The sequence below is a fragment of the Filicampus tigris genome, chromosome 3, assembly GCF_054856515.1.
Source record: "Filicampus tigris isolate MCC_2025a chromosome 3, RoL_Ftig_1.0, whole genome shotgun sequence".
Classification (NCBI taxonomy): Eukaryota; Metazoa; Chordata; class Actinopteri; order Syngnathiformes; family Syngnathidae; genus Filicampus; species Filicampus tigris.
In genome coordinates, this window is record NC_141219.1 from 23,103,512 (window position 1) to 23,321,923 (window position 218,412).

The 218,412-nt window shown below is 39.8% G+C and overlaps 7 protein-coding genes across 43 annotated transcripts; 4 read left to right on the plus strand and 3 right to left on the minus strand.

Annotated features, from left to right (window-relative positions):
* The first annotated feature begins 11,213 nt into the window (after positions 1-11,213).
* On the plus strand, positions 11,214-13,825 carry fibinb (fin bud initiation factor b). The gene has a single exon (XM_086025675.1). The coding sequence runs from the start codon at positions 11,526-11,528 to the stop codon at positions 12,159-12,161; it is 636 nt and encodes a 211-aa protein (XP_085881801.1). The 5' UTR covers positions 11,214-11,525; the 3' UTR covers positions 12,162-13,825.
* A 1,213-nt stretch (positions 13,826-15,038) lies between these two features.
* On the plus strand, positions 15,039-39,377 carry bbox1 (butyrobetaine (gamma), 2-oxoglutarate dioxygenase (gamma-butyrobetaine hydroxylase) 1). Of its 2 annotated transcripts, XM_086026983.1 has the most exons (9): positions 15,039-15,182; positions 15,289-15,344; positions 19,222-19,670; positions 21,712-21,826; positions 33,991-34,189; positions 35,936-36,041; positions 36,163-36,359; positions 37,420-37,586; positions 38,563-39,377. In XM_086026983.1, the coding sequence occupies exons 3-9, from the start codon at positions 19,263-19,265 to the stop codon at positions 38,712-38,714; spliced, it is 1,344 nt and encodes a 447-aa protein (XP_085883109.1). In that variant the 5' UTR covers positions 15,039-15,182; positions 15,289-15,344; positions 19,222-19,262; the 3' UTR covers positions 38,715-39,377. The 2 variants fall into 2 exon arrangements, with proteins under 2 accessions (XP_085883109.1, XP_085883108.1); XM_086026982.1 differs by lacking the exon at positions 15,039-15,182 and having other exon boundaries at positions 15,197-15,344.
* A 46-nt stretch (positions 39,378-39,423) lies between these two features.
* Positions 39,424-83,683, minus strand: madd (MAP-kinase activating death domain). 31 transcript variants are annotated; one of them, XM_086026949.1, is made up of 40 exons: positions 83,576-83,683; positions 83,349-83,484; positions 81,129-81,341; positions 78,658-79,299; positions 76,868-77,171; positions 75,311-75,442; positions 74,972-75,085; positions 74,784-74,864; positions 71,864-71,920; positions 70,943-71,115; positions 70,569-70,804; positions 70,313-70,469; positions 70,079-70,182; positions 69,054-69,253; positions 68,189-68,442; positions 67,270-67,400; positions 66,889-66,990; positions 66,504-66,545; positions 65,726-65,743; positions 63,935-63,994; positions 62,365-62,473; positions 62,059-62,245; positions 61,552-61,702; positions 61,141-61,344; positions 59,796-59,846; positions 58,249-58,352; positions 58,001-58,084; positions 57,579-57,737; positions 56,617-56,737; positions 56,364-56,426; positions 54,904-55,024; positions 54,599-54,704; positions 54,401-54,511; positions 54,223-54,330; positions 53,960-54,124; positions 53,787-53,859; positions 53,457-53,563; positions 45,917-45,986; positions 43,857-43,903; positions 39,424-40,906 (listed from the first exon to the last, which is right to left on the minus strand). In XM_086026949.1, exons 3-40 carry the CDS (start codon positions 81,185-81,187, stop codon positions 40,793-40,795), a joined length of 5,121 nt encoding a protein of 1,706 aa, XP_085883075.1. In that variant the 5' UTR covers positions 81,188-81,341; positions 83,349-83,484; positions 83,576-83,683; the 3' UTR covers positions 39,424-40,792. The 31 variants fall into 31 exon arrangements, with proteins under 31 accessions (XP_085883075.1, XP_085883076.1, XP_085883074.1 ...); XM_086026950.1 differs by having other exon boundaries at positions 83,357-83,678; XM_086026948.1 differs by having other exon boundaries at positions 83,349-83,678.
* Positions 83,684-85,530: 1,847 nt separating this feature from the next.
* nr1h3 (nuclear receptor subfamily 1, group H, member 3) lies at positions 85,531-101,113 on the minus strand. 5 transcript variants are annotated; one of them, XM_086025664.1, is made up of 13 exons: positions 100,949-101,113; positions 99,265-99,404; positions 99,068-99,162; positions 96,160-96,361; positions 94,379-94,459; positions 93,385-93,621; positions 91,407-91,673; positions 91,076-91,281; positions 89,860-90,039; positions 89,447-89,546; positions 88,857-88,970; positions 88,596-88,690; positions 85,531-86,871 (listed from the first exon to the last, which is right to left on the minus strand). In XM_086025664.1, the coding sequence occupies exons 5-13, from the start codon at positions 94,419-94,421 to the stop codon at positions 86,725-86,727; spliced, it is 1,389 nt and encodes a 462-aa protein (XP_085881790.1). In that variant the 5' UTR covers positions 94,422-94,459; positions 96,160-96,361; positions 99,068-99,162; positions 99,265-99,404; positions 100,949-101,113; the 3' UTR covers positions 85,531-86,724. The 5 variants fall into 5 exon arrangements, with proteins under 5 accessions (XP_085881790.1, XP_085881792.1, XP_085881789.1 ...); XM_086025666.1 differs by having other exon boundaries at positions 96,160-96,314; positions 99,068-99,404; XM_086025663.1 differs by having other exon boundaries at positions 99,068-99,404.
* A 1,935-nt stretch (positions 101,114-103,048) lies between these two features.
* On the plus strand, positions 103,049-107,539 carry arl14ep (ADP-ribosylation factor-like 14 effector protein). The gene is made up of 5 exons (XM_086025004.1): positions 103,049-103,224; positions 104,797-104,992; positions 105,089-105,223; positions 106,026-106,066; positions 106,722-107,539. Exons 1-5 carry the CDS (start codon positions 103,154-103,156, stop codon positions 106,948-106,950), a joined length of 672 nt encoding a protein of 223 aa, XP_085881130.1. The 5' UTR covers positions 103,049-103,153; the 3' UTR covers positions 106,951-107,539.
* A 417-nt stretch (positions 107,540-107,956) lies between these two features.
* fshb (follicle stimulating hormone subunit beta) lies at positions 107,957-109,851 on the minus strand. Of its 2 annotated transcripts, none has more exons than XM_086025006.1 (3): positions 109,766-109,851; positions 108,991-109,174; positions 107,957-108,233 (listed from the first exon to the last, which is right to left on the minus strand). In XM_086025006.1, the coding sequence occupies exons 2-3, from the start codon at positions 109,147-109,149 to the stop codon at positions 108,036-108,038; spliced, it is 357 nt and encodes a 118-aa protein (XP_085881132.1). In that variant the 5' UTR covers positions 109,150-109,174; positions 109,766-109,851; the 3' UTR covers positions 107,957-108,035. The 2 variants fall into 2 exon arrangements, with proteins under 2 accessions (XP_085881132.1, XP_085881133.1); XM_086025007.1 differs by having other exon boundaries at positions 108,991-109,195; positions 109,766-109,840.
* Positions 109,852-116,066: 6,215 nt separating this feature from the next.
* On the plus strand, positions 116,067-177,963 carry kcna4 (potassium voltage-gated channel, shaker-related subfamily, member 4). The gene is made up of 3 exons (XM_086025003.1): positions 116,067-116,545; positions 116,689-120,233; positions 169,803-177,963. The coding sequence occupies exon 2, from the start codon at positions 117,144-117,146 to the stop codon at positions 119,232-119,234; it is 2,091 nt and encodes a 696-aa protein (XP_085881129.1). The 5' UTR covers positions 116,067-116,545; positions 116,689-117,143; the 3' UTR covers positions 119,235-120,233; positions 169,803-177,963.
* The last annotated feature ends 40,449 nt before the right edge of the window (positions 177,964-218,412 follow it).

A 218,412-nucleotide genomic window follows, 5' to 3' on the forward strand; every position in this document is an offset into this window, starting at 1 on the left:
AAAACTAGAAACGTGACTTGCAGCAAAACCTGTCCTACAAAAACTGAAAAAAGCGGGTAACTAAACACAAACAAATTGACAAGACAACAAGGCACACTTGGACAAGACACAAGTGGCTGGAGGGAGCTGATGGGTACACACAAGGAACAGGGGTGACAAGAACAGGTGGAGATGAAAACAAGCTGAGAATAAATGAAGCAGAGACATAGGGAAACAAGACAAAACCTGAAACCAAACAAATGTTTTTAAAAAAAATAATAATAATAGGACAAAAGTCCACCAACAGATCATCACACCACACTCTCTATCTATGTTGTTGTTATCCTTTCGGCTTTTCCCCTCAGGGGTCGCCACAGCGAATCAAGTGCACGCTCGATTCGCATCATTGTTTTGGCAATATAGTTATTTTTATTTGGAATAGGAAAACAACGGTGATACCCTCACCCCTGAAACACAGCCGTTTTACTGTACATGTGTTTCAAGTAGTATATTATATTAGTCATCAAGTAATTAATTCATTTCTTTTCAATTAAACAAGTTGGCACCTTTGCATGGCGTGATGAAAGGGTCCCTGTTCCAAGAGGAAGCTCGCAATTCAAATCAAGTGTAACTTGTTCCTTAAAATTGTATTCGATGTACCTGATAAAGACATGATACAATTAAAAGAGAATTTAATCTCAAATGCATACTGTTAACTGAATTTATGAATTGATCAATCAATCTGTGCACCATGCAATGGGAAATTGAATTGTGAGGGAGGATCAATGCTGTCTGAGAAGACTGCAAATGTACGGCACAGTCGTTGGTTTTTCAAAATCAGCACATTTTGATGGCGTTCGGATGAGATCTCGAGCGTTCGGATGAGCTCTCGAGCTCTAAAACGTTAAACGTTTTGTGGCCGGCTTTTACCGTTCGAAGCAGAGCGTCATCACCGAGTATGTAGAAAGTTTGCAACGTGCCACTCGAACTCTAAGCTGTCTTTGAAATATAATTACCTTTATTGGCTTGAGCAGGACTCTTGTCAGTGTGCAGAAAACCACCATCAACGTTCTTTCACGCTTCATAATCTCTGGTAATCATTTTCATCAAAACTGTGGCTTCAATTCAGTTGCTCAGACTGGCCTTGCTGCTTTGTATATTGATTTTTCTCTCTATTCCATGTGTATGTGCGTCATTCTTCCCATCCACATTCAAATTATACAAGTCCCTAAAGTTATGATCTTTTCAATCAGACACGTCCTGAACAACCTTGCTCCCACAATGATTTGATTACAACCTGGACACAATTTTAACCACTGTCCAGTGTTGTGTTTGAATCCGACTACTTTAATGCAATTTCAATGTCACAATGGTATGCTTGGTGTACATGTTCACATGCACCCTACAACTGTATGTTATTGTGAACCACACCAGAGTTAACTCATATGCTAATTATTGGCAGCATGTTTGCATCCCTGCCACACGGTTATGAGATTCAGGGTTCGAATCTTGGCACCGGCCTTCCTCTGTAGCGTTTGCATGTCCTTTGTGGGCTTGCGTGGATTCCAAAAACGGGCATTTCAGGTGGATTAAAGAGTCTACAAATTGTCAATAGGTGTGAATGCAAGTATTACATAAGGTCATTTATGTGCCCTGCACTTGACTTGCGAATAGTTCAGGGCTTACCCAACCTTTCGTCCAAAGTCAGCAGGGATAGGCTTCGGCTCGTAGATAGAGTTCTCAGTTGGGGTAGGTTCTCTTTTCTTTGACATACTGTTGGCAGATTTACTCCTAATCACCTAGTTCTGTCTTCCAAAATGCGTTAAGGTGTTGGTAAACTGCCAAGTTTTGAATTACATTCCTAAAGGCTTTTTTTCTAAATATGTCAGCACTCACTGCATTGGACTGCTAGCGGTTTTGAGGAGTTTGGCCATTTAAGTGGATGAGTTTCTGTGGGCCTCATCTGAAAACAGATACAAACGGTGCCGTTTTGACCATGTGTTTTCCTGACAATGGTGTTTTATAGCCTGAAAAAAAAAATTGGATCATGTGTTATATTGTTTCTATTTTGGGAGAAAAAAGTACTTCACAGCAAAAATAGTCATGGTAGAATACATGACAATAATACATAAAATAATACAATACTGCTGTAGCTTACTGTATGTAGTGATTAGGATAGTGTGATACTCAGTACAGTCCTTGGAAATTTGGCAAAATGGTAATACATGACAACGTACACTTGGGTAAATTAAAATGAAAATACTTGTATTGAACTTCTAAGTATCCACTTGCAAGCGCTCAGTAACTGTTTGATCACTTTAGCAAGTGCGTTGAGGCTGCTGTTGGAAAGTGTACAGTGTATACATAATTTTGGTCATCACTCAAAGGATGTTAAGCAACATGACATTTACTAAAGAAAATATCACTTAATAATGGGGTTTGTGGTGTGTTCCTTGTGGAATTGTACAATTCTTCTGCAGTTGTTGTAATTGGCTAAGTGTGTCTTTGTCTACTTTTACGTTTCAATTTACGATATCGGATGTTGTGCAAATATAAAACAATTATTTGCATTCAATTTGATTTTGATGCTAATACTGTATATCAAATCCTTTTCTTGTACAATGAGAAACGCAGCATAGTATTACTGTTGTAATACTATGTTGCTGCTAAACAATTATTAACAATTGTTAATAATGATATTGCTGATATGATGATGTTATTTATGTTTGAAAGGGTGGTTTTAGTAATTATTTTGTTTACGGATGACAAAATAAAATTGACGCAGAAACAAATGTGATTGTTATAATTAACCCCCCAAAAAACCATTAGGATTCATGATTGTTGTGACGCATTATGTCAGACTGTGCGTCAACCTCTCATTTGTGTAAAACTTCAAACACACTCATCACATTGTGACTCATGTCTTTGCACTCATGTGTGTTTATAATTAGGTGGTTAGTCTAAAAGAGGTTATTGCACCTCAGTAGTTTCTGTGGTGAGTCATTTTGAGAAACTAAGGCCTTGCCAATGAATTTCATGCAGAAAACAAAAAAAAAAAACTTGTCTCTGTTGCAAAGTAATTCTATTTAATGTATGCAAGTTTCCACAGAAGCAGAAATTAAATACACAGCTATCACATTGATTTCCAGCATAAAGTAATAAGTAAGATAAATACAATATTGGCTTCTTCTCAAAGTTGTTTTGTTTTATCAATCTGTATTGACACTCTGCCAACAGGCATTCATGTTTGCTTGTCAAAAGTGTCTTACTTCCTACAGCAAGTCAAGCGAAATGAACCTGTCTGTGTAAAGCAACAGCTGAAGTGTGCCAGAATACAAAAAAGAAGACCATTACTCTTGACACATAAGATCACGGAACGGAATAATAAATAGCCCAGGCTGTCAGAAAATCATCTGAACACAGTTGTAAATTTTACCTTTACCTTCATTTAAACTTGAAATCAAAATATGTGTTGATAGAACACAAAATGGGTTTATGAAAAGGAAAGGAACAATTTATGGAATAAAAAAAAACATGTACTGTAGAATGGCCTTTCACTTCATAATGGTATAGCTAAATGAACAAGGATATATTTGTAATTAATAAGAATTTTCTGATGAATTAAGTGGAATTGGCACCCCTAATCTCTGATGGCACACTAAGGTGCCACGGCACCCTGTTTGGGAATCACTGCTCTATAGAGCAGTCGAAGGCCCCGGACGTGGGTCATTTCAGTTTGATTGAAAACACTTTTAAAAGTTGCACAAAACTTTTCAACTGCCATCATGCATAACACTCGACACTTCAGCAAATCTTGTAAAACCTCGCTTCAGAGAGCATGAAGGATTATCCCTGGGTGGCGATTTTCACTGAATCGTTTTTACACTGTCCTTTTGTCCACTTCTTACACGAACAAAGCCATTTTGGAGTGCAAAAACAGAAATTCTGTTTCATCATGCACTTTCATCATTTGTTGGAAAGTAACGGTATTAAAAATTCATATCAGCTTCCTCTTGGGCACAAAGTTCGTCTTTGATAGATTTTGAAGTTCCGAAAATAAGGATTTTGCAAACAGATAAGAATGAATGTCAAAATGTAGCTTGTGTTAGAGTCTACATCGGCGTTTCACCAACATGGCGCCCACAGGCACTCAGATAGCCCACAAAGACCAGATTAGTAGCCTGGGGCCTAAAAATAGCTCACCAATGATAGGATATATTGATTTCCAAAACATGTTGTAGAAGTGATCATTTGAAAATACACACCTGTGGAGATTTATAGAAATAGTATTGCATAGAGATGTTTATGTGGTTCATCCCTTGTTAACATCGTTTTCATAATCATTGCGAGAAATCATTAACATGATCAGTGTCTTCACATGGATGTATTAAAAAATAATTATGACATCCTGGAATTACAGTTAATTTGAGCAAATACAAGTGTGTATGAAACTGGGGGTCCTTTGTATAAAATGAGTACCCAAGAAGTACAAGAACGCTCTGTCTCAAACACGTTGGTGAACCTTGGTCTACATGATTTATGAGTTATTACACATACAGTACTTGTAAGAGTCCACATAATGCACTGTGCTACTGACACCATCCTGTCATCACTCATTTTGCTGGGTCACTTATTTGGCCTGAGGTAATGCAGCAGACTGTAAGTAGTAGATGGTTTAAAGTGTGGTGTCTGGACCTAATTTGAATTAAAGTGTGACATAAGGGCCCGAAGTTAATAACGTTTCCAGATGTACAACCAAAAATATTTTTCTATTGAGGTTGTTCAAAGATGAGGAAAGTGAGGTTGTTTTTCTTTGTAGTTTAAGACAGATTTGTTTTAATACTCCGCAGAAGTCTGTTTACAAACCCCAGTTCCACCAAAGTTGTATCAAAGGATGATTTGCACATCCTTTATAACCTACATTCGATTGAATACACTACAAAGACAAGATATCTAATGTTCAAACTGATCAGTTATTGTTGTTCCCCCCGACCCTCCCGAAGTATTAACTAATTTTGAATTCGATGCCTACAACAAGCTCCTCAAAATCCGTGACAAAGGCATGTTTACCACTGTTACGGCACCTTTCTTTTTCACAACACTCGGAACTGAGGACAGTAATTATGAAGCTTTGTAGGTGAAATTCTTTCCCATTTTTGCATGTGGTGCAACTTCAGTTTCTCAACAGTCTGGGGTTTCCGTTGATGTATATAGTGCTTCATAATGTGCCACACATTTTCAATAGGAGACAGGTCTGGACTGCTGGCAGTGAAATGTGGACTCGTCAGACCATGGCTCACTTTTTGTCAGGGAAGTCCACTCGGAAGACCGAGACAAGCCTAATAGAGGACTGTAAAAAGCAACTCAGACCAGCCAAGATTGACTGTTCTTACGCGCGGGACAGTGGAGGCCACTCAAGGTGGTTTCTCCCCCAGTCTGCCAGCCTCCGTGCCCCCCACATGCTCTTTTTATTCAGTACAAGCTGCATGCATTCAAAGATACAGACACATGACAATAGCGGTACTTCCTCTTATCTGCACTTTGCAACAGTCTGCGGTTAAACGTCTTCTCTTGACAGCTTCCTGTTTGACACTCTGCATGGCAAATTTTACTGCATATGGAGACTATGTGGTCAACAAACGATCACCACAGAACATTCAAGGAAATTAAACTTTTAACATGATATTAATGTAATTGTTTGATTTCTTTCACACTTTTCCACTTTCCGTCAGCCCAGAGAAGTCGACGGTGTTTCCGGTTATTGTTGATATATGGCTTTCAATTTGCATGGTATAATTTTAACTTCCATTTATAGATGTAGCGAAGCCGGGTTTACATGGATGGATTATTGGATTTATTGATTAGAAAGGATCCGAATGATCAATCAGAATGAAAATGTTCCATATAAACACCCCAATCGGAATAAAAAGGTCGCCGAGTCCGAAAGAAATTCCATTCACCGGGGTGATAATATAAAGCCACCATACATTTATATGTGTGAATTGTGGGTTCACAATTATAACGGCCTTCAGAGGGACACCAAAACTATGATGTGGCCCATAACAAAAAATGAATTTGACACCCCTAATTTACACTTTTACAAGGCCTAAACTTCATAGGTTTGTAAATTTTGCTTATCCATTCTGGTGTCACAGGGTTTGTAGATGACTGTTTTTTCCTGAAGAAAGAGGGTTGCACCCTGGACTGACACATAGCGGCAGACAACCATTCATACTCCTGAATTTATTATTTATAATTATTATTTATTTAATTTCAGAAATTATCACAGACAAACAGCTGGTGAATGGCCTGTTGCCAGGGAGGGCGCGATGAACCTACTCTGAGTCTGTATATAACTCTTATAGTTGGTTTTGTTTAGTAAAAGTGATGCTAAACTATGTAAGAATCGTCGAAGATTTTGCCTCATTTGTGTACTTTCTCACTCGCTGCAGGGGATAGTTTGCTCTGTAACCTGTGCTAACGTGACATGCTTTCTCTCGCTACAACACAGGTGCATTATGATTTGTTGTTAATCCAATGTTCTCTGTTGCACATAAACCTTTGTAAATATGGTAGTAGTAAAGCAAAATCGACTCATCTTTATTCTCCCAAACCTTGGTTGAGAGGTTTATATTTTTTTGTGGGTTCAAAACGCGAAACAAAATGTTCATAATATGAAATAGTGACTATGATTTTGTTTGAAATTCTTTGTATTTCCCCAGTGTTATTTCTTAATTACAACAACACTGTGTATTTCATACTATTAGAATTTTTATATGTTTTGTTTTACTGTTTTTGGTTTATATTTTTTTGTGTAGGATGCACATTGGGTACAAAAAAAAAAAGCAGAGACAGCTTCTGTACGGGGGAGAGATTGCTCTGTAACCTGTGCTAACGTGACATGCTTTCTCTCGCTACAACACAGAATAAAAAGGTGATTGTCCTGACCCCTGCCTGAATGTTCACCTTCATGGGGACCAGTGTCCATCTTGAGTCTGCTACATACAGTTTTGCTTTATTAGAAGAGAGAGTGAGAGTGTTTCTGCGGATACCACCTCAATAATACTGTGACCTAAAATGTACTACTACAGCAATGGCTAAATTGAAGTGTGACTGGTATATTGTGTCAAGTCTGACACCATCATTCAACACCCTTTTTGCCAATAAGCACATCTGCCAGTACTAACCTGCCAGGTCAGCTCACCATGTCATTACCTGTTAAACAGCCGTCTCCGGTCACTCCCCGCAATTAAGCATGCACCTAATCATCAGCTGCTGTCACACCTGCTTCTCCATCTCGCTGGCCCTAATTAAACACTCCGCATGTGATGTGGAGCTGCTGTCAAGCTGTAGCTGCGACTTGGCAGTTGTATGCTTCTGCACAAACATGTCGAGTCTCTTTCCACCTAGCGGTTTTCATTATATGGTTGTTCTTGTCTGCTTTAGTTTTTATTTGTCAAACAATGTTGGTTCTGCTTGTGACCAAGTCACCCCAGAGACAAGTGGAGGCACAAATTGGGTAAACTTGAGTTAGAGGGAAATGATATGTGTTGTTAGAGTTAATACCTTTCACAGCCTCCATTTGTATAATGTCACAGTCCCATATGAGTGGAATTCATTTCAGAATAATTACATACAATGATGTTTTTTATATTATAAATATGATGACATTCATTAAATTTAAAATTGAGTTACATACCTTGACCTACAATAACTGCACTTTCTTACTTTGCTGTGACTCTGAAATGAGACCATTAAAAAACAGACAGAAAGAAAGAAAGTATAAAAACTTTTCCACACTCCATATTCAATTTTCACAGCAGCAAGCATGTTTCTGTTAAAGTTGAAGTAAGTCCAGGACTGGACCCTTTTATAACTGTTAGAGACTTGGCAAACATAAATACGGTCATAAACATCAGGGCCACAGTGACATGAAGACAGACTTCCTAGCACGCAATATTGACTCATGCTGATTTGCCCAGACTGGATTACATGAGGATTTTCAATGTTAAATTTATTTTTCAGTTCCATCACTAAATCTAAGAAAATAAACCTAAACTTAACAAACTGTCACTTCAATTTAAAAGTCTTTTGACTCTTTTGGATGGGAATCACAACCCTAAGCCTTCCAAATAAACAGTCATGCAGTGGGAAAGCTGGTGGTCTGCGTCATTTGCATTTTCCACTGGAAAGATAGGCTCATGTGAGGGGAATCGTGATCACCTTTTTAAACTGAAATTGTTCTTCAGTATAGGGATTGAAAAGGCTGTTTATTTTTGAATTAAAAATTCTTATACAGAAAGGAAACAACACCTTGATTATTTTCATTTCTGCAATGCATGATTCAGCACATACACAAACCAATTTAGATTGCAGCTCTGTTCTGCATGTTAATGTGGTCAGTACAAATATTTCAAAAGCTTCTAGGTACTCAAGTCACATGCAGTCTTATTTCTTTTGAGCTAATCTTGTTTTGTCATTTGATGCCAGCAGGTGACTAAAAAAACAGGTGGTCCAAACAGAATGTTCTAACATTACACCTTTTTATGTCCGCTGGAAGAGCTGATTTAGTGTCTAGTATGTGCTGCCAAGAGACACTGAGTGAATAAAAAATGTCCTTGCATTTGACACACACACACACACACACACAGTGGTCACACCATGAGGCAAACCGGAACATTCCAATACCATCTAATATATTATTCTTTTGTTTATTATTGTGGCTTAGTTTGTGATGGCGTGCGACCACACTGACTGCACTACGAGATCTACTGGGTATGCCTTCAATATAGATGTAAATAACAAGGGCTGTGCACGAATTGAGATGCGAATTGAACGTTTGAATTTTTGGATTTGATTGATGCGTGTAATCGTGTCATAGGAATGTTAGAATGGCAACGCTTGTGATGTATAAACATACCGGTACATACTATATGTGGGTGCACAGCGTCGTGTGAAGCGCGCTCTTCGAGAGTGACACCCGGAAGTGTTTGCACGTGTATGGAAATGTTTAGCCGGCTAATGAGCATTAAATTAAACTGTTACGCAATTAGTCAATAAAGCCCATCTAGGCAGTGTATCAGCACCTTTGTTATTACTTTGCTGTTAGCCTTTGACACTGTCTCAGCAGGAAGGGAGTTAGCAAACTTGGACATTGGACCAGAGAGATGAACCGTCCCAGGTTAGTTTAGTGCTAGTTAGCTGGTAAAACAGGACAAGAATGGGACTAAAACTTGATTAAAAGTGTAAAAAAACACCCTGGGTTCTGCTGTTGGCCAATGTATGGCAAGGGATCCTGGAGGTTAACGTAAGTAATTTTAAAACTAAAACGGAAAACCTTTCCGTAGGTTGACACAGCGCATCGGACGCATACAGCCTTGGTACACTCGATTTAGAATTATGAACAATTTGAATTTTCATTTTTCTGGACTCTGACGTGTTTTTCGGCAAAATTACAATAAAGCTGCTTTCCCTATTGTACCGGTACCACACCGGTTCGGCCACGCTTAGCCCGGAGTATTCGCTTTTCCATTAGACTTTTCCGGGGTCGTGCTGTTACAATGTAACGAAACGATTTTCGGAATGTCCTCCGAGGAGGTTCTAAAACACGGGCCATCTGAGGCCAAGTGGGGCTGTGACATCACTGTCTTCTGATTGGCCAACAGATATGGCATTTCTTAAGCGAGGCTTCAAGGAACTCCATTGCACACGCCCATTTGCTAGTTTTAAAACCAGCGAGACAGGCAAAGCCTGCCGACAAGTTATAAAAATACAGTATAAATCACACGGAATTGTAGTTTACAGAGATGGGCATTCTGTCCCACGGACGGAACGGTCTGGACAGACGCACAATTTGTGGACGGAGGACAATAAGTATTTTAAAAAGGACAGGCTAAGCAATGACGAAAGTGGATTTTCATCTGTCCCTCTAATCGTCCCTAATTGTTCTCTTCTGTGATTGCACGGAGCCGCCTTACCCTGCCCGCACAATGCACAACACTTCCGGCAACAACCCTGTAACATTGCACAGGTGTTGCCTGCCTTCGAGTGGCTCAACACGTGTAATACCATGGAGAAGGCCACATGCAGGACGCCACACAGATAAGTGACAGAAATACACCCTACATGTCTTGTGTCTGTAATCTGGGATAAGGTATGTATTTGGCGTAGGAAAAGAGTGGATAGCAATTTTGTTTTGTTTACTTACTAACTGTTAATATTTACATACCTATCCCTTTGCATGCAACGTATGTCCTTATCTGTGACTGGAACATTTCTTGAGCGTAAACTCTCTGCCAGCGCCGCCATGACCCGGAAGTGGAAGTCTTTTGTTTTCTTCTAACCTTGCATTATTTTGCAATAATTCTTTTGATTGCAAAATAATGCAATAAAACTGAAAACTTACTGCATTATAACACAAAAGTTTTGCAATAAAATGCAATACTATTGCGTTATAAAGCAATATTAAATGGTCTCCAGCCACAGCTCAGAGCCTTGACGCTCACCTGGCCCAACAGTCAAGTCGACAAGTCTAAGTAAAAAGCAACATTTTGCTGATCTTTATTTACTAGATAATACCATTTTATATGCTGTTGCTTTGCTTATAGTGTACTTCTGTCTCATGCATTTGCTAATTCTAACAGCCAATCAGAGCCGACACGGTTTTGCATACTAGTATTAATGGTCCATTCATTCAAATCATATCTAAAATGATAAAATGACACAAACATCACTTAATTCTTCATAATTCTGTACACTGCTTTATACCTAGGTTTCTTCCTGCTTTTATTATGAATTTGCTGAGCAAAGTTCTACTCAGCCTACTTTATAAAAACATGACTGTGGATGGCATGATAAACAATGACTTCTCAGCCATGTTGCTTGCTACAGTGTGAAAATAATGAATTTAATTGATATTGACTGTAAGAATCAGAAGAATAAGTATATATATATATATATATATATATATATATATATATATATACATACAATGTACTTTATAGACATTGTTCGAAAAGTGGTTTTTGGGTGACATTTTAGTTTGGTGGTGTGGCAGTGCATCCTGATATTGCAGCCACTGGTGTGCAATTCATTCCAATAATGAAAGCCAGCAACTGCTCCTGTTTATTGAGTAGTAGCAGACTGACCCCTTCAACCCGACTGCTGCCTTGAAGTGACGACATGTAATCCGAGACGAGTAGAGGTAAAATTTGCACAACTCCTCGCTCGCCACTTCAGCCATCCAGATGTTGCGTTTATGGCACCAACCAAAGTCGGAAGTTGAATGGTTTCCACTCAGAAGCTCGCTTTTATTCTAGCAGCGTGGTGGAAGCTGCCAGGCACCACCGAGTGAACACTTTACCACTTTTACACCACTTTTAGACCACTTTGGCGTTGGGGCAGCGAGGGGAACCACTTCGACTAGAGCGATGCGAAAGTGACGTGAGCAGCTTTGAAAGTTCGCAATGCTTCTGTGTGGACTGGAGTAAGTTTACAGCGGACCGTTGAACAACACAGTGAATTGATTGTGCGCGAGTGACTTTTTTATGGGCAACAGAATGGCTTTTACGCACTTGCTGCTGTGTGCGGGGATGTTGACGCTGCGTCTGTGTGGAGCCTACTATAGCGGACCTCTCCAGCCCGAGATGTCGAACGGCACTTTTCACCATTACTTCGTGCCGGACGGCGACTACGAGGAGAACGACGACCCGGAGAAATGCCAACTGCTCTTCAGAATGACCGATGAACGAAAGTGCGGTCCCGACGAGGACCGGGACTCGGTCATTCGGGACGATTTCACCATCATCAAGCGGCAGATTGAGGACTCTGCCCGTGTGCTGGAGGGGCTCGGGAGGAGCATCTCGTACGACCTGGACGGAGAGGACAGCTACGGGAAGTATCTGCGGAAAGAGACCACGCAGATAAGTGACGCGTTCACGAATTCCGAAAAGTCCCTGCTGGAGCTGGAGGTGAAGTTCAAGCAGAGCCAGGAGAGCGAATTGAAGCAAGAGCACCGGCTCAGCGACGACTTCCTCAACATGATTGTGAGCACCCGGGACGCCCTGAAGGAGACACTGGACATTTCTCTGGGTCTGAGGGATAAACATGAGCTGCTCTCTCTCATCGTCCGCAGCCACGGCACACGGCTTAGTAGACTGAAGAATGAATACATGAAGTACTGAGAGAATAATCTCTATAGTACACCCCCCCCCCCCCACCGCCCCTCTACTGTACTTTTATGATGTGTGTGACCTCGAGGGAACGCAATCACAAAATATTGACCACAAGCACAATCAATTGGATGGATAATTCTGACTGTATTAAAAGATAGTAAAAAGTTTTCATTGATTGAACAATATTGTTTTTGCCTGTGGTCCTATTTTTTGCAGTGGCATACAATGAATTCCATCCTATTGGGAGATGTGGGTAATATTTTGCCCGTCTCATGGAGTTAAGTCTTAGCTCTGCAGTACAGTGCAGTTGTACACCATGGCAAACCACAGTCATTAGCATTGTATTGTAAATTAGCTCTTCCATGTAGATCAAAATTTTGATCATTACCATCTTTGGACATACCAGTGCACTCTGCCTGTTCTGAATTTAAAACGCTGAATTTAAAACAGGCAGTGGTGGAAAGTACATCACCAAGTAGGCTACTGTTTTCCCCATTTGACGCCAACTTCTGTTCCTTACCTAAATAGCTGTTTCATACCATGTGTTTTTCAGCTGTATTCATCAGGTTTAACCTAAAAAAACCCACCATAATATAGTGTACGTCTATAATAATATACCCAGTGGGGCGCAGATAGTTTAAATTACAATACATACCGTGTAGACACACAGTATTGTTTGCGACTTTCATGATAATAACCACAAACATTTTATGTAAAGAAGATTTGCTTCCATATGCTTTTTCTTTTGTAAAGCAGGTAATAATTTAATTTATGTCTGTGCAATACTTAAATAGTTCACATTTGATTGAACCAATAAAAAACATTAATTGTGTTTGGGTTTATGATAGACAAGCAGTTGCCAAAACTATGTGTTTCTCAAGGCTTATCATCTTGTCATGGAAAGTGGTCCATTGGACCACAACTGTGTACTTGACTGTTCCCAGCAGCACCACACCATGAGAAGTGGGGGATTGGATCTGAGCAAAGTGATGATGATTTTATGGGCCCATGACTGACAGGGCCCAGGATAATGTAATGTTTAAAGTATTTTTTTGTTTGTTTCTTTGTTTTTTAATTCGCTCAGCCACAAATCCCTGGCAGCACCCCTAATTGTACCAAAACTAAGAACATGATCACAGTGTATCCCAAGTACCCCTTATGCAAAACATGTGTTCAGTTCTGACAGTCTCACTGGATAACTAATTTTCAGGAAGACCAGGTAAACAAATGGAAAGAAGAATCTAAACCATAATAATTATTTACTGACATTTGTAAATAATTGTTTCCAATGTACGAAGGGATGTTTATTGGACAGTTCCTTACTGTTCTGGTGCTAAATATTTAGCTCAAAATGCAAGACCTACAGGAGGCAATATATAATGTATGGGGTATGTTTTGAAGCTATGTACTAAATACGTTGAGTGCCAGTATCTATCTTAAAAAAATATTTTAACGTGTATTCTTCATTCATGCAAAGTTTGAAATAAAGCAGCATATATGTATTGTAGTATACTCTCCGTGTGAGATGTCATACTTATATAAATATATAATATAGATAAAGACTGCAGGCAGCACTCTAGGATTTCAACCTCAAGCACCAATTTGTGAGACAACATTATTATCAGATTGTGTTGTTTTCTCAAATAAAGAGTTTGTGTTTGAAGTATAAAGTCGTTTTTTTTGGGTGAACCGTATGTTATTTATCGGATTTTAAACTATCCATCCATTATCCAATCCGCTCATCCTCACAAGGGTCACGGACGTGCTGGAGTCCATCCCAGCAGTCTTCGGGCAGTAGGCGGGGGACACATCGAATTAGTTGCCAGTCAATTGCAGGGCACACAGATAGAAACATTCACACTCACACCTAGGGGCAATTTAGAGTCTCCAAACAACCTACCACACATGTTTTTGGAATGTGGGAGAAAACCCACACAGGCACAGGGAGAACATGCAAACTCCACACAGGAAGGCCGGGGCCGGATTCGAACACTCGATCTCTGCACTGTGAGGCGGACGTGCTAACCAGTCAACCACCACCCGTGTTTTAAACTATAGGAAATTATTTTATTTACTGTTTTTTTTGTCATACTGACTATTGAATGCAGTATTTTTCTTCTGTTGGGAACAAGCACACTTTGCTCATTTGACCACAGTGTGACAGAGCACTATAATCACTGGGCATACAAACTTGTCTTTGACCAAGTTCCCCTCAATGTTTGCTTGACAAGGTTTAGAGGTCTGCTTTAAATTAAACACACACACAGAGGCCCTCTAATTATTAGTTTTACGGAGGAAGAACCTGCTCATTGGGATGTATAGGATGAGCAGTGATGGAAGGGTGTAGAATAATGGGCCTTACCAGTTTTTTCCCCGTTACTCTTCTCTAGGGTACTAAAAACAGCATTTTACAGTGTATAGTTAGTCAGTTGGACTGAGGAGACTTACTAATCTAAAAGCGTTTCATGATTTAAAACACAGCAACAAATGTTCATGGATGTAACTTACAATGTACGTAATAGATGTAGTAATAAGATGTCCCCTTGGTTACACGTAGTAAATTTATATTTTAAATGTTAATGACATTTTTGACACAAACTATACAATGTGTACTTATAACCATCTGTCCAACTGTTGACCGAAAATACATGGCATCTTTTTAATGTACTTAAAAAAAATATGATACTTTTTTTTCTTAACAGTTTTAATGGATGTATGTCTGTGCAATGACAACATATTTAGTCCGGTTTGATTGCAGGTAAATGCCTGTTTCACCTTATGTGTTGTTTATGCCTCCTGTTATAACTCAAAATTAGATAGGATATTGCTTTTGTTGTCACAAAGGCACAGGTCACCTTTGTGACTGAGTTGCAAACAATTAAGTAGCCTTTGGAACATTCATAGGCGAATACTGATAGAAGGGACTTTCATTCAGTTTATTGTTCTTAGACAATAACACACCTTTCGTGGATTTAAATGTTTTAATATCACCAAAGCGTCATATCATATGGTCTGAGACAATAAATCAAGGTAGGCTCAGTGGATATGAGGGTTGAGGACACAGGCGCTGTGGTTATGTCATGTTGCACTGCCTCCTCCAGCGACCTTTCACCTACTTTCTCTTCCATACTGACAGCCGACGTTTGTGTTGACGGACGCCGAGCCACGGGGACCGAGGAAATCTAAATACAGGTAGTCACACCACTAAGATCAATGTCTTTTCATGGTGTTTGAGTACAACTGATAAAGACAACTAATTAGTCGAGCACAAGTGAACGCGGCGGTACAGACCCGACGAGCAATCGTTGACGTCATTTAGCTAGCTAGCACGCAACCGCAGTCATGCATTTCTTCGATAAAACTCATGTACTCATGTTTAATGGTTTCTATGTATTTGGCCTTTGTTGTGTACCCCGTTGGGAGATATCACATGGACGTCACTTCGGGGGAACAACAAAGTACATTTTGTTCACACACCAATTGTTTGTAAATGAATGAATCAAAGACTCTAGTCTTAGTAAGCCTGGGGGCACTTGAAACACTTCAAGGGGTACTTGAGATTTTAAAATATGTAAAAAGTAGCTGCAATGGAAAAAAAAAGAGCTTGATCACAGCAGCTGCCTCCTTGCCACCAATAATGAGAAAGATCCTCAGGAAAGCACAAGCTCAAGAGTCTCACTAAATGCATAAAGACTCAGTTCAGTGCAACAATGAAATGTTCAGTGTTGACACTTGGTAATGCTGTCAATCTTCTTTTTAATGATTAAATAGTATTTTCAGACTATTTTTCAAAATTAAGTTGAAGGTTTCTTTTGAAGAACAGATTCTTACTGTGATCGCAAAGGAGGACAATATATTGATAATTATTCTTGTGTGCACAAATCTTAATAATTAAGTTAGTCCTCTTTTTTAAGTTACATCTTTTCATTTTCAAATAGTTCTGGAGAGATGACTCCAAATGGAGTTCCAAAGTTTAACAAATCAGACATTGATGCCATAGCACACTGTTTAAAGTCTTTTTGCTTTTTCATCCAAAACGGCTTTGCACTAGTTAGGGGGTACTTGGCTGAAAACAATATTTCACATCAATGAAAAAAGGTTGAGAACCACTGCACTAGACTATACGTGTTCCAAATATCTGTAACTCTGTTTTATCAAGTCAAAAAGAGCATTTGAGATATCCGTAACTATTCTTCCTTCCTTCTCACGATGAGAGTTTCAGATTTTATATGCAACGTCGTTTCATTTTATATGCAACGTCTATGTCATCTCCAGTTGACAGAAGTGACAAAATGGCCGCCCCCTGAGCTAGCTAAAAACAGGTGGATTTCTCATATTCCACAAACGCAATATTAATCAGAATGCCGTGTTTAGACTAGTGGGCCTGCATAGAACATATTCTAGAAAAAGATATGTTTGGGTTGATTTCCACTTTAAAGGCTTAATATCTGAAGACAATTTGAAAGAAACATGTTAAGTCAACACACATTATTTGCCTTCCCGGGCCACATAAAATGATGTCGCCCCGCGGACCTTGAGTTTGACACCTCTGATGTAGGGGTTTGCCATCACAGATGTCTGTAATTTATTTGTAGATCAGGCACGGCTCTAAGATGATTTGTCTCTAACTCGTGTTCGGCCTGATGTTAATTTATAAATAGATTATAAACTATAAAATAAAATGCTGGAGGGTCTTAACTTGGGCTGCACATATCAGCTGAGGGAGGAGAGCGTGGGGAGGACAGAGACTGATTTGGTAATATAAATTGTAATAATATTAATTGGGTATTGCTTTAAATTTGAACCTGATAGTGTATGGATGGATGGTATTGTTAATGTGCAGCTTCTCCACTTAAAAGAGGTTGTGTTCATCCCCCAAAGATTTCCTTTGGCTTTCACTCAATGACCATGCAACATACAGTATTTCATTTTTTCTCCTCTTGTTTTGGCATTCAGTCGCTTAGTTCGGTAGTTCATCAAATGAAGTTGAACCATTAATCCCTGGCCATAAAGTGCATAACGTGCAATGGCATTAGCATTTCAATCAGATTTAAGATATGGAGAAAAACCTGAGATAAGAAGCCACGAGAAAATATTATTTTGTAAATACTAAGTAGTAATACACACGTTTTTTTATTAAATGTAACATCAAGTACCAGACTTTGATTTTTTTTTTACATTTGTCCAAAATAAATATAAGTAAAGCTGTCGCTGTTTTAACTAATATTATTAATTAATTAATGTTAATTAATCAATGTATTTATGTGTTCTTATTTTGCTTTAATATGAAATATTTGAGTGAAAGTTAGATTCATTTAATTGTATTATTGAATCATGAAATAATTTTAGCCTTTGTCATGTCACCATATGCCATTTAAAGTGCAGATAACACCATACATTTACAAATATATTGCAACCAATATTAGACAATCAAGCCTGACACTCGAGTTAATGCAACCCATGTGAAGCTTTGTACGTACTATGTAACCTGCTGCTCTGCCCTGGTCATAAACTATTGTCAAGTCAGTCAGTGACAGTGATCCCCCACGGTCATAAACAACGTATTACTGACTGCTTCTTAGGGCTCATGTGGATGATTCATGATCTTTTACAGTGCACCATTTATGAAGCCTCCTTGTCCCACTATATACTTACTAGTGGTGTTTGTTTGCATCAGGTTTGCTTTGGCTGCATCATATTTATGCTCCGGGAAGTAACGCTGATTTCAAAGTGGGTCACTTTGCTCCTCTTAATGATTATTAGTAATAACTAGTTTAAATGTAATTATATCCATTTTTTCTGCATTTTGTTGCACCTCCGTAGCATTTTTCTTTACTGCCTAATGGGTGGACCAGCCCTGGTTTTGAATACCAGTAATTAATGCTTGTCTTTCAACAATAACTACTAGCGAGAACCTGTTTTAGAGTCTAATGGATGTTTTAAAACTATGTGACCAGGTTTTAACATGTTTTCAGATATAGTTTTAGACAGTGGCGGGCGGTGAGGTTCGGAGCTAGGCCTTCAGTGGGTGTATTTATGTGACCTAGTCCATATCTTAATAACACCATCACATCATAATATAATATACAAAAACACTATACAGGTATAACCATGCATGGCATTAAAGAGGATAAAAGAGAGAGGCCTTTCGGTCATTCTATGCCAAATCACCCAATGGGTTTAACCAAGCAGATTTTTATTTTAATGAAACTTAGTGCACTTGTTGATAGTGATGGCACAACACTAAATCTGAACTTTTAGGTCAATCGGAGCAAGGGTTTGGGAGCTACGGCCTGCCGAATTTGGACATTTTTGGCAAAAAGAGGCGTGTCTACTTTCCTTTGAATCTCACGGCCTACTGGGTCAATCTTGACAAAACACATCTTGTTGGAAAGGAATCTGCAATCATTTTTATCGTGATCTATCATTGAATATATGAGGGTATGGATACTTTGACTCATTATTGCTGATGAAAACCAAAACTTTTTTATATCCCTGAAACTTTTATATGTTTCAGAGAACATGTGAGGGATTACGTTTCATGAAAAAAATGGTTAAGGTGCGTGCGTGGGTTTTCTCCGGGTACTCCGGTTTCCTCCCACATTCCAAAAACATGCATGGTAAGCCGATTGGACATTCTAAATTGCCCCTAGGTGTGATTGTGAGTGCGGATGTTTGTTTGTCTCTGTGTGCCCTGCGATTGGCTGGCATCCATTTCACGCGACCCTTGTGAGGATAAGCGGTATAGATAATGGATGGATGGATGGATGAACGAAAAGCAATGCTACACATTCTTAGTACAAATAACCTAAAATCCAAACTTTTTGAACAGTACAAATCACAAAGTAACAAATAAAATCAGTCATGTGTGAACCCACAAAATGTCCTTTAAATTACTACCATCATGTGATGATGACGGGTCACAAGAAAATGTTGCAAAAGTATTAACATGTGCGTCGTAGGGCTTCCAGGGACATCAAAACAAACACACAAAATCCAACAATGTTAAAACGTTTGCTGTGTCAACTCTGTCTCATTCTTGCTGTTGACATTTTGTACGACTTCACAGTTGGTGGTCCTCCTGTGTTACTTGGAAGAGAAGCCTGAAATATGTTGAGTACCTTGGCTCGTCTTACCCTTGCCCGGCCTGCCCTGCAGAGATGCGCCTCTTCTGCGGCCTGTCTGACTGTCAAGTTTGGTCGAAGACCAGGGAAGGTTTCACATCCACCATCTGCTCGTCCGACATCCGTGCAGCTTCGTGAGCAGCAGACTTTGGGTTCAGCCTCCCTGTCTGTGGCCAGCCACTCTGTGAGACATGCCCGAGCACTGGATGAAGAGCGGCTGGTGGAGGTTGAGTGGGAAGATGGAGGGCAGAGCCTGTATCCCTTCACGTGGCTGAGGGACAACTGCCAGTGCTCAGTCTGTACACTGCAATCAGCTCAGGCCCGCAAACTGCTGATGTCCGATCTGGACATCCACACAGGCATTAACGTTGTGGAGGTTACCAATGATAGCAAGGTAGGCCAACCAAGTATTATTACAGTTATATTCATGGATGTCGTACCAATATTGTTAGTTACAGCCAGAGAGACTTCAAAAAACATTGATACATGATAAATATTACAAACGCGTGCGATATTTCAAACACTTGAACGATGCATGACCATTCTTCAGAGCTACAAAGCAAACTACCAACTACTGCTATTTTGTACTGAAATATTGATTTGACACAAACAATCAAAACTGACCATTTATTCCTTGTATATTGGCAACATTTTGGTACTGCTCTTGTATTCAATCTCATTATATTGTTTAGCAAAAGTAACGGTGCCTGCGAGTTTCAGTGATTTATTGCTTCTTATAAGCTTATTTTTATTTTTATTTTTTTAACAAACCACCAGATGGCTTTACTCGAGCGTTCAGCTGCATTTTTTCCAACATTACATTCTTAGACAGAGAATATGTGGATAAGTTCCAGAACCCAGCTAAAGATTAAATGTTGGTGTGATTTATCTGGCTGGATTTCTAGATTTAGCTACACCTGAGTGGCTTCTCTATTAATTAATAAGCAAAGAGTGTTTGTTTTTCCAGTAAAGTTCCATAGAGTTTCCACAGATGAGGTGCTGAACATAAATAAGTGGACACAACAAATTTCAAATCAAATCAAATAGAATACAATGACCACTTGATTACAAATGACATTTTTCAACGTGTGCACATGTTTGTATTGATTACAAATTCATTTACTGATTTTGCAAAAATGAGTCCACACCAATCAAAGCAAAGGCACCGTAACGAAAAAGAAGACATGTGAATCCAACCGCAAGTGAATCTAATCATTCAATTCTGCATATTGTATTCTAAGGGGAGTCATTGATGGTGTTAACGGTCCCTTTGCCTGATTTCCATGCAGACAGCGTAGGTTACACTTCCACTCAGTGGCAGCGTGAAAGGTTGTCTGTCTCTATACTTTAAGTGTCCAGTGATTGCTTGCCGACCATTCCAGACTGTAGTCTCCCTATTGCCTATTGGAGCCATCTGACATGGGTGGCACACATTCAGCACCACATTAAGTTAACCTGTTCAGATTTACTAATCGTGATTTTGAGCTGGTGAAAGTGTGGCAACCCGTATCTTAGAGGATAAGATGGCTGACAGTAAGCGTATCTTTATTTATTTGCATCACGGCCGACGCTGAGTAAAACACTGTCAACGTCCACATTTTACTTTGAATTTTTTATTTATTATTCATTTTTTTTTACATAGTTCAGTTAAATTTCTTTCAGCGGATCAGGAGCCGCAAATGAGCCATTGTGTTTCGGATGTTTTTTGTTGGCAAACAAAACAGCAAGATTAGTGGACCAAGCAACGGCCACAGATGGAATCGTGAGCTATTTAATCCGGGAGGCAGTCGAACCATATTACCAGCACCTAGCAGAGTCGTTGAGTGGTTGGGGGTGCTGTTAGTGCCCAACAATTCTGATTTCCATGAAACCATTAAAGTGTTTAATGGGCCAAGGACCAACCCAGATAGAAATTGTTTAGTTTTTTATATTCTACTGAAAATGTCAAACCACAGAAAATAACAGGGGGCTGGTGGAAATTTGTGTTCAACAGACTGCTGTTTTTGCAAGGTGACAGTCAAGCACAATTGTGACATTGACAAGAAGTGCACCCATCCCTTCATCTACCTTTACTGGTGCTTATTTGGTTCAGGGTCTCCTGAACGCCGTAGTTGAGTGGACAGATTTCAGAACATTTCAACCGTTTCGAAGCAGACATATTAGTGATACATATTAGTGACTCGTGTCACTCCCCATTTCCATCACTAGCATTGCTACTACCTGCTGCATTTTAATATTTATATAGGCACGTGAGTTAAGGAATAAAACAATGATTACCTAAAATCAAAGAAAACTTTCTAAAACAGTTTTCATGAGATGTTTGGAGTCCGCTGGAAATCACAGTCCAGAATGTCCTTTGCCTCTCGCCAGAAGTCAGAAGAAAATAAATGGATGAGAATTTTTGCCTTGTAAACCTTAGTTGGTTTCGTCCACAGTTGTCCATTGTGTGGCCTGACCAGCACACGAGTGTGTTTGATGCAGAGTGGCTAAAGAAACGCTGCTTCTCTCTTGAGGCCAGACAAGCCATGCAAGAAGAGCTCTTCCTCAATGGTGAGTTGATATTTATATATCTTTTGTTTGAATTCTAAAGCAGCTGCCTTTCTCTTTACTAATTTCAACGACTTCAAAAGAGCATAAATAGTCAGTGGCCTTATAGAATAAAGCCTGGCTTACAGTTGCGTTGGTCAGATTCCTGTTGTCTCACAAGTGTTAAGTCACCACCAGTGTTTACCTGCTCCAAAAAAATTGAACACATTGTGAAAGCAAGTATGAATTTGAGTTTCCGATTTTTCTTCCTGGACAGTTGATTGGCCTCTTTTCACCTTGATGATTTTATTGATTTTCCACAGTTTACTGGCATTCAGTAAAAGGAGGATTTAGTGGTTGACAACAAAATCATTTTTTATGCTGAAGCCGCATTGTGGCAGTGTCTGAAAATTGACCTAAATGGATGGAACAAATAATCTTCTCGTTTTTTTTTGTTTTTTTTAAACTTTCAAACCTAATAGGGTGTTAAGAAGCAACACCTCCTAACGCCTTCGGATTAAACCAGGAGATTGATTTAGTTTTAGATCTTGTTTACATTGATCCAGTCTGCTTTCCAGTGTGCCAGACATGAAAAGTAACATTTCAGCTGCAAGAACAAGGTCTTGCACTTCAGTGGAGCGGGGGTGGACTTTAGTTGTACTGTGTGAGTTGGACTGTGTGCTCTACCTTAGGTCCTGAAGGACTCACAGGCCTGAGTGGTTCCTGCTGTACCTGGTCCAGACCGATTACTGTGTGCATGTGTGAACCCCCTCATTGACTCCTCTATGGAAGTCTATGTTCTCATTGCAGTCATGTGTGTGTTTGTGAGCCTGATTATGGATACACTATTTAGGAGACCACAGACTGCACAAATAATGTCTTTTGGGGGGGGGCACAAACAGCAAACGACACGCTTGAGTGCAGTTCTACATTTGAACTACTATTGTCAGAGATAGGAGCAAGATGCAGCATTGCCCAAAGAGCCAGATGTGGTGTAAAATGACACACTCACACTTTTGAGGTTTAATTATTTCTCTCTCCGAGCCAGATTCAAAATTCCTTCCACTGGGGAAAAATACGGGAAAGATGGACAAATTAATGATAAACAGCTTCGTCCAAGTGTTTCTCTCATAATCTCACATAAGTGTTATTCATAGTTGGACTTATTTCCCCTCTCATCCAGTGAACCCAGGCCAGAATGGGTCTGTTCAAAATAGCCTTTAAAGTGAATATACTCACTGCAAAGGCCACATTGAGGTCAATATGATAACTGGACCTTTGGGGATTGTTTTCAGCAAGTACTACATGTCTTTTTTTGCCTGGGAGGATGTTATACCTTTCTCCTGCTGCTGTTTCTGTGGCTACGCTGACTGCAGTAGGTTGTTGGGATACAGTAGCTATTATTGCTTGGGCATGTAACTATTACCATCCATAAAAACTCATGTTATATTATTTTTATTGGCCCAAATGATGTTATCATACAGTAGTGTGCTTTATAACTCAATAACAAAGATATGGGCAGACACTACTCTGCGGATATCAAAAGTGAACAAAGTGACCATTCTTCTGCTCAGTGCAATACATGTCATTAAATAATTTCATGCAAAAGAGGTTGCAATTCAAATCTGATAAAACACCTCCAGATTCATGGAATAGAGTCGATTTGCGCAGCGTCTCTCCCTCATTTAAACCATGTAAACTTTTTTGTTCTTTTTTTTGGAATTGAGAATCGTTAGGAACCGGAATCGAACCGAGGAATCGGAATTGTCCAAATTCAACCGATGCCCTATCAACTCTGAGGCCCTGAGTTCCCTGAGACCGGTATATAGTAAAACAAAAATGAGCATCTTGAGTTTAATGAGCATAGGGCACGAGTGCCATAAATACAGCCATCTCTGCAGTGCAACACCTGTCTCTCTATTGTTTGTTTGGCAACCGACTCCCACCATCGCTTTGCAACTGATGACAAGTGCTAACGGCTAGTCACGGAAGACAGGATTTCTGACCCCGGAGCGACATCTCCTGCATCTCCCAAACACGTAACAAACAGCTTTCCAAAAGCTGCACTGCCACAGACTTATGTGCACTGCTGCCTGATGAAGCCTGTCTGCGAATTGCTCTTGTGTGACAACAAAAGTGACTGAGAAAGGTTCTGGGATCCCATTGTGTAACTAGCTGTGTCTGGCATTGTTTGGGGAAAAAAATAGCAACTACCGGTGTTTAAGGTGAATAAAGTTTTTTTTTAAAAATCCATCTGTGTGACCTTTCTTTGGAAATATCACAATTTATAATGTGGATGGATACCTGCGGCTATAATTACAAAGCGGCCAAATCAGTTTTTATGGCTGAATATAGCTGTTGTGGCTTTTAATCAGGTGTGTTTTGTAGTCCGGAAATCACGGTAATAGTTTTTTATTTTTCAGAAGACCCGATCGTTACAGTAATCAATGACCCTGGAGATAAAGGTGTGCTTTAGTGTCTGTGTTTTCTCAAGTGAAAAACGGGCAGACCTTGGCGATGCTCTTACGGGTGGTAAAATCCAGTTTACTGTTGTTAATGTGTGGGATCAAATTTAGCTCGGAGTTTAAAGATAACACTCAGGTTTCTAACTTTGTCGGATGGAGAAAAATAAAGCTGTTGTAATTTTCGTGTTGTAAGTGTGTCTCTGGGTGAAATCCAACAAAACAATAATCCCTTCTTACATGACGACACATACCTGTATTAATCACAGTTTATGTTGTGTACGTAACCACTTGGAAACACTTGCCAAGGCAGGACGACTGCACGTTTTCGTAGATCATTAGAATGAAAGGGTCTTTTCATCACCGACATTATTTATGTATGCCAGAAAAGTGCAGACATTTTGACCAAACATTCTCATTTACCACACTAATAATGTCTACACTGATTTGATAATTGGCTTTTAATTTTGAACATGCAGTACATAAATAACAACGAAATGAAACGTGTACAATATAAATATCCCGTACTGAAACACAGACTACTGCCTGCCTTAAAAGAATTAAGAAGGAGTTAAAACTTATTTAAATCCTAGCCAACAGCTTAATGTTCTTCTAATGCACTAAAATGGAGTTCTTTGCATCCAGCATTTTTCCTAGCAATAATGGCAGAGTATCATGTATTTCAATTAGGTTTGAAATTAAATGCACAGACATTGGTTTAAAGCTGAATTGAGACGTAGTCTCCTGGCCTGCAGTTTCTTCAGCATTAGGTAAGAGGAGGTTAGTCTTGGGAGAGCCTCCTTTTTGCCACATGGAAAACGGATTTAGAGTGAGGGTCAACAAAAGATCTGCATGTTCTTCCAGAACGCAAGCCCACCGCTGTCAATATTTCCTTTCCTGGGAATGAACAAATCCCAGAGCCCGTATGTATGATTTAGCTGAAATCACAAGACTTACTGCCTTATTGTCTTAAAGTGGAAATCAACCTAACCATATTTTTTTCAAGAATATGTTCCCAGCAGGCCCACTAGTTGAAACACGGCATTCTGATAAATATTATATTTGTGGAATAAGAGTTAATCCATTCTGATTAATGTTGCATTTGTGGAGTATGATTTAAGCAGCAAGATCCACCAGTTTTTAACCATCGTTGGGGGCGGCCATTTTGTCATTTCTGTCGACGGCTCAGCTTCAGACAACAGATCAGCCGCGATTGGTGCCCTGTGCCCTGCGCAGTTGTGATGTCATTTTCAGTCGACAGAAGTAACAAAATGGTCACCCCCAAAGATGGCTAAAAACAGGTGGATTAACTATTATTCCGCAAATGTAATAGTTATCAGAATGCCTTGTTTCAACTAGTGGGCTTCCATGAAACATATTCTTGAAAAAAATATGCTTGGGTTGACTCCCACTTTAACTGAAGAACTTTAATGGTCTGGGCCATGGGAGCCCTGTTCTACCTCCATTTTACTGTATATGTTTCTGCGTTGCGTATAGGCTGTCATCTTCAGTCTTCGTGTTGCATCAGTTGTCTGTCGGATCAAAGGTGACATTGAGTTGTGCTCTATTTTTTTTTAATGGTATTTTAATTAGCTGCAGATTCTTTGATCCGCCCAGTACATTTTAGATAAAATATGTCCAACACATCCTGTTTATTGTTTGTGGAATTCTGATGCGTTGCTTTTTAGCTCTTTAGGCTGCTTACGTCACATACGGAGAGTGATGATGTGTACATTTTGCTTCACCGAAGGGTTGCGTCATGCACATCCTTATCATCAATGACCCCCTTTTTAGCCATAGATCTGCCCGCTATTTGCTGAAGGCCCCTGCCAGATGTGTTTAATAGTTGACCTATGGCAACTTCTGCAATTTATACATGTCATCCTTATTTAGTTGGAGTTGAAATCATGACTAATGATTTAATTTGTGCCTAAAGGTCAGAAATAATGCAAACGAATGTTTACGGAAAGTAATCGTAGTTACACCAATCTAATTTCTTCTGCGCACATAACCGAGGGGCGTTAATCACCATCCTCTTATGCTGACACATCTGCTACTTTTTAAAAATGTGGAACATTTACTACGTTCGGTGTGTTTATATCAGAACTTGAGATCTGACAACTGGGTCATATAGTAGCCCATTTTAAATCTACCAGGATTGGCTCACTAACAAAGTACAACATTACTATTTCGCTTCAAACATCCATTTTTGCACAAAGTACGAATGTAAACATAAATGTGATATTTATTTAGTTGACACATTTTAGCTACAAATTAACGTGTATATTCTCTAAGTACTTCAAACTTCTTGCCCAAAGAACATAAATTTGTACTTAAACCTTCAACTATACAAATGTGATGGAATGTAGTTGTATTAATTGAGATTGGCTAATTTCCAATTTTGAACACAATTCCTTTTATGTATTCGTATGGACTGAGTCTAATTAACTTCATTGCAAGTCAGACTTCCCTTGTTTGAGTTTCCTGACTGATTTCATGTCCCAGCTAAGTAAAAACGGATTCATCATGCTGACTATCTTGTTTCCTCTTTCCCATCTGGCCTCAATTACGTGTCATCACTGTCTTGGTGACACAAAAGATCTTGCAAAGCATGGATTCAATGCTGGAAAACCTGCATATTCTCTCAAAGCCAACTATCGCTGCAGTTGTCATTTTTAGCATAATCATGACTGAATTTTCTTTAAGGCTTCTTGCCAACAAACTACAGGTGTCAGTTCTCCATCAACCATCAAACACTGAAACTATTATTGTTTCCCAGGGCAAGTGTTTTGTTCCATTTTGACAAAAAAGTTCTGAATATGTATACAATATGTAATACAATATTAAGATCTAAGGTTGGATCGTAAAGAACAATTTTAGTACACAACTTTCAATTTGTAAAAAAATAAATAAAATAAATACATTGACACATAAAATAAAAATATGCATGAACATATTGATTCCTTACACAGGGTAAACTAAGCGGCTAAGGTATAAGATCACTCAAATCACTCAAGTTTCCAGATTTGTGCCCCCAAAACACATCTTCAAACTTGTAATGGAATGTTGTTCAGTGTTTCTTGAGATATATTCCAAGGTATGTGATGGGCTTGCAGTGCTGTTATGGAAACTGCACATCTCTTTATGCTCTCTTGGAAGGAAAGCTTTGAAAGTCTTCAAAGGGAAAAAAGTCATATGTGTTTTGAGACACTCTGTCTACAACCAGGTTTTGTTGTTGGTTTTTGAAATCAGTGACTTTTTCGGCTGTTCCCATCAGCAATTTGAGTGATTTGAAAAATTTCCTTGACACAACCCACATGTTTTTATTTCTTTTTTTTTATCTGGACTTGGAACCAGCACACTACCAGTGCCAAGAGAATCGAGAGGGATAATCAGAGATGGACATTCCGTCAGACTGACGGACCGGTCCGTCACTGACGATTGAGGGGTTTTCATCTGTCATTGTAATCGTCACTAACAGCGGCCAGTGACGGACTAACGGTCCGCCAGTCCGTCACTGGCGGATGCCAGTTTTCTGACGTTTTTAGGGGGGCCGATTGACAGACTGACTGACTGATTACAATTCAGTTTGTCACGAAAAATGACAGACTGACAAATGACATACGGGTACCCTGGCCGCTGACGGATGACGAATAACGGACCAACCGACTGTATGAAAATGCGCACCTCTGGGAATAAATTCTCTAAACGTCAATGTGTAATATGACGTCTCAAGTCTTTTACAAAGCTTTTAAGCCGATGTCACAGAGTGAATTGGTAAGAAACTAACATGCATCTTGGCAGGATACTCTTAAGTGGGTGCTTTCTCTTGTCAAGAACGCTCTTCATGCACTTGCAGAAAATCATTTGTTCAGAATGAGCTTAATTATGAACAGGATTTTCTGCTTAAATCAACTTTTCACTGTACGGTGGCAGTAGCAATTCCGATTTCAGTTCCAAGCCAACCTTTGAAAAAGGTGAGACAGTCAGTCTCATTTGTAGCATTTCACTCTGCTTGCACCTCTTAACTACAATATTCGTTTGAGACGTTTTGAAATTGTATGGTAACAAGTTGTGCAAGTCAAAACAAAAAAGGAAGTTTTTGTGTCAGTCAGACACATTGCTTTATACGTGTTATTTATCGGAGGTATTTCTTTCTAAAATGTCAGTCCCATCTGGCTGGAGCTCCCATGTGTGCATTCCACAGATGGTCCATTGAAATGATGGCAGCTTTGCGATAAAACTCACTCAAGTCAGAGTAAAGTTACTTTGTAGGCTGCAGAGGAAGTAACACAGCCCTCCAGGCTTCAACAAAGCATAATGAGGGGACAGACACACTGCCCTGAGCTGCCTGACAGCCACCGGATTCATAGCTTCAGGTTTCCTTCTCTGGAAAAGCTACTGTAGCCGACCGACTATGTTTTCGGGGGAAGGGGCTATGTACGCCGGACTCGACCTGAGCGGAAACGGTGGTGGCAGATTTGTCCAAGAGCCTTGTCAGGCTGTTGCTGTCATTTCAAACATGCACCTCCGCAGTCCTTCCTGCCAAAGCCCTCGTGCTTTTACACAAATGAGCACTAATGCACCATCGTACGTACTCAAGGCTTTTTCTCTTCGACATGTGTTTGAATGTCAGCAAACAAGACGCATGCTAATTCGGACATGGCCTCTCAGCCCACCACAGCTGGAAACTATGCGAGACAGCAACGTTGATTCCTCGTTGACTGTAGACGCACAGGCCTTCCCCCATGGGAGGAAAAGAGTGGTGATTTAATCTCCAGCTTTTTCCAGTTGGTTTTTTCCCCCCGTTTTGCCTTAATGCTTCAAGATTGACGAAGACAGTCATACGCTTTAATCACCAGCCGTGCCTCTCTTTTAATCCATGTCTAGTCATTTTTTCTATGCCCCAAGTACAGTGCAGTTCAGGAAATTACTTGCAGCTCTGCAATGATGCAAGTCGCCTTGTTTACTTAAACTGGCCACAATGAATACATATGCTTTACTGTATATATATATATATATATATTTATATGTATCGGTTGTTGTATAGACAGCATTTTTTCCATTGCTGACCATCTGCTGACAAGACATCCGTATGAGGAAGTTACTCCGTGATCAGAAGAGTTATAGTCACATTTCTTTGACCCATCTGCCCCAAATACAATTCCCTCGACATTTGTGTGCGTGCTGTGTTAACCAACGAGAATTCTGCAGAACTGCAGCTGGTCCTTCAGTGGTGAGATCTATGCGCGCAGTGAGCAAAGCTGTATGTAGCCTCTTTGTCACTGGTGACATCTTAAACCACTGCCGGGCCTGTACAAGACATCCCGACCCAGTTTCACAAGAGGAATAATTGTTACTATCAAGCCTGGCCTTTGGCCCACTTTCTCTTCTCTTATCACAAGTAGAAACTTCCTGACCCTTTGAACTGTGCAGCCAGATAAGGAATGTGAAGACACTCCGCAGGGACGTATGCCAGTCATCATAGTCACTATGGCTGGATTATTCATTGAGTTCAGAACTTGCTATTTTATTTATTCATCTACCAACTAAATATAAAATAGGTGAACTTAAAAGAACAACCCCAAAAATTTATTGGGAACAAGTCAAATAATAATATTGAAATAATAGTAATACAAAACAGTAAATACGAATGAATAACTGCCGTTGCTGCTGTGCACACCTGGGGGCAGTGTGGTAAGGCTTATTTTCGCTAGCCCTTCAATGAGGTTTTCTATTGATTGCTAGCAATAAGCTGGCAATGTTTCTAAAATGAAGTACGTGTTGTATTTCAATGTACAGTACAAGGTCTATAATTCTTTTGTTTTTTTGTTCAGTTTTACAGTAAACTACAGCTGCCAACCTATAGAAAATTACTTTCAGAACAATTTGTCTGAATTTCCATTTTTATTTTTTTACATTTTGTCAAGAGCATTACTGAGGTCGTTATTGCAGTATATTATGTAATAGGATAAAAAGGATTATGCGTACTATGCAATTACACAACAAAATCATTACTCCATAACCTTAATTGCAAATCAATTATGGCTTCAATATTTGTCATTGTAATGTATTTATTATATCACTCTTGCAGTAGCAGCCTAGATCAATGCGAATGAGATTTCAATGTGGCAGTATCATCAGAAACATCTGTCCATGGTTGAAATAGCCTTTTTCTTTGTAAAGTGTCTTTGGGTACTATGAAAAGCGCTTTCAAATTAAATGTATCATTCATATTATTGTTATTATTATTATTATTATTATTATTTCCCGATTCCTTTTTCAACCGTTGTAAAGAAAGCAAGTCTCATACCTCAGATGATTAATCAGATTTTACTGTCAAAATGAAAACTCACTCAGCACTCTATTTTGCAAACAAACAAATAACATTGCTGACAGATTGGACGGGGTAGTTTATAATTTAGGTTTCTAGTTTGTGCAATGTATTTCTTGGACACGTCTTCTCTTACATTTCCGAATCATTTTTTGCCACGTTAGCTAGCCAAACAACAATCAGTGTTAGCGGCGTAAAAAATTAGTGGTCGATGATTTCTGAAACAAGATGAGCCGTAACATTTGGCAGCTCTGAAACTCCAATTGAAATGTCAATTAACATCTTAGGCGGATGAACATATGTCACACGTTTGTTGCAAACAACAAAAATGCATTCAAGGGATCTTCACAGCATAGGATCTTACATACACACACACTATTTAACACATTAATCTTTTTTTTTTAATGTTTTTGTGATGGTGAGAAGCCGAAATTGAAATCACGATTACATTTCAATTAATGGCCTGGCCCTAACCGTCTGTGGGTATTACCGATGCGGCCCTTAAGCCTTGCTTTCAATACGAGGGACTGCACATTCCACATCTCTTAAAAAAAATCAAAAATAAAATAAAATGTAAAAAAAAAAAAAAAAAAAAAAATTAGATGCCAGTAGGCTCGCCTTGCAAATTGTCCATCCCTTGCAGGCTTTTGCTTTGCGGTTTGATTGCGCTGCCGACATTTGAAGGGCTATTAAGAAATAGGTACGAAGAAGAGATGTGGAGGAGCTTCAAACATCAGCCAGGTACAAAATGTAGGCACTAAAATCCTCCTCTTACTAGAAATACACTTTGCAGCTGTTAGACGGAGGTCGCTGGAGAGTGGCTCCATGGAAAAAGGAGTAGAACCAAATGGGCGTATAGCAGTGGGAGGACTTTTTCCATTTGTCCGTCTGAAAGAAGCTTGCTGATTTTTCTCAGAGTGCCTGTCAAATTCAATTGCTTTCAGTAGCAAACTATGAAATGGCATAGGTTGCAATGAAAAGCCCAATCAATCTAAGGTTACGCTTCTGTAATTACTTCGAAAAATGAAAAAAATAAATAAAACATTGTTAGTGTCTTATTTGCGAAAAAACGTGCTCAAATACAGTATATATTTCAAGACTTGTGCACCTAAGAGTTCACCCTTGGAGGATGATAATGTGCACTCAAGGTAGCGATGCGTGTTTAAGAGATTGGGCACGCTCCGCTGCTCATCCCGGCTCCAAACGAGGATGCTTCTTATCCATTTCATCAGCACCACTCCAGGGTGGATTTTATGACCCAGGCCTCATTACCTCAGCACAAAACGGTAAAATAGGGAAAGTCATTTTATAATATAGCTTGAAATTGTTCAAGCTGCATCAATATTGTATTACATTTATCAATGAAATGCCATAACCACATTAATAGGGTTCTGTCGTATTATCATCAGAGAAGAAAAATGCAGCCTTTGAAATGTTTTATCTTAGTGAGGTGAAGGATTCCTCTTGGAACTTAGTCACTGTTCTTGATGCGTTGCATGCAAGCAGAGATTCATATCGCTTTTCTACTCTTATCGAGACTCACCGTGACTTTTTCTTGATGGTGTTTTTTTGTCATGTTCTGTCTGGGTTTTGGCATGGTGAGCCGGGTGGAGCGAGTGAGGCGGCCCACACCAGGGAGCTTGTGGTAAAGTATTGGCGTCTTCCTCTTTGTTCCATCCCCCGAAGGCCACGTTTTCCTCGTCTTCTGTTTTCTCTCATAAGAGAGCGATCTGATGTCTCCCTGGTTTGGCCACAGGGAATGAGACTGGGGGATGATTATCAATACCTCCAAGGTGTGCGCCTCCCTACTCGCTCCTCGCAGCTTTCTGTGTCACGAAGGGAAAAAGGAAAAAACACAAGTAATAGCCTTTGACAGAAAAACACAACAAAACGCCAACAGAACATGACGCTTTCATCTTGATACAAACGGTTGCCCGTACTCGTTGCTTGGAAAAGGCAACGCACCTGATTTTTTTTTTTACTCAAAAATTGTTGAAGTGTTGGGATGAAAAGTTCCTCCTTTCTGAAACCTGTGAGCAGCTAACTGTGAGAGATGGGAGTTTATCTTTGCCTGAACCCATCTACTAGGAGAAGTGGAGTCTAGAGACCTTAGTGGTGAAGTTTGATAAGCGTCTGTGACACTCTTGTAGACCACCTGTTATGCAACACTGAACTCAAGGAGACCGCCTGTGCTTGCTCGCTGTGGGGCCTTTGAAAAGAAAGCCGGCGTTCCCTCGGCGGCTTTGGAATAATAAACTTGGATGTGTCCTCAAATGTAGTCAGAACTGAAAAGCTGACCCATCACAGGCTGAGCCATCTTTGGCAGCTCTGTAAAATAACTGCAGCTCTGTGGTTCAAACAATATTTAGTGAGTAAGTGCCATCATCACACGTGATGGAAACTTAAGTTCGCTGTAATTAATCATCGCAAATGAATGAAACCCTAAAACTAGAACATGTCCCACTACTCTGTATCAATGTAGATTTGCAGCAGAACGCGTGTCGCAGTTTTATCTCCAGAGTTGCTTCTCCCGAGAGCGCCACATACTTGTAATTAGTTGGTTATGTGTACTCACTGTAAAGTTGAAAATGGTTTTCTCACAAAATGTCTTGAGAGGTTGTGCAAAATGAGCAATTAAGATGCACATAGGTCAGAAGTATACAGATTCTCTGCAGTACATGATGAAGACATAATAGAGTGAGGGGGATCCCCAGTTTCGACTCGCAACAGAGCTTGAACCAAACAGGTTGCATTTACTGTACATGTTTTCATACAACGCTTGATTTACGATGGAGGATGATGTCAGATCATGATTGATAATTCACTTTCAAGGCGCACGTTTCAAGAAAAACGGAACTTTATGAGCCTATCTCAACCAACACTGATGCTTTCCATCAGGATTTTTTTTTGGAGGGGCACAGAGTAGTTATGTATGAGTGGAACAGTTAGCTTACACAGACAAGCAGGAGCCTCTGCATTAGCATCTGTGGCGAGTAGGATGTGATTTATGTGTTTTTATGAATTATTGATTGTGGTTGCTACATTGCAGTGTAGAGGTTTGGAGTTGTTTGGAGGTGATGTATTGGAAGATAAAGATAACTGTGTTTTTTGCTTTAGTAATAATGGTATTCAGCCTCAAATACGTGAGAAATGCTCTTCTTTGCCCAGCTCAGTATATGTTTATGTTTATGTATATATATGTGTATATATATCTGTGTATATATATGTGTGTATATATGTGTGTGTATATATAGTGTAGTGTGAAAATGGATAAATAGTTGGATAAAATAATAATTGTATTATTATTATTATTATTGGCTTTTGAAATCTTATTCGATTACCTCGCGTCAATTCACAACTACCTACATTTCTTTGTCATTTCCTCATTTCAGAGCGCTACTACTGGGACGGCAAACTGCGTATTCCCACTGCCAACTACCAGGACATCCTCAATGATGACAAGGCCGCGCTGGCGTGGCTTGTGGCGCTCAGGCGCGTTGGTATCGTCTACCTGAAGGGGGCTCCGGCAGAGCAAGGCCACGTGGGCAGGCTCGCCGAGAGGATCGGTTATCTGAGACTGACGTTCTACGGGTAAGACTCGGTGAAGTTTGCCCAATGCGCGTTTGTCAGCCGCTGTTAAATAAGCTGCGGCCTCACTAAATGCTCAAATGGTGAGTTTTCCACATGAGCATGATCTCAGCCCAGGGACCGTTATTGAATAAAACTTGATATATTATATTTCTATCTATTTTCCAAGGGATCCAAAAACAATGGCAACATTTGTTAGATATTCTCTCCAACTTTGATGGCGAGGAAAATGCCCGTTGTGTTCATCACGTTGATTGATTTGGGCCTTCCGAAAAGCTAAGCGCGAGTCCTCTGGCGAGTTTTATCTCACGGGAGTAGATCGCTTTGGTTTATTACGCGAAGAGACAGACGGACGGGACAAGCAAGCCAAAACCATTCCAGCTGCTTTAAACCGGAGGAATTAGCTGGTGCGCTCAGTCAGAACAGAGGTTTGGAGCAATGGCGCCTTTCCATTGCCAGAGGACGAGCTCACGGAGTTGGAAGTAAAGCGCCGTTTGTTTCTCATCGTCACAACATGGCAGCTAACGTTACCTCATTAGCACTCGGCTCTTGTTCTCAACACATCTTAATGAACGGCCTGCAGCTCCACGAGCTCTACACGTAATACGATTTGCTCAGGTTTTGTCTTAACACCGCATCTTTTCAATTCAATGAAAGAATAGATTGTCTTTGACCAGGAAAAAAAAAATGTCTACACCTATGAGAACATAGGTAAGTTTTAAGAAATTCAGCCACTTCCAACAAAATTTGGAAAAAATGTTTTTGGGGGGTGAAAACAAATGAATCGAACTAAACAGTGACTTTTGATGTTACTTTTGCTTCCATCACACCTCTAATGATCTGAACAATGGTGTACTCTAGAAAGCTGCTAAAATAACATTTAGGGATGGTTTTTGCTTACAAAATATATTGTATTTAGTGAGATACAAGCGCTGTGGGTGACATGAGCATTTGACCAAAGAAGAACCATTTTGTGAAGACAGAAATTCAGCAAAATTGTTGCATGAGACTCTCAAAAGGAGGTATTGTGAGATAACGAAATGTGTAATGATGTCAGCGCCGGCAAAACAACAGGGCAGGAGAAGTGATTGTCAGGCGTTCACCTTCACAGCATTGCATCATAGACACAGGCGGCGTCCCGCTTTGGTTACAGCATTAATACGACGGTCCGGTTTGAAAACAAATCTAGTGTTTATTCATTCTGTGTTCGTTATCATTGAAAATGGCAATAAATGGGAAAACTCAGCCATGGCCTTTTTCTCCCGCTGTTGGTTTGCCCATTATCACTACACCGACAGAAATGGAACAAATTAGAGCACACTTAACGACTGCTGGAATATCTTCCAATTTTTACCCATCATTCGTCAACCGTCAGCAAGACGGGTGTCCCTCAGTGACGGATCGACGGACCGGTCCGTCACACAGACGGAATGCCCAGCTCTGGTTATTTGCTACTTTTCGTGAATTGTAATAACCTTGCTGTGCAGGTAAATGCAGCTCACTAAACGGTCACCGCCGGCAACTGTAACAGAGTGCGCCCGAGGGTTTGTGTCTAGAATGCGTTTAAAGAGCGTTGGAAAGTAATTTCCATCCGACCGGCAAACCTAATGAGGAAAAGCGCAATAAAAGATGATGGATCATATTTCAATGTATAATCAGCGTTTCTCAGAACTGTTTCGCATCTGTGTTGCGTGCACTCCGCAAACTTGAGTGCTCTTGTTCATGTCATGTTCCTTTTGCTGTCCTCAGGCATACATGGCAAGTTGTGGACAAGTACATGGCAAACAATGTGGCCTATACCTCAGGAAATCTCAGCCTCCACACAGACTACCCTGCATTACACTTTGCCCCCGGAGTGAGTCCATTCGGTCACGTGCTTCAATTCGAGGCACCTCTCGGCGGCAGTGAACGTTCCACGAGTATTTGTGTCCGGAATGCGTAGTAAAGGGTGGATTATCTTGTCACGCTGAGCACAGGTGCAGTTCCTGCACTGCATCGGCCAGGCGGAAGAGGGCGGCGACAGCGAGGCGGTCGACGGCTTCCACACGGCCGAGCAGCTGCGGCGCGAAGACCCCGAGGCCTTCCGCACGCTGGCCTCGCTCCTGGTGGACTTCACCGACACGGGGACGGACTACTGCGACTTCATGCTGCAGTCCAAGAAGAGTATCATTGAGTGAGAGAGGCGGATTGTCAAAACACACGCACACACACACATATCAGGGATGGGCAACTTAAATGCTGGAGGGGGCCACAATTTTTCATCAGTGCTACTTGGGGGCCCACATAGGACCACGTACTTGCTTACCAGATGTATGACAAAATACTATTTTAAATGTGTTATTGTTGATAGTGCATTTTTCAACGCATGTATAAAAGATCCACGTTATGAACCTAGCAACAAAGAGTTTAAAGCAAACAACAAAATAACAACATATTAAGTATTTTGTTCCCACTGCATAGGGCCCTTGCATAAAAAATACCATTCAAGGGTGACACAAATGGTGTACACTCCTCCACGTTGAGAGGAGCCAGATGAGGTGGCTCGGGCATTGAGTTAGGATGCTGTGAGGTGTTCAGGGCATGTCACACCGGCAGGAGGCCCCCGGGACCCAGGTCACGCCGAAGAAACTATGTCGCGCAGCCGGCCCGGGAACGTCTTGGAAGAGTTGAAAGAAGTGACTGGACAGAGGGAAGTCTGGGCTTCTCTGCTAAAGCTGCTGACCCCGCAACCTGACCCCAAATAAGCCGCAGACATGGACGTACTTTGTATATTGAATGTTTGTCTGCCTTTTTTTCGGTGGAAGAAATGAATGATTTAATTGTAATCCCCCCTCCAAACAAATATTGAATGAATGGACCAAGTTGGCGGTGCTGGCCGCCAGTTGCCCATCCCTGACATACATGGAACAAATGTGCCTTACACCTCACCAATGAGTTTGAGTGGACTGATGAGAAAGAGGAATACTGCCATCTGCTGCTCAACACTATTAGTGTTCTGGCTTTATTAGATACCGTTTAGCAATCTGATGCCATCCTGTCCAAGAACATTATGAAAGATGCCGCATTCATAGATGATCGCTTAGCTTTTCATTTGACTGACTGAGCTGTTTTTAATATCTCATGTAAGTTCAAATGAGACATTTCTATGGCTATGTTGAAGTATTATTATCTTGTTGTAGTTGTCCAAGTCATCCCTTGTTTGGCATTTCACCCTTGTCTGTTTTTGTGATCAGCATTAATGACCAGGATCAAGTTGTGAGGATAAACTACAACAACGCTACCAGGGATTCGGTACTGGACCTCCCTCTTGTTCAAGTCCAACCCTTCTACAGAGCACTCAAAGCCTACGTGAACATCATGAAGCGACCAGAGAATGTGGTCACCTATAAGATGGAGCCAGGTCAGTGTCAACCGTCTTCCCCCGAGCTCTGCTTCTGCTGCAGGACAACTTTAATTTGGATTCTATTAGGGACCCCGAACCCTACCGTGAATACTAACATTTGTCATCTTTGCCTGTATTAATAGTTTAAACTGAAAATATGCAACAAAATATGCTCTCGAAACAGTTTGATTTCAATCTCATTTAACATGACTCTACCCTTTAAAATAAAGGTGATTAAAAAAAAATGCATCCAAAGATTCCCAAGGCCTGGTACATACATTTTCAAATACTAAAAAAAAAAAAATTGTTATCTGTGACTGACACGTAAAGATCGAAAAGAAGGCATTTAACAATTTTGGTCGTATTGTGTGCGGTGTGCTGCAATAATCTCAGAGCATCGCATAATCCCTCCAAAACGAAGGACAATCGAAGAGGATCCGAGGCAGGAGCGTTGAAAAACGGCGAAGTTGTCAAATAGAGACTTGTCCCACTTTTACACACACACCCGCACCCCCCTCCACACACACATATATGTTTGTTTACAAGTCTTTAAATGGCCTGGCCCCGGCGTACCTCTCCGAGCTCTTCCACCCCTCTGCACCTTCCCGGAGCCTCAGGTCTGCGGACCAGGCGCTGCTCGAGTTGCCGAGGGCCAAGCGGAGCCTCAGAGGGGATCGGGCCTTTTCTGTTGCTTGTCCTTCCCTTTGGAATGACCTTAAATGTTCCATTTTTAAAACCCGTTTGAAGACACATTGCTATTTTTTGGCTTTTGATTTGACGTGAGACTGACAGTTTTATGCTGTTGTGTCCATTGTATATAGTGTTTTGTGTTCATTTTTTTTTGCTTTCACTTGTTGTATTATGGCTATTTTGTATATATATACAAATGTATGTATGCATATATATATAAAGTTGTCATTTGTCACTATACGCAGCAGGTTGCAATCCTCTGCAAACTTGTCTTTAGTCACCACTGGTTGTGCTTGCGTTCCAGGTGACATTGTGACGTTTGACAACTGGCGCCTGCTGCACGGCCGAAAGAGCTACGTGAGCACGCCGGACAGGATGCGACACCTGGAGGGCGCCTACCTGGATTGGGATGAAGTCATGTCTCGCCTCCGGATACTGCGCAACGCCGTCAATTAGGCTGACCCACGTCAAGAATGAACCCTGTGACAGTCAAGTAGCGACACTTTAATCCCTGCATGGCATCTGAATTGTCATACAAGTTTGAGCTTTACTCTCGAACCTTCAGTGCAACGCACCAATGCAATTATTTATGAACTCTGGTTTCATTAAACAATTTTACAAACCCGCCCTGAAAAACATTTTGAAGCGAATCATCTTTTAAATATATTAAGATTTTATATCAAAGATATATTTTCACCTGCATCGCCATGCTTGTATTCTGATTACGAAGTGAAAACTTGCCCAAATGTAAATTGAGTGGTTCCACACACTTGAAGCTTCTCGTGGAAACGAAACTCATCAGCAGAGGTCTTAAATCTCCAAACTCCTTTTGCCACATCCTGACAAGTGGGGTTTCCTCCAACGGACTTTTGATGTAAATAAAATCTGCTCTTCCAATCAACTGCAAAGAGATCCTTTTCCTCCTGCATGATATTTATTTTTCTGATACATTAAGACCAATGATTTACTAGGTTTATCATTTTTGGATGTAATCCTGTGCCTTTTATCCTTTTCCACTGGTTTTAAATCAGATGCACACGAGTTGTGGAGCCAAAGTTGTAATTAAATCAACACCAAGTGTTTGTTTTACTGCATCTACAATAAATCAACATTTGAGCAGTTTGTGTCTAATGTAGTTTTTCCAAAGAATCAAGACCACGGGGGCTCCATTTTGAACCACTTTATTAGATGGCTAAAGCTGTACATATTTTATAAATACTCCCAATTACTAGAATACTCACACTTGGCATTTCTTTCCTCACGAGACAAGTAGCCAGTCAACACAAACATAGTTGGAAAGATCCACTGATTCTCAAAGCTTTGTCCCAGTTCCACATTGAATTTTGGATTCAGGTTTATTGTGACAGATGAGGTGGAATTAGTGACACATTCTATTTATTCACTTGTATACAGTCTATGGCTAAAAATACAGGCTTGTACCAATGTATTGCTGGATATGGGAAAAACTACACAACACTGAAACTTAACACACACAAAGTTAAGGATGAACAATCTTTACTCTTAAGGTATGGCATCCAACACCGCAGAATATATTGTCACACCTGCATTGGTGTTCACTTCTTTTATTATTATTAGTTCTTAGTGAACTTCCTTTGTGAAAGAGTGAAGTACCTAATCGCTCTCCCGACTGCGATGCGGTCATGTGATAAGTTAGGCAAAAATTGTACATCAATAGTACACCCAAGCGTTACGACTGACGTCTGCTTGAATTGAAATCCAATAGCAACAGAGTGCACTGCATCTTGAGTTTGAGGGTCACATTCATCACTTTATGGAACAGTTTTCTACAGTGTCACCAACCTACCAAATGATTACACGGTTCACACGATGAGGCAATCACATCACACCGACGACGTATCACGTCAAACGACAGATCAATGTTTAATAGTTCTTACTTTCAGCCAGATAAACGGCTCACAACTTATCGTATTGCACATTTAGGCAAGTCAATATTTATTGGTATTTCTTTTCAGAAATGTACAGCAATATGTATATATTAAATACTATATATGTAAATATATATAATATTTATTCCTGAATGGTCATAGTAACATGCTATTGATCAACAGCGGAGCACAGACGATGTTACGGGTGGAACTAGAACAGTAAATCAGCCCGAAGGACTGAGCTAAGAGCAAAAGAACACATTTCGTGGGCGGCGCACATGTTAGCAGAGAGCCACGTCACAGTAAATGCGCACACAATCACACAAAAGTTCTATGGGGGCGGGGGGGGGCTGTGAGCACGGGAGCCGCATGCACTCGGTTCCTCTAACGTTCTTAAGGACCATCTGGTCGGAGGGCAGGAGTCTGAAAACAGACGAGGACAAACGGCCTGGGAACGAATATTTACACCAGATCACAGAGCAGGGAGGGTGGAAAACAGGCCAATATTTACACTGGTTTGTGCGCTTCCATGTCACTGAGGGATTGTCTGTGGTGTTGGAACTCAAGTAGAGGCACATGGAGGAGGGGTGGGGGAAGGGGTGGGCTCCAGGAGGGGCAGAGGGTGCACTAGCTCGGGAGGGGTCGTGGCGATAGAATCTTGGCTTTTCCGTCCATCTCCTTCCCCTTCACAGCTGCCACGTAGGAGAAAAGGCAGAGGACCGAGTAACAGATTTGGTGTGCCTGCACGAGACGAGGAGGGGGCGGAAGATGTTAGCTGTCGTCTTGGCCTCATCTTGTCACGATGTCGACGGGAAGAGGACTGAGGACTGTTTAAATGCCAATTGGAATTGAACCGGGAAACTGACTGATTGGTCAATGTAAATGACGTAAACGATGCTATTCAAAAGAAATCAAGTTTACAAAAAGGTCAAACTGGGTTCACCAGTAACGTCAAAGCCAGTCGTGCCCACAAGTTGATGTAGACTTGCTGCCAGATTTGTCATCCCGACCGTGGCCTGGGATCAACACAGCCCAAACATGTTCCAGTCTTCATCAGAGTTTCAGATCTTTTCATCATTTCGCCAAATGAATCAAATTCAACTACATTTACTTGCAGTTCCTTTGACAGTTGGGTCAATATCACTCTAAAGTGCCTTTGGTGTCCTCGTCGCGCAGTCATCATGAAAATGAAGCCGAATAATTCAACTGAGTTTGTTCTGTTATTGTCGGTGGCTTTGCACACACACAATGATACATCAAAAAATCTGTTCCCTTCTTTTTCCACTATCTACTTTTATCTGCTATCATACAAATTGCTCTGCTGACTACAGTGTGTGTAATTAGTGGTTAAATCGTATACATCATAATTAACAAAAACAACAACACATTTAAGGACGCAGTTTGCATAACCTTGGGTGGGCTATTTGACAAAAGGAGTCCTTTTGATCATTATTCTGTTATGCACTTGATCCAGTGTTTGTAGTTATCACTACGATTTAAAAAGTATAGTCATATTTTACACAAAATGAGAGGCCAAAACAAATTCTGCCCGGATGTATAAACTCATAACTAAACATTGCAGTTTAAAAGCGTGAGGCTCACTTACAAATCTCTGTATTATTATTTAAACCGTACTTACAAGACTTTTTCTGAATAATTTGATGTTAACTTTATTTAAAAAAAATATATAATAATAAATAAATAAATAAATAACAACAACAATAATAATAATAATTGCGGTCCATTCAGCATCTACCGCCTAAAGCCGGGGTACCCTTCCGCTGTCCATCCATCCGCCTTTTTGTCCAGCTGGAAAAAATAGTAATCGCCTATAGGCTGGTCCACCTATGATTTTAAACAGGGTTCTGTTAGCCTTTCCGACTACCAACTTTGACAAACTACCACTCACGCAGTTCCCTCACTCAAATCTGGCCCCCAAACAACAACAACAACTCAATCTAACATAACCACTGTTACAGAAACCCCGCCGCGGCCGGACTAAATGCTTCTCCTTTTAGAACCTTTAAGGACCTTTTTGGACCTTTATGTAACTTTAAGAACCTCACGTCTCGCCGCATTTGCCGGAGACGCATTTAGTCCGGCCCTCAGTCTCGTAACAGGGAAAACGTCACTTCCCCTCGCGTGTTCCAGATGCTAACGGAGACGTTTCAATTAGCGGACATATTTGCACGGAAAACACCTAGGCCATGAATATGAAACAGTCCAATGAAAAACAGCAAATAGTGGTTGACACGCTTACATGTCTCATTTCGTGCGGTTGCTAACCTTGAAAAGTTGTATATCGGGACCAGTTATCGCCGTAAAGCGACGAGCCTGTGCAACTGTCAAAATCAGACGTGCGCGTGTGGATTTTGCACCTTGGAACAAATGCAAAGCGAATATCGTACTTTGTGAGAACTTGCATTTCCTTACTAGAGTGATTCTGAAGGTGTGCTATGTGTACCACTCGCGCTACCCAGGCTCCCACTAGTGGTACATGAAAGAATCACTGCAGTTGTGCAATTCAGTTGTATTTCACTTTTTAATTTTAAGACATTCGCTTTTAACCTTCAACAACTGTTGTTTTTAAACATTTTCTTTTGGTGCAGTTTTTGATTAATGTGCAGTATACACTGTTTTTTTTTTAATGCTCTTAAAGCAGCTCAAACTGTGCATACTGTAATGCTACAGTGGCTTTCAAAAATACTAAATAAATATTTTTAAATATTTCACATCACAGAGGCGTTGCGTTCACATTAGAAGTCACATTTGTCTTGGTAAGTGTTGTTTTCGTCAACGATGACGAAATTATTGCATTAATGCCCCCCTTTTTTTAATGACAACGAGACGATGACGAGCCAAACGTGGCACTTTGGTGACTTAAATATAATGTGACGTATATGACTGGATGAAATTGTTAGTGTGTGATCTGTCAGTCGTTGATCTGTCAGTCGCCCCCAGATATTTGTCGACGAAAACGTTTTTTTTTTGTTTTTGTTTTCGTCAACTACAACTAGACTAAAACTATCACGAATAGGAATGACTAAAATGTGACTAAAAGTAATAAGCATTTTTGCACACAAACAAGTACATAAAAGTTTCGGATTTAACAAAAAAATCTGAATTGGGCATTACACCCTGCAGTGTAAATGCAGCCGTAATGTTGGTCATTAATGGTGATACTTGAGAGTGTTTTCTTTTTAGCTTGCAGGTTGATCACAAATATGTAGCTGAAAAATGTTGACTCTCAACTTTGATTTAGAGGGTCAAAAACATATGGCGCACGCCCACTCGCGAATCACACAACCAAATGTTTTTGAGGGACAACTGATAAAAAAAAAAGGCGTCATTTTTAATACTCTTGAGAATCCTTTTCGCCGCTCTCGTTGACGTGATATTTCTCCATTCTTGAACCGGCCTTCACTGCAGCCACTTTCACTTGCTGGCTTGTGCATTTCAATAGGTGTCAATCATACGTGGATTTTCACTATTCGCGGGCCAGCCCAGTCCTTATTCCCCACAAATAGCGGGAGTCCACTGTACATTAATTTCAAAGTCACATTAGGAAAATTTGACTCTGTATGTTGTCAGTTAGACTATTGTGAACATATTAAAAGTCTCCTTTCATTACTGTGTGTCACATACTGACCAGAAGGCAAAGTGGTGCATTGGCAGGCTGATGAGGACTCACCATGGGGGTCTTGTACTTGTGGATCACCACTTCTTTAGTTTCAGGAACTATGCCGATGCAAGAGACAGAAGAGAAATTCAAGGGCAGCAGGAACTTGAGTCAGTTAATTTTTTTTGGGGGGTGTTAAAGAAGTGAAATCTGAATATGTCTTGAAAAAAGGTTGTGAGCCACCGATGTCCCCGCCACCAGTCAAAAATGGGCACAAATTAAATCAAGCCAATTAAATGTGCTGTGTGTGTGTGTGAATACCTAAATAAAATGTGAATTTCAAGGAATATAATACATCTCCACTTTAGACTGTTAAAGGACAAAACATAGCCCACAAAAATGGACAAATGTGTTTTTCAAGAGAACTGCTTCAATATGAAAAGGACATAAATAGAAGACAATTTTTACGTATCTCCACCCCAATGAAATGAATGTGAAAGGACATGACGAAGAAGCAGCTACGCAGTGCCCAAAATATTTGGCCCCAGTCTGACTTTTCATTAGTAACTGAACCCATAGCAGAGAAGAGGAGGCTGAACAAATGAAGCACATGTTAAACCTCTTCTCCCAGCACCCTAAAAAAAATAAAAAAAATAAAAAACAGTTCAGGAAGATCTCCCCTTGCTGTGGCAAAAAATGGCCCATGAGAGATGGAGTCTGGGGTGATCTCCCAAATGAACCGCAGCTGATGAGGGGAGCACAGGACAGGAAAATGAAGGCGTCGAAAGAACAGATATCGTGTGTATAATTTGTCTGAATAGAAAAGGTGACAGCACTTTACCTGCTGGAGAATGAAGGTTTTCATAGTGGCAAAGATGAGGGCAACATTACAAAATCAGCACAGAGACACGACAGTAACCCAGCCTGGCGCTTTACCTTCAACCTTCAGAAACCTCTCTGCCCGCTGCTCACAACACCAAACTACAACACTAACCTCCTTACCCTCTTCTTTTCATTAGTCTGTTCAGTAAACCTGGACCAATAACAAAAATAATGGCAACTCACTATATGTGGTTAACTCCATCGTTCATTGACCTTCACTTAAAATAATCCCAAAAGGAAAATCAACCCAAACACATTTTTTTCAAGAATATGTTCCCAGCAGGCCCACAAGTTCATGATTCTATGATTAATTCTATGATTAATATTGTGTTTGTGGAATATGAGTTAATCAGCAAAATCTACCCCTTTTTAGCCATCTCTGGGGGCGGCCATTTTGTCACTTCTGTCGACTGAAAATGACATCACAACTGCTCAGGGCTCAGGTAACGACCAATCACAGCTCAGCTTCAGAAAACAGGTCAGCCGCTATTGGTAGTTACCTGAGCCCTGAGCAGATGTTATGTCATTTTCAGTTGACAGAAATGACAAAATGGCCGCCCCCAGATATGGCTAAAAACGGGTGGATTAAGTCTTATTCCACAAACCCAATATTCATCAGAATGCCGTGTTTGAACTAGTGGGCCAGCAGAGAACATATTATTGAAAAAATATGCTTGGGTTGACTTCCACTTTAAGTAAAATTAGGATGTATTATCCCTGCTGAGGAGCTAAAGGCATTAAACTAAATCTTGTATCCCCCCCTCCCCCCCAAAAAATGGTGTGGAATGCGTAAATAATAAGGACCTGTCTTTATAACTAATTCAATTCAGTCCTAACGTTTCATCGCTGTCCTGTAAAAAACACTTACCGGTATGTCCATTTTTGTTTCATTTTTCTTATTTTTATTTTAATGGTGTTTCCGCATTACAGACATTGCATTACAGTGAAAATAAAAAAAAATAAAATAAAAAAATAAAAAAAACTGAAAATTGGTAACTTTACCATGAGACACCTAGGATTTATCAAGCTATTGAATTGCATTGTTTATTTCTAATTTCATTTCGGAATGAATCCTATTTTCCTGCCTAGTCCAGTTGTGCACCGTCAAATGCTTCATTTTGTGGTGTATCTATCGCTCTACTCCTCACATCCAATTCAACGAACCCTTTTTCCCTTTTTAGCTCTTTGCCATGAAGCTGAGTTACTGCCGCGCCAAGTACAGGCCTACAATCAATAGATGGTGTAATTACCAAATTCCTCCAGGACAAAGACTCCCTTCACTGTATTGCACTTTTTTATGTGACTCAGCTCTATGAAAACCTAAAAAAACAAAAAACAAAAACAAAAAAACAACAAGAGACAGAACATTATTAACTTAACAATACTGGATGAAAGTTCTAACTTTATATATATATATATATATATATATATATATATATACATACATATACATATACATACATATACATATACATACATATACATATATACATATATATATATATACATATATACATATACATATATATATATACACACACACACAAAAATAAACAGGTTAAAATTTGTCTTATTCAGTATGAAAGGTAAATTAAAAAAAGCTACATGTGGAATGCAAAGCTTTTAACAGCAACAGAAGAAATAATAATAATAATAATAATAATAATAATAATAAAGGAAGCACAATATGCGAAGTTTCCATGGCACATGGGCAACAGTTAAATGCAGAGGGACAGTTCAAAGCTAACAACTACTTGATAATAGCATTGGAAGTCACATCAGAGATCAAATCATTTTCAGATTGAAAAGTTAATAGAAGAGTGTTCATTAGAAGCAATGTGGCCCATAGATGCAAACATGGAATTTTCATATCAAAGAGAAAAGGACACACAGCTACAAGAGTAAAAGGAAATGAAAGAAAACAAAAAGGAACCCATAAGATGTTACTGCTAAGAAGCAAACACAGCAGAGGTTGTGTACCTTCCGCTCCTTGCAGGGGGAGAAAGCATGGGAGAGAAATGGTTTGGATTATTATCGGACAAAAGAGCACAAACACTCAACGACACTCTGCGTGGACACTGTCCACAGGAGCTGTGTACAGACTTAGTCGAGAATCACGACCGCACCCTGACCGTTATGGAGACAAAAAACGGAGCGACCATTTGACTGGGGTGTCATAAAACTGGCTTCACCTTTGCTTTCCATCCCCCACAGCCCTCCATGCCTCCTCCTCCAGCAACAAGGGCTGGCACCACACACACTCACACAAGCACAACAAATTCATGAGGGCACTCAATGATGGACGCTTGGTTCCTGCAGCTAGTTCAAGACGCCACATTGTCTTACTGCAGAGCAACAACCTGTGCATTGTCAATTTGTGTGTTTCACGTTTTAGAGAAACAACCCGTTACGATAGGATTGGCATCCAAATAAGGTTCTAGGCTTTGAGCACAATTAAAACAACTCATACAGCGAGACCGATTAAATGCGAAAATCAATTGACAGCTGTTTGTTAATGGAAGAGTGAAGATATGTGAACAAAGGCAGGTAGCTGAATTATATTCATATTTTATGATTAGTGGTAGTCAGTGGAACCTCCAAAGTCAAATGCCCCTAAAGTTAACCGATTCGGAGTTTAATGAAACATTTCGTGAGACAAATACATATCATAAGTAGGGGCGTAATGGTACACGTGGGTGTATTAATACGCTTCGGTATGGCATGTTGGGTTCGGTCCACTTGCGTTTGGTTCGGTCCACTTATTAGCGCTAGCTTGCGCACGGGCGCTACTGACTTTTGCACGCGGGAGAGGAGAGTAGCGGCACAAAAGAGAGAGCCAGAAAAGAGCCAGAGCCAGAGCTCGAAGGTCCCCCCATACACTGCGGTCTTCTGTTTGGGAACATTCTGGCTTTCCTGTTAAAATCGCCATTGGGGAAAGGTACGTGGAGGAGTCCCAAAGTTGTGTGCCGACATTGCTACATGAGATTGGCGGCTATGTTGCAGATAGCATGTCTAACATGCACGGCATCATCCCACTGTGAATGTTTCTTAGACAAGGGAGCAAAAATGTCAAACTTAAACAGCGAGATTTATCATATTGTAGCATCTTCCAGGAACACGGCGTATCCATAAGCGTTAACCATAGGTCACTTAGGGGTACGCCTACAGCACTCATCCAAAAATGACGCGTCGGATGCGGCCACACTATGCTTTAGAGTCGACCTCATCGCTGGAGCTGGGTTGCTCTGAATTTGATCTAAAGTCTATCTTTCCATCCATGCATTTTCTGCACTGCATATCCTCGGTTGGGTCATGCGCTGGCGTCCAACTTTGAACACAACCAGGGTTGTCATGAACCTCGCTATCATACAAATACGACGCGTCGAATACCACCACACTTGGCTGCAGAGTCGGCCTCGCTCGAGGAAGTGTTTATGTGGCGTACGGAAAATTACACGACGGCACAGAGCCGCAAGTCTGGACGATAAGAAACTCTTTTTGTTCTGCTAACTTCGTCTGTTTAGTGGCCGAAAGCTAATTGCTGCCTTGAGTAGTGCTGTTACTTTTCACACAACTGTAGCGGTTACTGTTAGCTGTGGCTGTGAGGAGAAACATCCATACCTGGCTGCCGGCTGAGCCGGCTGCCTCCTGAGTTTTAGCAAAAACTTTAGCATAGCTAAATGTCCGAAAACTACAACCAGTCGCCACCGGGGGTCGTGTGCACATTCATGCTCTTGTCCGCTTCAGCCTGTGTAAGTGAAGACGCGACAGGAACAGGATTTTTTCTTTTGTGGAGGTGATCATGGTTTTTGGACACATGAGCCAAAATATTTTGCATAATGCAAAATACGTTTTAACGGGTTGAAGTGGACAAGACTCATAATGTGTATTGGAATTTCAGTGGCGAGTGGTCGTCGTTTCAGACAACAGAACTGACAAACCAAGCAATATTACAATGCTTGCCTCCCTGCTGTGACGTAGACAGCTGAGACGGGAAAAATAAGCCAAGCTCCAAAAGGTGGGCGTGGCAATTTGTCATAAATCTTAAACCAAAAAAGCCCTTAAATCACTATAGATTCTTTTAGGAGGGGGATTTTAGTGCTGATGTCATTTTTACATGCATACCTATAATATAAGTGCCAATGTTTAGCCCATCCAAGAGTCCTTTAATTTTATTCCACATAATAAAAACGTTACGAAAAGAGGATTTCATAGTCTTAAAAGTACAGAAAGAGTTCACACGTTTCTCTCTCAAGCTAACACGGAGTTGCTGATGCATGCTTTTCTACCTTGTCATCTCGATTACTGCAATGCCCTGCTCTCTGGTGTTCTAAATAAGTATACTGCTAATGATCTTCAGTTACTGCAAAACCCTGCGAGGACCAAAGGGCGGGCCCGCATTCCATCAGTTCGAAAATCGCTGCATTGGCTCCCTGAGTGTTTCAGGATTGATTTTCATTTTCTTTTATTAGGTTTTAAATGGCTTATTGGTCTTGGGCCATATTATTTATCTGACCTGCTTTTATCACATCAGCCCTTGCGTATACTAAGGTGCACTCTCTACAAATACTCAGGGAGGCGATGGCCTCGAAGTCTGTCGGGAGCACAGAACGAATTAAGGTGAGAAACAATGATATAAAACGTGTATGTGAATAACGTGTGTTAAGCCTAGTGTTGGTCAATATACTGACGGAAATCAATCATTAAATATCTTCGTTGAAGTTTAATCATCAAACAAATTTGAAATATGTGAAAAATTACCAAGTATCACCAACTCCCATTGTGTACAAAATGTTACTTGTGTACAAAATCTTACTTTATTATGATCACACTAAAATGACTGTAAATGTACGATTACATGTTTTCACATGCGCCTAACAACACTCACAAATTGTTTTGAAAATTTGATGCATTGCCCACCTGTACTAGTTTCACACAACAGCCTGATGATGTGATATTACATTTTATCAAGACACCCAGTTGGGGGGAGAAAGACTAAGAGTGATAAAAGTTTTCTTCGCTTTCTTGTGAACTATGAGAAGATCCCAGAGAGAGAAAGTCATCAATGGAGGAGCCATTCTGGCTTATCATCAGCTTATAAAATATATATATATTTAGCTGCATTCTACCAGAAAGAAGAAGCAGCACTGAGGAGCCACAAAAAGACTGTTGTCGTCATATTTGATCAAACTCCAGATTCTGAGAGATGTGTGCTAAACATCCTTTTTCAATAAAATACACATTTGTAAATATCTGTTGCTCTTCTAAACATCCTTTGTAAAAATCTGTTTTAAATTTGTAGAAAAGGTTTTCTTAATTGTAAAGAAATGAGGTTGTGAGCCAGCCAAAATTGCAACTTTTATCGCAACTTTTAGGAAAATTGCCAGCAAAATCATGCATTTTTTCCATGAAAATGTTAAAATGTTACATAAAGCATTAGAATTTGTGTAGGTTTTGTTTTAGTCGCAGTTTGATCTGTAACAATTTCAACTGATTTCTATGGGGACATTTTATTGAAAAAAATAAAAAAGGTCGATTTTGGAAGTTCCACTGTATTTGTAGTGCACAATTTATGCTGTCACATATAGTAAAAATATCTGATTTAATTAGCAATATATTCTGTTTTATATTTTTGAACTGCATTGAATATTATATGCTTTTTTTATGCTCAGTTTTTTGGTAGACTTCTTTGTCCCTTTCAGCATTTTTTTAGATTAAAAACTTTGATTGTTAAATGCTAAAAGAAGACTATCAATTCACTTTAATTTGCATAATTACCGGTAGTTAACCTTTAAATTGCTAAGCCAGAGCGAGATCGCAATCAATTTTTACAGACAAGTAAAAAATTACAGAAATAACAAAAAAAACAAGAGCTAACGACTGAAAATATTTAATGTCTAATGTTACAGATTTATGTAATATAAAGTACCTTGTTAAAAGAAAGGTTCGCATGTGCACTGTGGGCCAAACTAGTCATGCCAACAACAGCAATAATTGATTTTTCTATTCATGATGGAATGATCAGCCAACGCGGTGAGACCAACTTCAAAATAATATCTTTCCAATTACAGTAAAACACTGTGCCTTGGTACGCATTTATTTTGAAATTATTCCCGCCAGTCTGTCGCGGCGTAACGGCTGACTTGACGAATTTTGACTTGACTAATTTTGGAAGTCATTGTAGTAGTAGCGCACTGTCGTAGTTGCAGCGTTTCACAAACTGTTGCCACTGACATCAACAACACAACGTTGTCCTAAAATCAAGTTGAATCCCTAAATCAAGGACATTAAAAAGCAAAAGAAAACATTTATTAATTCATTTATTAGTTAAGTAATTCATTAATTGTGCAGACATTGTATTGTATGGCGCCTGCTCCTAATGTTTGGTGTCAGTTTTTTGCCTTGTGTCCCGAGACCCAATGGATTTCACCAACCCCATTGTTCTATCCCACTTTTACGCAGGTCCCGTCCCGGCATCCTATTTTATTTATTTATTTATTTATTTTTATATTCCAGTCAGCAGACCAATTGTTTGGGCCACATGTATGTCAATTGCACAGTGGTTCTAAGCGAGTCACACACTAAACCAATTATAAAGAAATTTAAAGCGGAAGTCAACCCAAACATATATTTTTTTAAAGAATATGTTCTATGCAGGCCCATTAGTTGAAACAAGGCATTCTGGTCAGTATTGCGTTTGTGGAATATGAGTTAAGCAGCAAAATCCACATATTTTTAGCCATCTCGGGGGAAAGCCATTTTGTCACTTCTGTCGACTGAAAATGACATCACAGTTGCTCAGATCTCAGGTAAAAAACAATCACAGCTCACCTGTTTTCTGAAGCTGTACCATGGTGGTCGTTATCTGAGCCCCGAGCAACTGTGAAGTAATTTTCAGCAACAACATATTCTTGAAAAAAAAAAAAAGGTTTGGGTTGACTCCCACTTTAACTGTTAAATTCTTTCCTATTTACTTTCACATTGTTGTTTGCGCAATATTAATCAGAATGTCCTGTTTCAACTAGTGGGCCCACATAAAACATTCTTGAAAGAAATATATTTGGGTTGACTTCCCCTTTAAGTAAAACATGTTGATTATCTGAAAATGAAAACCAGTTGGCCATTCATTAATTCGGAAAACATGATTGTAAAAAGACTTTGAAAGACCTTGATCTTTGGTCTGGGAAAAGAGCATAACTATTAACCTGGATATAAACACCTTTACACTTTATTGGTATGTTTTGAATCTTTATTCATTCATATTATTCACTCTGTTAAAGTCTGGTCAAGTAACATTTTGGTGCCAAGAAAGTTTCAACGGTTTTAGTTTATTTTGATATCGCTGAATCCGAAAATGCCATTGTTTTTTCCAAATACAAGATATTGGTGTCACATGTTTGGATAGAAACGTGCGTGTAACGTATGTATGTGGAGCGTGCGCACTGTCATGTGACGTGCGCTCTTCAACACGCAGAAGTTTTTTTTTTTTGTTTTTTTTTACACCCAAGTATTTGTGGATGTATGGGAATGTTTTGTCTACATTGTTTACATTAAACTGTTAGGCAATCAAGTGAATAAAGACCATCTAGGCAGTTTATCAACGCCTTTGTCGTTACTTTGCTATTGGGTTCTCACTCTATGCTAGCACGAAACTTATTTGCAAACTTGGATGCTGGACCGCAGAGACAGTTAGTTTAGCTTAGCACAAGCTACAAAACATGGATGGATATAAAACTTTACCAAAAGCGGAAAACACCCTTGGTTCTGGCGATGGCCAGATCCCAGAGGGATACTGGAGGTTAACTCATTCACTGCCATTGACAAATGTATGCGTCTTTTCACAGTCCAGCCATTCAATCCCAGGAATTTCTTTATATTTGTTTCAAATTTTTTTAAACGTCAAACGTTTAAAAGAAGGTCCAAATATGTCTGGCAATGAATGAGTTAAAGTGTGTTATGTTAAACTAAAGAGTAAATGATGCAATATTGTGTAGACAACAAGCATTTTTCATTTTTGATATCCCAAAGGAAGTATCAATCAATTAATAGTCAAAAATATCAATCTCTCTAAAACTAGAGCCAATTCGAAGAAACGGATGTCATTTTCGGACTCAGCAGCCCAAAATTATTCCGTTATTGTTAAAATATCTTTACATGAATAATTCAAATATCTTGTCCTCTAATTCTTTAGCCACGTGTCCTAACTCACTAACTGTGCAGATGTGAAGACAACACATGACAATGTTTGAGGGTCCAAACTTAAAATGTCCAAGTTGCTACTGATTAGCCAATTATTAATGAAAAGTCTTCGATCAAGGTCATCAGTCTTACCACTGATGCACAACACACACATCGACACTTAATTTCATCCCACACCGTAAATGAACAAGAGGTTTTATCGCCCAAATGCGAAAAGAAACACGTGAAGGAATGTGGTTATAGTTGATATTGTTTGAGAAATGCAAGCATGCAGGCAAAGACACTAATACGAAAAGAAAAACAGCTAAATCAAAAACGCAAAAGACACAAGTTCTTCCTCTAAGGAAAATATCTAGTATGACAAAAGGCCAATCAAACACTTTACCAGACATTGCTGCCTTTGGACTATTAGCTAAAGTGGGTAACACTAGAGGAAGACGGTCACAATGTGAAAGGAAATGCAAAGTAGTGAGATGAGCAGAAAGGCATTGAGTAAGATGGGATGAAAACTCGATTACCATGAGTGAGTTTTGTTTTCATGCCCTTGAGTGAGGTATGAAGCCTCTTTCTGCGGTGGTCCGTGCTACTTACCTGACTGTGCATGAACTTCAGGTTGATTCCTTCCAATGTGACCTGCAGCAATCCTCCCTCACCAGTTTTCATATCTTGGACAGGAAACTCTCCACCGAGCTCTGGACCTAACAAAAAAGTCCAAGTTTAGTGCCATTTAGGAATGCAATATTTTTAAGACAAAATTGTTTCTGAATTGACTTATTGGAAACGGTTTGTTAAAGCCTTTGACAAAAACTAGCATAAATGCTACACTTCTTTAGTGTGCTGGAGTTAAATCTGACTTTGATCACAACTACTTGGGCCATCCCACACAAATAAATCCAAGTTTCTATTAAAACACAGTCATACCTGGTTTGGAGCTTTGCTGTCTAGCTGCAGCTCTTTCCATACTATCTTTAACACAGTAGTAGAGTTCACGACACTAGAAAGCAAAGCAGAAAGTACTGTAAGGAGGGCTGGGGTTGGGGGGGAAGATACTCTCCTCAACTAAAAAAAAACCAAAAGAGTGACAAACTTCGCACCTTTTTGGTATAGAACTTATTGAGTTGAGTCTCTTGGCCGTTGCGTCTCCAGAGACATAAAACCTTGGTCTTGGGGCAGTAAGTCATGTTGATGAGTTTCTCGTACCACCAGCGCTCGAACACTGTGCCAATGTTGCTCCGAAGTACTATGCAGTCATCACAAACCTGAGCCATTGAGTGAAATGCAAAACATAAAACACTTTGAGAACACGGCCAAAGTTCAATTGGTAACGCTAAAACACAATATTAAAGTCTATGCAAACCTCCATGAAAAAAATGTCCCCAGTGGTATCAGTACCAGCATGTACGACAAATGTTTGCTTCTTGATATGACGGCTTCCACAGGGCTTGATGGACAGCTCACGGCCATTCTGAGAGTACAACACAAAAAAAGTGATGCGTAATAGTTCAAACGGTTCATTAAAAGTGACAAATGCTGACCATTTGGGTCAATTTGTCCAGCAACTCATTGATCTCTTGGCTGTAGGTAAGGCCAATGTGGGACTTGCCCATCAAACGCCTCACTTTCTTCCGGATGTCATTTTTGTTCACCTAGAAAAACATTCACGGGAATAACTGTTTAATGTATGAAGGTGTCAACGTATCTCTTGCATACCATATGCAAATACAGTTTCTTACTTTTAGCATGAGCATGTATGCAATCATGTTGTGTAGCAATGTAGCCAGGAGTTTGTCCTCATCGTCCTCCAGACGCTTGCGGTCATGTTCTCCCAGTGACAAGTATCTATTGAAAGGCAGACCAGTAACATACTTTGGGTACATTGTTAACAAATTATGTTTACAGTGTTACAGCATTCCGATCAAAACAACTAATTAGCTAACCAGACCACCAATAATAAGCAATCAAAACACAAATCAATCCTGATTCAAGCTTTGGGAGGAAAACAAAAAGCGAAATAAATATATAATTATACTTTTCAAACCTTTCAATCATCTCTTGAGGTCCCTGGTCCAATCCCATGCCCTCACGCTCTAACATGACAGCATCCAAATAGGCATCCTCCCAGAATTGCACCTGGTCCCACAGCGTGGAACGTTCCTTACCTGCAAAAACATCACATCATTCAAAATGTGCAAAGATCCATGCTGACAGATTCTAAAGGAAGAGGGTTTAAATGGATAACCACTAGACTTATTCCAAAGTTTGTTAACAAAAATATTTGGATTTGATTTGAATCTTCTGTGACCAGCGTTGTGCTTTTGAGTCCATTTCTTGCAATGTTTGACAAGAAGAGGCACTGAATAGACTGCTTGGTCGAATGATTAGCTGCCATTACAGTAGTGGCGGATTCCATTTTATATTTGTGATGGTTAAGTGTTGAAAGACTATTTTAGTATTAGCGTTAGCCCTAAGTTGAAAAGCCAGATGGTTTTTACTTTTTTCATTATTATTTAACAATCGTTTCATGACGTTATTAGTTTGCATTTGTCATAGAGAAGCTGAAGGAGTAAGAAGGAGGAGAAAGTGAGCATATGGATAGCTACGGTGCAAGAATCACAAGTATAAAGCCAGAAGACAGTCATACTTTGCAGCTTTCCATTCCTTCTCAACAAAACAACAACAACAAATTCATACACCTTTGATTTAGAGATATTTGATCAAGCGGAGAAAACCACAAAACACCAGCTGTTAACCCAGTAAGGCCAGGATAGCATAACATCGTTTCTACCACTGAAGCCGGGAGCCCTGTTGTGTGTTTTTCCCCTTAAAGCCGGGGGAGCCTTTACATCATTTTCTTTTTTATTCCAATTCTCGGTCTCTGAAAAAATGAAATTCATCAGAATAGGCACGTGACGGTGTTGTGACCCCTCTGAGGATGTCGTGGAATTTTTTAGCATAAAGGCGGACACGCAGACGATCGCGAGAGCTCTGAAATAAGTAACGGCAGTGATATATAGACGACGCACGCGCTTATGGACTTTGAACCAGTGGAACCAATCGAACGTGATAAATGATTAAGATATATGTTTGTAGACAATGTGTCGACATTTTTGCAACAGAATAGAGGCTGGTAATTACCAACTCAATTTTTTATCAATTAAAAATAGTGCTTCTTTTGCACTGACACTTCTTTTTTACATTTTTGATTGAAACAGTAAATAAACCCCGGGCCTGTGTAAAAGCCACATGTCTAAGCTCTGAAATTCTTTTGGAATCATTTTTCAATCTGCTACAGGGGCTGCGAAATCAATTATTTTGTAGGTGTTGAATTTCTGGGAGAACCTCAGGTTTAAGAGGGTGATTCTATAGTCGCACATAGGTTTTGGGGAGATGTTGAACCAACCGCGTTAGGCCTTAATGGGTGAAATTAAGCACGAGACTTGGTGAACATTTGCACCCTACACAAAAGAAAAAAGGGCCACAGCAAGACATTAGCCCTACTTAGCGAAAAGGTTTCCATGGCAGCATCCTCTAGTTGATCCCAAACGGAGCTCTTATCGCGGCCTGGAAGATTTGCCCAAGAGGAAAAAGAAGCGGGAGGGAAGAGAAGCAGAGGGGGTTAGGCCATAATTGAAAAGCGTTAATGGCAACAACGACAAAAAAAAAAAAGGAGTGCAGACCAAACACGGAAAACACAAACAGGGACAAAGACAATCAGTTTGACAAAAGTGATTCCAACACAAACTACACATACCCAACAGGCCTTCACAAAGATAGATTCTCATACTGATGTCCTCCACTGGCTGAGTAGGCATCCCTTTTGCTATTGCAGATGCGTGTTCTTTTGCGCCAGGTTTTAGTGTGTGAGTCTTTCCCTGGTAAAACCACACAAACCATAAACATTTTGTACCACCAAAATAAGGTCATTTTTAAGTAAATTGCATCCATTTATTAATTTGAAAATATATATGATGCACATCATACATGATATGCTCCCAGGTGCAGATGTTACTGAAAAAGCTTTTATGATGAGGTAAAATTACCAGTAATCGATTAGGGAGGTCAACTTAGATTTCTGAACTGCGTCATACTAGGTCCCGATATTTGGCAGAATACAATTCTGATTAATCGAAAAAATACATACATACATTACATAAAATACATAAGAAATGAAATACAGGCAGAACATTTGACTGTTTTACAATATATTGTCCTTTAGTATTTGTTTAACTTTACAACGGAAAGAAAACTCATCAAAACTTTAAAAAATGTTATACCATTTTTTATTTGGGTGGGCGTATGTGTTGAATGTCTTTGTCTTATGTTGCAATGTGTTAAATTGTAAAAAAAAAAAAAAAAGGCCGGCCCCCATTTCATACTACAACATCCAAATTTTTTTTAGAATGTTAAACTGTTTTTTTTTCTCAAAATGTTTGCCAAAAAAGCAAAACTTGTGGGTTATTTCCTATTTTCCTTGCATATATTAAAAACAAATGTAACCTCAGCCACTTTACCAGTGATGTCTTATGATGTTTTAGTGATGTCTTATGGAATCAACTATGTAGCAGAGAGCAAGACCCTTTTACTCGGACTACATAACTGAAATCTTGGATTTATCTGTGCTTGAAAATTGGCACATACTACATAAAACTAAATAAAGCCAAGAATTTTTACACAAAAATGAAATGAGACTTGAGCCATAATTCCTGAACTTACAAACACTGAGCTGGTAGCAGGGTTCGTTTCAATCTCACTGTCAGAGAGGGTCCCTCTGGACTGGGTTAAGTGTAAAGCACCTCTCCCACCCAAGCCATCTCCGACTGTGCTGCTCAGGTCACTGTCAGCACCCAGAGTCTCTCCAGAGCTATTGCTTATCTACAGAAACACACAAAACTAATTCATTCAAATGCTGTCGTTGGCAACTTCTGATTATTTGTTCAATTGATCAGTGTGGCCTCACCACCTTTACAAATTGCTCTTTTAACATTCCAAAAGGTTTAAATCGGAGATTTTGTTGACAACCACTAAAAAAATAGGATAATTGATCGGTTGATCCATAACTATCATCTAAGATGTAAAATGAATGTAGAGAATTAAGACAAAGGCAAAAGGCACTATTTGAGTTGGTCCTGCCCTACCACTGTGCTCGCCTCTGAGTCTTGGCTGGTACTTCTTGTTAAGATGGGAGGTTCGGAACTTGTGACAGACTCGGTGTCACTCTTCTACGAAGACAAGGAGAGATAAAAGATCATACACAAAAATCAGCAGTCATGAGAGCAGTGTATTTCCCCATGCAACATCATAGATTATACCGGCTAACAGCACCTACTTTTGACCATTCTAGAGTCTATTTACATACTTAAATTTATGTACACCATGCACTAACCTGAGATCCAGAGGTGACACTGAGACCACTATCAGCACTCATCTGAGATTTCTTCTCCTCTGCATCAGTCACCTGGGGGCGCTGCTGCTTTGCTCCTTCAGCCCCTGAGGACAAATACAACTGTCAGACTGTTATCAAGGAATCTTGCGCAATCTTACCTTGCTGCGAGTCACCCGATTTAAAGCCAGCACTGCACATCAACAACACAAGCAAAATATGCAGTCTTCACTTCATTTATAAAATCGTTTTGACACGCAATGCTGCATAAACTGCTACTGGTCATAACATAAAGTTAGGAACACTTCTTTTTTTTTTTTTTTTTTTTTTTTTTTTTTTTTTTAAAGCATTATTTTGTACAGTTACAGTAACAGTTTTAATTACATTCACCAGGGACATGAATGTCATAGCAATATTGGGATTTCAAGGATCTTTTCAGCACCAATTGTACGATATAGATCCATACTTGGTAATAATGCATGCATGATTTTAGATTGGTTTTCTTGAATTTATTGGCTTTATTTATATTTTTATTATCTATATTTATTTTTATTATCTATATTTATTAATATGTGTATCACAGCCTTTTATTGTTTTTCATTTATTGTATTGTTCATAAAGTGCTTTGTTACAGCTCTAGCTGTTATGAAATGCGCTATATAAATAAAATTGTATTGTATTGTATGATTGTCATTGAAACCCCTAAATTGTGAATTCACGTGAATGGTGAGTGTACATAAACTGTAAAAGATTCATTCAAGTGGAAATTAAGAAACTTCGAGAGGACCAGACAGTGAAGCAAGAAGGGAGCAAGCCCAAAGTGCAGTCAAATTGTGAAAAACAATCACAAATCACAACAAAACTACAAGAGCGTGAAGCAGTGTAACACTCCATCACAGACCGAAACAGTAACTCTTCGTCAGTGCTGCCGATGCGGCTCAAAAACACACAGACACAGGCTGTTAGGCATGCCGGCAAACTGAGAAACAATAAGTGCAATTAGTCTGCCACCTTCAGTGGAATATGACACATTTAGTTATTTTGTAATATGAAACATTTACAAACGGCGTCAATAATATCTAAAAAAAAAAAAAAAAAAGAAAAAGAAAAAAAAAAGGAAAAAAAAAAAGCAAGACATTGGAAAGAATAAAGAGAAGGAAAGGGCAGCATGTATAAACTTATGCTAATTGAGATGCAACGTATTTTAAGCCTGTAAACCTTAGCATAAAATTTGCCATTAAAAAAGAAAAAAAGGTTGCAATCTGAATTTAAATGTGCTTATTGCTCAGACCGATGTGATTTATGAAGCCTAGACTGTAGACAATAAACCATAAGAAATTGGATAAAACGGGTCTATGTAAAGTATTGAATATAAATTGTTGTGTTACCTGACTTCATGAAACTATCATATCACACTAATGTATTTATCATGATTTGAATCACTTTTATCTGCCGAAGTAAAGACATAGTTGACTATAAAAAGACAGAGAGGGGTGGAAAGAGTCAACAACTTAATACCCCAATCTTTTTTGATGTGTGAAGTTTCTTACTCTGTGGTTTTTCCATAGATTTTTGCTTATCCTGGTGCTTGCTCCACAATTCTACCCAAGATGCATTGCAAGCAAGGAGAGAAAGACAGATAGTCAGAGAGCATGTTGAAAAAGTATGTATGGCGGATGAGCATTGAAAAGCAAAATGAAATAAAGTTAAAAATAACCTTAAAAAAAATGACACTACTCAATGATGTCAGTAGAATGTTTTGTAATGTTTGCATGTAGCTACGGAACAACCTGAAACAATCACAGCTTTTCAAGTTGTGCCCCTTATGGTGAGATAGCTACAATGGTAACATGACAACACACTCAGAGCACCTGGCGAGCCACACCAACGTCAGAATGCGCTCTGACTCAGACCACAGAACATCCTTAATAAATTGAAGTGGTTTGGCTGGCCAGTAAACAGATTAGAGCGAGACATTGTCTAACTGGAGAAGAGCACGGAATGTGGTTGATGGGCTGACAAGCCACAAGATGAAATGGGAGCAGTTGCAAAAGCTGGGGTGCACATCTCACAGCATTCTGTAGAATTGATGGTGCAACTTCGAACAGGAAGAGAGGGGTTGCAAGAGGCGTCAAGCTACAGGCTACACTAAGGATGTCCCTGGTATACAGGCCCAGAAAAAAAATCTGCCAGAAAAATCTAATTTACGGTCAACCAATCACTGTACAGTACTTGGTGCTTTAGTAGCCATTGCAGAACTCAAATACTTCCTTTTTGTTCTTAACTGGGACTGTTTCCTGGGAGTTTGTTTCCACAATACATGCTGAGAGCAAAAAGAACTGCCATATACTAGGTGTTGTAGGAACCTGCAGTAAAGGCACAAGCAAGCGATCATTTTTCTAATGATGCCCATGTGAGTGGTTTACCTTGGCCACTACTGCAGATTTAGGTATTGTAAAACAAAAACAAAAGGACATGCATTCAAGGTGCTGAGAGGCTGACGACAGGCCTACTTAGAGGAGGCAAACTGGGACACACATGTTTCAGGAAGTCGAGACAAACGCAATCCGAGCAGGGACACAGGGCTACACACTATTCCAAACATTTTTGGGATTGAATATTGCACACTTTTTTGGTTATTTTATGTTGTTTTATATATGTCGACATATGAATGTAAAATGATCAAAAACACTTGGCACGATCTTAGGTGCTTTTTGCATTGTCCTAATTCTTTGAAAGCCAATTTACCAGTAATGTGTGGAATATTGTAACTCCTGCATTGTCATGAATGTAACTTTCTTGGGAATGGTTGGAGAAGGGATTTGTTCTGGAGTTGATGATCTTTTCAAGGGATCTCACTGTGCACATGCAACCAGGCTGGAGTGGTGTACACACCAATCGAGGCAATAAAGTTCTCTTCATTCAGGCTCCTGGTGTCAAAATGACGGGCTCCTCTGCCCGTTGTGTAGTGTGGCAGCTGCAGATGTGGAATGGTCAGAAGACCTTGTGGCCTGGCTGCCTCCATTCGACCAGAAGGACTCTCTTTACTCCCAGGGCTGCCAGCACTATCTGTGGGGCTTCGCTTGCGCTTTTCAGGGTCTAACAAGTTATCAAAATTAAAGGGGCCACAGACCAAGTTCACCAGAATTAGAGGAACGTTTATTAGTTTAGTTAGTTAAAAGAAAGAGAGCTTGACAAATGCAGGACAAAGCTTTGGACATTGTTTGTGCCACGAGCCCATGCTTCTTAGCAAAAAAAAGTAGTATCTTACAAGAAAAAAAGACAAAGATGCCCTGTTAAACCTACCTTTGGTTTGATAATGTGTGCGTGCTATCTCCAATAAGCTGAAGACACTGGCCATTCCTCCAAGGCCTGCATTTGTGTAGGAATGCTCCAAACTGGATACTGTACATTTCAATATGTCCAGCATGCCCTTGTAAACCTTCCTGCTCACCTCCTGAAAAATAATAATAATATATATTTTTTTTTGTTTTGCAGATTTTACAAAAACAATAATGAGGGTCTTAAAAATACATATTAAATGAAAAACAAACAAACAAACAGATGCTTTGTAGAGTTGATTGACACTGAAACGGCATTCATAAGATAGTATTAATTACACTCCTGAGGCAAAGAAAATAATCCTGGCACACTGTGAAATTTGCCAAAACGTTGTCTTTAATAGTGAAACATTAACGAACCATATTGTGACGAAACAAAATATAATAGAAATCTGCTAATTAAAAATAAAAGGTGGCTTTTTTTTAATTCATTAACAAAAGATGCATGATGGGGTTGAAACAATCATCTCACCACATCTCGTATGATCTCCTGTCTGGAGTCTTCCTCTGACTGAATGGCTCTGTTAAGTTTACTCAGCACAAAGATGCGGAGCTGCTCATTCTCCAGCAGGCGGCGCACTTTTTTCATGTTGAGCCAGCCGACACCTTGTCCATCCAAGACACTCTGTACAACCTCCTTCAAAAACTGCTGGTTTTCACTGTATTGATACCACAGGCTCAGATGTATTCATGTAAAGGCCGTTTGTCAACAGACAGCAATATTGCTCACTGGGCTGTGATACTTCTCTTAAAAATTTTTGCATATCTTAAAGAATACCTTGTATTGTTGATCCGACCCTGTGGAGATGGTGATTCTCTCTTCACCGTTGGGCTGTGTTTGATTACAGAAGACTTCTGGTCCACAAGTGCCCGAGGTGCACGTGCACCTGTTAAAGAAAGCAACACAATGAGATTGCGAAACACTACAGATAGCCTTAAAAATAGGATCACAAACTTGCACACAAGGTAAAACTCAGAGGAAGTCTGTGTAGAAACACGTGTATCAGGACAGCAACAGTGTTAATAGGGAGGGGTTTTTTTTTTGTTGCCGTTCCCTCATCACTGTATTAAGAGAAATGAAACAACTAGTAATTTTCTGTCAACATCACTGAAGCTTCAAGACCAATATTACAACAGGAGAGTTGAAGGGCAAAACACACAAGCATAGAATAGACACACACACGCACGGGCACACAAAAAGGAGAGCTAAATTCTGCTCTGGGTGGTGGCATAACATTGGATTGGAGCATACTATATGAGATCAAAACTATTCTGTGTACAAACTGCGTCAGCGATTACATGCCCAACAGAAAAGGAGGATGGATTGCTAATTTCAATAAAGCTAGAAAACAAAAGAGCACAAGCTGACTCAAGTGAATTGCCACAATGCTGTTGATGTCTTCTAAAGGGTTGTGTCAATCATGCTTTTAGTACAAACCACTGTACATTAACAAAGGCAAGCATTACGTGTGAGTCATAGCTTATATTATTTATTTATATGAGAAAACATGTTTTTTTTTTAAATATTTTTTTATATTACAGACCTCATTAGCCAAAATAAAGATTTTGAAAGTAACTGCCCCTCTGTAGTGAATATAAGAATCTTTAAGATTGACGTGAAGTATATATAGATATGAATGAAGGAATGTGTTTGTTTTAGCTCATTGATTTGATTTTAGAAAGTAGAATTTACATAATGTACCAGTTAGTAAATGAGTCTTTTTAAACTTCTAATTATAAATTCCAGGCAGATGGCAACCGACACAATATCAACTGAACAATCAATAAATAAAACACAAAGTGCTGACTTTGCTGTAGTGTTTACTGGTACATAAAACCTCACAATAAACAACAAATGCAACAGTAGAATGACATTCTTGAAGTAAATACAACACAGCTAAACAACCAAGAACTAAGTAAACCCCAGTTGTTGTTTTTTTTTTTATTAAATAACTGTACTCAAAGTTTACCAGCTGCATAACATTAATTTACCTAGCTACTATGCGGAGTATAGCATGATTAGGCCCAACCCCATCGAGATAGAAGAAGCAGGGGGAAAAAAGAAACATGTTTTGTTTTGTTTTTATCCTGTTCTGTGTTTGGTGCTGGTACCGTGTGATTATCTGTTACATAATGTGGTACGTCACTGAAATCTGTCCCACACTTTTGAAATGTTTGTAAAGGATGGCTAAATAGGTAAAAGACACTGAAATGAAAATAGTCTGAGGGAAAACAAAGTGAACCCTTGATGGAACACATGGGGAGTAACATGAGCAAAGGATGTGGGGAGATGTAGTTGACTGGCTTGGAGAAGCATGCAGCTCACTCGGGAAAAGGGCAAAACCCACCTTCTCCGCTCCCCGGGCCGGCCTCTGTTATAATCTCCATTAGAGAATTTAGACCAAATACTGCACACAAAACCCAGAATTAGTTGCTGCCACAAGTGGACAGAGACAGGGATACCGGCCCAGTCACAACCAGTCTGAACATCAACCCATACAAACATCATGCATGCACACTTGAGATGACTCCAAACAGAAAAAAAGTAGCAAAAACAAAAAAAAAAGGACATGATGGCCCAATATGTCCTGATAATGATATCATTCCCAGAAAATGTTTGACAATATAAAAAGTACAAGTTGCACATTGCACGTGCTGTAAAGTGGTGTAAAGTGTAAAATATATACTAGACTAAACTATGCACCCACACGACTGTAATTATAATTGAATGCTTTATGGAACAAAATTGAAAAGCATCAGGCGGACGCTCATAATAAGCCATTTTGTTTAACTTGTCATCTAGAAAAATATGTTGCATAGCCTTTAAATGGAGACTAAACTCTAAATATTAGGAAGCCACATAACACACTAAGACCAACAACAAAAGCAGTCTCAGGTGGGGAAAAGTCAACTCCCTGGGAATTTCCAAAAAGGAATGTCACTCAAAGGCAAATGGAGCTTAACCGGATGGTGTTTTCCCCTGCAACTTGCGGGGATAGGGCTTGAACCCTGCCGCAAATAGCAATAATCTACTAAAACAGTAAAGATGAATAAACTCTGGCCTGTGTGAAAGCCAAATGTCTAAGGTCTCAAATTCTTTTGGAATGATGTTTCTATCTGCTAAAGGGGCTGAGATTCTAGAATTTAGGAACTCATTGAATTGTTTATTCAAGTGAAGCCTGCATGTGACTATTTTTTCTACTTTGATTATATTCTGAAACATGCAATGTTTAGGTGGCATGTTATTTATTTGACTTTTTGCATAATTAAGTCTTTTGAGACTGCTGATTATTTTGAACTGTTAAAAACTGTTACTAATAGATTTTTGTCAAAATTACGTCAATAATATGGCTGTTTTTTCCAGGTAATATTGCATGATAGCAGTCACCATAAATAAATGGAAAAATATACAGATATTCCATGTGATCGGAATCTGTATCGGTATCGGCCGATCTCACTCATGCATGATCGGTATCATAAAACCTGATCGGAACCTCCCTAGCTGAGATATTAATTATTTTGTATATGTTGAATTTCTGGGAAAACCTCAGGTTTTAAAGGGTAATTCCAAAAACAACCCTCGGTTTTGGGGAGCTGTTGAGCCAGGCTCGTTAGGCTTTGGCTCTTTAGGCTTGAATTGGTTATAGTTCCCTAGCAATAACAATGCAAGCAAAGCAAATAAGCAATACAAACAGTAAATGTCCTTTACTGACTTGAATAGTTATTTAGCACCAAAATTGCGCCGTAGCAATACTTTTATGGCTTTGGCCTGAGCACAAAAACAGCAAGCAGCGACTAACGGAGGATAGGTTAAAAACAAAAAAATCTGCAAGCAGCAAATCGCAAATATGTGGGGAATGCTGTAGCTTGCAAATATGTAGTTGTCGCAACATGAATAGTTTGCCCTTCACAGAGTAAATGTCTTGACTATGTGCGTATCTAAATGGTTGCATTATATTAAGGATTATCTTCATGAATAAAGACCACCACCAGCAGTCAATATGGAAGGAATGGGGAAGTGTGGATAAACAGCTCACTACAGTGTCTTCTATCTTAGTCCTACACTGAAAAACCAAGATAGGTACTGGCCTACTAAGGGGAAGGGGCAAATGCAAACTAACACAACAGACAAGACATACCCGGACTGTCAGGTGCATCTGGACAACAAAGACAAAACACATTGTAATGAAAAGGAACAGATCACTTTCTATGGCAGCTATTCCACATGAATTGGAGCTATTGAGTACAATGCTAGAGCTGCTTTTTTTTCTTTCAGTTGGAAAATCCAACCGCAGCAGAATTCATTTTCTTCTACAAAGTAAAAATAATTTCATCTTTTGGACAGAAAATAAATCAACGTTATCAGTTGGCCAAGAGCTTGACTTTGTCATATCATAATGACCAACGAATGGCAACTGATAAGGGAAACAATTGCAGGTACTTAACCACAGACCCAAATAAAACCACAATACATGGAAATTAAACAACCTTTATGCCGTTTAAATCTCTTATTCAAACAACTCACTAGTTTTTCAAAATACTTTTTTGTATTTGCTTAACTACGTGATGTGATTTTAAGCATAACAGTGCATCATGTCGATAAAAGGGATGATACTCTTGATATCAAATCAGGATCAGACCGTACTTGGTACTTCAAGTGGAAGAGCGACGAATTGTTTCAAATTCAGTAGCTATGTTTTGATATTACAAGGGAACACCAACAATAGAATTTAGATCCCTAGAAAAGCACAACAAATTGAAAGCAACAACATAATTACTTTTTTGGGGAGGGGGGTTGAATCTTGAGAGAAAACTGTTTAAAATCCTCAATACACTCCTTTAAAATAGTGCCATAACTCATCAATCAGAGGGAGGGAAAAAAAAAAGTCAGGCTATAAAAATAGAATCTCTACAGACCTGCTTGGTCCAGCTCCTCCTCAATGTCAAAATGTAAATATTCTTTTATGAAAGAAACATTTAGATGAAAAAGGCAGAATACAAAATGCAATGGTCATTCAAATGATGAAATACCGACACTTTCATATATGCTTAACTTGAAAAGCAATGCCTCAAGTAAGCCATGCGCGCACTATAGCTACCTGTATACGCTAAGCACATCATTGCTATTAAGATCAAATCATTATTTTGTCATACTTAGTATATGATTGAGCAATGACAAAGCATGAAAAAAATACGAAAAGAGGTGGGCTCGGAAAATCAACTGACCAATATACTGCCTTAGAAAAAAAAAATGAGTTGGTCAAAAGCGTTTAAAAGAGTGTGACTGGCTGTGCTACTATACCTTTGAGGCTAGGGAAAGGTGTCGATTTCTCCCTTGCAGCTTTGTTTGGTAGAGCAAGCTGAGACAGACTGAAACTGGTGCCATGATTCTTGTAAAGATTACCTAAAATGGATAGATGTTGTCAGCAACAAGTATTAAAACATTTTCGACAGTTCCCATCTTAAGTGATCATTGCAGTGGGAGTTGGCCATCTTTTACCACAGATCATGATCAAATCATTCTTTCCATTGGAGGGAGGGGGGGGTGATCTTCCCTTGCACAATTTTCCAGAATTTGAGAAGGCATCCAAAAGTCAACACATATTTCTTTTAAAATTAAAATCTTTCACCATGCAACTCCATAGGAAAATAGCACAAATTATATTAGTTAAGATATTCTTACTTGCAAAAGACATCAGTCCCCCAAATCCATCATTACTGCTGTTAGAAATGGTTGAGTTTGGTGAGCTGTCACCTTCTCCATCAGATTCCCCAGGCAGCCTCAGACTAATCGGACGTGAAGGGCGCTGTACCCTTTAAAAAAAAAAAAAAAAAGTGTTCAATCTCCGCAGAGATGCACAAACAATTGCATGCAATATGAGAACATTAAATAATACAATACAGGAAGTCCTCGAATTACGACGTAGGATGCCCTACGGACCTATGGACGACATTTCCGCTTGTTACTTTCAACTGTCAATAGAACACTTGATATTCATGTCACTCACAACAGGAGCAGCCGGTTTCCTCCTTAGTCCAAAAGTGTGCTTTTGTGCTGCGTCTCTGATTTTGTTTACCTCTGCTTGTGTATCTGCAGTGGGTTGCGCGTCAAACAACGCACGTCCGCATACAAGCACTTCCTGTACTACAAAGACCAGCATTCCTTGCGGTTGAGCATGCGCAGACTGTCTCGATCGCGTCTGTTTGCGCACCGGCAGTATCTTTGCCTTTTTCACCTTCCTCTCCTTTTCCAGCCACCTCTCAGAAGTAATGCTAATTATAGCATTGTATGCTTTTTATTTTCATGTATTTTCATTTTTAATTTTTTTTTTTTTATACAAAGTATTTTGACGTGAATTTCGACTAACTGTGAAATCCAACATACGCAGAAATTTGTGATACATCGTCAGTGTAGGAACGGAACTCGTTCGTAAATTGAGGACTTCCTGGAAATCACAACATCACACCGCTAAAGATTCAAGACCACCATGAATGGAAAAATAGTTGGACATGCTGGGTTTCGACATTGCATGGCTGGTCAGAGAGCAGCATTTGAATGAAGAGGATATAGTTCATTCAAGTGATGAACAAGTTTAACACACTTGTTGCCATTGAGATTCTGGTTGAATCGAGGGGTGTATGATTCCACTTGCTCTTCCGCATCAGGATCATCTTCAGAGGGGAAGCCATACTGAGGCTCAAAATAGGGGTTGTCATACTCTCGCTTTTTTGTCGCTGGGTCCACCAGGCCAGATTCAATTGTTGATCTGAGAGACGGCTGGCTGCTAACTCCAAGGACTGGGTTCTGAGGGCCAGACCCGGCTGGTGCCTCACTATCAGGTGCGTCCCCTTGTTCCTGTTTAAAAAAAATATATATATATATACATGGATTAAATGGCATCTATGGATTAAATGGCAAAATGTGCATTGTGGATAAATTAGACAGTGGGAGAGAGAGCGATAGAGATAGGGATAGATTGATTTAGATCGATAGAGATAGAGAGACAGCGATAGAGAGAGGTAGAAAGAGACAGATAGAGGGATGAGATAAGAGAGAGATTGATAGAGAGACAGAGATAGAGAGCACCAGAAAGAGAGAGATAGAGAGACAGCGATAGAGAGAGCACTAGAAAGAGAGAGATAGAGTGTATACACACATATATATACACATACATATATATATACACATATACATATACACATATACATATATATATATATGTGGAGAGAGAGAGAAAGAAAGAGAGAGAAAGAAAGAGAAAGAGAGAGACAGAAAGAGAGAGAGACAGAGAGAGACAGAGAGAGAGAGAGAGAGAGAGACAGAGAGACACAGAGAGAGAGAGAGAGAGAGAGAGAGAGAGAGAGAGAGAGAGAGAGAGAGAGAGAGTGAGCAAGCGATCGCGAGAGAGATAGATTTATCTTTAACAAATAATGTGTAGCCATTTATCAATAGTAGTGATGACCTACATGGTTGACTCCCTGGATGATTGTGCTGGGACTGGAGCTTGCAGTTGTGCTGGAGCTTGAGCGAAGGGGCTGTCCATCAGATGTTTCGCCAGGACCATCGCTGCTGGATGGACCTTCTGAACCTTCTCTTAAGTCCTGGAACTCTTGAAACTCCACCTCGCTTGCATCTCCCAAAGCAGCATGGGTATGTGGTTGTTGGCCTAAAGCATCAATGGCTAGGTTTACATGAACAAACTTCCTTTCATATGACCAGAGAGTACAAATTAAAAATATGACCGGATGCACTGTTTTCATGGACACTAAAAATATTGATCCGATTAGGATTTGCGTGTTCATGCATCACACTTTCGATCGGATCAAATTATTTTGACATGCGCATATTGACTAAATATACCGCAAGTTGTAGTAGAAGCCGTAGTGAATTCCATGTCAACAAAACACGGCTCCGTCCATTTCTACTTTAAACGTTAGCGTTATCTTGCGTATTTTTCCCCATTTGTGCTGTTATGTCGAGTTAACACTTCCTAATGGAGCTGCAAATGTACCAATTCAATCTTGCGCCCGCTATATCTTTTGCTCACTCAGTTTCTACTAGCTTCTGGGAATAACAGAAACGTGTATACTGACGTCACAGACGTGAGCCGTAAACATTTTTTTAATAAGTGTATTCATGCGTGCCAACTGAATTAACAATGGACATAAATCACCTATCGCGCTTGAAATAAAATCTTGATCGTAATGGGCTTGATCGGGTCAGAATATTACGAATATCGTGTGTACATGAAGAATTTTTAACCCGATCAGGCATTTAATTAGAATAAATGTGTCCATGTAAAAGTGGCCAATGTCAAACAATTAAACAACAACAAAAGGTTGTATGTGATAATTAACATAAAACCAATTAGGGAAATAAAATGGTTATGTACAATCTAATTACTGGAAGTACAAGGGACTTAGTTGTAAGATTTTCCAATGTAAAATAGATAAAACTTTACACATTTTTATAAACTTAATAAAAAACATACTTGGTGTGTCTCCCTGAATGTCTCCTTGAATCATCTCACTCACAAGGTCTCCAAGTGAGGAATACGATGAGCTGGAGTCATCATATGCATCACTGTCACTTCCACTGAGAAAAGAAGTGCATCATATTCTATGAAATGAGATTACTAACAATCAAATTGTACGCAGTGTCATCTATGATCAGAACTCAACACTGTTTTTCGAGGAAAACCAAAAATGAGAGCGCTCATCCTTACCTGTCGGTAGGGTCAGAGTCATTGCTCTCATCCTCAAATGGACTTGCCATAGCCTCAACCAGCTGGGAGCCCCCGTCAAAAACTCTGTAAACTACTGGCTGGAGCTGGTGAGCATACCACTTAGGTTTATCACCAATTAAGGATGGGTCGAAAACATCTGAAACCAAAGTGTGCAGGGTGCCCAATTAACGGTCTTATTAATGCAATGAAATGTTACAATTAGAAACAAGATATCAAACTGTAACGATCATCTTACTATTATGTATTCTCTGAAATGCTAGATTAGTGGGATTGAGAGCCCACTCTCCATAGAACTCCACTGCCTGGGTGTGAGAAAGCAAAGCAGCAAAACCAGATCGCCTTGGCCGAGATGCAAGAAAAGATGACGACTGAAAAGCCACCACAGGCCGGGGGAAGAGGCGCAAGGTCCGTGTGTGCATTTGAAAACCGTGGAGAACATTTTGAGAGTTGAAGAACCGTACCATGGCCACCCTGTTAAATCATATAAAACGTATGGATTACAGTACAGCTCTTTCTTCCAAAATGAAGTACATACCTTCAACTCATTGCATAGGCGGTAAGAAAATTAACAAATATGTGACGCCGACATAAACTATACAAAAGGCTTGCCTGGTGGCTACATCCACAGAATCGACATCATTGCCATAAATGAGGGGGTTAAACTCAGTGGATGATGGCGAAGCTTTATCACGTCCAGGGGGAAGCAGGGGCATTTCCTGACCTTCCTGGAACTTCTCCAGGTTCAAAATGGGCTGGGTGTTCAAACTCATACTCGCCAATGCCTGGAAAAGGTGATAGGACAAAGAATGAGAGTGCAAGAATTAAAAATAAATAACTAAATAAAAAAATACAGCTTGTTGAGCCACTCCCACCTTAGACATCAACATTACTATCCTTTTCCTCAACTATCTACACACTAAAAAAAGGAACTCTATTCATTTGAGGAACTAACTTCTTTCAACAGATCATCCGGATCACTCCCCCCCAAAAACAAAAAAAAGTAATTAAGTAATGGATGGAAATTGCACAAATGCTCTGACTAGCATCTCTACAAAAGGAAATGTTTTTGACACCAAATAATACGGAATAATGGAATCCCCTCATTTTAACAGATGGGTTTTTTTGTAACAGGAGCTAGGATCTGTGCATGTTGATGCCTGCGGTGGGTGTGTCATTATCAGGGAAGATGAGGACAGAATGTACTGAATGTCTGGCTGCAGAGTTGTCAGTGTTTAGCTAAGCATAATGGAATATTTAGTTGCTGGTTCTGGTGAAATGTCTTTGTTAAAAGGTATCTGCTTCACCTTTCCTGCTTTTGGTTACCAGGGCACTCATTGATGCAAGAATCAAGGCACGCATATTCAGTCATGCTCAAGCCAGAGCTAAGCAGCACGTTAAGGGTCCATAAAACATTCTGAGACACTGTTATGCATGGAACTCAATTCTTGAGAAAAGAGAAAAGTAATCGTCATGAGCAAAGTAACGTGAAAGAGGATGCAGGAGCATTCCACAGGAGAATAGATGAGTAACCTTATTTTCACAGGAGAAGATCTGCTTTTGGGTGATCATGGTCAACCTAACCAGACACTAGGAGAGAGATTTTGGGAGAATCATAAGAAGGCCCGAGGTGACAAGTGTCACTGGAACGGCACATGACAAAATCATGGCTCTTTCCTTTTCTTTTCTTTTTAATGTCAGCATTCAGCAGTGAAACACTATGTTTTGTGATTATTTTTTTCTTCCGGCGACAAAAATATGTACCGTATTTTCCGGACTATAAGCCGCAACCTTTTTCCTAGGTTTTGAGCCGTGCGGCTTATAGTCCGGTGCGGCTATTCTGTGGATTTTTCTTCCACCGCTCAGGGCGCTCTAACCGGAATTACAGTACAACTCAAAACAATACATTTGCTGGATGTGACTGCAGGTGGAGGAGTTCAACAGGCGAGGGCGCTATGCACTAGGTTATTACATTAGGTGCTGTAATTCTTTGATTTTATGTTTTCCGAGAGGTCGCTGAAGTGCACATAAATGTGATTGGCTCATGTTACTTCTGCTGTTTCGATGTGAAATGCTATTGTTGATTTAGTACAGCTGGCAGCACGTCGTGTGTTAGATTGGCTGACTTTATTAACATAAAACAAGACAGGTGCATATGTAGGATGTAGGAGAACAATAGATGGTGGAGTCTGGTGGATATTAGCTGACCAACTGGAGTGGCAGCCGACAGTGAAATGACGATAAGTACTGTTCATTTTCTCTTGGTTCTGTTCCGTTTTAATCAGCAACGTTGCTGCAGTGTTAAAAGGCACTGTTAGGAAAGAATCTGCTCAGGTACATACATGTACATTTACAGTTCATAATCGTTCTGTAAATGCAGTAAATCTAAAAGTTTTCAACATAGATAGGTGCGGTTTACATAAGGTTTTTCCCCAATTTTCTAAAAAATAGAGTGGGTGTGGCTTATATAACAGTGCGGCTTATAGCCCAGAAAATACGGTATATGTGCTGATAAAACTACATTAACCTCGTGAAATAATTTTATTTTTGCAATGCCTCTTAAAGTCACTATGTTACAGAAGAATTACAGTAGTTCTGCTGTCTGTTTGGATACACAGACGGTTAGTGTTTGACACCAAAATGGGCAATGGAGTGTACGGATTTAACACCCGACATTCACTGCCACTTTGAAAGCCATTAGCACTGTGCTAAAGGCCAGCGTTTAGCACAGTGCCAATGCATATAATTATCTGAATGCACAAAGCCACAACAATGTATAAATGGGCACAGACTAATAAATAACTTCTTGTTATGCCTCGGGTGCACTCATTTGGCAGAAAGGCAGTGTGAAAGGAGTCAAGGACCATTTGAGTGACGAAATGGAATGACCCAGTCGTTATGACGGGATGATGACACACCACCAGATCTTTTCCAAAAAAAACCTAGGTGATACTTGCACGCAAGGAAAGCTCTTTTACGGTTCCCCCACTGCATGTTCTGCAAACATACGTAAGAGCTAGTATAACTGCAACACTTTAAAGATTGCTAGCTGAAAAGAAACAAATATTCAAGCAAGTATTCAAGTGTCTTTCACATCAACAGCTACTTCTGCTTTTATGTGTTTTACAAACTCTCTAATTATAATCAGTGGTATTTCCTTTACACAAATGCCTTTAACTGCTTAACAGAGAGGTTTCACACACCTCCTGACACCAGCCTCAATCACACATCCACACACAAGGAAGACCAAGGAAAAACGCAAATACATCAAACTTGCTCTGATTCAAGGTACATCGCTGGCGTCGGGCCGAAACCCCCCATGTTACAATTTGGTAAATTTCATATTTTCACAAATCTATGATCAGTTCAAACCCGTTTGTGTTATTTTTACAATTAGCTGACCAATCTTTACTATTGAAAATGTCTTGCTGTCCTTGTTGATGTAACATTTACGTGACATTTTTTTGCTCTGCGGAAAAATGATGGTTCTGGACGTACAAGGATTCCGCCCGACACCAGTGGCATACAGTATACTATATTCATGACTATACATGTGTGCATGCGACAAGATCAGTCTTGAGAAGGTTTTAGTGACTACTGAAATGTTTTCAGAAAACAGAAAACGGCTTGATTGGAACCTGAACCTGCTGCATTCTTTGAATGGGAGAGGGCAACTATCTTGCAAATACTGTGGCTTCCGAGGATGGCACTTCACAGGGGCTAGGTGGGGCTACAGGCCCGTCAGAAATCTGTGTGGCCCCAGTTAAGCCCCTCCAGCATTGTATTTGATATTCTAAAATATATTTACAAATTATCGGTCAAGCCCCCCTTTAGTCCCGGGAGAGAAAAAAAAATCTTGAGGTGTCGCATCCCTAATGGTTTCTATGATTTTCAAATAAAAAAGGATTTGAATGGATCTGTGTGAGTTACCTTAACTATGTGCTCATAATGTTGAATTAGAAATACAAAGTGTCTGTTTCCATGAATCAGAATCAAAGTCTGATGATGTGTTTAGTTAGAGGGGTTAGAGGATCATGTGTCACAACGAGTCTTAACAGCGATACTATTGTATGCTATTTCTTTGATAACAGAGTCCTAAGAACTGATTTTACCTTCAAGAGCTACAGCATGCAAAGAAAACAGAAAAAGAGCAGAAAACGTTTTTTTGTTAGTGCACAACAAAATCAATTTCCATTGCTTGCACGCTCGAAACAAAATACATACAAGTCTGTTGGGGTAGGAAGCACCTACTCTTCACATGGCTGGAAAGGAGTTTTTTTTTTAATTTTTTTTTAAATATTGACCTATATAGAAGCAAAACAATTAAGTATGATGAAATAACAACAATGATTGGCTCTTGAGAAATACCCGGGTTACAGAAAGTCTTGGCATGTACAGTATTGGTAGATTTTGGGCGACAAAAAGTAAGAGTTTAACAAGTCACATAAAGTACCTGCTTCAAATGTTTCTTAAGCTCGCCAGCTTCAGGCTCTGGAAGAGGTGGTAGAATCTCCGCATTTGTAGGTGCTTTCACCTGAAAAACAATTACAGTTGCAGGAATACCATTTATTTTTACTGTTTTAAGACACATTGTCACAAGGTAACAAAAAGGAAGGTCTTCATAATGTTGTTATAAGTTACCTTGCTGCTGTCCAGATCCACAAGCCATACATCATCTGGAATTTTGAAGTCAGATTTGTAGAGGAAAAAGCTAGCTGGTACACCAATGATGTAGGGAGTAGGGGCAAGAAGAAGCTGTGCAGCAGCAGAATCAAAGAAAACATCAGTTAACAGGGAGCCCTTTGCCGCAAGACATACTTCTTTTCTATCATTTTCTCTCTCAACATTTGTATGCTCATAAGCAGAAAACTGTTGCTGGAATGGCGAGTATGGTGAGACAATCTGAATCATAATACACAAAGCTCATTTTTTTTTGTAATAATTTCAAACACCAATGGCGCACTAGTTGTTCAGCTGTACCTGTTCAGCTGAGGCCATGCATGTTGGCAGTAAGGGAATGACAGGGAACATGTATTCCAGAGGATAGATCATGGCCACAAATGCCATTACACTCATGGATAAAGCATTGTAATCTCTTGACTGGAGAATAACCTGAAGAAAAAAAAAAAAAGACAAAAGTGATATAATTGCATCGCAATGCACAGCTCAGCTCAAAGCTCAATAGCCCATAATTAAACTAGATCCTCTGCCAAGACAATCCTAAACACAGTAGCTGCTGGATGCAAAGTTGCAAACTGTTCCATTTTTTACAGAAACAATATATATATATATAAAAAAAAGGGAAAAAAATGTTTGCAACATAATTTATGAAAACACACCACAAATGACAGAGTCAGGTAGATATGGGTCTTCACACAAAAAACATTTACATCCCTGGTGACAAGTTTAGCTGCTTTTATTGTTAATTTGGTGTTTATATAGTAAATCTGTGGGTGATTTCTGACGGAAAGTGGAGTTGACATTAGCAGTGCAGCAGCTCACCAGCTGTTTTTTTTCTGTAAATACAGTTGCTGTACATTTTTTGTATACTCATTACATTAACCTATTCCGTTACTCCGCCAAGCCTGCTCATTGATTGATTTGCTAAAAGGTATAGTACAGTGATGCCTCGCTAATTTGCGCTCCGACTTTCGCGCCTTCAGTGCATCGCGGATTTTTCAGAAGCATTGATAACAAATTAAAAAGTAATTAACACAGCCATATTGCAGAAAGGTGCATTGTTTCAAAGATATTAGTTCACTCTGAGACTTTATACATTATCACAGGCACTGATAAGAGGCGGGTGATTAGTTCAAAGCGTGAGATCGACCAACGAGAGCACAAGTGGATTTACTATATCCACTTGCGTACTGTATGTGAGCTGACTGGGTGCGCATCATCGCAGCCGCTCGCAAGTCTCGTCCACACTAACAAATTAACAGCACTTTTGAACATTATGTTCAGAAACTCCTAACGTTATTCAAATGCGCCGTTCATTTAGTCAGAGTCAATTTATTCATTTATTTATTATGTATTTATTCTTCATTTTGCATTTTTAAAGTTACATTTATTGTATAACAAGTATTTACAAGTGTGGGAACCATGTCGGTGGTTCGCAACTGGAGAAGGTTTAACTTGCTCCGAGTCGAGCGATTGGTGTAAGCACAATGTGTAAATTACAGAAGACTGAAAAAGAGGATGACTTTTAACCACAATTGCTAATACAGGGCCTGTGTTGGTGGGAGCATTAAAACGTATGCACTCGCACCAATGCAACTATACGAAATTCTTACATGCACATACTGAAAAACAGGTTGCATGTGCGACCTTGTTTGATCGCAGTCTCAAGCCCTGTGGGTGGAGACAAAGGATTTTTATACGAGAGCTGTTACATGCAACTGGACTCCGATGGTGAAAAGGGAAAATAAATTCCGAGATCCACGCCAACATGTTGTCTTATGTGACAAAACTGATGGCATACAAGTAAGGCACATTGGTATGAAAATCTTGGACTAACTGATGATGATCTGCGTTTACCTTGTGCTCCAGCAAGACACACGAGAGAACCTGAAGACAGGCATCCACACCCAGTAACTCTAAAGGCAAGTGCAATGGAAAATCGACCATCGAAAAGCGGGAGTTGTCAGGCAGTGCGAAGGTGAGGGGCCGTTTCATTTCATGGGGCAGAATTTCCACATCCACACGCCTCTGGCTTGCCACCGGTACGGGTGAACGTTGCAACCGGTATATCCAGGATTCAATGTCCCGAAGGTCAGCCAACAGCTGGCTGCCCTTCTCTTCCGCTGAGAGTGCCCCAGTGAACACCCGCCACATGGTGTCTCTGTGGAGGACATAATAGTACTTTTGAGAAATACGTCAACATGCGAAGGAGAAAGAGTCACCAAGGAGATGAATGACACTGTTTGATGCAGAAGTATTGCCACATGAATATCACCAGGCTCACAAACCACATCTGTGTTGTAGTTTCAGTCGCTACAGTATTGCATTATTGGCAAAGATATGCTGTGCTTGGCATTGTGTTTTTCAAAAAAATATAACAGGCTGGAGAAGCTTCAACAGAAAATGAAGATGCACAGTATTTTGCTGATTAACTTGAGTCTTTATCTTCATTTATGAATGTACAAAGTGTGTCTGTGTGGGTGAGGGTGTTTGTGTGTGTAGCAGATATACTTTGCATAAAGACAATGTCGTTAAGCACTTTGTAGCATATGAGTGTTTCTGTGGTGGAGAGAAAAATCATTTGCTTCACCAGGGGCAACCAGAGACCTCAATCTGTTAGTGTCATCACAGCAAAAAAAACACTTGCAGCCACAATAAAATGTCTCTTCTCCTTCTCTGTCATTGCTAGACATTTTATCCAAGCGTGCCAGACAGAACAATTACCATCTATCCTCTGGGTTATGTTGTTTTCTTAAGTAGACACACAAGTACAGAGTAATCAGTGTAATACAATACACAACTGGCAGGTGTGATGCACAGTTACAACAGACGATTCTGAAGGGAAGATTTGGTGGTTCTTCCACTACGATTACTGCAGAGTAAAATATTTGGGAAAACACAGTCGCACAGGAAAATTATCACTTTGTCACTGTAGAATTGCTATCACGAGAAAAGCCAAATAGAATAAGTCTTTGTTGCACTCCTATGCAGCATGACTATTCGAGTAATTAAGTCCTTTTCAACTGGGTAAATGATACTGACTTTTAGATTTAGCTCCTAGCATTTTTTGTTGTCTTCAACTCAACTGAATTAATACACGTAATGTGGGGAAAATCCCTAATTTATGAGATATTAAATAAAAAACTGCAGGCAAAAAATAAAACACACCAATAAATTTCCCCATTAAGTCTGTCTCAAAAAAAAAAAAAAAAAAATACAATTTTCAATACCATAGTTAGATATACCGTATGTCCTGATAAAACGAATTTGAACGTTTTCTTAAATTTGTAGTATGTATGTGTATGCACTACAAATGCACAACTAAATTACCGGGTAATCTTCTTTTCTATGAATGAGACAGAGTGTTTGTGTATGAGTTTTTGGTCAGCGTGTGAATGTGTGTGTAAGTCAAGGAGCACCAGGCAGTTGCACTGAAGTAATCCCTAGATAAAGTGATAATAACACGCTGTGTTGACGTTGCAGGAACACATAAGAACATTACAGCAATTTCTGTTTAGAAGTGGGCATGGAAGTCATTCAAACAATGACTGCAAGTCATTTTGGCCAAAACAAATTGTTAAACTTGAAATCCTGAAAGCTTAGAAACCAGAAGCACAGAGGACTGAAACTTTTCTTAAACTTCTCACCTTTGAAATGTACGGGGCATTCCAGCACGCTGTGTTAGCCTCTGACTGCAGCAGTCTACCATCCTCTTAAGAATATACAAGCATTCCCTGAAGGTGGAGAAGAAGGGGTAGTGGCTGAGTATACACAACGAGGTCAGTGTACTGTTGCGATTCCTGGCAGCCATCTTTGCGGCATTTCGCCTGAGCTGTGCAGCCTTTCCGGCATTTTGCTCAGTAATTGGTGGCTCAATCTCCTCTCCAGAACCAGAATGCGAAGCTGACTCAGCTTTGTTGGATGGTGATAACGCCGAAGACTGGCCTCCAGAGCTCCCGTCAGACCCCTCACTCGTGGTGTCCCCTCCTTGTGTCGCTGTCTCTGTATGGCCACTCTTGTCCGTACGGGTACGGTGATGCCCACGTTGAAAAGATCGGTAGAAGTTGACACAGATGCCATAGCGGGTAATTCCTGAGTCCTTGTCAGTCAGTGTGAAAACAAACGAAGAGTCGTCACGAAGGCTAACCCTACGCTGACGTATACTAAGGCAGCCTTCTGGTTGGCAAAAGAAGACCACATCTGGTGGGAGTGGAAAGTCCTGGTGGTCCTCCAGTGGATATCGGCGGAGAAGCTGAGGGGTCTGGGCCACACTATCGCTACTTGGTTGCCTGGAGGGTAGATGGATAAACGTAACATTTGTGATGGTTCATAACATTTGTATAACATGAGTGCTGGGCTCCACCGTTGTTACACTTAGCTGATGTATCTGCACATCTAATACAGGGCTGAATAGTGCTTTTAATGAATTTTCCAAAGCAAATGTATGTGATGTGTAAAGTATACTGTATTTATTTAGCAGCCCTTGTGCCAATCTAGGGCTGTGACATATCGCGCCGGCACAGTTTTTGAAATGGTTACGGTTGACGGTTTCACTATGAATGAAAATGCCAAAAACAGTGTAGGAAAGATTCGCTCCAAGGATTTATTCCGTCACCATCTTATCTCTCCCGGGCAAAAGCACACACACAAATTTCGCAAGTCCTCGCAATATCAAATAACATCGTGCCGGATGTCGACAATCCCCCTCTTTCTTCAAAACAAAACAAAGGAAACTTTGGCAATCCTGAACATCCATGAAATGTATTAAGAAAATGTTTAAAAAATAGAAAGAAATGCACACAAACACATGCACATAAGTGTCAGATGGCTTTAAGAAGCATTAGGGGTGAAGAACCTTTTTAGTTCAACAGTTAGCGAAGTTGTGATTTTGCATCTGATCAACGTACCTCTTTGACTTCATTTACCTGTTCGCACCCTTTAATACTGCTTATTTCTAACCTGAGTCTCTTTTCTGTGACATGCTTTGTGGATTTAAGAGCATCAAACAAGGATTGGTTATCAGTGACACAGTTGCGAGGAAGAGTATTCAGATCAGCTTTTCCAGTGGTGAGCTCAGAATAGAATGTAGCCTGGGGTAGGAAGGCTGACGGAAGAGGAGCTGGCAGTTTGCGCCTAGACTAAAGTCAATCAGACCTCAAATTGTTTTCTGAAACTAAATCAAAGGACAACTCACAGTACGATCCAAACAGGCAATCCCATCACCCGAAGGAAAAGAAATGTCAAAATGGCGGAAAGTGCGCCTGTGTGTTCGGCGACCCTCGTGACAATTCGGTTAATTTTACTGTTTTGGCTGATTGGTTATAACACCAATTCTGGCCTCCCTTCACTGGCTCCCAGTGCATTTCAGGGTCCAATTTAAGATTCTCCTATTTGTCTTTAAATCATTACATGGCCTCCCGGCGTACCTCTCCGAGCTCCTCCACTCCTACGCACCTTCCCGCAGCGTCAGGTCTGCGGACCAGGCGCTGCTCGAGGTGCCGAGGACCAAGCGGAGCCTCAGAGGGGATCGAGCCTTTTCTGTTGCTGGTCCTTCCCTCTGGAATGACCTACCATTGGTTGTTAGGCAAGCCCCCTCTCTGTCTATTTTTAAAACCCGGTTGAAGATACATTTCTTTTCTCTGGCTTTTGATCAGACCTGAAATGTTCTGCTCTTTTCCGGTGTCAATTGTACATGGTGTTTTATGTTAATTTATTAATACGTGTATCACAGCACTTTGGTTTTTTTTCTTTATTGTATTGTTTGTAAAGTGCTTTGTTACAGCTCTAGCTGTTATGAAATGCGCTATATAAATAAAATTGTATTGTATTGTATAGACTCACACTGAGCCATACACCAGTTTGAACGACACTGGAGGCAAAGTGGGTGAAGTGTCTTGCCCAAGGGCACAACAACACATGACTCAGACAGAGCAAGATTCGAACAGCCAACCCTTCGTTGACTGGACAACCCGCTCTACGACCCGAGCCACGGCCGCCTTACAGGAATCCCATTTTAGCTATTTTTATTTTAGGTCAAAATGTTTTAAATTGTTTGTAATTGTAGTCAATATGTTTTCTTTACACCAAATCATTAATAATACGCTAAGAAAATCCTTACCTTGCACCAACCACCACCAAGTAGTCCAGGAGTCGTGGGCACGGTTTCTTTTTCTCCATGTTGGATTGACCACGTCTTGTACTTCACGTCATCCGTGATGAATGGTCACTTGTTAGTTAGTAGTGGATTTCAATCCAAGATGGGAAACTTAAATTGTATTATGAGAAGTGTTGTTCTAATCATTTTGAAGGTTCTGGAATTCCTTGGTTGCACCTGTTGCATAAGAAATGGGAAAAATTGCATTGGCTATTTTTGCTTCCTTTGGCCACAACACCATAAAAAAAATTCTGGTAAGAGTACTTACTGTCAAATTAACAACATACCATATCGTGCAACAGAAACACAGGCAGCTAAAAAAAATTGTAAATTAATACAATTTAATTAGCTAAGAATACATTGAGCCTGCTTATTTTGCGGCATGAAAAAGGCAGAATAAAATTCCATGTGTTGATGAACCTAACCCTTAAAGCTGAAGTCAACACAAACATTTTTTTCAACAATATGGCATTTTGATAAATATTACGTTTGTGGAATAAGAGTTAGTCCACTCGTTTTTAGCCATCTCTGAGGGCGACCATTTTGTCACTTCTGTCGACTGAAAATGACATCACAACTACTCACGGCTTAGGTAACGACCAATCACGGCTCACCTGTTTTCTGAACCTGAGCCGTGATTGGTTGTTACCTGGGCCCTGAGTAGAAATGACAAAATAGCTGTCCTCTGAGATGGCTAAAAATGGGTATGACACATCTAGGTATTCAAGTTAAAGCCAATATATACACTTTTTGTGATGAAAAAAACACATATAATAACAGTTACAATTATTGCTAACTATATTAAAACTATTTTTATAATAAAAAAAATACAGTAACTTTAAAAAATCTTTATGAAATTGTATACACTTTTTAGGCATTGAAATCTTTGAATGTTCAACAGCATATTGTAACGAATTGGGTTGTCTGTGTTGTGGTCGGATTTGTGTGTTGCTGAATTGTGATGTTTCCGAGGTTCGTGAATGCATCGTATGGCAAGCGAGTGGAGCAGCGGAGAAAGAAGAGCGTGAGCAGTTGTACATGGATTAATAAAAACGTGATAATTAAGCAAAAAAACAAACCTATTACAGTGAATTATGATACACAGTGGGCGTGGCAGTCTGTGATTTCTTCATGATTCCTTGATTACTTCATCTGACAGGACGGATTGATGCAAATGTACAGTTTTAAAGGGAAAGATTACAAATCTGCATTCACTGAAGTACATTATAGTAAACAACAGGCATTTAAATTACCCACAATCACTCTAATAGCCAATGCAACCAGCACTATCATTTTGATACAACAATACATTTTTCAAAGCTAGTGAAATTATTTTAATAAAGGTTTTACGAAGATGACAATTGGTGGTACAGATTACGTCTAAATCAATGATTTCCTCAAGGGGGGAAAAAATCCAAGAGCTATATCCAGGCACATCACATGTCTGCAAAGTCCTCATTATGGACTCATGTGTGCCTCTGTTGATTTCTTTGGGACTCTGTCTGGCAAAGCCTCTTTACCTACCAGCCATGTCAACATCCATAAATTACAACAATGATGACCATGCTTTAAAATGGCAGTCATGTCACCTAGTATGCAATTTCTGTGTGACAGTAACTTCCATAGCTGGGCGAACGGTGAAATAACAGCAATGAAGAGAATTTGTTCTTTAAATTAATCATCCAAATAAACGTCGGTCAGTCACGTCCGTCTATCACAACCGCACATGCCAATTACTAGTACAATAGTATCTGACCTCAAGAAAAAGTACACGTACAAGTACAGTATAATAATGTCGAATCAAATAAACCACTAGTGAAGACCACATTAAAACCCCTAGGATCATCTGTGACATTCTATTAAGCTGTATATATAGAACAACCAGTGTAGCTTTTACGGGTGTTATCGGTCATTATATTAAAACAGCACTAGCATCTCTGACAGGCCTTGTCTTGACTTATATTCGTCTCTCTCGCCCCCACTGCTAGCTTAGTGGTTTCCTACGTCACTATTGGATTAGCTAGTTAGCTGCTACTAGTAGCGTTATCGTTTAGTCTCGGCAATACTAGTGCACATTTTAAAACGAGGGCGATGTGATGAAAACACAACGCTATCGTGAACGTCGACGAAATGAAGTGCAGAAGTGCATCGTTGAGGGTGAGTGCATCGTAGTTACATCCTTACCTGCTTACATTAGCGAGCTAGCTGCTATCGGCGGCTGCGACGCCAGCTGCTGGTGACAGACGGCCTGCGTAGCAGATGATGCCCACTCGGTTAAGCAGAGGTGCAGTCGTGTATGAATCGTCCTCTGCCTCTCTCACTGCGGCGTATCATTTAAAGACGTAAGAACAGGCGTCGTCGACCGATACGTAGGCGACGTAGTTAAATGGTTGCCAAGTGCGCGTCCACACCTCCCTGTTGGGTCAGCTTCAACCTGCCTTCACAACATCCTCCTCTTCATCCTCCTCGAGTTCCGCAATCCGCGACCGCCAGGTTGACTTCTTGAACGGAAGCCACAGTAAGCCTCGCGTCACTAGGAGCTCGTCCCCAATCAATATTTAATGTCCTACGTAATGTAGAATTTATATGTAAAATGCTTTCCCCCCATTTTTTAGTACTTACATTCGATCAATTCACTAATTACTGTACTATGAATGAATTTAAGTCAAACAAATTTTAATTTATGACTTAGGGAGGGAATGCTTAATTAATGCTGCGTGTTTAAACTAATGTTAGTTATTGCATTATTTGCAATAAACCAATTTACAATATATACATTTTATATATATATACATATATATACACATATATATATACACACATATATACATATATATGCATACACATATATACATATATATACACATATATGTATATATGTATATATATATATGTATATATATATACATATATATACACATATATACATATATATACACATATATGTATATATGTATATATATATATGTATATATATATACATATATATATATATATATGTATATATATGTGTATATGTATATATATATGTGTATATGTATATATATGTGTGTATATATATATATAAATATATGTGTATAATATAAATATATATATATATAATATAAATATATATATAATATAATATATATAATATATATATAATATATATATAATATATATAATATAATATATATATATAATATATATGTAATATGAATAATATATATATTATATATTTATATCAAACATCTTTTGACAGACAGAACAACCATAACATTACAGATGACATTTTTAAACAGCACAATTTGGAGTCAGTACTTAGGCCAAGCAAACCAGTTTTTGTGAGCACAATTTTGTTTAATTTAGAGTAATCACAGACTAAAACTTGCAGACTACTTTAAATGACAAATACCCAAGACACCAGAAATATGTCAATTATAATCCACTGCCTTAAATCATTTGATTATTTACCGGTAATACAAGTTTTACATATTATCAATTAAATGTAAATACAACCAAGGAATCGAAATGAGCAGTGAATACTTTTACTTTCAAGTGTTGTTAGTTAAGTAGTACGGTACTGCTGTTTTCTTCTCATTTGTTGAAGTTTGTAACACGAACATTCTTCTGCCCCCCCATCCACCCAAGTATTGGACAGATACAATTTAAGACCTTTGTCGTAGTTGGCATGTGAAATACATTATTGTAAATGGTACATTTGATTTATCTAATTTGGCTTTAATTACTTCACCTGCTTGCCAGTGAACCTGAATAAAACATAGCCATCGGTTCTTCCTCATATTTGAAACATCCGTGCTTTTACCACTATGGTAAGCACAAATGTCTGCTATGAAAAAAAGCTACAAACACATTTTGACCATCTGGGAGAGTCATTAAAAAAAATAAAAATAAAAAACGTCATTCAAAAAACATCCGTTAATTGGCTTCATCACCAAGCCAAAGCAGGCATGTCTGTTACAACTAACACAGTGCCTCCTTTACTGCAAGTGTTGCTATATGTTGTGTGAAAAATGAATGTCTTTTTTCTTGAACATTTCCATCTACTCAGATGTATCATCCTTAGCAGGGGCTGTAGCTGAATATTGTAAAAGGCCACAAAAAGTCATTACCACTGTATGAAATATAATCTGAAATGGTTGGTGGCATTTGTTCTTAACTCAGGACCAGACTTTTTCAGACCCTCTGTGAAATGACATAAATATGTCATTGGGAAGAAGGAGTTAAACAGCATTTACAGTAATGTGGAGAATACGAAAAAGACAGTGAAGAGACTGTCAATTAAAACTGTGCAATGAGGTGATCTCTCGCTTGGTTTCCTGAAGCATGTGAAACCCACAGATAATGTACAAACGAACAAATAATGTTTACATTTATAATCTATTATTTATTTTTGCTGCATTTCAATTCTTTACTGGATAAGAGGAAACAAATGCATGCAATTCAGTATCTCATTAAACATTCTCTCCTAACATAATTCCGATTGTTGTTCTCTGCTATTGTTTCACACAGCTAATAAAACATTAAGAGATCTTACCAGTAGGTGTTGACAATGTGTTTGTACACCCGCTTTATTGTATGTGGAATAACATTTCAAATCAAGTCTTAGATCAGTTACGTTCCTCTGTAAGGAAATAAACATCTCTCTCATAATTGATGCGAAAAGTGGTCATTTAATTTTATTCTACGTACGACTTATCTTTTTACATTTATAAGCAGGTTCACACAAAGTAATTTGGGGCAGTAGTGCCACCCATCCAACATATATAAGATCTACCTTTTCCACACCCTTGTTCCCTTGGACGACACCTCTTACTGTACATAGACTACTATTGTTAAGAGTATTTAATTATACAATCTTGTGGATACTTGTGCACTCCACACTTGTCTTATGAAAATAAATACTTTGTGTGCATCAGTATTGATAAAAGGGATCCCTTTGGGCACTCAAGTGATCTAAAAAAAGGATGCTTCTACTTCACATTAGTTTACCTGAGCAACTACACCAACTTTGTTGTCTATTCTGTATGTCCTCAAAATGTACGCAAACATTTTTCATACTTGGATGCAAAAGTATGGCCTAACATCAACGTAAACTGCATCTGAAGGTCATGCCTAACCAAGTTTCCAATTCACCCACGGCAAGACTACTGAATAAATTAAATTGAAAGCATATAGCTAGTCATTCATGACATGAACCAAAAGCAGCTATACGCCAAGAGCATTCAGACTGGAAAAGAATAGAACTACACTCAACCTTTAACACATGTTGAATCAGAAAAATAATTCCAAACCATGAGCTGGCATTTCATGAAGGCAAAATCATGCCAACATACACAAAAAGGAAGAACAGGTTGAAGGGAGAAAAACTCCTTCTGAATACAAACCATTTCAGAGTCGGAGAACCAATTAGGCATTGAGACGCTCCCACAAAAAAAAAGCCAAAACAGCGCAATGCTGGAAGTAGTCCATGACCAGATGAGACAGGTTCAAGACCTTGCCTGGTGCCATGTCTGTCTCAAGATTCAACACGCCAAGGAGTGTGATACTGGGACTGCAGTCATTCAGTGACATCCCAGATTTCAGAGAGCAGTGGGGGAAGCTTCTTGTCCTGAAGACGAAGGGCAAAAACCTGTTCAGAGTGCACGCTGCTCAGTGTACGAAGGCTCACCAGCTTCATCAGCATGCGTGGAAACATCAAGTGATCCTGAGAAAACAAATAAAAAATTTCAATTTTATAAAAAAAAGAAGAAAAAAAATAATCCTGACAACATTTTGACAGTAAAGCCAGCAACTCAACTATTATTTAACTCAGAAAACAGTCTACTGCATTTTTACACAACGGTCATTAACAGAGCTGGGCATCGCCTAACTGCCCGTGGGACCGAAAGGTGTAAAACATAGTTTTATTTTTTCCTTATTTGGCTGCATGTCAGTTGTGCGGTACCTGCGTGTCACGTGGTACCCGTTAAGTCCGTTCTCAAAGCCGTTTGGCTGACTCTGACAGACTGGGATCACGTGGGTCGGCTAAATATGCAGACAGGAACTTTGTGACGGTTAGGCAATGCCCAGCTCTGGTCATTAATAGCACTCTTAAAAACTATTAACATTTGCGGATGAGATATGTCACAGGCCAATTAACAAACCAATAGAGTTTGGTGTAGCTCCAGAGTGGATGCACAATTTTCGGATTTACCACTGTATCAATTCACGTTTTAACCACACTGTAAAGCACTTTAACAATTTACAGGACTGGGATGGCACCACAACTTAGTTGCTACTGTTCAAATGTCACACCAGGAATCCGTTTTTGGGCCCTAATTTCATGCCCAGTGTGAGTCTAGCGCAAAGCGTAATCTAACATGGGTAGATTTTTTTCTCTTTTGGTATTTTCATAGACAGGTGCAAGAGAGTGTTTGTGGCGCTGTGCACCGCTCAACTTCTAGGATGGAACGCAGCCGGCTACCGGCCAATCTAAGCACGTCACCTCATATTCTTAAAAATCAGTGCGGTCAAAGCGCGCACAGTCTTTGACATTGCAGAAACAGAAATGGACTCCCTGGAGTTTGTGCATGACATTGGCGCGTGCAAAGTGTGTTTATACAGGTAGACTGCAAGATCTGCCCTTGCTGATGATGTGTGCGCAGATAACATGGGCAATAGGAGACCGCCTTGCACCCCCAATCGTGCGTTCGTGTGCCCCCCATAGCTGTGCCGTGCGGTTACGGGAGTGCTAGTAGAAGATTTTTTTAAGATAATAATGATAATAATTTGCTCCATGAATTGATGGGATTGTCCTACGCTGTTGCCATATTTATGAATTAAATATGATGACATCCACCACACGTCCTCTACCAAAATCATGTTGCGCCACCACTTAAGAGTCCAAGACCTTCTTTTACCCTGTCTAAACCAAATTGACAGATGCGTCGGCTGCGCGGCTGCTCCGTCCGCTGGAAAAACCAACGAGGCGCAATGCGGTCCCAAACACGGTAAATGACTTGCTTAGGCACAAAAGAAAGAAAAAAAAAAATCAAGATGTATCTATTTTTACACCGAGCGCATGGGCGCCTGTCTATGAAAATAGGTCCCTTAGTGTCCCGTTTTTTTTTTTTCCATTTTAGCCTATTGTCTAGCATCACACTGCGTTTTAGGTCAATATGAACACCATGTTTTGAGTTCCCAAGAGTTCCCGAAATGTATGTTATCAGCAAAATATCTACAATATTTACGAATAATCCACTGGTGTGTTGTGGACAAGTGTTGTGTTACTTTTTAAATGTATTTTTTTAAACACACTTGCTTGTGTGGGTGTAACTTTTTGTTACCCTGGCCATGACCCAATGTGCTTGTTGTGATGACGACAACAAGGTCATGTTGACACACTGTGGGTAACAAGAGAAGAGGTTACATAAACTAGTGAGCACTTACATTTGGTCTCTTTATCGTGATGTAAGAGCGCAAAGCGTCAACATAAGGTTGTTGCAGCCTCTCCACAAGATCATGATCATGCACATTTGGCCGATCTAAAAATGTGTAAGACCACAACAAACATCTTTGAACAAACAGAAAACGACACATTCACAATGTCTGTCAAATAGAAAACACCAATCATTAGTATAAGTTTAAAAACACATCTTCCTTTGACACATTCGTCAATAGTTACAATCTCTGGTCAGGATGAAATCTGACCTGCAGAAAATATGTTGATGGCAATAAGCAGAGCATATTCGGCCTCGTCCAGCTGCAGGTCATTCATTCCTTTTGAAAACTCAAAGATGGGATTAATGAACTCAAACTGAAGGCCTGTTGAGAACACAGGGATATAAAGAAAATAATCAAAATAAGATTTATTTTAAACTTATGAACAGTTATTTATGTATAATGTTACACATGCATGATAAATATTTCTGTAGCGAAGCACCTGTCTGAGCCAAGTGACAAAACAGTGTCTGAGCCAAGTGACAAAACAGTCTCTTAAATGTGACAAAATGGCCGCCCACTGAGATGGCTGAGAACTGGGGGGGGGATTTTGCTGCTTAACTCATATTCCACTAATGCAGTATTAATCAGAATACCATGTTTAGACTAGTGAATGTCGCATATAACATATCATTGCAAAGAATTTTTGGGCATTGACTCCCCCTTGAACAGAGTAGTAGTTTCATATTGCTATTTGCACCCCATTACATTACAAACTGTGTATGAGGGGGGAAAATCATGGACATAAAGACTAGTAATAATTTATCACATGTTATCCATAACCACCCATTCAAAAGTACCTGCTTTTGCGAAATCCTCCTTATTATAGCTAAAATCCTTCAGAAACGTAATGCTGTCAATGGCAGGGTTGTATCGACGAGATGTCTCCAGCAGCATAATCTGATAAAGACAAACATCATTGTTAAATTCATACTGTAATGAACACATACACACAAAGACAATGCATTGTGAATAACTATGATTTCACAGAATTACTGATCCGGGCAATTCTCCTATAAAAGTCTACATATGTTATGAATTGTAATGTGTTTCATTCACAACCCCTAAGCACTATGTGGTTGAGGAAGCAGCAAATGATTGTAACTGTGCATGAGACACAGAAATTTAAAATAATTCCTTTTTGCCAAGGCAAAACAGACGTTTCATAAATTGGAACTACACCAACAGCATTTAAATTAGAGACATGACAAACTTCTATGGTTGACGTCTTCAACAGAGCAATCTGGTCCTCTCTTGTGAGCTCTAAAAATCCAGGGAGCTGCTTTGCAAAATCCACGATCTCCTGGACCGACATGATCGCCAGCTCAGTGAAGTGGGCGAAACGCTGTTGACGCACTTCTCGATTCTGTAGATCCTGATTCTGTGGCCATGGCTGTGATAGTTTTTAAACACACACAAAAACAGTCAACATGCTTAGTCATATGCACACCCACGCGCTTACAGTGCACCCTGCATACTCGTGGTTCGGGATCTGCGGCTTCGTCAATTTCTTTTGTCCCAATTTTTTTTAACACTGAAAAAAACTAATAATGCATGTCAATGAGTGGCAATCTCCCGTGAATAGCGAGGTCTACTGTATATTGTTTCTTCAGCATGACATTTGACATCCCACTTATAGTGATAATTTTGGTTTGACAGCAACACCGTGATGATCAGAGTATGACGTTTCCAATTCTATTAATCAACTGCTTCACTATTACATGACATACACATAGTACTGTATGTACATCATGATGCAGAGGAAGAAAAGCCATTGTGTGTGCTACTCATTCAGGGGCTATTTTTCCTTAGACACACACACATTTTAAACATTTTTTCTTTTAAGCCTTACTCAGAATTTGCCAGAAGTGTGGACTAGCAGGTGTCGCAACATTTGGTAGCCCACAGCATGCCTGATGTCCTCGAGGCATGGAAAAATGATCCATAATAATAAAGCAGAGCTGCCAACTGATAGAAATTCACTAATAACAATTTGTCCGAATTTACATTTTTTTGCCAAGAATTTTACTGCCGAACAGTTATTGCAGTGTATGATGGCATGGGATAAAAATAATTATGCGTACTGTTCAATTGCACAACATAATCATTGATAAATTGTCTTTTCTCAGTGTGAAAAGCAGCAAACTGTATTGTCTTGTCAAGACTGTGATCCTCAGTTTTGCTATTAACTGTGTTCTAATGAGGCAAAATGCTAATTTGGATTCACAAAATGGGATGTGAAACCACTTATTTTGAGCCTTGTAATTAGCTTTTATCAACTGTTTTCAACCAATCAACCAAGTGTCGCTCAAGCATCAACCACTGTTTTGCTGATGCACATAGAAACATGTGCGGTGGGATGTGAGTAAAGCTTAAGGATACGAAGGACCTTAAGAACAATAAAATACTGTACTGAGATATCAACTTACTGTCACTCTTGGTCGATCAAGAAAGGATCTCTTGTTGCATTGCTTCTGCATGGCCACCAGCTTCTCAATCATTTCTTGTTGCTGTGGATCCAGTGATGCTACTTCCTGTGAAGGAGTGGGAGTGACCACTGTGGACGAGCGGGCTGTTTCCTCATCGTGCTGCTTCTTCATCTTCTTTAGGCGGATTTGCTCTTCAGAAAGCACACCTATGTGCCAAAATGGACAGCGTTTGCAACTAATGCAAAGTCAAAAAGCTGATAATTACCATACTACATTTCTAGTATAAACAACCTAGTGAAATTTCAGATTGATTTGGCTGGCAAACACTCACACTGCTCTAGCATGCCTGCCTCGCGACACTTGCGCAGGCGGCACTGCTGGCACTTGCGTCGCATGTACATGTCCATTTCACACCGTTGATTGTTCTTGCAAGAGTACTGGGCACTTTTAATGACACTACGTCGAAAAAAGCCCTTGCAGCCCTCACAGCTAAGTACATTGTAGTGGAATCCAGAGGCCTTGTCACCGCATACACTGCACACCTCATTTCCCAGCATCTTCGGGGCAGGACCCTTCTTTCGCTTCACTGGCTGACCATCTATACAATATATTATGTAAAATAAAGGGGGAAAGGCAGTTAAGAGTCATTTTAACAAACAAAGCAACAACTTAGGGTGAAACTGAAAATTACAGAAAAGGAAAAAAAAACCTCAATCCTCTTTTTATGCCCAACTGACAATAGTCGTACCAAAAGGAACACCACAGAGCTGTGACGTCTTACTCACAAAGCTAAACACTTGATTGGACATACCAACAGTGTCACAAAAAAGGGTAGGGAAGAAACAAATATTGGCCGTTAGAGACTCTTCCAAGACAACATATTATTATATTATGTATAAACAACGAGTGAAAGTTTATGAACGTTTCAAATTAGAGGCGGATCGGCCTATGACGGACGACGGAATGGTACCCACGCTGCAGACGGACGACGAATAACGGACACTCCATTTTTAGTAAAATACCCAGCTCTGTGTATTAGTGATAACGCAATATTAAGATTGCCACGCTATATCGTTGTTGTGCGAATATGTTAATAGCAACAAATCTGTTTAAAAGCACACGTTCTTCTCTATTTGTGCAGTTCCTGCACCCTCAGGTGGTTCGATTATTAGTGCAGTTTAATTTGACGCGACCTATGTTTAAGACCCATGCTAATCGCCAAAAGGAGCGCATGACTGGCCAAGCCTATTTCTTTGTGAATGCTGTTATGTACAAAAGCAAAATATTGTGATGCCTTTTTTTTTAATGAGCTGTTCTGTTTTGTTTTTTTTTCATCTGGAGCTTTTATACAGTATCATGAGCTTTTTATATATTGCCAACCTCCCAACAATATCGTATATATAAATATGCACGTTTTACTTTTTTTTTTTTTTAATCCAGCTACATCGTGATGCTGCGTGACTTCAATGTGTGTGTGAATGTGTAGGTGTGTCACTTCAAAGCCAGGAATGTATTTGTATTTTACAGAGTTGCGTTGGCATGGAGCAACCATGAAGAGGGCACATACTTGAGACAAAATCCTACATCACAACAGCACCAAATTTAATTCCAAGCATTCTGCAAGCCTTTTGCCTTGTATGGGCTATTGCATTCAATTCACAAACCGCACAGATGTCACATTTAAAACAGGACACTGACTCATTTAAACAATTTATGAATAAACCATGGGGGGGGGGGGGGGGGATTAAGAAGTATGGGCACCTGTAAAGTGGAAATCAACCCAAACACATTTTTTTAACAATATGTTCCAAGCAGGCCCACTACTTGAAACATGGCATTCTGATTAATATTGCATTTGTGGAATATGAGTTAAAGCAGCAAAATCCACCTCTTTTTAGCCATCTCAGGGGGCGGCCATTTTGTCACTTCACCCCCACAGATGGCTAAAAACGGCTGGATTAACTCTTAATCCACAAATGCAATATTTATCAGAATGCCTTGTTTCAACTAGTGGGCTTGCATAGAACATATTCTTGAAAAATATATGTTTGGGTGACTTCCCCTTTAAAGCATCTGTATGAAACAAAGATAAGTCTTCTATGAAACATTACCAATTTCACAGTGACAAGCAACTAGACTACCGTTTTACAGTACTAATGCAGGTTGGCTATTCAATTTTTAAAAATATATTGAAAAGTGTCTGAATTCAAATTAATGTACTACAATACAAAATAATCAAACTTGACTAAAGATTGTCGGCACAAATAAAATCCGTATTGGGAAACTACTTTTCATGCGTTGTGTTTCACCTGTGCCGGTGGATGTGTCGCCCACATCGGGCTTGCTGTCACCCAGCTCAACAGGGAAAGGGCTGCTCATCCCAGCGGGAGCAGGGCCATTATGAGGTGGGGCAGGAAGGTCATCTGGCTGGGACAGGTCACCAAGTGATAGCAGGCTTTCATGCTTCATTGTGACTCTGCCATTGCTCTCCTCCACCATGCAATGAAGTTGCAGCTCCGCAGCCCCGTCAAAAACTTTACTCTCATCTGACCAGTGGGACAAAACTGTCACTAATTTTCACATCAATAATCCATTTTTATGTTTGAGCCTGTCAATTTTTGAAAGATGGAAGCATGTCATAGTATATGTAGAGCAGGGGTCACCATTTGGTGCCCAGTGCTAAAAAAAAAAAAAGCTCACCAGTGGTAAGATAGGACATTGTTATTTGCTAGGCATGTTTTAGTAGTGATCATTTAAAAATGTGACCACTGGCAGAGATTTATGAAAATAGTGTTGTGTATTACAGTGTATTTTTCTGTGTCCTAATTATTGTGAGAAATCATTAACAGGATCGGTGTCTGTCTTCACGAAGATGAATATCAATACCGTATTAACAACATATACTATTAAGTCAAGTTCAAATTTATTTATTTAGCCCTTAATCATGAAGAATCTCAAAGGGAATCACAAGCCCACAGATGAAAACTATTAACGCTAACGACATCCACTGGGATTAATGTCACACGGCGTTAAAGGCAATTTGAGCAAATTTGTTATTTCATAAATATGTATCAAATTAGTAGCTCTTCGCACTAATCAGTAGTCAAGAAGCAGCTCTTACTTTCAAAAAGGCTGGTGACCCCTGATGTAGAATATAAATCCGATACAATAATATAGTGTACAGCTTTATTTATATAGTTCTTTCACAATGTAGTAGTTATATTAGGTTTATTATGTTTATGTATTACAAAAGACCAGGATGCTACTTTATCTTAGACAAATACTTATGGACAAACATCTTACCATGACCAACATCTGGGATATCAGTCACAGGCAGTGTTGACATCTTCTGAACAGCTGGTTGTCATAACGAAATCTATGTACCTGTGCAAAATAAAAATAAAAAAAAGGGAGGGAATCAAGACTCATTAATGACGGTTGTACAATGTAGTGTGTTAGTTGCTCATGGGATTACGTACTCTAAGTAAAATGTTAACTGTCTTTATAAAACCAAACAGAAAAGAAAAAAGTGTAGTAGGAAAGCGATGCCGCATGCATCTTCATGATTAACGATTTTGTCAATAATATGACATTTGTCCAGCCTAAAAATTGTAACAGCATGGTTATGCTGTGTCTTGACCACTGCTGGCAAGTTACTTCCGAACTGAAACGCATGATATATTACTAGCTACCGTCCTTTGAAGGTAAGCACGACTGTGTCACAGAAAAAGTGATACACTCATGCAATATAGTCACACGTCAGGGCGCCAGACCGTGCATAAAATGGTGCCATTTGCCCCTAAAATTTGAGGCAGTTAGTACAAGCAAACTTTCCATTTACTTGCCCTTTTGCAACCAATAAATGTGTTTAACATTTTGGGGTGTTATTCTTGAATATTTTTTGTTGCTGACAAACCCAGCCCAATTGTTGGCAAAAACACACAAATGGATTAATGAAAAATGTTTTAGAAATAACAACTTATCTGTGCTGCCTGGTACCAAATGGCAGCGGTGGTTGGGAACCACTGCTCTAAACCACAACCCTTAAATAGCCTTTGACCAAGATTACAAAAAAGCACGTAGAAGAGCAGAAGTGAAAGTTTGTCATGTGCCACATATAGATGGAGTCAGGAAACTCTTTCAGGAGACCCAGACATGATCTTTGCTGTTCTGAACCAAATTTAAAAGAAACTGGGGTTGAATTATTTCAAAAAAAGAAATTGTAAGCGTGCTTAAATGTTACTAAGAATTACAGTACAAACTGTCGTTATGGCATGTGCACAATTGGCTCAGATTAAGTAAATTAGGTGGAAAATCACCTGGAAAATCCCATTGAAAGCTCAGATCATTTTAATTGGTCTCACTTGTAAAAATTACGCTAATAAGGCAGTTAGTTTTTAACATGGAAACCAATCTCTAAATAAGATTACAATAATAATTCAGTCATAGCAACATTAATGAGCAGATTATCTGGAGTAATGATTTTTTTTTTTTTCCTGAATTAAAATCCATACGCAAGAGTGATGTTATCTATGACATCCCAAAATAATTTGCAACGAACATTAACTGTTAATATCAAATATGTCCTGCTGGATTTCACTCCAAGACTTCACAAAAGCCCAAGGCAATTCCAAGGCAACAGCCAAATCCTTTTTTGTCATTTGTACTCACAAAGCTAAACAAACCCTTATAAGCAATGGGTCATGTTCAAATTTGACACAGGACATTTACGGCAGTCATTATTTTGTGCATAGCATCAATACCTAGACTTTTTTTCCCCCCATTTTCTATATACATGCACATTAAACATGGCAACGCAATTGACTAGTCACGCCAGCAAGCAGAATACCTTTTCACCCATTACTAAATCCAAGTATTCAAACTGTTCTGTGAACCTCTCTGTCCATAAATCATTCAAGTGAACCATTTTGGCAAAACTGTAAAACTATCAAGAGTCTGGCGAAACATCAAACCGTTTGTTGCATACTAAAAGTAGATAAGAGTGTACACTCGAAAGCGTGACATTTTGACAGGACACCTTTTGCTTATATTAGCCAGCTAAAATGACTCTAAACTGACCTTACCTCTGATGCTGGTATCTTATTTATCACCTAATGCATGCAAGTCCATCATGGTCTCACGCTGTCGATATCATTGTGCCAGTGGAGAGAGGACTTGCTTGACTGGTGAGGCTCGAAGGTGCCTATACTCTGTGACTTATTGGGCCCAGGTTTTCTGACTTGATAAGAGAAGAAGGGGAGAAGATGAGTTCCTTCCTACAAAGCTCTGTGGGAGACAAGAGGGAAAACAGGGTAAAAGAAAGGGGAGGGGACACAAGAGGTCACTATTGGTCACTTGCATGGCTCTTCAATCCCCAGCAGTGCTGCAGTCCTTTTTCCTGCTGGAGCAGTGTGTTTTACAAAGACACGCAACATAGCAGACAGCAAACGATGAGCACCCCCTCACCCGTAAATGTGTTACACCAACACATGAAAACAAAGCTCACCTGCCTGACATCCGGTTCGCTCATAAAATGTCTGACAATGTTAACTCTCACAACAACCAACCACCTCATTTGGATGTGAGACATTTTAAAATGTTTTTAGTTTATGCACAATAACTATGTGAACCAGTATGTTAAGTTTATTGGAAAAGGAAAAAAAACAAACAAACACTGTTTTTGCTTATAAAACCTTTCTACGGCCTGTGACCTCATGTCATCCCCACCCTGATTTTCTGTTCAAGTCCAATGTCCGTTGCATCTTATCGGTCAGTCACCTTTTGTTTTCACAGAGTGCTGGGAAATAAACATTTAAAACAAACTAATTAAACAAAAGGCTGGTTGTATTACATGTCAAATGTGACAATTGTGGCTAATTGCTATGTGTAGGGACACAGGACTCATGGTATCTACTGCAGTCACTACAACCATAAAAAAACGATTTTAGTTTCAAATATTGGAGCAATATATCCAATCCACTTGTGTTCATTGGCAGTTGTTTTAGGGGGAAACTGCCATGTCATTTGAGCACTTCATTGAATCAACTGCAAATATTTAACTCATGTCAAAACTTAACACTTTTAACCAACAGTTGAGATGAAGTAATATTATCACAATTGTCAGAGATTTCTGCATTTTCTGAACATCACAATAATCCATGTCAAAATGTCAGAGGCATTTTCAGTAGGTTATTGTCTCATCTATAGGTGAATTGAAGCATACAGTGACTAAACAACCAAGAAAAACTGCATATCCTTTCAGTCTTTCAGCATTGTTAACTACTAGCTTTTAAAGTACATACTGCTGAATCTCAAAAATTAAATTCAAACAGACACACAGTATTGCTTTTCTTTTTATGGTTTCAGGTGTCACACCCTTCGATGAAGCAAAAGTGGACAACCATACTCAGCAACATCTTGGTGTGAAAGCAAAGATTCAGGGCTTTCACAAGGAGGGGTTGTCTATAAGAGAATCAAAGTTCCCACAAACACACCTAGAAGAAGAAGTACATTACTGTTACACACCCTTTCACACACTCCAAAATGTTTTCACTTCTCTCAACAGGAGCCAGGGCCTGAGTAACAAAAAAAATCAATAACTTTTCATATTTTTGGATGATAACTCACTAACTAAAAGGAATAAATATATCAGTTTTAGGGAATCATAACATGCCTCGAGTGACAAACCAGTACACAATTAGGCACAAATTATAATTTATCACTGACATAGGGCCAAAATCTAATAAGTGATTTTTGGTGAATTTCATATTTTTCGAAAATCTATACTCTTGGTCAGTGTACAAGTGTGAGTGTTATTTTTACACATCACTGACCAATCTAAAGTGTCAAAAATGGCTTGCTCTCTTTCACGATGCAATGCTAATGGTTGAACAAATTTGCCTCTCAATCAATTGGACACCAGAGTGAATTGAAATTGAACTACATATACATACATACATACATACATACATACATACATACATACATACATACATACATACACACATATATATACATATGTATATCTATATCTATATGTATACGTATATATGCATATATACATATATATATGTATATATACATATATATATGTATATATACATATATATATGCATATATATATATATACATATATATATATACATATACATATATATATGTATATATGCATATATATATATATATACATACATATATGTATATACATATATATGTATATATACATATATATATATACATATACATATATATATGTATATATGCATATATATATATATATATACATATACATATGTATATATGCATCTATATATATATATACATATATATATGCATATACACATATATACATACATATATATATACATATATATATGTATATATGCATATATACATATATATATACACACATACATATATACATATATATGCATATACACATATATACATACATATATATATACACACATACATATATACATATATATGCATATACACATATATACATACATATATATGCATATACACATATATACATACATATATATATACACACATACATATATATATACACACACATACATATATATATACACACATACATATATATATATACACACATATATATATATATATATATATATATATGTAATTCAATTTGAATTCACTCTGGTCTCCAATTGATTGAGATTGAGATATATATATATATATATATATATATATATAGCTATATAGCTATATAGAGATATAGATATAGATAGATATGCATGGATGGAGTGGGTACGTCATTGTAGCCATTTGCCAAAAATCTAAAAAATTTTAATTTTATTTTAATTCTCATTAATGTACACTCAGCACTCTATCTTGACAGAAAAAAACAAAAAGGGAGACATTTTTGCAAATTTGTGAAAAAAAAACCCTGAAATATCATATAGTCATAAGTATTCAGACCCTTTGCAAAAAAAAAAAAACTTAATATCTAAGTTAACTCACATGCTGTCCAGTTCTTCTGATCTTCCTTGAGATGGTTCTGCTCCTTTATTGGCGTCCAGCCGTGCTTAATTAAACTGATTGGACTTGGCACACACCTGTGGGAGACAGATATTGTGGCAAGACACAGATCTGGCCAAGGTTACAAAAGAATTTCTGCAGCACTCAAGGTTCCTAAGAGCACGGTGGCCTCCATAAACCTCAAATGGAAGAAGTTTGGGAAGACCCCAAGTCTTCCTCGACCTGGCTGTCCTGCCAAACTGAGCAATCGTGGGAGAAGAGCCTTTGTGAGAGAGGTAAAGAAGAACCCAAAGATCACTGTGGCTGAGCTCCAGAGATGCTGTAGGGAGATGGGAGAAAGTTACACAAAGTCAACTATCACTGCAGCCCTCCACCGGTCGAGGCTGTATGGCAGAGTAGCCCAACAGAAGCCTCGCCAGCATTGAGTTTGCCGAAAAACACATGAATAACTCCCAGACTATGAGAAATAAGATATTGTGGTCTAATGAGACCAAGATTGAACTTTTTGGTGTTAATTCTAAGCGGTATGTGGAGGCAGTCACTGCTCATCACCAGCCCTACAGTGAAACATGGTGGTGGGAGCATCATGTTTTTCAGCTGCAGGGACGGGACGACTGGTTGCAATTGAAGGAAAGATGAATGCGGCCGTGTACAGAGAGATCCTGGAGGAAAACCTCTTCCAGAGTGCTCAGGACCTCAAACTGGGCCCAAGGTTCATCTTTCAAAAAGACCCGAAGCTCACAGCTAAAAAACAAAGGAGTGGCTTCAGAAAAGCTCTGTGACCGTTCTTGACTGGCCCAACCAGAGCCCTAACATAAATCCGATTGAGCATCTCTGGAGATACCTGAAAATGGCTGGGAAATTAAATGAACTTTTTTGATTTGGGCAAATGGCTGCAATGACACAGAGAGTGAATTTTTTCATCTATATCACAAAATACCGGTATACTACACGAGATCCCTCGGTAATATTCTTGACAAATGTTAAAAATATGGACATTCAGACAAATTGTTCTTGAAGTGAATTCAATAGGTTGGCATGTCTTTTTTTTTTTTTTTTTTTACAATGGAGTAATTACATCAAGTTTAGGAGAAAATAATACAGAAAATATTTTCCGTTGCCGTCAAACCTTTGCTTCCATATTATTCAACTCAGCAGGTGCACTTCTTTTATAGCGCAAACGCATTCAAACTTACAGACCAAAGTTCTGTTTCTACAACTATAGACAAGACTGTCGCTGAATTATACTGTAGTTATAAATTCAAGTTGATTTAACAGGCAGCCTCTTAAATAATTTACTTTTATTATTACTGTTTTGTTTGGAACATTACCGTTTTTCGCAACTGCGCAGAGAGCCGTGCAGAATAAGCAGGCCTTAACAGGTAAACACAGTAGTGTGTTGACAAAACTCCGAATAAGTTATACGTGCTTTGGTTGCTCGACAGTTATATAACATGCCTATAGAACGTCTCAATCTTAGTACGACCACGTTGACAACTATCGAAGTTAACCAGAAGTTGAGCATCATGAAAATAAACAAAAACACGGCTAGGCTATTGCGTTAGCTTTCCATTAGAGCAAACACATGCTGACAAATAATAATAATAACAATAATAATAATGACAGTCAAAGACGCTAACGAATTGTGACACGGGTCTTAAAATGCTCGATAATTAGTCTGAATGGGATACACAACACGAGCGAGATTAGTTTGGTGGGTAATCTAAACAAAGCCCCCTTCTGTACGTTAGCAACCCGCAATCTAAAGAAATTCTCTTGTAACACCTTCAACTTAGCTAACTTCGTGCTCCCTATGGCCACAGAGGAGGAAACCACGATTAAAACGGAAATTTGGAAACTTGCCTGATAGTTTGCGAGTCTGTTGCCTCTTTTACTGAGGTTACACCGGGCGTTTGTGTCTACTGACAGCGGTTTTGACAACCGAAGCTAGCCAGTTAACATGCTAGCTAACATCGTAGTTGCATCATATGATGCAGAGGCCCACAGTCGACACAGGAAGTGAAGAATACTCATTCATATAGTCAATGACTAAAACAACATAGCAACACATGACTTCAAATTGCTCAAGACCTGTTCGTATGAAAACAGCTTTAATCTGAAAACATTTGAATATCGTGGAAACCGTAATTTATTAATTTAGTTGAATTAAAAAAGTGAAACCTGTATAGCTCATACAAAGCACCAAAAACATTAGAAATTTCTAATACAATGATGATTATAGTAGAGCTATAACGTAACCTACTATCCACCATCTTAAAGGAACAGACCGGTCAAAATTCCAGCATTCGATTAGTCGGTGCATGTGATATAATGAAAAAAGGTTAAGCCAATTAAGTATCAAAACAATGACATCCCCTGTATACCTTGTAGCCATATTGGACATTATATATATTTTTTTAATAGTTAATGCTATTCTGAAAAGCCATATTGGTCATTTTGAACCGCTTCATGTAATTCCTTTGACATATGATGTGCTGTACACTATACTGTTCATATCGGACTTGTTTACCGGTCTATTGTGCAATAAAAATGCCAGATGGTGTCGTCAATTCCCATATCTCTACTACCGTCAGGTTTTGTGTTCTCCCTGCAAGAAAGGAGGGGGAAAAGAGACATTTTCAGCACAATGGCTGACGGCCAGCCTCCAATGCGACTTCTATCGCAACTCTACGCTCGTAAAACATAATGTCCCCAAAATGTATGTGCCCAAGTATAGACATATGATAATCATTCCCAGAAAATATTTTTAAAAAACTGGCAAGATTTTGGATCGTCACAGATAGGTTTACAGAATATACTTGCAAAAGTACAGTCTAAATACAAAGCGCACCAAAACAAAAACAAAACAAAAAATTAAGTCCGCTTATGGTCCGGACCAAAAGACTATTCTGGTGTGAATAACACCCTTAATTATCAAAATTGCTGAATTTGCACATTTTCTGTTCAAAAACATGGGTGAGATGGAAAGTGTGGCAACAAGAAGCCAGCCTCACCGCAGATTGCACAATCCCTCACGAGAAGCAGAAATTATAATGTTCAACAGCACCATCTATTGGTAAAATGATTCTGCTACAACAGAGGAGACTACTGTATATGGCAAACGTGCCTGTTCTGTCTCCACATTTCCGGTAAAATGTTTTCAGACACTTCTAAATATGCATTCTGATTTTCCATAGTCAGGCTAGTATTACATTTGCATTGTTACACATTTTGTTTTATTGATTGCATAAAACCGCAGATAAACCATGGAGGCATGGAGATTTCTGCCAACACACCGTGAAGCCTCCCTTAAAGTAGTTTGGGCAGCTACACCGAAGGGGCCGTATGAGAGTACACTGGTTCACAGTGGTACCATTCTTCTACGCAATCACATAGCTAGCCAGCCTGTCCGTTGATTGGGTAATTCTAAAGATGTATCTGGATGGACTGCGTAGCTCACAAATGGTCGGGAATGAACACAAAACCCATGGACCTGTACCGGAGTTTACAAGGTTACTTTATGTAGCTTGCCTGCACTGTGCCAGCTTCAACAGTGTGTGTGGAACGACCATTCTCCGTTTAAAAATACTCAAAAGATTCATTTGGAATAGGATACCCACTCAATGGCGACCCAGTACTGTATGCTGAAATCCAGGCATGTACAAAGTCCGGCCCGCTGTCAAATTTATCAGGCCCGCACCCTCTGTCATAGAATTAATAACGTCTGGCCCGTAGCCCCGTTGACAAGCGTATAAAATACACTTTAAATGCAATTTAGCATTTACACGCGAGAGTGCAGAAGCACTCTGTCCAACTCCATAACCCTGTGTCACCTCACCAAATGTGGCCCTCTTTGTAAAATTTTGGACACCCCTGCTATAATCATGCAGATGGCAGACATGTAAAAACGCCTCTAGGGGCCACTGTTGCGTGGCTTCCACACGTTTATTCGCAGGCGGAAACCGGAAGAAACCAACGTCACAGCCGTGTCATCCAGAGACCTGAAAACGCAAGTTACTGTGCACAGACCAACCTGTTTCTTTTGCATCATTTGAGTACAACGACACCATGCCTGTCACTTGTGCGTCAGTGGGATGCAACAATAAGTTTGTGAAGGGGTCGGACATTCGATTTTATCGGTAAGTTTTTTTTTCTGATTTTAATGAGGTGCCAATAAACGCATGCCGTACGTCAGTTTTGCTACTATCCAAAGACCATCTTTAGTTTCCATGAGGTACCAATAAACGCATGCCGTGTTTCAACGTCAGTGTTGCTACTACATAAAGACCATCTTTAGTTTTCACATAATCACATTGCTCATACTTGTTCTACCTGAGATGACACAGCTACGTATCCCTACAAAGCTAACCTGTTGTCATAACTGTACAATACATCAGCTGGTCGTGTGTACAATTGAACTACAGTACATGCGTATGTACTTTATCACATTTATGTTGAATTGAGTAATTAATTTGTGACGAACCTCATTATCAGTATCTATCAATTTATGTTCTATCGTTTCATTAGCCTAACTAACATCCATCTATCCATTATTATTCTGTAACACAGCTGACTGCTCACTCTTCCATAGGGTCGTTAAGGTCGTTTACTCAAATGCAAATACATATTGTTGTTTTTAACAAATTCGGTCATGAGGATAACAGTTTAAACCAGTACAGTATACCCTATGTTCCTGTACCTATCTTAATTTAAAATTGTCTTTTTTTGGTATACCGAGTACCCCTCACTCATATACAGTAATTTTTGATGATCTCAAAAACTATGACGTAGCACAACTTATTCTGAAATGTAATAAACAAAATATATTAATAAATAATGTCATTAAATTCTTAATCATTGTATTCCTTTTTAATTCAAACTAGACCAATGCAGTATGATGCTCTGAAAATAAATTATACATGTTATTTTAAAATAAGAAATCAAAATAATAAACATGCCTTTGTTATATTTACAGTGTCTTGCAAAAGTATTATCAAGAACAACACACTTAACAACAAAAATATTCATACACACTTTAACAGTTTTACTTTCTTTTCATCAGTCATCTGAGATTTAATGAGACACTTGAGCTGAAAGCTGGCTGTTGTGATTGTGCCGTAGCTGTGCCACTGGTTATTGTCTCTCCAAGGAAACAAGTTGTAGTGCACACTGCACACATAGGAATTAATTGATGTGATTATGAAATGAAGCACAATATTTATTTACCATCTTGGAAATCAATTATGAAATGTTTCCACGTACCCAGCATGGCTGAGTGGTAGAGTGGTCGTCTCCCAACCCAGAGGTTGGAGGTTTGATCCCCCGGCCATTGTGACCTGTCGAAGTGTCCTTGAGCAAGATACTTAACCCCCAGTTACTCCTGATGCTGCGTCATCAGTATGTAAATGAGGTAACAGCTTTGAGTACCGAAGGTAGAAAATACAATAAAAATACAAAAATACATGTGACAGCCCATTTACCGTTACATATGTCATTTTAATTTTTGAAGCAACAATTATGTCATATCAACAGTAAACATGTCTCCATATAGCTCATGAAATGATTGCTAGAAATACTTTTACATCATATACCATTAGTTTACTTGCTTAATTTCTCAGATTAATGAAGCTAAATATAATCTACTGAATCACAATCCCTGGTGTAATGGTACATTGTTCTTAAAAGCACCAATTCAATTTTCTTCTTGTCAGGTTCCCTCTGAGCAAACCATCACTTTCCGCCAGATGGGTTCAGAGTCTGGGTTTGAGAAACTTCATCCCAACTGCCAACACCTGCCTGTGTTCAGAGCATTTTTCACCTGACTGCTTCAGGGACTACAATGGGAAACAATTTCTGAGGGAGGATGCTGTGCCATCGTTGTTCCCTCACGGGCAAGACTCTTCAAAGGTTTGGGTCTAATACTTTGCTTCCTAACTCACGATGTTCAAACAAGTCTTTCTTGCCATTACAGTGAAATGAATGTCCTCTTTAAACATTTGATAGATTGAACTACGAAAACGACAAGCAATGCCGCTCCCTAAGGATACCAGCGTCACAAATAACATGGGACCACAGGCAGAGAGGGACAAAGCGAGAGAATTTACCAATCTACGCAGAGAAAAAAGGGGCGGCGCAAGAGTAAGTTTGCTATTTTGTTTGCTGGGCGATTTTGGAAAATAATCTAATTGGGATTTTTTTTCTCTAAAAATTTTAACTGGGATATGAGTTGCGAGTTGTTTTTTCAAGGTCTTTTTCTAATAGATTTTTCAACAATTAATCTTTATTACAAGAAAACAATACCATATCTCTCATGCATTATTTAATACTGAGGTAAAGGCAGATGAAGCATTAATTCATATGAAAGACAGTTTACCTACTAAGGCCAGAAGTATAAACTTACTAAATATTTTGATGTGCAGTTAGACAAGCGTTCACCACGACATCACAAGTCTGCCACACAGGTGTGGTTCTAAACATACTGAAAACTATACTGTCAAGGCACAAACTCATGTGCAGATTACAACAATAATGTAAGCAAATCAGTAGCTTTGCCTCTTCCTCCGTATCGCTTTGTTTCATGAAACATGATGTAAACGCGGACTCCACTTCTTAATCACTCACACAATCATTTAGACGGATAAGTAAATAAAACGTACATGTATAAAATTAAAACCTACCCGATCTCCAGTTAGTAACATCACATAAGACACCCTGTAGGAAAAGTAAGATAATCCTCATTTATGACATCATATCAAGCGCCAGCGGGCATTACCACCACTCGGCGGCAACTCATCATCTTTTCGAATGTCTTTTGGTTCGAAACATACGGCCGAGTTCATCCTCTTAAGAGTGTGTGCTTTGTGCAGCTTCATCTGCTCGAGCCAAATGACTGTCATTGATTTAATGATTTAATGCTTAAAGATGCTTATTCTTGTTCCAGGGTGGACGAGGTGGCCGCGGTGGAAAACAACTGTCCGACAGGTGAGACCTGGGGACTGTGATGGCCACAGGAATGCTTGATTCTGTGTGTAGTGAACCATGTCTACAATTTTCAGTATGGGAGTATGCTTATGCAATAAAAATTGGATTAAATTTTATGGCTTTGAAAACCTCTTAGCTAGGGGTGTCAATAATTACACAGGACACTGTCCAAGCAGAGATGATCACTTTACCCTATTTTGCCGGTCCATCCTTCCATCCTCCGTCCGCAATCTGGGCACCCTTCCATCATCGTCCCTCCGTCCTAATTCATAAAAATAGTCAATTCTCATCCTTTTAAAGCGCTTGCATTGATAGATGATTTCCTGTTGTGCGGTTAAGGTTAGCTCTCAGTGTGGTACAGTATGTAGCTAGTCTCTTACTGGCACACAAAACAAGGAAATGCTGATGTAAAGTTGTTTCATTTATAAATATAAATTTGCTAATGATGTGAAAAGTGTAACATTTGTATTAGGAGTAGGGGGGGGCGAGGCTGCAATGCTTGCATGCAAATGCTCATTAGATAATACAACAGTAAGTTGTATAGTAGAATCAGTAGTTCTAACTAAAGTAGAGGTACTTGGGTCAAAAAGAGCAATGTAGGTGTATAACAGAGTCCAGTCCAGGTCGTAATTTCTCTTTCCTATGTCTCATACAGGCAGAGCTTTGGAGGCAAGAGCAGAGTCTACGATAGCAAAGGACGTCTGTTGTCCAACGGCAAGGACATGTGCGACTGTTTGGATGTGGACTGCATGGGTTGCTTCTATCCCTGCTCGGACTGCAGCTCACGCAAATGTGGATTCGAGTGCCGCTGTGACAGGAAGTGGCTTTATGAGCAGATGGAGGTGGAGGGAGGAGAGATCATCCGCAACAAGTATGCTTTTTAATAAAGCAAGCTACACAGTATTTACCATTAATTGGACCCAATCTGATGAGATCCATTGGAGCTTTGTAAATATTTCTACACATGTAACAAGTCACTGTTTTCAAAGGTGGCGTAAGAGGAGTATACACTGAATAATCTTGGTATATTGGTTGTGGCCTACAGTGGTGTAGAACTGCATTAATTATACTAAGAATGTTTACCTTATTTAGCTACATTAGAGGGGAAGAAGTGTAGAGCTTTTGCATTGAATCTCATTCGACTTTATGAAGTGTACCTAATATTGTTGACTAGAAGTGATGGACTCGTTCTGAAAGGCTACATCAAAGGACGCTAGGAACCAAAACGTGTTCCTTCCAACAATTCAGCCATGCCCAGGTGTTGGGAACATGAAGTTTTTTTTTTGTTTTTTGTTTTTAATAAACACAAGTTGACAACATGATATATTACTGCCCATGACAGAAGAGTATGCAGTACAACATGAGGATTTTAATTCATTTTGGTACTTTTGAGCCTGTTTTGTTTACTCCCATGAAAACGTTTATTGTTACGTGTATTCATGCTAATAAACCTTATACCCACTTTTAGCATCAGTGGTGGTGGCGCTGTCATTCTCTTAAGATATTAAGGTGTTTTCTGAGTTAATAATTGTAATAATAATCATTTGCAATAAGGTTTCAGACACAGGGCAGTTCTCAAGGTGGCAAATATAATTCAGTAAAGAAAAATAGTTAAATCTCTCACCAACCTTAGACAGGTGTGTAGTGAGATGTATGAGGGAAACAATTTATCGAAATGCATGATGAGTACATGTATTGTTGGAATGAAGATGGAGCAAGAGTTTCAAATGTTATCTCTCTCAACTCAACATTATTGATAGAGCACTTCAAAAAAGCCACAACTGTTTACAAAGTGCTGTACATACTGTAGTGTTGAAAAAAATGTGTCTCTTAAACCAAAGACGGTTGAATTGATTTCATGTCAGTTTACACAATGCAACAATCAACAAATTTATGTTTTATTTTGTTCCACATTTGAATGCAGAAACAAACACTTTATTTCATTATCAAGGTTCAAATTAAAAGGGCTTTAAAAACAACTATGCATAACCCAAGGAACGCGTTCACAGTCTGTGTTGTCTTCATCACACGAAGAGCACTCGCAGCTTGTGGCCACAGGGTATGGGACCGCCACTGGACAACCTTTGATATGTTTCACTTCGTAGGTCCAGTTCCCATTACAGATGTTCTGTTCGGTCTGGCGTTTAGCAGACAAGTAGACTGGATCCTGCGGACAGAACAGCAGCCTAGTTGTTTGTGATCATACAGTACTCCGATACCAGGAGATGATAAAAGGTTAAAATTTGAAGAAAGGTAACTAATGTAACTCTCCATCCATTCATTTGCAATATCGCTTATCCTCAATAGGACTCGTGGGCAGAGATGGGAAATTCAGGTCCAGAAAGTAAAAACCCTGCCACAGTTTGTCTTGAGCCACAGGTGCTTCTAATCAACTGAGCTCGTTTACCCGCCTGTAAGAATGTAAACTGGCATATTTTGTATTCACACAGACATGAAAGTAACCAGGTCACAAGCACACCCATGCAGTGGCAGCACGATGCCACTTTTGGGATGCCCACTCTGATGAAATAGAGTGGCTCACATTAAAGAGAGGATTAAAGTAGATTACTAGGAAGGTTTGATCAATTTTTGGAAAATACTGTCCAGAGCCCAAGTGCATCCTATCTCATTGTGTCAATTAGAATTCTGACCCTGAACGGTCGCAATGGTATAGCTACTTTCTCTCAGGCAGCAGACTCTGTTTATGAGAGAGTAATTGAGCACTAAACTCACACAAAAACGTCTGCTACAAAGGCTTTTGGAAGGGATCCTCCAATCCGCCGGACAGCTGTAGGAAACTGCTTGAATGTTAAAATGATTAAAACTTTTTTTTTTAATAACTGCCTGTAGTTGAGTGGCAATTCTGTAAAATAAACCATCAAGCTCAGGCTTAACTGTCATTAACATTTTGAACTTTGCAGTACCTCATGGTAGCACTGTCCTGCACACACGGTGGTGTCGACGTATTCAGTTTTGCCACAGCTCTCCACAGGGAGGGTGCCGACTTGCAGGGAGCAGCCTGAACTGCAATGCTTACTGGCATCTGCCAGTGCCAGCACTGTTGCCATGACAACTAGCTGCATCCTTTGATGAGTGCGACACAGGCGTCTGCCGCAAGAGGGGATCAGGCTTCACATTAAAATAAGTCATGTCAGAAAATCTGAGTGGTAGCTAACATTTTTTTTTGCAATCTGAAACAACAGAAACAAATTGTTTAGTTCTCTTAATGTTTAGTCAGATAATGTGTTTCCCCTCTAGAAACAAACAGCATGAGGTTTATTTGCTCTAAATCCCATTTTTGATGGTTCCTTGACTTCAAAAAAAGTTCAACAACCATTGCTGACTCCAAATTGGCTCCTGGCAGCATATGTTGACTTTTCAAGTATTCTCTTGAGCGTTTTGTGACAAAGTCAACCTTTATCTTATAGCCAGCATGAGTTTCAATTCACTGGAATTTTAAACATCTAGATAGATATATCTAGATATAAAAGATTTCAAATTCAGATCGATGTCCAAAAACATGCAGTATAATAGACGCACTACTGCATCAGTTACAGACACTGCACACACATTTAGTATATATATTTTTTTAAATGTAAAGTGTCAGTGCACTATTAAGAGACCTGGTATTGCTTTGATTAAAATTATTATCCGATAATCAAATTTCATCACAAGTTTTGCATTTGCCCAAAGTCATACCTTTTTGAAGTGGCTTTTATCGTTTCGGACGTCCACCTGATCTCTAAATGTCTCAAACACCTATGGTGCTTTGCCTCTCCCCACACTCTTAAATAAGGCAGCAGTAAATTCTGTTAATCTTGTCAGCTTTAGCTCTCTGTTGTTTTTCCACTTGTTTAGTCCAAGCATTGACACAGTAAATCCCCCTCTTTTTCCCTCACCAGATCAGGTAAGGCCTTTCCTCCTACATGTACGTAGGAGGAGAGGATCTTATCTCTTGGAAGGTTTGGACCAACCACAGAAAAATAAACTGTCATCTGCTCCCACAGAAAACGGAAAATCCCAAGCGATGCATCAGCAATCACTCAGTCTTTTCTTCCCACCCAATACCCCGCTCCCCCCATCATTGTTTTTGGTAATGTCATCAGTAACTCCCTGATCCTTTATCCATCTTTTCACAACTAAAATCAACCCTTAACAAACACATACTTTACCACTGCAAGTTACCAGAAGGCTTTGCTTTTTATATTGAATTTTACAACAATGTGTTTTGGTTGTCGCATGGTGGATTAGGTTGGCAAGCACGGTTGTGGTTCTGGGTTTTAATGTTCTTTCCGGCCTTGTGTGGGCTTTCTCCGTGCTCTTCGGTGGCTTACCACATTCTAAATGAGCAACTTAGCAAGCTAAGTTACAATAAAATGTCCAAAAAGCTACGTCAGTTGGGTTGTGCCTCTTTAAAAGAAAAACTATATTTTAAAATATTTGAATTCTGCTGTTGATGTATAAATGAATACTTAATTGTAAGATCTTTAGATTATATAATGCTTCTTCTGCAATGTAACTGTCTTTGACTAATGCTGAAAATTTATAGCCGAGAGAAGTTAAGCTGCACCAAGAAATAGTAAGCCTACAGGCACAGTCAAATATACAGATAACTTTAGAGTGCTGCAGGCTTGGGTGGCTCTGTCTACCATTGCACCCTCCAGGGACTTAATGCTTCTGCAGAAATACCACGTAAACAACAAGGACCTTTATGAAGTGTCACCTATGTCCTTCTTGAAACTGTTTCCTTAAAAATCTCAAACAGAATACACCACTGCTTGGAAGCACTGTTAATTAGTGAGTATCTTAAGCAAGTGGTAATTGTCCTTTAATTCAGTATGCACTGTAGGGATGCGATTACGAAAATGCAAGTTTTATTCATTCACAAATGTATTTTGTTTTTACAAATTTTAATGGGATATTTTTTTCCCAACTTTCTTTATTGATTTTTAACCAAAGCCATATTAAAGTCGAAAATATGAACAACTTAGTTTCATTACAATTGTGCATTTATTACCCTAACATCCCCCACCCCTGAACTCACCCACCTCCGGGCCCAAACGTCAGACATTGCAAGAAATCAGTCGCAGGACACAGGAACAACAACAAAACATCCAGGGGCACTCATACGCAGAAGAAAGAGAGAAAAAGGTGCAAGTTAGTACAACTGAATCCACCTCTGCCTCAGGAAGCAGAGTGATAGTATCCAATAACAGAGAAGGCTGCCAATTCTCCTCAACTTTATTAATAGTGCCTTTCAGCTAACCAGTCGTCCACCATTTTATATAAGACTGACATGCATCTGCTCTGTTGAGGTTCTATTCCAAGTAGACTATCCAAACATGTTTCATGAGGTCTGTTGGGGAAATGAGGGAAATGTTTTTTGGGCAAAATCTCCAGACTGTCGTCTGTAGATAATGCGGAAAGTTTGAATTTGGCAGATCAAATTTAGATGAGAGGTCATAAAAGGATTTTAAAAAAAAAGAACATCATTAAGTGCATATGAATACTGTATCTGTTCCAGACATTACGCAAATTCCACAAATTAAGGTCTGACCTTTGACTATGACAGACATAGTAACATGCATATTGCACCACCACGCTAACCTTTGAAATGTTCTTCTGCATTTAAATTTTTGTGGTCATCATTTTTGCACTGCTTTGTCGATGTTAAATCACCCCAAATTTTACATTTAAACGAAAGCTGGAAATGGCTAATATGGCTTCAATATCTTTCTGAATGATCCTTTATGCTATGGACTTGTGGCAACCCATAAACTGTCAATGCACCTGCACTTGACGCGTAAACTGTTAAACTGTAATTGTTGTCACATGCTGTTAAACAGTAAAGTAGCAATAAAGAATGCATCTCATACAATTATAAAACGTTTGACGTGTTATCCAAGTAATGAGGAGAAAACAGTTTAACACGCACACACACACACACACACAAAACATACTAATGCAACCTTTGATCTTGATCTCAGGTCTGATATAATTTCGATCCACTGGGTAATTCTTTTGACATTGAACTGTGAAGTAAGAATGATATATAATTAAAGTACTTGCAAAAGGCGTACTGTTCAGCAGGAATTAAAATAATAGCAGACCAAAAGCCACAGGGAATCACTTATATGATGTACAAAAAGGTTCCAGTCATCCTAATGATTCAGTGGTTCATAATTTGTGAGAATTACTATTTCAAACGAGCCTTGGGGTGCAATATTATACATGTTTAATAAGTTACAACTTTGAGGCAGAGGGTTACAGGTTTGAGAAATGCTATGGAACAAAATAATGGAAATTGAGACTGATTGTTGGAGAGATGATAGTCCCTTGTGCCTCATAAAGAGCCACAATACGATAGGAAACATGATTCATGTCCTTGGTCACAACTAGCAATACAATATGATGAGACATTCCATAAATCCCCCTACTGTGTCTATTGTTCTGATTTATGAACATCCATTGTTACTAAGCCTTGACTAGCCTTTTTGCAAAGGAAAGAAGAGGCCACAAAAGAAAGGCACAGTCTATAAATACCTCGTGTCTCGACAACACTGAAAGGCTAAAATCTCCCAATGCCAGGTGTTCCTGCTAATCGAATTTAGCTAGAGCCTGAGTTGTGTTGTCCCCTATGCATCACACAGACAGATTTTGTGAGCAGTTGCACCTCTTCTGCTCGAGTGCACTCAAACATCCTCGGCACCTGTGCCGTTTTCACTCTGTCCCCTTCTATCACTATAGCGGTAGTGGATTTACATCCCCCCCTTGTGATAAATTAGATGCATGATCAATGTGGGGGGGGGGGGGGGGGGTGGAAGGTTTCCGTAATTTTCAGAATAGAAAAGAACTCACTTAATACCTTATCAGTGTTTCCCAAACCTGAGCGCAATTATACTCGCAACAAGCTTTTACTTATTCTTTTGTATGAATGGCAACAGGTGGAGCTTTATTGTGCCCTCAGCCATTTAATGGGAGAGCATGTAATTGTTCAGCCTGTCGCTATACGCCACCGGCATTGATAAATGAACAACGATATATTTGTAATAATTTTGAAACAAAAGAAGTGGCGTTGGATTATTTTCCGTGGCACTCCTGTGTGCCACGGGTGGTTGGGAATCACTGCCCTTATGTTCATGTCTGATACACAATGACAATTGTGAGAGACAAATACTGTTTTACCTCTGCAATAGACTTGCCATTCATGTTTTAGTGCAGACATTACTTTCAATATATCTGATACAATGGTACTAGTTGAAAGAGAATGCACAGGGAACCAAATTATCACTTTAGGAAGATTACAACTACCAGTAGATGTTCCCCTTGAGAATGGCTCCTTAGGGGAATGCAGAAATTTCCTGGTGACTTTACAGTCAGCATTGACAAGCTGTTCTCATTCAAATTAGTGTTTCAGTCAGACTAATTGTACAATTCAGAGGGAATAGGCATCGTGGGCAACATACTGATTAAGTGCCACAGTGCTGCATGCGCCCACAGATTATATGCACAACCGCATTAGACCTAAAGGTGCAATAAACTAAGGAATTTACTGTCATAATTTGTTTGAGGAGACTTTTTTTTGCCAGTGGTGTGGCTGAGATCTCTCTGCAAACTTCTGTTTAGTGAGTTGTTGATTACCTGACAGTATTTGGTTGTAAATTAAATTGAATCTTTGAGGCGCAGACCTTCAATATGTAGACCGATCACTATTTGTGAGGTCATGACTTCAAAACAATGGTGTCTTTGTTCAGTATTGTTTTGGATGGTTACAAGACAAACTTTTAAAAATGAATCACTACAAAAGCCATTACAATGCCTCCACTCATCCATCAAAAAAGGTAATGCATTCCTCATTTTTTTTGGACATCTTTTTTCCCTCACTGTTGGACTAATTATGCCATTAGGGTGATAATTTCCCTGGATTCCAAGGCACTTTCTTTAATCAGGCAAGTCAAGTGTAGAATTTGCATCACCGTTTTCTTTTTCTTTTTATGTCATTAGTTTGTTGAACTAAAAGTTATGTTTATTGTGAAATTTCACAGTTTTTATATCATTTTCCTTTGCCTTTAAGAATAGTCATGGGAAAGTCTAAATATGTAATGCACATGCAGTTTACTGGTGTTGGCCTGCTATTCTTTTTCGATGTCCATATGAAGACTTGTACTTTAATACTGGACTTTTTCTGGCAGCAATCCAATTTCTATGCTACTTGCCCTCATTAGGTGAGCTAGAACCGATCCCTGCTATGAGAGGCGGGGTTCAACTTGGACTGGTTGCCAGACAATTGCAGTGCAAATAGTGTATACCATTAACAATCACATTCACATCACATTTTTTTTAAAGGACTGACTAAGCAAGGACGGAAGTGTGTTTTCATCCATAGCTGTATTCGTCTCTAACGAGGTCAAGTACCATCTGACGTGTTGTGTTTGTTGTTTTAAAAACAAAGACCACTGTTCTCTTCTGCGATACCACGGAGGGTGCTCTTTTTCATGTGCGTTTCCAGCATTAACATTGCATAATCTGCCCTCTAGTGGATGCCAATTTCATTGACAAGGAAAAAGGTGGATAGCAATTTTGTTTTGTTAAATAACTGTTAACATTTAGTACATACCTTATCCCTTTGCATGCAAAGTATGTCCTTGTTTAGGACATCTCTAGAGCATAAAAATTTCTCCAAACCTGATGGTTCATGCTCCTCCCATCTCCGCCGTAACCCAGAAGTGGAACTCTTTAGTTCTCCTCCGAAATTAACATTGCATTATTTTGCAATAATTATTTTTATTGTGAAATAACACAATAAAAATTGAAAACTTGTTGCGTTATAACGCAAAAGGATGCAAGCGCTTTCAAAGGAAGAGGCCCGACGGGGTCGGAGGACGATTGTTTTTATGAATAAGGATGGAGGGATGATGACGGAAGGGTGCCCAGGTCGCGGATGGAGGACGGACCGGCAAAATAGGGTAAAGTGCCCATCTCTGTTCACATCTATGGACAATTTAGAGTATTCAATGAAATGAAAGTGATATTTGTTCATTGAATTTATATTAACTGCATTCGCTTCATTTAATAGTTTCTCTTGGCTACACTGCTTCCAGCACCATTATGTGGAAGTTAGAGTTTTATTTTTTATTCTTTTGTCTAATTAGATTCCAGCCTCTCCTGCAATGTCAATGTAATCTGCCGGGCCTTCACAATCAGTAGAGCTGGACAATGTAACTAATGTGATGTATTTTACCTCACATTTTTATGCTTTAGTCATGTTATTAAATATATATTTCTGATCTGCTCCAGATATAGACATGTGGCAACGGCCTGCTGTTATATTGCGTTTTTTTGTGTTATTGATGGTTTCTATTCCTGCGATGGGATCATGGAGAGGTAATTGATTGAGTCAGGTACAAATTGCACAGCCCACTTCTGATTAACTAGCACAATATTGCTGAGCTCACTTCTTTCCTTGAAATCTCAGATCAGTGACAGCATTTTTCAGCATGCACACTCAATATTTGCTTTGTGATTTATTAATTGTGTGTTTATGGGAGTCGTGGTTTTGCAACCAAAGTAACATGAAAATTCACGTGTTGCTGAACAAATGGAACAACCACACTATTAATAGATGGATAGAGGGATAGATAGATGGATAGATAGATCCCAAGGGAAATTGAGAGCTCGGTTGTACAGCTGCTCTACATACACACTAGGGATTAAACATCATAAAGTGACACGTAAGGCTGACCTCACGATCCTCCTCCTCCCTGCCACACCTCTTCATGCCTAATGAAGTGTTGTACACGTCTAATTGATGGCTTCGTGCAGGAAGCACAGAGGGTGCTCAGAGGTGTGAGACTGCAGCACGGTGGCAGTGAGCGAGTGCCTCCACTGGGGGAGGATCGAGCACCGCCTGCACGCTCTGCAGTAAGAGCGCCCCTATCTCGCACTCACAGGCTCTTCACCACACACGCGCACTCGCATTCGCGCGCACACGGGAGGGATACAGGAGGATAGGTAGGGATACAGCTGCAGACAGACAGATGTGTGATGCTCACACTCCGCCATGCTGTGGCCTTTTGCATTCACCGGGGTGAAGGTAAACTTTTGCCCATCCTCGCATGTATTCGCCCCAGCCGTGCGTGTCTCTCATCGATGCCATATCGCCGCTCGCACACCTTTTTCAACCTTTACCACCGCCTGCATTGAGGAGGGGTTGTGGCGATGGAGCCGATACAGTGGGCTGAAGTCGCAACAGATCCTGTTGAATTGAGACGTCGACACGCAGCCAAAAAGTGCCCTTCTCAGAGTGCGTCAGAGCTCGCATGGATGTAGTGGATGAGGTGGTCGCCGCTTGGCTACGACAAGGGATTGGTCATATTATATCCAAAACTGACACGGAGATTTGGAAGTGCATCCTCACCTAGAGCACATCCATCGACCGCCGGCTGATACGCCTGGGAGCCGTTTGGTCCATTTTAACATGTAAGTATACATGCTAGGAGCTATAAATAAGCAGCAAGGGAAAAAGGGCGCGCAGCATTGATTATGAATGCCACAATGAAGTTTCTTCACTGCAATGACTGAACTGTTCTACTAACGATTCTTTTTGTGTTATTTTCTTGCAGCTTCGGACAACATCAGTGGATGTAAGTCACCAGAACCATAATATAACAGCAAGGATCCCATTTTTTTATGTCTCTCATAAAACGGCAACCGGCAGTGGCCAAGGCATGAGGATCAAAAGACGCATGTGGTGGAATTAACCACCTGATGGAGACCACCAAAGATACTGTGTGTGACTCACAATGCTGACCACATCAAGGCTGCTGCATGTGTGTGCGTAACAGGCCGGGCCCCCACGGCCTTCACCTTTTCTGGGAAAATTATGTCATAAAATACTGGGGGCCTGTGTCAAAACATTATTATCAGTTATCACTCTTGAGCGGACACGCAGTATGGATCTGATTGGGTGGACTCTCATTTTGATCCACAGCTGATTGGTCCATTCCAGCTACAACTTCTATCCTCTGGCCTCCTGACAGGTTTTTTTTTTTTACGCTCACCAACCTGCAGACTTAAAATGGAGTTTGCTATGGTGGGTGCGGACGGCGGGTGCAACAGCCACCTGCCTTACGGGTATGCCCAAGCTCGCGCCCGGGAGAGGGAGCGAGAGAGGGAGCGTCAGGCGGCCCAGTCCAGAGCGGCTGCAGCGGCGGTGGCAGCCGAGAGCGGATCCGGAGCGGATGGGGGAGGCGTCGGCTCCGGGGGGTCCACCTCTTCATCCACCACCACAACCACCTCCGCCTCATCGGGCGCGCATCTCCTTAACAACCGCCAGCATCCGTCTCGCACCGCCTCCTCCAGCGCCAACATCAACAGCGGCGGTACCGCCTCGCGCCCCTCCTCCTCCTCCTCCTCCTCCTCCTCCTCCTCCTCCACCTCCTCCTCTCAGGATACGGAGAAGCAGAGACTCCTCAGAGAGCGCAAAAAGCAACGCGGCGTCGGGCGCTGGAGACGCAGCCGGACCACTCTCGGCGGGGACCTGCGCCACTCCGAACTGGCGCTGCTCGGCTCCGAGGAGGACATCATGATCGAAGAGGAAGAGGGCGCCGAGGAAGAGGAGGAGGATGAGGAGGAGGAGCGGGGAAAGCGGTCCAGTTTTCTGTGTAACATGGATGATGATGATGATGATGATGATGACGACGACGAAACAGTTTCAATTACTGACAGACATCCTCAGTCCGGATATGCGAATGTATACAGCGAGTTGGGCTGCTGCGAGAGAGTTGTCATCAACGTGTCGGGCCTCAAGTTTGAAACTCAGCTCAAGACTCTCACTCAGTTCCCCGACACTCTCCTGGGGGACCCCGACAAGCGCATCCGGTACTTTGACCCGCTGAGGAACGAGTACTTCTTCGATCGGAACCGACCGAGTTTTGACGCTATTCTTTACTATTACCAGTCTGGAGGACGCTTGAAAAGACCCGCCAACGTTCCGTTTGACATCTTCTCCGAGGAAGTCAAGTTTTATGAACTTGGAGAGGAGGCGATCCTAAAGTTTCGAGAGGATGAGGGTTTTGTCAAAGAGGAGGAGAAGCCTCTCCCCGAGGACGAGTTCAAGCGCCAAATTTGGCTGCTGTTCGAATATCCGGAGAGCTCCAGTCCGGCCAGGGGGATCGCGGTGGTGTCCGTGCTGGTTATTGTCATCTCGATCGTCATTTTCTGCCTGGAGACGCTGCCAGAGTTCAGGGACGACAAAGAGTACTTGCAGGCCAGACACAATTCCACGCAGCCGGACCACGGATTTACGCCCTTCAACGACCCCTTTTTCATCGTGGAAACAGTGTGCATTATTTGGTTCTCCTTTGAGATTATAGTCCGCTTCTTTGCGTGTCCCAGCAAAACGGCGTTCTTTAAAAACATCATGAACTCCATTGACATTGTTTCCATTTTGCCTTACTTCATAACCCTGGGCACGGACCTGGCGCAGCACCAAGGCAACGGGCAGCAGGCGATGAGCTTCGCCATCCTGAGAATAATTCGCCTCGTCAGGGTCTTCCGCATCTTCAAGTTGTCCAGACACTCCAAAGGCCTCCAGATCCTGGGCCACACTCTGCGCGCCAGCATGAGGGAGCTGGCCCTGCTCATTTTCTTCCTGGTTATCGGCGTCATCCTCTTCTCGAGCGCCGTTTACTTCGCCGAGGCGGACGAGCCCACATCGCAGTTCACCAGCATCCCGGACGCCTTCTGGTGGGCCGTGGTGACGATGACTACGGTGGGTTACGGGGACATGAAGCCCATCACAGTGGGTGGCAAGATAGTGGGCTCTCTGTGCGCTATAGCGGGCGTGTTAACCATCGCGTTGCCGGTGCCGGTTATAGTGTCCAACTTCAACTATTTTTACCACCGTGAGACCGACAATAACGAGGACCAGGCGCAACCGGTGGTTGAGAGCATGCCGCCAGGATGCCCCTACTTCCCGGACTTTTTGCGCAAATTTAAAGGATCGCCGTCCGGCTCCTCGCTGGGGGACAAAGCGGAGTACATGGAGATGGAAGAAGGGGTGACGGAGTCTCTGTGCGGCCTGGACAAAAGCCCCAGTAAAGGAAACGGCACAGACATAAGCAGAAGGAACAGTACGAACTCCAAATCCATTCAGACTGACGTGTGATTACAAATATTTTTATTTTGTTTTTCTTTTCCCGGAGAAAATATAAATACCCGAAATATACAGTACATTGATAATCACCCAAACAAGTTTTACGCACGGGCACGAAGAGCCACCCCTCAACCCCTCCGCCCTCCTCCCCTCTACAAGCGCTTACAGGTCGCCATGGTTACCATGTCACACGATAGTTTCATGCACATCTTCCACATAACAAGGACCAATGTATGCCAAATTAATCTATTTGAGTTTAGCTAGATTCCAAATTAGACATATAATTACATTTATAGAAAAGATGCTCTGCACTCGCACTTTATGAGTTTCATCTGTCAATTGCAGGAAGAGTATTGATCGTCTACTTGCTCTTATGCAGTAAAGCCGCCTTTTGTTTTTGAAAGAGGAATTTGTGCTTTAGTGACATATTTTTACAGACAAAAGGTGGAGGATGGCAGATATTCTTCGTCCGTTTAAAAATATGAAAACAGACATCTTAAAAATAATATTCTCAATCCCTGCCAGTGAAAGTGACCCCTACCCCAATTGAAACGTCATAAAGTTCAACGTGAACGTTCCGAGCGCCGATACTTGTATGAAGTGAAGCTTATTAAAAGGGCAGTGCATTTAGCAGTCATCACATAAACCAGGGCTAGAAATAATCGTGTTGTGCTGTATACATTTGCACCCACTATGAGAGCTAAGCACAGGAATCACCACATTTAAACACAACAGGAGGAAGGACTTGTCCCTCCATGTTTTTAATGAACAGGCCTCAACACATGACGTCAATGTCCCAAATACACTTACTGTAAGTCACCTCCAAATGATAATATCCCTTTACACGGACGCAAATGGAACATTGAAGCAAAAAAGACTCCATTGAGGAAATTCCTTGTGAGGAAGTTCTGAGCAACTTCCCCATGTTAGCTGGACTTCGTGCACATTTGGGTTTTTTTTTCAACTCAAGAGGACTATTACTATTTCATCTGGATGTGGACGTCTTCCAAGGTATGTAGCCTGGTGTTTCCCCTAATCACTATATTAATGATGATGATGACCATAGCAAAGATTTACATTGAGTAATAATAGTATCAATTGCAACACATGCACACAACAATTTGCATAGCTTTTTATGCTTGAATGACATGAAATGAAAAACAATATGCATTTGCTAAACAGGCATGTATTCCAAAAATTGACACAAATGCTCATTCTAGCCATCTTTTAGACCTATGATCAAATAATACTTCAAACAAATTTCATTTACAAAAAAACCCCAAAACAAACAAAACACTGTTTCTAAAATAACTACGTTATCACCTTGCCAGTGTAATCAATCAGGTGTTTTAAAAGTCATTTGAAACAGCTAGATCTTCTTTCTGGTGTCTGACCTGCATAAACATGTCCTAAAATCATGACGGTCCAGTGGCTGATGTTTCACATCAAATGCAGTGGAAGGATGTCAACCTGTCACCTAAAATGTGGCAAGCAAGAAAAGATAAAAAACATTTTTATCACAAATTTGTTTGAATACACAAATGAAAAGTTGCCCTCTGAATTCTACTGGCATATTCATTTCATATTTCGTTACATCAAAATGATTTGCATGAACTTGCCTGAGGCACACTGTAGCTTCCAACGCTCGAAATGGTACAGTGCAAAAGTATATGCAGCCTTTTTGATCATGCTCAAATTTTTTCTTAATTGAAGAAACAATGTAATAATACATATATGGAAACTAAAGGCTTATGTATCTCAAAATTGTTGACAAACTGTATTATTGCACACTTTATGCGCAAGATAGTAATCCATCCAACTGACAGGTATTTTTTTGTGTGTTAACATCCTATTGAAGAGCATGATAACTGCACAAGTATTTGGATTGGCCACAATACAAGATTATAAAAAAAGAACCACATTCTGTAAATTAAACAGAATTTGAAATGGACGGACACGTCATGATTTCTCCCAGGCAAGTAAGGAAGAAAGGTGATGATAATTATGAACAAAATAACAATGCAAAAAAAGACAATCAGAAATATACAATTCATAAATTAAACAGGTGTGAAATACAGTACAATAAGGTCAAGTATTTTAATATTAGGCCTATAAAAATGATTTTATTTTATTTTTTTATTAGAGAGCACTGGTGGATCTGTCAGTGCCATAACATGACCAACTAAATGAGCACTGTGTAAAGTTATACCATGCAGGCAAGGGTAGGTGCTTACACCTCATTAAAAATGTGACGCTTCGGTTGACCGCTTAAAGGTCTTTCTTAAACTGCACATTTGACCAACCTTTCACTGTGACCAGTCCAAAGCAACACTGAGCAATATAGTTAAACTGGAAGTCAAGTCAAACATTTTCTTTACAATAATATGGTTCATAAGCCCCTTCAAGTCTAAACACTGTTCTGAATAATATTGCTTTTGTGGAATACGGAATTAAGCAGAAAAATCCACCCAATTTTATCCATCACAGAGGGCTGCTATTTTGCCTTTTACTGTACTGCCACTTGCTGTCGACTGAAAATGACATCACAGAGCCTAAGGTCTCAGGTAAAGACTGTCACGGCTCATCTGTTTTCAGGGTTTGGTCTTGTTGAAGTTTGCAAGATGATCCCTCAGTGACTGTGATGTCATTATCATTCGACAGCAAGTGGTATTACAAGGTTAAAATGGCAGCCCCCCGAGATGGAGGAAAGCTTAACTGCTTAATTCATATTCCACAAATGCAATAATAATCAGAATACTGTGTTTAGACTAGTGGGAGTAGAAATTAGCTCCCATCAACAAGTTAGTTTGAATAATACTGTATTACTGCAACTGCCTTTCAATCAGTAACCCTGTCCAGGGTTGCAGGGAAGCTCAACCCTATTCCAGCTAACTGTAGGTGAAAAACTACACCCAAGACCAGTCAAGAGAGAGGCATCTTGGGCCCTATTTTTGTAAACAGGTAGCCATTCGCTCGGCATAAAAACGGGCACATCTCCATTTCGGGCCGGGGCATGTCTACGTTGCCGTGTTTGGAACCAATTGTGCCTTGCTGGATGGTCCTGGGCTGGCGCGCCCCCGGAGCAACTGACCATTTGATGACACAAAGTAGACTGCGCTTGGAGTAAAAACAGCTACATGTTAATTTTCGTGCCAGGGCAAGTCCAGTTCAGCGTATTTGTGAATTTGGTATGCCGGGCTACACCTCGATAGGCGTTCCAGCGTATTCTATTGCACGCCCCCGGAAATTTGGTGACCAAAAGTAGACATGAGTTTAGACTACCTAAAAGCAGGTCTAAGCTGTGGTGCATGTGGTTTTATGTAATTTTGGTGGATTTAAACGAGTCGCAGGCAGACAGATTCTGAACTCCGCGGCCATATGTGGTGGATGTCATTGTATTTCATTCATCAAAATTGACAACAGCGTGGGACAATCCCTCAGAATCATTGTAGAAATTCATTGAACAAATTATTATCTTTATCGTCTCAAATATATTTTTACCAGCACCTCCCTGACCGTGCGACACAACCATGGGTAGTGGTGGTGGTGGGTTGTAGGTGGGGTTGTCACACACGGACAGATGATCGATGATGGAAGGCGGACTCCAACTGCCCTTCCACAGCGGCCAATTTAACATCATCCACAATTGGAGATCTTGCAGTTCCTTTTACTGTAAATGCACTTAGCATTTAATGCCGATCTCTTGCCTGGACTCCAGCGAGTCCTTCCGCCATGTATACCACGCACCCCTCTCTGCACTAAATTTTAAGGTAATGAGCTAGGAGCTGCTTTGATTGCCCAGGAGTCCATTGCATTCCCTCCCACAACGGCGCACTATGGCACAAACACCCTCTACTATTTGTGCTAGTCTAGCAAAATACCAAAAGAAAGAAGACTCCACTCATGTGCACAATTAGACTGCACTTTGTGCTAGACTAGCGCTAGGCATGAAAATAGGGCCCCTTATCTCAGTCACATACACACATAAGGCCCTATTTTCGTGCCCAGTGCAATTCTAGCGCGAAGTGCAGTCTAACTGCGCGCATGGGTGTAGTTTTCATTCTGTTGCCATCTTTGTGTACGGGGCGCAGTTAGAAATTAAAGTTTGCACCGTTGGGACTGAACACAGCCGACTTGATTAACGTTGGCCGTTACAAAGTGGGCACTTGGAGACTGCCTTCAAAACTCTATCAAGCATCTGTGTGTGACAAGTCCACCCTGCTCCCCACACACACCCACACCCACGCATCAATTGTGCTGCGGTACAGGGGTGCTTTTAAAAATATATTAAAGGTGATAATAACAATAATAATGGATTCAATTAATTGTTTTGTACAATAATTCAGAGGGTGTGATGCACACTGATGTCATACTAGTTATGAATGAAATACAATGACATCCACCACACAATATAAGTGGAGCACAGAATCTGTCCGCTTGCACCTGAATCAAATCCACCCAAATCGACTTACACCACCTGCATCACAACTTAGACTTAGTTTCACCTGGTCTAATTCTAGTCTACTTTCTGTCACCAAATTGTTGGGTGTGCTGAGGCCATGAAGTAGAAAATGCCCTCAGTGAGGCATAGCAAGGTCTGCCAAATTCCCAAACACGGTAAACTAGACTTCCCCCGGCATGAATATGAAGATGCCAAGCGCACGTGCGCCTGTCTACAAAAATAGGGCCCATATTGTCATTAAGCAAGAATCAATCCCACACTGTGGCTGCATGAAAATCAGTCATGTGTACCACTAAACCGCCCTAATGCAAAATTGTCTAATTTAGTTTGAGAGAGACATGCATTTTCTCACTACTTAAGAAATTCTATCGCTTAAATTCATGGACAATGAGAGCAACAACTAAATTGTTTTTATTGCGTACGTTGGAAGAGGCAAGTTGTGTCCAGTTGTATGAATTCTAATGAAATTATTGCTTTACATTTTGATATTTAAAAAGACAACTTATGCGAAATAATGAGAGGTTTGTTTTTTAATAGTTATTGACTTTTTAAATTGCTATTAGAAGCAACATTTCACAATATGTATTTTTAGTGCAACCTTGTAAGCCTTTCTACTAGTCTGCACATTTTCAGAAAGGCCATTTAAAAATGAAGGCATGAGCTAGTTTTAATGTCACAAACCTCTGCATTGAATGTCGAAAACATTTGGAATAAAAATGTGAAAACCAAAGTAAAACCCAATATGTATCTTGACAGATCCCTCCAGCACACCAGCATTTATAGTCATAAAAGATTACGAGTGCAACACAAGCACCCAAACACCGCACCTTGTCACTCACTGAGCCAGCTTTCATCAACACATAATCACTGCAGCAGCATGTAATTACTTTTTGCTCTGTGTGTTTATATTCTCACCGGAACCATTAATATATGATATTTTCACCCTGAACCAAACACAGGGACAGCCCCAGCCTGGCACATGGCCATCTTCACTTTGTGCCTCACACTTACTACTTATGTAATGTGGCTTATAGCAAGAGGCAAAATCCAAAACATTTTTCGAGCAAAGTGTGTGGGTCGGACATATTCTTAGTGCTATGCTGCTGAGCCGAGTGTGAAAACAGCCTGTATCATCTCGAGCCACACAACAAAGCTGAATGGTTTTGAAAGTGTCACATGCACGGACAGTGTTTGTAGTACAGATTTAGACCATATGGCTCGGCCATGTTACAAACTAAGTTATTTATGCTTATTTCTCAGAAGTTCTCCCATGGCTGTCAAAGGACATCCAAGATGGCCAGAAAGTTTGTGTGTCACATTTAATGCCATACAAGGTAATGTTAAAAATGAGTTCATCATCACCATTACTCAGTTAATCGCTTTCACCAGTCAAAATTATCTGCAGTGAATAAATTCTCTGCTAGTTGTTTAACCCAATGTTAAATGGTCAATAGGCTTACGGATTAATTACATTATGTAGAAATATACTTTAGAAAATGTTTGATGATATTAAATGTGACAAAAAAACAAAACAATAAAATCCCAAATGTAACAATTATGTAAATTTTACCTACTACAAATGAAGAAGACCAGCACACTCCCAATCACTCCCAATCATTGAAACTGACCACAAAACAGCCCTAAAAAGGAAGAACGATTTTTATTTTGAACTAAAATGTCCATTGATTTTAGTCTTTATTTGATGAACTACAATTTTTTCCTGGCTTGAACCTGGGTGTTCCGGAATAGCCAGGGCATCCCTTCTAAGTATGTGAACAATAGGCATCAAACCTTCTGAATCAGTGTATTATATCCTTTAAATCATCTCACTGGGTGGCACATCTATGGCACAAACGATTGGGGTGGGCGGGGGTTCTCCAAATGCCCACTTCACGGCGCAGATGTGCTTCCGCTATGTTGAGACTCTCCACATTTAAAGGCAATGAAACGAGCTGCTTTGATTGTCCATGATCGAATTTGGGCGTGACCACTCTCACAGCAGTGCAGCCCTCCCTCTCGCAGGTCTGCTGGCCTGTGCTCATTTGAAAAATGACCAGTGGTGGTTCTAACTCAGCCCCGTGTAGGGATAAATTATGCACTGCGCCGGATTTATCAATCAATCAATCACATTTTATTTATATAGCACTTTTCATACATAAAACTGCAACTCAAAGAGCTGTATAAAAATGCAACTCAAAGTGTTGTATTTATGAGATTATGGATTTATGACGCTCACAAAACTATAGTCTTTGGGGCTCTATCTTCATAGACAGCGTACCTGCACCATGGCGTCACTGATGGCAGATCCGGATTTTTGTATCAGTACAAGGCTTGCTGCACGTTTGCCAATTTGGCTAGCTGCGCAGGCCAGTCTAGCAGAAGGAGCATCTTGGAGATGCGCCAGGTGGAGTGCCAATTTTGTGGCAGAAGGTCGATCTAAACCTTATGCCTGCTCAGACCACGTCTACCACTGGCACAGTGTAGACAGCAGGTTTAATGCGACTTATTTCATTCATAAATATGTGAACAGTGTGTATCGAAATCCCTGAATCATTATATTGTATTTTTAAATCATCCCAATGGATGACACAGCTATGGAGGGGGCACACAAAAGATCGGGACTCAGGGGAGTTCCCCATGTGGCCAACTCCCAGTGCAGGTTAATTTTAAAAATAATGAAAGGAGGCGCTTTGATTGGTCATGATTGAAGTTGTGACCACTTTCACAGCAGCGCGGTCTTCCCTCTTGAAGGTCTGCTGCTCTGTGCTCATCTACAAAATTTACCAACATGGGGAATAAGCTGCTCCGTGCAGAGATACGCCACGTGTCGGGCAGGGTTTACGCTCATCACGAAGCGAGCCCTTAGTATTACAAAATGTACACATCCTTGGAGTTTTAACACATCATGTCCTGGCACTGATCACAAACTGTACTGAAATATTAAAACTTATTTGCCTTGCAGCACTATGTAGTTTGCACATTTTCCTCACAGTCGAGATGTTCCCAGTTCTAATCTTGTCTCAAGCCCTCCTGGGTGGAGTTAGCATGTTCTCTTTTAAGTTAAGAGTTATCTCTGGCTTCCTCCCACATTCCAAAAACATGTGTTGGTTAATTGAAAATTCTCATTTGCCTGTAGATGTGAATGTGAGTGAAATGGTTGTTTGTTGATGCAGCCTACTTATGCATTCTGCAAACTGTGAAATAGCACTTCCCCCTCTCCCAGGTGAATGGCGAAGGGGACCATGACATAGCACCCGTGGGAACTTTAAACCTCCACATCTTTTTTTTAACACAAGATGTCACCACAGAACCACCAAAGAAGACAAAAGCCAATGTTTAGGCTTTGTTCGTATTTACCTTTTGATATACTGTAGCCTACATGTATTTGAGGTTTGTCCAAAGACATTAGCCATAAAGATTATTGGGGCAAGTTTGGCTTCAGACAATCATGTTATTAACCTCGTGTCTCGCTCGTTATTGTGGCATACACAGGAAGTCAACGATCACGTTTTCTGGGTTTGGTCACGTGGCACGCCGCATAAAGCAGATTGGCTGGTGCCCCGTCCAGTGTGTGAAAATACCTAACGCCCAATGCCAGCTGGCATAGGCTCCAGCTTACCTGTGACCCTAATGAAGAGAAGTGGATAGAAAATGAATGGATGCATGATGTGTCCTGATTTTCATTGCACCCATCAGAGTTTAGAAATATTGTTGATGAATTGAACCTTCAACAGTTGTGAGACAGTTGACTTTCTGAAACTGTAATGACTTGTTCCGCAAAACAGATGCCAAATTGTGCTGACAACAAATGCTAAAAGTCCTCACTGACCCTGCTGACAAATGGCCCATTTAGCTGTTGAGAAAAAAAAAAGTCATACCTACAGCCAATGCATCTATCCAAATACCTGCTCAGGGACACTGGGGGCTTGAGTCTGTCACCACAGCACATCCAAGTACATTTATACTTATTAGTCAATGTCACCATAATGCGCCTTTGAGACTTGCCCACTTCACCACTCTAAAAGTTGGGGTTTTCTACATATTTATAGATCTACAACTTTATATTAACTGTATTAAGTAGACTTTTTTTTTTGTTAGTAATGCATACTCGTCAATCTCCAACACATCTTTATAAATTAACTGTAAAATATGCAAACAACAAAATATGTGAGTTTGCTGAAAGTGTGGACTTTTTCAGTTAATGTTAGTATTTAATCAGTACATAGTGAACCTTCGCGTCATGATGCATTTAGCAAGCTGACGGTGCACTCTTTAACAAACATATTTGAAGTTCACTATGACAGGGTGGACATGTGAGGCTTGACAACATCATAGTATGATGAAAATGACAAAACACAAGTGTAACTAGAGCTGCGTTCAAACTAAACTGAAGCCACCTTGAGACGAAACAAATATTCCGTCATTTGACTTCACCAAAACCGACATAATATAGCCACTTGGAGTACAACACTGGTCATGCCAACACTGAGCAAAACTTAGAAGCACCCTGTACGCATACCCGTCGCCATAGCCGTGCCACCCCACTTGAGACGCGGATCTCTAAAAACAAACACATTAAGAAAAAAAAAAAATCATTATAGTGGCTATTTTTTAAATCGAAGAAATGCGGTTGTTGAGTTCTTTATCACTCAGACACTAAACATGAAGAAAAACATGGTGTGATCTTGTTTGATTAATGGGAATGTGTAACAACCTATCACGACAACAAAGAAAGTTCAAAGCGTGTGTGACAGGGCTAATATTACATTGGTAAGGTACATTAACACGAATTCCATTGATTTGCGCGATATGTTAATTTGACCTTTTTTCAGGTCCTAAGCATCTTCAGGCTGGGCTGAAATGTCCCCACAATGTCGCCACCACTTCCGCACCTCTGACTTTTTGTGCGTATGTGATGTAAGCACATTATGACACTTATATGCCCGCTGGAAGTTATGCTTTCCAGTATGTCTATTTGAGGCACGAAATGTGAATTTTGACTCGCAAATTTCGATGTGAACCCACTTATTTCGAGCCTTGTAGTGATATTAACCCCTATGATTTATTCTCATTTGCATTGAGCTTTTTTTGGAGGCACTGCACACAGAATTGTTGATGGTTGAAGGTGGGTGGAGCTGTGTTCAGAATTGCCAGCACGTAGTGCCTACAACATTAGCATGCAGGTGACAGTCGTTCCATCCTTCACCTTCACAAATGTGATTTTTAATCAGACAACATGGTCAGATTGAGAGAAAGGAGGAGACTTAGCCATGAGGGTAGGTGGATAAAAATGAAGGTGGATGAAAATAAACCATCCAAGACTTCTTTAGAGGGACAGTTGTTCAATTCCCATTTTCTTTTGTTGTCAGGGAAGTCACTTTTGGAATCAATAATACCCTTGTTTGTTTTGCACTGGTGAGGGTGTTGCTCGGATATTAGTGTTGTTGTTTAGTCATATAAAGATTGCGATTACACATTCACCCAAAGTGGAAGTACCATTAGCGAGATATTGAATCCTCAGTTATTCCTGATGCAAAGGGATCAGTGTGTGAATGAAGCAATTACACAGTTCTTAATCAATTAATTAATCAGGAGTTGGACTAGACATCGTATTTCCCTTGAATGTCAATTCTTCAGCTTACCAAAACTTTGTTGAAACAGCTTGGAGACAAACATTTTCTGTTCCAACATGCCCCAGTGCACAAAGCAAAGTACAAACTTGGCCTCTATTCGATCTAGCATCCTTTGGGATGGACTAAAACTGTGATGGTGAGCAGATCATTGGCTTATACACACATCTACAAAAACAACAGAAACCCCAAACTGAATTTTACGGCAGCCAGAGGGACTCAGACTAAATGGAATATTTTGAACATGCTTGGCCAATAAAGATGACTCTGATTCTGAATCTAATGCCTAATTTCATCTAATGTGCCATTCATACATTAGATCAAAACTACAGAGACGTTCTGCAACAAATTAAGTTAACCTCGAAAGAGCAGAAGATGTTCAGAATCTTTTAGGGCGTACTAATGTTGTATGTAAATTGATTTTTTTTTTTTTTTCGCAACAATGTCATTTGCTGAATGTGCTGGCACTGTTTCATTTGCCCTAAATAGCCACTGAGGCTGACGTAATACAAGAGCAAGTCATAATCTCAGAAAATTATTGCTTTCAAAATGTGTTTTGATTGCTTATGATTAGGAACATGTGTGCATAACTGTTGTGAAAAAGGCCCACTGACCTTCATAGTTCAGTTTTTATTTCACTGCTGCAGAGCCATAAAAAGAACGAATGATTGGGATTTTGTGAACAAGTCTAATCAAACAATCAGACATAGTCCTGGGAGCATCGCAATGCCCGAGAAGATTGTATAATACTTTGCATAATTACTCGTGGATTGAGCTGACATGGCTCACTGATCAAATCTTTTGCTTGGAGGTAACCAAAGCAACCCGAAAAGAAAACAGCTAAAAGCAGAGCGAAATGTCACAAAGCTGGAAAGTCTCATTAAAGTGTCTTGCTATTACATTAATCAGGCCTGATAAAGGTTTGCCAGTGGACATTCCCAGCTGTTCTCCTCACGGAGATATTTGTGAAATGTGTTGTTCAAAGCTTTTTCATTTCATTGTGGGATTGAACCAGATTCGGCTGAGTAATGAATCAATGTCTGAATTTCAGTAAAAAGCAGATTAGAAGAAAATCGAGATCATGTCAGATTTACGGTTGAAAATGTTTGTAAAAATGTAAACTTGTTATCTTTTAACAAACATGCCTTTACGGAATAATATTCCTCAGGCGTGAATGACCCCGTTGGTGTTAATTAAACAATACTCTGCAGTGTACAAAGTACTTATTGTTACGAGTGTAGTTTGTAGTGGTGTAAAACTGCGGCATCATACTGTGTGTCGTTTTAATTCGAAACGGCTCTCAGTGTGATGGACTGCGGTGCGCATACATTTTAGTGCTAGTTGTTTTGCATGCAGCAGAATAGCATATTTCGTCTTAAATCATCCTACAGTGAAACTAGCCTTCAGCTTGTAAATTGCTCACTTACAGAGAGACAGCGACCAATTATCACTCTCTATTTCTCACAGCACATCATGTATAAGTAGCATAACCCAGTACAGTTCAGCAGCAGACACCCCAGCAACTCACAAACACCTTTAATTAAAACGGAACATTAGAATGACAATGAAGGGAAGATTGATTGTAGACAATCTACAAGCACTATTCCTTTGCTGTATGTGCCAATAATGACGTGGTTAGAGTGGTCATGAAGTGCTCTTGCTGTCTGGGTAAATAGCTTTTATGAGATGAGGAATTCAAACGGCTTTATATACAGGAGAAACAAAAAGAATAAAACAGCAATAATATATCTAGGTCTCGAAATCAATTCCCATTGTAACCTGCAAAATACAGTCAGTGGGTGTTTGAAAATTCCCCTTCACTGTGCCAGGGTAACTTTTTAATTGTCTCTGGCCACTGAGAACTTAATAAACATTATTTGTCACCTCCCATTACCAATGTTAACTCAATGCTCAAAGCTCATTGTGACAAGAGCAGTTATTAAAGCACGCTGGAGATTACAAGCCCGGTGTAAATTTAAACCATCTTGCAGCTACTGGGTAGTGGTTACGCAATGCCATACTCCATTGAAAGGGAGCAACCTGAGTCATTTCTCCTCTTCAGTGTCCCACCTTTCCAATTGGCTGCATTAATCTGACAATATCCTCGGCTTTATTATGTTACTTCATCCTAGACGTGTACATTGCACTGCTAATTAAACTTATGCCTGGGTGTCGTGTTGCCCAATCCTCAACCACAGAGATATCATCTGCTTAAATGCTTCTATGACGTAATAGGTTGGGTTCCAAAACCTGTAGTTTGAATTATAAATTGTTGTTTAGATGTTTTCCAGCGCTGTCAAGAAAATATCCATGACAACTGCCACATTGCATACATTATAGATTTACGTCAGTACATGTAGTCAAAATATGGATTACTTAAACTGTCACACACAGGCATTCTGGGCCAATTAAGTATTACGGCTTTGTTACGGCTGCATGAAAATAAACAGAGACAAAGACTTACCACTTTGCAGCTGTTGGTCACCCCCCCATCGTTGTCACAAAAAAAAAAAAAATGGAACAGTGCTGAAGTTTTTTCATGAAAATGAAAACTTGAAAATTTGGGCTAAATAAAGGCAAATTGGTTCACTAATCTCTCCTCTGTACTTAATATGGGCTGACCTGCAAGGCCTTTTGACTCCTTACGGAGTCACAGTGTCCAAAATTTTAGCAGGGTCTACTTTGGGTTTACAAAAGACAACTCTCAAAAAGTGTTCCAAAATAAAAACACCCATCCATCCATTCATTCGTTTTCAATATCGCTTTTCTTTCTTGAACAAGACTTGCATTGTGGAATGTTTAGCCAAAGTATAGATCAAACATACATGATTATGCAAATTAGCAGAACATTTTTATAACCCTTTTCACTAATGCTTCCCACAATGATGCAGATGTTTCGTATTTGGGACAAATCAGTTACGGACAATCTATTCAGCACAGTGTGTGCTTACATGTATGCCGACTGAACAGTTGAGCAACGGCGTCATATCCTCGATTTGCCGATCCTGTTTGAGTTGATATATGCTGGAGAGGATCCCAAGCTCGGTGATGCTCGTGTATAGAGTTTGTATCCATATGGAGTATGTGTGAGTTTCTACTGTATGAGATGCTTGAGCCAAGTGCATGTATGCATCCATGTTTGCACTGTATTGTCAAAGAATAGCCCAAGACCATGCTTAATTTACAATAATGTTAACATCCATAAAGGACCTTTGACTAGTTTACACAGGTCTAAATTTGGTCAGAGGTCGGTGTAAAGATCAGCACTGCAATTCCTTAATTAGAAATGATCATTTTTCGTACTACACAAAAATAGTTTTGGACAATATGATGATAACAGAGTTGCTAAAGGTAATGACATTGCTGTCATGCATTAACTATTTATCTGTGATTTTCAGTATAGTATTATCAAGTGTGAAATAAACTTAAAATGACAGCACACTGTTGGAAATAGTTGAGCCTCAAATGATGAATTTCTTTTCAGTTTGGTGTTGTGGGCTCCTTTAAAGTACAAATTCTCTATGTAGTTGAAATACTTCTCATCTTCTTCGTTGATATTCATCTAAAGCTTTCAAAATGCGTGGAAACCATATTTTAGTCAATTATTTGTCCCCTTTACAGTAGTTCAAGCAGTCCCCGGTTTACAGTTGTAGGACAGCAACGTAACCAGAATTTGTACATTATGTCATTAGTCTATTGCAAACCAACTATGTGCTGAAGCAATAATAAAATCATAATTACAGTAAATATTTGTATGAAAAACAGTTCGAGGCCATCCAAATGAGTAATTACGCAGGTAATTGAGGTTGCCTTCTTGTGCAGCATAACAATGCATCATTATGTTGCTGTGCAAACTGGTTGGCATTAGAGCCGTTCATGACCTTGAAACGTCATATGTCGGGACTAGAAGTACCTGTAAGTCGAATTATTATCATATTTCATATTGTTGGAAAGCCTTATAGGCACCTTCCCCAGCAAAATATGACCGGGCAGGTCAAAGAAGGAGGTGACTATTCGGACTATTGTGGTTTCCACATGCGACTGAAGTATTGTTTTTGACTTATTAGTGTGGGAGAAGGCAATCATCCAGTCCTCGAAGCAACTAAAACACAAGAGTGAATACCTGGAGAATCTTGTCGACGATTTGTCCCATTTTGCACCACAACTCACACACTGTGTTTCTCATGCACTGAAGCACAATCCTTACAAAATGTCATGGTTACAGCAACATAATATAACTCCCATTGGTGTTATTAAAGGGGTGAACAAAATTGACTGAAACAATATTTCTAAAGTTTTTGAAGGAGTTTATTTCTGATCAAACTTATTAGCCATGTTGTCTTATTGGATTTATGTAATGCATTGCTCTGGTTCACGTCTCTCTGTTTCTTGTTCGTTTGCTATTAAGGCCATTGCAGGTTGAGAAGAGACGTGTAAGTTTTATTCCAAGAAAAACTGCTTGTCCCTCAATAACACTTGAAAAGCTCCAGATTTGAGGAGAAATGGAAACAATTAGGTTATGTTGGAAAAGTGTGACAGAGGGTCACTCATAATGTCACATTTGGCTATGACTATCTTGTGTAACAGGTACACAGAACGACTATGACGACTGGCTAATGCATGAATCACACTGCATACGCTGTACGATCGGCCCCCAATAGCTGCCATCTACTTTGGGGCCAAACTGTTCTTTCACTTTTCACGTTTTGGTTGGGTCTGCATGTGTATGTGCTTGTCTCCATGCCAACAACACAAAGACAGAAAGTCATTCACTGTTACAGGAAATGTTGTATCTTCATCTCTATATTTTAGCTGTATAGGCATTTACTAGTTTTTTGTTCATTTGTATATTTGGTCCAGCAATGCAATCTTTTATAACACTCTTCTGTCAGGTGCTCTAACACAAGGTCATGTCACCAAATTTGATTACAATTAATAGCAGTAGACTCGCTTGCTGATAGACAGAGTGCGTGTTAAAATAATGCACTCTTCAATTGTAGCTCAGAATGACGAGATTGGCATTGATTGGATTTTTACTATTTGAGCTATCGGTTTCAAAGGTGTCAAATTCCTGTCCTCGTGGGCCGCTCTCCTGCATGTTTTGGATGTTTCCTCCTCCAACACACCTGATTGAAATGATCAGTTCATCAACACGCTCTGCGGAATGATCCTGATCATTTCAATCAGGTGTGTGGAGGTGGGAAACACGCAGGATAGCGGCCCTCAACGACTGGAGTTTGATACCTGTGAATTTGCATAAGATGACACTTAACTCCAAGGCAAGGGGATAGTGCTCTTGCCTAATTAGAGAACTTCATACTTCTTTTTCTCCAAGTGTCTATTGATAGATGAAAACACAACACACGCGTTGACCGGTACGTCATCACTCAAGTAGCTGATGAGGACTACCTGTGAGAAGTCGACTTTAGCCTCCAAACTTTTGTCTTGACTGCAGCTGTATGATGACGACATGAGTTTATAATGTCACTGTACATAGTGCAACGCTGCCCATCAACACTTCAATCATAATTTTACAGCGTGTCTTCGAGGTGGAGCACTCACACAAATTAAAGTATGCAGTGAATTGTTCTGGACAGTGTGACTCTTCCTGCTAAATGCTGATAGGTAATATGTGGTTATGTAAGTGTCACGTGTGCAGTCAACATCTATTACAGTCATATGGCCTCAGGTTTCAGCCCATGTTCAAGACTCGGTCGGTGTAGACGGGGGAGACACAAATCCAACATGAGCCTGGATCAGGGGCGTCTCCTCCTGTATCGATCACTCTTACGCAAATTTGTTCTTGACTCTCTAACGTGAAGACTTCCTCGGTTTTCTCTTTAAATGCTGGAAAATGGCCGACATGACCAGACCTCCACAGACCTTGTCTCCCACTTGTTCTCTGCTCCCCTGCTTTGGAGTGACTAGATGCTTTTATGTGGAGTGACTAATGCTTGCTCTAAAGGGCCTCGGGTGCATCTCGCTGCGTGTGCATGTGCGCACATTTATTTGTGCACGAGGAGGCTGTAGTCGACCAATCGGCTCGCCGAGGCTTGACTATCTTACATGAAGATGAGTCACTTTCATGGGTGGCCAAGACCGAGATCCCCCACACACACACTTCATCTCGATCCATGCAAATGCTTTGATTTGTAATCGTGCACGGGAGTCTGTGCTGTGAATCTTTGCACTCTAGTGCCGTGCTTGTGTGGACTGGACACTGTATGAGCCTAACAGCCAGAACAGCAGGTCAGAGGTCAGACTGACACTGAAGTATTGCCATAAACAATAATATTTGCTGTGACTGGTTTACACTCGAGCGGTCAAGATGTATTACTGGGCCTTTGCCCATTTATGATGTTGAGCAGGAGGAAGAAAAGTGGAAATGCTCGGAATTCTTAACTTTGTCTGTTGGGAAATGGATTGTTTGTAAAACGCTACACGTTGATGAGATGAGGTTGTGATATGACGTTTGTTTCACTATTATTATAGTTTACTTGGCCGATCTGTATTGCATTTCTCACCAACACTGGCGTGTCTGTAAACCTCGTAGTATGCATATAGAAATGAATGAATCTTATTTATGTTTGCCATAAGCAAATAGGCAAGTGAAATGTTTATAATAAAAGAGATTTCTCATGTGTTATGCGTATGCTTGCTTCTTCCAGTTATGTTTACACTGTGAAGTGGAATGCGGTGCTTATAGAGAAAGTAAACCGTCGATTTGCTCTGCTCTTTGGTTCTTTGAATGAAACGCTCACTTCTACAGCAACAAAATTTTAATTATCTGGACATTATTAGTATCATAAATAAGAGCCTTCCAAATGTACCGGTACCTGCTCTTGTCAGAACAGTCTAACAAATTCATGCAACAAAGCTAATGTCTTTCATTTGCCTGTTAACATTTGAATTGTGTTAACATTTTAAAACAATTTCAAGAAACAGTATTTAGAGGGCAAGCGGACGACTACTTAGCATATCTGCCTCACAGCCGATGGGTTTGAATCTCGGCCCTGACCGTCCTGGTTGGAGTTTGCGTTTTCTCTCTGTGCTTTCATGGGTTTTCTCTATACTGCCAGAAAAAAGGTGCTAGCCTACATTTGTATCTTGAAGGGTTCCAATGGTTTGTCACAGTGGCAGTACCCTCAAGGGAACAACTATTGTACCCTTTAAAGTGAAAGTCAACCCAAACATATTTTTTTCCAGAATATGTTCAATTCTACTTCACTACTTGAAACAAGGCATTCTGATGAATGTTGCGTTTGTGGAATATGAGAAATCCACCCGTTTTTAGCCATCTCAGGGGGCGGCCATTTTATTACTTCTGTCAACTGAAAATGACATTACAGTTGCTCAGGGCTCAGCTAACGACCACTCAGGTCAGCTGTGATTGGTCATTAACTGTACTACCTAGCATCTTGTGTTTTTATTTTAATGTATTTTCTTTTTTTTTATACCAAGCATTTCGATGTAAATTTCGACTTTAACGGTGTAACCCGACATATGCCGAAATTCAGGTTACATCGCCAGTGTAGGAACGGAACTTGTTTGTAAATTGAAGACTTCCTGTATTCACTATATGGTAGAATCTGGTTTTAGAGTCTGGTAGCTGATCTGAAAAATCATTGTTATTTTTGATAACTGCTTCATTATGTCAGGTTGATTTATTCCTCGGTTATTCATCCAGTCAACTGTGTTTGGCTCCAGATTCTTTGCTACCCTAAACAGGACAATTGGTGTAGAAAATGTATTTATTTATGTAAACACAATGGTCTCTTGCCTCATAGTGAGCATTATTAAGATGCCAAACAGCGTTCTTTTACTAACTATACAATCAAACATTAACTGTTGCTCATGGGAAAAGCATAAATATGCTATTCCAAGTTAAGATTGACATTTTGCCAAAGACAGCAATGTAGAGCAAGCTCAGGATGAAGAGTCGCAACGGTGGCCTTCAGTAGAAGCTCACTTCTGCTTGCCAACTTTGCTTGCACATCCTCATATTCAGCAAATAAATGGGATGCTTGACTGTGTCCCTCTGTGCTACTGCCTCACTCCCCACTTGTACTCACATCCTCCCACTGGCTCCCACAATTTACTTTATTTCTTTGACTGCAGCGGGAAGCATTTAATTATTCATGCTCCAATAGCGCTCATTCAGATCGTTTGTTATCTTGCCCTTCTGCCCCTTGTCTCTCTCTGCCAATTCTCCAATTCCATCCTATTAACTTCTATCATTGTGCTCTTTTGGTTATGTAAGTCAACAACTTCATATTACTACATCAGCCTTTGTGCGGCATGTTTTATCACGTGTGGGCCGGCTATTTTGCCTGTCAATCAAGAGTATGTGGCCCAAAGTCGTCTTTTCAAAAGGACTTATGCTCCAAAGTCTGAAAACATAAGGCTTTTTTTTTTTTTTAATTGGCAGTGAATGGCCAAGAAAGCAACTTTCACTGATATAATAACCAATGGAGAAATGTCATTGTTTAGTTTGGTCATCATCCCACATTGCCAATAGAAACCTGGCATGTCTGCTTGTCAAAAGAGTCCATTTACATGTTTAGCGGTTGACCTTACAAATGCAATGACATCTTATTCAAAACACCATGTGGAAATAAATCTGGGAAAACTGTAACCGGTTTTGGATTTTCTCATACTGTACCTCTGAGGATGAAAAATATCTTTATGTCCAGGGGACTTTGTATTTTCCTTGTCTTTGGTCCAGCCCATGCGACTATTTTGGAAAAGTTTCATTGACGTCTGTTGGATTATGGAAAGAAAAACCACACCATCCTCTTTTAGGATTTTTGTTTTACTTCTCAGGCCACTAACAGTAAATCCCTTCTCCATCCAGCCAACTCCTGGCTTTATGCAATCATGGTTTTTTTTGCCTCTTCGTTAGACAGTCTTGGCAGGTAGAAGTCGCTGCCTCAGCTCTGGTGGAAAGTTCCATAGAATTTTACATGGCTAACAAATGGCTGATTTGTCAACTTTTCCCTCAGCCTCAGTATCTCTGTGTGTGAACCATAAATTTTCCACACTTACAAAACTGACAGGAAACTAGATTGAAAGAGAATAATTGGAAGACTCGAATACTAAAATGGCTATTTTAATGACGCATAAGGCTTGTCAACACTTCCTTCTGTTTCATCATTTTTAAATGAAACAAATCACTTTCATCCTTAAAGAGGAAGTCAACCCAAACACATTTTTTTCAAGAATATGTTCATTGCAAGCCCACTAGTTGAAACAAGGCATTCTGATAAATATTGCGATTGTGGAATAAGAGTTAATCCACTCGTTTTTAGCCATCTCTGGTGGCGGACATTTTGTCACTTCTGTCGACTGCAAATGACATCACAACTGCTCGGGGCTCAGGTCACGACCAATCAAGGCTGACCTGTTTTCTGAAGCGCAGCCGTGATTGGTCGTTACCTGAGCCCTGAGTAGTTTTGATGTCATTTTTAGTCGACACAAGTGACAAAACGGCCGCATCCTGAGATGGCTAAAAAGGGGTGGATTTTGCTACTTATCTTATATTCCACAAACGCAATATTAATCAGAATGCCGTGTTTCAACTGGTGGGCCAGTTCCCCTTCATGAAAGTGCGTTGAAACAAAAGCATTACCTCACCGTTTAAAGGAATGGCGCTGATTTGGCCGTGAAGGGCAAAGCAGATTAGCTGTCATTCAAATTAAAATTCGGATCACTCAAATTATAAACTGACCTCACTATGTGTAACCACCAAATCAATGGAATGATTATGTAATTAGCAGATAGCAACAGGGTCGCAGGGAGCTGGAGCATATTTTGGTGAAAAATGACATCCTTGATTTGTCGCCAGCCAATCGCAGGGCGCATATAGAGACCACCACTTACACTCACATTCACACAATCACTGAGTGGAAATTCAACCAACACTACCCGTGCAAATATCAGGTGAGTGAACCATCAGTGATTAAGCAGACAGTAAAATTATTACATTGATGTAGTTTTGCAGCATTTTACATTCACAAATGTGATTGCATCATCAAACAATGAGTCAAGACATCCCGTTTTTGTACCTAATAAGTCCCTGATGGAGTGAAAAGGAGGAAGATTTAATAAAAAGTAATAACTTGTGAAATTGTTCATTTAAGAATGCATAAATGTGAAGCCAAATACAGTTAGCAACTGACAGTGTTTTGAAGATCTGGGGATCTGGCTTTGAGATAAAAAAAAAAGAAAAAAAAAAGAAAAGAAACCTCATGTTACTTTATTCATGAATTTCTGCGATTAATATTGCCCAACAGCCTGATTCTAACAATAAAATAGCCCTGTCAAGTGCAAATCATATTCCCGTGACCGCTGACCACCGTTACATTTTTGTGGATTTTGTGTGGATTGTCTTTCATTGTGCACGTGCAGAGAGTGGCACTCGGGTGGCTGGAAGATTTCCAATTATGAAAAAGAATGTAATGCTTGAATTCATCTTAAATCTTTTGCAGTTTTATGAAAACAGTGGTGAGTTGGCCGTATGCTTATTAAACCACATTACACAAAGTTTATTTACAATGAGCCTGAAAAAACAGTTAGGTGGAAAAATGAATGGAGGAGTAAGTTGGTATCCATGAATGAAAAGTCAAAGACAAGACAAATGTATAAATATGCATAATGACTTAAGAAAGGTTATTTACATTTAATTTTGAAAGCTTTTTTTTTAAGTTGCATGCACAAAATTACTAAATGCAAACAGTAATTTAGATAAGTGACCCAATTTTCATAATTGTTTAATTATACCACCACAAGGGATTTGTGACCTGAGTCTCAAGTTCAACAAAGGAAAACTGTAAAATAACTTTTTAGAAATTAAGAACCGTCCTATCAAATACATTCATAGGCTTAAAAGAAACCAATTAGGCATGTTAGTGAAAGTCTTGATTTAATACTTGATGCTCTGCAGTCAGTAAAAAAAATGACAATGAAAGCCAAGATCTTTTGAGTGAATTTAATAATGTTTATTCCCTCTTCCTCCTGGTGCAGTGTGTCAGCATGTGAGGAAAGACTTACTATGAGCCATCTCTCTCTCTCTCTTTTTTTTTTTTTTTTTTTTGCCTCTGTGGGTTTCCTGTGAGCTAATTGGAACCCTCCCATGTGTCCCTGCTGAAAAAGTGCATGTTTGTAGTTAAAAATAGGTACAGCATTTCCTGCACTGACTCGCTGGTTACTACATCTAAGAGCCAAATCATTAATGGAAATGACATTTTGATCCTAACAAGTCTCCAAAAGCACTACCACCCTTAACACTCCTTGAAATCGCCAGTATGTCAACATGTGCTTGCAGCATTTTTCATAATTATTTCATTCTTTCGCCCTTGAGTCATTGCAATCTCAAATTACATAATGTGGTGGTGACTAAGAAGACATTCGGCCAGTTCAGTAAGCTACATGTGAAATGAAATAAAATGAAATGGAAAAAGGCTAAGTATGTGCTTTCTCCTCTTTGTCTTTGTCCTTGAACAGACAAATGATTCATCAAAGGGAAGTCCTGAATTCATGTGTGCGGTAACAATGAATTCAGATGCATTGCATGTATGGTAGAGTGAAGCAATTAATGTCTAATCCTGTAGTGCGGACTAAAATCTATAAAAATGCTGAGTAGGCTGGGTTTATCTCGATTGTGTATGAAGATGCCTGAAGAAAAGAAAATAACTTTTGCTGAAGTAACTGTTATAATCATTTAGCATTTGTGCACCTTCCTGGCTCGTTATGTTTTTCTCTTCCCCCCACCCCATGATTCATTGTATTATAATATTCTGCAGGTTTGATTTCATCATAATGTTATCATTTACACCAAGTAAATGACATTATGATGATTAAATTTTTTTTTACAAATCCATGTGTGTGGCATATGCAAGGTCTTATATGTTTTGTGAAATACAAATCAGTAACAACTATGGTGTGTTGAGATTGAATTTTGCTCAAGATTGGTCTTTTTTTTTTTTCTTTTAATTTATGTCTGTCAAACTCTGCTCCCTGTGCACCCCGCCTTCATCCTGGCTGTCACACTTGATCAATTGCTTCCATTTAATGTTGTTTGAGGGTTACGTTCCCATCTATTATGTTGAAAACTCTCCTCAAGCAAAGATGAATATTTCATTTCCTTTTATGGAGAGGACAATCTCAAACAGTACTTACTTATTGGCTGCATACTGAAATGTAATGCTTGAATAACATTGAAATACTGTTTGTACCGTACTGATATTTATAGATGGAATTAAGTGTTTCTTCAGCGGCAGCATAGATGCTGATTTTTAAAACATTTATAGAGACATCATAATGTAATGATCTTCAGGGTTCTATTCCACAAAACATTTACAGCAAAGCCTTATACATTCAAGTGAGTTGCAGTCAAGCAGCTGCTGGTTTATAATATATATATATATATACATACATACATACATGGATGGATAGATGGATAGATGGATATACATGCACTGCACTGCTAATTCAATAATTTACATTAAAATGTTAGCTGCTTCCAGCTCTTGAACTTATTGGCATGCGGCATCAACAGCCCTGCAGCAGATATCAAAATTGTAATTTTTATCCTAAAATTGGCTTATCTTGACTGCATTTTAGCTAAAGGTACAATCCTAGTGGAAGAATGCACTTTTAGACCCTTGTTGTTGCTCTGAAAAGTTAAATAGTATCTTGTTCCTTCTTCTTCGTTGGTGGCGGCGGCTACTTCATTGTCTTCTTATTCTCTTTTTTTTTTAAATGACGAAGAATGAGCAGCTCTGTCACTGGAAGTAATCTTGTCAAGCTAACTTTCTGATTTTGACATCAACAAGGACCTTTGGGTAAAATACGAGAAAAACACGGGAATCTAGTTAAGGTAACCTGTTTTGAGACAAACTTTAACAAACACTTTAACATTTTATAGGCTATGTTGATGCGATGATGATAAATCCAGCCATGCTCGCATTTGTCAATCTTGCGCTGGGATCCGAGGGGGCGGATTTTTTATTTTATTCATTTTCTCTCAAAGTTGGTAGTCAGAAATGCTAACGGAATTCCATTTCAAATGATAGTCGGACCAGCCTATTGACGATTACTATTTGGTCCGGACAAAATACCAGATACACGGACGGTGGAAGGGTACCCCGGTTGTAGGCGGAAGGCGATAAACGGACCACAAATTTTTTGTAAAATGCCCAGCTCTGGTATTTTCATTCATTTGCTCTGAGAAAGATGATTTGAGATATGAGTGCTTTGAGTTAGGAATGTGGTCACAGAACAAATTAAACCCTTATCTCAAGGAACCAATATGCTTGAGAAATTTGTCCTCTGGAATATATATTTTAATTGATGTTTTCAGTGCAATATTGTTTTAAATTAAAAACATGTACTGTATACAAATAGCTTTATATAAATTTCAAATCACATTCAGCTGAATTCCTATCTTTACTATTACATTATTTCTATTAAATTGTGGAGATCAACTCTCTGATGTGGACTTCATTACTGCCCTTTGCAATGTTCCCAAAGTCAGGGTGAAGAGGGGCCATGTCATTACAAATGTTTGTGTCACGATCACGTGCCCAGAAATCCAAAACCCCAAAGCAGAGCCAAACAAAACTTTATTAAACCAAGGGAGCACGCAAACGTGAGCAAGGAGAAATAAATTCAAACATAGGACAACATCAGCATATGGCTGACGCGATTACACGAAAAGCCAATGGATGGGCGGAGCACAGTGGAAGCTAGACGCCGGAAGAACAAACAACACTAAACGGAAATGTATGTAACAGAAGTGCAGCAAAAGATTCACAAAGGAACTCAGCCCAATTGGGAGAAAGACAGACGAGTGCAATAAACAAGTCAAAAGGAAAGACAGAAGCTAAACTAGATGTGTTTGGAAACAAAAGAAAACAAACCTAATCTAGAATTATCAAAACCGGAATTACTTACGTGTGACAAAGCTAAACGACATATTGCGTGGCTGTGGAAATAAGCACGCGATCGACAAAGGGAGAACAGACCAACAGCAACAATATTCCTGCGACTAGCTTCCACTTCTCCAGCACCTATATACCCAGCTGATTGTCATGCCAAACAGGTGTGCACTGGAGGCTCCGCCCATCCACCAGACCCAGGGACTGAAAAGAATAACAATCAGCCACAGAACATGACAGTTTGAGGTAAACATAATCGTCACCGTAGCAACAACAACTGGAATCTATGATATGAGCTGTTTTCCAATGGAAAATTCCTCCATGAGTCGTGACTGAGTGAGTAGATTCTTAAATTAAAAAAAATCTTTGGGACTTTCTTAGCAGAGAAGGAACAGTTTCCCCCCCAATTTGGCAAATGGGGTGACAGAGATGATAAATAATGAGAGTGTTTCCCTCTGTGGCCAAGTCTATTCAGCTATGCAGCACCATAACATTGTGCTTTGAGTAGCTGAGCAGGAGCTTGGCTGTTGTATTACACAGTGTGACTATGTAACAGCTGGGGAGTAGCGTTTAAGGCACAGTGGTGGTCTGAATTATGCATTATGCTGTGAATGTTACACCATGTCTGTTTCATTTAACTGCAGCCCCTGTACAGCTACTCTGCTGTAGAACAGGAAACAGTAACATTTGAGGGAAGTACCTGTCATCATTTTAATGTGATTATTATTAAATGCAACATTGGCTATGTTTTGATTGACTTAAAGTGGAAGTCAACCCAAACATTTTTGTCTAGAATTTCAACGGAATTCTGATTAATTTTGCGTTTGTGGGGTATAAATTAAGCAGCAAAATGCACTCGTTTCGAAACCTCAGCCGTGATTGGTCGTTGTGAGCAGTTGTGATTTAATTTTCAGTCAACAGAAGGCAAAATGGCCACCCCCAGAGATGGCTGAAAACGAATGCATTTTGCTGCTTAATTTATATTCCACAAACGCAAAATTAATCAGAATGCCGTGTTTCAACTAGAAGGCCTGCTGGGAACATATTCTTGAAAAAAATATGTTTGGGTTGACTTCCGCTTTAAGTGCTTTGGTGTGTTGTAGGTTGTTGTAGTTTGAGTACCGATACTTAACAAACCTTTGTTTTATCCAGATTGATTGATCACTCTCAAGTCTTGCAAATTCATGTTTCAGTTTTAAATTGCAACTTCAATTAAATGAGTTACACAGCCATAACCATGGCTCATGTCCCTTTATGAGGCCATCACTGAAATGCTTGGAATTGCAGCCATTCATAGTCCATTTTTTAGTGCCATTTAATGAAATGTTTTAAACTTTTGTGACTTTTCATCACACTACATCTTTTATTAGTATCATCATTATTGTTATACTGATTGGTTGTGGAGGGGCGGGGCACACATGGTTACGTCTTCTTATTGAAGTGCGTTCCTTTTGAACTCTGTCCGAAATTGCAAAATGTGGTTCCCTGCCAGGACAATACAATACAATACAATACAATTGTATTTACAAGTTAAACTATTACTCAATATCATTATAAATCCCGGTATATATTTTTTAATTTTCGGAAAATACATGACATTGTTTTTGAGTTTGTATTTGCTGTAAACTTTTTGGGGTAGCTGTACATGTGTTGGACTGCTTACCTCTGTCCTGAACCTATCCTGAACTCAACTCTTGTGCATTGAGTCATGCATATGAGTCCACACTTTGCTTTGTGATAATACTGTAGCTCTGAGCGGCTTATACACTGTCAGTTATTATTAGCAAGTAAAGTTTATTTCTAACTGAGTCCTTCTTGGCAAAAGTCAAACATGGTCTGAAACACAAGTAAGCAGCTGATTGTGATACCGCAAGTTGACACACCAAATCTTAAAGCTTTGTTTTTGTGGTGATTACCAATTTTTTTGTACATGTACTTTCAAGTCCCCAAATATCACTCTGCTTATATTTACTGAACACCTGAAACAAACTACACACACAGGCTCAAAACTTGTTTTTTTCATTTACATTTGCTGTAGCTCAGATTTATAATGATGTTGTTCAGTTAGATCAGTGGTCCCAAACCTTCTTCCCATCGCGTACCAGTTCATACAAGTCCATAACTTTTGCGGAGCGGCAACCGGGCCTGGGTTGTGTAGCTTATATAGTATTACGATAATGCAGATCACGAATGATACGAGCAACACTAAAACTGGGGTATTTTGGAGGTATAGCACTAAATGTCAAGCCACATTTATGTAACTATATTAACAGTGTCATCCTGAAATGTGCCCTAACAAAGCTCCACAGAACAAATATCGGTATATGTTCCATGAATAACTCAGCATCACACAAAGTCAAGAGCTACTTGCCGCATATTGTGCAGAGCAAACTTTGTTCGTGTGTGGGATTACCTATTGCCCTGAATCCATATTTCAAATTGGTCTCCCAATATTGTCTGTGTGATGCAACTTTCTTTTTCTTCTTAGTCACAGGCTCTTGTGTTGTCTCATCACTGGGCCTTTTCCCCGTTGCAAAGAAACTTTCCAAATACATCTTTTTTTTTTACTCATTTTGCTAGCTTGTGGGTTCAATATTAGCATTTCGCGACTGAGACCATTAGCCAGAGGTGGGCATTCATCAGTGCTTTCCGGTCGGTCCAAATCAGCTAAACGGCGTCGAAAACGGACTTACCCGGAACCACGTCAAACGCAGATGCCGCACTCCTGATACATAGCCAAATAAAGAAAATATAAAAAATAAAACACAGTGTTGTATACCTTTCGGTCTCACAGACGCAACAGCATGTGCCCTAGATTGTTTTTATTTCACAGATTGACAAGCTGTGCGTGTGTCTGTTGTTTTTATTTGATATGTCTGCTTGTGCGGCACCTGCTCGTGACGGGAAAATTATGTCCTCGACACCGATTGGCTGTCGCTAACGAGGGACGAACTGGGACCACGTGGTTCGACTGGAAAAACAGACGAGAACTTAGTGATGGTTAGACGATGCCCACCTCTGCAATTAGCATCTTGACATGTGTCAAGAGTCCATCATAGATGGCTGTAACAGAGGGAATCCAGTTACCGGTACTTTTCAAAATAAAATATTTTTCAGCCTAATAAAATGGATGAATAAAATGGAAGTATTGTAAGGTTTTTATTCTTCCAACTGCGGGCCGCTGCGATCCAGTACAAAGTGGCCTGTGGACTGGTATGTGGTTGGGTATCGCTGAATTAAATGATGCTGCTATCCAAAGTGTCTGGTCACATTCATCATTACCCTGATTGAGGGAAGAGTATAGTCTTACTTTAATGCACAATAATACATCATTGTGTTACTAGTGTTTTCACCATTGTGTGTACTGTATTTTCATTTACAATTTGTGGATTCTATGATAAATAAAAGCTGTCACAGTGACACGATGTTTAGTATTCATCTTGGCCCTTCTAAAACATTTCTGGAGAACAATACATCTTATATCAGTTGAAAGAATCACTTGTGAGACTAAAATTAGGTTAAATGACAATCTGGGAAGCTGGCCCTTAATCAGTACGCCTGCTTACTTAGGTTTTACATTGTGATTAACCTCAGTTGTCTGATCAAGAAATATCCAAGGGCAAATAAAAAGCCCTTTTCAGTCACCCTTTTCAGCTCTTTGAAAAGACTTTTGCTTCACCTGTCTTCCTCACTGTTATCTTATGTTAATGGTGTCCAAAATGCCAAGCTGCATTTACGCACAGTTCAATTCGTTGATCGCTGAATGTTTTAGAACCAGTCCTCTGAAGCTTTAGAAGTGGCAATGTCAGAGATGCTTAAGTAGAATTTACAGTGACATCTGAAGAGTAAAAAAGTGGAATCCCATAGTTCAGAAAACAACCTCAGTAGCATTCAAGAAAGGAATCGTCTCTATATTACATTTGTATTATGTTGCTTGTGGCCAGGGCAATCATTTTTCAGGCCACCATAGACAAAATTCGATGGACATGACACAACACGGGGAGGGGCAAGCGTGACGGTCTAGATTTCCGTGGATGCCAGATTTTTAAGACGGCCACGGCAGTCACAGTGTGAATGAGAAACCTAATTGGCCGTAGTAAAATACAGTTGATGCAACACAACATGACAGTACACAATAAGGTCCATTGTGGGATGGAAGGCACGTATATTTTTCAGGTATCTCATGGCCCTTTCAAGTCTTGTCACGTTCTGCTGGTTTTGATGTGTGTTTATACAGCATGGGAGCTGCTTCATCACGTTCAATCACAGCACGGCATGGCACGATGTATTTTACTACAGTCTGACACGACACGCGTGACCAGGGAGGGGATATAAAGCAAAGCCTAGTAACAGAGCTACATTCAAGTCGGCCATGGCCACAGGCAAGCTGCCCGGCGTTTATGTTTCATCTGCAGAAAGCCTTGACAGAATGTAGAAAACGTGCCAGACCTCGATCACAATGTGAGAAATGTGAAGGACCCATCAGACCGTGATGGGCCAGGGGGAACGCAATGGCATCCATGGTAGACTGCGGGCAGAACCTTTGTGCACTTTAGAGCTTCCGGGACGCAGCAGGCCTTCCCCCTGTCATATACAGTATACTGTGATGAACTGCAAGAAAAACTAGCAAAACTTAAATACGGTGAAGAAAAAATGGCCAAAATGCCAGCTGCACTACATTTCGTGTGAAGCTGTCTGCAGAAGGCTTAGTGGAAACGTAGCAGTTGTCCACCACGCAAATTCCTCATGTTCATTCAAAGTGTTCCCCCATTTGAGAGCCTTCTAGCTGAAAATCGCAGACATAACAGTGCCTTAGGATTGTGAAAGCAAAGAATATAAAAGTTGGAAGCGACCATAGCCATGTCACTGCTCATTGGTCCAGTATATTAGATAGTTTCAATTTGCTGGAGGGAAGAACATCATTCTCCAAAATACTGTATGTTTCTTCTAAGTCAAGTGGTGCCATATTTCCATAGCCATGGCACCCACCACCCCATCTTGTTTCCTGGCACTGGCACATAAAACAGTGGCGGCTCGTCAGTGGAGGGTGCGATGGCTGAGGTTTGGCTCCTACCTATCCAACTGAGTCACTTTGAATGGGCCGAAAATGAAATAAAAATGAAAAAGATTATAATAAAAATATTTCAAAATACGTGTATTATGTTTTTAGATGAGCAGGTCTAATTGATCTGTTAGGGTTAGCTCAAACACCCATCCATTCATTATCCAATCTTTGAGACCCTGTATTAAAAGTTTGCATTTTTGTTAACCAAAATGTTGCTGTTATTGAGATGAACATCTACCATTTATATATGTCCCTATTTAAAAAAGCAGACTTGTGAAAATTACCCCTTGTAACACAGATATTTACGAGGCATCACCATGCAGACATGCATTAGGAAAGTGAACTGCTAACATCCTGTTGCTATTTTGGCAATTAGGCAAAGGACCTTAAAAGCACGGCAATGTTCTTGCCAGAGCTACTTTGGTCCTGTTAGAAGGGGCGGCCCTTCACAACGCCTTCTGGTCACACTGTCGCCTCACGTTTCGCCTCCTCTCTGTTCAGTGCTGTGCAACAATCTGGCCGCCTGCCAGCTACTGTCAATCAAACTAGACACTGACACGCCAACTGCTCAGACAAAGAGAAGAATTTGGGATATTTCTCTAAAGATGCAAACCTTTTTACAGAATACATTTCAAACATTTCTGGTCAGAGTTAGATGATTAATTAATTTCAGCAGGGCCCTAGAAACCTCATTGTTTATTCTTAACATGGATCCGTGCTATTAAATTATTGTCGGACTAAAATCTGTCTGCATAATTTCAGGGAGAATCCCTGTCTGCAGAGAAAACATAGAAGTGGTTGTGGAAAATAAATTGTCATCTCCAAATCGAGTATGTTTTATTTAAAGCAAAATAAAAACAATATGACTGTACTTGTAGAAAGGACACTCTTTTAAGAAATGCTTGAAGTGAAAGTCAACGCAAACATTTTCTCTACAAGAATATGTTCTTTGCGGGCCCACTAGTTGAAACATGGCATTCTGATTGATACTGTGTTTGTGGAATATGAGTTAAGTAGTAAAATCAACCCGTTTTTGTCCATCTCAGCTTCAGAAAAGAGGTGAGCCGTGATTGGTCGTTACCTAAGCCCTGAAACACCGTGATGTCATTTTCAGTCAACAGAAGTAACAAAATCGCCTCCCGCTAAGATGGGTAAAAACGGGTTAATTTTGCTGCTGTACTCATACTCCACAAACGCAATATTAGTCAGAATGCCTTGTTTACACTAGTGAAGGTGTGTAGAACATTATTGCAAAGATTTTTGGGGAGTTGACTAAGTCAACTAATAAGTTAGACAACCCCTTAATGAAAAATTAAATAAAAAGAAGCAGATCTTGAGAAACAACATTCATCGATTCCACCACTTACAATATTGACGGTCACATGGAAGCTGGATCCTATCTCACCTGAGTTAAGGTTAGAGGCGTCATTTTCGTGCTTGGACAATGGTCTAGTTCAACATTTGTGAATTTGGTAAATGCGTTATGCCTCACTGGGTATTTCTGCCTCACCTCCCGGTATATCTTTTGGTGACAAAAAGTAGACAAAATTTTAGAGTAGTAAAAGGTCTGTTTTGTAGCGCAGGTAGTCTAATGTGATATTGTGTTTTCAATCGAGGCGCAGGCATACAGATTCAGCGCACTCAGACGTGCACCGCCCTGCTTTCCAGAGCTGGGCATTTTACTAAAAATTCACAGTCCGTTTATCGCCTACCGCCAAAGGCCCGGAGTACCCTTCCGCCATCCGTCCATCCGCCTTTTTGTCCGGCCGGAAAAAATAGTAATCGCCTATAGACCGGTCCCTCTATGATTTTAAATGGACTTCTGTTAGCGTTTCCGACTATCAACTTGGACAGCTCTGCTACCTTGGCTGGGAAAACACTACATTCCATCCCACAATGGTGCACAAAAGCAGAAACGCCCCATTGCACCAATTTTTACCTGCGCTAAGTCTATCAAAATACCAAAGGAAAGAAAACTATACCCACGTACACAGTTGTTAGTCACTTTTGGCCTACTAATACTGTATGCATTTAAAACGTCCTACTAGTAACAATACTAGGCGCAACTAATGGGCATTTTCTATGCGCCAATAGTCTACTTTTGCCTTATTAGTAACATGTTGTTGCCCTACAAGTATGCCAAAGTTGTTCTTTTAGTGTGCAGAAGTGTCATACCATTTTGGAAGGCAGTAGTGGGAACATCGTTAATCGCAAGATGGCATAACAAATATTTCGAATGAATGCTCAGACAGCGTTATGGAAAAGGGCGTCTAGGATGACAACTGTGGTGCATGTTGCTAATGAAGCAAACCTGTGAGCAGTTGATAACTGCATGCTACTGTTATTTCTAGTGACCGTCGAAAATTATACCATTTTACTAAAAATTCACAAATTCAAAATTATGTTTATCGCCTTCCGCCTACAGCCGGGGTACCCTTCCGCCATCCATTTATCTGCCATTTTGTCCGGCCGGACCAAAGAGTAATCGCTATCTGTCAGTCTGTCCATCAGGCAAAAAAGAAAGAAAATGATCAAAATTGCTTACCTCTTTGATGCAAGCAGTGGCCGGAAAGGGATTGGCCGGATTGTCATCTGTAACACCATATGTCCTCCAACGAAATGTTTTGTACAAATGAAGGTAAAAGGCTTCACCTTGCTGGCATTAAACTGTTTTTTTGGACGTCCACACAAGTTGACCCATCATTCACATTTATCGCTCTGACGTTTTAGCTTCGGTAAACAAATAAAGAATACATCCTTCATATGTGGTCAGTCGTAGTGTCTGGAGTTGTCTGCAAGTTCCATAGCAGCAGTGTTTACTCTGCATATTTTTTTTCTGAGAAGAAACACTAATAGGAGTCGAACGTGCATCTATACTTGTCTACAGTCCATGTTGACCCTTTGCTGCTTGATGCGACTTCAGCTAAAAATAGCAGTCGTGTGGCACGCTATTAGGACCAATTAGCTGACCAAAAACATGCCTGATGTAAAATACACAAATCAAGCAGCAAACTTACCTGCATCAAACGAAACAATAATCATCAATGTCAGGTTATAGACGATTACAAAGATAGGCGAAAATCCACTTCTGCTTATGCTTAATCCACCTTTAAAAAAGAAAATCCTGTTTATCGTTTATTGCATGCAAAATGGGCGTCCGACTTAGACGGATAGACGGACCAGTCCATCGGCTAGGCGGAATGCCCAGCTCTGGTAATTTGTCAAACCACGCTGCGCCATGCTGGCCATTCCAGTGGACTGAGGACATTTTTTTCTACTCTCTGCTGATGCACCTAGCATATTGGTGACTGAAAGCATCCTAAGCATACTTAAGACTAGGTCTAATTTGTGGCACAGGTGGTGTCACGTGAAGTTGATAAACTTTATCAAGGCCCTGGCAGACAGATTCTGCGCTGCGTGTGGGGGATGTTATTGTATTTCATTCATAAATATGACAACACCTTCATCGAAAGCTCTGAATCATTGTAAAAATCAATTCATTGAACACATTATTATAATTATCATGTTTATTATATTTTCTCAAACACTCATCTGGGCCACGGCACAGCTGTGTGTGCGTGTGTGTTGAGGGCAGTCACGCACGGTCACCAACGATGGGGTGGAAGGTGGTCTCCAAATGCCCACTTCACAGTGATGACAGAGACAAACAAACATCCGCACTCACAATCACACCTAGGAGCAATTTAGAGTGTCCAATTAACCTACCAAGCATGTTTTTGGAATGTGGGAGGAAACCGGAGTACCCGGAGAAAACCCACACAGCCACGGAGAGAACATGCAAAGTCCACACAGGGAGGCCGGGGCCGGGATCTAACCCACAACCTTTGAGCTGTGAGGCGGACGTGCTAACCAGTTGACCACCGTGCCGCCTGAGGACTAACAGTAAAATGAAAATACTTTACACTATAAAAGCCCTGCTTGATAGTTGTATAGCGTGATCATCCAGATTCATTGTTATGCCAGGAGGCTGTCTCAGTCGCAGACACTGCAAAATTGGCTCCACTTAAAAAAGCTCTCTCTCTCTCACTCTCTCTATCCCTCTCATTATTATGTATAAATGATGGTGCTCTGTGAAGGTAAAATTGGTACAGTACAAAATGTTTATGTTTCTTAGCGAATGTCACTGTAGTTAGGAGAATATACATTTTGTACAAAGGAGCAGTTAATGATTAGAGACAATGTTTTTAAGTCCAAATTATTTTGTTCCCCCAAATTAATTGGAAAAGAGATCCATCGATGCAGTGTTCTCAATCACGAGAGGTGGGCATTCCGTCTCACCTGCGGACCGGTCCATCTATCCTCATTAGTGTCGCATATGTGCTGAAGCCCATCCCACTGACTTGAGGCGAGAGACGCAAGGTACACCCAGTACTGGTCGCCAACCAATCACAGGGAACAAAATAACACAGTTAATTTGCATGTGATACTTCCACCATAAATTACCCACTGGCTGGAAATTGTTTTTACTGTAATCCAATTTACTTACTACAAAAGGATTTTCCATATCTTTGTAAAGGTAATCTAAATATCACCGAAGTGTGTTTGCTGTGGATTAATCTTCCTTTCGTGACAGCTGATAGAGGCCATTGTGTTGATCATGTTTTAGGTTATTGTTGACTTCTAAGTATTAACTGTTATGTCTTGTTACGTGCTGCAACAAAACCGGTCGAGGATGTTATTTGAAATAGGCCACACAGCTTAGACCTGTAGAAGGGATCAACAACCACTTTGTGTTGCTTCTTCTAAAAAGCTTTCAAAAATCTGATTGCATTTGAGAATTGGATTTGTGTTTTTTCTCATTCTACATTTTCCATTAGCAGCGAATGAATCCAGAAACGTGTTTACTCACAGCCTTAAGTGTTTTTACTCATTATGTTTTCTTCCATTCCTGGTAAATGGATGTAAATAAAGGTTTGATTGAACAGACAGGAGATGCTGCTGAGATTTTGGAGGACAGATTAATTCTATGCTGTTTAACGCATCTCAACATTTTCGCAGTGGGGAGATGCCGTCAGGGCATTTCACTTGGTGCATGGTGCAATGACACACTGATGTGATTGGCAAATCAGCTATACTTAAATGTAAATTCAAATCTTGGGAAGGCCACAAGTGAACACAGAATTACACTGTTGACCAGTGTCATGTTTAGAATAAAAATGAGTTTTTTTTGCTTGGGAAACACTCACAGTTGAAGTAAAAAGAATTAACATTGGTAAGAACCAGTACTGAAAACATCCATCCATCCATCCATTATCTGTACCGCTTCTCCTCACAAGAGTCGCGGGGCGTGCTGGAGCCTATCCCAGCTGTCTTTGGGCAGTAGGCGGGGGACACCCTGAACTGGTTGCCAGCCAATCGCAGGGCACACAGAGACAAACATCCGCACTCACAATCACACCTAGGGGCAATTTAGAGTATCCAATCAACTTACCATGCATGTTTTTGGAATGTGGGAGGAAACCGGAGTGCCCGGAGAAAACCCACGCAGGCACGGGGAGAACATGCAAACTCCGCACAGGGAGGCCGGAGCCGGGATCGAACCCACGACCTCTGAACTGTGAGGCGGACGTGCTAACCAGTCGACCACCGTGCCGCCAGTACTGAAAACAAACAAATATAAAAAACAAAAAAACTTATTGGGACAATTTGTGATCTAAAATGTTGTCATATTACTTCCCCCCCCCCCTGACCTTTGTTTCAACTGACCTTTTCTGCATTACAGTACATTACATTACAGTAACACGTAATTTTACAACCTAATGTCTCCTCCAGTTCTTCTTCAGGGACCCAATTTAGTGGAGGATAAGTTGTTGTTGACCAATGAGAGAGAATTTTGAACTTTCTACAGTTTATTCATATTGCCAAAATGATGCTGTTGACCTTTAGGAGTGGGAGTGCAGGTAATCTGTGTGAAAAAAAGATAGATGTAATGATAATGTAATAGTCCGTGGACATATATGGGAATCCTTTGCATGATTTTATTTGCTGTTGTTGAAAAAAAAAAACAATGTCTGTGCATGACTCTGAAAAAATAGAGGTTGAGTGGGCAATAACCGTGCGTCCTGTCCCATAAAGTCACATCCCTGACACATGCCAAAACACATTGCTGAAAAGGGAACAGTGCAGTCGGATATTGTCTCGGTAACAAATGAAATCATGTTTTGGCAAAGTCAAGCATTGCTTACCTTAAAAGTGAGCATTGCGAATGCACATTTGAGCATCTCTTGCAAATGTCAGATGTTTTAGGGTAAAATACACATTTTGGTGTACCTAAAAATAACATTTCCAACCAATCTAACACCACCGACACTAATTGTTTTTTACTGGCTACTGTATAGTTGTTGATTTATGTTTATCAGGGTGTAATCTACACCCTTCTAATTTGTGTAACTATGCAACATTTAAGCATACAAAAAGGACCACTGTATCTATTGTGAAACACGGAGAAGGGTGTCTTCTTTTTTTTTAAGGTTGGGGCTGCTTTGTCAAATCCGGCAAAGAGTGTGTTGAATCTGCTGTGGAAGCAATTGCCACATGATCATCAATGAATTGTCAAGTTATTTCCATGATCACTGCATTTTTATTTCTTGAATGGAAGCGTGCCAACAACTTTGCCTGTGTAGCTAAAAGAAGAGTGTACAGTACGGTTGTTTTTTGCTAGTTCCTGGTATGTAGCTTAGTTTAGTGCTTGGGTTATTTCCTTATTAAAACAAAACTGCATTGCTGTCATCTCCCCAACTGAATTCTATCTCTGTCCCTATGACATGCACATATGGTAGTATAACGTCAGCCTCTTAAAAATAATGGCCTAAGTCATATTTTGACTAAATATTTTTTTTTGCCTTAAACGTCTCCTCAGGATGCTGACCACCTCTGGTAAAATCGGCTGCATCCTTGGTTAAGCAGATTATTCAATTTTACGCCTCAAATGAAATTTTTAATACATATAAGATCATCAGAATGTGGTTCAGTTTGAAGTGTTTTCTGAAGAATGCGAAAAAATGACTTAGGCGATTATTTTAAGAGGGTGATGAAGCAGCAGACACTGTAGCATGATGTTTTGGTTTGTATCTGCATTTCTGCTTAACCAATGGATCCAGGTGGTGTACTGCTGCACAAACACATGGCATCGCCCCAACAGAAGGTCTGTCAGTGTTAAAAAAAAGTGTGGCAATTGGTCTCAAAATAAAGGCTGGACAGTTTTGTTCAGGGAGCAGATTCTGATAGTTGTGTAATCGTGCAGTGAATGGTTTCAACGGCTTGGGTGCATTTTATGACCATCGTCATGACCTGTGCGTTGAACTCTGCTCCGTTAACATTCATAAGGACATGACTCTCTCGTTCCCATCTTGCATATAAGGACAAACACAACTCTTGTGCATTGTGTTTGAAATGTACTGTAAAATATGCAATGTAATCAGCAATAGCTGTTAGTAGTCTGTTTTTCAAGTGCGGTAATATTTGTCGTTGCCTATTTGTCTATATTTGTTTGTAGTTTTACAGGCAGGTGACAGAAGAGAAGAGGGTTAGTTATATTTGTAGTTGGCAGAGTGACCAACTGAGTTGCAGGGGTGCTTTAAATTTTGTTGTTGTTTCTTTCAATTTTGAAAAGATGTGATGACTGTACCATCAGTGCAAGTCAATATATACAAAGGCGGCAATCTGAGTCCTGTAAGTGATTCTGTTGGGAGAAAGAAGTAGCCGGGATAGCAATCAATGCCAAGAAATCAAACTACTGTCCCACCAACCCAAATAACATACCTTTTTTAAGTGTTAGAATAGATTAAAACAATATTTCGTTTTTCCAGTCCCTTTGCGATGTACATTTCTAGATTACCGGTATACTTTATTCTATTCTATATTCCTGTGAGTCCTTGTAGACAAAATATATCTACAAGAGAGCAGTCTTAAGTTTGACATTTTACTCTGAAAAGGCTTCGCTTTGTCAGCAAGTTATGAGCCTGAAAGATTAGATAAGAACTGCTGCCCGATTTGATCAATGTCATAGTAAAGAACAAAAGGCAATAGAACAGTATAGATTATTTGTCTGATGGCATGGAAGTAATTGGTCCTAACCTACTTTTCAGCTGCTTCTGCTGTCTGGTTTCATGCAACATGCAATGTACACTGCTTACGTAAGGCCCAGCAGTACCTTTAAAGAAATTCTCCATCAATAACAAATGGGTGGAAGGAAGTATTTAGGTTTGCTGTATTCCAGGTACTTTGCTCATAATACAGCATTTCTTTGGACCCTTTTGACCATTCAAGGCTTCAGTGACATCCAAACAACATTTTGACAAAGCCGCTCATGCACACAACATGCGGTACTTAATGAGGACAGCATACATGGACGCAGCAACAGGACTAATTTGTGTATGGCGCGCAGTCATGCACCATTCTGCCTAAATCAACAGTAACGGTACAGCAGATGTGCAAGTTCTCCCGCTAAAAATGCTGACACCGAGCTTGGTGGCACATTTTTTGTGTCGCTGCATCCACGCCGATGCGGGTCAGAGTATTTTTAGTCTGAATCGTGTGTTCATCTAATTTGGCGTACGTGCGAGTGACTGGGAAACACACTGTGGATCTGAGAGCCCTGCAGGAGTGTGAGGCAAGAAGCAGCAAGAGGCAGAAAATCCCCACCGCTTTTGGATTAATGTCAGCGAGCGGGAAGCCAGGCACTATGTGCATGTGCACTCTCCAGTTGGTGCCTGCTGTAATATTTGATTTATGTCGTGTGCTGTTCTGTCTTGGAAAGCCTTCATTTGTGGTGAAATTTTTAGAAAAATTCACTTTAATCTCTGGTGATTACCCAGAAGTTTTTTTTTGGATGAGTCCATCTGTTGATGTTAGTCATTTGATCAGATTAAAACCTGCTGTAGATTAAATTGAAGTGCAGTTATTTGCTTCCTGCCGAAGATTTATGACACGCCTGTTCAAGGTTAGAATGTTACCATGATGAGCGCATGTGGTAAAATCCGTTGACAGGATTATTGAACTTCCTGAAACACTTTGAAACGGCAACATTTGCTTCCCACAGTTGACCACCGACAGTCAGCTAAGTCGTCAAACAACATTTCAGCACGGGACACTCTGAGTCCTATAATACACAGCCCTAATACCATCTAAGACTGGCACTAAGGCTTTCCGACAGGTGACCTGCCTGTGAAGCTCCTCTCAAAGCTTTGATGGAGGTTGATTCAGCTGCTCCTGGCGCCCAGATCACATGATTGTTGATGAGAGTATTAACACAAGCGCTTGCGTCTCAAAGGAGATTCTCCAGGGAAGGTGAGCTCAAGTGCAATCTGTCATAATCAGGCCGCTCTAAGAAAATATATTCAAAGAATAACGTGACAGTTGTCCACCTGTAGCAGACGAAACCAAGTCCAATTAAAAAAAAACACCAGTTTATTTTGCACCATTTGCCCATATATTATTGTTTATACATACCGTACATACAGTAGTATCTTGTACTTAAAAATACTGATTTCCTTTGTTGAGGTCCAGTTGTATATGATCATTGTGTGAATACAATACAATACAATACAAATCAGATGATTAAGATAAGATAACTTGTTAGACAGTTCTTCACTATGAGGAAAGAGCGGTGCTTGATGTCACACTTTTTACACTCATATACATGTATTGGAATCAATAGACCAACCTTTTACACTCAGGGCCATTTAGACCCGGTTTCCATGGAAAAGGAAACACTGTGAGCCGCAAACACTTTTTGACATGTAAAATGCAGATGTATGTATATATATATATATATATATATATATATATATATATATATATATATATATATATATATATATATGTATATATGTATGTATATATATATATATATATATATATATATATATATATATGTGTATATATGTATGTATATATATGTATATATATATATATATATATATATATATATGTATATATATATATATATATGTATATATATATATATATATATATATATGTATATATATATATATATATATATGTATATATATATATATATATTGTAAAAAAAATTACACATGTAAAATAGTGTGCTGCTTATGAAATACATTCATACATTCAATCCATGCAGTCCATCCATGTTTCTGAAAATTTGAACCCTTACAAAACATCGCAGAGTTGAAGGTCTCTTTCAAATAAATTCAAAAGCTGAACTTAAATTATCCATACAGCAAACAAAAATGCCTGAATTTAAAAATACAGTGGGAAAAAAGAGCACTATTTCACTGAACAATGAAAATAAATATTTGCAAAATAACTGCCTGAATATTTATTTTTCCTGGTTCGTTGGACTTCTGCTCCTGAACTTTTGCGCACATGCAGCGTCTGAAAAATAGGGCTGGGAAGTCATTTTCCTCTTTAGGCAGGACTGTAAGCTGCTATCTTTTTTCAAGAAAAATCGATTTTTTTTGTGTGTAAGCACTCATATTACATTATAAATGCGACCTCGGTCTCTTTTCTTGTGTGAACATAATTGCGCCCCTAAAGTGACCCGTATACGCAGAAAGAAGAGACGGTCGACGCCACTAACGACGTTGTGTTTAAGGAAGTAAATGTGGTGCAGCATGTTAGGGCATTTCGACAGTGGACCATTTCGATCAGAGGTAGAAATGCTGTATTTGGGGGAAATGATGTGGCGAGGCTTTTTCAATCTCATTTCATGGAGACATCACTAAAGATGATGTCACGTCATAACCGCTCGTAAATAATGAGCCGATCGAGCCGTGGCTGAATTACTACTATCACCATAAATGTCCACTTTATGCTTCATGTTGAAAGTGGGAGTAAATTAAAGTCAAATATAAAGTCAATAGTGTTACTCAAAACAACTGCAAAGTCGATCTCCGCGCTGTCAGCACCAGCTCTACACCCTCAACAGGGTCCTCGAAGGTGCATGGGAGTTCGCCCATCCAGTCTACATGTGTTTGGTGGACTTGGAGAATGCGTTCGACCGTGTCCCTCTGGGAATTCTGTGGGGGGTGCTTTGGGAGTAAGGGGTACGGAGCCCCCTGATAAGGGCTGTTCGGCCCCTGCACCACCGATGTCATAGTTTGGTTCGCATTGGCGGCAGTAAGTCGGGTTCGTTTACGGTGAGAGTTGAACGCCGCCAAGGCTGCCCTTTTTCACTGATTCTGTTCATAAGTTTTATGGACAGAATTTCTAGGCGCAGCCGAGGTGTTGAGGGGGTCTGGTTTGGTGGCCTCAATATTGCATCTCTGCTTTTTGCAGATGATGTGGTGCTGTTGGCTTCTTCGAGTCGCGACCTCCAACTCTCACTGGAGCGGTTCGCAGCCGAGTGTGAAGCGTTTGGGATGAAATTCAGCTCCTCCAACTCTGAGACCATGGTCCTCAGTCGGAAATGGGTGGAGTGCCGTCTCCAGGTCGGGCGTAAGCTTCTGCCCCAAGTGGAGGAGTTCAAATATCTTGGTGTCTTGTTCACGAATGAGGGCAGGATAAAAAGGGAGCTCGGATCAGTGCAACGTCTGCTGTGATGCGGACTCTGTATCGGTCTGTTGTGGTGAAGAAGGAGCTGAGCCGAAAGGTGAAGCTCTCGATTTACCAGTTGATCTACGTTCCTACCCTCACCTATGTTCATGAGCTGTGGGTCATCACCGAAAGAACAAGATCTCGGGTACAAATGGGTTTCCTCTGCAGGATGTCTGGACTCTCCCTTAGAGAGAGTGTGAGAAGTTTGGCCATCCGGGGGGGACTCAGAGTCGAGCCCCTGCTCCTCCATGATGAGAGGAGCCAGCTGAGGTGGCTCGGGCATTTGATTAAGATGCCTCCTGGACGGCCCAGGACATGCTGGAGAGACTATGTCTCCCGGCTGGCAGGGAACGCGTTGGGATCCCTCAGGAAGAGCTGGAAGATGTGGCTGGGGAGAGGGAAGTCTGGGCTTCCCTGCTGAAGCTGCTGCCTCCGCGACCCGACCTCGAAAAAGCGACAGATAATGGATGGATGGATGGATGGATGGTGTCAGAGCTGCAATAAAGTACTTGACTCCTTACCTTTCTAATGCTTCACTCTGTTCTACTCACTTTGGGTCCTCCCATACCAGTTTAAGAGTCCCTGTCCATCAGGGCTGCAGCCAGCTATCAGCTTTCCAAGTTAGGGACAGCTGATTTTTTTCCCTTCTCTTATTGACGTTCAAAGTATGTGTAAATGGAAATGGAGTGGATTTTGTGCAAAAAAATGTTATGTGTATGGTTTGTTTCAAGAACACCTATTGTTCAGTTGACCAGAGGAGTAAAAATAATGTCACCCTAAGGAAGACAGTTTTGGGGTTCTTTCACAATGCCATTACTTGATTTGTTAGTCAAACAATTGTTACACTTTGACGTAGGGTGTATTAGTGTTTGTTTGGGTGGATTATCAATAACAAGTTGCACACTCGTCTGATTTTGGTGTAGGCAGCTGGAATGGTTGTCTATCTCTGTATGTGCCCTGTGACCAATTCAGGGTGGAGTCCAAAGTCATCTGGAATCGGCTCCAGTCGTCAGCACCCCTGAACAGGTTAAGTCGTACAGATAATGTTAATGGTCATAATGAAAGAAACAGTAACAGAGCTCATGAGAATGATCATCATCAGTTTACACTAATCTTTCATTCACATCTAAATGTCTGTCTCACGCCTGCTGATAAAAGACACATCTGAAAATGCACAGCTGCACAGATTGTCAGCAGTGTCCTCAGAGATTATCAATGCTTCTGACACCCTGCCATAGGTTATATGCCAAACCAGTTGCTGCAGTGACAATATCTGCAGTGTTACTGCTCATGATTCTTCACACAGACCATCATCATGAACAGGGGTGGCAAAAATACTTACTTTGTAGGCCTACTTAAAGTGGAAGTCAACCCAAACATATTTTTTTAAGAATATGTTCCCAGCAGGCCCACTAGTTGAAACAGGCTCATTCTGTTTAATTTTGCCTTTGTGGAATTTAAGTTAAGCAGCAAAATGCACTCGTTTCACCATCTCTGGGGCGGCCATTTTGTCTTCTGTTGACTGAAAATGACATCACAACTGATGAACAGATTTTAGTGTTCAAATGTAAGGGAATAAAGGAAAAATAGAGTTAGAAAAATACATTCTCAAATAAAGTACAGATACAAATGTATGTCTGCCAACTAGTGCTGAATGGTGATACATTCATTTCCATATCCATTCATCTGTAACCGGAAAAATTTGAAGTAGAGTAATGCAGGATTTGTACTTTGTTACTACTTTCCAGCACTGATCATCAGTTATCAAACCCACACATAGGACATTATTTACGAGTCTAGCACAAAGTGTGGTCTAATAGTGCATAAGGGTGGAGTTTTCTTTCTTTTGGTATTTTCGCAGACGAGCGCACTTACAAGAAGGCGTTTGCGCCATTGTTGGTGTGAATACAGCTGACTTGCTTTTCTCAGTCGGTGGAAGCAGCTGCTCTCATTCCCTTTAAATTCAACACAGGAGAGGCGCACACCAACAAAGTACGTTTAGAAGGAGCTCGAAGCAGACCTCCACAGGTGGATGATGGAAATTTGGCCAGGGCGATCACACATCAGCACTGTGAAGTGGGCACTTGGAGATCGAGTGTCTTCCAACCCGATTGTTTGTGTCCGTGTATGAAACCTCCACCCCCCTTCCCATAGCTCCATAGCTGTATTGCGACCAGGGGGGTGATTTTTATATGATGATGATAATAATAACGATGCATTAAATGAATTGATTTCTACACTGATTCAGAGCGTTTGATGCAGGCTGTTGTCATATTTATCAATGGAATACAATGACATCCACCACCTTGAGGAAATCCACCAAAATCGCGTTACACCTCCTGCGCCACCACTTAGACCTCCTTTGAGTGGGTCTAAAGTTTAGTTTACTTTCAGCCACCAAATTGTCAGGTGCGCCAGGAACATATATGCAGCATGGTCTGCCAAATTCCCAAACATGCTAAATGAGGAACAAAAATTAAGATGCACCATTTTTTACACCCAAGCGCACATGCGCTGTGTGCAAAAATTGAGCCCATAATTTTTCAACAATAAGAATCTTGTTTACTCTTAGTTCATCTCATGCATCTATTGCTGAGCCATTACTGTGCTGATTAGAAATCATTTAGTGGGTACAGCTACACCACTAGGGGGCTGTCTACGCTAAAGTAACCTACAATGTGTAGCAGAAGCAGCGGCAGGATGTGAAGTAGACAACAGCGTATAGAACCAAGCCAAGCCATGTTCAATAAAAAGCTACAGAAACCCACGATTATTTTTTATGTTTAATTTAAAAACATAACAATTACATAACAATCATATTTGGGAAGAAAATGCAGTCAAACAGAGCAATTCAAACAGAGGTCAATGTTCTGCAATATCAGGCAATAACAATGACGCGCTGCACTGAATCATGATTGCATTGCTACATGATGCCAGTCAGTTGCCCACGGAGATGTGCGCAGAGGAGGAAACATGGCCTTCATTTAGTGGGTCCATTGTGAAGGAAATTCAACATATTGGTCTGAGAAAGGAATAGAAGGATGTAATTTTAATCATCTAGATCTGCACAAAACAGACACGTGATTATTACTACACGTCTTTTCGTATCCTGATGTTGAACCTTGAGATACTGAAGCAACGTTTTTTCTTATAATAATGTGGATTTCCAGCCTCTCATCTACACGTTTCTTTGAACATGTGTGACTTTAAATGGATTCCTTATTGCAGTTTTAATTATCTATCACTGGTAATTTTGCTCACAAAGCCTAAAGGCCCTGATAGACCAAACCAACGTCTGAGGTCGTGAAGCGTCGTGGCATCTGAATGCGCCGTCTGTTTGGTGTCGTGGTCACCGTCGTAGTGTCGTAACCCGTCTGTAAGCGTCTTGGGGGCGTTTACGTATGTTGAATCGGCGTCACCACTCTTGACATTTGGTCACTCTGATTGGCTGTTAGCTATCAAATCAGCGCTCGGAGCACCAACGGGAAGCCTTAATCTTCTTCCAAGTACAAGAGCGAGGGTTGACAATGTAAGTATTTCACAATACCGTGTCAAGGTTTACTTCACGTGGGAGTTCATCGTGAGCAAAGAATAGAGCCGAATGCATTGTTTACGTTTTTATAATCCCTCCCGGCCAACAGCTTTCCGTTTGGATTTTTCTAACCATGAGAAATGGTGACTACCGCCGCCGATGGTATGGAAGGGTATTACACCTCACACATGCGCAGAAAGTACTTTAATGGTCAGCGTCGCTGTCTGACGTTGCGGTGTACTTTGCCAGCGTGACGTGCCGACAGCTGGCCGGACGCCATATGGTAGTAAGTGTCTGTCACTGTTGGCCAGCGTCTTTTTGGTCTATCTAGGCCTTAATGAGTGGCAGCTGTCTGATAGATTGGGCTGGACTGCTGTGTGTACAACTTGTAGATTACTCAGTCTTTGGGGAGAAGGCTCACACATGCAAATTGGTGATAATCCAAAATTAACCTTCAGAGACTGAGTGCTAAAATCCGTGGGCTGTCCCTAATCCTGTTCAATATCTTTCTGAATGGCAAGAAGTGAAAGTGTAGTGAAACGTGGTAACCTGACAGCCTCCAGGAGGGAGACAGAATTTAACTACAAAGAATACTAATGAGACAACCTTCACTGCTACAATCACAAAACTGCGTGTGTCATAATTGGTTACACTAAAATGTTTTATCAGCATGGAAGAAATTATAGGGATAGTCTACAATACATGCTAATGCATGTGCTGCAGCTGAGTTGGACTATAAGCGGGTACACCTGGGACGGTTTACCAGCCAATTGCGGGTCAAATATAAAGTTACACACATTTACAGTACATTCACATACGCTCACCTTCCTAAAATAATGAGTCTTTTTTTTCCGGGAAATGCGAAAAACTGAACCAATTACTGATGGTATTATTTATTATTAATTTTATTTCAGGTGACAATATAGACCATTTGAAGTTTTCAATCAACCTGCTTTTTGGAATGTGACACAACAACTTAGGCTTATTTGCCCATATACTTAATATCTAACACTAAATGCTAAAGTTTATATTTACACTGAGTAGTATTCAATGTTGTTTGATGTGTTTATTTGTGATATTTGGGCAAACATTTTGTAAATTCTAAAAAAAGGGTGCCCACACTTTTCTGCCTGAGAGCACTTATGACATGACCGAGTCAAAATGATCTACCACCTACTAAAAATGCAAAACACATTATTTATAAATATATTGAAAATTATTTTTTTATGTACCGTATATGCTGGTGTACCTTGCATGACTGCATCAACCTATATAGCACAATACAACAAAAAAAAAGTTTTGTAATTACCTTACTCTGATGACTGAATGGAATCAGCCAGGGACGCATAGTCCGGACAGTAGCTGCTGATAGCCAGCCTCAAGCAGATTTGCGGCAACAACAATCCGCCCATTTGCTCCATTCGGCACGTATAAAACAAGTCAACTTTTTGCACACTGTGCTAATGATATCAATATTGCTGTCTTGGTAAAGTTCAAGAACTGTTTAAAAAAAGCCGCCGAGTGAACAGGACGCTATGTGGCTGTGTGTGACGTAGTATGCCCGAAGCTGACTGGCTGCCGCGAGGTGGAAAGGCAAAAAAGTTGACTTGTTTATACGTGCCTAGTGGAGCGAATGGGCGGATTTCCGGTGCGTACCCCGCATGCAATGGCGCACCCCCCGCCGTGCAAACTATATTGACTTCATTTGAAACGCACTGCCAGAAACGCTCCCAACGCAGTTGGTGTGAACGTAGCAATACAGTAGTGAGGACGGATGATCTACCCACGATGCCTTTGCGATCGACGTAATGGGCACCCCTGTTATAAAATATGTCACTAATCAGTGTATGACATCACAATTACATTGACGGGGTACGTGTCCGATCTGCATGTTTACGCTACACTCGCATTGGCACTTATGCCATACACATCGGATTTGTTTCCACATTTAGAAGAGGCTTGATTCCGATCCGGAGATATCCCATTACATATTTTTTGTCCTCATTACACTGCCATGGAACATATTCAAATTGGGACACTTACGAGCAAAAAAATTGGAATTGTGTCAGTTGAACCTTGCAGCGTATATCCGGCCTTATATTAGGCAAGGCAAGGCAAGTTTATCGCACATTTCATGGACAAGGCATTTCAAAGTGCTTTAAGTAAAACATTAAAGCAGCACAGGGCAAGAATTCGACCTTAATAAAAAAAAATTCACAGCCCTTTTGATGAAATATTGACTTACAAGTAGTTGAATGGGACTTTTGTCATGCTCGGGGGGAGGGGGGGGCTGTATCGTTTTTACTGGCACTAAGCAACTTTGAGGAGGATGGGAGCATCCCTAGCACACAAAAAAAATACGAATGTCCTGAATTGCTTTGCGGCATACTCACTTCCTCCTTTCACTATAAGAATGGATGTCGATTCGAACGTCTACGCGCTGTTACTGGTGTCATGGCAGGAGCCCCAAAACAAAAAAGGAAAACAAAAGTATTGTTTGAGCAAAATTAGATTAATTACCTCATCGCTATTCATCTTTCACACAGCCACTGGAAATAGAAATGTAATTCAGTCCAACTTGCAGGCCAGCGAGAGCTCAGGATTTCACTACACTATGTGCGTGCATGGGAAATGTGGTTGACGCTTGTCAAGACACTACCGCTTTTGTCCACATGGTGCCGCCATAATCAGCAAAAACTGACATATGACAGTGTTGCAATACAGAAAGAGAAACAAAATATTAAGACATTACAAAGATCACAATAAAATCATCTGAAATAATTACATTAAAATGATTAACATCAAGTATCAGCCAAGATAAATTAAAAGAAAGCGTGCAAATGGGGATTAAAACAGGAGAATAAAGGATCGATTCATGAGAATGCTGCAGCAACCAAAAATCTTTTCAGGCCTGACTTAAATGAACTGACAGTTTGAGCAGACCTCAGGTATTCTGCGAGTTTGTTCCACAGGTGAGGAGCATAGCAACTAAATGCTGCTTGACTTTGTTTGGTTCTGGTTCTGAGAACACACAAGAGGCCTGTCCCAGACGACCTGAGGGGTCCGGATGCTTCATAGGGTACTAATACATCTTGCATGTATTTTAATCCAAAACCATTTAGAGATTTATGGACCAGCAAAATCTATTCTTTGAGTCACTGGAAGCCAGTGTAGTGATTTGAGGACAGGTGTGATGTGGTCCAGTTTATATTACATGAATGATGCAGTCCACATCCTCTAGATAAATGAAAGCAATCACAGACGAAATTCGCCCTCAGCCTTTAGAGCATTAAAATAACATCTGACAGTGTGCAGCTCTAAAATGAAGCTTCTGAAGAGTTTCGACTACAAAGAAAGACATGAAAGATTGTGAACATGCTACAAAAATAAGATGCCAAATCTTTAATGAGAACATTTTGGCAAGCAATCTGCCACATTTGGTAAACATTTGAAATCTGCCAGACACTGGTCCTTGGCCATAAACTGTCTTCAAATTATTTCCTTGCACCAAAGTGAACCACAAATAGCTCATTTTCATTTTTAAAGGCCACACATTAGAAAAACTAATGCACACAATGTGTTGCTATGATATCAGACTGCAAACTCACAGCTCTGGGGCTTTTGCTGTCAGAAATGGAAATAATTCTTCAAAAAGGTGAACAATAAGGGTCCAAATAGGTGTGCAAAATACATTTGAAAATGAAAATGGCTCTTGATTAGTGTTTAAAGAAAACACCTGTTAAATCTGCCAAGTGGAAGGGATTAAATCCTATGTAGACAGCAACCACAACAAACAAAACTGGTTTTGCAGTCAAAGCCTAAGAGGGGAATTAGGTAATGGGCTCCGTATGTAGTGCTAATTGTCTTGTTGCTACTGCAGCTATAATTGCATACAAAATGTTTCCAGCTCCTTTGAGACGATGTGGAAATCCTCAAACTATTGAGGTGGAGAATTCTACAGACGCTGTGTTTAGAGGCCACATAAGTCTCTTTATCTCTGTATTTTAATAGGCACACACCTCTTTAATGGAGCAATTCTTCTGCGATATGGTCATCCTAAATGCAAGACCAAGAAAACAAAAACGCTTGATAAGGAAATAACTGGAGCAAAATCAATATTATGAACACAGATACATAGAGGCAAGTCTCTGTTGGTTCCTTTTTTTTTTTTTTTAACTGATGCATATTTTTGGGAGCAAACATTTTGTGCTTTTTAAAGCTTTATTTGTTTCTTTTAAAACTCAACAGAATACAAAGCGGGGGGCTGACAAATTTTAAAAAAGGGCTGGACTAAGCATGGCCAGAAGTGGATTTTAGTCCGGCCCACTAATCGGCCCTCATGCGTGTGACGTGCTCACGAGGCGGCCAAATTTCATCTCAGCCTACTCAGAGAAAGGCTTCTTTTTAGGCTTCTTTCTACTCTCGCGTCGTCGCGAGCGACAACTGCCGCATTGATTCACGTGACTGTCGCACTGTGCTGTTGGCGACAGGTCTGCAACACATGCCACGCACACATCAGGAATTGTTGCTGCTCTGATCGGTCCATTATGTCACATGTTGCGATGACATATAGTTTCCCACACGGAGGAGGGAATGTACCACACAGTTCGTTGCTGCTGCAAAGGAAATAGTTTGGCAGCGGTGTATGCGTAAAAAGAAGCTACTCACCCACGTTCCCCCTGAGCCGCCACTTTACAGATCGTTTTCGCAATAAAATGAAATGCATCGTCTCGTCATCTCAGTCCCTTTATGGTTGTGGCAGGCACGATATCCATTGTTGTTGCTGTCTTTTTGACAGCAACCGACTTGGAACGTAACTGTTTCAAAACAACTTGTGTCCACGAGTATAGTCAAGCTGCGCGCAGCACTCAAGGATGACGCCGGCACATCAAGGTGGAGTTCTTGCACTTCTTCTGTCTCATCTTCTCTACTTCCGGGAACCTGCTGTGTATAGTGGTTTGCAGGCATGCTTTTATTTTGAAGGCCGGGAAGTGTGAAGGAGGGGAAGTGTGGAAAATAAGTAACTTGTTCACTGCAACTTCTGGCCGTCTGTTTGACCCAAATAATTATACATACAATATGACAAATCCAACCCCATGGCCGGAGGGTCGCGGCCAGAAGGGTACCCAGGTCAAGGGTGGAGGGTCGTGGCCGGACCGGCAAAAAAGGGTCAAGTGCCCAGCTCTGAGTATATGTTTATTAAATGGTGGAATTCAATTTGAGGTTACAGTGGCACAAAAACATCGTCACGCAGTATAAGAAGTTTTACTTTTTACTTGTTTTGCTTTTGATAGTTTTATAATCATGGCCCAGAACTGTTCTTATACAAGTATTTAATATAATTACAGCTTAACTACTGCATTAGCATAGTAGTGATTGAAACAGGGACCTGCCTGTATATTATATCTCAATTATTTCACCACATCAGTAATCGCAGCACTTAATTGCAGCCTCTTGTCTGACTCCTTATAGCTTTCTCATTCTACATTGAAGCAAGAAGTAATGAAGTACATTTCACACGAGCAATATTGAGGTGTCACTCAATCGTATGAAAACAAAACCACAATCAGTGTTTAATTTTGTGCAGCTGTAAAAACTGGAATGTTAATATCATGGTCTTCCTTGAATGAAACTCTCTAACAATTTGGAATTCAACAATTTTCAAGCCACTTAACTTAGAAATAGAAAGTTAAAATTGAATCTTGTTTATTATTTTTGTTAACATCCATAAAACCGTTGCAAGTGGTTAGACTTGTTGTGTACTGTTCAAATGTTTAATAATAGATAACAGACATACCTACAATGTAACAATCACGTGGAGCGAAATTATCTTTGATGGTTGCAACTTTTTTTTTTGTTACAAGCTCATCATGACTAGTACCCTTGTGAAAACGCACACGCACGCACACACCCCCCAAAAAAAACAAAAAAACAGTAAAACAGCCTACAAGGCGAGACAGACAACCTGTGGTACACCCCTGAGAAATGATTAATGAATTCTGATAGAAGCCAATGAATGGAAGAAGTAGAAGGACTAAAATACTGGTTAATGCATCACATCACATATGTGTTTGTATTCTATGTGCTACAGAATTTCTGCAATGCCGTGATGTTTCTTTCAATGGTATTTCAAAAGCATTACGGCGTATGCCAAAAACGAAAGACTACCTCACCCTATTAGAAAGAGTCATACACTCTCTTCTCTGGTTGTTTTTAAAGGTGTGTATTCTCAGCGTTCAAACAATGATTTCATTTTCAAGCTCCCTCGGTGCTCATGTGTGAGCTGGCACCTAATGAGCGTGCTGGTGACGTGACGCTGAAAGCCGAGGCATAACCTGCAGCATAATTGTCACAAGCATGCTGGTATTTTCAATCTATTTCAAAACCTATTTCCTGTTTTTCTCTCGTGCGTGTGTGTGTTGCAGCTCTGCCAGTTACAGGGCGCAAACCCAGCATCTCTGGAAGTGGCAGAGAACCAACGCAACTTGTGACCGCCGTGGTGGCTGCGAGTGGACACCGAAGAAGAACAACAGCTAGAGGGGACTCAACAACAAGGGGGGCATGTGGGGGTGGAACTACTACTTTCTGAAATAGGTAAACAAACCCTGCAGGGTTGAATAAATGAATAGACTGTGGCCCAGAATGATTGCCTTAATTACCACACATATACAGATGTATGAAGCGATGATATGAGACTTAGACTACGATATTTTCTTTACACGTGGAAAAAAAAATGTAAGAAAGAGGTGTGCACATTTTAATATGGTAGAGAATAACATTTGGTTTCAATGTCAAAAGGGTGTTTTAGGTAGGTGTTACTAAATGCTAAGTTGTCGCTCGGCCAATGTGCAGCCAGCTGAATGACTTACTCCTTTGATCTTCTTTCGTATTCATTCGTATTCGTATACAAACAAGGCTGACCTGAGTTGCTCAAAAGCTGGCAACAAAGTTTTTCCTCGTCCAAGTCGTGTCCTAACATTACAATTCTCACTGATGAATTGTTTTTAAGGCTGGGAGATATATTGGTTATCACGTTGTCGAGCGCATTAACATCCACTCTCACTAAAACAAAGATGTCAGGCACATAAACGCAACCATAAATATCCGCCACACACCTTCTGTCCCAGATGATGGATGGAACTCTTCAGTACTATAGCCAAGATTCCCTCTCTTAAAGACAATACACCTTAGGTTGTTCTCAGATGCAAACAACAAATGGACCAGCTGCTTTGTTGACGTGTTCCCACTTTTAAGTGTATGCAAAGTAACATGAACGTGTGTTCTCTATTTTTTTAAACCTAGCCTTGATAAATACATAACCAAAGGTGAAACCCTGAATTTATTGTATGTTGTGCTCAGATGTTGTGTTATAGTTATGCACACGGAATAGGAGACAATGTATATAGCAGACATTTATACTTGTGTGTCCTGAGATGTGTTGCAGAGTCATTTGAGACTTTCAAACTTTATTTGACTGTTATACGACCATCGATCATAATAATCATCTGTGTTTGTTTTGCCCTCACCGATACGATCACGTTGCTCACATTGTTGTGGATGCTGCTCTCATGCGCCTACTTTCTTATTTATTTTATGTTATTTATTTTTTATTTTTTTAAACATCGCCCATCAAACAGTCATTATTCGAAAACAAAAGATTGCTAATGTTGTTTGGGCACTGAGGAGTTGAATTGCCTCTTACTGCTCGGATGTTGTTCACTCACATTCCTGTTTTGCATTATTAGCTGTCTTCAGTTGTATTTGGTTTTATTTTACATACTGTGTTAATTACACTGGCACTTAAGAAGCCTGGATTTAGAGCCCAATATCTTTTTATAAGTATTTTCCCTCCTTTACAGAAAATCCAAAGTACACTCTACTGCTCTTTATTTGAACAATTTATACGTGTAATTACCTCAGTGCTTGTATCTGTAGGGGGAAAAAGCTACTCACTGAATGTTCCCGGTGTTTCCAGAGTGTCATAAAAACTTGTAACCATACAGGATAGCCACAGTAGTTTTACAATTGATGTCAGTGGTTGTTGTTGTAAATTACCTTGCAAGGAGGATGTTTTTTATTGGGAAGGAGATTTGCCGTTTATCTTGTCACTTCACTTGGTTTAACAGCAGAGTTACTGGATTAAAATTAACAGTCGTTTCTTGTCTGAAAAAAAAGTAGCGTAGGAAAAGTAATTAAGGGGTCAAGTGAACAAATTGTGTCATGTTGCAAGTTACACTCTAAAAACAGGTGGGTCAAAAATGGACCGATCCACTACTCGGGTCAATTTGACCCAACTTTCTGGGTTGGTTTCTGCAAAAACAACCCAAAAATTGGTAGCTTTGTACAAAACACCCTTCCCCCAAATGAACTGTTTTGTACAAAACAACGCAAGAAAGTGGGTCAAATTGACCCAATTAGTTTATCGGTCCATTTTTGACCCAAAATTGAGTTATAGTTAAGCCAACTGTTTTTAGAGTGTAGGAGAACCTAAATCGTGTCGATGAAGCGCCTAAAGCGTCTTCAACACTGAGATTAGATTCAGTCATTACTTTGTTAACTCTTGAATAATGTGCACTGTAAGCCCTTTATTGTATGCGAATATGAATTAACTAAGCAGCCTTGAATTTGATGATATAGTGGGGTAAAAGTGTGACTTTTTTTGGAAATATATACACATTATTAACTCTCAAAATACTAACTGATGAACAACGAGCATTATGTAAATTAGGACACTGGTATGCATATGCTGCATTCCGAACAACTCAGGAGTTGGACATTTCTGACCTGTGACTATGCAAAGTGAATCAGACCACTACTTGAAGTCTCTCCTGCGTAGGAAGGGATGCAGTATTGCCCAAGAACAGACAATAATTCACAATCACCTATTTGTTAGTATTTTTTCATAAAGAATTCACTAAAACCGAGGTTGGACCTTGTCATTTCCAAGAGGGAAGTTTCCAACATCCTAGTAGTCTTGAATGCAGCATTTGCACAGAAATGTTTGTTCGATTTTATTTATTTATTTTAAACATTTCAGCGTAAGGCCAATGTTTGCACCAAATAGTCAAGTCTTCCTGGCTGGACAGTGTTTCCTGATAAGAACCACTTACACTTATCTTACTTAACTTGATTGTGTCTTTCTGGCAAATGAGAGGGAGCTTTGATGGTGTTGAAGTCAACACATCCAGTCACCCCGCATCAAACAGAACCAGAGGAGAAGGGAAGGAATCCGTTTAACTGGACCGTCTCTGACCCACTTCCTCAAGCAGGCTATTAATTAAAATAATGAACGCGGTTTGAGGCTGAAGTTATGTCAAATAGCCGTGACACAGTCCCTTAAATCTGCTTTTGTCGGCACATCAGAGTACTACAACATTAATCAACATTTTAGAGCCGATTGAAAGACTCACGCAACTAATTAGAAAAGGTCCTAACCGGGAGTTACAACACATTATGAATGTGGCCATGTCATCCAGATTATAAAAAAAAGAAAAGAGTGAAAGAGTGATGACAGAAAAACGGTCATAATTTGTGCCATGGATGTTTCAAAGATTATGCTTTACAAAACATTGCAAATTGGGTTGTGTTAAACGTCCTTGTTCTTGCATCAAGTAACAACAGCATCCACACATTGTTGATGTGAACTGGAAGACTGTAATATCACTTTGACGATCTGCTGACCTGCTGAGGTATAAACACAACGAGGTCAAGTATATTTTTCACATGTGGCTCAATAACCGCCTTGATTTTGTCACATGGATATATTACGTTCATGAAACACGCACACTAAATATGTCAGAGGAACTCTGTAACAATGAATACACATCCCCGAACAAATACTCAAAATTCATTACAAATTGTTCTCTTGAGCAGTAGAATATTCAACCAAATATTGAAAGTCATATTTTTCAGGGATAGTATAGTACAGTACATAATCCTGTGTATCTTAATATAGCGATATATATATATATATATATATATATATATAAAAGAGTCCAAAGGAAAACAGACGCATTTGGAAAGTTTCTGTGCAACGGGGAAAAGGCCCATTGAAGATTCAACACAAGAGCCTATGCCCAAGAAAATAAAGGTGTATTTCACAGACAATACCAGGAGACCTAATTGAAATATGGATTCATCGCAACAGGTGATACCCACGTACTCTGCACAATATGCGGCAAGCAGCTTCTCCAATGATTCAAGTAGACTTTAAATCTGATTCGTCAACAAATGTAAGTGCCTTGAGGGCTTAGCCAGCATTGCTCAGGCTAAAAAGTCATTTAATATTGGTGAAGAATTGATCCTTCCCGCAACTAAGACAGTCATTGTTACGATGTTGGCGCTGCTAGTAAAGGTACATTAAAAATTGCATTCATCTGACCTCCTGACATCCCATGTCAGTGAATGGTTGCCGGTCCGCAAAGGGTATGGAGTGGACTTGTATGAACCGGCAGAAAAAAAGGTTGGGGACCACTGGTTTATAAGATTGTAGTAGTAAATACTGCTCTTTTATTTGGATGTGGTCAACACAGTGGTAAATACAAAAAAACTCCATGCATTGAATCACCATGGGATGTTGTTTTCATTTTGCATTCATAACATCTCATGAATGCAAATTCCTCATTATAATGCTTATTTGTAATTGAAATAATGGAGAAATTTTAGCGACCCCTACGGATGCATGACTACCTCATATGGGACCGCGGTAGCCGCTGGCTCCCACTTTAACACTAACGCTGGTGGGGCCATCAGACAACACTCGCAACAAGGTGAGAGGAGAAAAGTGAAATTCTAATGAGGCCGGCCGCCAGCAACAAAACACGTGGAGGCTATGTTCGCATAGAACAGAGGTGTCATAGCCACTGGCCACAGGAGGACAATGAGGCCATGCTCATCACACAGTTTACAGTTATTCTGAGCCATGACTTCTACAATTACTCTACAGAGGACCCCGTGGCTGCTGGTATTTTGCTGCTGTGTATGAATCCATCTGACTTGAAAGATTTATGAGTCCATCACTTCACTCACAAACGTCTTTGGCTACAGAATAGTTCACGAGATATCACATATCCATGAGTGGCAAAGTCAATGTTTTAGAGGATGACATGACTTGATTTGATCTTTTATCAACATATATTTGAATTCTTCTGTGGTCTATTTCCCAGAACAAGTCAAGTTCAAGATTATTATGCGGCATCTCACTAGATTTAGATGTATGTGGAAAACAAATGGCAAACTCATATTTTACAGAAACGTATAACTTGTAGCTAACTCAAAATTCACCAGATCTGGGCAGTCCGACCCGGCTGGATGCCCATTTTTGGGGCGGAGGGGTGGGGGGTGACAAATTTTTAAAAATGGCTGGACTAGGCATGCCCGGAGGTGGATTTTAGTCCGGCCCACTAATCGGCCCTCATGCGTGCGACGTGCTCGCGAGGCGGCAAAATTTAATCTCAGCCTACTCGGTGAAAGGCTTCTTTTTAGGCTTCTTTCAAAACAACTTGTGTCCGGGAGTAGATTCAAGCTGCGTGCAGCACTCAAGTATGACACTGGCACATCATGCACTTTCCTACTTTCCGGAAATATGCCGTAGCAAAACCGCTGTGCTTGGGCGACAGTCGGAACGGGGCGGGGGCCGACGATGTTTAGGAATATGGTCGAAGGGTCGCGGCCGGAAGGGTACCCAGGTCAAAGGTGGAGGGTCGCGGCCAGACGGGCAAAAAAGGGTCAAGTGCCCAGCTCTGAAATCCACCATCGTAAAAAAAATAGAGAGAAACATTAGGTCCGAACTGGTGCCCTGAAAAGTGTTGTTTAATGGATCTGTATGATGTATGATTTTCACTTTTGGAACTGAACAACTGAAATAAATGAATTTGTCTTTCGATGTTCTAATTTATTGAGATGCACCTGTGTATATTATGCGCACTGACCGATATACACAAAAGTCTTGGCCTTCCACTTGCGTTGTCTTTATGATGACCCTTGTTTACTAGGACTACACACCCATTAGGATTACAATCCCCCCCCACCCCTAAAAAAAAATGACAAAAATATTTCGAAGGATCTCACTTGAGACATTTGTTGCACATCTAGTGGCGGCCTTAGACTTGACAGTGCAACTCATTGGCTCTTTATTGTAGAGCACTCTTACTTCACTAACATGCACAAATGCCAACAGACAGGAAATAAAACACAATGATGTAAAACCTATTTGTAATTGTAATACTAACAATACAATTTCCAACCTCCCAGCAGTCTCAAATGCAGCCTTCCAAATGTCTATTAGCGGAGATGGGCAGTTTGCCCTATTTTGCCGGTCCGTCCTCCGCCCTCCATCGGTGACCTGTGCACCCTTGCCTCATTGTCCCTCCGTCATTATTCATAACAAATTATCGTCCTCCGAACCCATCCATCCTCATCCTGTTAAAGTGCTACCGGCCTTACATTTGGTCAGTCTGTCAACCGCCCCCCCCCCCCCCCCAAAAAAAAAGCATCCGTGCATGACACTGTGGGAGAGAGGCTAAAAGCAGAGGTTTCATATTTCATAAACATTATTTAAAGCTCATTAGCTGGCTAATTTCCTATTCACATCCACTTAGCAGCTAGGAGTATGGTGAGTTAATCGAATTGTTCACAACTGTTTAAGCGTCAACCATGATAGCATTTGGCTGCTAACACAACCACCGTCGGTCACCAGAGCCTGCCAGGGGACATCATGAGAATATTTAAGATTGCGTTATAATGCAATAACAAAACAAAATTGCTATCCGCCTTTTTCCTCGTCAGTGAAATGGGCGTCCTGTGGCATAATCCATGGTATTACATGCGTTGAACCACTAGAGGGCAGACTATCCCTATGAGTACAATGTTATTAGAGGTAACGCACATGAAAAAGAAGAAGAATCGAACAGTGGTCTTTCTTTTTAAAAGAATCCAAACACAACACATCAGTCAGTCCTTGACGATAGGGACAATTATAGGGACGGACGAAAACCCATTTCCGTCCTTGCTTGGTCCGTCTTTTTAAAAAAAACTTCTCGTCCTCTGTTCCCAAAATAGGCATCCGTCTGGGACGGATGGACGGACAGCTGCATCCCTTGGACGGAATGCCCATCTCTGTCTCTTAACATAATAAATACTCAAATACAGAAATGTGAAACTGTTTATTTCTCTGTAATTGAGCAAAAAGGGGATGAAATCATTATGTCCAGCACACTAAACCTGGTAGGTAGTCTATGACCATGGCTAGAAAAACTTATTTTTGTTGCTTGCTACTGATGTAAAATTTAGTTTGGAAATTTCAGACAGCAAAAGGTGTGTTTGTTGTAAGTTCTCAGCATATCACATTAAAAGTTACTTTCAAAGAGGAATCGTGGAAAATGTAAGTTACCGCATTGGCCTTTTTTGTTTGAGGACATTGTTATGGTAATGAAAAAGGTGAAGGATATGTTAGAAACATAACTCAGCATTAATATAGTGTGGCGGTTGAATAAAACACACACACAGTCACACGGCAGGTTGTCAGAGTGATTATGTTCATTCATGCAGCATCCTGTGTTAGATGAGAGTGAGGAGCAAATGAATGCATGGCTGCTAGAGTGCCCCTGAGCAAAGCAACGCAGGCGTCGCTCGCTGCTGCTTTGTGCGAGCACGCTTGACACCAGCCATCACTCATCAAGCAGTGACACATTCGACTCGAAGCTTAAGGTGAAATTAAAGACACGGGCCGGGAATAGAATTTCCATGTCAACGCCATTTTAATCATGTGAAAATGGCTTTTGTTAGCCGTGGTGTATTTTGTCATGAATCAGCAGATGACGGATGTCCACCGTGTTCACAAAGAGAATATAAACCTGAAGATTTAAGTAAATTCAGATATAAATTTGACAGGTTGGACAAATTTCTGTTCTTGCTTGTCTACGCAATTTGGTACAGTTTGGACATGCAGGACTGATGTTGACGTTTTTAAGGTTATGACTTGGTTTTACTGTATCTCCATCAGTCATTGTCAAATCATCTGCTGACGCAGTCAGCAAAGATGCTCTTTGCATGCATGCTGCAAAGCACGGAAGCTTTGCAGTCGCAATGTGAAAAGTTGTCCAGTTTTTAAGGTGACAATGTCAATCAGTGTTTTGTTTGGGTTAAAGGTGGCGTTCCGAGCTGTAGCTGCTATAATGTAACCGCTCCACATACTCCAACATCCATTCCATTGTCTTGTCACTCTCCACGAAGGAATGACTGACTTTTAATGAACATGTAAAATATTTCTACAGTTGAGGTGAAAGAAATATCCATGTGAATTTTGGCCAGCCTTGCTTTTAATCTGCATGACGCTTTGTTTTGAGAAAAAATGCATCCTTAAAGTATGTTTGTGTTATTCTTCTCTTTCAGTCTCTCTCTCCCTCTGTATCTTTGGAGTTTGTGTCTTTAATTATCCATTTTTGTTATGGTTAAGACCGCTGACTTCTGGATTTTCTACATTCACAACATTTTATAGGCAGCAATATGAGATGTGATTGAAAATGGACTATGTGCAATGTTGAATAAAGAAAAATACAATATATTCAATAAAAATTCTTAAAACATTTTTTTTTTGGGTGTACATTTTTTACGAAGTTGACGGGTGAGTTAGGGGTCTAGGATCAGAGGTTTATGGGTGTTGACAGTTTTGGTACCTGCAGCAAGATCAAGAGAGATAAAGTAAGAAGTGTCAGGTCACATACTGTATTGTCATATCATCATCTACTGGGAGTGAGCATTTTCAGACATACAGTAAATTTAACATGCAGATGCCCCCAAAACATACAAAATAAACAGTATCATATATTTATAAAAGGAACGGTAAAGAACACAACTTTCACTAATTTATTAAAACAAACATGGAAAAATAACCATAAAATGTGCGCCTGCATAGTGATTAGTAAACAGCTTCAATTGTCTGATGGTCCAATACAAACTCAATCATGGGCAATTTTTGTTCCTGACACTGCATTCTGTAAAGTTTGTAATCCATAATTCGTATATGTGCATGTTTTGGGAGTCAGCCAGTCCTCCATCAAGTGTCACCAGTTGGTCCAAAATGCTGCTGTTTGCCTCCTTACTGGAGCTCGTGCACGTAGCACAGAACACACAGAATTTGGGCTTTCCTTCACTGGCTACCTGTACTTTTGGGAGTTCATTTTAAGATTATTTTATTTGTGTCTTAATTTTTAAATGGTCTCGCCCCACCTTCCCCCTTTGAGCTGTTCCACCTCTACTTAACTGCCTGGTGCCTCAAGTCAGCGGACCAGATACTACTGTAGGGACCGAGGACTAAGTGGAGCCTCAACGGGGATTAAGCCTTTTCCATTGCCAGTCGCTCCCTTTGGAATCACCTTCTGTGAAACATTAGGCAAGTCCCCTCGCTGTCCATCTTAAAAACTCATCTTAAAACACTTGTTTCCCCCCTTTGGCTTTTGACTCTGCGTGAGACTCTGAATTGTTTTCATGTTTTATGTTATAATTTTTTTTAACGCTTTTTGTTTTCATAGGTCTGATTTTTTCAGTTTTTATGGAGTTGTGGTTGCTTTTAAAGTGCTTTATAAATAAAGTTGGGCTGAGAAACAAAAACATGTCACAAATAGTAACAAAAAGTAATTGCTTTTTAAAACAGTTCCCATATAATATAAAATTGAGAACTGTAAAATAACAATAACTAAAAATAAAAAATATAATATACAAACAAACAAAAATACAGTCTGAGTGAATAGCAGCAAATGTAAACATAAAAATTTGCTTCAATCATAAGACTAACATTACTATCCACACAACTGTAAACAATAAGACATAATAAAAAAAAAGCATGTCTGAGGGATATAATTTCGAGTGAGAGAAAAATGAAAGACAAAAAAACAAGCTAGAAAATTGCAACTAATATTTATTCGGAAAACAGAACCTCCAATCGGAATCGCCACGGAGGTGCTAGAAATACAATCAATATCATAATGTGAAAATACTACACATATACCTAAAATAAAAAGTGATAGTGACTTTTCCCTCAAAGGAGCTCATATTTTATATCTATAAAATCCAAAATATTGTGTTGATCAATTTGATATTTTCACAGGTTGAAGTGGAATGGTTGTCATGTGTGTATATGAATTTTGGTGGCGATCGGTCTCCGTTTTCAGACACTAGGGGACAACAGAATGTGACAAACGAAGCCCGGAAACAATGTGACAATGCATGTCTCCTTCCGTCACTGATGTAGTCTGGCTGATGTGTCAATCAAGCAGTCTCCTCCCAATGTGGGGGTGTTACAACTTTAAAATTTGTGACAAAAACAAACCCTTAAATCTCTGCAGGGTTTTTCAGGGGGTTGAATTTTAGTGCTGACATCATTTTTGCATACAGACCTATTATATCAGTGCCAATGTTCAGCCCAATCAAGTGTCCCTTTAACAATGTAAACTGTTGAGTTTGTTAAACGGTGTTGTTACAACCCTTTTAAAATTTTTCGCGATGGAGAAACAAAAAAAAAAGAAGTCTTCTGAAGTTGAAATGTAGAGTCATGTTTATGAATGCCTGTCTCAGTGACCAAACATTTTCTTCTACCGTGGCCTTTTGCGGCACTTGTTTTTGAAACTCGAGGCCTGAGTGTACATGTTGAACACCATTTAAATATTTTAAATGGGTCTTCCATGGTGCAATTACTTGACTCTTGGACAAACACCAGTTCATCCATCAAGCCAGTTGACAGACGTCACGGAGCTGTCCCTTGAGGGTGGAACCTTCTTACCTTCACCCAAAGGCCATGGGAAAGACATCTTCATATATGGAGCACATATAAATCATCAATCATGTTTGACATGGGAATCATAACAGTAACTACCAGTGAGTATTTCTCTTGCTGTATAAAAAGTGCTTGTGGTGGTATGTACATTATATTGTATTAGCGAGACAAACGTCCTTTCATGCACCACTGTGACAGATTCATGAACATTTAATATGTTCCCACATCGTTAGTTTTATTTAGTAGTTGAGCTTTTCGTTTGAGTTTGCAATCAGCCAACACCGTTCTTTGATCATTTATTTAACATTATTAGCATTGAGAGTGAACCCCTTCGCCTAGATATGACATATGAATTAAGAGGGAACATATCAAATCTTTAAACTGTTCATGTAAAAAATCCAATTCTAATATAAAGGCATCACGCCTTACTATGAAAAACCGGTATCGGACTTAGTTTGAGGATAAACCTTAAAACAGGAGAAAACAAAATGGTGTGCTGTCATCTCCAGTTACTCCAGTCAGTGCCTGCTTCGGCCTTCCAGAAAAGGTGTGCATCACTCACAGGTGTAAAATGACACCTGACATGGAACAATATCTAGTCACATGGATGGAGCCATGCCAATGAACTTGGTGTTCACCATTTTCCTTCATGGAAACCCGATCCTGCAGTAACAGCACAATGCCACCCGCTGAAACCCGATCAACCGAACCCCAAAAGGTAAACCTGCTCAACTCGGCAGACAATGCTCCTGATGCCTGACGCTGAATAGAAGCATCGCCAGCAACAATTGTGTTTGCTGCTCCACAAACAGTACGCTCTTCTTTTACACCAGAGAAATTTCAGTTGGCCTTCTGTCATTTAAATACAGCCCGTGACCTCCCCAGAGGAAGTATTTATTAGCTTGGATGGCCTTGGATTGACCACTCTGTTCACACTCGATTAACTGACTAATCAGTGACACAGAATAGATGACATGACAAGACGAATTATCACCTCTTATTGTTGCTCTTATATATTGAAATGTCTGAGACTTATAGGTCCATACAGAATACATTCTATTCAATAGATTCACTGCATGAGAAAGACGGATTACAGTCCGTGTGTGTCAGTGGAGATGCTGCATTGGGGCACGGGGGGACAGCGCCCCATTAGCTCCAGGAGATGGAGCTGTTTTTATCTTTCTAATACAATGGTACCATGACTTACTTACTATCTCTTCCATCAATTAAGTTTCATTTTCATACTAGCAACATTGTGAATTGTTTAAAAATCACATTTTGGAAATGGTACTCAACATAAAGGATAATAATTATCAGAGACGGGGCACATGAGTAAATTTTTCCTAACCATCATTCGTCATTCGCCAGCGGCCGAGCCACACGTTCGTCATCGTCAGTCGGTCATTATTTCAAGCGGACCAAATCTGTTATTGTCCGTGCATCACTTTGTCATTGTTATTTTTGCTAAATTACAGTTCATCACTGCTATTTAAAGACAACCAGAGCTTCCTTTTGCGGCGTCGGGTCGGCGAAAGTCAAGCTACTTGACGTCCTACTTACTATGTTGTATTGTATGTATGTATGTATGTATGTATTCGCAGCGCAATCAGATACACAGCCAAATAAAATGTAATTAAACAGACACACACACACACACACACACAGCGTAGTGCTGGGGTGGGGTGGCCATCAGGAATGTCGGGAAAATAATTTGCACGAATGGCCGTTGTATTCCTGGCCATCACAGCCGCCATCTGTGCCAGGTCACAAACATAAAATGATAACACGTGCTAAGAGCTACATTGGGCCAAATCTCACTCCTCACTTTGAGATAGGAAACTCTCAGTTTCCAGTTCCAGAACAGCTGATTTGAATTAGTTGACTTGGAGTATCTTCACCTGGAGTTAAGCCCGTGCACCACAACTATGAAAAGACAGTATGAATGGAGCCCTGATTCGAGGAGTCACCATGGCAACAAGGGAGGGGCTTGGGAGAACATTGCTGCTCGGGTCAATATATGCGGAAGTTTCAAGTCCTTTGCAATCACAATAATGTTAAAAGAGTAAAAGTGCCTGCTTCCGCCTATTTATTTATTTCATTTAGGTGCAATCTTAAGGGGGAGAAGCGCACTTAACAGCTGATGAAATATGAAAACATATAAAAACACGTTCAAATAGTTAAAACCTTGGCATAATCTAATGGGGGTACACTGAAAAAAATGATGGTTGAATTTACTCAATTAGATTTCGTCAGGTGGTTGCACAAAATAAAATCATCTGAAGCCAGATACAGTAGATGTATAGTCTACTTAAAAAAAAATATCTGGCTTCAGATGAATTAATAAATTCAACCATCATTTTGAAGAAATAAAATTCAACAGAAACTGTTTTCAGTGTCTACACACACCATTTTTTTCAGTGTGATGAACTGTCATGTGAAACGATACCGCTCAAAAAGATAATTATCTGGAAATGCTAAAACATCACTGATCTGGTCTGATCTCCCAACGAATATTTAATTCGGTGGAAAAAAAAATGCTGTGCACCATTTACTCTTTTTTTTTTTTTCTTCAAGTGGTTGCACGAAATATAACAGCAGGTCCACTACCTCATTTAAGTAGACTATACATCTACTTAAAATGTATCTGGATCCAGCTTATTTTATTTTGTGCAACCACGTGACGAAATTGAGTAAATTCAAGCACCATTTTTTTGTCAGTGTAGTAATGTCACGTTTTTCTCCACCACTGAAGAAATGGTGTGTTGAATTTACTGAATTTTATTTCTTAAAGTGGTTGCACAATTAAGATACATTTTTTAAGTAGACTATACATCTACTAAATAAATGTATCTGCATCCAGATGATTTTATTTTGTGCAACTATTTCAAGAAAGTAAATTCAACTGAAACTTTTTTCACTGATACTGTGCCTAATGGATTTCTCATATACTGACGCCGATTTTTTTTTAATGACAGACAGCAGACGTAGCTTATGCCAAAACTCGCCTGAGAACTAAATGAATTCAGAAATTAAATGGAGGCTCTGAAAGAGGGCGCAGACAGAGAGAAACTCGAGGTTCATTGAGATAAACCTGCTCCCGACCGGGTTAGGTTCAGGGAGTCTGTTACTGTGGTAATTGACCGAGAGCTTAAATGACCGCTCTCTCTGAAAACCAGCTAGAGCAGTGGTTCTCAACTTGTTTTTATTGATGTACCCCCTGTGAAATATTATTTTCAGCCCACCGAACTATCGCAAAAGCAGTTTCGGATGAAAAAGCAAAAAGACTTAAACAGCGTGCTATGCCATCAATGTCTTACTTAGTAAACTTTGACTCCATTTGGAGTCATATCTTTAGAACTATTTGGAAATGAAAAAAATTTAACTTAAAATAAGAGAACTAATTTAATTTATTACAATTTGTGCACACAAGAATAATTATCAATATAGTGTCCTCCTGTTCATAGTAAGAATATGTTACCCCCCATAGAAATTTAAAGTTAATTTTGAAAAATATTGTCTGAAAATATCTATTTAATAATTTAAAAGAAGACTGACAGCATTAACAACACTGAACATTTCATCGTTGCACTGAACTGAGTCTTTTTGCAATTAGTGAGACACTTGGGCTTGTGCTTTCCTGAGGATGGATCTTTGTCATCCTTGATGGCAAGGAGGCAGCTGCTGTGATCAACCTCTTTCTTTCTTTCGTTTTTTTTTTTTTTTTTTTTGCATTGCAGCTACTTTTTAAACATATTTTACAATCTCAAGTACCCCCTGAAGTGCCTTCAAGTACACCCAGGTGTATTAGTACCCCCATTTGAGAACCACTGGGCTAGAGTTACCCCTCTTTCTTTGGTTTGACCTTTTTTTTGGAAAAGACAGAATTTCCCTCATTTAAAATGGAAATCAACCCAAACATATTTTTTTCAAGAATATGTTCCCAGCAGGCCCACTAGTTGAAACACGATATTCTGATTAATATTGCGTTTGTGGAATATGAGTTAAGCAGCAAAATCCACTCATTTTTAGCCATCTCAGGGACGGCCATTTTGTTATTTCTGTCGACTTTTAAAAGCGCACATATACCATATACAACACTACGGCGTGACTGATCTGGCTTGTTCCAACACTTGCGGTAATAATACCAGTTTATTTCTTTCCATTCTCTTCTGTTATGTTTCATTTATTTATTTTCCAAAACTGATGTTTCATTCATTAAAAACACAACAAAAATTGGTGCTGTTTTGGTGGGTTGGAACAGATTGAAGGCTGTCATTTCATTTCAAATATTGATTTAATATAGGAATAAAATGAGTCACGAGCTTGGTTACAAAATAATCTCAGATGTCAAGGTACCACTTTACTCATCTTATGTTCAACACAAGAGTGATGTGATCGTGAATTCCTATTGTATAAATAAACATGTCAACACTATTTACAGTGCTTGTTTCTCAACTGTGTCTGACATCCTGTTACTGCAGGACGACTACCCAGGGGGCATAGCCCCTTTCACTCCTAGTTTGTCATTTAAACAGTGTAGTAGGCCTTGAAGGCATATTAGAATTTTTGTAGCACAAAACAAACAAGAAAAAGGATCCCAGCAATCATGTTGATATAAATTACTGTCCCAGCAAGATTTAAGAGGATCTCTGAAATTGTTTAAAAATCTTAACCTCTAACAACCTCTGCTGACCTGTTTTATGAATCTGAGCCGTGATTGGTCGTTGTGAGCATTAAAATAGCGTTTGTACTTCCCACTACTGTTGACACCATACTTCCTGGTTCAAGGGAGAAGATTTATGTTGGCTTTGCTCCATCGTCAAACCAAAGTGTTTTCAACAAATAATAGGTGTTACTTATTTAAAAATAATAATTTAATGCCATTGAAAAGTAAAAGGAAAGGTTTGTTTGACCAGCTGTATTGTACTGTATGTTTGAAGCCAACAGACAGAACTAGTGGGGCAGAGGTGAGGGTGCTGAGTTTCTCTTCGGAAGTGACGAAGATGGAAGGGATCCCGAATGAGCTCATCAGAGAAACAGCACTGACTGGAAGGTTTGGAGACAAAGCTAGAAAGGCTTGATTGAGACGGTTTGGACGTGTAGAGGAGGGGCACTGGATATATCAGTAGAAGGTGCTGCAGGTAGAAAGCAAAGAGGCAGACCAAAAAAAAGATTTATGGATGTGGTGAGGAAAGACTTGCTTCAAGATAGAGTTACAGAAGAAGATGGAAGAGGCTGATTCCCTGTGGACGCCCCTGAATAAGGTTAAGCCCAAATGACAAAGCACAATTTTAATAAAATGAAAGGGATCATCCAGCCAGGGCGGTCCATTTTTCAATATCAAGCTCAGTTTATGCATTTTTTTTAAATCAGGAAAATGATATTACCTCATATTTTAACTTGCATCAGTTTGTTTTGGAGAAATCCATACAAAACCAACAAGTTCAGACCGCCACCCCAAGAAATTAGGAATATGGCCACGCCCCCCTGCCCTCCCTCCATGTCTTGTTGTGACATCATATTGTTTCCGCATTTGATTAACAAAGTTTGACTGAACAGATAAAATACTGTACTTATTGTGGCTGTCACTCACGCTCACTTATGAGATTTACTGTTTCATATTGAAGAAGTTTAAGACTACTACAAGTTTTGCACTTATTACTTAGTGTTCTTCAAAGTCATGTATTAACAAAACTACAGAAATGGTATTTTAAATCTATTTTTACTAGATGATATGAGAAAAATGCAGATTTGAAGTTAAAATTCCTCAATTTCTTACAGGTGTGCAGCTTTTCTCAGTCATCCTCTTGGTATTAAAAGTCATGTTTTATTGATGCTCTGTTGCTTTTTAAACAGATGCATTTCCTTTAATCAATATCCTGTAGTTGAAAATATTGCCCTCTTTAAGATGATTTAATATGAATTGTCTGTCCAAACATGCGGTCCACCTGGCTTCGCCCTCGACTCTTTGCAAATCAATTGTTGTTACACTCGCAGAAAGGCAGCTTTGATGTTCAATCCATTTATGTGCAAACATGCCAGAGGATTTTTGTTTGCAATCAAATATGGTAGTCCAGTGCCTTAATCCAACTTTTAAATAGTCAAACAAGGTCATATTAAAGTGTCAACATGCATTTTAGTCTGGCTTCAATCGATTTCATGCAATAGTCTTGCTTTCTTAACGCCAATATATGTAGTGAGTTTTACAGCAACGGGGAATCAATAAAAGCATCTTGACACACATGACGGTGTACAATCAAATTTGAGCTGCAAGCCAGACAAAAGTAAGAGTGGAGGAATCACCAGTCAAAGCATCATTACATCAAACAACCAACGATTTTCATTGGATTTATCTCAAAGCCGAACAGCGGCTTGGGACAAGTTTTGAGGCTTAAGCATCTTGTTAGCTTTCAGATCCTCCTGCACACAAAGCAAGAAGAAATCACAGTTGACTGAAGGTTTTTGTGTGTGTTGGAAGTAAGTCTTCTACATATATGTCAAATCTTCACTCAACCCAGAATAGACCCTCTGAAAGATACTCACCTAGCATTTCCAAGTATGGGTAGAGAAGGTCAAAGGTCGAGGTGTCCAAAAACAGGTCTTGGTCTGTCCTGGTGTGTGTGTACTCAGCTGTCTTTGATGGCCACCCGTCACATGTAAGTGTATTAGGGCTGCTTGATTAAGTGATTTTGAACCGTAACCGAATTTTCTGGATAAAACGAAAAACGTTCAAATCGGCACGTTCAATTTGTTATTTATGGTGTATCTAATCCACCGTAGTTTCCTCTGCATTTCCGCTTCCTCCCACGAGCGCGTAGTCCGAAACAACGACAACATCCATGGCTATACCAGCAATTCTGCTATTTGCTCAGGCAAGTGAGCGTTTAGTTAATAAATCGGGCAAAAATAGATCTGTAGTGTTGTGTCTGCCCCGCATGTACAATACAACGCATGAGCAAGTAACTCAACGTCTGAAAGGCGTCCCTTTTTTTTCTCCTCTACAACGGACTATGTATTCGTACTTATCTTGACAGTGCATTGTATTATTGAGTGACAGTTTTGCACTAATCATTGATTTGTTTAAGTAAGACCGGGGAGAAAGGTGAAAGGCTAGTCACTAGCTGGTTGGCAAAATGACTTGCTGACTGTTTGGTTTACAGACTTGACTGTCTACCTTCTCTCATGTTGATGATTTTGTTTCAGATGGTATATGCACTTTCTTCTTTCATTATTGGTTTAATTAAGAACAGATCTGAAATCTATTGTGTAAGTAAAATGCTGTTAATCCCAATGGATTGTTCTGTGTGTATTAAGTTACATTGACTGGCATTTTGAGTTGAAAGAAAGAAAAAATAAGTTTAAATAAAAGACATTCAAAATACTTCATTTTTCATTATTTTTTATTTTACAAAGAAATTGTAATCGTAAAATCGGGTTTGAGAGAAAATAATCGGGATTTTCCTATTAGGCAAAATCCAACAGCCCTAGTGTATCTTTGCTTTGTCTCCACGGTAAAGTGGAGGAGAACAAGCTATTTTGGTTTGTGGGACTAAAAAAAAGCCTTTTCTGATCATGTGCCGGAAACAAACAGGGGACTTTGTCCTTTCCACCTGGCTCTTCCTCCCACTGTGGGCCAGACTGTCTGTTTGAGCCACTGACGGTGATGGATGCCATCCAGCGGGATCGCTACCTTGGTGGTGACACGTGTATGCAAAGCATCTGCGTTCATTCTTCAGCTCCTTCACAAATAAAAAAACACTTGAAGGCGAGTCGAAAGAAGGCAGTGATCGGAGTGACATCTAAATTAGTCATGTGATTCATCTCGCTCGACTCGTTTGCAGCGGATCAATTGGAGCGTACTCCCCCAGCTCTCGAGGATGCTGGGAACACAGAGAGGTGTAGTCTCTTGACACAGTGAGGAGGGAAGAGAATGAATTCAGTGTTGAACAGCACGTGGGTAAATCGTATAGAAGGGCAATTTCAAGTTTGTTGTCATGGCAACAGGCAGTGTGGGCTGTGGCAAAAACACATCCCTTGCAAAGAGGCTTGATCAGGATCCAGAAGCTCGACACGCCATTGCTCCCCTCCTCCATTCAGAACGTAGGAACACTGGTCGTGGTGCAAATGTGTAATGATGCGTTACGATCACAAGTACATTAAACACAACACAGATCAGCCGAGGGAGCTGAAGAGAGAGACATGGCACGGCTGGATTGCGGTGATTGTGCTGAAGATGATTTTGTTTTGTCTTTTGGGATTTTAGTGGAAAGCTCAGAGAGGACAGAATGTGTACAGCAGCAAAAAGATTTGCTGTATAAACCGGTTTCTTATGAACCGTGGGGCTTTATTCAGTGTTTTCTCCTATTTACCTTGAACAGGTATGATGGCCTACAAACACATGAATGCCACCTGTGCAAATTGTATGTACTGTATATTCATAAGGTTGACAATGAGATGATAAGGTCGTAAAAAGTCTGACATGATCCTACAACCAAATTAAACAAAAAATTGAGTCACACACACGAAATTATACTATTATGTTACATTTTAGCGGCACGGTGGTCGACTGGGTGGCACGTTCGCCTCACACTGCAGCGGTCGTGGGTTCGTATCCGGCCCCGTCCTTCTCCTGTGTGGCATTTGCATGTTCTCCCCGTGCCTGCGTGGGTTTTCTCCGGGTCCTCCGGTTTCCTCCCGCATTCCAAAAACATGCATGGTAAGTTGATTGGACACTCTAAATTGCCCCTAGTAGTGATTGTGAGTGCGGATGTTTGTTTGTCTCTGTGTGTCCTGCGATTGGCTGGCAACCGGTTCAGGGTGTACCCCGCCTACTGCCCGATAGGCTCCAGCACTCCTGCGAACCTTGTGAGGATAAGCGGTAGAGACAATGGATGGATGTTACATTTTAATCTATATACCACATAGCATGGTATCTTTGTGGGTACTATACAGTATATTATATTTTCCAGTATAATATAAAGCAATACTCCATGTACAATTCTAGTGTATGTTGGTAAATTACATTTGTTCTGCATGACGTTTATTATTTTAGTGTTTCAGTGCAAAAGTTAGATTTCAATGTCAGTTTTTATTTGAAGTTTGCTTTTACATCAAATTAAAAACAAATGTCCTTGTGATGGTTCTCTGACGAGAGGCACTTTATGCAAACTCCTAGAATAGTGGTTCCCAAAGTTTTTTTTTTTTAATCTTGGAACCACACTTTGATATCACAAAACTCTGGCAACCCCAGATATTCAAAACAGACGATTCTACTTTAATTACTACACGGCACGGCCGAGCTGTAGCGAATCCCGACAGTCTTTGGGCAAAGGGCAAGGTTCACCCTGAAATGGTCGCCATCCAATCACAGGGCGGTGATATGGAAGTATTGATGAATGGGTTATATAGTTCCTTAGAAAAGCTAAATTATTAAAAACAAGCTAATAAAAACAACAAACAAAACAGATTTTTGGCTGCATGTCTGCTTCTGCACCGCATGACGTAGAAATTCTGTTCTCGACGCTGATTGGTGGTCACTGATGAGGGACGGACTGAGCCCACGTGGGTCGCCCTGAAATATTGACAGGAACTTAGTGACGGACTGACGATGCCCACCTCTGGTAAATACGATTACATCAACAAACGTTATCACAATGGGTCAGTAGAGTCCAAGTGTGGGCCAAATGTATACTGTCGACCACATAATCAACATATACTGTGCACACCCCATATCCATATTTTAAAATATCTGTACGTAAAAGTCCCTGAAAGTGAAACAAACGATTCTTCCAACTTTGACACACACCACACACAAGCTTGTAAAGACAAAGTCAACCGAAAAAAGTTCTTTACAATAATATGTTCTATGCAGCCCCACTAGTGTAAACACAGCATTTTGATTTTTGTGCCAATCTGATTGCTCTTTCTAATTTTGCACTGTGCAACTGCAATTACGCTACCACATTTTTGGCAATAGTAGTTTTGACTATGTGGCTGGAAATGCTCTTTTCGTGACGACTCCACCACTTTCCCACCTCTCTATGATGTTGATCAAAACTGAGCGTTGCTTGATTTGTTAATTTTTAAAACAGCTTTTGTATTGGATCTCATTTGTGTCAAGAATGCTTGGGTGGTTGAGTGTACCATGTATCGTGTAGTGGAAAATATGTTGCAAAATGACCTTGTTAAATGACCTGGAAGTAGGAAACTTTTGTAAAGTAAGGAGTAATATGCAATATTTCCATCTGCCAAATATGACCATAACAGCTAAATTTGTCATCGTTTTAACAGAAATTTGGATGCAGGATAGACGGATGACCCTGAGCAGGTTTAATAGTAACAAAGAGTAGCTGAAAAAATGTAACTGTTCACAAGTGATAAATATGAAGTCTAGAGGTTTAGAGCTGATGGAAAACGACCTGACAACTGACAGAATTAGGATTAAGTTTTGGGTGAGGATTAAAGTGGGGAATTAGGAATAGACAGGAGCAGTAGGTGATGTGTTCAGGAATGGATTTGGCTCGTGAAGGTTGTCCGAAGTGCAGACAAATGTGTCGTCGTAAAGGACAGAGACACAGAGAGCTTGCTTTTGTTATTTCATTCAATAAATCCCTCTTTGAATCTACCGGGCTTCATTCACTAGAAGAGCTCATGAGTGACTGAAGAAATGCACCATATTGCTGATGTAGCATATGCCTGTCAGTCCCACTTGACTGTAATCCCCTGTGTAAATGCAGCTGTAAACTGACTGATGTTCACTTTGATTGTCTGTGCATGCTTGAGTGTAAACATCTGCCTTTTCTTCAGGAAAATGTTACTAAGAAAATGTCTCACCATCTGCATATTAACGCCAACTATAGTAAGAAAAGGCTCGTAGAGAAATAACAGCCTTGCTCTTGCTCCGAACATGACATAGTCTGCACCCAGGAGCTCCGGCTTTGCATAAAATGAGCATTGATAAATTTAGCAGCGCTTACATAACTCACGCTCAGTTTGAATCTTACTGATGAGGCAGAAAAAGACATTTATTTCCCTTCAGCCTCCCTCCTCTAATGATTTTTTTTTGCAGTAAAGCGGCAAACATGAACAGCGGGGGCCGCAGCCTTTGACAAGGCTGGTGGGCGGGCACTGGGAGGCTGACAAATGTATAGTATGTATAAGTATAGGAAATGCACGCGCACCGCCAACCTTCAAACATGTTCCTCTTTAAACCCCGAATAGAAAAGAGAGGAAATATTTACAGTGCCTCTTGTCAAAATCACAACCTTTTGCATCGTTTCCCCGCTTTCGTGTTTAAAAGCATCAAACAAATGTAAAATTTCAGACAAAGACAACCCAAGTAAACCTAAAATGCAGTTTTTAAATGGTGAATTTAGTAAGTACAAAAAACTATTTAAAGGTACCTGGCCCTGTGTGAACATTTTAACAATGAATTTACTGTGGCTAAGCACATTTTTTTTTTTGTAAAACTGAGTTATCTTCACTGACCACACCCAAGCCCGATTACCTCCAGATCAGTTCAATCAAGAAATCATTTAAATAGAACCAGTCTGATGAAAGAAAGTCGTTCAAAAGATCTCAAAAGTTGCAACAAAATGCTAAGCTCTAAAGAAATTCAAGAACAGATGACAAATAAAGCAATTGGCATCTATCAGTTTATAAAGGGTTACAAAGTCATTCCTAAAGCTTTCGGACTTCAGCGAACCACAGTGAGTGCCATTATCCACAAATGGAGAAAACATGGAACAGTGGTGGTAAGCACTAAGAAAGTGCATGTCTCCTTTCATCTGGTATAAATATAGCACAGTAATTCAGAAAAAAACATCATACCAAAAGTCAAACATAATGGTGGTAGTGTAATGGTGTGGGGCTTCTATGCCGCTCCAGGACCTGGATCACTTGTTGTGATTGATGGACCAATGAATTCTGCTCTTTACCAGAAAATCCTGAGGGAGAATGTTCACCATCAGTTTGTGACCTCAACCTTGAGCGCTTTTGGGTTTTGCAGCAGGACAACGATCCAACACACACCAGCAGTGGAAGTTGGAGTAGAAATGCTGTAGCAGGCCTGTCATGCTGAAAAATCTTCCAGCGTTGCTGAATTGGTGAAGTGGGCCAAAATATCTCCAGGGAGATGTGAATGGCTCATTGGCAAACTTGATTTCAGTTGTTATTGCTAAGGGTGGCCCGCCCAGTTATTAGGTTTAGTGTGCAAGTACTTCTTCACACAGGGCCGAGTAGCAAGTAGATTTTGATTCCTATTAAATGATTAATAAAAACAAACACCAATGAGTACCGCATCCATACATGACCCTTGACTCACTGGTTGAAGAGGAAATAACTAAAACGAAAAGAAAAAGTGTTCTTTCATCAAAATTCATCATTATGTCACTGGAATTTGTTTGAATTGTTTGAATTTGTTTTTCAAATAGCTATGTCATTAAAAAAGAATAACAACCTTTCACTTTTGCAGGATAGTCAATCATTTTGCCCCTCGCAGCATCTGGAGGCACGTCATGCTCACTGAAGCGTAATGTTTGAAATCCCTCTCAAAAAGTGTGTTTGCAAGACAAAAATAATAATAAAAATAATTTAATTTCTTATACACTGCTGACTTGATATGTCAGCCACACTCTACTTTCCTGAGTTATTACAAGCCAGAGGTGATGGATTCGATGCACTCTTGATGGACACAAAGAAAACCTACAGTGAGTGTCTATTCATCTTTTAAACAAGAAGCAATGACCTCTGTAGGCTGTCATTTAGCTTCTTCTGTGCTCAACACAAACTACCAGCGACAGGGGGATAAGGTAGAATGTTGGCTGAGGAGCTACACACAATCACATCCCTTTCTCCCCTAGCAAAACAACTATCATGGCATACCAAATGTGGATGAGGAAAAATGGTGAAGAATATAGCTAAAAGTGATAAAGTAATTCTGGATAATATATACATATATATATATATATATATATATATATATATATATATATATATATATATATATATATATATATATATATATATATATATATATATATATATATATATATATATATATATATATATATATAGATATGTGTGTATATATATATATATATATATATATATATATATATATATATATATATGTGTGTATATATATATATATATATATATATATATATATATATATATATATATGTGTGTATATATATATATATATATATATATATATACATATATATATATATACACACACACATTCCGTCCCAGGGATGGAATTGTCCGTTCATCCTGGATGCACGCCCATTTTGAGAACTGAGAATGAGAGTTTTTTTTTTTTTAAAGTAATAAAGCCAATTATTCCAATTTGGTACCACTTGAAATAATTGGTTTGCAGAGCTGGGCATTCTGTCCCAGGGATGGAACGGTCCGTCTCGGACGGACGCCCATTTTGTGGACGGATGGAGAATGAGAATTTTTTTTAAAAGGACGGACTAAGCAAGGACGGAAGTGGGTTTTCTAGAGTGTAAAAATCTTTGCCAGTGGCATCGTACACTTAAACCTACGACCCGGAAGTGGAAGCCTTTTGTTTTCTTCTTAAAATAACATTGCGTTATTTTGCAATAATTATTTTATCGCGAAATATCGCAATAAAAACTGAAAAGTTATTGTGTTATAATGCAAATGTTTTGCAATAAAATGCAAGAGTAATCCATTATAACAATCTTAAATGCAATCTTAAATATTCTCATGATGTCCCCTGGCGTGCAGCTAAATGCTATCTTGGTTGAACAGTTGTAAACAATTCAATCCACTCACGATACTCCCGGCTAGTAATTGGCTGTGAATAGGACATTTGCCAGCTAACTGCTTTAAATCATGTTAATGAGTTTAATGACGCTTTTTTGTGTTGTTTTTTGGGGGGTGGACAAAATGTAAAGACGGAAGCACTTTAAAAGGACAAGGATGGATGGGGTCGGAGGACTATTATTTTTATGAATAACGACAGAGGGACGATGACGGATGGGTGCCCGGGTCGCGGACGGAGGACAGAGGACCGACCGGCAAAATAGGGTAAAGTGCCCATGCCGATTGTCTGTCGCCGAGGAGGGACTGGGCCCAGGTGGGTCGGCCTGAAATACTGACGGGAACTTAGTAACGGACTGATGATTCCCACCTCTGTATACACGCAATGACCGACTGCAACATTAGGAACACCCACAAAATCAAATGAGAATCGTTGTAAGAGCTCTGACAAAAATAATAAGGTTCCGTTTTGAATAAGACTGTCGGAGTCACATTTAACATATTCCCATAGAGGGTAATGGATAAATCGAACAATGATGATTAAGTTCATAAAAGAGGTGATTTGGTCGAAAAAGGCCTTTAAAAAGCTACTCAAATGAGCACATGCAGGTAGGTGGGGTGTGCAGTACCTCTAGAGCGCAAGTTAAAAACAAGATCAACTTTATATAAGCATGGAACTAAATCCGAGAGTTTTAGTGTGGCAAAGGCACAAGACAACAATCGGTTGATGCGATCTTCAGTGGATACGCTGAAGGCATAATGCTTGACGGAAGGCAGGTAATCTAAGATTAGTGATGACTTGATATCAGATGCAGGCGCATCAGCGGGTCAGAAGAATCCACGTCGGCCAACAACACACACTTGTGTACACAGTGGAGGAGCAAATCAGGACAAGAAGAAACAGTCACTTTTGATACTACCAGTCCTTTACCATTTCATTTATGGCGCCATCACACATTTAGACTGCACTTTGTCAAAGTCACAGTAGCTTCGTATGAACAGTTGAAAGTGGACTTCCAGTTGCAGTTTTTTTTTTGGGTTACTTGTGGAGGTCTACAATTTGGTGCTGAGCCATCATTATATGATAATGTTTGAGCTTTTTCCTGTCTGGAAAACAACAACATCAAGCAAATGTTGGTGCTGTGCTTGTCTTTTTTTTTTTTTAATTCCATAACTTTATATTCGGGTGATGTTACAACACAGGCTACCACCCAAACTTCCTTCTTGATGAAATGTGAAGGACGAATTATGTCAAACTAAGGCAGATGGAAAGCGTTGTCCCTGAAGCCCACTTTCTAATTAAGCTCAAATGATATGTCATGTTAGAAACTAAGCTCATGGCTGTTTTTCACCACATGCTTGGCTACATAAGACGTGTGACCTCTGGCTTCCACAGATGCTGTTTCCACACACAAAAAAAACTGACCTTCTGCTTTTATGCAGTCCCTGTATGATAGTGGACTGATTAAAGGGGACATTTTCCATTATGTTACACTGTTGATGCAGGGGGAACATTTACAATAACGAAGAGTGGGGTGACTTTGAGATGGTGAGTATAAATGACAAAATGACTTTTCTTACTGCAGTGAAGCACTGCTTTTTTTCCTCACCGACATCATGGTCTCAACTGACGTTCAAATATTTTGAATAACAATGTTAATAAACAGTGATGAGAGTAAGCATTGCGGGAGAAAGTTTAGTCGGACTCGCCAAAGGACGGCCGTTTAAAAGTAGAGGCTCCAAAACGTGTATCATGTCTTCTTATTACGTAGATCAAAGTTTTTGGCGAGCCCTGGGCTAGGTCAACCAACACTGCTTTGATGGGTGGCTTGTTTCAATCCGGATTTTTTTTTGTGTGGGGCACTTTCAGAGTTGTTACAGTATGTATGAGTGGACAAGCTACATATAAAGACCGGATGGAGCTTCTACATTAGCATTTGTGGTGAGTACAATGTTATTTAACTATTTATCTATTTAAATTTTTTTGGTTAGAGCTGGGCATTTTACTAATATTTCCCTATCATTTTAAACGGGCTTCCATTTGCGTCTCCAAACTTTTAGTAACACACTAAATGCTCTTCTATTTTGCCACATATGGGGCTCTTTCGTATTGATGTGTCTGGGGAAGAGTGCTTAGAATGGAGACTATCCAGATAATCGTCTGTGACTATGCAAAGTTGTTTGTAGTAACAGTTTAGTAACACATGCTGCAGTGTGAACGTATCCATAATTACACTATATTTATATATATTTTTTTGTACTTTTTGTGACTCTGATGGTGTTATTAGCAGGTGGATTATGTCACTAAATACCCACTGAAAGCCCAGGTTCAAAACTCACCCCCCGCCACTGAAAATATGGTGATTAAATTATTGCTACTTCTAATTAAACGAGATTCACTTTTACTCGCAAAACGCTGTGAGAATCCACATAACTCACACGAGCAATCTCTGCTTTCTGCATTATCAATCCAGTATGTGATAAAACGTTGATGAACATGAATATTTCAATGCCTCCATTTTTACAGGGCTAAGATATTCTTGAAAAATATTTGTGTGCTGGGAAATATGTTGGACAGCGCATAAAATGTCACATTTATCTAGCAGTATGACTCATTCATAAAAGGAGCCACATCACACTGTTTTATGAAATTAACCAAGTTAATAGATACAGCACACTGACACCTGCTTTCGCCCTTGTCGTTCATCTTAACACACAGTATAGAGTACAGTAGAAAAAAAAAAAACACTTTTGTTTTTGCTCCCATTTTTAATAATTGAACTTAAATATGTAATATTGCTCCACAAATGTGTCCGACAACATCTCCTTTAAAGAGACCTCTTTATGTGACACAAAGGACACAGGTCACCTACCAGCCATCAGACTCTTTTATGAGCATCTTTATATTAAATGAAAAACGAATTGATAAAAGTGTGTTGCGTCTGTGGTTTGATGTATGTAAACACAAGTTTGAAGTAAACTATGCAACCGCTCCATTAGCTCACAGGCCCCCAATCTCAAATAGTATTCATTTGCATGAGAGGATCTGAAATATGATTCATCTCAACAAGATCTATGAGATGAGTTCTGCACTCTCAAATCCATAAGGTATTATATTAATATGATATCCAAAAGATCACATCATTCAAAAGATCATCATTTTCCATACTACTATATTTGCATTCTTTGTATTCTGTTTTTGTTTGTTGTTTTCATTTTTTCCACCCGCTGAAACCAATTTCTTTGATACTGCCGTGAGAGAACTTCCCCACAGGGATCAATAAAATTTCATATTATCTTTTATGAATCCGTGCACAAGGGCAAAACAATGAGTAACTTAAAGGGCAGCTACTGTGCAGCGTGGAACAAAGAAGTGATGACAACAACCATTGTAAAGTCATCTCCTGAGTTCTCCTGAGTGTTGACACTCTAATAAGATAGCTGTTGTGTTTGACTTCCACTATCCACTATATCTAGTCTGTATCATTGTGCAAGGCAGCTGGACTGTAAACGTTTAAAGGGGAAGTGAGCCCAAAAATGTTCTTTGCATTCATTCGGCATTCTGATTAATAGTGTATATGAATATGAGTTAATTTGGAGGCGGCCATTTTGCTACAGGTAGGGCATGATTGGTCTGAGCCCTGAGCAACTGTGATGTCATTTGCAGTCAACAGCAAGTGGCAAAATGGACGACCCTTGAGATGGACAAAAACAGGTGGATTTTACTGTTTAACTCATATTCCACAAACGTGTTCCACAAACGTGTGCCAGTGTTGTATTCAGAGAAATCCCACACAAGCACATTACGCACAGCCGGTGAATGCCACATAGGAATGCCAGAGCCAATATTTGAACCCAGAACCTCACAGCTGCTAGTGAGACATGCTAACCACAATCCCAACGTACAGATGTAAGCAATACAATCAATACAAAGTACTGTATGTACAAATGACTCCCACATTCATTTTAGATGTTTAAAAATAAAAAAATCTCTCCCGTGATAGTTTTTATTTTTGCTCATCAACACAACTTTCTGCGCTCTGATCTGAAAAGCCTTCAATCAGCACACGTCTCCGCAGCTCAACCTCAATCTCTGGACCCATAGAATTGCCCACCAGCATTCAAATTAAACATATTGTGTTTTTCCCATCAAGTCTGCTTAACTGCGTTCCATTGTATATCCAGGTCACAATTATTGTGGAGCACACCGACAAGTAGGTGGAGTCATTGTATTTGGTTCCAATAAAACTGCTTATTCGCTGGCCGTCTTTCAACTGAACGCCTCAAATGATGCTACATGATCTTCACATTTTTGACCGGCCACATTGCGTATCACTTTGAAGCTATAGGCAAGATGCAAATTGATTTTCCTGTGGCTGTGTTGTGAATAAAAAGCAAATGAAGGAGCACACCTTTTAGTCTGTCCAACAGAAGTCTGTGGAAAATAAACTTGTGAAACATAAAACTGGTGGTGACATGATTAATGAAATGTATTAAAGTGTAAATTGATACTGGAGTTACCAGTAAATGATTCATACACAGATAAATTACTTTGCTCCTAACTTTTTTTGTTCATTTCTTATTAATATGCAACACACATGTAAACTGAAAAGATTTTGTGATTATAGCCTGGCGTGCACAATAAAACATGCATATATTGTTCCAGGTTTCTCACCATGCAGTTTCTGCATCCAAAATGTCTTCAATTTTGTGTAAACTGGCTCAGGATTGTTTGCAAACAGTTTATTTGAGTGGTGATGAACAGGATTTAGCAGAGGCCAGAGGCACAGAAGAGCAGGAGACCAAAAAGAGCCGACACACTGCAGTAGTCTGAAGACGACATTTTCCAGCGGTCTTCGGTTTAAAGCTATTGATTATTAGAAAAGACAGATTAGTGGGATGCTTCCTTGGGTCCACCAACTGACTGGATCTGGACAGGAACGTCTGTCTCTTCTGTTGCATGCATTGAGGCGTCTAATGACTTCTTGAGTTAGTGGTGTTGGATTTAATGTATGTTTTCAAAGATTATGATTATGCTTAAGTCATTGCTGTCATGGGATTTTTAAAACTGCATCCACAATGGTAACAATGTGATGGTAACATGCATAGTCTTGGACAGCTGTGGCCTACACATTGTAGACTGCTTTCAAATTCTGTAGGGATAAAAAGTTCTTTCATGGCATATTCTGTGCTTTTAGCTTTATCTAGCTAGAGCCGCTCCCCCAACAAAACAACAACATCTTATGTCCAGTATCGAAACATGAGACAAACAAATATTCCTGTCCAAGTAAGTCATTCATGTTTAAAAGGAAAATACAATGAAAGCTCGAATTCAGAATGCCCCTTTTTTACTTAAAAAGAAAAAAAATTTAAAACGTAAAAAATTTGCAGAAAAATGACCTCCATTTACATACCAACAGGCTTGGCATGGACGAGCAGATGGATCTATGTTGTAATTCTTCTTGCGACGTGTAATCATCATTGGCAACATGCATTACGCATTGCGGTAATCTGAAAATTAGTGATACCCTTTTGCGGCTTAAGGCAGAAGCCGTTGCATATGTAGGCGGAAGATCCACCACTGCATTCTTGATCATCCAATCAAAAATCGCCATTGCATTTGTGACAACTGAAAATCAGTTCAATTTGGTACCCCAAAAATCTATTGAAAGTGTGTATGTTATTTTTTCAAATGTTGCGTCTTTTTGATTAAGAGAACGGTTACCTCCATGAATGTTGGTATAATCACATCAAATAGCCATCCCATGTTGTCACAGGTAAATGTTCCACCTACGTACAATCCGTTCATCCAATCACAGATGTCCTATCAGATATAAGCAGAAAGATCTGTGCTCTTCCTCTTGCGTTTTGTAACCAGGCTACGTATGTGTTGTTTTGATAAGTGTAACACACATACGCATAACCCCCAAATGAAGTATAAGTATAAGAAACTGATTAATTGTGCTTCCATTCAGCGAGAATTATTAGATCAATGTATTAATGTTTCAAATTATAAAGGGGCTCACGGGACCAATTAAGTTCGCAACTAGAGGTTCCACTGTATTGTTCAATTTTTAGCATCACGTCATTCAATAAGATCCCATTTGGGGGCATTCATGGCATGCTTATCACCGCATATCACACACTTGGAATCAGATTGAAATGTGACGTGTGCAGTGGGAATTTCATGTACTTTGCATAATTGGAACAGCTCATAAAACATACATTATCAACAGTTAACAGAGACAAAATTCGACAATGGGAAAAAGCCAACATCACTAATGTGCTGTAAGTCTGTGTTGGAAGTTAATATTTTCTCACCACTGCCTGGCTTTCCCTCCACTGATATCGTTTGATCCATTAGAGCATGAGGAACAATTCAATTGATTTTTTTTTTCGTACTTGTTGGCATTGTATTCTATTGTATAAGATCTTAAGATCTCAGCTTTTTTTTTTCCATCTAACCAAACACACGCGGATAAAATCTCTTTAAACAACACAACAGCCACACACAAAAAAAAACTCTGGCTTTCCCTGACAAAAACACTTTTAGAGGTTTTTAACTGTTGAGCTGGCCTTGTTCAATCCAACTACACAGATTGATTCAAATGTTGTATTTGGTGACCTAAAAACATTTGCAAGTGCACTTACTGGTTTGCTCCATAGAGAATACAGCCTGAAGATAGAGTCATCACAAATCTCAAGTCGAATAAGCTTGATTCACTGATACATTCCCATTTTGTTTGCTGCTCCCGTTCTTCTCATCTCTAAATGAAAGTGAAGATCATATTAATAGTTAGTAAATCCACCATGTGCACAATGCACTTCCACATGAGAATAATTTCCTGTAATTGTAAGACGTCAACCTTGTACTCACATGCACTCGTTCTGACTAAAGAGAGAGAAAGCCCACAAAAGCTAAATAAGCCCCAATAGAGAATTGACAGATGTTTGTTTTAACCAATGGGATGGGTCAAAGCTTCCTATTTCAAGCACACACACAACGCAAAACACCTTCCTGCAATATTGTATTCAGCGATTATCATTGTGGCCCATTAAAGTGTCCCCCACATGTCAGCTGCCAATGTATCATCTTCTGCGATCAGTCACTGATGAACGGAGCAGCCCTTCTCGCTCAGTGGGATGCTGGCTGGACTCCTTTTCTGAATACAACCACTAGAGACTATGCAAACTGACTATGCACTGTAACGAGTAATATACAGCACAGATTGACAAGAATAAAAACATAGCTCATTGATTACTTCAAAAATAAATAAACAAAAACATGGAGCACAAATATCCACCAAAGAGAGAATCTACAGCATTTGCTGCAGCAGATTTTGTGTTTGTTTTAGAATGCAGGAGGACAGGAAACAATGGCATTCTTTTTCATATATATTTTTTTCATACTTTTTCTGTCTGAATTCTACATTTGCTATGCTAACAGCATGTTGTGAACAATGAAAGAAGAGTGCGCACTAGTGTATAGTTACGGCGACACTGTGGATCACCTTTGGGTGGGTGTCCTTATGTGTAATGTTTGTTTTTGTTATTTGGCTCTAGGATACTGTTTGTGACACAGCGAGCTGATCTGCTTAAAATAACAATTGCCACAGAACCTGCTCGTAAACATCCCAAAGATGTGTCTTGACAGAATCTCTGGCACACGGGGATTTGCCTTACAAATGGAAACATCCGTTTTAATATATTCTCCTTTTGAGTTGTGTGTCTAATTTACTCACAAATGACCCAATTATAATTTTTAGTTTAGACAATGATAATATAACAAGGATCAATGTTTTGATTAAATGATCATTTATATTCTAAACTCAACCAAAAAAGGAATTGAACACCTGGTTCTTCCGTTACAAAATAATATACGGTATGTCATTTATAAATGTTAACATGCCGTATATGAAGTTGAAGCTTGGGCATTTGCGGAGCTAAATGTGGAACTTACATTTCTTGAGTTGAAAGCTAACAAATGGGTCGAAATGAAAATTTGCAAAATTCCAACCATCTGGCCAGTCTAGTTCTCATTCCATACTGGAACAATCTTTTTATGCTTACAACATTTAAAGACTTGTGGGCTTCTTGATGGCACACGTCGACATTGACCACTTGGGCTGGTATCAATATTCTTGTCAGGAGCAAGGCATTCTCAAACCAAGATGGTAGGACGTCAAGGGGTAACGAGCATGGACCCATGGCCCGCATGTTCTCCTGACATGAATCCTATAGAACACCTTTGACACCAACTGGGGCGGGTGTCAAACCTCAAGTCCAGCCCAGAGATACTCTGGAGAAAATTGCGCATACAGGAAGAGAACATACAAGGAAGAATCCCTCAAAGAAAAATTCGGTGACTCATCTGAAGTATGCGTCGATGATGCGAAGCCCTGGTTCGGAGCCAAGATGGGCCAACCAAACACTGGTCTGTTGACTCCTAATGAGTTTCAGCTGTTAACTTGTTATTGTTATCGTTACTGTTGTTATTGTTATTGTGGTTGTTTCTGTTTATTTGCCTTTTTATTGTTGACAATGTCTCAATGAAATTTAGCGATAATTGATTTGGACTCCTACCTCATTTGTTAGCCTTCAACTCGAGAAATGCAAGGCATACGTCTTTGCTTGGCAAATGCCCAAGCATTCATTTGATACATGGCATGTCACCATTTATAAAAGAAATATATTATTAGTGACTGAAGAATCAGGTGCCCAATGACTTTTTGGGGGTTTATATAATTAAGTTATTCCAAAGAACATGAGAAAAAAAAATTGCAATTTGTAAACAAAAACATTGTTTTAGGAAGTAAGGAATGCAACAAAGTGTCGGTCATTGTGTCGTTTTTGTAAATTCAAGTTGAATTGACTGCTGCACCATGGCTCTTGATCAATAATTTACTATGTACGCATGTCATTTAACAAAGCTCAGAGGTTTCCTCTATTTGGCACTCGAGTATGGTCGCACATTTTAAAAAGAAAGCCTTTTATTTAAACATTTAAAACGAGTGGTGAAAAATGAAATAACCATCAGGGAGCTGACAGCTAATCTCCACATGGTCCATTAACTGCAATGAATGAGGAAAAAAACTTATGTGAGAGCCCCAAGTGCATCTCAATGTTTAATGACATCTACTAGATTAGCATAGTCCAATCTGAAGTCCCGATAAATAGGTTCCAAAACACAGGCGATGCTAGGGAAGGAAAAACTGTTCCCACTTATGGGCTATGTCAAAATTGTATGTACTGTACATATGGTCACCATAGGTCATATGAATATGTACCATACATCCATCCATTTTCTATTCCATTTATCCTCACTACGGTTGTGGTTGTGCCTATCCTGGCTGACTTTGGGCGAGAGGTGGGGTACACCCTGAACTTCTTGCTTTGCCTTCGTAGTGTTTAGAATAGACGCCTGCTTGAAGAGGAAGTCAACCCAAACTTTTTTTTTTTCAAACATTTTTTTTTTCAAGAATATGTTCTATGCAGGCCCAGTAATTGAAACAATTCATTCTGATAAATTGCGTTTGTGGAATAAGAGTTAATCCACCCATTTTTAGCCATCGCAGGGGCGGCCATTTTGTCACTTCTGTCGACTGAAACGGAAATCACAATTGCTCAGGGCTCAAGTAACGAGTAACAAGCAATCGCAGCACACCTGTTTTCTGAAGCTGAGCCATGGTTGGTCGTTTTGCTGCATAACTCATATTCCACAAACACAATATTAATCAGAATGCCTTGTTTCAACTAATGAACCTGCATAGAACATATTCTTGAAAAAAATATATTTGGGTTGACTTCAAGGTCACGAAACATCCTCTTTTGTGCGTACATGTCCAAATTTTTACAAACTGTTTGGCCGTCCGGGGGAGGTTTTATATATTCGTGAAAAAGTCCAGCTTCAGTTGTTCTTCACGGGACCAAGTAGCCTGAATTTAATTTGGCTGATGTTTCAGGTTCAATTGAAAATGATTGTTTGTAATACAGCAAATTTAATCATTTTAATTTCAGACCAGCCACTTGAAATCATTGGTTTGCTTCACTTTAAGAAATGAGTTTGCATAAAGTTGAAAATTGCAGGTTGTACTAAATCAACTATGTACAAGCAGTATTTACAGTCAAAGCTCAAATACTAGGTGTGATGGAATACTTCATTTTTTTCCTCCAATGTATGATTTTTTTTCAGTGTACGCTCAAGATTCTCAAAAACTGCAAGACCCTATGTATTTATAAATTGCTAATTAAAATATCATGGTTCCTTTTTAAATACAGTATTTTGGCTGCTAAACTGCAGTGTACACAGAATACAGAATTTTGTAAATGTTGTTTTACATTCCAATTTAAGTAGATCACCTATAACAGGAAAGTCAGGACTCACAATTTCACCACCCAAAATCTCAGGACTGAAAACCACAACTGTTGGTTGACTGTTCATGCTTAACGTTTGTGTTGGAACTGTTCCAGTTAAGTCCAGTAGGCAGCACTAATGTGCATTTCAAATTGTTTTCCTTCTGTGAAACTAATCATGACAGCGGTCTGTGGACCTAAGGCTAAAAATAACACGAACAACAAAGAAATATGAAATATTCCATAATATGGTCTCTTTTAAAGAACCAGATGAACCTACCTTTTGCAGCAATGCAGCTTTTACAAATCATTACACAAGAGTGCTATTGTACAGAGTAAGTCATGTGAATGTGAGACAGGAATGCAAGCTAAAGATCTGTAAAAATAAATGTGAACATTTTAGACGGACAGTAGTCTTATTCGTGTTGGCTTTGACCTCCCTCTTTGTGTTCTTATATTTGGCCTCTATTATGACCAGAAAATAAACCGTCTATAAGAAAAATACAAGAGGTTAGGAAAACATACAGTTGTGCTTTATTGACTTGCTCGTAGACACCTTTCTTGAAGAGAGAACACAGTTCCTTGGGTTTAAAGCATTGTTAAATCCAAGGTCTTCCACAACACAAATAGTGTGTTGGCCTCTATCATGCAAGAATGCTATCTAGAGTATTTTTCTGCTGAGGAAAAATTAAAAAAATAAAGCAGAATTAATGTGATTATGTATATGGCACATAAAATACATTCCACAAGCAGAATAGCAAGAGTGGGTGTCTGCCACCCACTCTGGATCACTACCAGTTTGTTTCAGGGCAAACTGATCAAATAAGGACACCATTACCATAAGGCTACACACTGCAGGACTTGGGGTCCGTTTCACAAAGCAGGTTTGGTGAAAACTCAGAGTCTGCTAACCCTGAAATGAGGGGAAACTCTGACTATTCCATTTCAAAAAGGGAGGTAACTCAAACCAGAGAAAGAGGGTTAACTCGAGCCGGTTTCAGAGACAGCTCACTTCAGATCTCGGAATGTTACTGCAATAACAGACTCTCTGAACCTAACCTGGTCGGCACCAGTTTCTCTCTGTCTCCGCCCTCTTTCAGAGCCACACACTCCATTTCATTTCCTCATTCATTCAGTTCGCTGGCGAGCTTTAGGTGGTTCCAGGTGTGTATCTAAGCTTCTGAATGTGCCAGTGAGCACGGTTGGGGCCGTAATACGTAAGTGGAAAGCCACTCATACCACCATAAATTTTCCTCGATCAGGTGCTCCTCACTAGATTTTTGACAGAGGAGCGTAAAGAATAATCAGACAAGTTGTCCAAGAGCCAAGGACCACCCGTGGAGAGCTTCAAAAAGACCTGGAATTAGCAGGTACTGTTGTCTCAAAGAAAACTGTGAGAAATGCACTCCGCCATCATAGCCTGTACGCAAGCTCACCACGCAAGACCCCATTCCTGAAAAAAAGCATGTCAAAGCTCATTTAAAGTTTGCTGAACAACATTTGGACAAACAATTAAATACTGGAGAAATATAGTCTGGTGTGATCCCGGATACAAGTGGCGGATTTTCCGCCACAGGGTGTCCTCCGCAGGCTCTCCCTTAGCGAAAGGGTGGGAAGCTCGGTCATGCGGGAGCCGCTGAGAGTGGAGCCGCTGCTCCTCCGTGTTGAGAGGAGCCAGATGAGGTGGCTCCGGCACCTGATCAGGATGTCTCCTGGACGCCCCACTGGTGAGGTGTTCCGGGCATGTCCCACCGGTAGACGACCCAGGACACGCTGGAGAAACTATACCTCCCGGCTGGCCTCGGAACGCCATTGGGATCCCTCCGGAAGAGTTAGAAGATGTGGCTGGGAAGAGAGAAGTCTCCCTGCTGAAGCTGTTGCCTCCGCCACACGACCCCGGATAAGTAGTAGATGATGGATGGATGATGATTAAACATAAATTGAGCTAATTTGTTATTAAAAAAGTATGTATCAAACACGAATCCCTTTGCACTAATCAGGAGCCAAGAAGTAGCTCTCAGTTTCAAAAGGGAGGTGACCTCTGCTCTATACAGAGCTTTGGGGTATATAATAGAAGATCCTCCTCTCATGTCAACATAGTTAATCGGCATCAAGATGGCGCCAAAGCAGTACTTTTATAATAGATGGGGATGTCAGAGAATAAGAAGATCGGTTCCCCAAAAAATTGGTGAATAGGTGAAACAATTGGAAGTGAATTGTGAATATGGTGAGGAACACGGTAGCAACTTTTAAAGGCTGAACATTTCTACATGTTGAAAGCAGGAACACTATAACAGACCCTGAGTAGAAAATCTAATTGAAAAAATTGGTAACTATATTCTGTGTCTCACTTTGGTATTGGATAGCCTAATTATGATGGCTGTGGTAAGATTGACTTCATATTGCATGGTTTTGGGGACGCGGGCTGTTTTGACTGGTTCATTCAACAAAGTGGAATTCTATTCAGCATTGTGACTTTGTGTGGAGGCTGGGGGCGCTGCCACTAGGAGTTAATGAGGTCAGCACCCAGTTACATCACTGCATGGCACTCAACCTGATAAATCTGCCCTGGGAGGAAATTGGTCCAGTTGACTGGGAATGTGCGTACATTCGGTATCATGTGATGACACACAAAGAGAGATTTTACACTTCAAAGAAGCTTCACATCGCCTATATTTTGGGACATCTATATTCCAATATTCACATATTCCTCACTTTATACCACCATTTATCCATTAAGCTATGCGCTCAAATCACTCAACAAATATTCTTGTTCGGCAAAGGTTTGGCTGCCTCCTCTAGTTTTGGTAACAGTGCAGCACAACAAAGTGTACAAAAAAAAAATAGCACCACAAATGGTCCTCACTGTCATGTTGGGTTGACATTAATGAGACCGCCCGGGCAAATAGATAACCATCTCCAGTCTGATCGAAGCTATATCCACATCAGTGATGACTGCAGCAACGAGACGATACTAACATCCTGAGATGCATCTCAATTGATGCATCTCCCTGACGCGGCCCTAACCCATTTCCAAATGAGCGTCTGGCAAGACCCTCCTTGTCAAGGCAGATAGGATGGCTGCACAGTCGAGGGGACAAATAGTGAGGGTGCTGAGCCGCAAACAGAATGAAAATGACCCAGAGAGACAGAGGGAGACGCACAAAGAGAGATGGAGATAGATGGAAGCATCACGCTGCTTTACTCCATGTTGTCATTTGTCTTTACAATGATGTTGGTGCGATGAATCACCCGGTGACCTACATGTAAGTGACCTGGCATAGCAAAATCAGATGAATATCTTTTATTACTATGCCATCTCCTTCTATAATTAATTGCTTGGTGCTGGATCTGAACCCCTGAGCTTTATCTAGCCATCCATTTGTTCATCTGTCCCTCTGTCTGTCCATCCGCCCATACTTCTATTCTTGTGGGGAGAGAAATACTATAAAATGAAAGCTGGAATAAATCTTTGAAGTTTTAGTTGAATTTGAATTTTAGTTTTATTTTGATATTTGAAGCTAACTACAATCTATCCATCCATTTTCTATAAAGCTTATCCTCACTAGTGTCGCGTTAGAGCTGGAGCCTATTCCGGATGACTTTGCGCGAGACAGCCTGGACAGGATGCCAGCCAATCGCAGGCCAAGTCGGATAGTCGTGTGAATTCATTGTTCTTAATGTTGGCCTGCAACAACAGTTTGAACCCACATATCGAATAAATCAAGCGCAACATGCAAGATTGAATCGCTGTTCAGCAGATTTTAAAGCATTGCAAGAACAATTTGGCTGGCAAAAAAAAAACATCACTTGACTTGTTGGTTGTCAGTTCACATTGTTTTCCAGCTTAGACCATTGAGGAAGGCACGCTAAGCTTCACCCGCAGGATCTGAGCAGCACGTTCCCATTTCAGGATCACTGAATTATCATAATGAGCCGACTGTGGTTGTTGATGTGTATGTATGTCAAACATGCTGTAGCAAACCACCCTGCAGGCGCGGTGTGCACACACACTGCCCGTCTTCGTGTGAGTCCAAGTTACCGTTGACTGAATGGTCTTCCATAATGTGCACTCCTAGAAAGTCATTTTATGCCTCGACGTAGGGGAGGAGGCTGTGCTGTGTGAAACCGAAACATAAAATGTGAAAAATAAAAAATAGAATACATTTCTTTGAAAATCCTTTTCAACCTATATTCGATTGAATACGCTACAAAGAAAATATATTTAATGTTTAAACTGTTAAAGTTCGTTTTTTTTCTTGCTTAAATTCACTCATATTTAATTTGATGCCTGCAACATAAAAAAAAATCTGGGACAAGACATGTTTACCATTGTGTTACATCACCTATATCCTTTAGCACCACTCAATAAGTATTTGGGAACTGAAGACAGTAACTGTTGAAGCTTATTTGGTGGAATTCTTTCCCATTCTTGCATGTTGTGCAAATTCAGTTATTTATGATTCATAATTCATTACACATGAGAGACAGGTCAGGACTGCTGGCAGGTCAATCCAGTACTTACACTCTTTTAGTACAAAGTGACGCTGTTGTAACGTGCAGAATATGGCTTTGCATTGTCTTGCTGGTATGAGCCCACAATACCCTTCAGACAATGATACCAGTTTTTAAAGCAGTGCCGCCTGGGAGATGGAAGACCACGGGCATTCAATGTTGGCCTTCGGCCTTGCCACTTATGTGCAGAGATTTCTCCACATTCTCTGAATCTGTTGATGATAACATGAACCATAAATTATGAAATTCCTAAATTCTTTTCAATTGGATGTAGGGAAATGCTGTTTTCAAACTATTGGACTATTTGCTCAGGCAGTTGTTCATAAAGTAGTGAACCCCATCCCATTCTTGCTCATGAACAACTGAGCCTTTTCAGGGATGTTCCTTTTGTACCCAATCATAACATTCACCTGCCTCCAATTAACCTGTTCACCTGTAGAGTGTTCCAAACAGTCCAACATACACACGCGCGCACGCACGCACACAGAGTATTTCCCCCCAACATTACCGGCACTCTCACTTCCCAATGCAGTTGATAGAGTGGGTCATCCAGTGACAGAAGGGTCTCTGTAGTTCGAATCTCGGCTCACACTGTCTTACAGCACCAAACCAACAACCAACCCAGGTTTCACAGTCGGTGCAGTGTTCTTTTCTTTGTGCACATGGCACAGGTAAAACTGTTGGTACCCTTTTGTAAAAGAAGGACCTGCAGTCATCACAAGGATATTGTCCCAGAAGCATTGTGGCTGGTCAATTCTTCAACACTCATAAAACAATGTTATCCATGTGTGTACGTTTAACAGGTTTTGGGAATGGTTTTATTTTCTCCCAGAGGACAAGCAAGACAAAGTCATATTGACCTTTTAAAATGATACACTTAAAGTTATGCGTCACCTCCAGCTCCACCACCAAAAGAGCTAAGTCAGAATGCAGTTGTGAAATGAAGGAATTCACTACACGCACTGTCAGTTATACAAACTAAACACAAGAGACAGCTTGACGATGGCATCTTTGGCACATCTTGTCATCCAAGCCCACGTCAGCATGCCGGTGATTTTCATTCATTCATTAACATGTTGAGCTGGCGACCTGTGTGTCAAGAGAAATGAATCATGAAGGAAAGAAGCACTAGTAGAGGGTTAATCCAACCCGCTTTTGACGCCGTCAATTTTTTTGATTGAGTGATTAAGGTTTCCATAGCAACCAACGGCTCCATTGATAAAGGCTGCTGGTCACCACGATCTATACATGTATATTTTTTAAAAAGCTTCAGAGTAGAGGAGGCGTTACATCTGCTTCAAAATATTGGCGATGAGGATGAATTGCTCGGCTGACAAATGCACGGCTGAGTCACCCTGCCCCGCGGTGATATTCGTGACGTACGCTGGTGTAAGCCTTAAAAGTTGTTTTTCCTTATCTTCGGAGGCCGTGGTATGGCGGGTTACAATATAGGTTTATATAGGTTGGTACAATATAGGTTTTATGTATTTATTCTGGCGTCTTCCTTGTTAAAGAAAACCGACACGGCAGGACAGTGTTCTGTTTCCTCTTCGTATTCAGACGTGAACAGCCCCGCTCTAATTCACCTCTCTCTCCTTTCTTCTCCGCACAGGAAATGCGCGGTACCAAACGAAATCAGAAACGAATAAATACTTGAGCACAATGTAATTGAAAAAAATATATACACACAAAACAATATTGCAGCATTTTAGAAAAATAATAAATAGAAAATAATATGCCGTTTGCTCCAAATCAGCGGTAACAGCACGAGACACTCAGCTCCATCAAGAGCCGCATGAGACAATCTCAGGGGTCCACCAACTGTTTGTCATTGATTTATCTGACACAATTTACATTAAAATATACCTGCAACAGAATTTTAATAAACAAAATACTTTTATTAGACACTCGAGCAGCGAGTATCTTTTCAGTCGATGAACTATAGCCAGAGTGCAATAAAAGTGACGTGCTTAAAAATGACTGCTCTCGTAGTTCTAAATCCAAGCGGCCAACTCGCCCTTAAGAAGAAATAACTATATCTGTCAGAACAACACCAATGTAAATGATGTGTGTGTGCGCGTTGAAGGAGAAGTCAACCCAAACATTTTTTTTAAGAATATGTTCTATGCAGGCCCCCTAGTTGAAACAAGGCATTCTCATTAATATTGTGTTTGTGGAATATGAGTCAAGCAGCAAAATCTAGCCATCTCAGGGGGTCGGCCATTTTATCACATCTGTCAAGTGAAAATAACATCACAGATGCCCTGAGGGCTCAAATAACGACAAATTATGGCTCAGTTTCAGAAAACAGGTGAGCTGTGATTGGTCGTTACCTGAGCATCTATGATGTCATTTTCAGTTGACAGACGTGACAAAATGGCCGCCCCCGGTAATGGCTAAAAACAGGTGGATTAACTCTTATTCCACAAACACAATATTTATCAGAATGCCTTGTTTCAACTAGTGGGCTTGCATATAACATATTCTTGAAAAATAATATGTTTGGGTTGACTTCTCTTTTTATAAAGTATTTATATAAGAAAATCAATCATCTTATTCATGTTAAGGGTATTAAAAATCAAGAAAATAATAGGACAGGAAAATCAAGGGATTTTTTTTGCAATAAAGAAAATGTGCGATTAACTATGAGTTAACTATTGAAAAAATGTGATTATTCGCGATTAAATATATATATATATATATATATATATACACTCTGAGTGTAAAACGTTGCCAGCCCCTGGTTTAGATGCACTGTGACAGTACGCATGGACGAAAATATGGCATGGTGTTAAAAAGTCATATTGAAAGGAGATGTTGCTACTTTGTTCAAATCTGTTCATCCAAATAGAAGATGCCCTCGTGTAATTACATTTTCCCTTCCGATTTCTTCTAATGTGAAGGCGTGCATGCACATGGTATGGTGCGTTTGGTTGCATTTCGCTGACCCAAGTGGATGACTACGAAGCTTGTTGACCCTCCCAGTGTCAAATGCATGAGAAAACAGGCTCACTAGATGCACGCTATAGGACAGGAAGGCTTCCAGAGGCCATTGCTTCAACATGCAATTGCGGGTGCCATTGACAGCAACTTCAAGCCCACATGACAAACAGCAGTTGACTTGCACGCTACAAATTTATACCAACCAAGTCACTGATGCACACGACCCTTTTACATCCAAATATTCTCCTAAAATTAGATTACCAACACACACGTACAGCCAAGAAGGACAGCTGTTTAGCAGCTCTCTGTGCCCCCCCCCCCCACTAAAAAAACAAAAACAATTATAAAACAATGTAGTATTGTCCTATAAGACATTAATTCGGGGGAAGGAATAGCGTAAAGTAAGTGGGGCATTAACATCATATCCAAATTAGCTAAAATAGTTTCAATATATGACATTGGGTTAATTTGTAGATTTGAATGACTGGTAATTAGTGCAATTGAATCAGACAGTGTGAATGAGAGGGAATTAGACATATTTACGCCTGAGGGTCTCGCCCAGCTATAATACAGATAAATGTCATAATTCTAATGCAATTATACCCTTAAAAATATGAAAGGCAGCCATTTATCATTATTGTGCCAATATTGCGGTACATTCAGACACCTGAGGGGATTCTGTGTGTTATTGCGACTCAATTTCAAGTCAGTTAGGTAAGTAAACATCTGTGCTCCATATCTATATGTGTACAGTGCACACACAAAACAGCAGGCTGTCACTGGATCTCTATATTAAACATAAATCAGTTTCTTCGAGCGTTGATGTCAAAATTCACCTTCTGCTCAGAGTTCCCATAATGCGGTACAGTAAATGCATCTGATTGTCAGGCACGTGATACTTCTTCACTCAGTCAAAAAAAAATCCACTTCGTCGAAGTAAACCACAGCCATAAACCTTTAATTCAATGCAGAGTAAATGACCATAGGGAGCTCTGATCAAATGTGTCAGAAATATTGACCTTCACAGTTTTTTCGATCAGCTAAATCACGCGCACTTGCAGTAATTAAGACTTTAAAAAGCTATCGAGCAGGCACAAAGAAGTAGTTTCACTGAAGCCCTGCCACTCTCATTATATATGATTTAAACAACCCACAGGTGTAATTGGACTGGGTGATGGAGCATGCAAATTTGCTGCTGTTTTCTGCAAAGAAACATTTTGTTTTCGCAGAACAGTAATTGTCTGTAGATTATATTATTTTCCTTGTTGAACACCAGGGGTTGACAACCTTTCACACTCAAGCCATTTCAACCCGGTTTTCCCACGGAAAACACTAGGAGCCGCAAACACTTTTTGACATCTGAAATGAAGATTAGCCTATACAAATATCTTTGCACTTGTAAAATAGTGTGTTCCTTTTGAAATCCATGCAGTCTTTCACTGTTTCAGAAAATTATATTTCATTTATTAAATGAACACATTTTGAACTCTTACAAAAAATATAAAAATCGCAGAGTTGAAGGTCTCTTTCAAATAAATTAAAAAGCCGAATTTCAATTATCCATCTAGCAAACAAAAATGCCGTGAGCTGTCATCCTTTTGGCTTTCAGAGCGTGACCGCGAAATTCCTTGACCGGAATTTAAAATAGAACGGAAAAAAAAGCACCTTTTCATTGAACAATGAAAATAAATGTTTGCAAAATAACTGCCTGAATGTTTATTTATCCTGGTTAATGGAACTTCTGCTCCTGACCCTCTGCGCACAGCGTCTGCAAATCAGGACTGTAGGAAGTCACTTTCATCTTTAAGCAGGACTGTAAGATGCCGTCTTTTTTGAAAACATCAGAATGTTTTTGTAAGCGTTCATGTTACATTATAAACGCGACCTCGGTCTCTTTCATGCATGATCATATGCGTCCCTAAAGTGACCCTCATGTGCAAGAAGAAGAGACAACGTCACTCACGACGTAGTGTTTACGGAAGTAAATGTGGTCCGGTGGTCCATGAAAATAGAGCATTACATAGACGAGAAAAAATGGGCTTCTGGCTATGCTTAGTCCGACTATTTTTTTTAAGCTTCCCGTTTATCGCCTACAAAATGGCCGTCCGTGATAGGTGGATAGGCAGACCGGTCCTTCACATAGGAGGTATGCCCAGTTCTGCAAATAACATACACTTCAATCGGACACTTATAATGTATTTTCCCAAGAACACGCAGAGGCGCAACAGAAGGATAAAAGAGCTGTATGCTCTCAATTTATCTAAATTGGCCAATCTTTATGAATCCAAAATATTTGACCATTGCTATTTTAAATTTCAAATTCCATTTGTTGTTAAAAATATACAGGTACTGTATATAATAAAAATGAAATACAGTACAAGATAAATATATAACACGATGAGCTGATTAAACAACTGTGGGTTCAGTTATAACGGCCTTCGGAAGGAAACCCTAACTATCAAGAGACCCGCAATAAATATACATTTGACACATCAATGCTAGAATATAGAGAAATGAAGACCTGTCAAAATCAGCTACGCCCAGAGATGAGAAAAGTACTGACATTCTGTACTTGAGTAAAAGTACAATTACTTGTAAAAAAAAAATAATAATAATAAAAAATAAAAAAAGACTTTGGTAATAGTTCTGATTCAAATACTTACTCAAGTAAAAGCAAAAAAAAGCACAGGCTCTGAAATGTACTTGATGAGTAAAAGTAAAAAGTATTTTTACCAGATGTTTCCTCCTCATGTCATATAATTTGAAGACTATTACATTTGAAAGGTCGTCTCTTAACACAACACGCAGTAGACCCACCTATTGAAATCACGTTTTTATTAACAAACTGTTTCATTCAAACAGTATAAAACCAACGTCATTAACCAGGGCCAAGCTAACAAAAGGGTAATCATTTAGCTTTACCTCGATATGTTTTCGCAGATAAGGCCAAATCTGGGGGTCAGCTATAGTTGCTAACCCGCTGGTGCTGGCCCGTTCTGAGTTGAGCCCATATTTTTGACAGTTTCAACGTCGACAGACTCCACTTCGTCAATCATTTTACTTGTTCTCACCCTCCAATTAAATCATCTTCTGTAGCGGATAGCATCGCATCTTGTCGGGTGATGCCATGTCATAGCTTGAGGTAGAGCTAGGAGCTTGGAAGTCCGGGACCGGCTGTAACACTTCGTATTATTGGCGGAGCCAAGAACATTGGTCTAATTTATTTTTTAATTGTCATGCATCATTGTAAAACAAAAGTAACGACCCTGTTTTGAAAATGTATCACGAAAAAAATACAGATACCGGTCATAAAATATAACGGATAAAGGTAAAAAGTATTCTCAAAAATAAATACTCTGTGAATTACAAAGTACTGGAAAAAACTACTCAGGTAGAGTAACGAAGTATTTGTACCATCTCTGGCTGTGGCTTATCAAATACTGGGGCAACTTTGTTGGTGTGTACTCTATAATAAGGCCCCCTTTAGTGAGTTATGGGAACTGGAGGAAGAGACATTCAACAGAATAAATAACTTTCCCAGGTGTAGCTGTCCCTCAGCTCTAATCAGGCGAGATATTACCAAATGGGTGCTTCACTTTATCAGATTGATTGGTATCATCATGTGATCACGTGGCATCATGTGCAGTCATTTAAAACAGTGAAAATGAAGAACAAAGAACACAACAGCAGTTCCAAGATAAAGACAAATTACAGTCAGTCTTTTTCATTATAAGTACAAAGACGTTATCTTATTGCGCTTGCTCAGGTCGCTAATCCTAGATTCAAGATTTTAGCTTCATTGAACAGATAAAGACAGATGAAGTAGCTCAAAGTGACATCAGGCTTGAACCTGTCATTTTCTCAGGCATTTGCTGCATGGTAAGCTTATGACCGTGCATAACTAACTTCAGCGACGATGTCATTTGTACATTGGGTTTAGCATCACTGTTATCCATCCACCCATCCATCCATTTTTCGATAGTGCTTATCCTCATTAGGCTCACAGGTGAGATGAACGCCATCTGACTTTGGGCGAGATACATCCTGGATCGGGCGCCAGAAGCCGTGGTCTGATGGATTGGAGACTTATCTCGATCGACCGATTTCCGTGGAAAAGTACTTGATCGGCACAAGTCAATTAACGCCTTTCACTGCCTTTCACAAAACGCTCATACTTAGCCAACTAGAGACCGGCTTGTGTCCCCTCCCACCAAACCAGTTATGTTTGTGCATTTTCTACACTGTCAATTTGAAATAATGTTGTTGTATTATAATTTAAAAGAACATTTCTTAATCCGATTCATCAATTAACCCATTAAGGCCGGGAGCGCATAACCGCGTTTCTACCACGAAAGTCGGGAGCGCTGTTGCGTCCTTCTACACTTTTAGAACTTCAGGTTTAAGAGGGTGTATCTATAGACGGTTTTGGGGAGATGTTGAGCCAGGCGCTTTAGGCCTTAATAGGTTAATAGAAAAAAATAATTGACAGATTACCGGTAATCGATTATTAAAATAACACTGATCAACAGTACATTTGAATCAGATGGCTGACTCTGCAACCCTTAACATATATTTGACAGTGATAGAAAAAATGTGCCTTTTTTTCTAGCACATCAGGTTATTGAGAGGGTTTCATTTTTTGTTTTTAAGTTTGACCAATAAAAGCTTGCATAATACAGATTTTACCCAGCGTTGTCATTTATAATGATGACGCTTCAGAACAAAAATTCACCTGTTGCTAACCCATAATTACTCATTTTTATTATTATTATATACTAATTATTATTATTATTGTTGTTATCATGAAAACCTGATGTGCTAGAGAAGGAAACAAGGGCAGATTCTGAATCAGTGCAAAAAAAAAAAATCTAGAAAAATTTACTTACATCTCTAATTAAAAAATGTAAAAAAAATCTTGACCAGTGTAATCTTTAGTGAGCAGCTCTAAATTTGAAAAATGTGCAGCTAATGCATGCAATCGGTATTGGAAACGGTATGGGCCGAGCTCACTCATGGATGATCGGAATCTGCATAAACCCTAATATGTACACCCCTATACAGTAGACAATTGACCCTCTCGCCGAAACACAATTTTGGGTCACAAATGAACCTAAAATAATATTTTTGTAATAGTGGCGTACTGGCATAAAACCCGCGCAAGCATGGACAGAACAAAACAGTACCACTTACCGTTTTGTGCACCGCAACGATTGTATTTATAAATTTGTCATTGCGTATTCCAAAAGTGGGTTTACCAAATCTGATGTACTTTGTACACCTTCACCCTGAAGAAGGACCATCTGCTCAGGCCATCTTTAGAAAGTCCGAGACACCTCTGGACCCAGAATCCCTCCTGAATTGGATATGACCCAAAAGGCGACGGAGGGCCAGATGTTGAGCGCAACGCTTCAGGGAAGCGGAGAGCACTGAAGTGAGTCTGACTGAACAAGTGAGTGACAAACTGAGCGATGTGGTGTGGATCTGCGTGCAGGAGAAGAGTCTCCCGTCAGCACACTGGAGCTGTATACAGCAATAAAGTTGCTCCTCTTCAGCGCATGCATATACCACCGGCCGGGCTTAAGGCCAAGAGGGAGCTCAGGGACAGGTTTTAATACACAGCTTTCTTATTTCCCTCAGCAACTGACTCACACGGTGAAGGAATGCGAATGGCCATTCAAATATGAAGTCACGTCTCAAAAAGTCAAACATAGTATAATCAGTCAGAAATTCTCTTTACAGGTTAAGCAAGAGAGCAAAAACCATTTTGGGGGGAGATTGTGCTGCTAAATGAGTCATGGAAGACGTGATCGAGGCTACATTAATCATGCTCTATTTATTCATTAGTTGCATGCTATGGCTTTGATCAAACCATTCCAATAGTTAGAGGACAAAATGTGCATTTAGACATCAATTAAGCTTTCATTTGTGCACAGGTGTGCAGCCATGTTTCACACATGGCTGTGCACAGGTGTGCAGCCATGTTTCACACATGGTGAGAAGCTCTTTAACAGTGAAAGAATTAATTTCATGGATTTAAAAAAAAAAAAAAAAAGTATTATTCATGAAGTATTATCATATTAATTCCAATTTTATCGGTGGCTCTTGACAGCCAAGACTGAAGAGCCTTTCTTTCCCCATGTTATTGAGACAGATAGACCAAGGGTCTTGCTGCCATCTACAGACACACGATTACATTTGTTGGCCGTCTGCTCAGCTATACAGGACATGCAGTCACACAGTGAATCAAAATGAGACGTCTGCACTTAGAGCAGAGTTGATGCAGAGAATAAAGCGGCGCATGCACAAGATTAGCTGTCATCATCTTGCTTTCAACTGCAATATCGCCACTGTCGAGATGGAATGAAAATCACAGCAACCGGAGACCATCAAATATTCGGCATACATTTACAACATTATCGTTCTCTCTTATATTTTACATACACTCCCTCCCTATCACTCTTAAGATGGGTACACATACACTGATTCTTAACAAATTAGTCAAATGTGGGCAACCTCACACATGAAACCAGTCGGCATGATCATACTCTTTTATCGTATCAGGAGTTCTCGACCGAGATGTCCAACGTAGCACAACGCACACAACCATATGTTGGGAGTCTCCGCCCCCAAGTCAGGAGTCGGCCATAATTCCAAAGACTGCC

Coding starts and splice junctions, on each gene's coding strand:
- fibinb (XM_086025675.1), top strand. CDS start 11,526: ATGGGCAACAGAATGGCTTTTACGCACTTGCTGCTGTGTGCGGGGATG.
- bbox1 (XM_086026983.1), top strand. CDS start 19,263: ATGTTGAGTACCTTGGCTCGTCTTACCCTTGCCCGGCCTGCCCTGCAG. Junction 36,360..37,419: donor TCCAAGAAGAGTATCATTGA/GTGAGAGAGGCG, acceptor TTTTGTGATCAG/CATTAATGACCAGGATCAAG. Junction 37,587..38,562: donor CACCTATAAGATGGAGCCAG/GTCAGTGTCAAC, acceptor CTTGCGTTCCAG/GTGACATTGTGACGTTTGAC.
- madd (XM_086026949.1), bottom strand. CDS start 81,187: ATGGAGAAAAAGAAACCGTGCCCACGACTCCTGGACTACTTGGTGGTG. Junction 75,443..76,867: donor GTGTCTTGCTGGAGCACAAG/GTAAACGCAGAT, acceptor TTTTTTCTTCAG/GTTATTCTCCAGTCAAGAGA. Junction 58,353..59,795: donor ATCTATGGAAAAACCACAGA/GTAAGAAACTTC, acceptor ATTTGTCCTCAG/GGGCTGAAGGAGCAAAGCAG.
- nr1h3 (XM_086025664.1), bottom strand. CDS start 94,421: ATGTCAACACTGCCTGTGACTGATATCCCAGATGTTGGTCATG. Junction 90,040..91,075: donor TTGATCGACCAAGAGTGACA/GTAAGTTGATAT, acceptor AAACTATCACAG/CCATGGCCACAGAATCAGGA. Junction 89,547..89,859: donor TGAAGACGTCAACCATAGAA/GTTTGTCATGTC, acceptor TGTCTTTATCAG/ATTATGCTGCTGGAGACATC.
- arl14ep (XM_086025004.1), top strand. CDS start 103,154: ATGCCTGTCACTTGTGCGTCAGTGGGATGCAACAATAAGTTTGTGAAG. Junction 104,993..105,088: donor ACGGGCAAGACTCTTCAAAG/GTTTGGGTCTAA, acceptor AACATTTGATAG/ATTGAACTACGAAAACGACA. Junction 105,224..106,025: donor AAAAAAGGGGCGGCGCAAGA/GTAAGTTTGCTA, acceptor TTCTTGTTCCAG/GGTGGACGAGGTGGCCGCGG.
- fshb (XM_086025006.1), bottom strand. CDS start 109,149: ATGCAGCTAGTTGTCATGGCAACAGTGCTGGCACTGGCAGATGCCAGT. Junction 108,234..108,990: donor CAGGACAGTGCTACCATGAG/GTACTGCAAAGT, acceptor TTCTGTCCGCAG/GATCCAGTCTACTTGTCTGC.
- kcna4 (XM_086025003.1), top strand. CDS start 117,144: ATGGAGTTTGCTATGGTGGGTGCGGACGGCGGGTGCAACAGCCACCTG.